Genomic DNA, 288,358 nt, shown 5'->3' with positions numbered 1-288,358 from the left:
CCCCCCAGTGCTACAGAATACACATTCTTCTGAAGCGCACATGGAACATTTTCCAAGATAGACCATATGTTAGGCCACAAAACAAGTCTTGATAAATTTAAGAAAATTGAAATCATACCAATTGTCTTCTCTGACCACAGTGCAATGAAATTAGAAATGAACTAAGGGAAAACCTGGAAGACACACCAATTCATGGAGGCTGAATAACATGTTACTAAATAATGAATGGGTCAACCAGGAGATCAAGGAAGAAATCAAAAGATATCTTGAGACAAACAAAAATGAAAACACGATGACCCAAAATCTAAGGGATGCCGCGAAAGCAGTCCTAAGAGGGAAATTTATAGCATTGCAGGCCTACCTAAAGAAACAAGAAACATCTCTAATCAACAGTTTATCTTCACACTTAAGGGATCTGGAAAAAGAACAGCAAAATAAGCCCAAAGGGAGTACAAGGAAGGAGATAATAAAGATCAGAGCGGAAATAAATGAAATAGAAAACAGAAAAACAATACAAAAGATCAATGAATCCAAGAGTTGGTTCCTAGAGAAGATAAACAAAATTGACAAACCTTTAGCCAGACTCATTAAAAAAAGAGAGAGAGAACCCAAATTAATAAAATCAGAAATGAAAGCGGAGAAGTGACAACAGACACCACAGAAATACAAAAAAAATTAAGAAATTACTATGAGCAACAAATTTGACAATCTGGAAGAAATGGACAATTTTCTAGAGGCATACAACCTTCCAAGGCTAACTCAAGAAGAAACAGAAAACCTGAATAGACTGATTACCACCAGAGAAATTGAATCAGTAATCAACAATCTCCCTACAAACAAAAGCCTTGGACCAGATGGCTTTACAGGTGAATTTTACAAAACGTTCAAAAAAGAATTATCACCTATTCTCCTCAAGCTCTTCCAAAAAATCCAGAAGGAGGGATGACTCCCAAACACTTTTTACGAAGCCACTATCACCCTGCTCCCCAAATCAGACAAAGACACCACAAAAAAAGAAAACTACAGGCCGATATCTCTAATGAATATAGATGCAAAAATCCTCAACAAAATATTAGCGAACAGAATTCAGCAATACATTAAAAAGATCATACACCATGATCAAGTGGGATTCATCTCTGGTATGCAAGGGTGGTTCAACATCAGGCAATCAATTAATGTGATACACCACATTAACAAAATGAAAAATAAAAATCACATGATCATAATAATGGATGCAGAAAAAGCATTTGATAAAATCCAGCAGCCATTTATGATTAAAAACCCTTAAGAAAGTGGGAATAGAGGGATCATATCTCAACATAATAAAGGCCATATATGATAAACCCACAGCTAACATCATAGTCAATGGGGAAAAGCTAAAACCATTCCACTTAAGATCAGGAACAAAGCAAGATTGTCCACTTTCTCCACTTCTATTCAACATAGTGCTGGAAGTTCTAGCCACAGCAATCAGACAAGAAAAATAAATAAAAGGCATCCAAATCGGTAAGGAGGAAATAAAATTGTCATTATATGCAGATGGCCTGATACTATATATAGAGAACCCTAAAGACTCCACCAAGAAACTATGAGAGCTGATAGATGAATTTAGTAAAGTAGCAGGATACAAAATTAATATTCAGAAATCAGTTGCATTTGTATATACCAATAATAAAACATTAGAAGGAGACATTGAAAAAAAAAACAATCCCATTTACAATTGCTCCAAAGACTATAAAATGCCTGGGAATAAATTTAACCAAAGAAGTAAAAGATCTGTACTCAGAAAATTATAAGACACTGAAGAAAGAAATGAAAGAAGATACAAATAGATGGAAACACATACCATGTTCATGGATAGGAAGAATTAATATAGTTAAAATGTCCATACTGCCTAAGGCAATATACATATTCAACACAATTCCTATCAAACTACCAACGACGTTTTTCACAGAAATAGAACATATAATCCTAAAATTTAGATGGGACCATAAAAGACCCCGGATAGCCTCAGCAATCTTGAGAAATAAGAACAAAGTGGGAGGTATAACTATACCTGACATCAAATTATACTACAAGGCTACAGTAATCAAAACAGCATGGTACTGGCATAAAAACAGACACATAGATCAATGGAACAGTAGAGAGTCCAGAAATAAATCCATGCCTATATGGCCATTTAATCTATGACAATGGAAGCAAGAATGTAGTGTGGGGTAACAATAGTCTATGCAAAAGTCTGGACAGACACATGCTAAAAATTAAGCTGGACCACCTCCTTACATCATATACAAAAATAAATTCAAAATGGCTTAAAGACTTAAATGTAAGATCTGAAACCATAAAATTCCTAGAAGAAAATATAGGAAGAAACTTCACAGACATTACCCAGAGTAAGATTTTCACTCATATATCCCCTCGAGTGAGGGATGTAAGAGAAAAAATAAACATGTGGGATTACATCAAACTAAACAGTTTTTTTCCCAGCAAAGGAAACCGTCAATAAAACAAAAAGGGATCCTACTGAATGGGAAAACATATTTGCCAATGATATATCTTATAAAGGGTTAATATCACAAATTTATAAAAAACTCACTCAACTCAAATCCAAAAAAACAAACAACCCAATTAAAAAATGGGCAGAGGACATGAAGAGACATTTTTCTAAAAAGGACATACAGATGGCAAACAGACATATGAAGAAATGCTCAACCTCACTAACCATCAGAGAAATGCAAATAAAAACCACAATGAGACACCACCTCACTCCAGTCAAAATGGCTATCATCAATAAATCAACAAACAACAAGTGCTGGTGGGGATGTGGAGAAAAGGGAACCCATGTGCACTCTTGGTGGGATTACAGATTGGTGCAGCCACCATGGAAAACAGTATGGAGTTATCTCAAAAATCTGAAAATAGAACTACCTTATGATCCAGCAACTCCTAGGTATCTATCTGGAGAAATCCAAAACTCTAATTCAAAAATCTTTATGCACTCCTATGTTTATTGCAGCACTATACACAATAGCTAAGACATGGAAACAACCAAAATGCCCATCGGTAGATGACTGGATTAAGAAACTGTGGTACATTTATACAATGGAGTATTATGCAGCCATAAAGAAGAAAGAAATCTTACCATTTGCAACAACATGAATTGACCTAGAGAATATTATGTTAAGTGAAATAAGTCAGACAGAGAAAGACAAATACCATATGATCTCACTTATATGTGGAATCTAAAGAAAAGAATAAGTGAATGAACTAATCAGAAACAGTTTTGGAGACATAGAGGAAAAACTGAGGGTTGCTAGACGGGCGGGGGTGTGGGGATAAGGGGGAAGGTGAGGGGATTAGAAAACAATCAGTAACCACAAGATGGCCACGGGGTTTTCAAAATTAATTGGGGGAATGTAATCAATAATGTTGTAAAGATTTTGTAGGGTATCCGATGGACACTTGTCCCATTTGGGAGACCACCTCAGGGATGATGTAGATGCCTGATGACTGCATTGTACACCTGAAGCTAAACAATAATGAATGCCAACTATAATTTTACATACATATACATGCACGCACACACATATATATACATGTGTATATATATGTGTGTGTGTGTGTATATATGTATGTATATACTTACCAGAAGCAGAGTACAGCATTAGGAATAGAGACAGTGGAAATGCAATGGCTGTGTGCGATGTCAGAGGGATAGTGGATGGGGGAGGGGATTCACACAGTGTGAGGGATATAAATGATAAACGTCTAAGTATAACTTTGTCTTGTGCACCTGAAACTAATAAAAAAAAAAAGAAAATGAATTAAGATAAAAGATGAGATCAAGGCAAACAAGGAAATGAAGGAGGCTCAGCTAAAATTAGGAACGCAAAGAAACTCCAAATGCACTGGCAAAGCCAACATTTTTTTTTTAAAGTTTATTGGGGTGATAATTGTTAGTAAAGTTACATAGATTTCAGGTGTACAATTGTGTAATACATCATCTATATATCACATTATGTGTTCACCACCCATCACCATATATTCAACCCCGTTTACCCTTTTCTAGCCAACATTTGTGCTTTGAAGCAGCAAAGATAAAACTTGGGAGTACAAGAAAGGGAATAAGTCATTGCTATGGCCCGAATGTGTCCCCTCACCGTTCATAGATTGAATCCTAACCCCTGTGAGTTCTGACATTAGCAGTAGAGAGCTTTCAGCATTGAATAGTCATGACCCCAGAGCCCGCACGAATGCGATCCTGGCAAAGGGCCTTCACCTGACCATGCTGGCATCCTAATCATTACCATTGACGAACCTTTGTTTACACAAGTAGATAACAACAAATTTAAATTTTTTAAAAATAGCGACCCCAAATTTTAAACAACAGTGAAAATTGTTTTAAAGAAACTAACAGTCCTTCCTTTATATTTCTCTGACAGATGCAGTCTTGAAATGCATTGTGATAAAGCAAATGGGTTTATATGTAATGAAAGTTTTTATATCAACACTTAAAATAATAATGAAGTGCTAATATGCAGTTGGTGCAGACATTGCTAGAATAATCATCCTGCTCCTGGCTGCTGGCCTGAAAGGTACATCAACCACAAAGGTGTAGGTGTATTCACAATATATGCAAGAGATTTAGGGCTGCTGCCTGGGTGTGTTCCTGCTCATCTTCCTTAACTTGCAACCACAATCTCAGCTGCGTAACTTGCTCCTTGGACACACTACATGAACTCCACGGCAGCCTCATGGCCTTTGTCTGTGGTAGGCAGTAGCAAATCACGCTTCAGGGGGCTGCTGAGTCAGATGCCTAAGTGGTAGAGTATTTCTTTGACCCCGCTTGGTATGTTGTGGTACGGAGAAGATCACTTTCGTTGATGTCAGGGATGGTGGGCCATGCTGTCTGACTGTACTCTGTTTTGGCTCTTCCCTGAGCAGTCCTCGAAAAAGCTGCTCAAGGTTGGAGGTGGCCAGCCTGAAGTTTCCAGCAACCCCAAGCTCTATGAATTGCTGAAGACTTGGGAGATCCTAGGACAAAGGAGAGCTTATTGTTGGGAAACTGTTTTAAAGTATAGGAGTCAATGGGTGGTTATTGTTTCCTCGATATGCCATTTGGCTGAATTTGGGTTCTGTTAATCATTCTTTGTCTAGAATTTTTTTTCTGTATTTTGATGGTGGGGACAAAAAAAAGGGGGGTATGTACAAGTTCTAGTGACCGAAAGTAACCTCACAAGTTGATCTGATCATAAATTCCTAACTGGGCAGGTCATGGTCACCTCAGGCCTATAACTTATTTAGTAAAACTTTTTAAAGCCAGCCCTTTCCATTGTTCTTATGCATCCTACACAACTTTGAAAGAATCCTCTTTTCCAGACCCCTTGAAGTTGCAACCATTCCCATGAGAGCACATAATCCTAACTATCCTGTACCTATCTTTCTCTCACGTTCATGTAATCTTCCTTAATTCTAAATGTATGAAAGAAACTGCAAAACTGTCATTCTCCAGGCATTGAGATCTTGCTTCCTGAGATGTCATCAGTTTGACTCTAACAAACTCTTGTAAAAATTCTCTATAAGTTTGGACATTTCTAACATTAACAAATGCTGTGTTTGGAACATGTAAGTGTCCCTGATTGCTTTAGTTTTGTTATTGGTGATAACTTTCACCAATTTACGAAAAGATTCCCTTTTTCATTGTAATTATAATTTTACTTCATCTGGATAGAAATACCATAACCCTAGTTTCTTTTTTGTTTAATATTTGCATAATACGCTTTATTCTTTTATATTTAATATTACTTTGTCATTTTGATTTATATATTTGGAGTCTAGTCTCCTGGATAGTTTAATGTTTATCCTGGGTATGTGCCCTTTAGAAAGGAATTTTTTCCTGTTTACTTTTATTATTGTCTTAACTCATTTACTTGTTTATTTTCTTCTGTTATTTTGTCTTATGCTTCTCATTTTTGACCTTGCTTGGTATTTATTGTGTTTTATTAAAACTTTGATTTCTGTTTATTCCTGTGAGTCACATATATTTTTTTGGAACATCTATCATTTTATTATTCTTTCTCTGGGCCTTCGTGTAGATCATCAATCATCTTCATTCTCAATATTTTAAACTCTTTTATTTTTTATTTGAAACTCTGGGAGACTTTTAAGTTGATATTGCACAAGACCAATTTATTTGGTGCATTGTCAATTTTATTTATTAATGCCTCCAATTCCGATATTCAATTTGGTTCTGCATTTAGAAGATTTTTGCATTTTTTTATTTTAGAGTGCTTTCTTTTTTATCTCTGTTTTATCTTAACAAATTTTCTCCATCATTTCCTATTCCTCTTTCATAGTTGCCATGTAGTCTTGCTTCTTTTAATGATATTAAGAAAAGATCATCTGTAATTTTTTTTTCTTAAAGTTATTTTTCAAATACAAGATTTTACTCTGAGTCTCTGGATCTATATTTACATTCTCTTATAAGTCGGTATCATTTTTCTAAAGATCTGTTTACATGTCCTTGAACTGAAGAGATGCAGTCAAATCGAGGATTGGCTCACAATGTGAAAGTGGATGTGTCTAGTCCTATTTGGTGCTAATCTGCAAGTTGACTGTTTACCAATTTTACCTAACCTGAAAGGCAGATCTTTAAAAATATTTGAAAACAATAGAAAGACATTAACCAGGGATAGTTTATCAGTAGAACTATTTGAAGTTAAGGGAATGAATTAGGTAATCACTCAAGAACTCATCTGCCTGTAAAATTTCTTAAAACTTCCTCCTTGGTATTATTTATTAATGGCCTTGTCCACCTCTCAAAACATCAACCTGGTGAGTTCTAAGAACAGAGAACAGCATTTGCCTTTGACTAGCAGCTCTTTGGAAAGTAGAGTTTGTTTGAACTGAATGACATCATTTCCTGCAGAATTCAAGGAGTCAACATTTAAAACAATTATTCTCTAACACTTTCAAAATGAGCATGAACTTTTTGCATCATTCTTTGCTTTGGGATTAGTGATAATAAGACAGCTGCAATAGCAACAGAAATTTAAATGCTGACAAACCACAAAATTAAAGACCAGGTTTTCTACTCTTTAAAACTCAGGAGAAAACTATGAACAAGTCAAAACTTGTCATGTGATTCAGTAATTGGAATGTGTGAGGTGAGTTTCAGGTAAGCATCCCAGTGAAGCAAGATAAATTGTCAGCTTCCATCAGCATTTCTTAGTTTAAAGAAAATGAAATGGGATTGAAAACATCTATCATAACGTCATTTGCTTTTGTTGGCCTTCATGCTGGCAAAGATCAGAAATCTGGCAAAATAGGCTGCATTTCACAGGTCTTATAATTTCCTTGGTAAGGGATTCCCCCCCCCCCAGTTTATTTTTTTTCTATCTGTTGTACAAGGCTCTAAACTTGGGTATGCAAGCTCTACATGACAGTGGGTGTTTCTGGGGAGAATGAGGTGAGAAAAGCAGGAATGGATGTGGTTTGGGAAAAGAATAGGATGAGAATTTCAGAACAGCAAAGTGATTGTCTAAAACCACCTCAGAGAGAAGGAAAGAAGGAAGTGGCTTGGTGACAGCATCTCAGGTGTGGGAAGTAACATGCAATGCCTTTGATTCTATAGTGTGAAGAAAAGAACAAAAGGATTCTTTGCTCATCATTCAGCTGCTCAGATTCTGCCACCCCTTTCCTTCCTGCCTCCCTCTCATGTTCTGTGAGTCCAGTCCTTTGGAAAATGAATCTTGCTGTCCCAGCATTTAATGCCATGCCATTTGCTCAGCAACAATCAGAATCAGAAAAATATCTCATCAGCAATTTAGATATTAATCATAAGTTTTTGAACTTTAAATAGATGCTTCAACTGGGTGGCGAACCTTAATTTAGATAAATAAAAATGCATACAAGAGGTTTCAGTTGTAGCTTAAATGCTCACAATTTCTGTGATCTATAAGAAGGAAGGAGTTATTTGCGGGCTGATTTGCATTTTGGTACTTCTGGGTAGACACAGGTTGTGAAGAATATGTGAGGTGATACCTCATTATGTGTCTACTGTGAATTTCAGAAAAATGTGATGCTTGATGTTTGATCAGAGTATGTTACCTATTTTCTTCCACCGCTCTATTTCACACCATTGATGAATCAGAGGCAGACTCTCATAAAAAAAAATAAATATAACAAAATAAAATAAAGTGGTAGCCCCCAAATTTGAATTTGATGCTAGGTAGTACTCTTATTAAAGGAGCCATAGAGGATTTTCTGAATTCTAAAACATCAGGAGACTAAAATGCCATTAGCCAAGAATGAAGATAAAAGTTTTCTCCAGAACGTAGAAGGCAAACTCTAAGCATTTTCTCACTGATGCTAAATTATGTAAGAAGCAAGATCATAATCAAAATGTTTCTTTGGTGAACCTAGAGATCAATTTTAAAAGTATTTCAGATGATCTCATAAAGAGTGCTTCACCTGAGAGAGGACTAATCTTGCTCATGGAAGAAGTCACTTATACTCCAATGGCCAAGAAGATTCTCACTTGGGTAGTTCCGAATACACTCTTGACAAAATTCTGATGTAGCCCCCTTTTCCATGCAGGTTATCTGCTAGTGAGGACTTGTGTTTTCTTTATAAAATGCATATGACACAGTACTGAGGCTAGACTCTAGAGCAGGGTTTCTTAACCTCTGCACTATCAACATCCTGGGCTGGATTCATCTTTCTTGAGAGGCCTGTCCTGTCCATTGCAGGATGTTTAGCAGAATCCCTGGCTTCCACCCATTAGATGTCAGTAGCTCCTCCTCCCCATCTCCCTCAGTCATGACAAAGAAAATATCTCCAGACATTGTGAAAGCCAAAACTGCTCTAGAATTTTCATTTGATTTCAAGAAACCCTTTAGTCACTCATTTACAAATTACTGTATTGCGTTTTAGGATGACTGACATCCCCTACTGACGTCCAATAGTCCTTGAATGGCAGAATTTATTTTTTAAAAATCAACACTCATTGTTTCAAGATTCTAGCTTCTTAATGGCAGACAGAGTCTACTGCATAAAGTATTTGCTGCAATGTTTTGAAAAATAGAAGAATATAAGACATGCTATTTATTCTTAAAATCTAGATCTTTTTATGCATGACAGAATCCCTTCATTGTATCTAAAGTTAACTTTCTCTTATATTTCCATATACTTCAACTTTGATTACCCTCCTTTCCCTGATATCAGCCTTCTTTAATTACCTCCTCGATAAACAGTGGCAATTGTTACAGACCTTCTTGTCTACTTGATGTTGAACCTTATCAATGAATTGTTGCAGCCTACTCTGAAACAGGTATCATTTAAAAATCTCATTCTTTCCATTACTCATCATTTGAAGAAAAATCTAGTCTCTTTTTGTGAACAAGAGCTCTTTCTTTGCTTCAAATTTCCTTTTTTCAAAACCCTGTAACGTCACCCAACCCATTGTATTACTACTTATATGTCTCTCTTTCTCACTAGACAATGAGCCATTTGAAGACACTTTTACTTCTGCCTCTCCAGGCACCTACCACAAGGTAAACTGTGAGTAAGTAGTGTTTAATGAATTGTGTTAAGTGGATAGAGTTGCAGCTGAAGAGTTCAAGAAGTCTTTACCATAATGCGAGCAGCGTAATACTAGCAGCTGTCCTAGATGTTGATTGCTTCAGTCATTAGACGTACAATCATACTTTTCATCTCTTCTTCTGCCTCTCCATTAAGCTCATCTCCCTCACTTTTCCCACCTCACATGCTCAGAAGAAATAGAACTGTGGAACTTTTGAGTTTTGATTATGGGTACCCTAAAAGGCAACTCTAGGCTGAGATGGGAATGGTAATTTAGAAGAAAGAATTGATTAGGTAGAAATGTGTAACTCTCAATTTTAGAATAAGGAAAAGATGTACATTGAAATATTGAGCACTTGCACCAAAAGGAATCGAAGCATTAACTTTTAGGAAAGAAAAGGGCTATTTTGTCTGTGGGAAAATTACCTTTGAAAAACTATAAAGTCTAAGGTCTTAAAATAGTGAAAGATTCAAGGTTAATATTGGAAGGGGGAAAAGGCAGGAATAAAGCATATTCCCCCTTTGCTCAAATTTGACCTTTTAAAAGACCTCCTCATGGTGCAGTTCATAAAAGATAGCTTAAGATGGAGGGATAGCTAAATAAGGACCAAAACCTACATTGTCCTGAAAAGAGACTTAGTCTCTAAAATAAAATTTGTAATTAAAGAGCAAAGACATCTAGAATCATAATTCTAGAGCTAGGAAGAACTCAGTCGTCTCATTTGTGATGTTAGGATGAATGTTCATTGAAGTGTAGTTTTTCTAGAGATCCTACAAAATTTCGAGTCAATGGAGGGTTATTTGATTCACAAAATGAAAACAAAATAAAAAATACCGTTTCATAAAATTATTCAGGAACACAGCTACTGTACACAGTGAGAGATGCACAAATTCAAATTAGGTGTCTAAGGAGACAGAACGATGTGGGGAGAGGCTGAAAATGATGCTGGGTAGCACAGAGAAAACTATGGGGGATGATCCCTTGGTAGGTTTCTATAAGAACTGAGAGAGGTACTCTTTAGTTTCCCCAAATACACAGTGCTATGCTGAACTGCATAGCCACCTATGCGTGTTCTCTCATGACACCAGTGCCCTTTGCTCAGCAGATGTTCTGGACTGATCTTTTCAATAGTAGAGATGGATTTGGGTTGATGCATCATAATACTCTCTTGCTTAGTCTCCTTTGTAGACTTTGAAATAGGATTTCTCAACAGTGTGGGCATAGTCTGTGGTCATGGAACAGTATTAGGCTAACAGTGGCTCCAAATCTTATTGTTGGCCTCCCAGGTATGGGGATCTATCCAGGTGAGGGAAAGACCACATAACCAATGTTCGTCATACATGGGCCAAGCTCTTAGGGCAAAGGTCCTCAAACGTCAGGGAACATCACTGCCTTTGGGGAGGATGTGAAAATGCAGATGTTTAGGCCCTACTCCTAGAGAATCTGATTTAAGAAGTTGGACATTGGACCTAGAGCTTTGCATTTCTAACCAGCAGTATTAAGGAATTCTGAAGCCAGTGGTCCTCTTTGAGAAACACAGTTCTAGAAGTTCATTTGATTTCTGCCTCTCCTCCTTGGCTCAGGTCCTTTGAGTTAGGCCCATAAAAAAATGTTTTCATCTGCTCCTATTTTGATGAAGCTAGTTTTAGAATCATAATTTACTTCTAGAATGCTCTTACTGTTATTCAAAACAGTATCATTTGGCAAAGTGGAAATGATTTTGAGAAAAGGGAACATAAAAAGCTTTTGAAAAGAAAACCAGATCATAAGATGGCCTATTAAGCAGCAAGAATAGACTCAACTTTGAAGCCATGGAGAATTTTAGCAAATGGTCTCAATGAGGAAATGACTAATGGAGATTTGGGGAGCCAAGGGAAGGCATCATACTCCTGTCAGTAGTTATACCAAGAATGTTTGTTCGGCTAGAAGACCTTGTGACACAGGGAGAGCCAGGTGACTGGAAGATTAGTGTTCTCATCACAGACTTTTATTCACTTATATAGAAACCATTCCAGCTGAATTCGCGTTTCCAGGACTGTGAAGAACATCCAGGGAAAAAGTTGCCTGTATTTATAGGAAATCTTAAAACCTTGGCTTCAGCGTGAGGATTTGGAGCTTACGTTAGAACAGCTGAGAGATCAATTCTGTGGTCCCCATTATTAGAAAAACCCAGGGTGTTTAATTATTCAATATGGGTCAGAATAGGACATGGGCTTAGGGAGGCACATGAAATCTGGTGAATAATTTGAAGAGAACAACATATAGGTACAGAGGTATTTGGCCCTCTGTCAAAATGATTATTTCAGTAAAACAGAAAACAAACAAAGTGCATAAATTGAATTGGCAAATGTATGCCAAGAAGCATAATGACTAATAGCAAAGGCAGTTGAAAATACTCTGGTATCTATTTTCACTACAGTTGAGTCCAGACGATCACCATAGGGAGTGAAGAATAATAAATAATAATAAAATTAAGAAAAAAAGTACTGAGACAGGCAGTCTGAGCCAGCTCTTTTCTCAGTGCCCTCCAGCCTACCCTTTTGCAATGGGGCCGGGGCCTCCTGTGTCTCTAGACTTCCCTCTGGTGGTCGCAGCCGGTACTGCTGCCTCTTCCAGGCAGAAAGCCTGCAGAATTTCCATTGGAAAATCCTGTTCTGCATTCCCTTGCCCTCTTGTCTCACAGTCTTCTGTTAAATCTGACAAGCTAGTGATTTTCAAAGACTTCTAAAAATGGACTCCTTTCTTCAAATATTATTTCATGCAGAAGGCTGGTACATAAACAGTAGCAGAGCTGCTTGGCTAAAAGGGAGCAAGACCTGAAGCCATATCCATTTGGCCTCCAACTGGAGACAGACTTATGGAGCGCAGTTAGGCAGCTACTATGAAAAACTCACTGTGCCAATGGACTCTCATTAGTCATCTTAAGGGATATATTTGCATTTAAACAGAACCATCTTGAAAATAATACACATTCACCAGAACCCTTTTGGTTGGAATTGACAGAAGCCCAACTCAAACGAGTTAAAGCAAAAATAAGAATCTTTTGCTTATGAATCTACAAAATGCAAGTGTGTGATCTGAAATAGGACCAATGTAGATGTTCAGAGAATGTCAACAGGAATTGTCTCTTTTTTCATCTCTCAGGTCTTTGTTAAAATGTGTTGGCTTTATCTCCTGTAAGTTCTCTCCATACAGCTGCAAAAGAAGACATCCAGTCTACATGATAAATGTAGCTGGACTCTATAAAGAGAGAAATATCCTTTTCCCGTTAGCTGAATGTCTGTCCCTTCCTTACTGCTCTTACCCACCCACGTGAAAGGACTCTGATGGATTCTGCTCAAGACCAAAATCCATCATTGCATCAGGTACTAAGGTTATATGTACTGGGAGTGCCCCCAAAAATGTATACGCATGACTTGTATTCATCTTTTGTTATTGGTATATATCAAGTATTACAATTTTAATACAGTTTCTTTTTCCTTTCTTAAAACGTGTGTACAGTTTTTTTTTTTGGCACCCTCTGTATTTATGACACCTACACGGAATGAGTGTATTAGTAAAGATCCCTATTACAGAACATTCAACGATTTTTTCTTTTCTTAATAAAGGTAACAGATCATCTAAAGTGAAAGCCAAGATGTGTTTCAGAGGTTGTGACATTAAAACTGTCCATAGCTCCATTTCTGTGCTCTCGGCTCTGTCCGCTTCCTCTGCTGGTCTCTTACCACATCTAGGACACCAATTTTGATTATGATTTAAAGCAGTGATCTAAGGGAGCAGCTGGCACCCTTTGTCATGGAGCTAACCACATACTTGTCCCAGAAGACAGAGAAGCAGAATGAGGAGATATGGCAAAACAAAAGGGGCTGTGGGTCTGGCTGTGCCCCATGCTAAGCTGGTGACCCAGCAGATTAGTGACAACATGTCTAGTGTCAACGATGCTTCACAGTCTGCACAGACCTTCTTAGCATAAAAAGTTGCTGTCATTGCTTCATTTGTGCCTGCTAGATCTCATGCAAAATGTCTCATGGGCTCATGATAATCCGGAACTACACAGTGGTGGGAATTCTAGGAAATGCAGTGCTAGGTTAGCTAAATGGACACAATACAAAACTACCACAGGAATTAATGCAAAGTAGAAAGAAAAGTAACATCCCACCAGGCAACACCTTAACCATTGGTCAAACACAGGATTTCAATCCACAAGAGTCCTCCATGGACACTGGGCAGAGCTTCAGTGCCCATTGTAGGACACTCTGTCTCCTGCAGAAATAGTAGTTTATGACACCTACACGGAATGAGGTGTCATTTGTCAGGAAGATCCAGACAAAAGCTGGTCTGGATGCTTAAGTTCTGTTTAGGATATTGTTGGGGAGCGGGAGGGAATTCTCCCACTCTTCCCTTCTTCAGTTCTTCTGGCTGGACTAGTTATAAAAAAAATAAAATGGTCACAAGACTAGGTTAGCAGGAGAAAAAAATAATTTAATGCATGCGCACACGAAGTCACAATATGATGCCCAGCTCCTACTTTGAGGCTCAGAGAAATGATCGAACCAGGCATCTTTTTATACTTTTTAGACAAAGAAACAATACATTTGTGAGAAATTGACAAGACAAAGAAAGTTAGTGATCATTAAGAATCTAAGTACACAGGTTTGGGTATTTGTTAGTGAGGAATCTAAATAAAGTTTGGGCTTGTGTAGTAAATTAGGAAAGATGTTATAAGGTTTGTTCATACATGCTTTTTTGATTCTGGATTTCATAACTCTTGTAATAAGATTGTTCCTCAGTCCTTCAGGAGTAGGGAGGGTATCTATCATGGAGATTTATTTCCTGTTTTTAGGGGGACAGAGGAGCCTCAGAGAGCTCTTACTGCTTGTCAGGTGATTTTAGTTCGAACTAATCCATATGCCATTATGGAATATCTTGGGAACAAGCTACCCTGGGCCCGACAACATGAAAAACAACAGTCACCTTGCCTTGGAGTCATTCTTTTCAAATTGTTGATTTAAGACTAAGCAGGCCTTTCTTTGTCAACATGTTAAGCTTGATAACACCGAATACAACAGCTTTTTTTTTAAAATTAAAATGTTTGCAAAGGTTACACTTAAAATGAACCCCAGGGACACAGTATTCACATCGTGAGAATGACAGTTTTGTACGTGGGGAAGTGTTGCTCCATTGACTTCTTCTTTGTGCCTAAAGATCCTTTTTAGTTTGTGTTCTAAGTGTGAAACTGCTCAGAAAGACTTGGAAGTTTCTTGACTATACCGCTGGTGACTTATGTAGTGTGTCTGTGGGTGTGTGTGTGTTTGTGTGTGTGTGTGTGTGTGTGTGTGTGTGTGTGTGTGTGTGTGTTCAGGAGCCCCTGCTCCACAACCTTCTTATTCTGCCTCCACTCTCCTTCATCAGCTCCAGAGAACCGAACGCAGAATCAGCACATAGTCCGTACAGAAGAGACCTTTCTAAATAGTCCTCAGGTATTCGAGAGAGTTCCTGTTGTCATCAACAATGTCTTGGCTTCATGGTAAATATTATTTCTGCTTCTATAAAGACCCCCAGAGAGATTACCTGGAGAAAATTAAACAGAGAAAAAGAGGTGGTTGCTTATTTTTTTTTAATGTTTTTTTCTCTCCCGACAGAAATTCTCATCAAGGTAAGTTGATTCACAGACAGGAAGAGAACACTGTCTTTTCCATATCTTATCTGTTCCACCAGGAGATAAAAACTAATGATTGGTCATAAATGGTTAGCTGATGCTTCTGTATTGACTTGTGGTTTGCAGCAGCCTTACTTCCTTTGCTTTGTGACATCATTTTCCTGTTCATTTCCCACACTTGCATATGTGGGTTTATGTGATACACACTAATTCAACAAATGGAAGAAATTATGTATCGTGTCAGACAGCTTTCAGGAAAAGAATTTGGAACAAAGGGGTCAATACTTGAAGAATCTATAAAGTAAAAAGGGTGATGAGATAACTGAGGAGGAAATGTGTCTTAGCCTAGATTAAAGAATCCTGCTCACTGAATGTTTTGGGTGAACTCTGGTGGTTCTCTATCACGCATGATCTTCCTGCTTCCAACACTCACGCCTGGGCTAATGGACATATTGGGCTACTAGACAGAAGTTTATCCCACAAAGCCCAGTGGGTTGACCAAGACTGAATAGCCATGAGGGGAACTCATTTCCATCAGTAGGAGGAAAAATGGCTTCTTTGAGAGAGTGTGGTTTAAGGGTAAGAAATCCAGGAACTTCAGGATACTTGTGCAATTCCCATGGAGAGAAAAAAGAGTGTTTGGGCTGTTTTAATTGGTCCAAAAGCTTTCAGTCGGGAAAATGTATCCCTAGCTAGCTGTGAGTCACTGTAAATTCTGTAATCACTCTAACCCTAACGGTCTCACTCACCCATCACCCTAAGAGCAGCTTGGAATTTTAGGGAAGTGTTAGAAATGCCCCTTGAGTGATAACACTTAGTCTGAAGGAAGATACCTTGAGTTGTAACTTTGTTGACGTTTTCTGCTATGATAAGAACCTCTGGTAGTTGCGTACCGAATTCTCTACGCCATTTGGGGTTTCAGCTTGATAGTCAAAAATAAGGTGGGCTGCAAGGTTGCACTGCTGTTTGATGTCTACTCATTCCTTATGTTCTCCACACACCAGATGCTGTCTTTTAGGAAGAAGAAACCCATAAATGTTAAGCTAACCACTTGCATTAAGCCCCATTATCTAAGTGATTTTCACTCAGATCTTTGACTGTAGAAAAAGCTAATCTCTTTTTAGGAGTCTGAATTATAGTTCTCAAAACGGTACCTGAAATAAGCCAGTTTGCTATTACATGGCATCCACAAAGACTCAAGGAAACATTAGTGTCCCATGGTGTGTGGCAATGCTTGATCATGGAATGATCCCGTGCTTATCAGCAAAGCCACCATTGTGCTCTGGGACGACATCAGTATATATGAGACAATTAAAGGTGTAGGTCCTAGGCTACTGGTACATCTGAGTATCTTCAGGGGAGTCCCTCAGGTTTGCAGTGTTTATGACAGTGTCTGACATATAGAAAGTGCTCAGTAAATATCTGTTGCATGGATGTTAAAGAAATGCTTAGCCTGGGCAGAACCTGGGTGGGCTTTTTATAGCCAGGGCTATCGTACTTCAGCCCAAGATAGCAGACACCACCTACAGCTGTTGCAACAAATGGTGCCATGGGACTTTCTCCTCAAGAGAGAGTTAGGGTAGCTGGACATGTGGGAAAAAGCTTTGTGATTGCAATGGCATAGCTGTTGAGTATGAACTTTCAGAGCTTCAACTTGTTTTTCTATAAAATGGGATAAGGACAGAAGCAAGTATTAATAGTACTATAGATCATTACAGTTAGAAAAGAATCTAGCTTACTGCATAATGCTGTCCTGAGAACTTCCCATGTACTATTTTTGGCACTTGGACAAAGATCAATGTATCAATATCATTTTGGGGTGAAGGATTTCAGGGGAAAAAAATGAATATTTATTGAGTACTTCAGTATGTGAGTACCCGTACACACATACACACACACACACACACACACACACATATATATATACACACATATATACATATGTATGGAATATTATGTTCTCTCGTCTACTTTTTACAGTAAGTTTGTGAAGTAACTGTCTGTGACTTAAATAGAGTTGAGCCTCAAAAATACTTAACATATCCAGCTAGCAAATGATGAAGCTATAACTTCATGCCATTCTGTCTGATTCCTCAGCCTATGCTCTGTCCTCTATGTGACGCTGCCTCCCTACGGATAGTGTGAATTGGGTGAGAACAGTTTAGAACTGTTGAGATTTTTCTACTATGGCATTCAGTTGATGTAACTTAATTCTCTGCTTGTCTTCAAGAATCTCATATGTAAAAGAGATCTGGGCAAACCTTGTACCTAATGTCTACTAGCCTATGCAAAGTAATTTAAAATCAATTCTTATCTTTAGGAAGTCAGGTAACAACTAATATTTATAATTCACTAATATGATTTTTCTCCAGTTTTAGTAAATTTCTTTTTTTTTTTATGTTGGATCGCTTTTACCCTCCTCTGCCATCCCTCTCCCCCTGACCCTCTGGTAACCACTAAACTATTGTCTGTGTCTATCAGTTTTTGTTTCTTCATTTGTTTGTCTTGTTCTTTTGTTGTTTTCAGTTTTATATACCACAAATCAATGAAATCATATGGTTCTTGACTTCTGTCTGACTTATTTCACTCAGCATACTAATCTCAAGGTCCATCCATGTTGTTGCAAATGGTACTATTTCATCTTTTCTTATGGCAGAATAGTATTCCATTGTGTATGTATGCCACAATTTCTTTATCCAATCATCTATCGAAGGACAATTTGGTTGTTTCCATGTCTTGGCCACCATAAGTAAAGCTGCAATGAACATTGGAGCACAGATATATTTACAGATAAATGTTTTCAGATTTTTTGGTTCGATGCCCAGGTGAGGGATTGCTGGGTCACATGGTAATTCTATTCTTAATTTTTTGAGGGACCTCCACGCTGCCCTCTATAGCAGCTGCACCAGTCTACATTCCCACCAACAGCGTATGAGGGTTCCTTTTTCTCCACAGCCTCTCCAACACTTGTTACTATTTGTCTTGTTGATGATAGCCATTCTGACTGGGGTGAGGTGATATCTCATTGTAGTTTTTATTTGCATTTCTCTGATGATTAGTGATGTTGAACATTTTTTCATATGTCTATTGGCCATCTGTATGTCTTCTTTGGAGAAATGTCTATTCAGGTTCTCCGCCCATTTTTTAATTGTATTGTTTGTTTTGTTGTTGTTGTTGAGTTGTATGAGTTTCTTATATATTATGGATATTAGCCCCTTATTGGAGGGATTGTTTGCTAAAATCTTCTCCCATTCGGTTGGTTGCCTCTTTATCTTGTCGATGGTTTCTTTTGCTGTGCAGAAACTTTTTAATTTGATATAGTCCCATTCATTTATTTTAGCTTTTATTTCCCTTGCCTTTGGGGTCAAATTCATAAAATGCTCTTTGAACCTAAGGTCCATAAGTTTAGTACCTATGTTTTCTTCTATGCATTTTATTGTTTCAGGTCTTATGTTTAGGTCTTTGATCCATTTTGAGTTAATTTTGGTACATGGTGACAGATAGCAGTCTAGTTTCATTCTTTTGCGTTTTTCATTCTTTTCCAATACTCCCAGCACCATTTATTGAAGAGGCTGTCTTTTCTCCATTGTATATTTTTGGCTTCTTTGTTGAAAATTATTTGTCCATATTTATGTCGTTTTATTTCTGGGTTCTCAGTTCTATTTCATTGGTCTGTGTGTCTGTTTTTCTGCCAATACCATACTGTTTTGATTATTGTTGCCTTGTAGTACCAGCTAAAGTCAGGGAGTGTGATACCTCCAGCATTGTTCTTTTTACTTAAGATTGCTTGGCTATTCAGGGTCTTTGTGATTCCATATAAATCTGATGACTTTTTGTTCTATTTTTTTTTAAAAAATGCCATTGGGATTTTGATGGAGATTGCATTAAATCTGTATATTGCCTTGGGTAACGTGGCCATTTTAACTATGTCGATTCTTCCAATCCAGGAACACGGAATGTCTTTCCATTTCTTAGTGTCTTCTTCAATTTCTTTTTAAAATGTCTTATAGTTTTCAGCATATAGGTCTTTCACATCCTTGGTTAAGTTTATTCCTAGGTATTTTATTCTTTTTGTTGTAATTGCAAAGGGAATTGCTTTTTTTAATTTCTTTTTCTGAGATTTCATTGTTAGTATATAGGAACGCAATAGACTTTTGTACGTTGATTTTGTAGCCAGCAACTTTACTGTATTTGTTTATTGTTTCTAATAACGTTTTAGTGGAGTCTTTAGGGTTTTCTGTATATAGCATCGTGTCATCTGCAAAGAGTGACAATTTAACTACTTCATTCCCAATTTGGATGCCTTTTATTTCTTTCTCTTGCCTGATTGCTCTGGCTAGGACTTCCAACACTATGTTGAAAAGCAGAGGTGATAGGGGACAGCCCTGTTGTGTTCCTGAACGTAGAGCAAAGGGCTTCAGTTTTTCACCGTTAATTATGATAGTTGCTGAGGGTTTGTCATATATGGTCTTTATTATGTTGAGGTATTTTCCTTCTATAGCCATTTTATTAAGTGTTTTAATCATAATGGATGTTGTATCTTGTCAAATGCTTTTTCTGCATCAATTGATACAATCATGATTTTTGTCCTTTATTTTGTTTATGTGGTGTATCACATTGGTTGATTTACATATGTTGAACCAAGTTTAAGAAACTTACCATTAGCAATTCTTTGAAGTATTGATGCCATTGAATTTCATGTTTTTCTTTTTTGCCTTGTTTTTCTTGTAAGTTTATAGGTCTCTCTTTTTCCAGAAGAATACGAAAATTTCTTCTCATGTTTTAAGGATAAATGAAACACCTATGGATAAATCTAATACACACACAAACACGCACACACACACACACACACACACGCATACATACATCTATGTATGTAAAGAAGTAATGTTGCTTATCCCTATGACTATTCCTCTTATAATTGAAATAACCCACACACGTGAATGATGTATATATATATACTTGTTTGTATACGTGCATACAGAATATATATGTAGATTATATATGCACATATATCTCATATAAACGTATGATATGTATGTAGAGTATATATACTCGACATATGTACATACATTCTATGTGCATTCCCAACTGGTTCCATGTGAAGTAAATTATTATTCTTAGAACTTTGGTTTGTCTTGTGAATCTTCTACAGCTCTGTGGCCATCCAACATAGTATTTTTCTGTCCAAACTGTTTCGAAATGTTCACCAGTGTCACTCACAACAAATATGCATAAGCACTTCCTGAGAAGTTGCTTTTAAGTGACGTCTCACAACCTGGTCATCTCACAACTTGGACCATCTAGGTTTTGACCCCAGAAAAATTCCCACACACTGGTACCTTTAAAGACCTAGCAAAATATCCCCCCATCAGTCTGGGGACACAGGACGTACAGATCTCTATCTTTGCAAAAGCATAAGTTCATGCAATTGTTATTACATTTGCCTCCAGGCCATATGTTGCCAGGCTGCCGAGACAGCATCCCAGGTTGTGGGGCTATTGTGGTGACCCTGGCATCCCAAGTCAGTGCCCTCTCTCTCCAGAGGGACTACCGGCTCTGTCAAACAGGGTGAGAAAGAGAACGGTCAGGTCTGAGCTGTTTGGCTGGTGCTACTCCTCAGTCTGAAATGAAGGGCACAGGTGGGTAAGATTGGCATAAGACGGCTAAGATAAGGTGGCTTCTGTATGCCCACCCTCCCATGGTCCCTCATACCTCTTGACTCTGTAGCAAATGGATGCTAGCTGTCCAGAGTCCTAGTGTGATGGAAGAAGGTGACAATGGTGACATGCCAGCAGTGTGGTCTTTCGGGTTCAAGTGCTCAGTGAAACTTCTGTTCTTTGTCAGGACTCTGTCAAGGGCCCCTGAGGCTGCCGCAGAGCCAGCAGCAGCAGCACCAACACGCATCCACACTGCTGTACTTTCCCTCATTTATCCTCATCTCGGGGAGGATTCTGACGACTGGTTTTTCCCATTGGATCACTAAGCCTCAGCTTTGACATTACATTGGCCTCAGGTTTATATGACTACTATCCCTTTGTCATTGTAGATTTTTCAAAATCTTTTATTTGATTGCTTACAAGTTAGAACAAATCAACATCATCTACTTATGGTCTGCTTATAGCAGGAACATTTTAAAAATTGCCTCTTTGAATAAAAGGAGCTAGTTGGGATTGTTTGAGGCAAATAGGAACAGACTGCAGCTGATTCAACTCCTCTGCCTCCGATGAGTGTGTGAGAGACGAGTGTGAGGTCTAGACTTCACCATCGTCATCAGACACATGTGTCTCCACCACCATCATTATCACCAAACACACCAATTTGAAAGCACTGTTTGTGCGTGGTAGGACTGCATGACCACAACACACAGCTCGGTGTTGCTGAGAACTGTCATGCGCCATGGGAGTCAGCCTGGACCTTGCCCTAATTCCAGCAAAATATGAGGTCAAGGCCAATGAACAATTTAGAGCACAAACTGAAGCTTTTCAATCCTTCTCCAAGCATTCAAACTTGGAAAATGATAATATTTTGTAGCATTTGGTTAAATGGATAAAGGATGCTCTTGGCTCGAGACTGTCGGTCCTGGAACTTTAGAGACTCTGGGTCCCACATGGCTGCCTAGTTGAGGAAAGCCGTGTATCAGCACACGTATGGCACACTCGTGTCACAGCACTGCACTGCCGCCTGTCCATGGGCAAGTGCCGATCCAAATGACTCATACTGATGAACCACATGTGTGCCTGCTGACAGCATTCTATGCCTATATAATATTTGAAATATCCCCTAAATTAAAGAGTCCATTTAAATATTCAACAAAATGCTAAATTCAATTGATTGTCCCTTCATGAGTTCTAGTGGTTCAGTTGACCCTGAAGGCACGTAGAGACTGGAGGGAAAGGAGGAATCTGTCACAACGTATGTAAAGGTTTCATTACTACCAGATGTTTCTATACATGAATGCACTGTTTTCAAAGTATCCAGGAATTGGGTAGGAATATTTCTACTTAGTCTCCCTCCAATGAGAAATCCCAGTCACATCCAAAAAGCAAATCAAATGGCCCACTGGACATGGTGGCATGAGAGGGAGACTTGGGGGAAAGCAGCTAGATAGTATTGTCCGGGGGGTTTCAGACTATAGCAGCACTTAATAATTAATTTAAATGGTCATAAAATAATAGACTGAAGCCACACCCTCTAAGAGAGTATTATATGAGGTTGTTTCTCGGAGAAGTCTAATGTACTTACTCGTCCTTCAAGCTACAACTCTGGAGACACTTCCTCTGAAAAGTTTTCTGTTTTGTTTCCCCAGGATCTCCCTTCTCAAGAAAGCATCTTGATCTCTCTTCTGCCACAGCCCTTCATGCATCATATGGTAATTGTTCCTTAAACACACAAAGGTCTGGGACCATGTCTCAGGCACTTCTGAATCCACAGCATCTTGCAAGTACTCAATAAACTATCAAATGATAGATGATATAGAATATGAAATTTGGGGACTATTTCTGTTCTATTGTAAGTACTTAATTCACTACAGATATGCTGGTATGTTATAGACGGGATAGGCTGCCCCAATTTACAAACATTGCTTTCCAAAGTTAATTTTATTAAGTCAGTTTTGGAGAACTTGGAAAGGATTTCTTGGAGAAACTTTTCTTTTCCCACCCAAGCTATAAAATTCAGCGTAACTGAGAATATAACCGCATAAGACTCATGTAACAAGCCTGAAATCTGGATCTGGGGGGCAGGAGTCTCATAAGGCAGAATTGAAGGGAAAGAGTCTGTCTTCTCCCATCTCTGTATGGATAGCCCTTGGCAGTATTTTGCAAAAAGGAATATTTGAGACTCTACCATTTATCCTAGAACAGTATTTTGCCTCATGCTAGGTCTATCCTATTTCCTAAAAGTGCTCCACTTTTAAAAATAGTCCCTTTAACGCCATTTATAACAGATTGTCTTACTGTACAGGATCTCAAGCTGGCATTCGGCACTGAATGAATCCCACAAAAGTGAATGCCTTATCTGTGAGTTTAATCCTCTAACCTATTTTTGATTTTCTCAGATTTTGCCTGGTTTTCAGGATCCACAGTTTCCCTCTGTTATTTCACTCTGACTTTCTTGGAAGCAGGAACATCAGTACTGCCTTCAGTCTGGGCAGGAGTGACCACCTGTGTCACTCCTAGATCATTTATTTGTAAAGCGGGAATGTGCAAGCCTGTACTCTCTGTGCTCAGGAAGGCTGACTAACATTCCCTCCACCCCCAGGCACTGGAAAGCCCACTTCTCTAAACCTTCACCAGGCAGCTCCTGCCACACCCGCCAATAGCCTGGGGGACCTGGGAGCCAATCTGGGGTGGGGAGGCTTGAGTTAATGACACACAACCGCCTGGCTGTGGTTACTGGCAGCTGTGCCAAGGGTGTACAGCTGGTCGTCTGTGTGTTGGAGATTCTGATGCCCCCTGCTATACCCTGGGTTGCCAGGGAGAGCAGTTCCAGTGGGTTTTAAAGAGAACACAATTTATCTTTTCTCAGAGGCATCCTTGTTCCTTTGCTTCTGGCAGGTCCGGCTCGGCTCAGGTCGTGGTTACGTAAGTGGCATATACTGCGCCATCTGTTTTCCCCAGGGGGCCGGCTGATTTACAAGCGAGTCTATAGGCAGTGTTTGGCGCTGTCGTAGCCTGGATTTTTACTTTAGATTTGAACTTCCAGAATATTCTGTGCTGTGTACATTTTCTTTCATGGGGCAAGCATTCCAGGTGTTTTTTCCCCCTTTCATTTTTGCCTAGAGTGCTTGTTTACCATAGAGTTGTATAATAAATACCACAGCCATCTGTTTAACTCTCTTAATCTCAAATGAAGATTGTTTTTGCCTTCTATTCAGCTATTTTCTCTACAGCTGCTAGAAGTTCTTCAAATTTATGCTTTTATTAAATATTTAAGCGTGTATTTTCAGGGATGGAACATATTCTCTGCTCAGAGCTCCGCCAGAAGATTTATCTCTTCTACCAGTGGGGAGATGAGTTTCTGAAAGGCTGTGAAGTGTCCCCAAGTAGCTAGCAGTAAATGGAGATATCTGAGGTTTTATGTGATTTGAAGCTTCAGACTGGCCCTTATTCCTAGAAGACCCTTGGGATACAGCACTATTACAGGGATGTAAAATTCAGCACCACAGAATTAAAGTGAAATGAATAATGCATGCTGATTTAAAGTAAAATGTGCACCTCCTGAAAGAAAGTGGTAACATTTAAATTCTTGCAACCAAGACAAAAATATTTTATTCAGTGAACAGGGCTTCTGCAAATAAACTTTGCGAATGAGATCATCTTTTAACACTTGTGTAGAACGATTCCACCCTTCCAAGTGCTTTCTGAGCACCTGCCATGAGCTCAGCCTGGTAGTGGAGACGGGCTGCTTTCAGGAACAGCATAAAGAAGGGACTCTGCAACTTTGCTAGAACATTGAGGGCTGAAACCAGTCCTGTCAGGGCACCACAGTTTCTCTTCTGAAAACACTGCCCTTTTCCCATCCACAATCTCCAGGGTAAAGGGTGCTATCTTCTAAAAAGGAGACTAGAGCACAGAAGGAACACAGACGCTTTGGTGTCAAACAAGTAAGTGCCCCCCAAGGAACTGCCAAACTAAGGTGATGTATAGCAAGAAAAAAAGATCTTAAACATAAAATAATGTATTTAGTCAACCGTAAATGCAACAATCAATAATATTATCTAAAGACAAATCAAAATAAGTGGCCATACTAATTGACTTTGCAGCCTTTCAGCTCCTCCACCAGTCCACTTTCTTATCACCTGAAGGTTTCCCTTCCTCCTGGTCTGAGCTTTATAAGGTTTCTTACCCAGTGATGGGACATCAGTCCTCTAGTTACCACCCCACATCTGACCTTGTGTTCCAAAAACAGTAAGCAGATACTTGCTTTGACTGCTACACTTGAATTTCCCAGGAAACAGCCTGCTACTTTAGACATATATCTTGCCTTTTAGCTTCACTCCCATAAATAGGTACCTGGTACTTGCTGCCAAACCTACCTCAAGCTGCCTCCCAGCCACCTGTCTGTCACTTCCCACCTGTCATTATGTTGTCTAAGTACCCTCTCTGCCTCCCTGCGGTCCTCTCCCCACTTTTTTCACTGCTGGGTTTTCACCCCCCAGGCGTCCTCACACACAAATACAACTCAAACTAGACTTGTCAGATATTGTCTCTTTATAAAATATGCAATCACTTAAATTTGGACCTAATTCCATTTCTGCCACTGACTATTATATTATCATTTAAAAAAAATCAACTGTACTAAATGATTAAAGTCACAGTGAAAATTATAAATTAATATTGTTTAGAGTTCAAATACCTTCTGTCCCCCTGTTTTGCTTACTTCTTGGGTTTCAAAGTAGTTAGTTGCCTCTTCCAGGAAGAACCTAAAAAGCCCTCCTCCTAGATCAACACTGCTACTCTAAAGTGATGATTTCTCTTCCTGGAGTAGCCTCTGTTGCTCTAAGCTTCTTGCTTTTCTGTGTGACCGCCTTGGAAAAAAAAAAAAAAGAAAGAAAGAAAGAAATTCTGACATAGTTTTGCGTACTCCATGCCTACGCTGACCAGCTTTTGATAACTTCAGTCTTGCAAATCTTTAAGTTTGATACTAGGTGAATGATTTAATAGCTCAGCATCTTTTGAAAAGACAAGAGTTATTTTTACGCACAACATATGTTATGACAAATTTAATCTCACTCGTAGATCTATATAAACAAATAACTTTCCTCATACTCCCTGATTACAGTCAACTTGAGGAGACAAGACTAGCACACATACGTTGATTCTAGAACAACATAAGGGTGCTAAGCTAGGTGCTAAATCACATGATACTGTCAATCAGAAACCAAGTACAGGGAAGTATGAAAAAATAAATGAAGGCGGTAAGTGACATGAACAGGTGGTCTTTGAGGCCAAGAAGGATTTATTAGGAGAAGAAGGGAGGGCGTGTAGGGAAAGGGAACAATCAAATAGAGGCAAAACAGAAAAAAAGCAGAGCTATATTTTGTGGCGGGGAGGAGAGGTCATTTAGGAGATAGGCTGACAAAGAAGCACAGTAAGAAGTGGTAGGAAATAAGTTTGAGTAAGTAGGGGAGTTTCAGTTATGGCAGATCTTCACAGCCAGACATCAAGACGTGAACTTTAGGTGCTAGGGCACCGGCATTAGGTGTTGAAAATGTTTATGAAAAACTGAGTCTAAAAATCTGAATTCAAGGCTTAGGAATAGCTGGGGAGTTATTTTATTGAAGTCATGTAAGATAATGAGGTATTTGTCTAATGATATTTTTTTCATTCATAAAAGATTAGGGAATATTTTTCCTTCTATAACTGTTCTTTACTGATATTACACTTAGAGTATAGATATGATTAGAATAAGTAAAATTAAAAAAAGATAAGTGGTCAGTTTACACAGGTAGAAACAAATGGTGTTTAACTTTATCCTCTGCCATTTTTTAAGTATTCCAGAGTCAGAAGCAGTTAAGGTAACGGCAGGTTAGAGTTACCACTTAGCTACATGGTACCACAAACAATGATTACAGGCACACCTCAGAGATATTGCGCGTTTGGTTCCAGACTACTGCAATCAAATGAATATCTCAATAAAGTGTGTCACATGAATTTCTTTGGTTTCCTAGCGCATATAAAAGTTACGTTTCTACGTTTCTTAATGTACTGTAGTCTATTAAGTGTGCAATAGCATTATGCCTAAAAAAATGTACATACCTTAATTAAAAAATACTTTATTGTGAAAATAACCATCATGTGAGCTTTCAGGGAGTCTTGCTGGTAGTGGATCTTGTCTCAATGACGGTGCAATATCTGTAAAGTGCAATAAAGCGAGGCACAACAAAGAGTCTTATGACTATCTTAAAACCCAACTTCCTCCTCGTGATGTTCCCTCTCCTTGTATTTCCTCAGAGGTAGGGACCATAAACTGAGTATTGTGTGTCCATCTCAGCCAATCAATAGCCAATGTTTGGCTGGGCCAGCCCTTGTTGTTCTTCTTATGATTACAAGATGCTCTTCAGCAATAACCATCAGGAATCTTTGGAAAAAAATCAGTTTATTATTTATAGGATCTGGAAATTATAGAGCGCACCTGGGGCCACACAGCTGAGGTCACAAGTGGAGAGAGAGAGAGAGCGTGACAACACGGGTGTGGGTTTCTGGTTTTATTGGGGTTAAGGGTGGGGGCCTAGGGTTTTGTGGGTCCACTCTTTATTGGTGAGTTTAAAACATAAGATTGGGAATTTAAAGTGGAAGAGAAAAAATAAGGGGTCTAAATGGTCAGTTGTTGAAATCAACGAAGATCTCTAAAACAAAGTTGCCTCAGGGGGGGCAGGTGGTCTGTTTCTTTACCTAGTGGTATGGCTGGCAATGTGCAGCAATTTTTAAAGTGGATGCTTCTTTGAAGTGAATGATTTGGTGATCAAAGCTTAAGTCAAGCATCTGCATTACAAAAAAGAAAAAAGAAAAAAAACCCAAAAACCTGTCAGGGCTTACACTATAGTGAACCAGCCTCACAAAAGAGCTGAAAGAAGCAAAATGAAATTGCATAATCGCTTAAGAAAAACCATTATCAAAATACAATTCTTCATAATATGTAAAGAGATATGAAATCTTAAATATCCATTTAAAATTATTTTACCAAGATGTCACATGCATATTATTATGTTGGCAGCCAGTATTTATTTTTAAAAGATTTTCAAATTCTATTCTTGAAAAACAGTTTTCAGAATGGTATCCTTGCTCATGGATTCTTAAAAATGGTACAGTCTTCTTATATCATAGCTTTTGTCAACAATAATATGACAGATCTTTCAAAGAAATTTTCATTGATTATAAGAATGGAAGGACCAGTAATTGAATAGATACATAGATGAAAAGTAGGCAGCCCATCCTGGATGATCAGGGCAATGAAGGCTTCCATGATAATTAAGGAAATTGGGGAGAGAAATTATATTGTCAATAATGGACTGGTCTTACTTGCACTAAATTAGCAGCAATGTCAGGAGACCCAAGTGCAAGTACTCAGGAGGCGAGCTCAGGACCACAGAATGACCATTCTTGATTTGTGACCTGCTTCATGGAGCATGTAAGCAATGTCAGAGGTGGCAGATTCTCCCGGAGAGTCCCCAATTAGATTGAGTGGTCATTAAGGAAGGAAATCAATGACCTGAGATAGGCCAGTGCAAAAACTTCCGGAGCTTTCATAAAGTTAGCAGAGTGGAATGTGAAAGTGTAGAAGAATCCAAGGATATGAAGTTTGGGGATCTGTATTTTCAAACCGGGGAGGGAAATGAGTAGCAAGAAGGGTTTCGGTTAGCCTGCCTTAAAAAGTCCCTGTCAATGTATTTGTGTAAGGAGACAAGGACAGAAATCTGAAGACTGAAGGACACTTGATCTGCTGAAGAGTAGATGTTAGATTGACTATCAACATGAGGAGATTGAGATTTATATACGTTTAAAATAAGAAATGCAGAATTTGTGAATTTATGTGTGGCTTTATGCTTAGGTAGGTTTGGGACTTGTAATTTGGAGGTGACTCCTATCCATTCAAGAAATAATTTAAATTTATTGGGGTAGCATTTGTTAGTAAAATTATGTAGGGTTCAAGTGTCCAAAGCTATAATACATCATCTATATGTTGCATTGTGTATTAATAAAAAAATAAAAATTAATTGATTAATTCAGAATTCAATTTTAAAAAGAAATCATTTGAAGGCTTGGGATTTAGCCTATCTATTCTAGAAAAGTAAAGAAATGCCTATGATTAATTTAAATATTTTAAATGACAGGAATCCAAACATGTGCTTTAGCAGCTATGGTACAGAGGAGGAAACCCAAGAATTAAATCCTAGTGTTTGAATGGAGGAAAGCCACTTCCTGGCAGAAGAGCAGACTGCAGCACTGCATCAGAGAACCTACCTTCTAATATCCTCTCTCTAAAACGAATTTGCTCAAAATAGAACAGCTATTAAGAGTGATTCTGAAACATCAATAGCAGTGATTGGTCCCTTGCTTCTCCTCTGCTTCCACCTGTAGATCACATTGAGCAATCTGCCCCTGAACTGGTTTGTCATTGTCCGAACCCCTTTCAAAGCAGAAACTTGAGGTACTTAATATTCCCTTCCTATATCTGTTTATGTCACTCTTTATTACATTAATAATTGACTTTTAACCTTCTTAGAAATAATGCTAATGCAGACAGAAAAATAAATGGGCTTTATGCCCAGTGACTGGGAAGAAAATAAAAATGGGAAATAGCATTAGCAGGGGTACATTAGTTAGCCCAGAGATCCTCAGGCAGATTACATGAAATACCATAGAGTTGGCCTCATCTTTTTCTTACCTTACACATCCGTGGATTCCGATCAGGATATGTATCGACAAGTGACTAATGAACTTGGCTTCCAGCGAGAGGTATATGTTTCATGCTATGTTCTGGGAAGGTGTAGGTAAAGGAACAGGTCTTTGGTGCAGGTAACGTGGCAGTACTTGTCCTAGTCGGAAACAGACTTCACTCAAAGAGGCTATTAAAGTGAGTTTTATAAAGGAATTGGTAGGATTAAGGAAACACAAAAAGGTAGGAAACACTGTGTCATGATATCACTACTCCTAGGTCTGAGGGACAAAGAGAAGTGAAAGTTAACAGAAGCTAAAGAAGGGACAGTAGTTAGTTATGAAGGAGGTCTGAGGAACAGGAGCTGTAGTCTTCAGTAAACAAACCAACAGGAAAGGAAAGAAAATCTTCAAGCAATCCTAGTGATGACTCAGCAGTGCCGGGGCCAAAGAAACATAACCATCCTGATCTTGTTTTCCTCCCGCCCTCTGATCTCCTGCCAGTGCCTCCCATGGCAGACGACAAGGCAGCCTCTGATGCAGACATGGGGACCCATCTCGCAGGGCACCGAGAACAGGTGAGGCGAGTGGATCTGAGAGGCAAACAGAAAGTGCCCACTACAGATGATGACTGTCCATGACGTTAAGGCAGAGTCATTGTTTTGTGGACCAATGCTGGTTATACCTGACTGACAAATATTTGATCATTATTCCCGAAATTAAAGGCTCTTGGGAGCAGAGCGTCTGTTAATAAGAACACCCTCAGAATCTGAAGAGTGAACTTCACTGTCCAAATCTCGAGTCTGGGCTGTGACCATTCGAATCCATGTTTATGTGTTAAGGACCCTGGGCCAAGGCTGATAGGGGACTCTGAAGGGAAACCAACATGAAGTCACTGGCTTGCTCTTTCCTAGGGAAACTACCATGAGGGTGACATAGATGAAATCAGCGAAGAAGGGAGCTTAGTTCCTGGTCAAGCTTCTTTGAGGTACTGGAAACAAGAGCAAGCTCAAACTTTTTTTTCACAAATGAGCTGGCGCCATTTCTTTCAAACCAATTAAAAGTACCCCGGAATGAAAATGATTGTGAACAGTGCCTTTCTCATTTCAAATTAGGGGTTGAGGTTCATTTGTGAAAAATCAATGTAACCACATTTATCCTTGGCCTAGTACTGAAAAAAAGAGTTACAGTAAAAATGATTTGAGTCTTTTGAAGCTGTGGGTAACATGAGTGACACCGAATGGATGGAAATTTCAGGTTAAGTGCATGAAATGGCGATTCAATAATGATGTGGAATTTTTCTGAGGGGGAAAGTGCATTTAATCTAAGGACACAGAGGTAATTTATGTGTTGCAGTAAGTGATGTGACCCTGAAGTTTTCACGGGGTGGGCTCATTTTCACAGTGCAGCACATTTTCAGCCGTGAACGCAGAGGAGTCAGGCCAGCGTTGATGACAGCAGGCCTTGCAAAACCAGCCCCAGCTGAGCACCCCCCTTCTGTTTTCCTCCTCTCAAGAAAGGGCTTCAAGCGTTCATTTGAAATGTCTCTTAATGTGTTTTCCATTGATGGCAGCAACTGAGAAAAGTTTTCAGCACGAAAAGTCGAGTTAAGTGAAACCAGTTTTGTGCACAGCAAGCATACAAATTGGCTATTTCTTAAAAATCAAAACTTAACCATATGCTTTGTATTCAGAAGTGGGATTACATACTAAAAGGCTGCATTATCCTTAAATCACTGTGTGTGCATTGTGTGTGCATGTGAATGGGTGTGTACGTGCATGGGAGGGAATGTACGTAGGTGTACGCATGCATGTGGGTGGTTGTGTATGTGCTTTGTGTGTATGCGTGTGTGTGCACATGCCCATGTGTGGGGCTGTTTTCTCAGGACCCTGCCTCACCGATGACCCTCAAATAGGAAGAGTGGGTGGGTGACAGTTACACAGAGTCCTCTACAATCCCTCGCAGAGATCACCTCTTAAGGACACTGGACACAGGGTCACTCTAAATAGTCTCTGAAGGAATATGTCCAGAGCCCCCTAAGGTATAGAGAAGATTTTCAACAGTTTCTTTAATAAATAACACTTGAATAAATATGTTCTTTTAAAATAATAATACAAGGTTGAATAGTATTCCTTGAAGTGTAAGTAATTCACCATTAGCTACTGTGTGTGCATGAGGAAAATGTTTTAGACTAGCCATGAATACAAGCAAAGGACCCCCCCACACACACACACACATACACAGATACACAGATACACACACCTCTCCAGTAGTTAAGTAGTTGGCTGAATTCAAAAGCAGCTATAGAAGTGATGGCTTCATTGTCTTCCATCTCAGGCAGAGGTACTCACAATGTGAAAGTTTCCGTTTTTGGTTTGTTTGTTTGTTGATTTTGTTTTGTTTTTCTTTTTTTTTTCTTAGCAGTGTGTGTATCCATGTGGCATGAACCCTGGTGTTCTCACTAGGGTTGAAGCCCAAAAGTGTGTGGCTGTCCTGCATGTCTCAGTGAGCCTTGGCTCTAGCAAGAGGTGAACACATTGCAGTCCTCCCCTACATGCCAGACAACGTGCTTTATTTCAGGTGCCAAAAGTAAGGCATATAAAAGGGATCCCAAGCAGATGCTGAAGGGGTCATTTGTAACCCTTGTGCTATTGCCAACATTGAGTGAAAAGTGGCATGCCCTGAGACCCCCATCGTAATTCGACCTTGTTTTAGGGAGGCCATTTACCTCTCAGCGTTCACAGTCTCTGGGAACCACAATATATTTTCCTTAAAATGCAGGTGTGTCCTTTGCTCACGTTCCTACACGTGTTATAGATAAGTGAATTACTGAATAACCTTTCCCAGACCTGTTGTTGAACCTTGAGGCAGGAACATGTGCTCCAAGGTCTTTGTATCTCAGTAATGTTTCCAATTATCCAATAACATTTCACAGATGTTGCGTCAACGCTAGGAGTCTGATTGGGGCCATGCCTTACTTGGGTACTGCTCTGGGAAACTCCATTCTGACCCACACTAAGCAATTAGAGCTGGTTGGTCAGAATAAGGATGGCAGCAGCCTGTGCCCATCTGGGGTTTTGCTCCCCTTTGAGTAGGAAAGCCCACCAGCTGGGACTCAGATCAGGCTTAAGGCGGGGAAAGAACAAAACTTGACTGGGCAACCCCTTCCTTTTCTCACATTTGCTCCAGTATGTCTGGTCACATATGTTCGCTGGACCTTTAGAGAAGTGGTAGTGGGGAAGGATGGAAATGGTGGGAAGAAGAGAGTGGAAACAGCTGCAAACAGAAGGATCACAGCCTGCACTGAACTGCTGGGTGACACAGAAGTGTTTATCTGGTTGCCATGGGCATCAGAGGGGCATGGCTAAAGACAAAGCTATAGACTTAGTAGAAAATTTTTGTACACTAATCCTTCCACCGACAAACCGTGGAAAACTTTCTTCGTAGTCATAGATAAATCCCATTAAATTTGTGGGATATTTTCTAGTTAGAATCCTGTCATATTCTATCATTAGCAATATTTTAAAATAAAAAATAAATAATAAAGGGTTTTGACAAGAATTCTTAAAGCATTACAGTTGTGAGTTCTTAAGAATGGTTATACTATGGCTGGATTCAGACAAAAATTTTTATTTTTTAATGAGATCAGGAAGTACAGAATGAGTTGACCCTCCTGTGGCTTCCATAGCACCTCATATTCTTCTATCATTTATCGCATTGTATGTAGTGATTTCTGAATGTCATGCAGGTGTCATCCGGGGTGTCTGGTCCCGCTCCCCTCATAAGAACGCAGGACATGGTGAGGCCAAAAAGGAACACCCACGGAGCCATGGATTGGGGAGTCATGCCACTGTGGTCTCGCTGGCGGCTGGGTTGGAGACACAGGAAGCAGGAGCCACGCTATCCGCAACCTGCCGTCCACTTCTCTGCAATCCGCAACCCGCACTCTGCCGTGCTAACTGTAAACCGCTCTTGCCAGCTCAGCCACCATCTTCTTGCTAGTCCCCATTTGCTGCTAGCATAGCCACAGCAGTTATATTAGTGGCCAATGGCTCACTGGTTACAGCTGACGGCCAACTAGCCACAGCTGATGGCCCTCCAATCACAGTTGATGGCCCTTTACTACCTGAGCCAGCTCCTTTCCAAGTGAGGCCGAGAGCCTGGAAACTGCATTCCTGGCTCTGTCCCCACACTGAATTTTTCAACTCACAGTGTGCATTAAAAAGTTAAAATATTTGCTTCAATCGTTGGGCTAATTGGATAAAGTTGCTTACAGCTAGGGGCAATTGGTCGGGGCTCCAGTCATCCAGGGCCCAACTGGTCTCCCTGGTTCTAAGGTTATTGAGTTGAACTCTTCGCAGGTTTTAGGAATGTCTCCACTGTCAACAGAGAGAGCAATGAGAGGCTGGCCATTTTTGTCTTTTTGAAGACTCAGTGTCCCTCTTGTATACGTAGGGTGTTAAACACTGACATGCGAACCGTGCGAACAGATTCAAAGTGTCGTGAAGAGACCTGAACTGATTTGACACCTTGATCCCATTCTGGTGAGTTTCGTTTACACTGTGCTCGCCGTCCTGCCACATTTGATTCACCTTTTATGCTGGCTGCTGTGTGCATGCTGCCTTGGGCACTCAGCTGTCACTGCAATTCCTTGAACATCCTGATGTCTCCCTGTATCTTGATGTTTCAAGACACAACAAAAACACGTAGCCCCTTTTCTTACCTACATTCCGATCTCCCCTGATTCTAAAGGCCTCGTATGATATTCTGCCTTGTATCAGCGAGAGCATGATATACAGAAATGTGAATAAAGTACAGTGCATTCCAACCGTCCAACTTGAATGTGAAGATCCCCGACTTTTATTCTTTATCAGTCAGGGTAGGCATAATACCAAAGTTTATCTGTCACTAAAGTGCATGTCCATTGTGATCTGGCAAGAGGGTGCTCCTCATCATAGGTACTAAGGTACCCAGGACGATGACAGCCCCATGTCACCACATACTTCCACAATGCAGAGGTGGGGAAAAAAGAGAGTGCCAAACCACATGCTGGTACGGAAAGCTTCTAACCAAATAGCAGGCATATTTCTTCTGCTTAGATTTCACTGACTAAACAACTCACAGGGGTATAACTGAGCTCCTTTGCAGGCAGTGACACCAAATCCTTGTGGACAGTGATATAGTTTACCATTGGCTGTATAGCTTCATTAGCAGAAAGAAGGCATTCATCCGTTCATTCATTCATTCAACAAACACTTTTGGGCACCTATTTTGTGTCAGGACTATTTGAGGTTCTTGCAATACATCCAAGAACAAAACATACAAAGATCCCTTTCTTTATGGAGTTTATATTTTAGTGGGAAGAGAAAGATAATACACAAACATAATGTATAAGTAAAATATATTGTTTGTTAGAAGATGGTAAGTGCTACAGAAAAAAATAAGGTTGGAGGAACCTGGGGGAGGGGTGTTGCATGTGAATGGAAGTGCCAGAGGAAGAAGAATGGCAATTTTTAATAAATAGAATTGTCAGGGAAGGACCCACTGAATAAATAAGATTTGAGCAAAGACTTGAAGTAGGTCAGGGAGTTACCTAAGTGTATACCTGATCACATAGGGCCTCCTAAGTTTTTATTTTGAGTGAGTTAGGAAACCATCGATGGACTTTGAGCAGAGGAGTGACATAATTAATGTGACTTCCATTTTAAAAGTAATGTTTCTGTTGAACATAGACAACGGAGCGCAGGATGAAGGGAAGGAGACACTTTGGAAAGTTATTTCAGAAATCCAGGTGAGATGTGATGGTGGCTCAGACGAGGGTGACAGCATTGACGGCAGTGGGAGGGAGGGGGTCAGTGTCTGGATATTTCCTGAATGTGGGGCCAACAGATTTTGGGAAGAACTAAATGTGAGATGTGTGGAAAAATTTTGGGCCAAGGAAGAGGATTGCTGAGATAGAATTCAAAGTGGGATCATGGTGCAAGATAAATAATTCAGTTTTGTACATGCTAAGTTTGAGATGTCTATTAGACGTCATGTGGAGATACTGATTAGGGAGTTGAATATGTAAATCTGGAGTTCAGCAGACAGATTGGAGTTAGAGACATAAATTTAGGAATTGCCAAATAGTAGGTGGTATTTAAAGCCATGGGATTAGATGGATATAAGTATAGATAATAAAGAGAAGAAAATCCAGGACCAAATCCTGGAACACTCCAAAATTAAAGGACTTTATTGAGTTTTCCAGGCCCAGGGTAAAACCATCATAGTGTTACTTTTTTTTTTTTTTTCAGGTATCTTATACTCATATTCTATAGGAAAATGACTTTTCAATTAAATGGACTTTTTGAATGAAAAGTGTTTATTTCCTGCCATCACGTGGAAATTAAGCTTTACATCTATTCAAAAATTTTGAAATGAAATCTGAAATGAAATCTGTGACTAGGTGCTGAGGATACAAAGGTGAACAAAAGAGTCCTTACTTTAGTCTGCCCTATAAAGGGTATATTTATGTCGGTGACAGGGGAACAGAGAAGAAACCTGCCCCTCCTACCCTGTCACCGTCTCAGTCAGCGAGGCCACCATCTGCTCATTGGTGGAGTGAGAAACCAGGGCTTTCTCCTCTATATTTGCCTGTCTCTTTCCCCAACATCTGTTGTGGCCAAATTCTGTCAAGTCCACCTTTCAAAACAGCTCTCCAATCCATGCACTTTTTTCCATTTTCAATGGGGCAATCAGAGCTGTCTTTCAAAAAATTGGAAGGAAGGAAGGAAGAAAGGAAGGAAGGAAGGAAGGAAGGAAGGAAGGAAGGAAGGAAGGAAGGAAGGAAGGAAGGAAGGAAGGAAGGAAGGAAGGAGAGAAGGAAGGAAGGTAGGAAGGAAGGAAAGAAGGAAAGAGGGAAGGAGGGAGGGAGGGAGGGAAGGAAGAAGGGAGGGAGGGGGAAGAAAGAAAAAGAGAGAGAGAGAGAGAGAAGAAGGGAGAAAAGGAGGGAGGATAGTAGGAGGGAGAAGACGGAGGGAAGAAAGAAAGATGCATGGAATCCACCAGGCACTTCCTGCTGGTCTTGGGATAGACTGGCTTTTATTACCTGCTTCCTGCCTTTTCAATGTCTCCTCCCTTCCCTTTACCCATCATGGCTAACACTTTCATATGGTCTCACTTGTAAGTACTCTTCAGGTACCTGCATAAATGTCAAGTCTCTGGCTCCATCCTTATACTCCCACTAGACTGGGACAAGTGTCACTGATACTTGCTTCCATCATTCCCTTTACTGCTCTTATCATTATAAGCAGGATATCTTGTTATATTTGGACTCAGGTTGTGTTATTCGTCTACATATGCCCAGAGGCCAGCATTCTGTGAGAAGTTCAACCAAAAGTTACTAAGAATATGAATAATAAATGACAAAAAGGACACTAAAGCTATATTTCCTCTGTATAGAGTGCTTGCTTTTTAATAGGGATGAAATCTTTCATTTCAGAGGCAAAGCTATGATTGGTACTGGGACGAAGTTTGAAAATGCCAGGGGGGAACATCGTGGAGAAAATCCTGAGCTGTCCAAAATGTTTGGACCTGGGAAGGAAGTAACAATTCCCTGTGTCCTGCTGCCTTTAAAATGTGAGCTGAAGAGGGAGGTGAGAGGAGCCCAGTCCTACGTATTCCCTGACCACTCCCCTTCTTCCTTCTCCTGTCTGCTTTAGCATTTTATAAAGAAGGAAATGTTCTTTCTTTCTTGAATTTATGCAAATTTATTTGGAATTACCTCATTCTGAAAGATGTTTCTATCTGTCTGTTTTTAATTTGCTGGAAATTTCAGAGAAGATGATTTATGGGCATGTCAAAGAAGTCATATGTGAAGTAAGTTAAATATCAGAATTATTTTTCCTGATAAATATTTCAAATATGAAACAAAATATTTGTCTTTAGGGTTTTCAGAGGCTTTAGTGGGAGCTATATGGGAATATGCAATACCTGCCACAGCGCTCTGATTACTCAAGTGTTCTCATGAAGTGACTACCAGTATTTCAACCTTTCTTTCTCTTTCCTTCCTCTCTTCTTCTCTTTCTCCCTTTCCCCTCTCCAGCTGTGAATATATACAGATTCATGAACAAGCAAATGGCTTAGCCAGTTGGTCAAGAAAGATGGGAAGATAAGGGTTAAGGAGGTTTGAGTCATAGAGCTGTGTATGGATTTGTGGGAGTGGGAAGGAAGTGTGAAGATCATTTTATTCCACGGTAATGGTCACCAGAGAGCATGTACTACAAAAGAACATCTATCAAAAAACCATCAAATAGATAGGACAGAATAACTTGGCCAGTTGACATCAGCCAACCTCTGCCTTCAGATGCCTGGGTGCAAACAATGGTGCACTAATGGAGTAGCCCTGGTGGGGCAGGAATGGAGACTACACATGGGTCCAACCACATGTGCTTCCACTCCTCAGTGCTGATCCTGCCACTGGTACTGACAAATAGCCAACCTACCAGCAACAGAGACCCCTCATGTTAACCCCTCATCCACACCCTGGGGATGGAGTCAGACCTTCAGGCAATCAACCGGCTGGCAGAAAGTTGACTATGTTAGATATCTTCCACCATGGAAAGGGTAGTGATGAGTTTTGATGGGAACTGATGCATATTTCTGGTTTGAATTTACCTTTCCTGCTTGCAGGGACTCAGCTGGCACAACTATCTGAAGGCTTGGGAGTGACTGATCCAATAACATGGCATCTGACATAGCATTCCATGAAAACGAGTCACTCCATGTTGGAAGAAGGAAGAGCAAGGGTGGGCAAGTGACCATGGACGCCATGGGTCCTGCCACATATTGCATCATTCAGCAGCTGCTGGATGCCACACTAACAGAGTGATGGAAAGGCCTATTGAAGGTATAGATGATGTGTGAACTTAGGGACATTACTATGCAAGAATGAAGCACCGTCTTCCCAGATGTAATATACATACTCAATAAACAGCCATTGTATGTTGTTATGTTCCCAACAGATGAAATACACATCTGGGAACCATGGGGTAGGAGCAGTAATAGTGTTGTTTACCATCAATACAATAGACCCACTTGGGGAATATATGCTTAAGCTTTGTGGGTTTAGAGGTGCTGGTGCCCAAAGGAGATTACAACAAACATGCAGTTGAACATTAAGGTAAGGCTGCCACCGGAAAGCATCAGGTTCCTCATGCCAAGGGTCTAGCAGTCAAGAAGAGAAATCTCCATCCTATCAGGGTAATCAGCCCTAATCTTTAGAAGTAGCTGAGACTGGTTTTATACAATGGGAGTACAAAGGAATGTTTGGCACCCAGCTAATTTGCTTGGGTGTCCCCTAGAATTCCCTTTCCCAATTTTGATAGTAAATGGACAAATGCAACAACGTCAGACTGGTAAAGTCATAGTGATGAGGTTCTTGGACACCTCAGGAATGAGAATTCAGGTCACTGCACCAGCTTACTAGACCAACATAAATTCTAACCAAGAGAGAGGGCAATCTAGAATGTAAAGGAGGAAGACAATAAGTGACCGTGCACTTGAAAGCAACTGGACTAAAGCTTTATTACCCACTAGCTTTCTTCTTATAAGTTTTATGAGGAAAAGAGTCCAACTGTTTTCATGGCAGTGCTTTCTCCATAACATGTAGGAAGAAGTGACCCAAGAAGCACAAAGGGTGAACTGTCATGGATGCTGCACTATATTGCTCAAATTTCCGTCAGGGAAGAGCTTATTTCTGGTAGGCTGAAGACAATCACCTCATCCAACTTCATGCTCCTCTGTTGGAGCAGACTTCATCCAATAGCATGTCAGCATAGAGGTATAAAGTCTTACCCCCTTGCTTCAAATAGGCTACTCTGATGGTCCATCCCAACTTCAGAGACCCTAGTTGCTTTGGGCTGGCCCAACCTCTTCCTCTGCCCTCTCCTGCTTCCTGTCCTCTCTTCCTACAGGAGCGCTCCCTAATAAACTTCATGCTTACACATCTCCCTCTTGAAGCCGGCTTCCCAGGAGCCAAATATGGGACTGGTTAATTTACAAAGAGAGAGGAAAGTTTAGAAAAACAAAAGGGTTGCTGTTACCACTTCCAGGCCTGAAGGGACACGAAGAGGAACCTGGAACAAGAGTTAGGTAGAAAACAACAACACAACAGGTTTCAGGGATCCTAGAAGAAGCACAAGGCCAAACCCTAGTACCCCCCACCTCATCTCCTTCCCACCCTTTGATGTCCTGCTGGTGCCTCCCATTGGTAGAACCAAACTGATTCCTTTGTTCATTCCATACCGGTCAGCCTCCTAAGGTAGAGAGTGAGTGGTGGGTGTGGAAAAGGTTAGAAAGCAGAGTTCGGAGGGGCAAATGAAAGTTACATCATAGACCACCTGGCTATGCAGAAGACTTTCTTTCTTTCTTTCTTTCTTTCTTTCTTTCTTTCTTTCTTTCTTTCTTTCTTTCTTTCTTTCTTTCTTTCTTTCTTCCTTTTTTTCATTTTTTAGGAAGGGAATTAAATTATACTTCCTCCCTAGAGGTGAGGCATGCCTTCTAATTTGAGTTATCTATGTCATTTAGTTAACATACAAATAAAATGAGATCAAAGGAAATATTTATCTGAATATGCAGGACAAATAATTAGATCTTAGACAAAGCCATCTCTTTAAAAAAGATTTTATGCAACTGCATTTATAAGAAAAAACAATATCAAAAACTGTTACCTAGATTGGGAAATGATGTTCCTGTGAATTCCTACAAGGAGCTGTTGTAAGCCCCCACCTCGTTTCCAGGCCTTTCTCAGTTTATATTCCAAATGTCCTGCTACAGTTCTTCTCTTAGCAAGACTCATTCTTTCTCCAGGAAAGGACCAATCTTCATGCAAGACATTTAAACCACTTTTAGTAGGGCTGAGGATTGAGTTATGTTCCCAAACACAAGAAAGTTTAGATAGACTAAGTCACATGCTCATCAGATATAAACGGAGTCAGGATTTGAACTCACAACTGTCTTATTCATAGGCAATGTTCTTTTAACCAGCCACACATTGTTGCTTCTTCAATGTACCACTGGTTAACATATGTACACCACAGGGAAGTTATCACTTCATGCAATGTTGTCTGTAGAGGTCAAATAGCAATTTGATTCTGGGCTCTGGATTCTGGTTTCCTTTGGAGCAGCTGCAGTGTTCTTAGGATGTAATCACTTATCTTTAGTATAGAAAACAATTCTGGGTTTCTCAGGGGTGGAGACATGAGATTTTATTCCAGTCAGGGGAGTAAAATCAATCTCTTGTTTGGGCTGATGTGTCAGCATCAGGAGATACATGAGCTGTAAAGACAAGCAGATGTGGCTGCAAAAGCCAGGTTGGCATCAGAATATGTCCCTCAGTCTTCTAAGAGAATGGCGTTTCTTGTTGGGAACCTGAACATGGTCAAAAATTCTGGAATCCTTTGATCTAGGTGAGAGGTTGCAAACAGAAAGCCAGGGACTTTGCAGATGAGTCTTTCTTGGTCTTCGATGTGCTTTCTAAAATATTGGACTACTTTTAGACCGTGTGCCCTTGAGATGGAAATTGATCTCTACACTTGGCCCTAGTCCTCACTGTCCCCCAAGACTTTATACTGGCTCTGCAGTCCTCACTTATGATCTGTAGACACTTCAGTTCATGACCCCGGTATAAGTCTAATCATTTCTTAAGATGTTCTGAGTTTCATGATCTGATCGTTCTCGTGCTTAATGCCCAAATGATCCAAATGCAAAAGCTGTGTCATTTTCTTTCCCTTTTTAAACAACAAGAAGTCACGGCTGTCGTCTGTATTATACTATATTCATACAGGTTAATGATATTGTAGGAGATATTGAGGAGGAAAAAATTCATTCTGTGATTTAAACAGAGTGCAAATTTTAAAGGTTTAAAAGGTTTTTAATATTTACCCTCAGAGAACACCTACTTCTTTGCCTGAGTGGTGCTATATGCCAGTCAAACTAAAGGATGTAGATGTGAAGATAATATTTAATTCATTTCTCTCATTTCCATGTCTTTGGGGCTTTTGTGCTCACACTTAGCTGTGATGCCAGCAAACACCAACTTTGAAGATTCCAAAGGTTTTCTTTCTTCTCTTTCTGTCTCGCTCTTCAAAAACATCTCTCTTATTTTTGCACATTTAGAAAGTAAACCTGAAGCTAACACTTCAAATTTCTTTTAGTAAGTAAGGGCCGTTTCTTTGCTAATAATCTGGCTGGCCTTAGCGAAGCCCCAGAGCTTGCCAGCTAGCTCCCTCGTTGGATTCGAGGTAGGAGGGGGAAAGATGAAGCAAACTGGTGATTGATGAGATCTGTGGGTACGGCAGAAAATATCTCCAATTTTAATTTATTAGGCTCATATTGACAAAGAAACCATAAACTCTTAAAAGCTTACTTCATTCACATAGTTTTTGGCCAACGAAAAGTTTCATTGTTGCCAAGTAAAAATGCTTCCTTTATTTCTCACTTCTGCTGACACACAAAATTTTTTTTGGAAAGACTTAATTAGAATCAGAAAGCAGCTGATCCAGCCAGAATTGTTGATGGAGACAAGGTGTTTGGTAGCTGGATCCTGCTTTATTCTTTTTTTTTCCTTATTTATTTATTTTTTTTAAAGTTTCCTTGGTTTTACTCGACACAGGAGTGGAGAGTCTCAGTCCTTTGGCACCAGAGAGTTTCTCTCACACTGGAGTTCTTTCACTATTAGGCAAAAGGCAAACTAGGGTTGCACATACTATTCCTCCCAATATGGATGCCGCTGACCTTGGAGGTTTCAAAAGAATAAATGTTGCTTTATGATTCTTGGAATAGCTGCTGCAGTGAAAAAAATGATTTAAATCCCTGAAGTCTTTAGAAAAACGATGTTTGCCATCTGTTCACCTTTAGAATTGTATCCAGAAATGAAAGAGTTAAAGATGTTGAGAAAATAGATACCTTCTATAATTGTGGATATGGGGAAGAAATGGGTGTACCAATCTGATGATTGCCAACTCTTGCCTTTCTGTTTACTTCCCTCTTATGTAATCTTTCTTCATGGTGCTTTTGTTGATGTTAACATTTAATAAGGGCCAAAAACAGGTTAAGCCCTCAGTGGTACATAGAATGAGAAAAGCCTTTTCTCTAAGGTCTCATGTCAAGATGTAAAGGGGATAGAAAAATAAAAGATTAAAATAGAAGATATAATCGTAGAATTATAAAACAATTCCCACCAGCCATTCTCAAAACAGCACAAAATACCAGCTCCCAATATAAAAAATAAAATGCAACCTACAATGAAGCTTATTAATTGATAGTCAGACCATATATACTAGAATATGTAAAAAAAATATTTTTTCAATGAACATATATTCATGAATTTACTTCTTCATCCCCTCATTCAAAAAATATTTATTGCGCTATTCCTAAGTCTTAGAAAGGGTTCTTTGTAGTATGAAAATGTGTTTCCATAATATTCGTAACCTAAAGGAATTTCTGAGCTGGTAAGAAAGATACAAACAAAATATGCCCAAGATGTCTGTTGACTAGATAACATGACACACTTAACAATAGGAAGTCAGTGACTCTTCCCACCCACGTACCATCTATTTCTCTCCATCCTGAAACCTTAGCTCGGATGACATCATGTCCTCACTGTTCTCCTGATTGCAGTCTTCTCTTTCATTCTTTACTTTCTTTTTTTTTTTTTTAGTTTAGCAACTGGTGGTCTTTTCTCATTTGGAAAAGGCCAGAGGGTATGCAGGACTTGTTCACCAGAAGGAAATTGAGAATGTCCTCAGAAAAAGAAGTTCACAGGTGAGGCAAGTAAGTGAAAGGCATACAGTACGTTTGAAGAAATCAAAAATATTCCTGTGCCTGGGTGCTGGGTTATGAAGAAGAGGAGGTAGTGAAAGATGAGGCAGGAGACGCAGGCAAGGACTTGCAGGTTATGTGAAGGAGCTCGTGCTTTCTTTAATATGAGATCGTTGACGGTGTGGAAGGGTTTCGAGAGGTGCATGGCATATTTTCACACTTCCTACTTTGCACCTGTTTGTGCCCATAGGACATTTATTTCTCCCTTAATAGCATTCTATTGTGATTTTCTTTCCAGGTCTGCAAATGAGAATCAGATTTCAGGGTCCAGAGATATAGCATATTGAGTTAATATAGATAGATATCTTTCCTTTTAGATACACTTGTCTGTGCTGGATAAAATATTTAAAAGCAAATTATAATACGATAAAATTCACTCATAGGAAAAAAAAAGAACTCTCAAGTGCCAGGAGGAAAGTGAGATTTTAAAATCAAAGCAGAGTCTAAGTTGATGTCAGGGGTATCTAACCCAGATAAAAGCTGTAAAGGCTAAAAACTAAAATTGTGATGTTCCTTCAGGAAATCCCAAGCCAGGACTGTATTCGTTTCTTAGAGTGTCATAACAAAAGACCACAAATTGGACATCTTAAAACAACAGAAATTTATTCTGTCACAGTTCTGGAGACCAGAAGTCCAAAATTAAAATGTTGGCAGTGTTGATTCCTTCTGGAAGCTTTGAGAGAGAATCTGTTCCATGCCTCTCTCTTAGCTTCTAGTGGTGTCTGGAAGCTGTTTTAACAGCATTACTCCAATCCCTGTCTCCATTGCAAGGGCCTTCTCTCCTGTGTCTCTCTCTGTGTCTCTACCAAAATCTCCCTCCCCTTTCTCTTATAAAGACACTCGGCATTGGATTTAAGGTGCACCTCATCTTAACTTGATTACATCTACAAAAACCCTCTTTCCAAATTAGGTCACATTCATAGGTATTGGGGGTTATGACTTGAACATATAATTTTTGGGGGACAGAATTCAACCCACTACAAGGACATAAATATAAAATTTTGTCCCAGAGTAGTGAATTACCTATAATGCTACATCAAAGCAAATAAAAATCTCTCACTAGAACAATTTCTTCAAATCAAGGCACATGGGACTCCAACCAAGTACACCCCCCAAACACACACAAACCTGAAGATTAACTCATAGTAAAAAAAATTACAGAGGACACAAGGAAGAAGTAGCAAGTACAATAATAAGGAAAAAAATTGAAATAAATGTCCCAAGGATTTGAAATTATGAAAATACTCTACTATAAAATAGCTATTGTGAAGTATTTAAGGGATAAAAGAAGAAATGAAAAAATCAAAGGAAAGATGGAAGGAAGAATACTGTGGACTTGGAAAAGAGAACATAGATACTCTAGAATTTTATATATATATATATATATATATATATATATATATATATACATATATATATATTTATATATATGTAATATATATGTATATGTGTATACATATCTGCATATATATATATATATTAAAGTTAAAAACCTTAATAAATTGGTTATGCAATAGATTAGAAATAGCCAATGGAAAAAAATCAGTACATTGAAAGATGAACCTGGTGTAAGTGCTCAGAAAGAAGCACACATAAATGAAGACACACACACACACACACACACACACACATATGGCTGAATAAGGGACATGGGAGACTGAAAAAGAAAATATATGTAGAGAGATATAAAATAATTTCAGATAAGAAAAAAAGAATTAATGGTGGTGAGGCAATATTTTAAAAGAAATGGCTGATAATTTTCTAGAATAAAGAAGTCATGATCCTCAGATTGATCTCTGAGCATCCCAGATGATCAATAGACTGCAGAATACCAAAGACAAAGAAGAAATCTCAACAACAACAACAACAACAAAAAAAAAACAGCTTGATGAAAAGAACAGATTACCTGTAAAGGAATAGCAATTAGACTGACAACACAATTTCTCATCAGTAAAACTGAAGGCCAGAAGACAATAGAATAATACCTTTCAAGTACTAGGGAAAATAACAGTCAACTAGAATTCTCCACCAAGTGAGCTGTCATTCAAGAAGCTGGGTGAGAAAAAGCTAAACTTGAAAAAAGGTAAAAGAATGAGTCACTAGCAATACAATAGCCATAATTTAGAAAGTAAAATGAAACCCAAGAAAAAAAAGAGTAGGAACACAAAGCAATAGAAATCATAAGAAGTAAAATTACTAGCAATCTCACCTGATGAACATAGGTATAAAAACAATGAAAAATACATTAGCGTACCAACTCTAGCAGTGTATCTTAAAAATAGAGACAGGGTAGGGAGAGAGATGAATAGGCAGAGCACAGAGGCTTTTTAGGGCAATGAAAGGACTGACTATGTATGATACTATAAGGATGGATACATGTTATTACACATTTGCCCAAGCCCATAATATAATTCCAAGTATGAGCCCTGCTGTAAACTATGGACCCTGGGTGATAATACTGTGTCAATATAGGTTCATTACTTGTAACAAATGTACCCCTACAATGGGGGGTATTTGTAGTGGGGGAAAGATGGATACGTGCAGGGTACAGGTCGGGAGGCCTATGAGATGTTTCTGTATCTTACTCTCAATTTTGCTGTGAATCTAAAACTGCTCTAAAATGTTTCTTTAAAAAGACATGTGACAAAGGATGGGTTGTTTCAGAAATATAAGGATAAATAAATATTAGAAATGTAAAATCAGAAATGTATAGTAAACATTTTAAAAGGGAAAAGTGGGGGAAACAACATACTTGAATATCTCCGTTGATGTAGACAAAGTATTTGATGAAATTCAACATCCAGCTGTACACACACACACACACACACACACACACACCTAATTGTGAATAAGAAGGGAACCCTTAATCACCTGAAGAATATCTCACACTTACTGCAAACAATATACTCTAAATGCTAAATGTATTTCTGCAAAATCCCAAATAACACAAGAATGCCAGTTTACAAACTTCTGTTTTTAACTTTTTATTTTGAACTAATGTTAAACTTACGGAGAAGTTGAAAAAAAACGTACAGTCTTTCTTTATATCTTTTACCCAACTTCCCCTAATGTTAACATTTTATATGATCATAGCACAATTACCAAAGAAGAAAGTTAACATTGGTAAAATATTATCAACTAAAGACCTTATTCAAATTTCCCCAGTTTGCCACTGATGTCTTTTTCCCGTTCTAGTTTCTTATAGAGGATTATACATTGCATTTCCGTGTTTAGACAAAACTGTCTCCAGTGATTTCTTACAGTTTCCCATTGTTTCTTTTACTTTCGTGATTTTGATACAGGTGCAAGTCTTGGTCAGTTATTTCGTTGAATGTCCCTCAATTTGAATTTGTTTGCTGTTTTCTTATGACTGGACTGAGCTTATGAGTTTTTGATAAGAATAACACAGAAATAAGGCTGTGTCCTTCTCAGTGCCTTATGTCACAGGGCTCAGTACGTCTACAGGTACAAGAGGCATTTTTAATATTTGTAATGGAGGCCTAGTCAGAGCAACAAGACAACCGTAAGGCATAAAATAGGTTTAAGAGTTGGAATGAATAAAGCAAATTGTCTTTTTTCACAGGTAATGGTTAGAAAATCCAAGTCAATACACAGACTATTAAAACCAGTTATATAGTTCAGCAAGTTTGCTGGATAAAAGATCAAAATATAAACATCCATAATATTTTTATTCGTCTGTATTAATCAATTTGAAGTGGTCATAATAATAAAATAAAATACCATTTATTACATAAAAATATCCAATGCACCTAGAAGGTAATCTAACATAGATATGCAAGACTCATGGAGGAATTTATAAAAACTTTATTGTAAGCCATGAAAAGATAACTAAATGAATAAGGAGATACGCTACATTCATGTACTGGAGAAATAAATAGTTAAAATATGACAATTCTGCCTAAATTGGTCTATAATTTCAATGTAATTACAATCAAATGCTCAGCATGGTTTTTCATGGAATTAGACAAGTTGATTCTAAAAAATTAGAAGAAAATAAACTGTCAGGATGAGCCAACACAATTTGATAGGAGATTTTTTTTATAAAGCTTTAGTGAATAATGATGTGATACTGGTGCAGGAATAAATATATAGATCAACTGAAAAAAAGGCAATTTCCTGAAACGAACTCATATTGTGGGTACTTAGTATGTAACAGGAACGGCATTAAAAACCAATAGGGAAAGGATGGATTACTCAAAAATGTTTTTTTGGTAATTGGTTATTCCCAGTAATCCATGTGTTACACCAAAACAAAATATCAACCCCAAATGTATTAAAGGTCTAAAGTTCAAAAATCAAAAGTGCAGAAATTTCAGAAAAAGATGAAGACTATCTTAATGACATCAACCAGGAATACCTTAAAGCCTAAATAAATCAATCAGCCATATAGAAAAGATTGCATGCGTTTGAAAACTCTAAAATTAAAAACTCCCACACAATACGATACATATAAAGAAAGTGAAAGGACAAGTAAACAAAAAAGTTGGAACTATATAATGGGCAAAGAATTAGTATTTAGAATATCTCATAACCTAGATTGTAAAATGCACATTTTTTTTTCACATTTTAATATCTCTAAATTTGGATACCTCTTACTATTGAGAAAACAATTTGGCAATATCTAATAGAGGATGCTCATACCCTCTGACGCAGCAATTTTGTTCCCAAGTACACTTCAAGCCAGCATTTTTCAAATCTTAGGTCCTAATACGTTGTTAGATCATAGAATCAATTTACTATGTCAATCTCATAATTTAACAGGGGATGGGATGGGATGGGAGGGGAAGGGAAAAAAAGGAAAGGGAGGGGAGGAAGGGGATGGAATAAGACAAGACAGGATAGGATACAATAGAATTATAATAGAAATTCACCTCCATTTTGTTTCAGTTAAATGCACGTGTGTATGTTTATGTGTGTTTGCACCTAGACTTGTAGGTGTTGAAGTAAACTATAGTCTAACTGTGGGTCCTTGCCAAAAAAAGTTTGAAAAACACTGCCCTAGAGAAAGTCTCACACACATGAGAAGCGAGGCATATGCAAAAATGTTCATCTCAGACTACGTTTAATAGCAAAAAAAATTGAAATGTATAAATATTCATCAAAAGTAGAAAAGATAAATTATGGGACACTCATAGAACAGAATAATATTCAACTGGCAGAATACATGGAACTAACCCTACGTATGTGAACTTGGACAAATGTCAAAAACATTATTTTGAGTGGAGGATTTAATGTCCAAGATGGCACATAAAGTATGGTACCATTTTGATATATCTTAAAAAATCAAAATTATACATTTTATGACTACATGATTCCCCGGTAACAGAGTTAGTAGTTACCTTTGGTAAAGGATGGAAGGACGGAGGGAAGGAGAGAGGGAAATAAACTGCTGGTGGAGAACAGTTTAATTTTGTTGGGAAGATTTTCTTTTTAATAATAATAATAAGGTCTGAAGAAAATTTGACAAAATTGTTGATATTTATATCTACATAGTGTTATATTAATTACTGTAGTTTCAAGTACTTATTGTATAATAAAAAATAAAAAAGTCATTTCTTAAGCGCAAAACAAAGTAACACGGGTAACGTTTCTCTTCCATATTTTCAACATCAAGGGCATGTTTGGGATAGAGTATAATGCTTAATTTATTGGTTAGTAAATCAATGGACTTTAGGATGTTTCATGCCATTAGAATGAATCCATGCTGGAACCAGATCGCATGCACTAAAGAACTTGGTAGAGTGCTCAGGCTTGCAGGAAGCAGGTGGGCAGCTGATTAGACAGCTTATGGCTAGTGTCATAATCCAAAAACACTTTATTCACTCCAAAGCACTCTGCAGAAAAGCAGTAGGGGAGTTCAGACATCCAAGACAGTGTATTCCTAATGAAGATGAGAGTATAGAGAAAAATATCACCGTATTTCCTTCTTTAAGAATGCAAGGTCAGAACCAGGAAGAGATGTTCAATTGCTGGATGCTTTTCATCAGTGTAAAGAATTCCCAGGAGGATATTTTGATTCCCAAAGCCTGGAGGAAAGAGGAAAACCTTAGAGCAGCAGGGGACCACCCAATGTGCCTTAGACTGCTATGGAGCTGGAGCTTCAGAGAAAAGGCAGGGGTGGGGGTGAGAAGAGGGGGCAAAGAGGGTCTCTGGCTCAGGGGGATGGCTGAATCCCTGCCTTGACCCTGTGTGGCTCTCTAAATTCCTCTGCATTTCTCCTGATGAGGAGCAGAGGCAGCTGCTGTTTGTACTCAGGACACTTCCCCTTCCAGGCTGCAGCTGTGATGGATCCTGCCACTCTCAGGGAGAGGACAGAAATAGGTTCCTGAAGGCATACAATTCCTGGGTTTGGAGGGAGAGAGAGAGAGAGAGAGAGAGAGAGAGAGAGAGAGAGAGAGAGAGAGAGAGAGAGAGAGGACAGCAAGAGGAAAGATCTTCCACACTCATTCTTCCCTGTCTGAGATGCTGTCTTGGAGAATATGCAGTTTCAAGCATTCGAGATTGATTAGAAGTGAAAGTCCCCATAGCAGCTGATCACAGAATTAAGGAATCAATTTACTCCAAATTAGTCTTTACTGCTTGTTGCAGACAGGCCATTAGAGGAGGCAGAGGATAGTGGTGAGTTTCCTTGGTATAACTTATGATCTCCCTGAGTTGTCATCTTTTAGGAGTGAAATCTGATTTATTTTGACAAGGAAAGAACGGGAATGTTCCATTCTCCTTCTTTCCTTAGCAGTGGTTTTGAAAGCTTGGGGATGTAGAGAGGGGCTGTTCTCACTTGCAGAGTAAATGCACTGGCAGACCAGAACAAAATACAGGCTGGATTGAGCAAGTCTAGGACTGAAAGAGAGTCACCAGAGGAGAAAAGAATTCAGGGAAAGGAATAGAGAAACAAAACAATGCTTAAAAGTTATTTGGAGCTTACTATATATAGATAAATCAGTCTTTATAGAATCTTATATACATTAGATCATTTAACCCTCTAACAACCCTGAGATAAGTACAGTAAAACTATTACAAATGATTAAAGTGAGATACAGGAAGTTAAATAACTTGTCTGATGGAGACATTAGGTCTACTCATCATTACTACAGTTCCTGCCTTCTGACCATATGGTCGGATAGCATGCTTCTGGTTCCTGGAGGTCGATGTCACCATTTGACTTGCTTTGTCCAATAAAATATGAGTAGAGGTGACATATATCCTTCTGGACAGGAACTTTAGGAAATAGTGCTTGTTATGTCCTTGTTCCTTTCTTCTTGGCACGACAAACTGGAGACATTCCAGATGGTGAAGTTGCCATCAGTTGCCTGGGTCCCAGAGTGAAGAAACATAACCAGTTCTGCATCGACCAGAAAGCCCAGCCTAGAACCTACTGCTTCAGACCTTCCAGCAATTCTCTGAGCAGGTAATTCAGTGAATTCAACCCCTTCTTGCTTAAAATACCTGCAGTGGCTTCTGTTTCCTTCCCTGACTAATACACTTAAGGAAGGACTCATGCAGAATCTGACACAGTGAACTACACCCTCCTGGACACTCTCCTCAACATTTCAATGGCACTGTTCTTTTCTGTTTTTTGTTTGTTTGTTTGCTTGTTTGTTTACTCTTCCCAGTGCCCTTTACAGGTTCAGCAGCCTTCACCCATCCCTAAAATGTTGGGTGTATCTCAGATTTGATCCTTGGCAATCTTATCGCACATTCTGCCTATAAAGTTATCTCCATACATGTTCATTTATCATCTAGATTGATGCCTGACAATATCTCGCTGTCTCTCTTCAGATCAGACCTCTCTTCTCAGCTCCATGTCTGTCTTTTCAGCTACCCACCAGACATCCCCATTCTAGCGTTACACTGAAAATTCAAAACAGAACCCCAGAACCCATCCTCCCCCCCCCCCCCCCCCCCCCCGGTGTTTCCCATCTCAGTAATAGCGTCACAGTTCACTTCGTGGCTTCTACTGGAACCTAGAGTCATCTTTAACTTTTTCTTTTCACTACCCCTTACCTTTCAGCACCCTTATGTCAGGGGGTTCCAAATGCTGTTCATATTTCAAAAAATAATCATGTTATACAGAGAAGCCCTCCAATTTTGACAGTTTGAATATTTGCTCTGAACAATTCCACTAAGGAAAATATTCCTGAATGCAGAAATAGTAAATCACGTAATTGTTCATCATAGCACTGTTAATAATAAGTTCAAAATAAAGGAATCTACCAGAGGAAGTTAGATTAAAATATTTGTTAAATTTGATACATCCATTGAAATTAATGAGCAAAAGAATAGGCATATTTAATGACACAAAAACCTGTTTGTGTTATACATTTGAGAGAAACAATTTAGAAATCATATGTTTAATATTTGTATTAGAAAACAATATATAGATTTATGCACTGAAAAAGTTCCAGAAGGATATTTCCCAAAGTAAAAGTATCCCATAATTTTCTCTACATGTTGGAATCATAGATGGTTTTGGATTTTTTTTTTTTTGATTGCCTAAATTTTCTAGTTTCTTTTGCAATGAAAAAAATATTAATTTTGATTTTTAAATGTAATTTTTAATTGAGAAAAAAGGTTTGCCGTGTATTCCATCAACTCTTACTGTCAACATTATATCTATATGGCCCATAGTTCACTAACATCCTTAGCTGAGAACATTTGCCTCGTCCTCTCACAAGCAAACAGCAGTTAACTCTAGTGTTAAATCTTTTTTGAAGTAAAATGCTGTTCATACAGTGTTAGCATTCATCTGGGAGGAGTGTGATGGCGTGGCAAGCATTTTTTATTTTCCATTCCAAACCAAGAAATTTACAGGTGGTCTGGGTATGTCAGGAGTAAATATTTGTGATCAATGGATGTTCTGCCTATCCTGAAAAATGCTTGGTGGAAGTGTGGCTGTTTCTTCAGGTGGTAAATTATTATTCATTTGTCATCTCAGAAGATTTCATTTTCTTCAGTCAAGCATGGTTTTTAAAGAGTAGGCTTTGGTTTTTTCAATTGAGGAAAGGGAAGGCTTAAACCGGTGAATGCATCGTGCCTTTAATACGGAATCTGTAGCATCTCCAAAAGGGCATTGAGGAAGTTATTACATAATAGGTATTAGTGTTTCCCAGTTTGGCTGGTTATAGGTAAAAGTAAAATTGTCAATTTTATGTACTTAATGCCCTCCAACTTAGTTATCCTTAATTTCCACTGTAATCTTCTCTAAAATTAGGTTCCAATAGAACGCAAGCTTCTTCTCCAAATATAGCCTCCACCAGCATGAAAATAGCGAGCTTTTTTTTTTCTTTCTATTTCTTTTTGGTCACAATCAGAGAAGAGAGAATTCAGTAAAATTCTTCCCTTTAAGAAGCACGTTAAGCATAATTTTAATCCTTTTAGGAAAATAACAACTCACTCTAGATGTGTAGCTGGTAGGGGTTTGAACTGCTAACATTTTATATGGCCAGTGTTCCTTCAGGCCTAGAATAGATTTTGATTAAGCAACTGTGTAGACTTCTCTATAGGCCAGGTGACAGGAAGCAGGCTGTCAGTTCATCTCCTTCTGTATGTTTTCATTGGTGCCAAGGAGAATGCCAATGTGTGTGAAATAAAGAAATGCAATAACGACCCAGCAGAAAAATGAGTTTTAAAAAAAGGGCAAGAGAATGGGAAGGATCTGTGCATTTATGGAGAGAACACAGCCTTATAAAGATATGGGAATAAGTGCCAGAAAGAAAAAAATGGAGCAGAATAAAATTACTAAATTAATCAGATGTAAGATGCCCAGTTACGTAGTTAAGGAAATACCAGTCTTAGTTAAAGGGAAAGAAGCTACAAACTAAAGATTTACAGAGCTTCTTCAATGTAGAAAATTAAGAGCAGAAACACAGGAGAGTTATAGGACCTCATGCATAACAAATGTTCAGATATGGCACCTTTGACCTCTCTTCAAAGGCAGGACTTTGAATTGAAGGTAGCAGAGAACACATGTAGGGGGAAATGTAGTATACGGGAGGAAACAAGGCTTTGGAGGGGAAAGATTTGAGCGTTGCTCCCTAACTGTGCCTTGCTTCCTAACTACTACAAATAGTAGCTGTAATTATTTGAGAGAATGTTGGAACCTTTAAATATGTATAGCTTCCCGAGAAGTGCTTGGTTACTCTGACTGCCGGGTGTAACACAGTGATGCCACTACGTGTTTGGCTAATGTCGCTAATGTACTTCACTAAATAGAAAGAAACCAATGGAATGCAAAGGTTCATTGACAAATAATATGCTTTCTCACCAAGCATCATGAGTTAGTGTTAAATATTGTAAATATGTTTTGCTTTTATTATATAAATGTAGAAACTAGACAGAGACTAGAATGAAGAAATGAACAAGAGTCAGCAATGGGCGGGAGGGGAGGGGCTGTATGGCCATGATTTTAGTTAGGCTCTGTTGTCAAGCAGACCTGGTTTGTAAAATTGGTTTTGCCAACTTAAACCTCTGTGATTCTGAGTAACTTGTTTAAACTCCGTAAGTATCGGTTTCTTCAATTCTATCAATGAAAATTGTAAATAGGAATTGTTGTTAGTAATAAAGGCATAAATGGGTGACCATTTATGAAGAATGGGAAGGTACCAGACTCAAGTCCTTGCCTTGGATGCTGCAGAGTTACAGGCTTAAGGTAAGAACCTGAAGGACCCAAAACAGGACCTAAACGCCGACATTATGTTTGCAGGTATAAACTTGATTTTCTCTCACTTTTGATTAGGTGCTGAGAGCTCATTTCATATTAAATAAATATTTTTGAGATTTATTTTATAAGTCATTATTAGGTATGATGGGATCTACACAGACAAATAAACCTAAACACTGCCTCTGTAATGCATAGATCATTACACGTATATATGCAGTGAAATATATATATTGGTATACAAGTAAGAAAGTAACATGTTGTAAGTGAAGTATAGATAAAATGTTATAGGAATTTAGAAGATTATTCCTTCCAGCTGGAAGGAATAGAAATGTGATTTTAAATAAATAAACAAACAAATAAATAAACAGACAAATAAATACATATTCCTATCAGTTTTTCTAAACCCAAACAAAAGCTGTATCTAAATATGGGGTCACTGAGACTCCAACAAGCTCTATCTATGCTCCAATTTAATCAGGGGACATTTGGGTATAAATGGGAACTGCATCATGAATAGCGCCATAAACCAGTCGTGGGGACAGAGCCAGGAGGAGTACAGTTTCCAGTCTCTCGGCCTCACGTGGAAAGGTGCTGGCTCAGGTAGTAAAGGGCCATCAACTGTGATTGGATGGCCATTAGCTGTGGCTAGTTGGCCTTCCCCTGTAACTGAGCCATTGGCCACTAATATAACTGCTGTGGCTATGCTAGCAGAAAATGGGGTCTAGCAAGAAGATGGTGGCTGAGCTAGAAAGAGCAGATTGCAGCTAGCAAGTGAGGTTGGTTGGCAGAGACAAGTGGACAGCAGGCTGCGGATCATGTGGCTCCTGCTTCCTGTGTCTCCAACCCAGCCACCAGGGAGAATATAATGGTATGACTCCCCTATCTATGGCTCCGTGGGTGTTCCTTTTTGTATTCACCATATCCTGCGTCCTTATGTGGGGAGCGGGACCAGAGACCCCGCAGGCCACCCTGCATGACCCCAGTATTTGGTTTATTTTCAGTTTAAGGTGAAAGATCAGTTTGGACTACTGTATGGAAGTTGTAGTATGCAATTAAATGTACTGATGGAGCAAGTCAGTGTGACATTTTGGTTCTGATTTAGTTATCTCATCTATGATTAGCCTTAGAGAAGAATGAGCAAGTTTCACCAGAACTCCCAAAATATGACAAGAGCTGTAAACCAAAGATTAAGCCTCACTAAAGATCATTACAGAAGACTGTTTATCAGGCATCACAATTTGTCACTACTCATCTGTGTGGAAAGCAAATTGCCCCACACACTCAAAACTACTTTCCTGTATCACATGACATGTAGTCTATTAGGGAAAAGGAGTATAACCTTCATTGTAAATGGGCTCACTACTCTCTGAGAAAGTATTTTTTATTATGAATGGGGATCAAAAGCAGACTTTCTCCTACTTGGCAAAACTAAAAAATGAAAGGAAGTCTTTTTTGACAGATTCAATATTGTTTGTGACCTATGGATTCTCTAACAGATTGTTTTTACATATCTGTAATGTCTATGACTCTTTAAGATGTCACAATGAAAATTTAGTTTAGACTACTTAATATCTCCATTGTTTAGATTACTTGTTTTCATACTTTAATCATGAAAAGAATCATCGCTTTACAAATTCCCTCTCCCCATTTCCAAATATTCTGATTCAGTGAGCCTTGGCTGGGATCCAAGTATCAGTATGAAGCAGTAGCCCCAAGTCGTCCCAAGGCATGGAGTCCACAGACTGCCCTTGAGAAACCCTGCTACAGATTTACAAAGCTTGATGTAATGGCTCCTTTCATCAAAGATCTAGGAACTATTTTCTTCCTGCAGTTTCTACAACACATCCTGTTCCCATTTTCACTCCTTCTTAAAAACTGCCATTATTTTTTGTGGGCCAAATCTAGGCCAGGCTGTGAAAGAGAAAACTATTCTCTCTGTGAAACTCTTCCTAAATGTTCAAAGTTGTGGCCTTCCAAGTAGCTGTGTGCACCCTAAGAATGGCACACGGTCATCCACTGGGGTGTGGAAAAAATTATTAGAATGTCTATTTCTATTTGCTTTTCCCTAAAATAAAATTAAACTTTACCAATTATCATGGATTGGAACAACCATCTACGTGCATTGTTTCTAAATAAATAAAATGCAGAGGCATGTACTCTCAAATACTTTCTACCGGTAGGAATAAGGGAGAGGTTGAGAACCAACTGCTCTAATTGATAAAGTCCCCATTTTCCTAAACTTTTGAGAGTTTATTATTGCTTTGTGTCATTGTACTTAGATTTAATGTATTTATGACTTCTTTTCCTAATTAGAATGTTAACTGGAGGACAAGAACTGTTTATTCAACCCCTTCTCTCCACACTCAGCACTTAACACAGAGTTTCCAATTAGTGGGCATTAAATAACTATTTGGAGATTCACTGACTTGTCTCATATCTTTCAGTCTATTCGTTCTCTAATTTCAGCATGATTGGCAGTACTACTGACGACCTTTCTCACCATTTTGTTTTCACATATTCTGTCATTCAGAACTATTCACAGTCCCTTCTGATGAACATATGTATCTTTGTGGCTCAGCTCCAATGTTACCTCTTCTATGATGGCTTTCCTACTTCCCCAGCCTCAGTTAGCTCCACTTGTTTCCCTAACTTCCCAGAATAACATATACATAGCTCTGTTACTGTAATTGCCATGCTGTGTGCAAACTTGAACTCTCCTGGATTCTGAATGTACAAGGGAAAGATTTATGTCTTATCTCTTGTCTATAACATAGGAGACAATACATGTTCTTGAATGATTGGTTGAATAATGAAGGAAAGAATAAAAAAAGCTGCTTTTATCCTTTGTCTATGGAGATAAAGAAAATCTTAGAAGTATGTTTACAAGTTTAAAAGAATAGAGAGCATCATCTAATCACTTTAGATTATTAGAGATTTTTGACAGTATATTTTCACTTCAATGTGTGAATAAAGAATCACTGTGCTAGAACTAAAAAAAGAATTAGGCAATGCTTTAGTTCAGTTTCCTTTCAAAGGTAGCAATTTATAAACAATTACAAATAAGAAATGTCCAGAAGAATGCATAAACACCTCAGAGTGTGGATGAGTTTATACAGTGATTTTAGGATAAAAGGATGAAGGTAACAATAAATGAAAAAATAAGGAATCATTTTAGTCAAAGTACATCTTTTTGGATTGAATTTTAGATGAATCTCTCTCCAGGTTTTCTTCATTTAAAGGAACATTTTAACATAGTGTTTGGAAATTTTCTATAGTTATATTATTCCAACATATTTTTAAACTTTATATTTCCTAGCAGCTGAGAATAACTCCATCACATTAAGTGTACATTTTCATAATGATTCCAACCGAGAAGTTTTGTAATGTGCTCAAGTTGCTATTCTATATTCGATACCAAAAACTCTAAAGAGATTATCAAAGACATTTTGGGCCCACAAAGTGATTAGATGGCCTGATTTTATCCTGCAAAGGAAGGACAAAATGTTCTGTTCTTTAAAGTAAATAAATGTTTACACCAATCATTGGTAGAATACTTTATTTTTAAAAATTAATTAATTATGAATTTATTAATTTATGGGGCTGTAAAAAGTAACTGCTATTGAAAACTATTTGTTTGTAATGTAATTGGCATTGGATAAGAAAATTACTCATTTCTAAGGTCAAGTATACATTTGCCGTGGCACAGAATAATAAAAGGTAGGTTGTGGCCACTTATGTTACTCAGGAACATTTAGAACAGCAAAAATTGTGTGGAAATGCAAATTTTGTCACATCAACAGCTTTGATGTTTTGCCTGATGCTTTAAACTTTAGGCATTTATTCTAAATTTCGCTTTAGTAATGGCTTGCCCATCCTCATTACATATTTGAAATTAAAATGACACCTAAGTGAAGGAGAAGGAAAAATAGCAAGTCCCACTTTTTTCCCCCCAATTTCAGGTGTCGAAAATTCAAAAGTTAATAAAACAGAAGAGTTCCTGCCCCCCCCCACCACCACCCAAGAGCTTCTTGTCTAGGGAGACAGGAAATGAAAATAAACACATAAATAAACACAACCATTTCAAACATGAGAACTGCCATGAAGAAAATTAGATGATACAAGAGAAAATAACTTCTGGACATGGGGGTGGGTCCTACTTTGATGTTATGGTCGGCATATACTCATGAGCAAATATTCAAGTAGAGACTTGAAGGAGCCAGCCCCATAAGAAACGAGGAAGAGAGACTCTAAGTACCAAAGCTCTGTGGAAGGAAGGATCTAATGTAGCTGGAACAGCGTGAGCAAGGGGTCAAGTGCAGTAGGGAAAATAAGCCGGCTAATGTGGGGTCATTATCACGTCACTGTATGTAATGACATATTTCTGCCAATAATATATAACCTAAATCTAATCATGAGGAAAAAAAAGAAAACCCAAACTCTGCAAAAACAATTGATGCATAATCTTTTAAAATATCAGTGTCACACGAAACATTGAAAAGCTGAGGAACCGTTCCAGAGTAAAAGACTAAAAAAACAAACAACAACAACAAAAACCAAAATAAAACATAATCAAATGCAACATGTAATCCTGAGACTGGATACTGGCTTGAAGGGGGTGTGGTTACTTTAAAGAGCATTATTGGGAAATTGGAAAATTATAAATATGAACTATTAAATAATATTACAGTATCAATGTTAAAGTCCCAAATTTGATCATCGTCCAATAGTTATATAAGGGAGTATTATTTTTCTTAGGAATTAATGCTAAAGTACTCAGAATTAAAGAGATCTAAGAGAAAGTAAAGGTGGCAAAATATTAGCAATTAATATATTGGGGTGAATTTAAGTGCAAATTTACTGAACTATTGCAGTTGTACTCTAAGTCTTGAATTAATTCAAAATAAAAAGTTAAAAAATGTCACTCTGGCTGCTGTATGGAGAATCCTTTTTTGTCTTTTTTCTTTTTAATTAAAGTTTATTGGGGTAACAATTGTTAGTAAAGTTACACAGATTTCAGGTGTACAATTCTGTAATACTTCATCTATATATCACATTGTGTGTTCACCACCCAGAGTCATTTCTTTTTTTTTTTTTTTTCTTATTTGAGTTATTCAAATATTTATTGAACAGCTAGGGAGACACAAGGGTGATTAAAACATTGTCAAAGAGGTGAGGCAAATGCACAAGTGAGTAGAAAGCAAAGTATAAGGTTCACTGAATCACAGCAATCAAAAGAAAAGAGCTTTAGGAGATATCAAGAGTGAGATTGCTTCCAGCCTGGAAGGGGTCATGGGTGGGTGGCAAATCAGGAAAGGGGATTGAGACGAAAATAGAAGACTTCAGTCTGGATTGTTGATGACACTCAGTATAGACTCTATTTGTCTCTCCTTTTTCCTCTCTCCCCATCTTTGGGCTTAATTTACCAGTAGTGCCCAGGATTGTTCAATGTGCTTTTTCTATACTTGCTTGCATTTTTGCTTTAATGTCTTCTACAGAACTAGGCCCTTTTGGTGTTTTAGGAGTTTTTCCCTGTTTTTTGAAGGATTCTTGACCTTTTGATCTTGGTGTTGATGGTTTTGAGTCTTTTCCATTCTGGTTTGATTTTTGTGCATTTTTGGCTGGAGTATCTCGAACAGAGTTCTTTATAGGAGCTTCTTCTGCAGCTTCCTCATCGTCAAACTCATCATCATCATCATCTTTGTCGTCATCATCATCATCATCATCATCGTCGTCATCTTCATCAGCAGCAAGTTTTACTTTTTTCTGTGGAATCTTGCTACCACTTCCAGGGGCAGAGCGCTTTCCAGATATACTTAGGAGTTTCATATCCTCCTCCTCGTCATCGTCTGACTCTGCATCTTCCTCTACAGCTACTAAGTGCTGTCCACTAATATGCACAGGCCCTGAACCACACTTCAACCGTAAGTCCACAGGTGGTGTTATTTCAAAGCCCCCAAGGGAAACCGTTGGCTGTACAGACATTTTCAAAGTTGCCAGTGTTACTTTAATGGGACTGCCTTCATAATTCATTGCCTCTGCTTCAACAATGTGCAATTCATCCTTTGCACCAGCCCCTAAACTGACCGTTCTTAAAGATAATTGGTGCTCATTTTCATCATTATCCACTTTAAAGTGATAACCTTTGTCGGCCTTTAGTTCACAACTGAAAAGATAGTTCTGGGGCCTCAGGGGCCTCATGTCCATGTCCATCGAATCTTCCGTGGGGTGGTGGCACGCACTTAGGTAGGAGAGAAGACGGACCGAGATAAACGACTACTGCTCCGCAGCACAGACGCACAAGACGGAATCGCACCAGGGAGAGAGTCATTTCTTTTTCCATCACCATATATTGGATCACAACGAGGCCAGTTAGGAGATCATTGAAGCAGTAGTGACTTCAGGTAGGTAAATGGTAGCATCTTTACCTTTCTTTCTGGATTTTAGGGGAAAAACATTCAGTCTTTCCCAATTAAGTATGATGTTAGCTCTAGATTTTTCATAGTTGTCCTTTATCAGTCTGAGGAAGTTCCCTTCTGTTTCTAATTTATTGAGAGATTTGTTTCAGGAAGATATATTGGATTTTGTGAAATGCTTTTTATTCATCTTTTAAGATCACATATACATATATATATATATATATATATATATTAGTTTATAAAAATGGTGATTACCATTAATTGATTTTTAAATGTAAAACCAACTTTGTATTCCTCAGGTAAACTACACTTGAGGTCCATTTTCATTACTAGAACAAAAAGTCAGTTTTGTAAGATTGTAGGATATGAGTTTAATATACAAAATTGATTATATTTTTACATACAAGCAACGAACAATCAGAAATTGAAATTTTAAAAAGTACCATTTAAAATAGCATAAAAATTATGAACTTCTTAGTGATAAATCTGACAAAAGACGTGCAAAACCTCTACATTGAAAACTACAAGATATTTTTGAGAGGAATTAAATAGTATCTAAATAAATGTAGAGATCTACCATATTCATGGGTAGAATATTCAATAAATAACTCAAGTGTCCATCTCCTGATGAATGAACAAGCAAATTGTGGATCATGCACACAATAGACCACTACTCAGTAATACAAAGGAATGAACTGTTGGCACAGGCAGTGACATTTGAATCATGCAATAATTATGCTGAGTGAAAGAAACCAGACATTAAAAAATACATACCGTAAAATGTCATTTATGTAAAATTCTAAAAAAATGCAAACTAATCCAAATAAATCAGTAGTCACTTGGGGATGGAAGTAGGCCATGGAGGAGATAGAAGGACTATCAAGGATGGAAAGAAGCTTTAGGGGGTCAGGGATGTGTTAACTGTCATGTTTGTGACGATAATTGCATGGTTGTATGCATGTATTAAAACCTTAAAACTGTATTTATGTTTGTACAAAATTGTACAAAAATTTAACATTGTATACTTTAAATATGTGCAGTTGATTACATGTTAGTTATAGCTAAATTATATGTGTGCTTGTTAGAGTAAATTAAAGAATGTATTTTAAAAAACAAAATGACTATTGAAAAGCTTATTTGACAATTCCATTTATTTTTCTTAAAAATTAACAGATGAAATGAAAGGAAGTATTTTCTCAAAATTCTAAGAAGAAGTGGTCATCCCAACAGTTCCTGGGTAGAAGTTTTTATCTCCTAAGATAGCTGGATATAGTCATATACCTCCAACAGTTTCTTCACAGTGAGTTTTAGTTAGGCTAATTTCTCATATACTCCCACATACTGCTAAAAACTTTATTGCTTCTTTACCTCTGATCCTTGCTAAAATTTTGTTGCTTCCTACAACGATAATCAGAGCCAAGTACTGCCAAGTGACATAAAATCATGCTATGTGTCAGCCATCATTTCGGTAAAAGTCCTCATTTCATTGCTAATGGTCCAAAGATACCCTTTTAAATGTAAGTTGGATCATCTTTATGGTTGGATCATCTTTAATCATTCATGATGTTGAAACAAGAAAGGAAAGCCAAATCTCTTTAGCCTCAGTACTCTATCAAAATGAAAAATGGCATCTAAAATATATTTAGTAAATTGCCACTCATCATGTAACCGATTATTTTGTTTGTTTGTTTGTTTGTTTTTTATCATTGGTATGTCTTTACCATTATGTTCCAATCAATGTCTCTCCATCTGTCTATCTATAAGCATCACCCTCCTAAGAATCAGTTTGGAGTGAGAATACTATCAAACTTTCCAAAGTAAAACAACAATAACAACTACAAAACACAACACAACACAACAAAACACTAGTAAATAATGGAGCTAGATTGCAAACTCAGTCTGTCTGACACCAACATCTGCATTTGTCACCATTCTAGTGTACTGCTTCCGACAAATGCCAACCAGTGTGCCTAACATATAGTAGATTCTCAATAAATATTTCTGTAATGGAAGAGAATTGAAGTTTGTATTAGGAAAAGGGGGATGGTTGCATTCCAATAATGTTTTTGCATGATAACATGACCTTGCATGTGGTTTCCTTAACAAAGGGCAATGCAGTTTAATTTCTCTGCAGTTTCCTGAATAATTTCCCATTGCGTTTACTATGCATCCCCCATTGCCAAAAAGCCAGATGCTCTTTCTTTGATCTATATTTGTTCAGTAGTTGTATTGTGCATGCAGTTAATTGGTCATTTGGGACTCATAATAGTTATTCCTTCACGAGCCAAACAATACTAATTCTACTGAGGGCAGAGAGCAGTTGTTGATGATATATTTTAGCCTGAAGATCTTATTCAATAAAAAAATCAGCCTGTGCTTACATTTGCTCTTCAAAAACATTAGAAGTCAAAATCCTAGTTTATTCCTGTCAATTTTGCTGTAAGCCTAAATGTAATCTAAAATAATAAAAATCTTTTTTAAAGAAGTCTTGTTTCTTCTTATTTGCATTACATTCCACATCTCACTCCTACTCTCAGAGAAACCATGAAAAAAATTTAGTGTGACTAAATTTTCTTTTATTTTACATAAAAATATATTTGTAAGTGGTAAGTATAGGAGGTCCAACAATTAAACTCATGAACTTTCCACTCTGTGCTTACAAGGTAGAAAGTTCATGGACATAATAATTGTCCGACCTCATATATGTTTGTGTGTGTTTGTGTATGTGTGTGTGTGGTTTGTGCTTTTCATAAAAATATTCTTTAGTTGATACAGGTATATTAATTTTTAAAAGACCTAATTCTCCAAAAATATTTTTGGGGAAAGATCCAACATGCCATGAGTGCCTACTGTGTATGTTACAATTTTGCATAGTATGAGCAATCCTATGAGAAATGACAAAAAAAAAAATCAAGGTTGCAAGAAATTAAGGACATTGTTACATTGTAAGTGGCACAATCTGGATTATTCAATCCCACTGGTCCCTATTTGAATGTTCCACGCTACAGTTGATAGGGTTGAAAGAGAATTCCCATCATGGGAAAGTTGCTACTTTCGACTGGTCTTAACACCCTTCCTGTTTTGAATCCTTCTGTTCTCCTCAAAGTTAGGATGGGTTAAAGCTAGTTTTAAAGAACCAAATGTTAGTTCTGATGCAATGTTGACCCTAACAAGAAAGCAGAGTCGCTTCATCTCTTTACTTCTCATTACCCACGGTGAGGTCTCATAAATGTTGGAGTAGACCAGTGTGCGAGAACATGTTAGGGTCTCTCACAAGGTCCCTGGGGGCTGTCCATATCATGGGGGACTGAAGGCCCTCTGGCTCTGCCCTGGAAAGGCAGAGTGGAAAAGGTAGGAAGGCTGTGAGCAGAGAAGAACCTCATTAAACACAGAACTGGGTATAGTGAATGCAAAAGCAACAAGCAGAGAACATAAAGGTTGGAGGTCCATGGTATGTTTCATTAGCATCTCTGGGCTTCTAATGGCATATGGATTAGTTTGCTCTCTGAAAGATGGTTACAGCATAAGTCGGTGGTAATGTTTTCCTTGCAGAATACATTATAAAACTTGTTCTCCTGCCACAGCTGATATATCATCATTTTATAGTAAGGCTAGCATAAGTGGCACAGTACATTTTTTCAAGGAAGAAGCTCATGGAATAAAATTGATAGAACAACATGAGGGAAGATATTACACAAGTTCATAAATCTTTTCTTTTATAAAATATACTTTCAACAACACATCATATGTTCACCTAATTTCAAAAATATTTTTGAGCTGTAGGACACAAGGGTACCATTCCTAGATGTCGGTTGGGGAAATTTAGACAGCATAACCAAGTTATGTAGCCAATGCTTTATATGGGTTTGTGGCAGAAACACAGGTCTTCCAGAGCCATGTGCTGTCAGTTACTAGTTGGACTTAGTATATTTCTCTCCTGCCAGGAAAGACTATGTACTTTACTGTGGTTTCTGGTGCTTGGCTTCCCTGGAGTAAAATGTCATCATTGTTTTGAATTATCACCATCACCATAACATAGGTAGACCCTACAAGTAATGGGGATTTACAAAAAAAAAGAAAGAAAGAAAGAAAAGAAAAAAATATTTTTAAAGTTGTCTTTACAGAGGAAAACATCCATAAATGAGATTCAAGCGGTACTACTTCTGATCCTGACATTGATTTTTTTTTTTTTTTGCCGTTACTAGGTTCTCTGAATATTCATGAAATAAATGACTATGAAGGAAAAAGTAGGAGTCCACCAATGTCTTTCTTACCAAAAAAGAATTTTTTCACTGAAAGTTCCATGTCTGTCTTACCAGGGTCCCACTGAAAGAGAAATTTTTGTTTTCTTTTTCTTTCTTTTTTCTTTTCTTCTATTACTGTTCAAGTCATTTAAGTCAGAAATAGCCTTGGCTTAATCTGCCTGACCCATAATGCCTACTATCGGTATTCAAACAACAACAACAACAACAGAATGTGCCGATTTTAGAATTACTTTTAATTTTGAATTGACAGAAATTGGTGTGCACAGATGGCCCTGTGCTCTGGCAGAGTCACATTGCCCTGTGGAAATATAGAAAGAAGACTTGACACCTATAGCAAGAGACAATTTTTTTTCTCTCTAAATTCCTTGAATTTTGAAACTACAAAGAAATGTTAATTATTCCAGTCTTTTCCCTCCTTCTCTAAGAAAAGAGAAAATAATTTAATCATTGTAGAATATGATTTAACAGATCTCTCAAATTCAGGTAACTTTCTTATTTGCCTTTTGAAATTTAGATGCACGGTTTCTATAGTGATTGATTTTGTAGCCTGACCCAGTTTCCCGGACTGAAGTAGAGCACAGTTGGTTGGATTCCCCGGAGATGTGGGAGTGAAGTGGTTTGAATCCAGGCGCTGAAGTCGGACAAACGTGGATTCAGTCCCATCTCTGCCTTGCACTGGCTTGTGCACACCAGAGAGTTATGTGATAGCTCCGGGCACATTTCCTGATCACTAACATTGAGATTACAGTAGAAAATTTCCCATATTTATTTTCCCTTAAACTTATCTGATATAATGCCTGAAAGCACCTAGCAAGTGGTATGCTCAACCAGAAAGGTTAGCTGTTATTATTACCATTACTTATTTGTGTTGGAAGAATTGATAAGGTTTCTAAGCCACATCTCTAAGGATGGAAGGGATTCATCCAACTGTAAAGGGATGTGTTGACTGACATTACTGAAACGGTTGGATGAGGTACAGGTAAGGTCAAGATAACCACTGGAAGGGATTTGGGAATAAACTGGTCAAACTAGCAACAATTAGTGTGAACTGGTCCGGTTATTAGGAGCCGGTGCCAGAAAAATGACTCTGGTTAACGTAGCTCACGGAGTCGACGGAGGCGCGGGCTTTAGAGCAAGCGCGGACGGGGGCAGCCTGAGTGGTAGGCTCCAAAATCATTGCCAGAACCCACCAGGTGATGTCACTAGACACAGCCCTGGGATCCCTGCCTTTGTTAACCCTTCAAAGTGACTCGTGTTCCTGCTGCTCCAAAGAGACATCGGTTCTCACTCTGCCTACTTGTTTGCATTGCAGTCTTCAAATTCAGAATATTAGGTAGGTGAATCTGAGCAGTAAAAGGGACCAGGAGAGCGGGCATACCTTTACACTTTCCGAGTGGGACTCCGTTCCACCCACCATGACTCATAGGGTAGAAGACCCTCATGTACAGAAAGGATAAGGAGATGCTGACCAGCCAAAAAGCTTTGTCCCCTATAAGAGGATAGGATTGATGTCAGGTATATTATCAGAACCAAAGGTACCTGTGTGAGTCATTCTGCAATATGATCCATGCTTAGAATGTAGGTCAGTAATTAGACTGGCTGAGTTATTTAGCACCTGAGGTCCCTGACTGATCATTTTGCTCTGGAAAGCTCTGGCCTGTCCCCATGGCAGCCCCTCAGCTATCTCTTTGTGCTGTTAGAATGCTTATGTGAAAAGCTGGGGGTTGACCTGTTTGGGGACTGAAGCAATTTCCCTAATCTTGATGGCTTCAACACATCTTCCCAGGATTGAATGGAAGAAGTTAGTATATGGTTTTTGATTTGGAAAAAGAAGACAGTCATAAAGGTAGGTATTATTGCCCTCATCCTACCACCTCCAGCCATAGATCAAACTCTTTTCTCATGTTTGGGGTCAGGAATGCTGAAGCCTTTGAATCTCATCCTTAAAAGTGAATCAGTTTACTCGACTTTAGTCTAAATAGAAAACAAATATACTACTACCAATTATTGATGCTTAAAAAAAGAAACATATGGTTTTATCTAAAAGTAATATAATTTTATAAAGAGGAATTTTGAAACAATGGATAAAACAGAAAAGTTTATTATCCCACCATTGTAACAAAACCACTTTGGTCCTTTTGGACTATTTTCTGATCATGGATCCTCGGCTGACCTTTCAGCCCATACAGGCAACGCGCTCTTTTCCTCAAACAGACATCCAGGAACTGCTGTCTCCCAAACCTCATCCATAGGCCAGAGATGCTCTCATTTTGCAGACAGGGAAATTAACAGCCCAAGGGGCTTGTAGGGACAGAGTCCCAGAGAGCAGTTTCCAGGCTCCCAGCCTCACGTGGAAAGGTGCTGGCTCAGTTATTAGATGGCCATCAGCTGTGATCAGATGGCCATCCACTGTAGCTGGGCAGCCATCAGCTGTTAACGGTTAGCCATTAGCCACTAATATAACTGTGGTAGCTACACTACACTAGGGGGTTGGTTGGTTGGCAGAGAAGCTGGTGGCAGATTGCACATCGTGTGGAGCCTGCTTCCTGTAGCTCCAACCCAGCCACCAGTGAGACTATAGTGGTATGAACCCCCTATCCATGGCTCTGTTGGTGTTCCTTTTTGGCCTCACCATATCCTGTGTTCTTGTGCAGGGAGCAGGAGCTGAGACCCTGCATTACAGGGCTATATCTAAATTTCCACTGGGAACAGACCCCAGGTTTCCATAATATCCTAATAGTCTATTCCTTACTTTTCTTTCTTTCTTTTTTTCTTTTCTTCTTTTTTTCTTTCTTCCTTCCTTCCTTCCTTCCTTCCTTCCTTCCTTCCTTCCTTCCTTCCTTTCTTTCTTTTTCTTTTTTTTCTTGCTTTCTTTTTCTTTCTTTCCTTCCTTCCTTTTCTTTCTCCTTCTTTCTTTCCTCTCTCTCTTCCTCTCTCTCTCCCCTTACCTCTCTCCCCCTCCCTTCCTCCCTTCCTTCCTCTTTCTTCCTTCCTTCCTTTCTCTCTTTCTTTCTCCTTCTTTCTTTCTTCTCTCTCTCTCTCTCTCTTCCTCTCTCTCTCTCCCCTTCCCTCTCTCCCCTCTGTTCCTCCCTCCCTTCCTTCCCCTTCCCTCTTTCCTTCCTTCTTTCCTTCCTTCCTTCCTTCCTTCCTTCCTTCCTTCTTTCCTTCCTTCCTTCCTTCCATTCTTTCTTTCACTTTTCCTCTCAACTCTTTTTGTCAGTTGGATTAGACAACAAAAAAGACCTTTCTTCTTTTCTTGGAAATTGTCAAATGGTAAGCTACAGTATCATATTAATAATTATAATAGGTGCTGTCCTTGTCAAGCACCTAGGGTGTGCACTGTACTGTATATGCACTGTTTCTAAACCTAATAAAAATATTTTAACTAGTAGTTGTTGTTAACTCCATGTTACTGACCAGGCCACAGAGGCTCTTCAAGGTAAGGGACCTGTTCAAGTCACACAGGGACCTTGTACTGGAAGTGAGGTGCCCATGGAGGCAAAATCCATGCTCCTTCCTCATGCAGCCTGTCCTGGAAACTGGGAAGACAGTCAGGTTGAGGGGAGGTTTGGTGTTTAAAATGGACTGCTTATAGATAGGACGATTTAACTCAAGTCCTATTTAACTATTTCCCTGAAACATTTGGCTTAACTGAATCTAAGAAGCTGTTACATGCTGGCTTTTTTGGTCTGTGAGCCATGATGGGAAAAATAATTTTTATGATGTGTGTGCTCCTGAAGCTATGACTCCAATTGGCCAGTGAATGACTGAATGAAATGTAGCTTGAAGGAAAGTGGAAACAGAGAGCAACGTGGCTCTCAGAAATGATGTAATGTCCCCCCACCCCACAGTCTATAAAACATCTTCGAAACAGGTGTCTTATACAATGGCAAGACTTGGAGAGCGCAGCACTTGATGAATGCAGGCATTTCTCAGCCATACATTAAGAAGATGCCTTTAGACCAGCGTACTTGGAGTTACTCCCCCACCACATAATTAAACTCTGTGACATCCCTTCTCCCACACTTACTCCCCCCCACACACACGTGGCTTCGTTCACGGGAACCTGAAGCCCTGTACTGTTTAGTAGTGCCAGGTGTGGGATGTAAATCTACAGGAGTAGGAGGCAGCCACGGAGGGAGAGACCTCTTTATGTGCCTTTGAGTAATTCTTTCAGGAACAAAGAAGTCAAATAGCTAGTGGATAAAAGGCTTTATTTCAGTTTGTCTTTGGTGCTATGTAATGAAGAAATCGTCCCTAGAAAAGGCAATGGTGAACTTTGTGGTACTTGGTACTCGTCCAGAGTTTTAACACTAACCAGATATACACAAAGTAAGTATCTGGATTGTTCCAGGAGCTTGCACAAATTCGTCTGTCACTTGTTCACCGTTGTGCCAGTGTTCATTCTTTATACATCCTTCATGGTATCAGGCTCCAATTGGCAGTGGCATCGATGTCTTTGTGTGTTGATCTTACTGTTCCATGCCTTTGGAGTAGAAGTGGTTTTTTAGGGTAATATAAGGTCAAGGGGAATGGAGCTAGAGTTTGACTACCAGGCTAGATCTCAATAACCCCCAAGTTCTCAAGGCTGGTGAGTCGAACAACTGCATTCCCTTCCAGGCAACCAGGCAACTGCATTCCCTTCCAGGTCGTGATCGTGCTTCAGGTAACAGTTTGTAAGCATTAGAGGGCACTATGCAACCTTAGGGACTTTCCCATCCAGGTATATTCAATGGATCTCAAGAGCCAGGGATATCAGGAGCTAACGCTCTCCTCTCCTCTCCTCCCCTCCCTCTCTCCTTCTTTCTCTCCTCTTTCCTTGCACCATGAAAACTATGAGGAAATTCCATGATTCAATAATAAATGTAGTAAGTGCTTATTATAAAAACTTAGGGGCTGGCCCGGTGGCTCAGGCGGTTAGAGCTCCATTCTCCTAACTCCAAAGGCTGCCGGTTTGATTCCCACATGGGCCAGTGGGCTCTCAACCACAAGGTTGCCAGTTCAATTCCTCGAGTCCTTCAAGGGATGGTGGGCTGCGCCCCCTGGAACTAAGATTGAACACGGCACCTTGAGCTGAGCTGCCACTGAGCTCCCGGATGGCTCAGTTGGTTTGAGCGCATCCTCTCAACCACAAGGTTGCCAGTTCTATTCCTCGACTCCCGCAAGGGATGGAGGGCTGTGCCCCCTGCAACTAGCAATGGAAACTGGACCTGGAGCTGAGCTGCGCCCTCCACAACTAAGACTGAAAGGACAACAACTTGAAGCTGAATGGCACCCCCCACAACTAAGATTGAAAGGACAACAACTTGACTTGGAAAAATGTCCTGGAAGTACACACTCTTCCCCAATAAAGTCCTGTTCCCTTTCCCCAATTAAAAAAAAAAAAAAAATCTTAAAAAAAAAAAAAACTTAGAAAGATGGAAAAGTTTAAAAAGAAACTAAATGGCACCAGGAAATACACAGCTTACAGATAAGCACTATTAATATGCTTTCATATAGCCTTCCGGCTCATTTCTGCTATGTGTGTGTGGGTTTGAAAGTAGCAAGCCTATCCAAGAATTTATTGTGCTTTATCTTGCAAAGGCAAGTATCATTTACTGTGAAATATGTTGAAGTGTGAGGACTGAATTATAATATTTCCCATTGGCTAATCTAAAACCTATATTCATTATATTTTGGCATGATATTTTATAATAATTTTAGTTTTATAAACAAGTCGAAAAAATAGGATAAAGTTTCTCCGTACACACTTAACCCAGATTCCCAAAAGTCAACATCTTACCACATTGGCTTTATCTCTCAATCTGTCTGACTTTCTCCTCTATATAAGATACATAGACAATAGATACATTTTTTTTCTAAACCATTTGAAAGTAAGATGGAAGTTGCATACATTGTACCATTTATTGATGAATATTTCAGTGCCTATTTCCTAAAAATAGAGCATTCTTTTATATAACCACAATATAACTATCAAAATCAGGAAATTAACAGTGATACAGAAATATTGTCTAATCTACAGACCTTATTCAAAATATTTCCAGTTGTCTCACTAACATCCTTTATAACAAAAATAAATTATAGGGGTGTGTGTGTGTGTGTGTGTGTGTGTGTGTGTGTGTGTGTGTATGTATGTATTTCATGTTCCTGGCCTGGAATGCAATCCAGGATTATACAGGACATTCAATTGTTATGCTTTTTTAGTTTCCTTTAACATGGAAAGCTCCTCAGCCTAACTTTTTATCCATGACATTTTTGAAGAATACAGGCCATTTATTTCGTAGAATGTCCTTCAATTTAGGTCAGTCTGATGTTTCCTCATAGATTCAGGCTTTGCATTTTTGAGCAAGAATACTACAAAATATTGCATCCTTCTCAGTACATCCTATGAGGAGGCATATAACACCTATCCCATTACTGAGGATATATAGATATAGATATATATAGATAGATAGATATAGATATAGATATAGATATCTATATATCGAAATTGAAATTATATATGTGTATTATCATATATATATCATATATACTCATATGTATATACACTCCTGGTTTTTAATATTTAACATAATATTGTGATCATTGTCCCAATCAACAATATTTTTTGGCAGTAGGATTTTAATATTTGCATTATATTTCCTCACATGGATGGATATGAATTTATTAAAAATACTTCCATTGGCCATGTAGTTTGTTTTCATTATTTGGTATTCTAAATAGGAGTGTAATGAATGTCCTTGTATAAGAATATTTGTTAGCATCTTTGATTAGATTACTAGAAGTAGAAATATTAGGCCAAAGCTTTCAAACTTTGAGATACTTTCTAGATATTTTCAAAATCCTTTTCAGATTTATTAAACAAATTTATTATCTAACTATAAGTTAAAATGACTTACTTTTTTTAACTTTACTGGTATTATTGTCTTTTCATCTCTGTGCATTTGAGAGTGGCATATAACAGGCAGTTTAGAATATGAATTCTTGAGTTCAGCTTTTGCTTAGGATGTAGAAAATTGCAACAGAACGTTACTCTTATGCTAATAATGAGAAAAGGCCAGATAAAATCACAGCATTTCTTGAACATATTTGAGAGCTGAGGTTTTAAATCAAACTAGTGAACTAATTTCTAAAGGGTGACAAAGCTCTTTGAGGAGAGACAGGGCATGTGGACTGGTTCACCTTTGGTAGAACATCGGAGGAGGGAGGCTACCACAACAAAACGCAGATAAAATCAACTAAAAATTGAAAAAAACTTATTAGAAACCGAGTGTGAGCTAGCATAACTGGTTAGAATAACCGCAAGTCCCATACCAGGTGAGTTCACAGTCAGGTACAAGCTCATTTCCACAGTCTTCCACTAGATGCTTACAAGACGTAAGGTAATAGAAACATATTGTGGGAGGTTTGGAAGACCGTAGAGCACTGAAGTTTATAACAGCGACGTAAAGTGCCACACAGGCCAACTACCAACTATATTAACTCAACTCATCATACTATGGCCCAGATAGAAGAGGAGGTGTGCCCCTTACCAAGCACACTATCGGGCATTCACTAAAATATGATGAGCTATATAAAATAAAAAACAAAAAAAATGAAGCAGGGTCAAGAGATGAGTCAACTTCAGAGGAAGACTTAGAGATGATTCAGATGTTGTAACTATAACACAGAATATTTAAAAAAAACTAGGACTGGTGCTGGATATAATGGACTAGACCACATAGGATGGACCACCCTGAAGAAAACAACTATAAAACTTAACCGTAATACAAAAAAGCGACATCCTGAAGGTACTGGAAAACGAACGGAAGCAGGGAGACTCTGGTGGGGAGGGCACACTTGCTTGAAGTGAGGGATATGAAGAATTCTGCAAGTGAATTCCTACCTCCAGCTTTTAGCCTGGGCTAAGTGAAATTCAAACTACGCACAGTGGTGATTGGGGATCATGTAGAAAAGCCTGGGGTTTTTCTGATATGGAATACCAGAAATGAGAAGCTGGGAAAACATGAATGCTGAAGAGAGTGAGGGAATTCTAGAAGGAAAAGAGCCCAAGAAGGCATTCCCCAGCCCAGGCTACCCACATCTCTGACCCCTGAAGAATACATGCAAGAACAGACTCAACACAGCTCAGCAAAAGCAAAAGATCTGGATTGAAACCAGAGCTGCTTGCTGCCCAAAGAAAGGGGTTTGCAATTCAAAACCATGGATGAATTTTCCCTTTTCCATGAGATATCAGTTCGGAAAGTATTTTATAGACTGAGGAAGGACATGACAATATCGCTAAGAAGTCACACTGCTTTCTCTGTTTCCACTTTCCTTCAAGTTACATTTCACTCATTGATTTATTGTCCATTGGAGTCATGACTTTAAGCACATGTGCATCATAAAGTTTGTTTTTTTCACCTTTTGCCACACATAAACAAAAAAGCCAGTATGTAATACCTCCTTTCTTTTCCCTTGAGAACATATTCCATTTTCTTGGTCCATTTGGAATGTAACCTAGACAGGATGAGTTATAGAGATTCTAAATTCTATTATTTTTCTCCAATAAGTATTGTGTCTTCAAACAATGTAATTCACAATAGCAATGGATTTATAAATTTTACTAGGCACTGCCCTGGAGGTATAACAGAGAATAAGACAGAAAAGGTCTTCGGCCTCAAGGAGAGAAAGAGAGGCAGAGACAATGAACAAGTAAACAAACAAGTAAAACATCCAGGAGATTAGTGTAATGAAGGGGATAACTATGATACTACACGAGAGACCAGTGGTCAATAAACTTTGTATGTAAAGGGTTAGATAGTAAATATTTAGAGAAATTAAATGATTTTCTTAATGAACCCATAAAGAGTCAGTGACAGGATAAGAAGTAGAATTTATAAACCCTGAATTTGCCTTGAGAATCAATGTGGTAAAGTGTTGGATAAAACGTTGGGTCAACGACTTGAATCTATTAATACCAGTTGTGTGTTTAGGTAAATTATTTTATCTTTGCAACTATTTGACTTGGCCCCTGAAGCACCAAAGTGGTCATAGATAATACATAAATGAGTGAGCATGACTGGTGCAATAAAACTTTATATAAAAAAGCAGGTGGGGGGCTGTTTTGGCCCATGGGTCAACATTTTCCAACCCAAGTACTAAGGAATAATGCTCACTTTATTCTTGATACTTTAGCTAAAGTGGTCAGACAAGAGCTCTCTGAGGAGACATAGTTTAGCTGAGACTTTGGGAAATGCCAGTGTGTTCTGGGAAAAGAAGTAGTAAACCTAAGAGTGGAAAAGGCTTGGGCTGTTCCAGGAACTGTCAGAAAGCCAGTGTGGCTGGGGTGTGGTCAGCAAGTAACAAATAAAGGTTGGAGAGCAGACGAGGAAGATCCTGCAGGGCTTGTAGGTTAGCCGGGAGGAGTTTAGACTTTCTTTCGAGTGCAAAGGAGAATCGCTGAAGGGTTTTAAAAATGGAAGTGATGGGACCTGACATATCATTCAAAGGTCATGCAGTCTGTTGTGTGGAGAACAGATTGGAAGGTGACAAGAGGAGCCGAGAGGAACCCACTCTGGAGGCAGTTGCAAGAATCCTGTGAAAGACCACTGAAACTTTTACTTGGTATTCATACACTACTATCATTTGCCTTATGAGGTCTTATTCCTATGAAAGTAGTAACTGTTATTATCCATAATTAAAATTTAGGAACCAAAGTAACTTGTCCCAGGGGATGGAGCTGGGATGTCAACTCAGGAAGACTAGTTTCCAGGCCTGTCTTGGCCACTGTCCCATAGTCCCTTGACCTTAAGTCGCCCTTCCCACCACTGCCTAGGGCTATGTGGTTGTGTGGTTTCCAGAATTCTTTGGCTCAAGCCACCATGATTCAGCAGGAAGCCATACCACCTTTGGCTTTTGGCACTTATTACAGCCAACAGCCTGTGTGTCTGATGCCTAAATGCAGGGGAGCCAGTACTCTCCATAGGCAACCTTCTCACCTCTGCGGTGTGTGCCAGAGGATGTTCTCGGCTGAAACCTGGCGGTGCTTGAGTTCACTGGAAAGCAGGAAGATAATGTCATTATTCAGAAAAAGTTGTATTGAAAATGCTTTCAATGTCAGTTTCTCTTTTGTTCTGAATGATTGTACCAGTTTGTCATAATCTTCAGGATTTAGTGTCTTTTGTTTTTTTTAAATCAAGCAGCAAGCACTTTTTGAGATTAGTACTATTTCACATTTACTTCATTGCATTTGAGGAATTATAAATATTTAAAAACGGAAGGTAGTCCCAAGATCACTAGGCCGGTAGTTTTCCAATTGTGCTCTGAAGAGGCTGAAGAAGATTCAAGGGAATAAAAGATGGAAACTCAACAGGCACAGACCTCCTTCAATTCACGCACTTTCCTTATTTTATGTATTGAACTTTTGGAGAAGATTTAAAAAACAAAATGAGTCCACTGGTAAAAATGTTACCTTATTAAGTAAGATAATTAATTCAAATGCCTTGATTTTTATAGAAAAGTAAGTTAAGGCCCAGAGAAATTAAATGATTTGCTTAATGAACCCATAAAGAGTCAGTGACAGGATAAGAAGTGAAATTTATAAACCCTGAATTTGCCTTGAGAATCAATGTGGTAAAGTGTTGGATAAAACGTTGGGTCAACGACTTGAATCTATTAATACCAGTTGTGTGTTTAGGTAAATTATTTTATCTTCCTAAGTCTCATCTATAAAATAATTTCAGTTGTCGTCTGTTTTCTCTCTTTTCGCTATAACATTTTCTCTCAGAAATGTGACTTTCAATCAGGTGAGGAAGGGTGAGATGAAATTTTAAAAGACCATCTTGAGACAATTTTCTTGCTTGCACGTTACTTCACTCAGCGTACTCTCCATCAGAGCAGAGTATGTGTCTGTTTCGTTAAACAGTACAATCCAGACTCTGAATAAGAACCTTGCACACAGTAAACACTTGTTTTTACATATAGATTTATCAACCCCTAAAGAATTGAATTACCCACCTTGTGCTAATGGTATACTTAGCTATTACTAATGGTGCACTGCCATCTGCTGGCAATATAAATAATTACCATTGCATCCATGAAAATGAAATATTGAAGGACCATTTCCTTTTTTGTTTTTATATTGCTTTAACAGGGTTTAGAGAAAATATTGTGGGAACATTTTATGTCTTTTATGATAAAATTAAAAATATAATCTCTTTAGGCCAGAAAACCTTTTTTGCACAAAATGACAAAACACATACCCTCACCTATACTGAGACATTTATCTAAACAAGTCTGAGAAAAGAAACGTTGGAAGGGAACAGAAGCACCTGAGGGAGAACGGAACAATGGTGGGGGCGCCCCCCTGTGGACATTGAGAGCCTTACCTCGAATGAGGGGATCAAGGTTGGGCTCCACTGGTGAGGTGCAGACCATGTTTTAGAGAATTAAAAATTGTGAGATTTCTGAATCCTTAGAAAAAAATCCCAAGTGTCATTTGCTATTGAACCTGGTCCTTTAGAAAGAAAATCTTCCTCAGCATGTCTAAGTTCTTCACACCATGTTATAAAATAGGCCCTTGTGAGCACAATCTGTTTCTTACTAGAAACAAATAATCACGGTAGGTTGCTGCCATGTGAGATTCCTCTGGTCCTCGATTTTGTCTTATGAAATATGGATTGTTCTAGAGAAATCCTAAGGTAATTACAGCTCTGAATACCAGTAAATCTTTCCTGTTCAAAGTGTGTGCTCCCTTGCCTCCCCTCCCTAGGTTGCAGTGCCTGTGATTATGAGAATTTACACAGCAAAGGGGACTTTACAGACGTAAAAAAATAAGGATCTTCAGATGAGGGATTATCCTGAGTCACCCACTATAGGTCTGCCCACTGTAATCACCAGGATGCTAATAAAAGCGGGAACGGGAACGACAGTCAAGGAAGGCAAGGTAACAATGGAAACAGATTAGAGGGATAAGGCTACACCAATGTCAAGGAATTCTGGAAGCCTCTAGAAGCTGGAAGAGGCAAAGAATGGATTGTCCCCTGGAACCTCCAGAAGGAACCAGCCATACTGACACCTTGATTTTAGCCCCACAACACTCATTTCAGACCACTGAACTCCAGAACTTTAGAGAACAAATCTGTGTTGTTTCAAGTCACTAAATTTATAGCAATTTGTTACAGAAGCAACAGAAAGTACTATATATCTTAAAGCAATAAAGATGTCTTTACATAATGATCATGCTATTATCAGACTTCACAAAATTAATAATTCCTTCATATCATCAAGTTCCATATTCACATTTTCTCTTTTTTTCTCTTCCCCTTCATCTACCTCCTCCCCCCCCTCCAGTTCAAGCCATTGTTTCTCAGTCTAGTTGTGTAGGATACAGCTCCCTGCCTCATGCTGGTATTATGAGCACTCCCCCTGGCTGAGGCAGTCGGTCACTAGTTGTTCGGTCGCTCACAGCAGCTCTCTGCTGCCAGCCACTCATGCTGGCCGCTGGCCACTCATGGCAGCACACGGCAGCCCACGGCAGCATACAGAAGCTCATGCTGGCTGCCAGCCACCAGCCACTCATGACGGTACACAGTTGCCCACAGCATCATACAGCAGCCCGCGGCAGCATGGAATAGCCCACAACGGCTCACAGCAGCCCAGCTCCAGGGAGAGCTGTTATTCACAATCTTAGCTGTAGAGGGCGCAGCTCACTGGCCCATGTGGGAATTGAACCAGCGACCTCGGCATTAGGAGCACGGCGCTCCAACCACCGGAGCCACCAGGTTGGCCCTATTCACATTTTCTTGATTTTGTAGCTCTAATTACCATGTATTGTCATCACCTGTTCAACACACCCACTTTTCATACTAGACAATGAGCTTATAAGGGGAGGGAGTAATTTTATTCAGAAATATATCCCCTACAATGTCCAGGGCATGGTATGGAGTAGATGCTTAATAAAAGTAGGTTCAGTTGAAAGGAATCACATCAATAATAGCTTTATTGTAAAATTCCTGAAAATGCAAATTTACTGTTATGACTATCTACACCAAGTCAGAAAGACATCACACTATAATGGCAGAGTCACTATTGATTGGCCACTCCGTGACAGTTCTTTTCATATATAGTTTTTAATTTCATGGTTATAACAGCTCTTTGAAATACGTAGCATTATCTTATATAGTTGGTCAAACTGAAGTCTGGCGGTCAGTAATTTGATAAACGACATCTAACAGGTGAATAGCAGAAACAAGATTCAAACCCTGGAAACATCTACTTTGAATGACACTGACATGGGAGAACCACCTCACTATAAAGTTTTAAGCCCCCTCACTATAGAAATTTTATGTCTCCTTTTCCCTAGTTTCTTAGCTCCTTAGCTCCTCGTTTTCACCACTCTTCTAATTAGTTTCTAAATCCTATACCAAAGGTTACTCCTAGCCTAAATCACAGAATGTCTCTCACCCGCTTCAGATAACTACTTAAAAGCCTGTGACTTAACCTTGCTAATTGATCATCGTAGCCAACCGTTCCCCAAGCCATTTCAGACCTAACTCTTGCATAAACAAACGCTATCCCAGAGATCAAATGGGTTTGAACACTCTACCAGGACAGTCCATACCTAACCTCTGGGTAAAGTTAAAATAATTGGGCTTCAAGTCCTACTCCTGGAGCCAGCGCTCTTATTAACTACTCTGTTTCCCTGAAAATAAGACCTACCCGGACAATCAGCTCTAATGCATCTTTTGGAGCAAAAATTAATATAAGACCTGGTCTTATTTTACTATAATATAAGACTGCGTCTTATATAATTCTCTCAAGGCAGGCAGTTAAAGATAGGCACGGGGTCTCTACATTCCTGCACAAACCACAAAATGCGACCGCCCAAAAGACCTCCCCTCTCCACCCAAAACTTCTCCTTTTCACAATAATTATTTACCACTATGAGGAAACAAATGGGTACAAAATACCTAACTAGATTAAACGGACCACTCACACCTGCGTGGTAAAGGCCACCACGACCTTCATTTCACCTGGCCCTCATTATACCATCATTATAATAACATGTATATGGCCGGAAATTCATTAATATCATTATAACAAATTGAATTCTGGGAAGGAACATGCGCAGTTTAAAAAGATGCTAGCCTCTCCTCAATCACAGGTGTCAATCAAGTGGTTCCACTCAGGTACAGGAACAGCCCGTTCTAGAGAAAAAAAGGGATAAAAACTCCAAGTCCTCGCCGTCAGCGCCTCTTGAGCTTTGCCTTTGCTCTGAGTCGCTCCAAATCCTTTGGAGTGTATTTTTTCTCCTAATAATGCCACCTGGAGCCTTGAGCTTCTTGAGCCTTGGAGCCTCTTATTTTGCTCCGCCCGCTCCAAACTCTTTGGAGTGTACTTTCTCTTCTAATAAGGCCCTCGAGCCATTCTTTACTGCTCGGGTCTGCTTCTATTTCTTTGAAGTGTACTTTTTCTTCTAATAAACTGCTTTTTCACTACTTTACCTGAGTATCTCCTGCAATTCTTTGCTTGAGACGCCAAGAACCTGGACACCTAGCCGAGGAGGGCCCCACTCTCCGGTAAGAACCCTACATTCATCATGAACAGCAGCTGCTTAGAGAACTGAAGGGTGCGACCACAGATAGGACGGGGAGAAACCATGAGTGCTTAGGCAAAAAACACTTGTTATCGTTCACATGGCAGAACTGTAGGTGGCAGGAATAACAGCCTAACGGAGAGAATGCCTGAAGCCAGGTGAATTAGAATGTGATGATTAATATTTAATGTAAAATGTCACTGAGTTCCTGAGTTGAGATTGAGTAAGAATAAATATCATCCCACAGAAAAATATCAGCTGCAGTAAAAGGCTATGGTATGATATGGCTCCTGAATACCATTGGGTCTTTCACTCTTTGACTTGCTCACTGGGTAGGATACATGATATCCAGGTCCTCATCCCTGTGAATGTTACCTCGCATGGCAAAATGGACTTGGCAGATGTGATTTAATTAAGGATTTGGGGATGGGGAGATTACCCTGGATTAATTCTGTGGCCTCTGGGAGCATAGCCTGGTTGACACCTTCACTTTAGCCAGTGAAACTGATTTGAGGCTTCTGGCTTCTAGAGTCCTAAGAAAATAAGCTTGTAGTGTTTTAAGCCACCCAGATTGTGGTCATCTGTTACAGCAGCCGTAGGGAACAACCGTGTTTCCCCCAAAATAAGACCTAGCTGGACAATCAGCTCTAATGCATCTTTTGGAGCAAAAATTAATATAAGACCCGGTATTATTATATAATATTATATATTATATTAAAGTATATTATAGTAAAATAAGACCGGGTCTCATATTAATTTTTGCTCCAAAAGACGCATTACAGCTGATTGTCCGGCTAGGTCTTATTTTCGGGGAAACATGGTACTACACTCACATAGAGAGATTACCTCTAATTGCAGCTATGCTTTAGTTTATGGGATGTGCATGCTTCAGAAATTACTACTATGAAGTATATATGCATCTTAAATCAATTTTTCCATTGATCATCATGAAATTGCAGAAGTTATTTAATAGAACCTCAAGGACAGCTGTCACAGCTGCTTCTCCAGTACCTATCACATTGTTGTATTTTTTAAAATGCATAAAGAAAAGCTCCCAAGGTATAACTGAAGCTTGAGGAATTTTAAAAAAGTGAATTTTTCTGTTTTCACCATCTATTAAGAAACAGAGCATCCCGAGCACCCCAGAAAGCCCCCACTGTGCCTCTTCATTGTCACTACAACATTGTAGAACCCAGAAGTTACCTGTATCTTGACTTTAGCTGTTTTTGAACCTTATATAAATGAAATCAACAGCATATATTATTTTCTGCCTAGTTTCTTTCACTCAACATTGTTTTTGAGCTTTGTAGCTATAATTTCTTCATTTTCCTTATTGAATAATGATTTCCTATCAAGAATATACGAGTTCTAGGTTCTTCTGATATTGACAGTTTGTTAATTTTAGTCATTTTGGGGGTTGTGCTGTATAGCTCAGTGTTAATTTAATTTTCATTTTGTGAAGTTCCTGTTTAAGTTTTTGGGCTAGTTTTCTGTTAGGTAACCTGGCTTTTTTTTTTTTTTTTTTTTTTTAATGTAGGAATTTAAACAATATTCTGAATGTGAATCTTTTGCAAGATATATGATTTCAATTTTTTATAATGTGCATTTTCAGTCTTTTAAAAGGTGTTTTTGATGAACAGAAGTCCTCAATTTAAAGCAAAAGAACAAAAATTTAGCAATATTTTTGTGTGGTCTGTTTAAGAAATATATACCTACCCCAAGGTCATAAAGATTGTCTTGCATGTTATTGTATAAAAGTTGTATTGTTTTACCTTTTTTTCATTTAGATTTACCAGTCACCTAGATTTGATTTTTTTGTGTGCAGTAGAAGACAAATTTTATTTTTTCCGTATGGGTGTCCAGTTGACTATACATTGTTTATTGAAAAAACTATATTCCATAAGCTGTTAGTGTTGTCATAAATCAAAACACCAAAATAAATATGTGGGTCTATATGTGGACTATTTTATATCTGTATTTGTTAAATCTCCATGTCATTATCACCTTGTCTTAATTAGTGTAGCTTTATAATACATCTTGATATGTGACAACGTAAGTCTTCCAACATAGATCTTCAAGATTACCTTAGTTTCTACTGGCCCTTCATTTTTCCATTAAAGATTTACTATTAGCTTGTTAATTTCTACACACAAAAAACGAAAGTCCTCTGGGGTTTTAAATAGGATTGAATTGAATATATACCTGTATATCAATTTAAGGAGAATTGATATTTTTATATCATTGACTTTTTAAGTCTGTTAATATGTATTTTCATTTTATTCAAGTCATCTTCATTTTTCCTTAATAATGCTTTATATTTTTCGTTGTAGAGATCTTGCACATTTTCCTCTATAAGATTTTTATGCTATTGCAAATGGCACTTTTTTATAATTTTATTTTTATATAACTTATTGCTTATATATAGAAATACATAGAATACTTATATACATAGAAATACATAAAAATGTGTAGAAATGTTTGAATTTATTTGACATTTTATCCAGTAACCTTATTAAATTTTTTAACTATTTCTAATAACTCATTTATAACGCTCTTAGACCTTCTATGTATAGAATCATATTCTCTACACATGATTACACATTTTTTTTTCCTTTTTAATCCTTACAATTTCTGTTTTTTTCTTGGTTATTGTCCTGGTAAGACCTATTGAATAAATGTATTGTTAGCCTGCCTTCTCGTCTTGTTCCCAAATGTAGGGAAAGTTTTAATATTTCAATATTAAATCTGATTATTTATAGTTGTTTTTTTTTTTTGTAGATATCTTTATCAGGTTAAGATTTGATTTATTCCTAGTTTGCCAACAGGTGTTCATGATCAAAAGGACTTCTCTGTATCTTATCAGGATGACCATATGCCTTTTCTACTTTATGCTGCTTACATAACAGTCAAATGATTGTCTACAATAAAACCCATCTTGGTCACTACTTCTACTCAACATTTGAGTCAGGGCAATAAAACCAGAAGAAATAAAAGTCATCCAGATTGGAACAGAAGAATTAAAATTATCTTTTTTCCTAGATGGTTATGTGTATAGAAAATCCAATAGAATCTATGAAATAGCTACTAAAACTCATAAGTGACTTTAGTAACACTGCGGGACACAAGGTCACATTTCAAGACACATTTCAGAGAAGAACATCCTACCTGAAGCCTTTCCTGATCACTCCCCAATCTGAAATCTGTTTCCCCCCTTTTCTGCTTCTCCTGTTGTTCTCATGCAGTAGATTTGAGTCATAGAAACACTTTACTCACAATTAAATAATACTTAGCCCCACTGCTGACCCTGCGTCGTTTCCTTTTATCCTTCGCAGAAAAAAAAAAATCTACTCATACATATTAAGATTAGACAGGCTTTTCACTAAAATAGAATTGTATAAATCTTGAAAGTGTGAGGACACCAAGAAATCTTAAAAATTATTTTTACCTATTTCCCCACTTTAAGGAGGCAAATACTTTGACTTGACTGCCGTTTACAGTCTGGTCTTACCTGCTGACATTGGGGCTGTGACACGTCTGTACACGTTTACCTCAACACTGCTAACACTTGATGGTACCTATTTGTGTTCACACCTGTCTCTTTTCTGGACTATAAGCTTCTTGGGTGCAGGGCCCATATTTTATCTGCTTGACTAAAACAGCACTTAGTACACAATTATATCAGTAATAACAACAATAATAATCATGGAAGCAGGAACTATCTTGAGTACTTTACACATATTTATTCAATTAATGCTCATTTAACTGTATGATAAAAGCACTTTTATTTTTACAGAGAAAACCAAGGTTTAGATTAAGTAATTTACCATGTCTGGATGTGCTTAGGACGGTCGATTTATGCCTAATGTTCTGGTGCAACCATTAATAGCTGACCCTTATACAAAACGTCCCTTTTGGAAAATAAACTTATGTTTACCTTAGGCATAACCAGATTCCACACCTGGGAAGTAGGCTCCATATTTCCTGTTCATATCCTTTAAGAAATATGATATGCTCCTGAAATGGACATTGAATGAATGTGTGGTTAAGATACCGTTCCTGCCTTAGAGAAGCTGATAGTCTTGACAGAGGCGACTAGAAAATCTCACAAATGACTACTGCATAGAGGGAAATGAAAAGGACAAAAAAAAGGCTATGGGTGCTTTGTGGATGGAAAAATGCTGTTTGCTTGATGATAGGAGATACTTCATGTTATAGGAGACATTTAAAATGGGGACCATTTGAAATGGCTGGAGCATAAGAGAAAATATTTCAAAGTAGAGATAATAGTGTGCCCTGTCTATGGGCAGGAAAGGGGTAGGACTTATTTGGGGAAACAGCTCATTCAGGTCATGGGATCCAAGTACTATGGAAAGCCTAGAATTCTATGGAAAAGACTTTAGACCCAAGTTAGTAGACAAGAGTGGGGAGGAGTTAAGTGTGATGCAGCCAGAACTTAAATTTAGGAAAATTAATCGGGATGCGGTGTTGTATGATGGTTTGGTGTACTTGCCACAGAGTATACTCAGGGACAATTTGGTGAATGAATTTTAGAATATATGGCTTTACAAATTCAGTAGAAAAAAATAAATAAAGGAATGCAAAATAGTTCTCCAGGCAAGCTGATGAATCAGTAATATTATGTTTCACGAATTCTTAATACTTTCTATGCCATATGGTATATATGCTTGCTGTGGGAACTGATGGGATGTGGGTAATTTTGCAAATTAATAGAAAATTTACATGCAGGAAATAGATAATTTATTATTATTATTATTATTCTAGTAATCTAGTTTACAAATATTTTGAGACATGGTCAGGATAGAGTATGGTAATGAATTTTACTGAAGTCATGAAAACGCCACAGATAGATCACAGTAAGATTGAAACACTTCGATAGACTAGCAATGGTGAAAAGGAAATCCTCATAAGATTCAGAGAACTTCAGCCCAGCTAGAAACCAGTATTCTGACAAATGTATCATAAACTTTGGAGACATTGTGCACTTAGGGTTTTTCCACTAACTAGTTGGCAACATCTGTAGAATGTCACAGAGATTCTATGTTTACACAGAGAGAGCCTGGGCTTTGAAAACCCAAGATTGTCACTGGTCTCGCTGACATTTGTTTTTGTCAGGAGCAACAAATCCTGAAACTTCACATTTCTGTTCCTAGTTTCATCCAGGCAAGACAGAGGTGTACCTAATAATTTTCTGGGAGTGTTGCAACACATGCAGAGATGCCTGGCTGTTCTGTAAGAGGAAAGCATTACTGAAGCTGAAGGACTCACCAGTATGAAATTCAGCATATTCCAAAATATATCAGCATCTCCAAAAAAGGAGACAGTGCATTTGCTAGGGCCACAGACTCACTAGGTAGAAGTCTCCCCTACTGAGTTGAAGGTCACATTCCTGTGTGATAAGTTAGTAACCTCATGTAGACACAAGAGATGCCTTCTTCAGTAATCACAATTTCCACAGTCATGGTAAGACAGCTGCGACTATGAATGGGGCCCAGGATTCTATAACTCAGAGAATTTGACTTAATGGAAAACCAGTTATACTAATCAAGACCATAATGCTTGATCATTTACAAAATACTTTCACATATTTTATCTCAACTGATCTTCACAAGCGCGTGAGTGAGTGAACATCACCAGAATCATCCCACTTTAGAGAGGAGAAAACTGAGGCTTGGAAAAATTAAGCTATTTCCCAGTAAGTGATGGTTGGGACCGCAGAACGTATTTCTGAAGAGCAAATCTTTTGCTGTTTCCACAACATCGTACTTTTCTCTACTGAATTAAGGAATCACATTTAGGGGACAGAAAGAATCGTAGATATTATTAACGTTTTTATTTGAAATTAATGTATTTTTATATCCTTTTCCTGGACTTCTGGAGAATACCTTGTAGCTCAAATGAAGGCAAAGATAGTATAAAGAAGAAATAGAATCCAGAGAAGTTGGGAGTTAGTGGCAGGGCCATATGACCTCCTTCTGTTCCCATTATGTTAGCCTTTTCCAAGACAGTTTCCAAAGATATGAACAAGCATTATCCCTTTTAAACTCCAGGAATTGCTAAAATTCTTACCTTCTGAAAATGTCCTAACCCCATGTGTCAAGAGACACATGAAGTGATTAACATCATTCCGTCCTGCAAAAAGCATCTGGCACATAGTCCCTTTGTTAATATAATGGTGATAATTAGTTTTATGGGTCAACTTGGCTGGGCCACAGTGCCCAGATAATTGCTTAAACATTATTCTGGTGTTTCAGTGAAGGTGTTTTTTGAATGCCATGAACATTTATTTGTTTTTTAATGTTTAATTTTTTTTATATTTAAGCATTTAAAAAAATTTTGAATTCCAGTTGACGTACAGTATTATATTAGTTTCATGTGTACAACATAGTGATTAGACATTTATATAATTTATGATGTGGTCATCCCAATAAGTCTAGTACCCATCTGACACTGTATGTAGTTACTACAATATTGACTATATTCTCTGTGCTATACTTTATATCCCCATGATTGTTTTTATAACTGGAAATTTGTACTTTTTAATCCCTTTATCTTATTCACCTGAGTAACATTTAAATCAGTGGATTTTGAGTAAAGCAGATTATCTCTTAAAATGTAGGTGGGTCTCATCCAGTAAGTCGTGTCCTTTGGCCCTTAATAGAACAAAGACTGACAGCCTCCTCCCACCCCAATGCCCAGCAAGAAGGAAATCAGCCAGCAGACTGCCTTTGGACCCAAACTGCAGCTCTTCCCTGAGTCTCCACCCTGCTGGCTGACCCCTTCAGATTTTGGACTTGCCAAATCACATAAGCCAATTTCCTTGAAATAAATCTCACTATGGTATATACACACATCCTGTTGGTTTGTTTCTCTGGAGAACACTGAATAATCAGAATTGTTACATGTTATACAGTATATGACATATAAGTATAGACACACACAGACACATACACATATATCTATGTATACTCAATGCAGCCACTGAACTAAATGAGCTTTATGGCCCCCATATCATATTAAAACTAGTCTGCTGGTCAAGTGAACTGATCATCCTTTTCAGAAGGAAGATACCACCTGGTTATCTCTAGATTTGAGGTTCAGGGTTCAAGAGAGCAGGTAGTAATCTCAGTTCAAGTCTAGGGTTGCTTTCTTCTCTGAGAAGGAAATACATAGGGACTCCATTTTCCTTCCAGGCCCTCGAGGAGACCATGTTCATTTGTCTAAACAATATGGAGCAATTTTTAAGAGAAGGAATGTTTCATGAAACTTAATAGCTCATTTCCATGAATTTTAGGAAATAACACTATTATCATGCGGGAAACATTAGATTCTGGATCCCTGCCCACCCCGACGCTGGACTTCCAGAGGTTTGTGCTAACAAGAATTTAGAAGGAGGGAGGGGTTAGGGTACAAGTGGACTTGCCCTGCTGTTGTGTTGTGACTATATAAAGCAAGCAAGGCTTTGCACATCGGAATTCTTTCAGGAAGTGCTTAGTGACTCCTAAATCACTCGTGCTGGTTAGATTGGTGGATGTGAAAGAGGTGACTGAAAACCAGGATAGGCCATGAAATACCTGCTCCCTCACTGCGACTCTGGGCTCTTCAGTCCCTCTTTCATTCCCATCCATGCTAAGTGAGATATGGGGGGAAAATTAACTGGAGTATTAGGGAGAGGGTACTTCACCTTCAAGGGCTTTTATTGAGTAAACAGTGACCATGCAAAAACAGCAGAACAAATGTTTAAAAAAAGAGATCCTTTGAAGGAAAAAAATTTCCAAGTGAATTGGGAATTATTTGGAAGAAATGAAAGCCACAACTATGTCAGCAAACCCTTACAGCTTTTGTGGATTGGGGAAGGGGGAGAAGCCAACACTCTAACTACAAACGGATTTTTCTATAACCATGGTGAAGGTCTAGTAAAACACCTTCTAACTCTTATGTTCGGAGAACTGTTCCTGAGAAGAAAATGTCCTTTATACAATTCTGAGTACTTGACTCAGAAAACAATCCATGTGTATGTGTATACACATTCACATATATGTAGTTATCTACCCAGAATTTTTATAAGATACAGGTTTTCATTAGTTTCTAGTTAAAATAATCAAGGGACTGATCATTTCTATTTGCAGAAATATATCTGTTACTTTTTTTTTAAATACGACACTAATGTAGTAGCTGCATTCACTTGTAAGTTGTTCAAGCATCCCTCTTGCTCTGCCCCACATATTTGCGTTGCCACAGATCATCTTCCATTGTCATGTTGGTAACCTCATTTTGGATACAACTAGGAGACTCTGGGGCCTGGGGAAGGGAATCCCATGAGACATTATCTCCTTAAAGTGCTTCTTGGATCTTTGGCAGTGAGTTCTGCACTAAGATGCCCTCCATAATTTATATACCCATGGCTTTCTCTAATTTGAATGCAAACCTGGCCTACGCGTCCAGTGGTGAAAGGTAAAGATGCTCGTCTGAGCTGTGGGGCACATCTTGTGTGTTTATTAAATGGAATCTGTCGGTTTTGCCTTTCTCACTCTCCCAGCAAGATATCCCCGTATTGCACATCTGAGGACAATTCTTGGCCACTGTCAAATCTGTTTTGCTTGCTGTCTTTGTATTTCCTACTGTTCTGCTTTCTTCTTTCCCCCTGTGGACTGTGCACATTGGTGGAACACAGCTGGGGAGAAGAAATAAGACTTTTGTACCCATGTTGAGGGGGATCATTGATTCCACAGATTGACTGAAAGAAAACGGGTTTTGTCTGATGTTCACAAGAACTGCCTTCCTGCGAGGCTGTCTCCTCTTGTATTTGTGAGTGTATGTTCCTACTAATTTTATCCTTAAAATAGTTAATTAGTGCCCTGAAAATATTAAAGTGTATAGAAAAAGCATTAGATGTGGAAATAACAAGACATAAAATACATTTATTCTCTTGAATAATTCCGATTGAACAAGATCAGATGTCTTGTTGGACATTTAGTGTTTAGGTCTCTGGAATCTGTATTTAAAAGGAAACTACTAGAATTTTTATACTTAAATAAGTTAAAGGGAACTAAACTTCTAGTACTGAAAATATTTTAGCACTTAATCAGCCTCCTTTATTTACCAGATAAACTGAGGCCCCCAGCAGACAGGTGGCATACTAAAGTCACAAAGCACAAACCATAACTAGCAGAGTAAATATTTCCTACGAATTAAACCAGTGACATTTCTTCTACATTCTAGTAGCTGCATTGAATTCCTTCAGAGTGCAGGAACAGTCACTTTTAGCTAAATGGTATCAATTCACCTTTCTAAACCTTAAACAATAATAATTCTATATACCTTCTTTCGCTAGTTCTTATCCTTACTGGTTAACAGTACCAGAATTTACCAGCCTTACTGCAAGCTGTAACATGGTTTTCTCATTTGTAGAAACTGCTAGACAGATAGAAATAGAACCAGGCTAATGAGCTGGTTGGGATCTCAGACTTTAATTACAATTTAACCAGAAAAGAAACATGCTTACCAGAAGTTCATGCAAAGCAAGTCTACCAAATACTGGGTTTTTGTTGGCCAAGTTACCACTGTTCTCTCAGTAACCTAACAGCCATTCAAGGAAGCAGACACATTTATCAAATGAATGAAAAGAAATAGTTTTCAAATGCTCGATTCAGTATAGTTTCTAAAAACATCTCTTGATTTTACAGAGTAAAAATTGGAGAAAAATATGAATAATTAATAGTCACAGTGAATCACTAAACTCCACTTTTTATTAATTGAAATCTCTTCTCTTTGTAAATCCCTGGCTGAAGGTCCTACTCATGAGTGTCCGGTGCTCAGAAGCCAGGTATGGCGCCTGGGATCAATTCAGCAGGGTGAGTATCACTCCTGGTTAAACAGCCTGCAACAGGCAGCCTCTCGAGCCATCCTGGATTTTTGTGAATATGGGGCGGTGGCTGGGGTACGCCACTTGGATCTTTCAGAAGAGAACTTGCTCCAACTAGGGGAGTCAGCTAATGGCCTCCAGATGCAGAATCTTCAAGCTCTGCTCCAGGCTTCCAGCTGAGGGCGGTCTCTCCTAAGCAGCCCCAGCCAACAGCTGAGCAGGGTGGGGGCAGCAGGCCTGGCTATGTCTACTCAACACAGCCCTCTTCCATGAGAGATCTGCGTGCGGGAGCTCCCTGCTGGGTGGCCAAGCCTTGCTCAGAGCTGTGCTGCACTCGGAGGCTCTTCCTACTCAACCCTCCTCCTTCAGAGTCTCAGTTCACAGGTGTGGCTCCTGCAGGTTCTCCTTGCCTACTCCTGCTCCCTCTCTCCTTTATCTTTCACAAGTATTATTCCCAATAAATTGCTTGCATTTCTAAATCCATTCGGCCTCCTGGATGACCCAACATGACACAATGAGCTAACATTCTTTGATGAATCACTTTTTTCTTTTTTGTTCGGTAATCCGATTGTTCTAACTGAATCCTGTCTGAATTAGCAGTTTCTGTGGATGGGTGACTTGTGCAGCCATAGGCATACCAAGTGTTCTTGGACAAGGTGTGCACACTTGAATAAAACTGAGTCAATCAGGGTCTCTTTCTCAAGCATTTAAACAAGGAGATATTGAAACCATGGTTATATGGTATTGAGAATTGGAGCTGTAAGTTCATGTATAGAGTTGAGGCCAGACCTGGTATCATGGTAACTTCAGACTGCACATAAAACAAAGCTGTGAGGTCACAGAAAAGACAGGCCTTAGAGAGGAAGCAAGTCTGCTGCAGATATGGAGAAACAAGCAAAGATGAAACACTACAGCATCACCACTTTGGAATACCATCTGGTGGTTTCTTAAACAAAACTAAATATATTCCAGCCATCATGTTCCTTGGTATTTACCCCAAGTAGTTAGGAACTTACCTCCACCCCGAAACCTGCACATGGATGTTTACAGTAGCGTTATTCATAATTGCCAAAACTTGAAAGCAACCAAGATGTCCTCAGTAGGCAAATGGCTGAACTGTGGTCCATCCAGACAATGGGATATTACTCAGCACTAAAATGAATGAGCTATCGAGCCATAAAAAGACATACAGGAGTCTTAAACACAGATTACTAAGTGCAAGACGCCAACCTGAAAAGGCTACATACTGTATGATTCCAATTACATGACATTCTGGAAGAAGTTAAACTATGGAGACAGTAAGAAGTCAGTGGTTGCCAGGGGTTAGGGGGAGAGGGAGGAATAAGTAGGCACAGAGGATTTTTAGGGCAGTGAAAATACTCCGTGTGATACTGTAAAAATGGATAGATACCATCACACTTTTGTCCAAACCCACAGGATTTACCACATTAAAAGTGAACCTTACCCTAAATTCTGGACTTGGGGTGATAATGATGTGTCAATGTAGGTTCATCGATTGTAATGAATGTACTGTTCTCGGCGGGAGGTGAGTCATGGGGGGGCCTGTGAGTGAGTGGGAGCAGGGAACGGGCATATGGGAAATCTTTCCTCTCAGTTTTGCCGTGAACCTGAAACTTCTCTAAAAAAATACAGCCTTAAAAAACAAAACAAACTATAGCATCGCAAATAAAATGACTGCTTGATGTCCAAAACCAACATTCCTTGTCCCAGATTCTCCAAAGTCTGGCTACACACGTGGCTGTTGGGCTCCAAGCCCTTTGTGCTCTTACATTAAGTTCCCTAATAGGGCAGCCAGTCTGAGCCGCAAAAAAGTTCCCAAGATTATTGCTCAGAAACAGGTTTAAGTACTTACTCATCTCAGACTGGAGTTGAACTTAGTTCCTTTTCCAAAACCATTAAAAAGGATTAGAGTTAATATCAAACTGATGTCTTTTTGTCCCACTTTCCTGAATCACATAAGATAACATACAGGGTCTGATAAGATAACATAAGATATCTGATAAGATAACATAACATAAGATAACATAACATATCAAAATGCTGTTTCTTTTCCCTTTGCTTTGTACTTCTAGTCCATGTTCTTGCAAACCTACCAAAATCCAAGGTACTTGGAGCTATACTTTTCCAAAACATAAAATGCAAATGAACCAGCTAAATTACATACAGATTTCTATTTAATTCCATAAGTACTACCCAAACACCTCTTATGTGGCTAGCGCTATGCGATTGCCTATGCAAATGATGAACATAAACATAATCCAGTGCATTGGACCTTAATATTAACACCATTCAGCAGAAAAACCATACATGTATGAAATAAAAAAAACTAAACAACAATGAAAAAACAGTAACACTATAAAGTTTGTCAAGTTTAAGCACTCTAGACATTGTAGGTATTTAATATTTATTGCTGTAAAGTGTTATGAGAAACAATGCATTAGCTCTAATTTAGCAGTAACGATTACATTTCAGGTCTTTACAGATAAACCAATTATTCTTCGAGTTAAAATAGTTTCAAATGTGTCGGGTCTGTCAGTTCTTCTGGACTGTTAAATCCTTGTAGGAAGGTTCTGTTTTATTTTGCCACCCCCATCACTTAGCATCAGATCTTAGTTATTTAGTACACTTGATTGATTGACCTTTAGGACAATGAAACAAGGAAATACTGCAGCGCTTTAGAGGTCTTCCTCTTGCTCCTGGAGTACATAAACTCTATTTATTTTGTAATTTTCTCAGAGTATACTTAGACACTGTAAGTATCAATATGACAATATATTTAGTATGACTATCAAATACTTTATTCTCATTGACATCTTGAATTTATACATATTATTTTTAATTAATTCAGAATGAAAATAAGTCAACCAGAATATGTAATTTAAAAAAGATTCAAAAGATTTCAGAGTATGTCTGAAATTACTCAACATCCAGTTATTCACGTGTTAAAACTAAATCCCTGATCAATAAATTTTGAGACTAGAATATAAAGCATTTGGTTATAACCTTGAAATGAACTCGTTTTTCAAAACACACCAAATAAAAACACTTTAATGAGATGATTTGGTGGAATATACTTGTAAAAGCTACTCTAAGGGCAAATACCACTTATTAATTTGTTTAATTTAGCCGAGGATTTGCACTCCCTGTAAGGTTGTTTCATATCTTTTAAATTTTACTCAGATCCCCATCCCAATACCACTTTCCTTATCATACCCAGCATATGAAATGAGCCTCTAATTATTTTAACTTAAAAATCAGGAAACTCAACAAGCTTTCCTCACTATCTGCCCCTTTATCCCTCGTCTCATCTAATAATCTGCTTTTTAACCTCAGACGGGAGCTACGCGCCTTCTCTTTGCCAGGGTCAACTCCACGTGTGGATCTTACCATCCTCTCTATCAGGACGCTGCTATGTAAACCACCACTCTCTTCTGCTGCCTTTTTTTCTTTTCTTTTTTTTTTCCGCCTTCAAATATGGTATTCTGTTCATAGAACAAAAAATGAAATTGCTCTATTGCCCCCTTTCACCACATTTCTTGACAGAGCAGTTTCCCTTTGTTTTTTATTTTGGAAAGGTAGAGGACAGGGAACTAGCACCTACAAAAAGGTGGGCTTGCCGCTGCTTTGAAAGCCTTGTGGTAGGCCAGCATCATCACTCTTTTGAGACCTGTGATCCCCAGACATTGTTCCTCAAGTTGCCTTGCTGTTCTCTCATCTTCTCCAATGGCCTCCTCACTCTTCTCCCAGTCCAGTCGCTCTGCCTTCTAACTATCTTTCTACAGTCACCTTCCAGCTAGGATTCTGTTCCCTCCCTGCCTAGAGCCTGTCTGCCTCCCGTGGGCCTGCTGATAAGTACATCTCCCCCAGGCAGACACTCAGCTCTTACACTGGTGCTCTGCTCTCGGCTTCTCCCACACACCCTGCAATCAAGCAAACCTCAACTATGTTCCACTCACCGCCCTGGACTTTCCAACCTCCATGCCTGGAATGATTTTCCTTACTCCCAAGAGAGGCCTATCAGCAGCTATCAAAACTTCAAAGGCCAAATCCTCATTGACGTTTTGCTAGTTCAGAGCTTTCGTCTGAAGTTCTGGAAGTTTTCATTGGAATTTCATGACATTGATCTCGTCCTTGGATTGCCATCCTTAGGAGAGTACAGATTCTTTGAAGGGGGCCTCTGACATAGAAGACTAAACACAAAGTCCAGTGGTCTTAGGTTTGAATCTTCCTCTTACTTTTTCTGTGGCCACAAGCAAGTTATTTACCATCTTTAACCACCAATTTCCCCACATGGAAGATTGAAATAACAATACCGCCCCTGCCCGCACCCCCCCCCCAAGTAGAATTATGGTAAAAATTACAAGAGATAGCAAAGAAGTATAGGTGCCAACCTAAACATGTTTATAGATTCAATTTTTTTTCTTCTTCTTTTTTTTTTATCAGATCCAATTTACTTAGTTTAGTCTGAAGCTGCCTGTGGTAATAAAATATGTCATCCCACCCCCTCATTGTTTTGGACAGGTTATCGATTATAAATGCAAACATTTGAATATTTCACATTTATTCTTATTTTTCTCTAGGGAAGCAGAAAAAGAAAACTGTTGCTTTAAGTATTCTTCCTTAAAATGAAAAGAGAAGGAGGAAAGGAGGGAGGGAGGAAAAAAGGGAAGACCTGAGAAAAGTAGTAAAGTTGGAGGAGAGGAGAGAGAAACAGAGAGGACGGGAGGGAGAAAGGGGGAGAGATATCCAATGCTTTTATATGAGAAAAGTAGAATGTTATTCAATTGAAAACCCAGAAGTGCTTCCAAAACAGTGTATTTATAAAGCCCAATTCCTTCAGATTTCAAAATACTACAAACACAGGTCAGCCTGCAAATCAAATAAGTGTTTCCCATCTACTTTAAGCTTTCTGAAGTAACCTGCTTGCAGATGAATCTTAAGCAACTTCTTGCCTGTTTTCTTAACATGGCTTGGCCAGGAGTTGTGAACATTGGCTCAGAAGACCTGATTTCACAGTGACCGGCCAATACGCCTCACAGCTTAGCACTGAGTAGGGCCGTGAGCCAAATGGGGCCTTGGCTTTCTGCAGAGAAGAGTTATCCTAAATAACCACAGCAAAAGGAAGTGGGGAGGTTCTGTTCTAATCACACAAGTGAAATTGGCTAAAGTCTGTCATTTTCTAAGCCTCCCACAATGAAAATAGCAACTGTAAATGTGAGAAAACATCCCAAGACCTAACTTTTACATAATATTACTGATTAGGTTCCCTTTTCGGGATGCTGAAGACTTCCCAAAAAAGAAACGTACATTACTTTTAATCTGTCACAGAGCTTGGCATCACATCAGTCATCTTAAGAAAATCTAAGAACTTCAAAATGCATTAATCTCCAGTAAACTGGATCTTTGTAACACATTCATTCTTAATGTTTTGGCAAAGTAGCTTATGTCACTAGCTTAATTGGTGGCAGGTTATTTTCCAGTTGTCAAATAATCTTTTCCTATTTAAGAGTCAGGAATAAAAACATTTACTCATAAAGGAATTGAATAATTTGGAACACAAACAACGTAAGTATTTATTTGAAAAACATTTTCCATTGAAGTAAAATGGCAAATCAGCCATAGTAGCTTCTTACTACTAATTTTAATTTGCACTCACAGTCACTTTTATTCATCATATTCAAAGATATTGCTATAGAAAACTATTTCACAAAGTATTTAGAAAAAAATATATACAGTCTTTCCAATAGAAAGTTAATTAAAATAACAAAGCTAGGCGAAAGAAAGCTAAGATATAAAACAAGCTGACATTTATAAACACAAATAAATAAATATGTACAAAAGAATCTATGCTGACAATGGACAAAGAAAAGCTTTACAGTACAAGTAATGGTGACAAGAACGGAAAACATCTCAGGATCCTAGACTGACTCTAACACAATGTAGTTAAAAAAAAAAAAAAAAAAAGAGAGAGAGAGAGAGAGGGAAAAAGTAGTAAAAACAAAACCCAGAGAGTCTGAATTAATATTATCCTCAAAGTTAAGCTAAAATAAATTTTGACTCCACAGCTAAGTTCCTGTAATTCTGTTCTGAGGGGGCTAAACAAAGGCGATAACTGTGTTCTTAGAACTGAGGGTAGAATTTGGCTCAGTCTTTTAAATCCATTTCTATTCATCTGTTTCTACATATTTCCTTACCTCGTTCCTGGAAATTTCTAAAGTGAAGCTGACATTGTTGGCAAATATGGGGAAAAAAAAAGGTTTTCCCAGATCTAGATAAATATGAGTAGAAATCAAAGCGATTTTTGAAGCTATTTCTTAATTACTATTAACTCAATAAGCATTTTAGGTAGAAACCTCCCAGTAGAAAGCTAATTAAATTCTATCGTGAATCTCTAAGGCTTGGGGGAAAGTATATGTAGATTCAGTGACTAAGATTATTTTTTATCTATACGTAACCTCTGCTGGAAGAAGCAGCCTGTTAATATACGCCTACAGGAAAAGATTTGGCTTTACTGTCGTGAATCCTAGTGACCTTAAGATTTACTATCCTTCCTACTATATACACCCCTTCCCTGTGAAAGCCGCACTGGGCAGTGCTCAGGTCTCCCAGGACAGTGCTCCATGCTACTGCAGTGGAACAGTAATAAAACCCACTCCCGCATTATCTTGTCACCCATTCAAGTCTGGCAAATAGCTTCATGACTGAAGATCAGCAAAAGGTAAAGGGCCCCTTGGTGGCTGCGTAGCCTGAAACTTCTCCTATATCTCAAACCAGGAGTTACCTGCTTTCTGAGCAGAGGGAAAGGCCCGGTGCTCAGTTCTGGCTTCTGCCTTTAAGCAGTTTGGCTCCAGAATGTTTCTTCTCATCACTTAGGCTGCCACCTCCCAGAACCTGATGCTTCCCAGATAACCCAGAGTAAATGTAAGGGTACAGCATGTACTAAGACTGATTTCTAAGAAACTGGATACAACTCCATCATTTAAGAACAATTAAAATGTTGTCTCCTACACATTCCCTAGCAAGTATATTATTCAGGATAGTTTGAAAGTTAGGTAAGCTGCTTAATATTACGCATGGCTTGTATGCAGAAACCTAATCCATAAATAACACACAATCTATCTTGCCAGACCTCCTCTGGCTCTTATAATCAGAGGACTTATGTACAAATAATTTTTAGACTAGCAATTGTAGACTCACATGTTTATAAATTATTTTGATTATGATAAGTCACCCACAAGTCTCAGTTTATATTCCTTGGAACAAAACTCTTAAAAGGGGAAGTAAGAGGCTTTTCATTTGTGCAATTGGAAATGTCTTCAAGTCTGCAGAGCAAGGACAGGACCAGAGAATCTTAATTGTTGTATTTCCTAAAAGGGAGAGACTCCTGTGCAGAGCAGGACTAATGGAAATTTCCCTTCCTCCCATAAGCCCATGGGCTCAATGTTCAGTATAGGAGCAAAAGCAGAGGTAAGAGATTCATTGCTCAACAACTACTGGGAGGTCCACATTAATGGAACATTAATACTAAAGTTCATTCAAATGTATGGGATTAAATTATAATCAATGATGATACTGAAGCCTTGTGTCTTGAATAAGATAAGTGAAATAGTAGAAATTCACCTGGCCTCATATTAACTAGGTCCAAATTTGGGGAATTCTTTCTTTCTTAAGCATGTTACGGTCTTAAAAGTTAAACATTTGGTGTGATGTGAAAAAAATTCCTTTAGAATCTTTGGGTCAGACATTAAACATTCTTTTGTATCTGTGGTTGAAATATCATTGAAAATGAGGAAATGCTACTGCATTCATAGAAACTAGTAATGAGATGGGACTTGTGGGCGTACAAAATAGTTTATAAATATTAGTATACTTTTGACTGTTGAGAAAGATGAGGAGGACAATGGCCATATCCAAACCTAATTATTGGGTGGGGTGTAAATGAGCTCTAAATTAGGGTTTGTCCGTAGCTCTGCTTCTTCTTTGTTCTCTATAATGTCTCCCCCTGAGTTCTGATTAGTCTGATTCAATTATGTATTTTTAAAAAAGCATATTCCCTATTTCCCTATGGCTACTGAATCACTTTGCTGTCAGTACTGAAGTTTCAGCAATGGTGGAAACTTCCCAACGGAAGAAATACGCTGAAAAGACAGATTTTGAATTTCACAAAAGCCTTCTTACCAAAATACATTCCATATATATATATATATATATATATATGCAGTTACCTAGGTAACGGCACACTTATATCTGCTAGTCAGTTTTCACTGCTTGTACATCTTCACATTTCTGCAGACTGACTCCTCGCTCTTATATCAAAGACATTAAAACTTCGTGCTGTGGCTGAAGGTGTCTGACATGATAATGTTTTTATAGAAGTTATCTGAATGAGCATTGCAATAACCCTTGACCTTATCAATGACCTGATGAACAGGGATGATTGATGTTTGCTCTCCATCAGCATGGGTCGGTTTTGATGAGGACTTGTCAGTGGAAGCATTGTCTGCAAGAAATGATACAAGAAATTAGTCGGCAGGAATCGCCGGTGATAGGCCTAAGGGCCGCCATACTGACACTATGTTTTGCACCTCGGCGTACATAGAGGAAATGAAGCTCTGTTTTTTTCTTAGGTGAGGTAACAGGCAGCACAACAATTTCATGTTTTTCATCTTCAAAGTGCATTCCTATGTACAAAGGAGTGTCAGTTTGCCTTCTAGGAGGGGTTTGTGTTGCGGTTTGTTTTAAGAAATATTCTTGTAAGTGGCATTATTCAGAGTCGATGAATAAAATAATCAGAGAATTGCCTCAATAAATGTGGCAAAAGACTCAAAAAAAAGTGACAGATTATATAACAAGTGAATTAAAAGATGCTGAAATATTTATGGAAGAATGATGTCTGAGATGTTTTGAAAATAATACAGGTAAAGAAAAATGAGTAGGTGGCTATGCGTTGAGAGGTTCAAAGGATTCATTATACAATCTCATTTACTTTCTATATGATTGACATTTTTCATAAAGATTTTTATAAAATACAACTTAAAGGCTTTTGGAGAATAAAAATGAATGAAAATAAACATAAAAGGCTCTTTTGAACACATTTCCCCATGGTTTTACCTTGTGAAATGATTGGAGTATAGAAAAAAGGCATCTTTTATTATTTTTCATGACAGAAACCTAGCTTACCTTTATCAAAACTATTTTAAGTACATATTCTTATTAACTGTGCTATAGTCTCAGAATGATGTTATTCCCAACAGCAATAATATCAGAGCAATTGATAATAACAAAGGACTGCTAATATATTTTTGTTCCAAATTTCTCAATATCATATATTTAAATATTATTTCCTTAGAACCAAAAATTTCTAAAATTGGCCCAGATAGTGCGCTGAAACTCACTTAAGCTCTATTATCTACAAATACATATGTCTATCTTCATGTACTCTATGAATATCTTGTATTTGGCTCTCCCAACACATTTTGGAGAAAAATTCTACCTTGAAATTAACCACAGAGATTTCACACTGATGTAGGAGCAAATACAACCTTCTGCTAAGTACTCAGTTCCCTACAGTTGTATCTTCCCTACTCACTGTGGAAGCGGCAAACACTCTATCACGGAATACTGCTTCTAGGAATCATTGCTCCAGAATTGGAATGCTCACTCCAGCCATTTTACATTTGGAGTCAACTGGACCCAGCATGTGACCCAACACTAAAAATCTTTCAATAATTGGTAAAAAGCTATCATCCCCATAACTGTTATCTTTGAAAATGAATCAAATTGTTCAACTGTTATCTTGTGTTGGAACAGACACTTAAGTGAAGGTTGAAACAGGAAATGGTGTGTTCATCCCACACTAAAGGCAGTAAGAGTGAATAGATGGCTTACGGGAAGGATGGGCAGACTGAAGCATGGCAGAATGATGATGACCCAGGATTGGTGAGAAAAAGGCTCAGGGCGTTCACTGTATAAAGGCCCCTCCCATTCAGCTCTCAGCAAGCTGACTGATTCTGGGCTTTCCTTCAGTTCATATATTCACTAGCCATTGGTTTTCTGTTGGGGATTTTTCTATTGACTTAAGGCTCAATAATGAACAATTTGTGCTTGATATTTTTAGCAAACTACACATCCTCAAAGAAACTTCAAGGATATAATCATTCTGCTTCACTGACAACGTCCAGGGACATACACTTTTTAGAGATTTTGACCAGTTCCATTCTCAATATGTGACCCAATTTTCTGAGTCTTCACAGACTAATAAAGTAAAATTCTGAGCAAGGACTGTATTTCAATATATATACGCTATTCCAAGTCTTCTGGTTAGATTATACATTATGAGCAATACAGATGTTGATTATAGCTGTAAGTTTGAAAACCAGGGGCTAGGGAAATGAACTATTATTTTACCTATGCTGAAATTTCAAGCAGATAAAAATCCTCAAAAAGCAGGCTTAGAATGACAATTTCTCTTGTATGACTTCTATGAATGTACCATGATATATCCAGTAATTCAAAAGAGCAGTGGAAAAGTAAAGAATTTTACTTCATTCCTTTCTAACACAAACCTCTCAAGTACTGCCTTTCCCCCCCATTATTTTACCTGATATGTGACATACTAATTCCTGAACATGGTACATTTCTTAGAAGGAGCGGCTTGCAGACACCCCCATGCAGAGAAGAGCCAGCACAGCACACGACCATTTGCAATTTCAGAAATTCTAGCTCGATGTAGGAATGTCATTGTGCTAGCTGAGAAGTGTTGTAAAGAACAAGCAATTTTGCTGATGCAGCAAGAATCTTAGTTTAATCCATGCAAATATTCTCTTATTACCTTGCAAAAAATTCATGCATTCAAAAAGGAATAAAAGTTTACCTGAATGATCCACTTTTGTTGAAGGAATGCTCTTAGAAGACATTATCTATACCATAAACATATGAATTTCTAGATCAATTCCAAGATATAAACCAACTAGATATCCATGATATGCAGTGACTCTTTGCATACTCTAAGTGACCCAATACACCAGCAGTCCCACTGAGAACTGGCTAGGTAGCAGAAGGCCATTTGTGTGTCAGTTGATGGGAAACCAGAATTTATTATATCACAGAAGTAGTATCATATAGCTGACTATATCCGTATGCTAGTTGACAAGAACCCACTTAACCCCAAGAGTTTTATTACGGGAAACAGAAAAACATTAATGATTCTTAAAAAAAAAAAAAAAAAAAAAACCACACCACATCTTGAAACATTAAAGTTTTTCTTTGGTACCTCCATTTCTGTATTTCCTTTTATCTTTTGGTTGGGTTTCCCCATGATTCTTAACACTTTCAAATATTTCAATAATGCTTCCCAAATGCCCCGTATTCCAAATTGTCTACCTTGTTATCTTCTCTCCTCTTTTAATAGTGGCATTTCGTCAAACGAGCTATTCTCAGCTGTGTTAAGAGCAAAAGAATTCAGTTGGTCTAATTCCTATTCATTCATAACCGACTTATAATGCATTAACTATTTGCATTTTAGAAGGGGAAGCAACATGAGTCTCTAATTTTAAGGTTGACTAAATAAAGTGAAGAATTCATTCGTTATAAAAGAAAGATATTTTGTGCCAGGAAACTACCAATTAGGTAGAATAATCTATCTCAGGCTATCTCAGATAACACCTGTTATTCATTTTCTTGCACAGGTATTTCAAGCAGGGGTGCACAGACCTCTCAATTTTAGGCAAAATTGTTTGTATACAGGACTCAAAGGCTGCAACTTATTCTGGAAGGAAGAGAGTCCATAACTTTTGTTAGATTCCCAAAATATCCTTGACTCCAAGAAATTCTTAAGGTGTTTCAGATCCTTCTTTAATTGATTTTGGAATTAACAAACTCTCTGTACACTCAAACATTTTCCCACTGTGCTATCTTGAATCCCAGGCAGTGGCCACTTCAGTGGAGGGACAGGGACACAGACAGTGATACAAGCAGGGACTTGTGAAAGGATTTAAATGTACATATGGGTCATCTGAAATTCAAGTGTTTGTAATGTGCACCTTTACACATCACACAACACTCTGTACTTGAAAAATGCCAAGGATAAATTTTTTCTGTGCCATTCACTGCTTCTTATGTTCAGTAGCTAAACAAATTCAAAATTTAAAAGTTATTTCCATCATTCTTTTAGAAGCATCTGTCATGAAGAAAGTGTTATGTGTTGACAGCTGTTTTCTTGAGGTTTAATTAGTATTTGAAAGCAGCAATTCTGCTATTCTCCTTTGAAATTATTAAAAGATGCCACCTTTTTACACCCTTTACTGGCTATAAGTACTGCGAAAGAGTCTTTTCACATTTTCTTCAGGATTGTTTTTATGCATGCTCAGTATAAGAACGTGTGGTCATTGTAAATATGAAGGTATAGGAAATCAACAAAGATACGGCCTTTCTCACCATCCTGTATCACTTCCCAAATAGAATGCTCTCTAGTCTTTCATATTTAATCAGTACTTAAACACCTGCTAATAATACTTCCAGTGGTCAAAGACTTAAGTCTTAAATGAAACATACATCATGGATGGTGTTACTTCCTGTTCCCATGCCAAATTGCCATGTAACTTTCATACTATGCTGAAATACTCCACAACTCAATTTCTATATTGTTAAAACAAAAATAACTTGTTAAACAAAACACTATACTTTAATAAAACTAAGTTTTGAATCAAATGAAGTTACAATACTATTCAGATTTAATGATATTATGGCTATGTAGATTCAATTTTGGTTGTAAAATTAAAAAAATATATATGTATATATATACATATATATATGTGTATATATATATACATATATATATATATATATATATATATATATATGTATATATATATTCACAAAAGTGCTGGCTAAGGTCTTCAATATATTTGTATTTTCATAAATTTAAAATTAGCACCCTAATGGGCACTATGCTCCATCAATGTTCATGATACGCTAGTTTTCGCAATGAAAACGTGATGAGAACTGTACCAGAGAACATCTTTACAACATGGCTAGAAGGACTCACCGGTGTGGCTATTCCTTTTAAAGTAGGTAGTAGAGCTGGATTTAGATTTGGATGTAAGGTAGGTTGAGTTGGAACCAATGGAGCTTGAGGACAAAGATTTTCCTAGATTATCAGAGCTTTTCTTGATGATATTGGTAGCTGTCTTACTCCAGTCTGAAAGAAATAACATCTCTCCATGAACCTGCTCTATGGGGAATATTTTCTGCCCTGAAGAATCATCACCGTAGTAACTTATCCAGAGCCGTAAATGTAAACAATAATTAACTGAAGAAACTGTAAGTTTCTTACTTCAATCCTGTGTTTGTATTGTTTAAAATCCTACTTTAATATCCTAAGGGTGAGAAGTAACCACTGATGGTTAAAAACATAAGAAAAGTAATAATTTTGTTTAGGTATATTTTTATAGTATTGCAAAAAAAAAAAATCTCTTTGTCTAATAATGTAATTGAGGACCTCAAAAATGCGGAAAGGTGGGTATGGTATAGTGGAGACTCTGGATATCTGACTTGTTAAATTAACCATAAAAACTTAGGCAGCTCACTTAACCTGTTTGGACTTGATGCTTCTCCTTTGCAGCACAGATGGGTCTGGCCCACAGTCCTCAGATCTCTTGCAGTCTGAATATTCTAAGACGCCAAGTAAGCATCCTCACATACCCCACCTTTAAAACTTGCTACCACTGGGTCTGGGTTGCTCTGACAATGGAAGACCAAACAACAAATGTTCGCCACTACTACTCCTCGATGTAAAAACCAATTACCCACAGGCCCCTTTACCTGAGTTGTCCGCTAACCGGAATCTACCATAGCAGAGATGTCGCCTCCACTGCTTCTGGACATTCTCCTTCATAGCACAGTGGAAGATAAATATAAATAAGCCTGGGAGGAAAGAAAATATAAACATTTAACCCACCAGATACATTTTTACAGACAAATCTTATAAGACACAAGGATTCATTTTTTGTGTTTTTAATCTGAGTCACTAAGAAACAAAGATCACAAAGTACTGAAATATGTAGTAGATGTTTTAATCCCCTAGAACAGAACTCAGAGGCTCAGGTAAAACCAGAACAATTATATGGACACGATTCTGTCTTTGCCTGTTCTGTTCAGCACTCATTATGACTTAGCCTAAAGACTAAGCTGAAATAGGCAACATTCAATTTAAAAGGCACTTAATATGTCCTTTGTATTTGTTTTAACAACATTGTGAAAATTTTCACAAAATTTAGAAAAAAGAGAAAACTGAAAATAGCCATGAGCTCATCATCTACTTCAATCTGCGTATCTAAGCTGTTTAATGTATGCATAGTATTATAAGTTTGGGCCATTGAAAAGTGGTCTTTTTTCAGATCAAAAATGGCCCCAAAAGAGCAAATTCATGTAGCTCTACTTGGCCTGCTTTAGTTTCTCAACATTTGAATGCAGAAATACGTCTGTTTTGTAAAACAGTCTTCATATTTATAGTCACTCCCTGAACCTATCAAAAACTAAACTTGTATCACCCGAGCTTTGGAAGCCAACCTCTTTTAACTTTTCAATGAATTCACTTCTGCATTTTAACTTCTCTTTGCTATCTCATCAATTTCTCCCTCTATACTTGGTTATTTCCATTACTAACAAGCATATTCTACTAACTCTCTTTTAAAAACAAACAAAAAGTCCCTCCTTTAACTCCCAACCTTTTCCAGCTTCAACTTCTTTATTCCCTTTCCCAATAAAACTTCTTGAAATGGTTAACTTTTGCTGTCTCTACTGTTTCTCATTTCTTCTCTTCTTAACCCATTCCAAAAAGACTACGATCCATGTCCACAATACCACCACAACTACTCTTTTAAAGGTCACAGTGACTCCCATTGCTCAGTCTTCATTCCCGTTTTACCAGCCCTCTCAACAGCAGTCAACACGATTGAACACTCCCTCATTCTTGAAATATATTCTTGACACCATTTTCTGCTAGCTTTCCCCCTAATTTGCTTCCCGGTCTGCTTAGCTGCATCCTTGTCATTACTTTGAAATGCTGATGAGTCTGTGACTCAGTCTTGGGTTTCCATCTTTTCTATGACTACGCTGTTCCAGCAAGTTCTAATCTCGTCCAGTCACGTTATACGAGTACCATAAGCTTTTATATTTGCCCCAGCCCCTTCTCGCCACACCACCACCAGGACTCCAACCCATACTGCTTCCAGGACATCTTCACTTGGCTGTATCTCCATTTAGCAACATCTCAAACTCCTGATGTTCTAAATAGAAGTCCTCTTCATCACTACCCTCAAGCCACCCAATACCGCTTCGAAGGCTCTTTCTTCAGATCTTTCCATAACAGGTTCCTACCTGTCCATTCAGGTCTCATACCAATTGTTAACTCCTCAATGAGGCAATCATGAAATATTTGTTTTTAATGTTTAGCCTCTAGTCACACCCTCTAGTACCATTTTTGTCCTGGTACTGATCAGTACTTGATATTCTTGTATCCCTCATTTATTCATCCATTTGGTTGATTGCCTCTTGCTAGTATAAGCTTCAAAAGCATAGGAATGTTTGTCTATCTAATAGCGTACTGGCCATTCCCAGAACAATGTCAGGAACTAAGCACAAACTCCAAGAATGTTTGATGAATGAATGAATGGTAACCATGATTAATCATTCACCTATTTTACATGAGTTAATTGAACACTTACATGCACATACGAATGTGTTAAATGTGTTTGGGGATGGGGGCTTAGAAACAGGAGTGAGTAGAACACACATGAAGGAGCTATAGGCTATAATGAAAATACCTTCAAGGCAAAGTTTCTGAAAAGCATGCAAATTAGTTGCCAAGGTACTGCTTTCGTAATACACCATATGAAGCAGTACATCTACATAAGGGAGGGTCTTTTAGAGGATGTGGGGCTTGAGCTGAACCTAAAGAAAGCTTTGGGGAGGGAGGGAAGGGAAGTTTCTGAGAAAGATATCTCATTCAGTAATTACTAAGCACTGCTGAGCTAGAGGTTCTGTGTTTTAGGAATTGGAAGTTCAAACGTGAACCAGGTAGACGATTATTGCTTTTCATGGGCAAAGGGGCTAGCATGGGAAAACATAAAAGTAAAACTTGTTACAGTATGTTTAATAGACATGAAGACTTATCTGTTCTTTTTGAATGTAGAGCATCCTTCAGAAAACTACATTATAATGTTCACAACTGGAATAATGGGAAAAAGTATTGCAAGTACGTTCTTTTGGTGTGTATAAATTTGAAAAAGATGTCTAGGTTATACTTATATGTTTTTTTTCAATATCTTAACTTAAAATGGCCCTAAATTTTATTCTACAGTAAATTATATTATTTTTAATTATTAGAAATGGAGTGTACTGGAATCTCCAGGGTGGGCCTGATCACAGTGATGGCCATGGCTGCTTCTACTCCTCAGGGTCTGGCTTCTTGTTTGGTCATCAGTGAATATCTGACACTTAGTAGGTGCTCTATGAATTCCTACCAAAATTACTGGCTGAAAATGATTACAGACTTTGACTTGCAAAGAAATGTCACCATGAAAACTACTGATTAAATTTTGGTCACTGATCTCAAACGCACAACTAGCCTATTAAAAAATTCCTGGTAAATTAAAAAAACATTATCTCCGAGAGGTATAAATAAGGCATTAGATGACCTAAGTAAAGTAACATTAGTAATCAGTCATCTAGTAAGTTTATTATTATTACTATGTCATTTGTATATTTATATTTATTTATATAAAACTAAAATACTTTTATTTTTATAATATTTTTATTATTAATATTTCATTAGTAATAAAGTAATTAGTGAAGGAAATACATCCTAGTAACCTCATTATTTATCTGAAAGGATATCAGATAGGGTAGGAACGTTCTAATTTTAAAAGAAAGAGTTAATAAATATGAATCAAATTTCAATCATTCAACACACACACACACACACACACACACACACACACACACACACTATACCCTCCTGAAGGTGCCTGTGGTGTGGATGGAGAGGGAAGAAGCTGGAGAAAAAGCTGGAGACAGGATACCTGCTTCCAAACTGGCCTGCATGGCAAGTCTCAGAGGAAGAGAAAGATTTTCTTCCACACTCAAAATCCTTCAGAGCCAAGACCTGCAGGCTGACTCACTTTTACAGGCAGTAGAGAGAATGAAGGAGGGCCTCTTCTTCACTCTCTAAATCTGATTGCTTGTCAAAGCCTTCCCACACCTACAACCTCCAATTCCCTCACTAGTTGGGTAACACAGATAATCTCTTTAATAGGTAAACATGCTTTGTACCATAGGCAGTGTGAATCACCAAAGTGTATGAATAATTTGAATCGGTTAACAGATCCTTTAAAGTCTGTAGGAGATGATGGCAGTTTCAGAGAGCAGTGGGCATGGAAGGCTGAGATAAGGTTGACATAGGTTACAGATGAAGGAAGCTATGATTGAGAGGATGGAGCCCACTCTGCCTCAGGTTGACTCTATTTGTTCAGCAGGAACAGAATTTGCAGAACTTGTTCTTGGAAGTATTTTTGCCACACAGCTAAAAATATAGGTAACAATGTGTTCTTAACTACTAAACAAAATCACTATTAGAGCTGGAAGAAATTATAAACTTCAGTTGAGAACTTTCATTCCCAGGCATTAATCTAGGCGTTACACAGTAGAGGGCCTCACATAGAGCAAGTGATTTTTAGTTGAGGGCAGAAGGTGAAACGTGTTAGATGTTGCTTCCCTTAATACTCAGAGAACTAGTTTTCAGATCTGCTTTTTTGGACTTGCTGCGATGCTAAAAAGTGAATTGCCTTGAGGATCAGATACTGACCACAGTCACAGAGGAGGAAGATAAATTAAGATAAAATGGACTTCATAAGACAATTTTTAAGATTGTGCAGTGCTGCTATAAATCATAATTACAGAGCATAAGATAATATTGCCTATTTTTAAGGTAACCACATTTGCCTGTAAATATACAGACATCCAACAAGTTTGAGACGCTGGTATATAAATTAGATTCAAAATCTGCTACGTCTCCTCTAAAATTATGTGACAGAAGAGGAGTCATTTTAAATGCTCCATCCCCACTTTGAACTGTGATTCAATGGGACAAAATTAGATGTAATAGGCATGAGAAATTAGAATTCTTAGGAGTGAATATGTTTTTAAATTCCAAGGTAGTATGCAGATTCTTTTGTTGTGAGATACGTTTCCATTTTAAATCGGAACAGGATTCTCCTGATAGGTTATTTTACTATTTGTAGTAACTAGCCCTTTTTCACATAAATTTAAGTTAGTCTCACAGCAATTACCATACCAAAATATTTTCAGGACAAAACATCCCCTGTAGAGTTCAGCCATGAGAAATGTGGTAGGTATCCATCTGGAAGGGCACATGTACTCAGTACGGAAAAAAAAAATTCTCTTTCAGGAAGGAGAAGTAGAAATTATAGTAGGAGAGCCAAGGGCACTTGGAGGCCAAAGTGGGAAAACAGAGGGTTATTCCGTCTTCAATTTTGAGGGTTTTTTTTTTTTTCCATCTACTTACAGACTTGGGTGCCAGAAGCAGAACTAAAACCGTGAGAGTTCTACGTTGACATCTAAGGGATTCTGTTTGATGTCTCATCCCCATCTATGTTTTCCCTTTGACAATCTTCATATCAACTGCACAGCACCTCAGAGAGGCTTTTCATACCACCTGGAAAAACACACTCTTCTAGCTTTCTTAGCAGTGACTGGAGGCCTTTACTCTTCACAGTGTGTCACAGCTTTATTTAACTGACCAGGGAGTAGGGAACATTGCCCATAAAAGTTGGAAGCTAAAATGGCTCAAAAGATTGAATTCAGAGTTCAAGCCTCTACTTCATCTTGACAGGCTAGCACTAGTTTTATGAAACCTTTATATAAGCTCCCAAAACAGAGTTCATAACGGTCCTTTTTGGGTGAATCATAGTCTGAAAAACCACCAGCTGATGCCTCTAAGGCCCAGTTCCTTAGCAACGGTTTCTTCAAACTTGATAACTGCCTGTATTCTTTATTTTACCTTTAGGGACCCATATTCCATGCTCGAACAAGAGGAAAAGACAAAAACTTAAACCTACGTTAAATGGAAAGATTCCTGAGCAGTCCTTATCTGCTCATTCCACCCTTTCCCCTGCCTTCCTTTACCTCCATCTTTCACTCACCAGAGGTTATCTGCTCACTTAAAAACAAACAAACAAACTATATATATATATATGTATTCAAGATGTCTTAAGTCTCAGTAAATTTTGCAATTTTCTCATTTAAAATAAATGGCATCTTCAATTGTGATGGAGGAAGGGTATTGCTAGTATGTGGGAAAGCAGGCCTGACTATGGGTATTGTTAGGGAGGAAAACGTAATGAACCCACTTTCTCAAATCCTCCTAGAGAAGAAGCACAGCACAGGCCAAGGCTAGATCAACAAATATGGAAAAGGCACAGCTAAAGAGTGCTCTAAACTTGGGGTAAGAAATATTCTGAAAAATTTCATCAAGTAGCGAGTCTGGTTTTTTTATATCTTGTCATTTCACCTACCGCAGAATACATTCAATGAGCAAGTTTGGGGGAAAAAAGCCTACTTATAAGTATCAGCAGTTATAGTCACAAGTCCATACAGTAAATTGTATGGACTTGTGTTTCATCTTGGTCTTTATAAGAGCTATGTAACTATTTTTTTATTTAAAAAAACAAAACAAAACAAAAAAAACACAAGATCATCTTAGCCTCAATATTTTAGCTAGGAATCTGGTGCCCACATAGCATTCATTCCCTTTCATTGATTTTGGCAAAGATATGTGGCTTTCTGGGGCAGATGTAAAATGAGTTCCCAAAGAGATATGCTCAGATCTTTAGCCTGATTATCAAAAGTTTTTTAAAAATTTCCAGAAACAATTTCCCTTACATATGAAAATGAAGAGATCTACCTCAGCAAGATTTGCAGCAGCACATATTGTCATTCTTTTACTGTTCTAAAAGGTTATTTCAAGAAGTCTAAAGAAGGAAACAAAACAAAACAAAACCTTGGGTCTTCATCTCCTAATGAGTTCTTTACCAACAAAAAGCCACTGACACTTTCAGCAGGATTCTCATCAACAAATTCTGACAAATGGCCTAAGTTGACTTTTCTTACTCTGTATAAGAAAGATCCAGAAACACAACTAAAGGAAAGATTGCAGAAATAGATAACTTCAGGTATGTGGGATGGAATCAGAATTGGTAGTAATGATGAGTGAATGGTATCTTTAAGAGGCTCATGGTTATAAGTGGTTCTGGAGTTTTGATGAGAAAATCAGTCAAGAATTGAACCAAACCAGCTGTTTGGGCAAAGGAGACCACATGCTCTAGATAAGTGAGTTTTGACAAAAAAGCCTAGATGACGTCTGAGCTTCCTAGCAAGCCTGAGTGCCAATCTTCAAACAGCTCATACGTTGTTGTCACATAGGCATAACCAGCTGGCTGCTGGACTGGGGATCTTTAAGGTTTAGGAAGCTCTTTGGGAACCTCTACAATCCTACTTTCATACTACCAAGGCGCCCTTTAGAAAATGATTTTTCTGTGGCACAAAATCCCATGCCAAAAGATGAGTAATTTATTTCCTTGCAGTATGTCATGTCTCAGCCAACACAAAGTCGTTTCAGATGTTAGGGGTATAAAGGTGGTTCGTTACCTTGGCGCTAAGTCACTGTGTATTGTACATGTGATTATGGCACAGCTTCACATGCCATAGGCTTCTAACCCACACGTCAGGAGGCTTCTAACCCATAATATGATTTAATTTTCTTAGTTTACCAATAGGATTAAAATAATAAATACATTTCTCTTAATGATTTTTGCTGAATAAGGGTAAGAGATTAAATTCTCATTTAATCATTAAACATATATTTACTAACAGTTTTTTTTTTTTTTTATGACAGCAAATAGTCACTTCCTAGAAACTCTGAAATCACCAATTGGAAGAGCAGTGCTTTGTTTTACTTTTCGGCTTAGGCTCTGACCCCTAATAATGAATGTGCCTTTCTATTTTCATACATGCTATATTGTAAATATTCCATTGTCAGATTCAAACTGATCTTGGGAAAGTCATGAACTCTTCTGAGTCTGTTTCTTCATTTATAAAGTGGAGAAAATATCCTCTTTCTTGGATACCTACCTTCCAGACTTGCTGCAAGAATTACATCAGCTCACAGACATTACATGAAAGTGCTTTGTAAAATTTGTAAATCACAATGCCCTGTATTTCTATTGCTCTGGGTATCTTCATGTTAGCAAATCCATTATCGGCAAACATTATATCTGAGTAGACTAATCAGGCCCTTCTGTGTCTTTCATTTCTATTTGCAGAACCACGTGCTGCATCTTATTATGCCGTTGCATGTGTGCACAGAAGATGGGCTGATTATGCCTGAGACTATCAATTAATATTGTTTCACATGCCTGGAAAAGGAAAGTTGAAGACCAGGCTCTTGGTATGGGGCTAGGCTTTAGAACATGATGAGCTGGTCAGGAGAGTTAAACTTCCCGATATATTCAAGAAGCCTAATCTAATTGAGAGTGTCAAATACTGTTGTTGAGTTAACGAAAAAAAATTCAATTTGAGATACTGTTCATGACTTGTGTAACAAGCAGCTATGAGCACGTGCTGCACCTCGGAACAGTAATTCAATCCTCCCGGGACACTGGTATTATGTCACTAAGGCATAGATGCCATGAGGACCCCGGCCAAGAGCTTCTCAGCAACCAGGGGGTGGCCTTTTATTTCTTTAGGATGAATTACATTATATTTCTTGAAGTGAAGGCTCATGTTCTCAGGCATGTGAATTATGATGTACTTTTGTCAAACATCTGTTCTCTTTTGAATAGCAATACGTATGGCTGTACAATTTTCTCCAGTTGCATCTTCAGAAAAAAATTAAAATTTCTAACACAATGATCTACCAGTTTCATCCTGGGAGAGCAGCAAAGATAGGAAAAGCAGGCAGATACGAAATTCCACCATGTTAAGAGAAGATATATTTATCTTTTCATCTTAGAGAGAAAAAAATCAATGAAATAATTAATATGTAGCAAGTGAAGTCGGCAAAATGAATAAAGCAATACACTGTGGAAAATTAGAAAATAATAAACGTGGTTTCGGTCTTGATTCAATGCATAATTTCATTTGCTTATTCAAGCAGGTAAAATTTTAATTATAGCCACACAGATTATAATAGTTTTCTGATATCCAATTAACAGGATTTTTGGCCATTAAATATAGTTATAACTGTACTTAAAAATAAAAATACATATAGAATAAAATTAGAAACATTAAAATAAATAAAAATATAAAGCATATAAAGTAAAAATAGAAAAATAAAGCATATGTAAAGTTTTAATATATATTAAACTGATGTGAGTAGCCTTCTAATCGCACATGTATGTATATTTGTATACAAACACATACATACATTTATAAATATATACATTTATTTCTAAGAATTTTAAACATGTTTTAACAAAATTTCTAAAGACATATACAAAAGTGAAAAGAAATCCATTAGCAAAAGCCACTCCTGTGATACACATGCCTCGACATCACTGTAGACTCAGCTTGAACACCTGTCCATCCTGCATGTCCCACCTCTGTAATACTACAGGCATTCATAATAAATTCATAATTTGGGGCATTCATAATGAAGACCCTGGTGATTTTCAGATGCTCTACTCTAAGCTAAATCTGACAAGATTAAAGTCTGTTTAGCATAGTTTTAGTTTTCAGAATGTTGTAGTACATTCTAAATCTTTGGCCATTACTAAGTCTTATAATGATAAGCTTCAATTAACTATAATATTACCTTAACAAGAAGACCTCCTACCCAAATCAGTAGACGAACGACCAAACCAATGATGAGTGTTTTGCAGTAGCATACTCTCTAAATTTCTCTTGACTCCTGCTCACATCTCTCCAGCTCCCTCATCCCCGCCATAGTCTAAAATACTGCAACACCTTATCTCACCCGGACCATTGCAATAGCCTCCTATCTGTTCTCCCTACAGACACAATTGGGTTGCTCTAATCCACTCTTTACATTATGTCCAGCTTCGTCTTTACAAGATACATATCTGATCATGTCATTTCATAGGTTTGAAACGTTTCAGACTTCCCATTGCTCTCATAAAGATCAAAACACAGTGCCCTCTCGTCTAGCCCTGATTCCCCTTTGTGCCACACCACTCTTCACTCTCTGGCTCTTTCTTGGTTCTTAGGTTATATAAGCTTTCTTTTAATTCCTTGAGTATATCCTATAATCACCAATACAGCAGATCCTCAAATGTTTCCTTACAATGTTGATGAGGTGCCATAGGAACTTACCTCTTGTTTATATCAATTAGCCTATGGTAAAACTAAGTTCCTTATACATCGTTTTGCTTAAAGTCACAGAACCTACTGGCCACATCAAGTCAGGACTTACTATACAACAAATTATTTGCACTTGAAGTGCCCTCTATTTGAAATAGACTTCTCCTCACTTCCACTCCCACCTTTCACCTAGTTAATTCCTACTGATCCTTCAGATTTCAGCTTAGATATCATGTCTTCCATTATTTGATCTCAATACCACCAGGTATTTTTATACGGTAACATAATTGATTAACGTCAGTCTCTCCTACTAGAATATAAGCTCCCTGAGGCAAAGCGATCACGTTGTCTTTTTTTTTTTGCTAGAATGAAAAATATAAAAAGGAAAAGAAATAGACATCATGTAGTTGGTCTAAGTACCACCTGACTTCATTTTGCAGTTACTGAATTGTTTCTTTAAACTATCTAAATTCTACATGTTTCTTTTCATAAGACATATATTAACAACAAACAACCTCTCTTGGAAGGTTCAGAAAATAAAAACCATTAAATGACTTTCCACAGCATCCTGAGAAGTTTTTGTATAAGCCTGGCCAATAAGCAATTGTTAAAAGACTCATATGCTCTGTATCACTGCCTTTTAATTTAAATTTCCTTTTTAGGAGGTGTTTTTAATATCACTGGATGTGCAGAAATCTGTTTTGAATTTGTATAATATAAATTCAGTCTTAAAGTCAGTGATTTATGGAGAATATAACTTGATGATGGTTTATAACATTTTTCCCTCCTGACAGGAGACCTATGCTGGGAAAAATAAAACATCCCATTTCTCATTAATGGAAACAGAGCTGCACAGACAACTGTAGCTGTTGAAGGTTACTGAAACTGCCAGGAAATTTTAAAAGCAAAAACAAGGTTGGGCTGGCAGATTAATGTTCCTTTCATGTACAATCCTGAAATATAAAACCATGGAATTTCTCATGTTAATGGACATTTTTGTCAGTATTTATGCAAGCACATTTATGTTGCATATTACAGAAGAGATTAAATAGAAGAAAACTCACTTTACAAAGGCTAGATCTCAATGAAGATGTATTCATATGCTACCTCTTCAGTTTGCAATGTTTGAAGGTGCACTTGAGGCTTATTATTGTATTTACTAAAGATAATGAGCACACATATTTACTCTGTTATGGGAGAGTGAACCTGAATAAAATTTGCTGAACTAATTCATGTGGATTTATGCCAGAGGAGTCTCAGGGTGGATTGAGGCCATCCCCAAAGCCCCTCTTGTTCTCCATGTAAAAATCCATTTAATCCTTTAACAAACAATTATTGAGCACCAACTATGTGACATTTTCTTTTTTTTTTTTTTAGGTACTCGTGAGCTAGTGGGAAGCTTAGGAGGAAAAGCAAAGCAGATCCATACAATACAAAGAGGTAAACACTTTCCCGCAGGTAAATACAGACTTTCATCAGAACACACCTGTAGGAAGCACCTGCCTAGGCATCTCATTAGTGAGTAGCACAAGCCTATTTCCACCACACTTTGCAGCCGAGTGCAGATTTGTTCAGCTTCAGTCAGCTCTTCCTTCACCATACACCTACAGGGGCACGACCTGTAACTTCAGGTAAGCCAGTAGTACTGTCCCACTCAAAATGATTCCAAACTTTGTCACCTCGTTCCTTTTGGAGTGTGGACCTCATGGTGCTTCTGAACATTCCAGAGTTTATCAAAACAGGGTATATCCCATGTCTCGAAAAATGTCATTTAATTAAAAAAATAATAATAATTTATATTCATTTAAGGTTAAAGTTACGTTCATAAGAGAGTGCATTGGGGGGTGTATTATGAAATCAGAAGCATGACAGGAAGCTCCCTGAAGGAAGCCTTGTATTTTTGCACAAAGCACGCTGTTGGCAAATGTTTGTTCAACTGTTGAACTAACTGCCATATGTCCTGAAAAAAATGAACATTTCTGAACTAGAGTATTGATTATTTTGAAATCAAAGGAGCCAAGGCATCAGGATGAATTGCTCTGTCCCTGTATAGAGTCTAAAATGTCTACCTGCCAAGAATGGTACACCACACTGGGAGAGGTTTCCCTCTGAGGAGACCAACACTCAGGAAAACTTTAAATGGTAGAAAGCTGTCTGTGCATCCTTTAAACTTCCCATTGGGCACCTCGCTGCCCACATTCACTCAGGCAACAACACATGTCTCTTGAGCACCTACTATCTTCCAGGCACTGTCCAAGGTACTTGGGACACATCACTGAAAACAAAGAAACTGACATTCGACCTCATCTCTCCTTTCAAGACATTTTTCATGAGTACCCACCTGTGCTTGCAACTATGCTCAGCCCTGGGAAGAGTGATACAGAAACTTAGCGTGGCATATGTCCAACAGGGAAGCGGTTGGCAAATACGATGGAATTAGAAAGCGGAAGTTGTTCAGGTGCCGTTTATCTTACCTTGTAACGAATTGAAGATGGAGAAGAAGTACATGAAAGGGACATATAAGGCTCCCCAGGCAAAGAAAGCGAAACCCCATGTCATGCCCAGCAGAAACGTCAGGCTGACCACACTGCGCAGGTTCCTTAACACCTCTTCACGCAGGGTCCGGCTGGTCCTCTTGCCGTTCCGCCCACAGATCTGCACCATTACCACGACAAACATGGCGACGTTCAGGAAAAACATGACTCCAAAATACCCAGCACAGGTCACGTAAAATACAACTGGATCCTTAATCCAACAGCTTAAAGACAAACGAGAAAGAAAAGGAAATTTATTACCATGTCCTTTTTCACCTAATATGTCTCCTGGCTTAGTTCAGGCTTCTGAGGTTACACAGCTAGACCTTTCTCAAATGCCTGTAGAGAGTCACTTCATTGTTTGGAGACTCAGTTTCTTTTTTGATGTTTTCAAAGCTTTTGTCTGTTTGTTTTGGTAGCTACCATCTTAATGTCTAGTTATTTAAGTGACCAGTTAAGAAGAAACCAAGTGGCTACGTGAATTCTGACTTGGCATGAAGACTCTCTCGGTTGGTTCACCCAAAACCATGTTGAACTCCCTTTTCTCTTATGTGTCTGCACTTCAGAGAATGGGGAATTTAAGTATTCATATTCTCAATCTCTGTTGTATTTATAGGGTGGTCACGTGGACACTGTTCTACAAAATGATCTAGAAGCAAAGACTGCTAGGGAATTTTTTGGAGAGCTATTCTTCCTAGATTCAACTGGCAAGGCTCATCTTTGTTCTTTCTGCTTCATACATGAGAGCAGGCTCTGGAGCTGGAGCAATCATCTTATATCCTTGAGAGAAAGGCCAAGAGAGCTGCAGAGATGCTGGCCCTGACAGTTTCAGCCATAAAATCAACCCGTTGTTGCCTACTTTCACGTTCGTTGTCACATGAGAAGAGTAAACTCTTACTTACTTAAGACACACATAACTGTGGATTCCAGTACTGCAGACAAAATAACTCCTATTAGTATAACTGGCCTCAGCCAGACTTTATTGTAAAACTGTGATATTCTTATAGTATCACTTCTCATGCACAATTAAAAGGCTTATATTAATTACAACATCCTTATGAGATAAGGAAGAATATACTTTATATTCAAAATGATATATAGAAGATAGATGAAAGTAATTTAAAAACTGACGATGTGTAAAGTGTTCTATGAGTAAAGTTAACAAATGCCCCGGTGCCCAATAATACTATGGCAGTTCTTAGGTACCTCAAAAAATTGGATGAATTACTTAAGGCAATTAAATTCATCTTAAAATTCTACTGTAAATGGTCATCATTCAGGGCTGTATCTTCTACATTGAAACATGACTACCCCAAAGGCAAAAGCTATCCTGAATATTTTTGAATCCCAGAACCTAATACGATTCCTGGCACGTAGTAAACATTCAATAAGTGGCAGTTGATGGCATAGCGATTTCTTAAATGTACTTCAGAGTTCTGTAAGAGTTGATTAACATACTTTAAAAATTCCTTTACTTAGGACTTATGCACTTAATCTTGCTTTTAATATATCTTATTATAAAGATCCCGCAAATGATACAGCATATCCCTGAAGCTACTATTTCTTTACATATGGATGACCCCTTAGAACCCTGAAATTCCTGACCTGGATTATTTATTTTCCACTGGTTCTTGTGGGGTCTTTTGAATGCTACTTTGGAAATATGGAAGAGGAGAGGTCATGAGAGAATGGGACAGGGTTGGATACTGATTGGATATAAAAATGTTATCCATTCATGAAATGTGAACAGAAATGTGGCATTACAATCAAAAGCAAGCTCTTTAATCATTCAGTAATTCATTCAATCAATAAGTATTCATTGAGTGCCTACTCCGTGCTAAATAAAATATGAAAAAACTATCTACCAAAAGTGAACAATATAAAAATCTTAGCCTCCATGATCTCACAATCTGAAGGGAATTTTCCAAGTTATTCAAGAATTCACTGATGTCTCTATTCTCTCCATTTCCACGTAACACTCATATTGGTACTGAATCATTCACTGTCTGATACTGCTATTTAACTCTCTTGAAGATGTGTGTGGATATAAGAAGGTGGGAGTATTATGGAATCTCCTCAAAAAGAATGGGTCTTCTGAGCCTAGAAGACAGTATCTTAAACTTCTTCTGCATTCCCCTAGATGACAGAACACAATGCTAATATAGAAAAGCATCTCAGGACATTCAACTGAATTAATCTGCGGTGTGGCAAAGACCTTGGCAAAGGCACTTCAAAATTCTAAAATGAAAGGCACACTATTGGTATGGCAACTTATACTAAACTTTAGGAAACAAAGGATATACACTCATCACAAATAAATTCCCAACAAGTTTTTATTACTTACAATTCATCACCTTGTTCTTTTCCATAACTTTCTTTTCCATAGACATCATGTTGATTTCTGCTCGCTAGAACAACTGACACGACCAAGGCAGGCAACCCTGTTATAAAAAGATCAGGACAAAAACAATTTTTCTGAAACATCTGGAATTGCTTTACAAGACTGATAATGGCAAAGAAAAAGGAAAAGAAAGAAAACACTCCATATCACAGAATCAAATTTCTTAGAATTTGATTTCTAAGAAATCTAATTTCTTACAACTTGGTTAAAAACATCAATAAAATCCCGTCTTTGGTGTGGAACATCCAACTCTAGTTGGCAACAATTAAAACCTATACTTATTGGCAGATATTTAAATATTCTGTTTACTTACTGGTACCCGCTAGAGAACCAGACCCTGTTTTATGTTGAATCCAGTATCGGCCAATGTGGTTTCATGAATGATGCCTGTTAGACTGCTAGAATCCAGGCAGTAAGGGAATTGCAGCTGTTTTGCCCCTTTCTATATAAAGAAAAGTCTTTAGAAAAAGTGGATGAATAAACAATGTGGCCATAAAGTCTCTATCGTCTTCCTTTTCCTCTCAAGAGACAATAAATAAATAAAGTAATTCCATATATATTTCAGTGGGGAAGGCTACACCACCCTAATTCCCTGAAAGATGCCTCCTAAAATGGTAAACACCTTGGAAATGTCTCATACTTCTGTATTTCCATCTGAAAAAGAGACTTGTGAGAAAGTTCTAAAGTGCCTGGTTCGATACGAAAACCAGGTAAAGAAAGAAACTCATCGAAAATATTCCAAATAGGCTAATACAACCATCCATGTCTGGCTGAGGAATCATATTAAGAAGTTCAAGGTAAGAATTCTGTCAGTATTCTGGTTGCACGCAGAAAAATAACATTCACTCTCTGGTTTCCAAGACATGGGCATGTGTCTGGGGGTGAGGATAGTTAGGAGTCTGAGCTGGCCTCTATATTGTGAAACATAATGGAAATGCACCACGGTTTGCCAGCTGCTTCTTCAGACTTGGGTGGGCTGGCTCTGGGCTCAGGAAATAAGTTTGTGGTGACTCAGGAGCCACGGCTTTTTCCTTTACTCCTGAATTTAGTGAGGACTGTTGAACAGTGTTTAAAAATACTGTTCTGAGGAAGCCCCTTCCTTAAGATATGGATATCAAACCCACATCATTTACAAATGAGAAGTTTCTTTTAGCAGTGCTCTTGTTTTGAAATAGCATTTTCCTATGAAAACTTGGCAATTTCCACGACAGTGAAAACAACAACAAAAACTTTTAGGAGGCTTACCCCAGCCAAGGATGCAGAATTTCAGTATATATCGGCGGATGTAGGTGTTAAATACTTTAACCAGAGCAATGTACATGTGAATTGCTTCTAGTCCCATCCAGGTAAAGGTTGCAAGAAGGAAGAAATGCAGCAAGGCTGCAATGGCAGTGCAGAGTCCGTTCACATGAAATGAGGTGATCCAGCCATCTAAGAGGAAGAGGAGATTCAGGAACAGCAGGGCTGTACTCAGGTTCATCAAGATTTTGGAGGGATAATCCCTTCGCAGCTTTCTGCCAAAGGGAAAAAGCAAGATATATGAGAACTAATATAGTAAACAAATCTTTTAAGCACAGGCAGTAAATTCATATCCTACACAGCTCTGCAGTAGTTTAGGGAACACCACCTTTATGCCATGATTCCTAGGAGGAGAGCTAAAGATACTTCTATTTGGCAAATTATAAAGATTTTTTAAAAATATTCATTTTATTTCAAAACAGTCTCCAGTTGTTTGCAAAATTTCCAATTGGTTTCAACAGCTTTTTTTTTTTTAATCCAGGAAAATTCTAGTTATAAAAACGTTATTTTTGTTAAAAAACAATCTCCCTAAAATTTTCTGAGGTATCCTTTTTCTAAAAAAAAAAAAAAAAAAAAAATTAGTCCTAAGATTTGTGAAGCAAATATTTGCATCTTTTTCCATGTAAAAAACACTTAATACAATTTTTATAATTTTTATTTACTTACACGTTAATCATCTCTAACAAGTTTAAATGCATTTTATCAATAGAAATATAGTGATTATAAATTAAGATTCTATAGCTGGAAAATGTGACATGATGTATATCTTACGAGAAATTTAAACATTAAAACCGAACCACCCTACATGATTCACGAAGTGCATAAAAGTTTTTTTAAAAGCTGAGGCAATTTTCTTATTCACATTTTAGAACAGTTAGCACTGGGTTTGGCAGATAGAAAATACTTACTCAAAAGCAACATATGTCAGGAGAGTTGCTGCTGAAAAAATAGCAGATAGTCCACACCCAACATAGGTGATGAAGGTGAGAATTTTAGTGTTTTTTGCGTTCATCTGTGAAGCACTTCCTGAAAGGTCCTATGCAAAACATGGAAAGCAGCTATAAGAATCTCTCTTTTCATGAGAATGCTGTTGTGTCTTATTAGCAGTCCACTGTTAGCACTTAGAATCTCAGCTTAATTTTATGTGCTAAAAACAACAGTGTAAAATAAGTACTGAAATTTCCATTTTTTTTAATACTCTTGTGGATCACTCTATGAAACAAACATGTAGTAACATTGAGGGAGTTACATACTGTTTTTCATCCATTACCTTGTGACCTAAGCTCTTTACACAAAAGTATAATTTGAAGAGCAAAACCACCGAGTTCCCCAATAGAAATTAGAGCGATGTCGTTGCCTTGCATAATAAATTATCCAGCCCATTCCTAATATTTGCAGGGCCAGGGGCGCAAGTACAAATAGAGGCCGTGGTGGTGCTCATGGGACCTGGGTTCTTTGCCTGGTAGGCCAGGGCTCAGCCAGCAGACAGCCACAGGCTGGTGCTGGCACTGGGGTTATTAGGCTCGGAGACTGGTACTGAGGTTCCGAACTGTGGTCATTCCAAAGCATGGTATGTATAAGGTGGGGTACACTTTTTCATAAATGAGAACCCACTAAGAGTTTTTCAGTCATAGTCTTTTTATCCCTGTAGACCTGAAAGGGCACCATTCAAAGTATTAGAGGTTGTTGTAGAATTGCAAGAAGTAAACACTTTCTAGCATATATTAATAAGAAGTATTAACTTCATTGTGTTAAGGAGGACTTGCAAAGTCTAGGCCTGGTAGAAAAAAATTTTTTCCTTGAATGAGGAATTGGGATTGGGACAAATCATGAGTTAAGAACAATCACTTAATACTGGTTGAAGAAGAAAGACACTTTCATTATACATATCTTCTAAAATGGAGCCTTCTTGGGAAAGGGACATATTCCAAAAATAATATCTAGTTTAAACTTTTAGGTCTTAAATTATTTTTGAAAATGTCTGTTTTATAAGTTTTTCATTCTATTTTCATTAATTTTTCACCAAAATGTCAATAAAATCTGCTACTCACACAAAATAAGTAGTGTTTATATGTGTGTGAAATGAAATGGGACTCAGCTCCAGGTCTGTTGGATGCAGTAAGGAGCAGGGACAGTACCTCTGTGACACCAAGACATGCAACCAAGTGATAAAATTCAGCTGGTGCACGGGCTCAGGGTTAGAGAGGACCTTCCCTATCCTCTCCTTGGAACCCCTCAAAACCCTGAGAGGACATGGGACTCCCATAGCACACGGGATAGGGTTCAAGTCAGTACCACTTGACTCACAGATAAATCACCTCAAATGGCATTTTGGTTACTCTAAGATTTCATTAGGCCAGAAAAATGGTCTTGAGGAAATCTCCAAGGGACTTGTCATTACTGCTTGAAAAACGTATGCTCCTATCTAGGCCAGACAGTTGACTTGAAAACCACAATTTAAACTTGAAAGCCACAATTTAAAATGGAAATTGAATAAAATAATGCTGTTCAGTAATACACATTCACACACAATTTTCATGCTGTTTTTTGTCCTTTTAGAGAATGAAGAATACAAATATATTTATTCTTCTGAACTAACCAATATGAAAATGTACTAATAAGTATAAAAATCAGTTTTACTACAAAGAAATGTAACAGAGATATTTGTATATTAGAAAATATGGTTATGGGTCTGAGGCACAATTTTTAAACTTCTCATATGGTGAGTGAGACATGGGGCAATGCAGACTCTGGGATTATCTTATACAAGTGAATAAAGAGTTTGTAAATCAAGAGACTCTTAACAAAGTCTTGGTGGTCTAGAAAAGCTGAAAGGATATGGGCCCATCGCCAGAAAGGATAAATTCTGGAAAATTTTTCATCCAGTAGTTTATAATCCCACAAAAGCAGCCAATGTGAAAAATAGAAGGATAGCACTAAAAAAAAAAAAGAAAATATCCATATACGTGTAAAACTATTTAATCAGATGGCAACAGAAAAAGCAATATGTAATTGTAAACTCATAATGAAATTTAAACAATACCTGAAGAAACTGACCATTCAAAGAAGTGGGAAGTCAATCTTTGGTTATAAAGTTTGATTTATGAAGGTGGTTATAAGATGATGCATAATCATCTCTGATAGTGAACTGTGTTGCTGTTATCTATTTATCTAATATAAGTCTTACAACACACACATTCATGCTTAAACACACACACAAACACACATGCACACAAACACAGCTGAAATAGTTAAATCAACTAAGCTAAAGCTTATACATCTGAGTGAGTTATCATGGAAAGTAAGTGTTTTCTGAAAAAAAGAGAGCATGGAAGAAAACAGGAATTTTTCTTTGAATCACTTAGGAAAAACATGCTGCAGTTTAATTGTTAATTTTCATGCTCTAGTGGTAGAGAAAAAATATTTATACTTTGAGAAAGTTAAAAAGTTATTTTCTAAGATTGTCACCTTTTTAAATGACTTGTTCTTATCCCTCTGAGCATTTTGTACTGGATTGTCAGGAAAATTACAACTTGCAGGGCTGCCATAGGACAATGGCCATTTACATAGGCCAAGTAGATTCATGAGCCAAACACTACATCCCACAGTTCTCACTGCTTCCTCCCAGTCCCACAGGAAGTGGGTGTAAGATTTAAGGGAGGGAATAAACATAACCTGATGTCTGTAATTGGAATTCGAAGAGTTTTATTGCCTCAGCACACATTAATCTCATCTCCAACTAAAAAAACAAATATGGCTTGATCCTTTTATGGAAACTATATAGAAACAATGGTTCTGCTATGATCTGAAGGGTGTATTGGGCACCAGAAAAGTGTCTAAAAAACACAAGTGTATTAGATATAAGGCAAAAGTATAAGTCTGTGGATAAATTCAAACCAGTCATGGGAAGTAGGGCAGCTCTAGAAAATCTGGTGGAATGAAAAAAAAAAAATGTCGATGCAATCTAATTTTTGTTTAAAACCGTGGGATAGGCTGGCTAATGGGATAAAAACAGGGCCATAGGAAAGAAGGAAGAAAAGAAGGAAAGGATGATATGAAGGCCTAATAGTGAGAGAAATGCTGTCTCTCTTGCAGGCCTGGAAACTCCATATTATCTTTGTAACTAGTCTGTCCTATGAGGCTGTGACCTCCAAGACGAGAATGGCAGTCATTTTCGGTCACAGCTGGCTCACCTAGCATAGTACCTAGTACAAAGTAACATTCAAACATATTGAGTGATAAAATTTGTAAGAAAGAACATTTTTGATCAAACTTTTTACAGTTCCCTTCCATGTTAGTTCCCTTCCACGTTAGTAAAACCAACATTTTCTTCCTCTAACCTCTCTCTCTCCCCCACTGCCTCTCTGTCTCTGACTCCCTATTTCTCTCTTAATTCAATGGTCTCATGGTGATTTTCTTTTTTTCAGGAATATTTATCATTGCTGTTAATGCTATGAAAAACAGTAGGGTTATTTTCTATAATTACTTCTGCACATTTTTAATATATGATCTCTAATTATATTCTTCATTAAAAATCAAGATTCAGGGTACAGATAAAAATTATCTGGAAATAATTCCCCAAACACATAAGCTAAAAAGGCTGACTCACACACACACAAAAAGTATGCCTTCCAAAATTATATCATTTCAAAATGAGCTTAGAAATCTGCCCCTACCATCAGAACTCCAAAGTGTGTGAGGTGGTCACACAGGCAGACCGTCTCGCTTGCACCTGAATCTGTGTGTGAAGTACATCCTGATGTATTCCAAAATCCAGAACCTTCTGCAGGAGGAAGTCAACAAACAGTATGAAAATAACAGCAGGTCAGTTCTTTCTCTATAATGGATGATATCTTCTTCAAAGAAATATGCCTCAATCTTTTCTACCTCACAGTTTATCTGTAAAATGGACACTATTTTTAACGCTGCCAATAATTAGAATACTTTAGATTCCTGGAATCACAGAATGTTAGTGCTGGGTGGGTAGACAGAGATTATCTAGTCAGTGGTTTTCAACTGTGCTCCACTGAAATGCCTCAGGGGTTCTGCAAAAGTTTGATTCAAGCTTAATATTTAATATATTATAAAATAGACTTCTATAAAAAGAACATCCTTTTTCAAATATGTTACATAGTAAGGAAATCTCTGGAGATCAACACATGCTTTTCTTTGGGTCAGTCTGTTTTTGTGAAGACACGAGAACAAAGAAGGTCTTATGTACACAGCAGTCATGAATGGCAACAGCTTATGATAAATGCCTTTAATACATCTGTTCTGACTTTTATGGTATGGTGTGGAATATGAGCAACTCATAGATTTGAAGAATATTTTAAGACAGCAAGGTAATAATATCATTTTAAACTATGTTCTAGTAAATCAGGATCTTCTCTAAATGAAGTAACTAAAAACCAAACAACAACAACAACAACAAAAACTTTCCAGCTATGATAAAGAATATTAAAAAAAGAGGTTTGGAAATCTTTAGATTACATTTCTACCAAGAAGCATCCTGCACTAGCATTGGTTTGATTCGGCCATGATAATCCTATTGGGGAACCCAAGGGAAGGTGACCGAACTTTAGATTTCCACACCTTACACTTAGAAATTAACCTCTTAATTTTGCCTTTCTCTCTTGATTGTCAGATGTCCTCTTGAAGGCATATATATTCTTTCAAGTAATACATACCCATTATAACCATTCCTACATTTACATTCCTTTAGTGGCTTCCTCCCATAATCTGAAGTCTGCAAGCTGGGTTTTTAATTATATGCCTTATGCATATCAAATAACATCCTCAGAAGTGTCGTAGAAGAATGAGATCAAGGGTACATTGACATTAGTCTAAAATGGCACTAAAAACACATACTCTATTTTATAAATAACTGAAATCACAGAGGTTTGATTAAAAAAAAAAAGTCAAGCCTGCCTATTTCCCCTTGCAATGAACAAAAAGTTACTGAAACTAGAATTCATTTCCCAAACTAAAATGTGCACCTCAGTTGCCATCACTCTTATATTGTGACTCACTCTGGTCTGGGGTGAAATGAAAGGAAATGGGAGTGTCCACCAATGTTTAAAATTCAGTTGTTATTCAGACAGTCCATATTTTAAAACTTACCATTTTTGTTCAGATCCCAGAAGGCACAGATGGGAGTAGGCCCTGTCTATATTAACATAAGAATAAACATGTGAAACTGTGTTTAGAATAAATGGAAAATCACATGATTTGAATATGGGAAAATTGTAAAATGCTAAGGTTTTCACAAAGAAATAGAGCAGCATTAGTCATGCAAAGAATGGCAGGCAGTCTAGGAAATCAGCTATAACCTCATGAAGAATTGTGTTACCCATTTACCTAAGAGTTACTATAGTTGTCCCATCATAAAATGCTATGCTTACCATTTAGCAAAGCTCTTTACGCTGTAATTGCATTTCATCTTTAAAATTCTCCTTTATGTCTAGGTATATGCCCCAAAAAATTGAAAGGAAGGAGTCAGATAGATATTTGGACCCCCATGTTCACAGCAGTATTATTCACAACAGTCAAAGAAAGGGTGGAAGCAATCAAAGTGTCCATCGATGGATGAATGAATAAACAAAACGTAGGAGATATATCTAGATAGATAGATAGATAGATAGATAGATAGATAGATAGATAGATAGATAGATATAGACAGACATATATATCTAAAATGGAAATATTATCCTGCCTTATAAAGGGAGGAAATTCTGATACATGCGATATAATATGGATGAACCTTGAAAATATTTAAGTGAAATAGGCCAGCCACAAAAGGATGAATGCTGTATGATTCCATTTAAATGAGGTACCTAGAGTAGTTAAATTCAAAGAAGACAGAAAGCAGAATGGCGGTTGCCAGGGGCTGGCGGGGGCGGGGGGCAGGTAAATGGGGAGTTGTTTAATGGGTCCCCAGTTGCAGTTGGGGAATATGACACAGTTCTGGAGGTGGATGTGGTGACGGTTGCAGAACAATGTGAATGTGTTCAATGTGACTGAACTGTGCCCTTAAAAATAGTTAAAACAGTAAATCGGGTTATATATATTTTGCCACACTAAAAAAAAAATTCTTTATGGATGAAGGAGCTGAAACAAAGGAGGCCAAAGGGTAAAACCAGGAGGGCAGAGGGATTCGTGACAAAGCAGAGCTAGTTCTCAGATGACTTAACGTCCAAGCCTTAGTCCTTATCAGCCAGTTCACTTCCCACCCGCCTTCCTGCCTTACCTAATAAATGGCAGAATTGTGACCGGGACCCTCCATAAAAGAGAAAAACCTATGCCTGGGCCACCGGGACAATACAAATGCCCATATAATTTTGATCAAATAAACAGATGATAGCAAGGGTAATGAAGCAATTAAAAAAGCAACCTTTGCCAAGATTTTAGACAACTGCTAACTTCCCCCAAAATAAGTCAAGCCTTTTCCCCTCTAGCAGTGATTTTTCATGTCTTAAAGACACACACACACAAAAAAAAAACCCCACAACAACCCAAACCTTTAATGGTATGATTGTACAACTGCATCTAATTGATCTCCAGTAAAAATTGTCGTTTTTTAGAAATAATGGCCCTTTTCTTCACTCCCATTCTCCTTCTAACTATTGAATGATAGGTAAGACTAATCTCTCTTAGTTGCCACCATTTACCGTGACCTTAGAATAGGACTTGATGAGCTACTGTTCCCTTTTTGGAAAACTGTCTCCCTCAAAAAAAGTGTCAGTTACCTCTTTTCATGTCATGTAGAAAAAATGGCCTCCCATTTCCCTGAAATCGTCTGCCTCTGCTCTATTGCTATTTGTAGATTTTCTTACCTGGTTTCTTGTATGTTTGATTTTAATTCGAACTGGATCCTTCAGATTCTGGATAGTAATGTTTCCAATACTGCATGCCATCACATAACTCACTAAGGTGCCTTTCTTGGTTTTGACAAGATTTTAAAGAAAAAGAAATTGTGTGTTAGTCAGAAGTACACACTTGTATTTTATTTTGCTGCTCCAAAATAAGCAAACCGTCAGCGCTTTTGACACTTAGGATCTTTATTAAGATCTTCAATTATAGAACATCCTGTTTATAAGCTCAAATTGCTGGCTTTCCTGAAAAAGCTTTGCTCTTTTCCTCATTATAATAAATACATTGAGAGAACATGAGGAGCCAATGTCATGAGGCAGTTCATAAAACTTCATTCTTGACTGCTGTGACTGATGCCAGCCGGTTAACATCTGAAACAATGCAAACCCATAAATAAATAAAACCCATAAACTCATGAAAAGCTGTGAAACAATAATATCACTTCCCTACTCTAGAAAATAGATGAAGTCGTTTTCCTTTAGAGAAGTATGAAAAAAATATAGTGTGACAAATAAAAAACAATTCATCTTTCATATCCGTGCCACAGCCTGACGGGTTTACTAATTTACACTAACTGTAATTCTCCTGGATTAAAGGCCCATCCAGAACTTCTGCCTTCTCTGATTGCATACTTGCTGGCATCTGTAACTTCCACGTCAGAAACAAGCTTGTCAGAAAACAAAATTAGTGAATCTGTGGGCAAAATGATTAGGACTGATAGAATATCTGTCCAATGAGGTATCCTTTCTTCTTCCCTTTGTGTTTCTTATCAAACCTCCTGAAATTCTCTATTGCAGCTTATAAAGTCAGTTGTTTTCGAATAATTGCAGGATTTTTTACATGCCAAATACATCTCAGCATCCAGAATATAGCTTTTTATTACTTTTGTTTGGGCATTCTCAATAAAGTCGGCTGCGGCTTTTGTTAAAAAAAATTGTATTTTGTTCACTATGTGAGGGGAGAACTAATGAACCCTTAAATTTCTTTTACTCTATGATAAACTGACTTTAAAAATCAAACAAATTTCCTAATAACAACAGTGACTGGAAAATGCCAAAGGAGAAGGAAAAGATGGTGTGGAGAAGATAAAACTCAAAATGAAACGAAGACAGAGTCTTATTAAGAGTTGTCCCAAACTCTTCCCACTGGACTCAACCTCTCCTCTGAAGGGACCACCCGTGTCTGCCCCATCATTCACATTCTGTGACACCAGTTGCACGTTTGGTATTGTTTTTAAAGGTGACATGATTATAAGCCTCAAATAATTTTAACAAATGCAGTTTTATGTGTTTGTGGCTATTAAATCCTTCAGAGTAATTAGATGTAATTGCACTCCTAATCTACTCAAAAATTTTTATATAGATTGTTCCTAAGACTTTTGTTGATAAAATTGTAAAGTTTTGGAATTAATTACTATAAACTATTCCATGGTATTCCTTTTACTTACATGCAGCCTATTTTGTCATTCTTCCACGTGTGATATATAGGGCAGATCTATTAGAATCCAGTAGTCTACTTTCCTTGAGACTTGCCACTTTCTCTTACATAGGTCTCATTGTTTGATATACACTGGTATCTCCAATTTAATAGATAACTTTTATTTTTTAGAAAAAGGCTGAGTAAAACTGCTCTAGATCAGATTGTACTTTCAAAGGGAACCAGAGGTCACCAGTGTTTGCTGGCAGTGGATTTCCTAGTATCTAGAAATGATGCCAATAAAAATGATAATGTGTGCTTAGCACAATGCCACCCTACTCTGGGAATGTGTGAAGGCCAAAGGTCATTTGAAATACTAATGGGAAAACTGATTAAAGCCAAGAATGCTGCTCATTATGTAAACAGTGCTTCCTGCTGAATTAAAGCAAAACAAAACAAAACCTTTCCTTTGGCACACAATTTCTTTAACTCCAAAGGTTTAAATTGCTGGAGAGCATAACATATTTAACAAAAGTTCTCATAAATAGTAACTTCTTTATGAATTCCATTTCTAATTATATCATGTAAGTCTTAATCTAATATCTGATTTATTTTAAAAAAACTTAAATGAACACATCTGTTGATACTCATGTAGTTATTTGTAATAAAATATTTAAACAATTGTTAATTTTTTTCATTTTTGAAAGTACAGTAGGTTAATGTTTCTACCTCTGGATATACTTTCAAAGAATCTAAACTTTCATTTTCCTTTTGAACAGAGAAATTCAATTTGCAATTGAAAAATAATAATTTAATGAACACTTACCTGGAAAAGTCCAGTTTTATTGAAGAAAGTAAACTGTGCTCTTTTAACTAATGCAGAATATTCCTGACTTAAATTCTTAAGTAAGCTTGGAGGCAAAATTACAGAAGCCAATGGATCCATTTGTCCACTCTCAAAATCCATCTATCACACAAAGAGAATATATTGGTTAAGTAATCACAGTTAAATTGCAATGATAAATTTACTTCACATGCTGAGAAAGGCAGGGGACAACTATAAGTAGCACCTTGGCTAGGACCAGGACTTCCCTTTACCTCTACCACAGTCCCTGCCCTCCTGATGAACCCCTGTAGACAAAGGTGTAGATCTCATTGAGGTTTGCAAATGTGGAAAAACAGAAAATGTGCTGAATTTAACTAAGGCAAGTGAGATATCTACAAATTAGTTAATATTTTCAAGTATAAGACTTAGATGTATACCTCATGCATTTTGAGCTTTCCTCAAAACACACAGTGAAAAATAACTATCAAAAAAATGGCTGGAGTTAATGTATTTGATTGCTGAGAATGAGTATCTCCACAAGAGAAAGCACCTGAAGTTTCACGAACACTCTTAGATGTCATTTTTCTTGAACAGATCAGGCCAGATCAGGTCAAAGAGTGTTTTCTTGCAAATGGACTTGGAATGAGACTGAGGCTGACTGAGTTTTCACTCTTAAAATGCCAAACAAAATTACTCCAAAGAGGCCCGAGTCTAAAGCAAAATAAAGTTCTTCTTTATATCTAGATTTTAAAATATTTTATCTTGGTTTTTCTCCACAGCTAAGAAGTATTACATGTTACTTGTGCATTCTCCCATGTCAAGGACGATGTTTCAATCATTTCATTTGCCCACGTGATTAACACTGTCTAGCACACAGTAGGAACTTGAAAATTATTTGCTGAAGTGTCACTTGAACAGGTCAAAGAGGCTCTCCAGCCTTCATCTGACCCCAGCTTTCTTGTCCAGCCTCAGCATCGTCTGTCCTTTCCAGCCTTCTACATCACTGGTTCTCCAAGTAGAATCTTCTGACCAGCAGTATCAGCCATACATGGGAACTTGTTAAAACTGCAATTTAGAGCTCCACCTTGGACTGATTAGATTACAGTCTCTGGGAATGGGATCCCACAATCTGTTTTTACAAGTTCGCCAGGTGTGTGATTATTATACACATCGGGGAGAGCTACCATCAGAGAATATACCATGCTTCGTCCCACCTTTGGGCCCTTAATAAAGCTCTTTCTTCTCACTGAACTTATCCCCAACCCCTACACCCAACAGGGTGGCCTCCGCTCATGCTTTAATACTTAGCTCTACTATCACCTCTTGTAGAAAGTAAGTTACCACCTAGCTTCTGAAAACATGCCTCTTCTATGTGCCCACATACCTTATGGTTATGCTACCGTTAACCTTAGTCAGCATTTGGACCTGCCTGCCACTCCTTGGACCAGTATCTCCTTCAAGAGCAACTGGTAGGTGATCAGAAAGTTTTCACCAGTCTAATTAATCAAAATTAAAGAAACCACATCTCATTACCTGGAAATATGATTCATTATTGCTTGGAAGGCTGATGCTAAAATTTAATATTTCACTGGTCTCTGGAGATAGGGATGATACTCCAAGAGCCAAATTCCGAGTTGTAATATTCACGCGTGATGTGCTATTTAGGTCTATTTTGAAGGCCAATTCATCAATTGTTTTTAAAGCTCTAAAGAAATGACAAGTAATGCCACCATTAAATAACATGTTTTAGGTACTTACACACACATGATTAGCAAGACAAGATACAAACCAAAAATATTTGTGTTTAAATTGTCTGATCTTAACATGAACACTCACAAAATTACACCAAACCACAAAAATAGCAGTCAATACATAGAATCACAGTGATAAATGCATCCTCAAGAGAAATAATGCTTTAAGGAAAATCAACAACTAAATCTTAGCCTTTCTTTCTTCATATGAAAAATACCCTTCCAACTTCATAACTGAGTCAGAACCAAAGAAAATAATGCAGTGAAGTTTTGAACTGTAAGACACTGTAAAAAATAGTTTATAATTACTATGTAGATAATGTAAATTACTTATGTCATAATTCATCTTAACAAATATAAAATTTTCATCAAAGAAATTTGGTTGAAAGGAAGGAAATTGAAAAAGTTAAATATCTTAATATTAATACATTACATAAAATAATTGAATACAAATTGAATTGTATAAAAATGGGTACATTTTCTCCCTGCCCCAGGCATTTTCATTAAGAATCACATAGCTGTGGCAATTCTATGCCACAGTTCATAGGACAGCGACTCATAGTGACTAAGTTATGTCTAAAAGATATGAATTGAATGTTAAGTGTCTCCTTTGCAAACAAAAAAAAAGTGTCATCAATTAATATTTGTGATAGTTTGCTCATCTTTTGAATTAACCTCAGTTAACATTTTTCAAACGACAATGAAATGCTGACTATGATTTTCTGGGACTATTCAATATCTTGCCAGATGACAATTCTAATCATTTTGTAAATTATATATCTACAAAAATAAAGAAAGAAAGAAAGAAAGAAGTTCATTTTGTGAATGATCTTGAGAAACATCAATGGATTTTCTAGAGATTTAAACTATGAAGTAAGAGCAACAAACATTCACATGTATGACAAATTATATAACAACACATGCATCCAATAAATTTTACTCTCCAGAAGGAAAAACAAAACAAAACAAAACTTACTCAGAAGAAGATTCAAGCAAGTCACTGTCTGGACTGGTTAAGATATTAGAAAATATATTCATTAAAGTTGAGCCAAGAGTTATATCAATGTTTTCTTCTTTATTCACAATCCTTTTCACCTGTTCTACAATGCTGGTAATATTGGCTGAATTTAAGGTCTGCCCATCACCAGTTAAATTTAAAATCTGATTGGCAACTTCATTTGCTTCCCCTAAAAAAAGGCAGAATAAATAACACGCAGTTTTACTGTTTTTTGAGCATTTCCAGGATCCAAAATATAGTGTGATATTTCACTTCATAGTTGAAGCAGGAAATCAGGCAGGTTTTCTGTGTATAAAACCTAATAACAATCTTCACCAAAGTATTTCTTTACATAAAGAGACTAACTTCTCTCTTTAGTAATATACAAATTGTGCTTTTGAGAAATTTAAGTAAATAACTAAAGGAACCAACAAATAGCTAAGGGGACCAACTAGCTAAAGGGACCAATATTCACCTAGAGTTCTAAGAGAAATGCACCCAATATCATTGAATAAGTGTACATTTGTGTTTTAAAAAATAATTGAAAACTATAAAACATTGATGCAAATATCAATTGGTATATTATTTTTAAATCTTCTCTAAAATTTTTTATTTTTAATCTCCTTCAGAATGAAGGAGAGGTAGAATGAGAAAAGACAGCATCTTCTAAGTAAGAGAAATAACCATTTGCCTAGCTTTTAATATTACAATAGTAGCACATAGCAGAAGAATGTGTCTGAATAGGATGAAAACCATGGAGTATGAGGTCATTTCAATTTGTCTTTCAGAACCAAAGAAAAACTGCTCACTTACTTGAACAATTGGAGATATCAGGAGGCCCCCAGTAGGCTAAAGATGTGTTGACAGGGTCACGATAACTATGAAACAAAAAAAGATATTTCACATATTTGGCATACATGACATTATAAATGGCAAAATTAGTTAATAAAAAGTTTTAGAATTTGCCTTGATATCTAGGTAAGTTTCATTTGAAAATAAAACTGTAATTTATTGAAATTAAACTCATTAAAAATTCTTATTGGAAAAAAATCAGGTGCATGAATCATGGAAAACAAAATACTAGCAAGAGCCTGTTGCCTAACCTAGGATACATCAGGTAACTAAGGTTAAAGGCATATTTGGTAACATGGGTCAAGTACTGCTTTAAGAACTTTCTAGATAAAATCTGATGTTCATTTCACATAACTCTGTAAAGCAGATTATAGTGCACGTTTTATAGATGAGGAAAAAGACTAAGATAAGTCAAGGAATTTTCCAAGGTCTCCCAGCCAGGAAGAGGGAGACCCATGTTTCACACTCAAGTCTTAAGTAAGTCTCTATACCCCCTTATTTCCTCCTTACCACGTGTCAAACACAGCAGTAGGTTCAAACTATTATACCATGTTTCCCCGAAAATAGACCTAGCCTAATGCATCTTTTGGAGCAAAAATTAATATAAGACCCAGTCTTATTTTAATATAATATAATATTAATTAATATTTTAATTAATATAATATAATACTGGGTATAATATAATATAATACATATAATACTGGGTATAATATAATATAATACCGGGTCTTACATTAATTTTTGCTCTATTAGAGCTGATGGTCCAGCTAGGTCTTATTTTTGTGGAAACACGGTATTTCTACTTGGGCATTTCCAGTTTCTGAATTCTTATTTTAATATAATTCTGAAGTCTTATTTTAATATAATATAATATTAATTAATATTTTAATTAATATAATATAATATAATATAATATAATATAATATAATACTGGGTATAATATAATATAATATATATAATACTGGGTATAATATAATATAATACCGGGTCTTACATTAATTTTTGCTCTAATAGAGCTGATGGTCCAGCTAGGTCTTATTTTTGTGGAAACACGGTATTTCTACTTGGACATTTCCAGTTTCTGAATTCCTTCACAAAGAGAACTCTACCTGGAGATAAGGTAGAGGGTGAAGAACTGAAATTGACTTGCAGTTGACCTGTCTGAGGTTTCTGTTCAACATTTAGGGAACATCTATACACTGACAGCCTCCATTAGAAGACTGCCCTAACATGGATCCTGTCTTTATTCTCTCTTTTGCTGCCTCTTCCTCCTCCAAAAGTAGCCACTCCGAATAGCTTAAAAGTCTTAGAGTTTCAGAGGTATGTTCAAAGGCTGTGAGCTGGCTTGGTTCATCCGTATACATGGTGCTTCGCTCTTTCCAAATTCCTCCATCTTTGGAAAAGGCGAAATTAGCATGTTTCTTGGAGTAAAAATGCTTTTATTGATAATCTACCTACCTCATCTTTACCCCCCATGGTGTGTATGATTTAGGCACACACAGAGATTCCAACCCTTCTTTCTAAACAATACACAATGCCTGGGAACCGTGGTGCAACATACATAAGAACCCTGGGAAGATAGATGATGCGGAGTTTGCTGGCAAGTCAATGAAAGTATTACCATATCCGTGAAGCAGAATGGTTCGCCTTCCCTGGACAAGGAAACTTATATTCAGACGGTACGATAGATGGCCATCGATAGCCTTTGGGATTTTCCTCGGCAATACAAGAAGCTATGTGAAAATAAGAACCAACATGAGAAATATTAATCTATTCTTTGAAGTTAGAGGTACAAGATGAGAGCAAAACAACCATGCTGGTAATTACGTATTTATTTTATGTAATACTAAAATATTTGGCTTTTATGTTCAGAATTTGTAAAAATTTAGAAGTTATGAAAAAATAAACATTTAATGCATTTCAGATACAAAAGTTATTACAGCTTACAAAACAATCAAATAAAACCACATATTTACATGAGCATAAAAGGTAACATATATTATGATTCTAATGTAAATCACTAGGAGATAAAATCAGTAAAATAAAGATTTAGTCAAGAAATACACACTACACAAAATGAAAATAGTCCTGAAAAATTCAAAATGTAAATTCCCCACTGATCTTATTTTTCAAAAGAGTGTCTCTATAGTATTGTCATTGAATTGTGAGCATATTTTATGGAAAAATCTCCAGCTGTTCTTAAAGCATCTTCTACCCGGAAGTCTGTGGGGGCGGGGGGAATGGTAAGAAGACACCTGTGAGCCATCTTCACCATCTTACACATACACCTTCATCCTCAAATCATCCCACCTGTTGTTTGAGAACTCCTTGGGTCAGTGTCATGCCATACATAATTTACAATTTCAAAAATATCAAAATAAAAGCAATATATCAACAACAACAAAATCTTGTATCTCAGTACTGAAAAATAGCAAGTTATATCAGACCATTGGGAATCAGTATTGCAGTCACCAATTTTTGAACATTTCAATAACCTTTCCATCTTATTCTGAGCCTTACAATTGTCAGGGTTTGACTCTTTTTTTTTTTTTTTCAGTTGGTAGAAACTTTTCTTCACAGAACCACTTGCAGAAAAACAATAGAGTGTAGGATTTAAATTAAGTGGTATAAATTAACATGTCTAAGTATGCAAAGAGAGTTGTTCTGGGATTCTTCAGCTTCTGTGGACAGAGAAACAGTCTTCACAGGGCTACTTCATCATATGTAAACTACCATTGGTCAAGCTACTTCTTTGTGGAGACTCCTATGTGTGAAAGGTAACATTTGTATGTCCTCACCCCCAAGAAGCCCTGCTTGTAAAGGAACAAGCAATTTCCCACAGATGCTCAGAAACTGTTGATGATGCCTTGCATTCTTCCATCTCTGTGAGTTCTTTGTAAATGTGTGTGTTGACACATTAGAGATGGGTGGTTCCCTGTAGAAGCTAAGATGCCGGCTCCTTTATTACACTGTGATTCTGGCCTCAGTCATAATCACGCTTTTTAGAGGCTGAGGAATATAGTTGCTTCCCCTACGTCAACCTCCTGCCCTGTGTCTAAGGAAAAGTGTCAAAATTTTCTTTTGATCTCCACTAATGTACCTAATCATAATATAGTTGTAATTATATAATAACATTAGAACAATAACTTTGCTTTTGTTGTCCAGATTTTTGATCATTTGCTTTTCTAAATGTTGCCTATCAAACCTCCTTCATTTATTTATTTAAGTATCTAATTGCTGGGGAATGTGCTGGGTCCTGGGAAGAGGTGGGAAGTTAAAGAAAAATAAGATGTGTTCTTAAGCCAGAGGAAATTCCTGTTTAAAGGAAATACATATAACACAAATAGGTCCAGTGAAATACTCTGGTTTTCTAATGCCCACGGTGCTCTAGGTATCTGGGCAGAAGGAAGTGGGGGCTCAAGGCACTGATATCTGTCCATACAAGTGACATCAGAAAAGGCTTCATAGAAGGGGTGGCTTTGGGCTATCTTTAAAACTACATAGGTGATGAGCAGGTAGATGGTGAGAGTAGAGAAGGGCAGCTTGGGCAAAGACATAGAAAGGAGGTGTAAGAGAGATGGCAGGTTTGGGGAGGTGCACGCAGTACCACGCATGTGGCTGGAGCTTAGAAGGTAAATGGTGGCTAGGGAAGAGTTGAATCTAGGTCCTGGATAACTCGCAGTTTTTTGGCCTATTCCAGTGAAGACAGTGGGGTCATTCATTAATGGAGACAGATCCGGTAGAGGAGGAAATGTTTTATACTCAATTCCTTTTATAAGATTTACCTCATTAGAGTTCCCATATGCACATATATATACACTCTCTATTCCTAAAGTTGAAGCCAGTTCTGGTCAAGACTATCCTGGCATTGTGCTCAGACTCTTAGTATTATCATAACCCCACCCCCACCCCCGCCAAAAGAGAGTATAAACTCTCCTCTGCCTCTTTCATTCCCTTAGATTCATAGGTATCGATTTGCTACAATGTCACCACTATGATGAATTTCATCAACAGAAAAAATAGCTTTAAATAAGCAACAACACACATAGGACGAATACTTTTGTTGTTGTTTCAATTAAACCTAATAGTTATATAAAACGCATATTATAAAAAAAGTATTAAAGGCACTCACCCAGTTGCCTCACATTCACTGTATATAGCCTCAAGCCGTCATCCAGGGACTCATTACTTTTCAAGAGCTTCTGCTGAATGACTTTTCCTTCTAAATTGAGATTGTTGGTAGCATTGTAAACTAGAAGAGCCCAAATCACCAACCTAGGAAAACATTGTAGATAGAACTGTTGTTGGGTTGGTTGGTTTTTTTTGGGTTTTTTTTTTTGTGTGTGTGTGAAAAATAATAGACAATTTAGATATAGTAATTAAGAGGGATGATCATAAAGTGTTGAGACTAAAAAAATATGCCAAGACAGTCATAAGTTTCTGTTGCTGCATAAATGATAGTACTGAAAATGTCTCTATTTAAATAGATTTTATAGGATATTGCATGTATAATTCTATCATATCGGATCACATCACCCTATTTCTTTTGAGAAACATTTTTAGTAAAATTTAATAGTATGCATGCAAGGAAAAGACATACTTATGATTAATTCTACAGTTTTTCATAGCCAAAAATAAAGGATTTTAGAAAAATTAAATTTCAACTAATTTGATTAAACTAATCATTACACTTTTGAGATTATTAAGTGTTATTGTTTACAAATTGACAATATTTGTAAAGAAAAAATTCTTGAGAATTGTGAGAAACGAGTTTCCATCTCAGTAAAGCATTGACAAGTACTTTGCATGGGGAAAAGTTACGAAATAATTACTCAAAATATACTCAATGATTGGCCAGCATATTACTGAAGAAGTCTGTCGACTGTCTGACCTTGAATGTCTTTAAGAAGGAAATATCTCTATGGGAAACAGAGAGGTGTCCTAAAGGCCCCATCAAAACTCTGGCTCTACAATTTGAAGTAATATAATTTTCTGACGAATCGCAATCCCAGCTATAGTCAGTAACAGAAATCAAAACTATTAATTCAACATTGAGGTAAAGTTAAGTGACATTATTTTGTCAGGTAGAGGGTAACATTTTTCCCTTATATGTGCAAGCTCTGGGTTTACAATAGAACTTCCTTCTTTATATTGTGAGGATAAATGAATATGAGTAAGGCATTATATCATCAATATCAGTTACTGTCCACATGCCAAAGTCAAAGCAGTAGCATTGTTTTTGAAATAACTATAAAGCTACTCAGTGGAGAAGCATGCCATATTTTATTTATGAAATTCTTTGGTTATCAATAAAAATGAAATCGAGGATTAATATATTTGTGGCCCTGAAAAGAAAAAATAAGTAAAACATTTTCTATTGAAGATTAGATGAAAATAAAGAATAGCTCTAATTTTTCCCGAAGTATCTATCCTAATCTCAAAAACAAAATGCTCTACTGTCTTCATAATTCATTCTGAAGGGCTATTCACCTCTAAAATGATCTACTGCTTAATGTTCAGATATAAGCCATATTTCAGGATGAGATAAACATAGATGTGAATATAATGAACTGTGATAACTAAATTTTTAACATGGCCTAAGAAAAAGTATCCCTTGATTAAATTATCACTGGAAGATAAGCTTCGCCATTACTGAGCACTCTCAGTTCGAATTGTGATCTTTTACTTCTCTTGAATATTGATAACATAATTAGCATAATGTATTGTGGATGATATTGAATACCAAATTCAGCAATTCAAGAATGACCATGAATTGTCACAGGTCTTATCTGGATTGTTTTCCTCTCTCATCCTGAAAACTGAAACTATTTATAGTTCTACAAAGTCAAGTTCTATCTGTTGTTACCATCAGTCATTCTTTCTTTGAATAAACCAGTCTCTGTGACTTTGGTTTCCTGTCTGTCTAGGCGATAGAGTATGATAGTGTTATCTGAAGCTATGGTGTGTGTTGTGTTACAATCTAATTGAAAGGAAATGTTTGGAAAAAAGTGTGTGTGTAAAACTAGTGGACTATGGTTTTAAGAAAAACTATGAGAGACTACAAAGGTTTATCAGGAGCATTAGAAAGCAGAAAAAAAGAGAGGGGAGAAAGACTGCAAGAATACATCTTTAAACAACATCAAGTGTTCATACCAAAAAAAAAAGAGAAGGAAATGTGTGAATTTTCCAATATACATTGTCTTATTTCACTCTCCCTATACTTTCTGTGAAGTTACCTAGTGGTTTGACAGACAGGAAACTGAAGTTCCATAAATTTAAATGTCTTTCCTGCAAGAGTTTCTGAGGCGCTGACATATACTAATGTTGGCTGATTTTAATATTGTCAGGGAGTAGAAGAATCACAGTAAGTGAACTAAAAAGGGCAATGCTGACTTCCTGAAGACGGTCTACCATTGGTGATACCCTACACTAGGGCTGCTCTAATCACTAGACAGCGTACCAGCAAAGGGATCCTGATTGCTGCTGGGTCTGTGATTCAAGGCTCAATATGACCTATCAGTAAGGGTTGGAGAAGAAATTATTTGGTTAAGTAGAGGAGAAACGTTCTGTCACCATCAACAATATACGAGCAGTATTAAAATACATTACTCTATACTTCAGATCATAAAGGAAACGGAACAATGTCAGAAAATAAAAACAACTATCCCTAATCAGATAGCTGAATCCTGTTTGTTGAATATATACAGAAGTAAGTTTCAAATGTAACTTTAAAGACACCTTTTTCTCATGAATAGAAAAAGAAACAAAACAAAACAAAACACAAAAAACAAAAAGAAAAATCTCTGGTCAGCACTCATATGGAATTTTATTTTTGTCTTCTCATAATATATCACCTGAAAAGAAGTATATATTCCATCATTATGATTGTAAATCCATAATTTAAATTGAAATGAAGCAAGACTTATGCGAACTTTTGCTTTTCAAGTAATTTTTTGTGTGTTCTATAAAGATGCAATATAGTACCTTGAACACAACTAAATGTATTCCATCGAGGAGTTTCGGTTGTTTTTCATTATATGGCACTCTGAACAGCTGGCTTTTATATGCTGACTGATTGATTATATATGGTGGACATATCCATTAAATTACCTGCCTGAGTCATGATGTTGATACAAATTTAAAAGGAGGCTTCAGAGAATTAGCTGATGGCTTTAAATGCAGGAAGTACTATGGTACCTATTACCTATTTATGTGCTATCATACATAAATACCGTACTGTTTCAAAAGTTATAACAAGTTTATTTTTCTTTGAAGGTTTCTTTGAAATTTCAAATGAGAAGCAATGGGTTATCATAAATAAACTGGAAATAATAAAACTAAGAATTCACTAATTTTAAATATTCTACTTCTGAATTATTTTTCATCCGATGTATATTTCTATCCAGTCTGCTGTATTACAGTTTTGACTACAAGGAAAAAAAAGTGTGCATTAGTGTTAAAGAAATAATCTAAATGTGCAATGTGATTAAAACATTTCTTTCCTATCTCACTGCTTTCGTTGGTCTACCAGATAGTCAAAACAGAAGGCAAGAGAAAGGGTGCTACACCTTCAGTAAGACTTTCTCAGTTTTACCTTTGATCATTCACAATGCTTCTCTTGACTTTAATCTTGTCCTCTCCCGTGTTGAGGTGAAAGCTATAAATAAAAATATGTATATTCATTATCAACCTCGTCTGCCACACCATCTCATTACAAAATTTGAGGAGGTATAAGAAAGAGGTAGAACGCACATTCTAAGCCAGTGTTTCCAAAGGTATGTCCTGAGGTTCTAGTTCTTTCATATGCATGAGCCAACCTACCTCCACAGTCAAATAAACTCGGTGACTAGTGCCCTTGCTCTCTTTTCAAGATTCACCATGCATTTTAGTATAGTAAAGCATCTGAGATGTTCTGATATATAGAAACCTGCTTCCGTTTATTTAACAATGTCTTCATTGAACTCATTTAACCATTCAATTTCTTTGTGTTATTATATCTCTTGGGTTCACAGAATATATGCTTAGGGTTCATGTAATACACTTTAGAAAGCTAATTTAAGTATAAAACTGTGAAAACCAGGTGCAGAGGAGCATATACAGATGATATGATTTGCTAGGGTGGTATATTTAAATAGAAGAACAGCGAAAGGTAATTTTGAAAAACTAGTTTGTAATTGGCTATAGATGTCTTATAGAAAAATGATCTCCAAACTGGGGTACATGCAACCCAAAGGGTACTCTAGGTGATCCACTGGGTGTGAGAAGAAACTAACAGAACTTCTATTTATATTTAGTTATCCTCTTTTAATTTGCATTACAATATATATTGGTTAAGTAATACATACTCAAACACACATATGTGCAATTTATTTAAAATCGCAAATATTTTTTGGGAGTACAAGCTAAATTTTAAAAAATTATTGGGATCCAAGATGAAAATATTTTTTAAAACTATTGCTGTAACATTAAAGTTTTTTGTGCAAAGAAATGACGTAATATAGTTGTTTGAGAAAGATTATGAATGTGTGTGTGTGTGTATGTTGTGTGTAGGGATAATCAGAGAGAAAGAGAGAGAGCAGTACTAAATTAGACACTACTTTTTATTTCTCAAATAATTCATTCTGTCATTTACCTGATATTAACCACATAGACAGTGTAGTTCCAATTTTGGAAGGTTGAATTGAGCTGAAAATACAATGGAAAAGGGTGAGTTTTGGTAATGCTTAAAAAAAAAAAATCTGAATCAAGTTTCTTCCCTCCCAAAAGATAAGTTGTTATTGGACTAAGACCGTGGGAAAAATCCCAGAGAGCTGGAGGAGTGAAAGTAAGGTAAAGATAACAGTTACTGGATCATTGTATGCCAAGAACTTTACAAATGTTATTCCTTTCACTCTCACAATAACTAATGAGATAGGTATTATCTGCCCTTGCCGTCTTATAAATGAAGAAACTGAGCTTCACAGATATGAAAGAGTTGCCTAAGGTCACCCAACTAAGAAATAGCAGATCCCAGATGGGAACCCAACTCTGTCTGTCGGTAAACACTACACTTTCCTCTCTAGCTCATATTATACTGGACCTCCAAATTAGCTGTAAGAAGGTACATAGGGAAGATTAGCACAATAAACACCTTCCATATTCTATATTAAACAGACATCAAGGCATAAGTAAAACATGTTTTTCTGGTAATTATCCTCTCACAAGAATGTTAGCAGTAAGAAAAGTTATAAATTAACAATATAAACCTTTAAAAAAACAAACAAAAATAAGTTCAAGATTATTGAGAATTATGTTTTATTATGTGATTATTTAAGTCTTTATAGGTCTCAGCATCAGACTTTTTAATAAAGCAATAGATTCTTCTCTATATAAATAACCTTCCTTGATGCATTCATTATTCAATACAATCACAAAATAGGATTTCCTGACTGACATGAAATTCTCTTATTTATGTATTGCCTCTACAGGGTTTTTTGGTCTTATTTCATATACACATTTAGCCATCCCAGCAAGCATTTCTAAAACTGAATGGAAATTCTAGGAAATTCTAGCAAAAAGTGTTAAAATTTAACACCTTAAATATTTTAAAATAATATTTTTAAATTATAAATAGTAATAATATGAATCAGACACACTACTTATATGTTCTGTTATGCTAGGATCTGCTTTAGTATTTTGTATATTAAACTGAAAGCGTCCAGTCAAGTTTAGCTTCAGATGAGAAAGAAGCTATGTCGAAAACCATGCATAAAATAAATACAAATGTAAAATTATATCTGTCTAAAGCAGATTCTCCACTGACTGCTAATTTTCAAGATTCATAACATTAGAAGTGGTTTATTTGAGAACAAAAATAAACAATTTTATCTTTTGAAAACATTCTGACTTTAAAAAAACAAAAAGAATAATGCTGGAAAAAAATGGATCCAAGAAATACTCTTTTGTAAAACCTACTCTCCATTTAGAAATTAAAAACATTTAGTGTTTAAATTACTTACTAATGTATCATTCCAAAAGTAAACGGTATGTTTTTCTTTGACTTCTTTTGGAGAATTTCACTTTTACCTCCAATTTTGTAACAGAGTTGTTAATCACATACTATTGTTTCCTGTGGTCAACTTGTTTAAAAATAAAACTGTTTTCCTATCATTCTTCAATTACATTAGTTTGGTGCAAAAGTAATTGTGGTTTAAAAGGTTAAAAATAATTGCAAAAAATCACAATTACTTTTGCACCAACCTAATATTATATGTATATATTGTCACCACTACCTCTCAATGTATGGTTTAACTTTCTGTTGTTACCAAGGACACATTTATCAGACACATATAAGAAAGTCCATTTTTCTTACATGAGAACGTATACCCAACTGACTTTATTCACAAAAACTCTGAACTGTAATAGTGTTATATATAAAATGTAGTACAAAGTCTCATAGTATGCTGTAGATAGGGGGGAAAATACAAAAAATAGACACCTGTATAAAATTAAACTTTGCGATTGTTATCAAGAAGAAAATGAAAAAAATCCATAGGTTGTATTTGTAAGAAATAAAAAGGAAATAAAATATTAAAGTTTTTTTAAACTGGAAATTACCAAAATTTTCATTAATATAATGCAGGTTAAATAAATTATAACCTAAACATCCATCAACAGAAAACTTGTTAAATAAATACTACGCAGACGGCGACATAATGGAATCTGATGCACTGTTTAAAAAAAAAGATTAAAAAGTTCTCTATCTACTAACGTTGCAAATCTGGGAATAACAAAATAAGTACAGTGTAGAATGGTGTGTAAACTATGTTACTTTTGTAAAGTAAAAAGGAGAAAAAGTAAGAATCTATAATCTTCTTTTATATGCACAAAGAAATTCTGGAAAACCAAAGAAAAAGTGACAGTAATTTCCAACCAAATGGGTTGATCTCCAGACAGGTGAGCTACAAGGATGGGTGGAAGATTTTCATAACACAGTAAGCACTCACTTAAAGTTATCAATAGGTTCTGCAAGTTGCAGTGAAATGACGTATAATGAAACCAATTTCACCACAGACTAACTGATATGAATAAGAGTTAAGTTTCTATTGCATCTTATCAACGTTATAACTGAACAATGTTGAATGAAACAGTATTATTCGAGGGCCTACTATATATATTTTAATACTCTTTGGTTTTTGAATCAGTCAAACAATTAAATTATAAAAAGCAACATACTTTTCAAAACAGTGCTGAAAATATATGGATATAATAATAAATAAAGATACCTACCAATACACATTTCCATTTGTGTGACACTTCCTCATTTAGACATTAATAGTCTATTAGTCCCTTTTTTTCAAATTCACCTCTCTTTCTATACAGAACACCTTACTACTATATTGATTTATACATTTATAATGAACAGTATCTATGCTTCAGTATGATCTGTGTATTCAGTTACCCAAACAGTAGGGAATTTTCCAGATTTCCAGAGGTTAATGATTTAAAACCAAAAAAGAAATTTTACAAGTTCACTTACCCATTCTGCCACCTTGCTCTGTACTTTTACCTCAGGATGACGAAGGATGTTTTGAATCACTATGGAAATTCTATAGATAATTCCATCTGTCCATTGAAAATAGGATTTAGGCCATTAATTAAATTTTATAGTCATATAATTAGCAATGTAAATTTACAATCACATAATTTCATACAATTTAAAAGAAACACTGTCTACTAAGTACAGAAAATTTCCGATGTATTTTGACTTTATGCTCATTGACCTTTGCAACTTCTTAAAAATAGTTATCAGTTTACTCATAGATAATTCATTGCTCTTAAATTATCACCTGCATGTTTCTTTGTATTTTTAAATTCTACAGATTTCTGATATTTATGGTCTGTAAAGTGGTGATTGTTTTCATGTACACTTTGAATTCTTGTTACAAGGAATTATCTTTTTTTGTACATTATAAATAGTTTGGCCTGTGAAAACTTGTACGAGATGATAAGCAGGCGTTAACTTGAAAAAGAAGAGGTATACACATATTTACTGCCCTCAAGCCTTTATTCTCCTTTTCTCCTCCTCTCCCCAGTAAAGCATTTACTTCTAAATTATTGATTTGGATGTCAACAGATTTTTCATCAAAATTCCATAGAAGTAGTCAGTAGTCCAAAGTAGATGGGGGAAAAATAATTATTTATAGACAGAATTTTGATTGTACGAGTTTGCTTTAAAAAAGAAAACATTATATCAGAAGATTCTGCTTTTTTCTTTTGGTAATAATATTCAAACATATATATCTCTCTCTATATATATATCTATATATCTATAGATATATACCTATATCCATCTATCTATCTATCTATCTATCTATCTATCTATCTATCTATCTATCTATCTAATCTCACCAGCCAGGATTTGCTAAATCTCTCTAGGTGTTTATTAATGGGCACCTTACCACAAGTAGCTAACAAAAGACAGACACTTTTAAAATATGGTAGGTTATATAGAGAAAAAACAAATTTCTGAATCTCCATTATTGTCAGTCATCTTTATTCAGGCTTATGTTTTGGTAAGTCTTATGTGAAATATGCACAGAAAATATAAACATATACCTTTAAACAATAATGGGGAATGGATTTACTGAAGATTTTTGGAGAGAAATTACAAAAAAGTATGCCTATGGAAACTCGCAAATCTACCAAAATGCAAATTCCAGTTCAACTACTATGGAAATGCTTTTCCAGTATATAGGTCAGAATCATGCTAAAAAAAAAAAAAAAAAAAAAAAAAAAAAAAAAAAAAAATTGCTACTCCTGTATATAATATAAAACTACGTAATATAAAAATTGCTCCAAGTACAGTGAGCTTAATTTATGCAGACTGGGTTATTTCAGCTTCTAAAACTCTTCAGGTATTTAATGATCTTTAATTTATGTTTCTTTAAAAAAATATGTTCTGAATGAAAAATATTTAGAGAAATATATTTAAAACAAACGATAATCCGGACAAAAAAAGCTTTTACACTGTAGATCTCATCATATCAAATCATGGACATTCAGAATGATTGAGAGGAAATTCAAATTGCAGAGGTCTAAGATTCTACATTTATTTCAGGATCCTGAGGATATTCTGTGAACGTTCACTTGATGCCAGCAGAGTAACTGAAAAGCTACCACTAGATGGAGACCTAAGGCATTTTTATTAAAAGAGTATTATTCTTTCCCTCTCAGGAAAATACTGCAAAATACTAAGAAGTCAGTATTTTTAATCACATTTCTGAAATTTTATGAAAGCATAAAATATTTAAGATATTTTAAAAATTTTAAATATTTCCTTTTTTTTGTTCAATTCACTGTTTTTACAAATAAGAAAGACATCCAATATCAGAGGCAGCCTAAACCAATTTATAAATAGAGTACTCTCCTTAGAGTTATATTGCTTAAAGCAAATAAAATACGTGAATATACCAAACAACCTAGCAACTTGTGTTACAGAGAATCTCTTATGCTATGGATCATTATCAAGTAGTCTTTCCTCAGAAGTCTTGGAATAAGATATTTATGTACTTTGCCAAAAACTACTCCATGGAGGCTACTTGTATGTCTTTAAAATTTTTTAATAATGTAGTCAAGAAGTAATCATGAGAAATGTCCAAGAGTGAATTGTCAAAGGAAAATAAAATGTCCACTGAAGAGTTGGTGAAAAGGGTTTTGAATTGCAGCAAAATAATTGTCTGAAGCATTGCCAGTGCAGAAAATGCACAATTAAGACACACTGATGCAGGCTTTGCCATGTCATCCTTGCAGTCAAGTTGTCTTCTCCTATAAATGTAACAACTCCCAAAGTGTCTCAATAGAAAGGCTATTCACAAATCTTCACATGTTCCAGAGACTTCAAAAGATATAGGTACTGTACTGATAATAGCATCCAGGCCAAAAAAATTCATGATAGACATTTCTTTGGAAAAAAAATTATTTATGACTATATCCATTCTCCAATTAGATAATTCTTCCAGCCATGAAGAACTTCAAAGTAGAAATTATTGCTTGCTTCCACAGATGTACTATTAAAACACTATTCCTGTCTGGAGGTCTTTCTGCAGTTAATTTTTCCTTTTAGTCTTCCGAACATTCTTTTCAGAGTTTCTGGGAAGATACCGAAAAGGTACTACTTCATTTACTCTCTATTCTATGCTGTGAAATATAGATCAGAAAAGGTACATTTGAAAAGATAGGTGTTAAAATATAAAGTAAATGTTATTTTAGATTCAAGGTTATTTCTTTGAACTAGTGGTAATTATGACATAACAGTGGCATTTGTGACTGGAGTCCTGATTATCCTACACATATAATTTCTTTAGAATAGCTGGAATATTAAACCTAGATTGATTGTTGGAACCACACAAATAGCCTGATAGGGAATTTCTTACTTAAGTAGTTAAATGTATGTGAGAAACTAGAAGCAATGTTATAACTTGCACTTACAAGCTAGGTTTTTAGAACAATTAGGGCTAGCGGAGTTTGTTCCTTACTTGGGTTGTTGACTTTATAAAAGTTTACCATTCGGTAGCACTACAGTGATGCTTCAATCATAGAAAATGGAAATAATGATTAGTTCAAGAGCTTTTCTGGGGAATGTAATGGAAAGGGAACAATGGTTATTCGTGGGAATACCTAGATTATCCACTATTTCCTGAAACATCTGTGCAAAGTAGCTTCGAAGATAAGATTTTTCTCAGTATAAAATATGAGGTATCAGATAAAACTCCTATTGAAAATAACAACAAAAACTTTACACAGAAAAAGAGAAACATTTCACAAAAGCTAGGAAAGCACATTTTATTGATATATTGAAGAAATATACTTGATTATCAAACAATTTCAATGCCTCTCCCCTCATTACTGATGAAGTCAGTAAAACTCTGACAGTCCAGAGTTTAAAAAACTGGATAAGGTAGAAAACAAATTTGATAGATGTGTCTATCTTTCATATAGTGAACAAAATAGATTCTTTAATATATCAGATCATAGGCCTGAGAATGTTTACTATATCAGTTTCCCAAGGCATAATAAGAGAAGTATATCTGAAATTGTTGACAGTATGTGAATGATCTTAGCTAGTCCAGGACATGACACTAAATCCCATTTATTCACAAGGTGAACAAGTAGTTCTCCTTTCGATTATTAGAAATTTGACTATATCAAAGAAAAAATGTTATTTAGACTATAGTCTGTCTCTAACACTTTGTTATTTTTTCTTTTAAAAAGATAATGAAAGCTTCAGTCACTGAGATGGGAGAAAACAGTAGGATATGGGGGAATGCAGTAACATTGTTTTCATTATATTTATTTTCACTTTTCACTTCTATTTTAAAACAAGTAGTAGTGCTTTCATTTTACAATAGTGATATCAATTTTCCCATGCAAATAAAAATATTTAGGCAAAAAAAAAAGAGTCAATTTAGGAAAAAAACTGTTACATAAATAGTAGAGGTGGTTCAAGACTATGATTTTAAAAATGGTACATGAATTTGAGTATACAATTTTGAGAATATTTTTACTACATGATAACTTTTTAATATTTTGAAATACTTTCAAATGCTAGGTTTATATTTTTATCAAGAATCATCTAAATTAGATTTTTTTTCCTTTAATGTGGCCAAGTCAAAGCACTGCAACTGATTCTAACATTTGCTTGCTTTGTTGAAACTCCAGTGAAGGCTATGACGCAGAGAAAGATGGCCTAAACAAGGCTCTCTTCAAGAATGTCAGAAATGACATGATTGAGTGAATATAGCTCTGCTCCACCAAGTCAAGAACTCTGAAGCATCATATAAATGTTCTTGGGCAGTAAAGGATGTGCCAGTCCTGGAGGGAGAATGCCACAGAGGCTCTTTGTATGTTCATACAAAGAGCAAAATACTTAGTTAGAATTATAATATTCCCATCTACTGGCTGGAATCCATGTGAAATATGCACTGGAAACTTCAGCTGCTGTTGCTTTCTTGGGGGTTGCTGGAATTCTTGCTCCATCATAAATCTCCTTGGTGTAACTACCAGAATAACCATAAACACTTCCCTGAATCGATGTCTTTATAACCCTAATGAAATTTATATCTACGTTTCATGTAAAATATTCCATACTTCCAATTTAAATGTTCTTACAGAGGAAGTTGATGTAACCTCCAAAGCCAAAAGAAAAAGTGAACTATGTGGGTTTCTTTTCTCTGAGTTTTGGTCCCTGGCGACATACTACAGATGTCTTGGCCTCATCAGTTAAAAAATTGGGGTTGAGAAAATTCCTTTGTTTCTAATATCTCATATTTGAGAATATTACTGTATTTGAGGCAATGGTGTGGTCACCTGATTGGAATTTCTCTTTTTCGGAAAAAACTGAAATCACTTACTCTGAATTACCAAAAACCTAGGTATGTGGTCCATACAGGCAACAGATTAAATAATAACTCAATGCACCTGGAATTTCCCCTGCTCATGTCTTATCTTATATAACTGCTATATTTGTAAATTACAAGTAACATAAATAGAAAAGTATATATGAAGAAGAAAAGCAAGAAGTATTGGCAGTTACTTGAAGTATAAATCAATCAAAAATTGATTTATGGGTGATTTAGTTAATAGACAATCACATTCTAACCATTATTCTTCAAAAAATAAAAACAGAGAGCAAAGTGTTGTCATATAAATGGATTTAAATGTCACAAATATTTGAACATAAAGTTGGCTTTAATGAAAAATTAAATTACTAAAATTATTTTGTTTTTTGAAACTATAAGATCCTTTAAAAAGTAGTTTTCTCAAGAGAATAATCTGACAAAATACCATGAATAATTTTTTTCTCAGATCTCTAGCATAATGCAAATTAATTCCATGTAATAAAATGCCTTTCTCATAAAAGTGCCTTTGAAAGGAATTTTAGCTAAAAGTACAGAAGAGTGGTGCTGGAAATGAACTCATTCCACTCGTCATTAAAATGGGAACTCAAGAGAATCCAGTGATAATTATTTATTTTATTAGTCTTGCAAATGCACCAATTGATTCCAATAACAGAAACTTTGTTCGAACATTAGCTATCTCCACCTTTAGAATACAATTTTTTGTCATGTCTGACATACTACAAACATAAAAGGTAATAATTTCTTACCATTGCTTTGTTTATCGATTCTGTTAGTAACAGGCAGGTTAGTGGTGACAGTGGGTGGTGTAGTACTAGGAGAGCTTACAGTAGCTGGTAATAAAGATGACAAAGATGTAATTTTGCAAGGAGCACATGACAGTTAATATGAATGAGCAATCTACAATTAATTCATGACAGTCTATAGCGGAGGAATGGAAACCATTTCTTGCCACTAAATAGACTCTAAGGTTATAATGCATATGATAAAGCAATGCTTTCTACGGCACATCAAGAATCAGTGTACATGGACTTTGGTACCATATTGCAAGAGTCTGGAACTGGCACAAAGGGAACGGAGAAAGAACATTTGGATTCTAGACCTAGGTCTGCCATTAACAGGCTAATGATCACACTGCAGATGACTAAACCTTTCTAGAACTCAGTTTCCTAAATCTGTAAAAAGAAAAGTTTAGAGAAGGTAGTCTACACAGCTCCTATCAGCTTGAAAATTATCGAAACTAAGTCAGCCTCCCTAATACACTGAGAATAGAGAAAATATCAGAGGAAAATGTATTTCTCCTTGAGAAGATAAATGTAAAGTAAAGCAAAAGAGAGTAAAATATATAGATTAAATCAATCATTTACAGATCCCAATACTTTACTAAACTTTGATGGACAAAATGGATTTTATAAGGGGAAGCCTTATGGGGGAGACATTTTCAAAGCATTATGTCATACATATGCTTCTGATTCTATTAATATTATAACTCTCAAGGATTAAACCCTTATGTAATGCTTCGGTATCTTTCTAAGGGATTCTAGAAGAGCTGTAAAGTAAAATAACTATATACATAATTTTCCTCTATTTTATCCTAGGAGCACATTTGTATTAAATATACATTCAGAGGTACAATAACCATTTATGTCTCAATTTTTTAAAAATTGTCGAAGCTTAAAACATTTAAGTGATTACACAAAGAATTGCCATCTAAAGGCTTTCTAGAAAAGAATGAATTCTTTAATTCAAAATATGCATCCTTAACTTAAAATATGTTCCATTTCAAAGTAATAAATAATACTTAAGAATGGGGAATTTTTTTGAAATCTTTATTTTTTTAATTATGAACAATCAGTTACATTTATCTTAATGCAAAAATGCATTGATGAACAGAGAAACGATTTTTGGTCATTCAGGACATAGGAAGGAAAAAAATAGCCGAGCATCTTGTCCTTTAACTCAAGGAATCAGTACTATAGGTATGTCAGATTAAAATAAATAAGTAAGTAAATAAATACATAAATAAATATTTTTTAAAAGACCTTTAGATCTTGAACCAGGTAAAATTAAGTTTTTTTCCTATGTTATTTACTTATTTTAAAACTACACCAAGTTGATGGAAAAATTACTTAACAATAATATTTTCATAGAGTATTCATTGATAATAATATCAAGAATAATGTCTCAGAAAGGAAACAAAGATAATAATGAATTAAACCCCTACTCCCACACTGGAAGCACCGAAGAGACCTTCAGTTTCTATTCATTTAGTCTTATTTCCAACCCCTGTCATTTTCATGCTCTGTTCCTCCTAATAAAAGATCCAGCTTTTACAAAAGGCATGGTCATGATTCTTAATGTGGTATATGGAATATACTACTTCATAAAGAAGCATTTAGTAGAATAAATGGATGAAAATGGGTGATGGGTAATTAGGAGGAGCAATGATAAAATGAAAGCAAAACATTGGTATTATTATTTTAAAACTTATGGGATTTTAATTATGTATTATTTAGCATGCAACTGTTTAGTACATAATACATAATTAGAATACTGACCATAACATAGTCATTATGAATTACAATGATTAATAAAATTATATTAATATTAGTCTACTACAACTATTTTTACGTTAATATATAAGCGATATTGCACATCATATTGCCTCATGGCCTTGTCTTGAGCTTCAGTGAATATTCAGCTTAAGTTTTCCCTTTGTTTTTTAGACAGGAATACTTTTTCAAAATATTGAATGATTGTGTTTATACAGGACCTTTGTGGATATTCTTGAGAAGAAATACAGGGAAAAAAATGAAATCAACCCTTGATTAATGGCATATAATCATTCACATTTAAAAATCTTAGTGCTTTATGGAAATGCAGTCATCCAGTTCGTGAATGCATTCTTTCTCCACACTGTACGTACTGCGCACCCACACAACTAAAGCACATCCAGAAATTCTTCTGCTTGGCTGGTTTCTGGCTTCCCAAGAGAAAAATCAAGATAAAAATCAAAACAATGACAACCGCATTATCCAAAATAACAAGGAACAGAGAGACTTCAGAAGACGACGCTGGCTCCCTACCTTGGCAGAGGGTCCCCAAATCGGCGCAGTTGGCCAGTTCTGCTGCTGGGAGTGGGATCAGGTAGGAACCTGGATCAACACAGAAGATTATACAAGTTTGACTTATGATTTAATATTACCCAGAAAAAAATAATCAAAAATCATATGGCTGGTATAATAGGAGCAGCTCTAGAAGAGTCCACCAGTAATACTCCAACATCAAGCAGTTCTCTTTGTGTCTTTGTGTCAATTTTTGCGTATGTAAAATCAACTTGTTGACATATTCCCTAAAAATCTTTAACTCAATTTATTGGCCATACACACACGAAAGGAAAAGTCTGTGTAAAAAGTTCAGGGCCTTTTCACATAATAAATTATATGGCTCTGGTGGAAATTCATACAAATGAAATAATATAAACATCAAAGATAAGTTTCAAAGCTGAACCTGGATATTAACACTCATTAAATGCCTGTATTCAGTTCCTAGGCACTAGCATACACTATTTGCAATTCCGGAAATATGATGTTTCCATGACTTTAAGGTGGCCTCTGTTGTCTATTTATTTCTAGGTCTAACTGACTCATCCTCATTAAAAAACAAGTTTTGAGCTGATTTTCTAATAGGAGTAGTGGATTTTCTCTGTTGCACTAAATCTCCCTCTGACAATTCACAGACTTTTACGAGCAGGTTGAGGCTGGGGAAGATGGGTTAACTTATCTCAAAGTATATACTACACTAGGAATAAAGACAGGAGAATAAATATACACACACACATAAATACACAGACTCAATTTTAAAAGGACATTTCTGCAATAGTGATTCCATTCTAATGTTCAAACATTTCCCAAACTTTCCTGTGGGACTAGGATGCGAAGGTAGAACAGGTACATCAGCTAACAAAACACGCCTAGGTAAATGGGGCGCATAAGCAGGAAGCATCCCCAGCTTAACAGCATTGCGGGACTCATGGTTTCTTCGTTACTGATTGCCTCCAGCACCTGGCCCAGGGAAGAAATCACATTAACTCAGCAAGACTCAACCCTAAGGGCAAGTCTGGGATGTTAACTGGCAAGAAGCTCTCATTACAGACCTTTACATGTTCGTGCAATAAAAATTTACTGACTGTTTATAGTGTTATGAGGCACAGAGGCTGGGATAATACTTGAAGACCATGTCTCTGCTTTCAGAGAAGCACAAACGGGAGATGGCTTCACAGTTCTCAGAGTGATGGGAGCACTTAGCAACCCAAAGAAGGACATGACTGGCAGCTTGGCGCGAAGGGAGAAGAGTGTGATCCGTTACAAAGAAGAGTTACAACAAATATGAGGGGTCACTTGAGATGGATATTTTTAGAAGACAGAATTACTGAAACACATACCTAAAGGCAGCGACAATATCTGGGAACCCAAACGACAGGGCGTTACTGGAGTAGGGTTATTTGTAGAAAATCGGTAGGAATGATCAGATACATAGGTAATGGATAGCATTGTGGAGGGCCTTGTAGAATGTCGGCAGCGTGAGTGCAGGGACTCTGTGTCTTTCTAACAATGGTGTATCCCACACACATAGTGGGTGGGTGCTAAGCGTTATTGAGTACATTACTGAATGCATTATGAATGACTGCTCACATTTTGAACTCTTTCTTAAAGGAAATGGGGGAAAATGAAGGGAAACTAGGTAAGAAAATAAGATTTATATTTGCAAACACCTTTGAGGCTCCATAACCAATTAAAAGAGGGGAGATCCAAGAAGCATGAATAATATTAATAATTCAGACTTGGTATCCTGAGCACAATGAGGCTGGACAGAAAGAGATGGATACAAGACATTTGAAAATAGAATGTATAGGATTCACTGACTTATTGGAGAACAAGCAAAGAATGGGAAAAATGGAAGACTTTTTTTCTGGTTTCCAACTTGAGAAATTGGTACATAATGCTCTCATAAAAGGAGAAAGGAAATACTGGAAAAAGAGCAAACATAGGCAGGGTGGGCTAACCGGTAAGTCTGGTGATAGAATCTCAGGTGCCCGGGAGACATCTGCATACATGGCAGGAATACCTAATTATCATAAGAGGTAGCCAGGAAACACTTAACAGAAGCTTAGATGTGTCTGGGATCACTGGAGCTAGAGTGTAGATTTGAAAAGAGAACAGGATGGAACCATAGATAGTCCTATATTTAAGCATCAGATACTTTATTTAAAAAGAGCTATAGATTTGAGAAGGTAAAAATAGCTCCTGTAGAAGGCAGTTTTAAATGAAGAATTCAAGTGAAGAAAATGTCATGTAGGGTGTGACAATATGAAGTGTACCAGGAAGGTCAAGAATCATAAAGACTGAGAAGACCTTTAACTTTGCATTTCAATTTTGGTAGTAGCTCTACAGAAATTAGTTTCAAGAGCATGGGAATGATGAACTCTGGACTGCCAACATTTGATTGAGGGGTGAATGAGAAAAGAGGAAGCTTGGCTATGAAAGGAAGTAGAGACAGGGAGGGGGAGTTTTAAAGATTCAAAACTTAGGCAAGTGTACTGTGGATAAAAGCAGTGGAGCAAGCAGAAGTTTCAGGTCAGCTTCAGACAGAATTGAGGTAGAATTTTATCTTGCAAGTTTTCTGCCCATTACTCTTTCCCATCACGTTTAACTTATGCTCTCCCTTCTCCTTCAGGTACTCTGTTTTAGTAAAGAACTTCTAAAAATTAAAAAGCTTTTAAAACTTAAAATGACTCAGGAAATCTCTGCCACTGGAGCATGCAAGAGAGGAGACCCTTGGATGGAGTTCCTGTGCTTCTCAAATTACACACAATGTTGGCAGTGAAAGGCTCCTTAGGCCACTTCTGGCACTGATACAGTATCTCTGGAAGACAAAGGGAGATAAGGGGACATTGTGGGAAAGAAGTTTCAAGGCTAACTACATTTCCACTGTAGTATATTAAAGAGCTTAGAAGTGGGAAGAAAGAAAGAAAATCAGAAGAGTTATGATTTACAGTAAGATATTTGACAATTTTCTTTAACATTTTGTCAGTATCATTGTACGGTAACAAATATAAATTTCAATATGTGACACTGTCATGGGAAATGGTAAGATGTACTTCCAAATATTTATCAGTTGTTCCTTCTTGGGCACTTTCAGTTTAGCAAATTGGCACTGCTTTATAAATACTCAATAAACACTATCTTATGATGATTCAATATAGTAATAGAACTTAAATTTGATGATTGTTTTGGTTAAAATGGTGTAAATACAAGTGACGAGCCTTATTAGATGTAAATTATATTGATAAATAAAATCTTACATTACAAAGATACCGAATTATATAAATACATGAAATATAAAAAGTGTACACAAATTTTTATTTCTAACCAGTTCTATGTTCAGCACATCTACATAAAAAAGTCACTATTGCTAGTAATTTTCCGGGGCCAACAGATGTACAAAGGAAAATGTAAGGAAGAAGAGAAAATTCCCTCTCCTGGATAATGATAATATCTTCATCAACAAAGAATTGTTTTCAAAATGTGACCTATGTATGTTCACTAATTTTTGTAGATACCACAAAGGTGTTTAAAGGTATTTACTTAATACTAGCTGCTAAATTTAGAGCCAAGTTTCCTTGAAAAAAAATGTAATCACTGAAAATGAGCAGTTGATGAAAAGCTGTAAAGCTGTTACTCTTTCTTCTCTATCTGTTCTTCCAAAATTATGCTACTGAAAGTCATGATTTATTTACACAAGTTGTGGTAAAAAAAGACTGATGTGTAGCCAACAACTCATCTCATACCGTACTTAATGATAATCCAAATAAGAGTAGACAGCAATAAACCCTCAGCATGAGTTATAATGGGAAAAAACTAATAATTCCTTTCAAGTCCCTCTTTGCAGCTGTACGAAAGTTGAATTTTACAATTTTCCATAAATAAATATATTTAAAACGAAATTATTTCTGAAAGCCATTTATGCTCATAAAGAGTTTAAGCATCTCCAAATAATAAAGTCCTTTGTAAAGATAGAGTGATTTTATCTTTATTTTATTATTTAAAAATAATTTAGTAATCTAAAAATTCTACACTCACTAATTTGTTAGGGATGAAAGGAAGGAGCCAATAGTGAATCAAGAGTTTTATAACCATGAAGGAGAGAACTATAACAACTGAAAATGAAAAGGTAGGAATCCAAGAGTTGATGAAGCCTTAGTAATTAAGAAGAAAGTTTTGGAAATGAAAAGTTGGTACAAATCCAAACATTTCTAGAAAAGAATAACTACAAAGTTGAGTACTTATTAATTGTGTCTTATCTTTATAACCACAGGGGCTAATAAATGGAAGTGCTTAATAAATGCTTGTTAAATAATGTAATTTGTTTGAACTTAGACTATTCACTGAGTTATACTGTACCACTCCTCAGGAAAGAGCAGTCAGCACTAAAATAAATAAAACTAGTAGAGAAGGCACTGTCTGTTCTTTGTGAAAATTGATGGACATTAGCCAGTATCTAAACTTGAATCATAACACAAGCAAGTACTTTCACCTATAATTACAGAGTAGGCTAGGGAAATTGTCTATCCATGGAGGTTACAAAACTGAGTATGTTCAATAAAATTGTCCTAAGAAAAAGAATGATGCTAGAAAAGAAAAAGAATTGCTGCTAAATAAAGCATTTCTTTCTGAAAAGGACTAACCATATTAAACATGTTTTTGTTATTAACCATGATGAAAATTTCTTAAATAAGGTATACTCCCCAAATATACTTAGAACAGTTTAGGAAAACAAAAAAAAAAATCCAATTCTGAGCTGTTGAAACGTTTGCTGATTTTATAAAGGCTAGTATATTGCAAATTTGAAACAAACAGCAGGATGTTTAAATGTAATCAGTTCTGTTCTATCTTATTTTCAAATGAAAATTTACTTAGCAATGGACTTTTGGAAAATCTATTCATTTTCTTTTACAAGTTGATTCTGAAATAAAAGTTCATGTTTAACAGACATTGTCCAGCCAGTGTAACGTTAGGCATGGAACTACTATACTCATCATTAGTTTTGGGAAATTACTAGTACCATAAAGAGCAAGCCACAATATTCTGGCGGGGCGGGGTAGGGGGGGAGGACAGATTAGAATGTTAATAGAGCATACTATTTTTTGATTTATTGAAGTTTTGCTTAGCTAACAAGCATAGATATAATCTGTGTCACAGGTATTTCCTGTCAGTTAATAAGTGACTTAGTTCTTCTACTCCCAAAGCTGATGATTAAGCAGCAGGAAACTCCCTCTCCCTCTCCTGTTATGACTCCTGAAACAGTCCAGGATATCTGAATCTACGAAATGTGCGTGTTTAGTGTCATCATGGAATGTCAAGAAGACCACTATAAAAATTAAAGGAATTCAAGTACATTGACTGTGTAAGCTTGTGCCACTCCTTTCAATGAAATCATTTTGAAACCTTATAGATGACTGAACTACATAAGTATGTATCTGGTGCATTCTGGTAATCTTGAGGCTTGGGAAAGGAATTTTAAAGACTGTTAAAGACAATACAAAAACTCATGGGCATGGCTGTGTTCCAGTAAAACTTTATGTACCAAAATTGATGGCCTGCCACAGGCCCTCCTCATTTGTCAATCCCTCGTCTACAGGAATTCTAAGAGAAGTTTAGGAACTCTTGTATCCCTTACATTTCATTATATTGCAGAAAAGAAACCTTATTAATTTTGTTAAAAACAAATACGATGTTAACACCCTGGAAAACTAGCATTTTCCCATAGAAGGCACTCTGGCCAGAAGAGACAGTTCCTGAACCTTCACAGTTCTCATCGGTGTAAGAATTCACTGACCTACTCTAGCACTACGTCCCACTTTCTAGTCCTGCTTATTCTGAAGCACAGTCTAATTTATGCTGTTTAAGAGAGCATGGCTCTAAAACCAAACTTTCTGGGTTAAATTCCTGGCTTTGTCATGTCTTAATTGACATTGATTAAATTCCTTAATCCCTTTGAGCCTCAGATTTCTCATCTGCAATATAGGGGTAATAATGAAACCCACATCGGGGGATCTATGTTGTAGGAAATGAGTTAATATGTGTGAACTGCTTAAAACAGTACCTAGTATATAATATGTATTCAATTTCAGTATAAATGAAATATTAGCAATTATTATTATACCTACCCAAATTCTTTTCTTTTTTTTTGTTTTTTTGATTTGGTTCTCATAATCCTCAAATATTGCCCAACAGAAAGGGAAATGTTAAATGGTCTATATTATGATTTTTTAATAATGAGTAAGGATATGGTGAGAACAGGCCCCTCAAATAAAGATTATCGCCCTGAATGTAGGAAGTGCATCACTGCCTTCTCCTCCTGTTCACCATCCCACACCAAACATATACACTTGATCTTCCCAAATTTCCTCTCTGAGTGAAAGACTTTTTCAGGAGTCCCTGAAAATTCCCTGTGGCTAATCATACTGACTGGTGCTGGGAAACACCATTCGCTCTTACAAAGTTCCGCAGTCTCCTTCTGGAACAAGGTCGTGGTTTACCCTCTTTCCAACAACCCACAAGGAAATACCTCTCAAATGACATCACTTAATAGCCTCCCAACATCTGCCGGAGCACCATGACCACATGGAGAGATGGGTTACCCACACAGAGGGGTAGGTGACAGGAGTGCCCCAGGCCGGAAGGGCAAACACAGGTTGCAGAAACTGGGGAGGAGGCCTCAGGTCTTCACAATGGATCCCACTTTGTTCAGAGTGTTGAAAACGAATTTCTGATAGAATTCCCTCCAAAGTCACATACATATTACTTTTTAATATTAGGCCCCTTCTTCCCTCCATTAATGAGTTATCCCTGTGACTAAAAAATATACATTGTCAACACCTTAGATTTAGTCATATAATACTCAAAAGTGATAATGAAACTTTCATGTCTTGTATTTTGATCACTCCTGTAGTAAAATAAGGACTTTGAAAATTAACTTATGTACATAGAGAATGTTTGATAGGAGTCTATTTAAAATTAGTTCCCTAAGTATTTTGCATTTAGCTACTTCAAAAAATACCACATTTAAAATTTCTCAAAGATCAACCACAAAGAGAAGAGTCTTTGAAACAAAGGACTAATGTTCATTTTCAAACAGATAGAAAAAAAGTTCAAAGAAAACAGTGATAATTCCTGATTATCAAAGATTTTCTTTATTTGGACAGTTTTGATATTTAATACTGACTGAGTAAATACTATTCTTTTAGGTGGTAGTTGTTTATTTAAATAATGTCATAGAAATTTCATTCCAGGATGATAATGATCAACTTTTCACTGTATCCTCTTTGTGATTAAAAACAATAACTTACTAATTTCTTTTGTTTCAGTCTGGTGTTAACATTTCTATTTGAGACATAATTATAACTGTTGTTATCTTAGTGATAAACTGTGATATTTTATGACATAAAGAACATTTAAAAATGGTAGGACCAAAAGCTTTGATTGAAAAAACATGGGGAAGGCAGTCTTTGTGACAAGGAGTCCACTGTCTTCCCTTAATGCTGGCATTTGGGAATAAACCTGTGTTTCTTTCAAAAAAAAAAAAAATAAAGAAAAACATGGCTTGTAATCAAATGTGTACTATGAACGGTTGAGCAGCTAACATTTTAAAAATTAAAAGAGCTCATTAATAACAACTATATATATGTATAAGTACATACATACATACATACATATACACATACATGTAGGTATTTATTATACACACACATATGTATAGTATAATCATATGTATGCATATAATTAATTATACATACATATGTGTGAGTATAATTTCTTATTGACAAACATATTCATAGAACAATGTTTAAAAAAAAAGAGTTAATATGCCACAGACTTACCACAGCTTAGGTTGCTTTCAGCTTTGAGAGCTAGGGTTGGGATATTCCAAAAGTCATTTTGCCAGTCGACCACATTCCCTTTCACATTACAGCTGAGGTTGGAGAGGATTTTGGAATTCATGGTAAAATTCCAAAGTCGAAAGTTATAAATGTCCCCTTTTAGAGAGGCAATTTCATTTTGATTGGAGCCCAACAACAATTTCCCATTCCCAGAAATAACTTTACTAATGGTAGAATCGCATGGAACTGCTTCATAGTTTCTTTTGAAATGTACACCAACAGAGCCCAAAGAATTATTCCAAACGATGCAGAGCTGCTCAAAGCTTTCTGTGAAAATGTCTTCTTTATCCTTTACAGGTAACACGCTGTTTAGTAGGCACTCTGAGCCAGAAATAGATAGAAAGTAGCCATTCTTGGCCTTTCCAAAACTGAGTAATTTTGGGAAGGATGCATTTGAGTAGGAGAAAGCCATCCATTCACTGTCTTCCTTGCCAATTTTGGTTGCTTCAAAACAGAGTGTGAAAGCGCTGAGCTCTGGAATAGAGACACTTTTTGCAACAGATACCTGGTAAACATCTAGCTTCTGGGGTAAAATGACCTTTTGATTCCTTAAGGACACAGCAACTAGGACAAAACATAATAATAGATAAAACATGTTAACTTCAGATACGGACTAATGAGAAGCAAAATGTCTGATATACCCAACCCCTCCACCACTCTACTCATTGACTTGTGCCCCGCACTCCCCTCTTCCACTGTCCATCTACGCTCGAACACCCAACGCGTTGCCTTAAACCAATAATGATAACAGCAATAAGAAACCCCAGCAATTTTAACTCTAATCACCTTTGAGTTACAGCCAGCCAACTTAACAAACAACAAATATTTTTTTTTACTCTATGAACTGAAAAAAAAAAACATAAAACCAAAAAAAAAAAAAACCATAATTAAAAAACTACTAGTTTCAGGAAAGCTCTATTTATATTTAAGATTTTCAAAAATACGTTACTTTTCAAATCATTTCTAAAGATAATAACTAATCATTCTAGTTTTCTTCAACAATTACCTTTCACTCTACCCAAGCACTCCTATGGTACCCTCTCCCTTCAGGCACCCCATGTCCTACTCATATTCTCCATCACCAGGATATTTGAGGGATAAAGGCAATGAGGATTCCATGGAGGAGAAGGAGTCTAGTAAAATAACAACCTAAATGGAATGTTAAGCTACCTTTCCGTTACATCTGGGTGTTTGATCTAGTTTGTGAGGGAACAGTGGTTCAAAGGGCAGACGATGGAGCTCCTATCTCTGCTCTTCCACAGCGCTGTGTCACCTTAGACATTATTATTCGCCTTGCTCTACCCTAGTCTCTTCCTCTGCAAAGTGAAGGACAATGGCATCTATTGCACAGGTGGCTGACAGGAATTAAATAAGTTAATACCCGCACAACACTACAGCAGTGCCTGTGCCATAGTCAATATATAGCTAGTATTGATTACTAATATAGATTACTATTATTATATGAATAATAAATTCAAAATAAAAATCCATTAGCCTAGTCCTTCTGTGACATATGTAAAATTATTAAATAATACAATGGATTTAGCCCTATGCTAATCTAATAGACATGAAACGTTTTGATTTGAGAGAGAAGGCACTCGCCTCAAAAATACTGTTTAATACTGGTTTCATAGGAATGCTAGTTTGAATATATTTCAATATACACCAAGGATAAATCTATGGTAAAAACTTCATGGAAGTAGAAATATTCTACTTAAAAATTCATGATGGAATTTAATAGAATCATGTATTAGGTTGGAGCAAAAGTAATTGCAGTTTAAAAGGTTAAAAATAATTGCAGAAACCACAATTCCTTTTGCGCCATCCTATATTTTATCTACTTTTTAAATATAAAGCAGTTTACAGATTTATTTACCCAAAGGGATGCTTATGCAATATGAAACCAGTATTCTGTATGTGTTGTTGAAATGATAAAGGTTAAAGGAAATATGTCCATCAACATTTTATTAGTACTTTTGGCTAGGGGTAGATGTACTCATATAGATATTGTAATTTCCTTCTTTTTTATTTTCAAATCCCCTATAATATCTGATCATTTTTAAAACATTATTTGAAAAATTAAAGCATGTGTGTTTCAATGACCAACACATACACCTAATGTCAATTACAAACTAAATAACTCTGCCACCAAAAACACAATGTACAATAATGAGTCAGTCATTTTCATAGTGGTGTCTTTCTGTTTCGATTCTTTTCTTCATAGATAACATCTACTTAAGAAGCTCAGGAGAAAAAGATGTACAACTAAATCTCACAGTCTTAAAGCTTGAATACCTTAAGCAAAGACAGGTTTTAGAAAGAACTGAGTTATTTAAATGTTGTGATATGCCAGAATCTGAGAAGTACATCTGATAAAAATGTATTTCCTTTCCTTCAATTGGCCATTTTCAGAGGCTTTCCTCAGGTTATGTTGTCTATTAGCTTAAGTTATAAATACCTCTTTTTAAATTTTAATTTATGCTAATTTTCTATGTTTGTCTCCTAGCATAATTCCTTAAAAGGGCAACATGTTAAAAGCCTAAAATAAAATGATTCTAAATAGGAATGTTTTAAATGTTCAGTGGAGAGATGTTACAGTTCCAGATTTTAATTATCAGCTGTGGAATATCTAGTGTCTTCCAAGCAGCCTTTAAATGTTCTGCATATAAACAATATAAAATAATCCAGCTCTACTGTAACCAGATTTTGGATCTGGTTAACTATATATTGCTAATGAGAATACTCAGAGAATATTTTAACAGCATCTTGCCCTTAAATTCTAATCCTAATCATTCACATTCACTTAAAAGAGCGTAACTGTCTTCTGGTCTTGTGTTTACTGCAGAACATGTTAAATGAAAGCAGAAGGCTGGCACCGCCTTTGGTTTACATACCTCTGATGTAGCTGGCATTGAAACCTTTCTTCTGGATGCTAAAGTCACTTGAAAAGGACACATGCATCTCATTCGCACTTGAGTTAAACGATAGGCCTTTAGCAGTTGCTCCACAAAATTTAGTCTGGCTCTCTCCATTATCAAGGGATAATGAGTCATAAATGCAATTGGGAGCTTCTTCAATGTCGAAGTCATTAAACGTTATCTGAATGATGTAGCCAGTAGGGGCTCGGAGGGTCCACATGCAAGCCTGGCTGTTAGGGTAGTCGTTAGGGTAGCACGGAGAAGTAAAGATCCCAGAAGGGTTGGATAGGACAACCCTGCAGTTGGCACATCCCCACACTGTTGGCAAGACCAAAGAGAGACAGAGAAAAGGATCAGAGGCATACAACAATCCAAGAATACCACATACTGGGGACGAACAGTAAACATTTTTAAATATCAACACATATTCATGAAAATTAAAAGACAAACAAAACCATCTCAAGGAAAAAGAAGTACCAATAAAGCAACAAAAAATAAAAGAAAAATACAAAAGTTTAAAGCAATAATTCTTTAACTGAGGGAGAGGCGTCATATACTCTGAGAATCTGGTGAAAGTTATGGGAACTTTCTCCAGTAAAAATCACGGGAGCCACTACACTAGCACACAATTTTAGGGAATACACGAGGCCTCAGGAGGCAACAACAGATTTCACAAAGCTTCACGGACCTTGGTTAAGAATATCTACTCTATAGAGTAATTGAACTGGGTTCATGGGGGTTATAGAACCATAAAGATAGAACTCGATTATTACGAACTATGGATATAAAGCAAGAGAAACGCTTAGAAAATAAATGATTAAAGAGAAAGCTACCAATGCAAAAAATAAATAAACAGGTTATCATCTGGCAGACTGTATTTTTTTCTAAAATTCAAATAAATAGCATCACCTTGCATTTGTGGGATATTTATAGTTTTGAAAGTACTATCATTTATCCCATTTGTTTATCACAGTTGATAATTATATACTTGTGTGATCATGTCACTTATCAATATTCAGTAAATATTTATTGGTGCCTATTATATGCTAGGCACTGTTCTAAATAGTTAGTATATACCAATAAACAGGGACAACAATGTCTGTTGAATGATTCTTACACTTCAGTTTTGGTCCCAAGGATAAACAAACAATAATACAATGACAGGTGGTGATAAGAGGTAGAGAAAAATGTAAGAAATCAATTATTTTTCAATTGTTAGTTATCCAAGGCCTGGCCACCAGCTGGAACCGGAAACCAAGGTCTACTGTCTTCCTATCTAGCAATGCTATTGCAATTAATAGTCATGTTGCTTTCAAGTATTTGTATCAAAGTAGGCAGTAATCTCATTGACCAACACTGGATAAATACACTGCCATAAAACTGACACATAAATTTTCAAACAATAAATTACTTTCACCATGTTAATGTAAATTGCTCTATATTTATTGTGTTCCTTTTTTACTAGATTGAGTAGAATGAATAGGCAATAATTTTTCTTAAAAATGGTAGTCATTTCAAATATTACTTATTCTTCTATGGTACAGTGATATATTCAAGGATGTACATGTTATGCTGCTCGAATTAAGTCTGCTGTTTTCTTTTCCCCATGTCCACCTCGTGCTTTGCACTGCCTTGCCTTGCCAACACTGCTCCCCATCCATTCTTTCTCACTTGCCCTCCCTCTGCTCTTCCTCTCTAATGCTCTTACATCTTGTATGGGCTTGGAGACAGCCAGGGGAAAACACTTTATGACCATCAAGTGTTCGCCGAATGCCTTCCCTCATCCATCCCTGGACCACCATGTTCCTCTCCTCGGCAGCATTATTCAGAGCAGTTGTGTTACTTCCTGTTGTGAGACTGTTGCTTATTTTCTGTCTTCTCCTGCTAGTCTCTAGCTCAACAAGCACAGAGTAGGTACCGTCATATTCACCACCTTCCTCCTCATAGCATCCCTGACATAAAAAAGACCTTTGACAACTTTTGTTAAATTTATGAAAAAAATGAATAGTCTAAATGAATGGAAAAATGCCTAAATTGAAAATGACTAAGTATGGCATAGAAACTTAAGTCAAACAAAATCTAAGTCTGAACAAAAGATAAAGGGTGCATGAGCTCTGGAATATCTCTTTGGATGGGGTTTTGGGGCTCCTTCCTTCAATTACTCCACTCATACGTCGCATGGGATTAAAATGACTGGCCTTTCTGAGAAGGTTAGCTTCCCGTTACTGTACCTTGAGCTCAGGAGAGAGAAGTGACCCTGGTAAATTAAAAACAATGTATCTAGTAATAGGCACTGAAGATTAAAAGATAAAAATAGGAAGGAAAACAAGATACAATTATCTGTGTCATCTTAATATGCATGCAGGTAGCATCATTGTCCAAAATGAGATGCCATTCCCTATACCCGAGACCCAAGTAATGTTCCTGACATCCTTTATTCTGATATTGTTTTTTGTAAATTTTTTCCTAAGAATTGAATGAAAGGTACAGGAAAATTCAATTTGACTGATAACACTGACTACAGAACCTTGAACAAGTTCACCTTTCTGTGCCTCAGTTTCACCACCTTTACACTGATGGTAATAATAGAACCTACTCCTAGGGTTATTGGGAGGATTAGCTGGGTTAATACTGTAAAGTCCTAGAGCTGTACTGGGCCCATAATTAGCACTGTTTAAGTGTTAGCTATTATTAACATTACTATAACACAAAAGCTGTGCATCCACAATTTAAGAGAGGAAAACTAGTACCCCACCTTGGTAGAATCTCTTCCCCCTTAGGCACTTGGTGGGATATATAAGAGAAAGAAGACACCATAATGTTCATTAAAAATAACGATTTAAAGCACTATTCTATATGATTCTAATCTATAGTAACTAGACAGCATTTAGAGTTAGTGCTACTAAATAGTGATTATCTTAATTGGATTAAATGTCAGATAAACTAGGCCCAATATCATCATGTTCATTATAGTTCTATATAACATCACAGTAAAGGGCATTCGCATGTATTATCTCATTTGACATCATAATAACCCTGGGGATTAGTTTCACTTCCATCTTCAAATGAAGCAAATATGGCTAATATAGATTACATAATTTGCCCAAAGAACACATGTAATTGAGAGCAGGACAAGATTCAAACATAATTTGCCCAAAGTTACACATGTAATTGATAGCAGGACAAGATTCTTCTAGTCTTTCTAAGGAAAAAAAAAGTTGCCACATTTTTTTTTAATGAATGAGCAACAAAGTGTGAACTCGAGTACTGTTTTAAGAGACAATGTTGTTGTTGTTGTTTTTGTTGCTGTTTTCTTTATTTTTTTATTAGTTTCGGGTGCACAAAACAATGTAATAGTTAGGCATTTATCATTTATATCCTTCACACAGTGACAACTCCCCTGCCCCCATCCACTACCCCTCTGTCATCACACACAGCCATTAAGGGACAATGATTTTTCAATGGCCAATTTCTTAAAGAGTGTAATCACCCTTAAATTCATGTTTTAGGAGACTAATTTTGAAGTATTTTAGTAAACAGTGTTATAGAGTCTAAAATATAGTGCTTTGGGTTTGCCCATTGGAGCAAATGTCACTGCCAATTGATTTCTACACTATGAAGAAAGTAATTTGTTCTCTCTTAAAGGCAGGGAACTTAGAAAGATGGCTACTGAAGTAGCCACTGAATGAAGCCTTGGTAAAACAAGGGTTAACATAGCTCCTACAAGCCACCCAGCTCAAAACATCTGGCTCAAGATGTTCCCAAACACAGATATAGTAACATATTTATACTTATAACTTACAAAATAAAAGTTTTCAGGTAATTTAAACAAAACAAATTCTACCCTCAACTCTTGCCTATGCTTGTCCGTGTTGGGCAATAATTTAGTCCTGCATACTTTCACAAAACTTTATTCTTGAAGGACTTCAAACCTAAAATGGAAAACCTCCCAGTCAATCTGAAGCCTATCTTAACTTACAAACAACATTTAGATAGAGATTCAATAACCATTATCTTACTGGGTTTTTTATCTCAGAAATTTGAATTTTTACCCCACTCTGGCTGCAAGTATGTCTCTGTAAATCAAATACTAAGCTCTTTAAAACCCCTCGAAAACATGAGTTTCAGATCTCAAGGGATAAATCAAGAGATCAATTTTAGCTGCTTTCAACAAAGATCTGCAGATGGAATAACTGTTTTTCCTACAGTGTTAAATGGTGAACAAAATTCTTCATTTGAATGTCTGTAAAACTGTCAATGACGAATTTTTTGGAAAAACTAGCCAGTGAAAATTATCTTCAGAAAATTTAGCTTACATTGTCAGCTCAGTTTGCATCCACTCAAAGTCCTTGTTTGAATTATCTATGTGACTATTATATTCTTATGAAACAAAAGTTAGTTGCTTATAAAGGTTTAAAATATTTTATACCCTGGTGGTTTCTGAAGATTAAACCTAGGGGTCAGCAGCTGACATTTCTAGGACCAGTTCTAATGCCTAAATCATTATAAAGACAGGACAGCCACACACCATTTCTCCAGATTAAGTAAACTGCCGCCAGGTGTAATATCAAGGAAGTAAAATATAAAGTAATACATTAGCGCTGGAAAGTATTAAATGATAATATACAAAACTGAACAACCTCATGAAAGTGTTTAAATTTGAAGTGATTTCAGGCTTCTATGCAGATTGGTTCAGGATGGTAAGGAATCTGCCGGCAATTTGGCTGTGAATCTGTAATTCATAACAAATCTGGGATTCTGTTAATGTGATAGACTTGGCAAGTATCCCACCTTCCCTCACCATTCTCTTCAAGTTCTGCACACAAAATAACATCACCATGTTGGGAGGGTCCCTGTTAGACCAGGGTTACATTGGTCCATCCAATCTCCTGCTAGAACTTCCAGGAGCCAAGAAAGGATATAAATTTACTCCTCAATTCCTCCTAAAACATGGTTTCCCCAGAGTTAACCAGAAAATTGTTTGATTTCCCTTTGTAATGTTTCAACCTCAAACTGTTCTTTCGAAACACCACGGATATGAAGCCACCACTTTACTTGAATCAGTTCAACTAAGTTTGACATAGCTAGAAAACTAACAAGAAGCTGAACTGAAGGTTCCTTGATGAGGCACCATTAAGCTTGATAATTTTTTGAATCTCCAAAGAAATACACATGTACCACACCTCAGATACATTTCTGTCTTCTGTAAGATGGTTCATGTTTAGACTTCAAGTCCTGTTTTTCCATAATCACCTTGGCATGAGAATATTCCACATGTAACTACAAAGGGAATACTTTCGGAAGATCCCAACAAGTGAACTGTTGTATATCCATTTAGTCAGCTTATTATATTGATATATATCTCTTGCAAGAGGATTAAACACACAAGCACACGTGCATGCATATGCACACACACCCACACACATTTTCATGGGAAACTGTTCTCTCTTAAGCAATGGTTGAGTCTTTCTCCAGAATTAAAACAAACAAACAAAACAAAACAAAAACTAAAGCCAGTGCATAATTTGAAACAACCTAAACTGCCTGATCTACCAGTTAATCTATCTTCTGGTTCATACAGTCAAGCCTCTTCTCCCTTTCCACATTCCTGTGCTACAAACCCCCACCTCTGTATCAGTCTAACCATGGACATCTGCTCTCTAATGCATAGGTTTCTGAGCACTATTGAAAAGAATTCACAAAATGGTGGACATTAGTTATACTAAAGAGGCTTCTAATTTTATCTCACTCACCCTCTGCAACATTCAATACCTCTGAACACTCGATTATTTAGTCTCTCCCCTATAATGCCTACCTTCTCCTTGGTCTCCTCCTGCCCTTCTCTCTGCCCTCTCTGAGCTTCCCCTTTGTTCTGCTTGCCCTTACAATCCTTGCTATTCCAAGTATGGTCCTTACACCAGTAGCCTCACCTGGGAGCTTGTAAGACATGCAGAATCACCCAGACCTATTATACAAAATCTGTATTTTAACGTGATTCTCTGGGGATTTATAAACACATTAAAATGTAAGAAGCGCTCCTCTGAATCACACCATACTACAGGAGCTAGTCACAGTCTCCATGAAGACACCCCTTCCCAAGACTAATCTCCCCTCCCACATCTCATGCAGTCATATTTATACCATGACCTCAGGGGAGGACCCCTGACCGAAGAGAACCAAATCGTGGACTCAGCTAATCGGTCAATTCTCTCTCTGAGAATTTGAAGTTAGAGACAAAGATAATTTACTCACAGAATGATGAACAACAGAATGATGAAGTTATATAACCACTAAGGTAGCAGAAGCCTTGGCTACTTGTAAAGGACACTGATGGGCAAACAGAGAAAAGAGAGAGAAAATGTGTAGAACAGAGAGATGAGAGGAAACCAGACATTGAGAAACACAAAAACTTTAATTCTAGACATTCCATGTCCAGCAATCAATGGGAGGAGCTGTTGTTGGTAGCTTGTTCTTGGATTCTATGACAAGAACTCTTATGATAGTTACCATGTCACTTCTTCACTTGGTCCAGGTTTAGTGCATTTCTGTTCCTTACAACCAAGTGTGCTTTAGGCCAATACTTTATGGGACTCTCCTTTCTCTTTAGCACTCTCTCTACACTCATTCCCGTTGGGTGATCTCATCCAAACACAGGCCTTCATTATGTCCAAATACTGATGACACACATGTTCTACTGAGCACCACACCCACACTTGCGAATGCCAATTCGGCATCTCCACTTGGATGTTCTATCGATCCTTCAATGCAAATACCATCCTCAAATAATCTGTTTTCATCCACTATATAATTGTTAGTAGATGAGAATCATCTAAGCTAGGACTCTGAATAGCTCTTTTCCCACACCATTTCAAATAGTTTGTCAAGGGTTATGACATTTATTTTGTTCATGGTTATTTAATTTATTCCCTCATCTCATTCCCACGGCCACTTAGTTTAAGGTTCTCATATTTTCTCTCATGGACAAAAAGTTCAGTAACTACTTTCCTTGTCAACAGTCTTGTCACCTTCAATTCATCCTCCACTTCACTACAAGAAACATCTATGAAAATACAAATGCAAATCTAAAAATAAGTTTTCTGTAACTGAAAATCTCTGGGATCCAATAAGATAAGCGTCTTTGAATGACACATACAGTACTCCATATTTTCCCTGTTCACACTTTCTAGTTCATCTCTTAACATCCCCCACATTTATTCACTTAATAGATACTTATTACATATCTATGTACCCGACACTGTAAGGGGTGCTGGGAATACAGTCATGGACAAGATATAATCCCTGACTTTAGGGAAAGTATAGATTATTTCAAACACAAATAAATAAGTAAATAGCAATAATACAATTGAAAAGTGCTCTGATAGAGCAGGTAGATGAGTGTGATAACCTAGGTTTAGACTTCATAGAAATGGTGCCATTTCTAACAGACGAGAAAGAAACTGAGACCTAAATGTATAGCAGAGAAGTGGGCCAAGTGAGAAGGGGAAGCAGAGGAGAACAAGAAAAGAATGTCCTGGTCAGTAGATGCAAAGGCTTGGAGGTGAGAGAGAGCATAGATTATTAAAACAACTTAAAGAGTTCAGGTTAGCTGAAATAGTGTGCAAAGTGGGGAGAAATGAGAGGTAAAGATGGCAAGGGAGGCAGAGATGTTCTGCAGAATTTTGCAGGCCATTTGAAGAAAATGAAAAACTATAAGAGCAGTAGTGAAAATAAAAAGGTTTTAATTATGGGAAAGTAAAATAATCAGATTTGTGTTTAGTACAGATATTTTTAAAAACCTCACGCTTTTATACATAAACAACATGAAACTACCAGTGAATAAAGACCCTTGTTAAGAATCACTACAGCCCAAGTCAAAGGACTTGACAGATGACAAGAAGAAAGACAAAAGACAGCAAGTGACAGCTTGTCTGTAAAAAGAAAATAGCAGTCACAGTGGAAGGGAAGATTAATCACAAGGACTCACTGAGGCAAACCTTAACTGTTGATGAGTAACATGTAAAAGTGGTAAAGTGACCAACCTAGCGTTCATTCAATATCTGTCTTACTTTGATCTTACATGCTGTATTACTCCTAAAGAAAAACTAAGGCAATGATAAAAAAACACTCAACTAATGTTCATTTGACTTGAGATGTCACAGAAAATCTTTCTATATGGATTATCTAGGCAAAGCTGCAGGGTAAAACTGGTTTATGTTGGCACTGACCAGAAAAACATTGCTAAATATTACCAACATAAGTGGAGAATGTCTTAGCCTAATAAAAGCTAACTATAGTTCTAATACTCACAAAGTCAATGATGTAATTACTGGCTAAACAGTGCATTACTAACTTCTTGAGCACATGAACTATCCATGTAAAGTACTAGGACTATACTTGTCTTGTAGTAAGACGCTCAAATAAAATTAGTTTTTAGTGTTGTGATTATGGTTATTATTTGATAGCAGAGCATGTTAGCCGTATTTCAGTTCCTTTGTTAGTTCATTCATTCATTCATTCATTCAATTTTCTTGGCTCCTACTTCCATTCATTTTCAGTTTTTTTTCAGATGTCTTTACATATGGTTACCAGAGGGTAGGCAGGAGTAAAACAAATTTGAAAAGTCAAGTGAAGGTTATTGCTTCCAATTTATTCCATGTTATGTGGTGCAGGTGAAGAACCTGAAATTAATAGCTAGAATAAGTTTTGGTTTTACAAGCTTGCCCTTCCAATACGTTGGGAAAATGTATTGGGAAGAAGATGGCAGTAACAGGATAAGTGTGCGTCTTAGCTCAAATTTTCCAAATGAGCCTTTAATTTGAGGGCATAAAAAAAACACCCACTCAGGTTTGTACACAGAAATGGAAGCAGTTTAAATAGTCAAGGTTTGGAGCACAGCAAATTATAGATGCAACTGGCATAATTTTGTCTCTTTAAGGAATATTTTTTTATGTAAACATCTTAGTAATAAGAAAGGGCTAATGTAAAAGTTTCATGATATAGATTTTTTAAAATATACATGTTTTCTCAGTAAAGCTTTCCATAATATCCAAGCACAACAGCTTGTTTAAATATGCTAATTGTTTTAAGTTAATTCATCGCTGGAATTAATTACTTTTCGAAATATTTACATAATGTTAAAAATATTTATATAATAGATCTCAAGTATATTAGTGTATGAGAGACAGAGAGAGTAGTAGAGAGAAATAAACTTAAGTTTTTTTTCAACAAACCCTGAATTGAACTTTAAAAAGATTTCTTCTATGTTAACTCCTTTCTAGCTAAATCACAAGATCTAGCTGATAAAAAAAAAAAATACGTTATTATTGTGAAAAACAATTACGGTGACAAGGGCAATATACTTACGAAACTGAACTAGAAGCTCTCTCAAGATCCTTTTCAGATCTAAAATTATGCCTTTCAAGGTATTTCCTTTAAAATTTGAATACAAGCCATATGAACTCATAAAACATGTTCTGTCTTCACAACAGTATGTGGAGAATGAAATAAAAATAACAACAGTAATTACACGTAGCATTTAGTGGTGATTATTTTGTGCCAGATGAGAGAATAAATTGCCTTCCTCTTGCAATAGCCATCTTTACGTGAATATTTGGCCATATTATAAATGGATCATAGTGGGTTCTAGCCTTGGCTCTTCCATTCACCAACGTGTGACTATGAGCTTGTCACTAGCCATTGAGGTTTTGGTTTCCACATCTGAAAGGAATGTCTCATTTGGTTTTAAAACCCAAGTATGGGTGATAGCGTCAGTTCCTTACACACAGCAGAGCTTCAATTGCTCCCTTTGCTAGGAAGAAGCTTCCAAGAGAGTCATAAAGATATCTGACACTTCCCTGAGGAAAAGTGTCTCGATGTGTAGTTCACAAGACTGTGAGACAAGGGGGTCTTTCTGAGTAGTCCTGAATCTCAGCCTGTTTGTGTTCATTCGTCCACTTTGGGGCCAATACAGATTGAATGCAAGTAGAACTAATGGTCAGCAAACATCCTGGCTTCTGGAATATATTCCGACAGCTCAGCAAAATTTCCACATCTTGCTAACAGCACTTATTGTGCTATTTTGAATATTGCTGGCTTAGAATTACAGGGCAAGTTGTGACAGATTGTGAAGATTTAGAGTGTGGTTACATCTGGAAAAAAATAATCTCTTTTCTACGGAACATAGAAGCTTTCGTGTGTTGTTGATGCCTACCCGCTTACTTTACAAAAGAAAAACGAGTGTACTACTTTTGTAAAGTAAACACAACTATTGAGAAGCAAGGCTGAATGCTGGTTTGCTGCACCATTGCTAAAATGTTTATCTAATTTCAAGTGGCACTGGGTTGGGGATGAGGTGATGTAGGTGCTAACTTTGCAGAGCTTCTGGCAGGTTATGTTCATCCGGGCAACTCAATCAGCATCTCCACAGCTAAACTGCTTCACCTCTGCCCCAGGGGGCCTCCACATCAATCACAAGTCTGCAGCAAAAGCACACTGGAAAAAGTTTGTGAAGTTCACCAAACTTTATAATTGTAAGTTTCCAGGATAGTATAAAAATCGACTTGCTTACTGTCCTCTTTCAGCCAGCTATATTTTTAAACTCCAGAAAAAGGGGAGAGTGACTTGTTATAGGTGGGTGAGTAAGGTCACACCTGCAGGCAAGCCTGCGAGAAGGCCAAACCACCAAAAGTGGGTGGGCTGGGTGGTCTACAGAGCAAACAGTGCAGCATGTTTCCAGCTGGAGGTGCAGACCTAAGAACAGAAGCTCTGTCAGTGTCCAGGAGGTCTGAACTGGGGCAGACCTCACTGCCACTGGAGAGCGTAGGAGTGCTCAGGCAGCATTCATTTGCTTCACTCACTATTGGGGGAGCAGAGTGATCATTCAAAATTTCTGTAAAATGATGTCTGTGCTCTTGATGACCATTTAGCTTCTCGGTGTTTCAAAGAAAGAGAAAAATTATTTTAACAAAGAGATTCCTTGCGTGATCCCATTTAGAACATCAAGTAGGGACGTTTTGCAGGGTATGATCTAAGGGAGTTATTTTGAAATAATAATAGGTATAATTGTATTCTGGGTCAGTACCAGCTATAACACAGAGTTTTGTCACCCCACTCTTCATCAAAATGACACTGACAAATAGGCAGACTGAGCCCCAGGGATTGCCGAAATTACATAGGAAGATCCATCTTACAGAAAAACTGAAAGGGAAATTTCAAACAACAGCAATTTGGGATTCTAATATAAATACCAAGTTTTAGATACATATTTAGCATTTTCCTAGGGAAAGGTTTATGATGGGAAGACTATGTCCCATTTTGGTATCAAATTTCAACCAAGAAAGGAAGAGAAACTAGGTTTTTGAATTCTTTAATAATGAGTTAAAGTAAGTAGGGGATATTTGGACAGCAGATCCTTCTGAAAGTTATTTTGCTAAGATAATATGAGCTGAATCTCTACTCAGGGAAATGAAAATGATTTTCTTCTCCCTCCAATATAATCAGCTGACTTCCAGTTTTTAGGATGAGCAAAACATTAGGCATTTTTCGGAAGGACCACCCAGCCAATGTGGCACTGCTCTAAGTGGAAGGACATTTTGCGTAGCAAAATGAGTCAAAAACCAAAATTAATTGATATTTTAATAGAAATTAGTATTTGCTTTATAGTGATGTTAATTGTGTGTGTGTGTGAGTGTGTGTGTGATATTTTTGCCCAGAAGAAATTATGCTTTAAATTGCCAAAAATATTTTTTTCTCTAATACGTCATTTTTATAGATATTATTTTATTGTGTTGTACAAATTTCTTTTCTATAAAACTAAGTCATGATTCAAAGGCAGACAATGCAGATGAAGCTCCTTGATCACCGTGTCTCCCAACAAACACAGTCAATAGGAAATAAATGTAGGACACTGTACTTCAAATGCAGGCCAAAGCTCTTAGCCAAAATATAAAAGAGAACGTTCTAAGTGGTTGTTAAGAGTGAAGGCATAGCTAACAAACTGCGGATCATATCGGTCTTCACCAACTCAGACACAGCGAAGCCCCTTTTCACAGAGCCTGAGAACAGCAAAACTTTAAAGGAGAGTATCGTGTCATTTCTGTTTACTATATTTAAACATTTGCTCACAGGAGAGCTGAAAATTAAACACCTATAGTTCACAGAAGCTCTTTTGGACACAAATCTAAGTTTCTGTTTGAACTGGCTCCGGAGCTGCTCCAATGCCAACATCTTTACAGCTGCTCTCAGTATGTAAACCCCCCATATACTTGACTGGAAATAGCACATCGCCTGGTTGGAACTTTCTGCACAGTATTTCAGTGAAAGACACTACTGTCCTCTAAAGCACATTATTCAACAATTAAATTTGGGCCGCTCAAGCAAGAGACAAAGGCAGCACTATATCCCAATTCATTCTATCAATTTGTTTCCTGACATCATTTTTAGGTACAGCCTTTCAATTCACAGTTTGATTTCTTTACATGACTTCTAGTGAGGTAGAAGCCATGTAAAAAGATGGACACCTACCTCCTGAAGTACACTCTTTTCAGAAATATAAAAAATAAGGGCTTTAGTTAGAAAATCTCTTATATTAGCAGAACTTTTCTATGAACACCATTAATAAAGGCAAATTTTAATGTTAATAAAATTTTAATGAAAAATGGTATATCAAAATGTACTCCACTTCGTAGAACATCCAAGTAATAAAATGTGCTGATCCTTCCACTGTCTTTGGTGGGTTAAAAGAAAAAGAAATGATAAAAGAAAAGATAATGCCAACGCCCATTTGATTTGATTCAGGATTTTAGGAAGGCTGGGAGGGAACATGCTACACTAACAAAGTTTAGTATGAGTTGTAATTAAATCATCTTATTAGATATAATTGTAATAACATTAAGGCAGATTATCACATTTTCCTTTTGACCTCCTTTGGTAACCGATGGTAAAAAATACAGAGAGGTAAAATAGAATACATTTTGGACATAGGTTGGGTGGGAGCCTTTTGCTGTCTGCTTCCTCTTTGATTCTTTGGGTCATATCCAATAAAAATGGAAGTAGAGAGGGGAAAAAAAGCAAGTATCTCTAAGATGACCCACTTATCTTGAGTTCAGACTTTGACATTGTGTAATGCCAGTACACAAAGTTACAGATTTCCTTCATCCCACATAGAAAAAGGCTTTGGTGGTATTTTGTTTGTTTCTTTTTCTTTTTCCCTTTTTTTTTTTTTTTTGGTGGTGGGCAGTGGAGATCTGAAAATCTTGTGGTACACCCTCTGAAATTTAAGACTATTTTCCTTGGCATTCTTCATCTAATTTTATTTCCTTGCTTTCTTTGTCAGATATTTTTTTTCTCAGTTAAATACCACAAATTCATAAAATCGGCCAGGCTTAACGAAAAAAAAAAAAAAGAACAAAAAATGGTGATGTGTGTACATAATATGTACATGTAGATGTGTGCCTTCTGGAAGCATATATGATATATATGCAGACAATTTCCAGGCAGTCAGGCAGCATTGTCTACTTGATTGACTTCTAAATCTCCAGTGTCCAGTGTTACACATGATAAAGATTCACTACTCAAATATTGAGAAATTGAGAAAAAGGACAGATACACACACACACACACACACACACACAGTGTGTGTACTTCAAAATATATACAACATGAACATAAATACTTTTACATATATTTTTAAATATATATATATTACAATATAATTTTTTTAAATATATATTACAATTCAAAAAATTTTTTTTTAATAATCAGGATTTTTACATGGAAGATCATCAAGTTGTTCCTTCCTGGTCATGATAAATGTTAAACTGAATTCCATTCCAGGCTGAGATTATATTTGATTTCATATCACGCTAGTCCTTCTATCCTCAGCACATGCTGAGGTTGTAAAAGGCACACATGTATAAGGCACACACTGTAAGTACTAAAGAGGAAATGACTTACTTCGGGGAAACCACGAAGCCGTAGCAGCAGTGCCATAAACTTCCCAACATAGGAAGGTCACTGTACTTAGGCCAGTTGTTGACTTTACGCTTTGTTTCATCTTGTAACACCTGGATCTCTATCATCAATAACACTGAGTAGAATATCACTGCTTGTAGAAAACTTCCAGTTTACCTATTTCATGTCCTTCATTTTACAGATGAGGAAGCTAAGGCCCAGACATACGAACTGATTTGCTTGAGAGAACACCATGAATTAAAATCAAAATGAGAACCACTTACTTCTGTTCCCAACTATGGTAAAGGCAAATATTCTCTAATATGTGTATGCTTATACTAAATTTAAACATAGCAAAAAAATTTTAGAGTGCCTAATGTGTCTCAAGTCATACACAATTATCTTACCATATGTAAATTAAATTCTTATAACAGCTTTGCAAAGTATAATGTGATCACTATTTTATTGATGAGAAAACTGAGATTTCTGTATATCATTTTAATGCATTACTTTGCTTGTGTAATCTAGTCTATAAACTTCTGAACGGGATCACATCTAACTTGGTTTAGTCAACAATGACATGCTAAATTTATTTCTAATGATGATAGTTTGTATGGGTGGTCACAGTATTAATGACAATTTAATCTTCAAATTCTCTCCAGAATCAAAGGATTTTAAGGAATATTAGAGTTTAGATAATCCACTCCATCATCTTTCTTATAGCAAGAAGAAGCAACACGAAAAAAAACATGAGCTTTGGAAACAGGGAGACTTGCCATCTGTATGTGATCTTGCACAAATTATTCAACCTCTTTAAACCTATGTTTCTTCTTAGAAATGGGAAGACCTCCTTTTTTTGTGGTTACGGCATAGATTGGTGAAACCCTATATGAAGATCTTTACACAATGGCTGACACAGTATACGTCATTTGATTACTGGTGGTGTAATTCAGATCAGCCATCAATTCAAATGGAAACTGCAGCCAAGAAATCAAGAAATTTCTTGATTCTAATCAAAGTATATGTTGATAAATGAAATTTCTTATATTATCATTAAGACTGAAAGTAAATTTTAGGAAATTAGTTCTTTTTTTCCTATGAACTCTATCTCATAGGAAACTTCACAATTAAATATTTCTTTGCTCATTACCTATGAATTTTTTTGAAGTACAGACAGAAAGTTATTTACTTATTGAATGACACTCAGGACAGTAATAGAAGAATTAGGAAAGATCACCAAGGGCAAAGACATGTTATTAGAGACCAAGGCTAAGTTCATCCACACCCTCAGATTCTCAATTACTAGGTACAGATGTGAAAGTTGGACAGTGAGGAAGGCTGATAGGTAAAAAAAAATCATTTGAAATATGGTGTTGGAGAAGAGCTCTATAGACTCCCTGGACTGCTAGAAAGACACACAAGTGGGTCCTAGAGCAAATTAAGCCTGAAACATCACTGGAAACAAAAATGACAAAATGGAAGTTGTCCTACTTCCGGCCCATCATGAGAAGGCAGGGTGCTTTGGAAAAGGTAATAATGTTGGAAAAAGAGAAGGCAGCAGGAAGAGTTAGACCAAATAAGAGATGGACTGACTCCATAAAAGAAGCCATAGGTATGAATCTGTAGGAGCTGAGCAGGGCTGTGAGGACAGGACATTGTGGACCTCACTCCTTCATGGGGTCACCAGGAGTTAGAGCCAAAGCAACAGCACATACAAGCACAATGGATGCTGCAGAACACTGGCCAGATCCCCCTTCAGTGCTGTACTCACCCTCTCAGCTGAGATAGTTAGGTACTGACGGCTCACAGTTGAGTCTCCCTCAGAAGACTGCCGTCAGCTGAACAGAGACACCTCACCCAAAGTCAAACCCTATTCCCTGGATAGACCCCATCCAGTGACTGACCAAAGTCAGGGTACAAGGCCCAGCCCCCTTGCCCCAACCCAGGCATTCTGAAGGGCATCCCAGCTCCAGAGCTGCCTGTGGTATCTGCTGAGGGATTGTTGTGACTCTGTTGAAGCCTGACTTGTCCATCTGCCTATTCTTTCTTCACTCCCCCACAGGTGTTGGTTGAAGAATACTCCCTAATAAATCTCCTACATGCTTATCTCCATCTCAGAGTTTGAGTCACAGAAACATGACCTGTAACATCTGGCCATTCCATTATTTTACACGTGAATGAAATAATAGGAATTAAGGATACTCAGTAAAGAAATCTCCATTCACACTGCAGGGATATAGTAGAAAAACACTAAAATGAGAGAACTACAAGATATAAGTCTGGTGCCAGTCACAACATAGGTATGTTGGGTCACTTATTTAATATCTCAGCTTTACGTTCTTTCATTTTAGTTCTCTGGAAACCCTGGTATCTCTACCAGGCCAAGAAAAAAATTACCTGTGTTGAAAGAAATCAATAGTTTTATTTTCATCAAATCCCAACTGATTTACAGACCCAAGATGACAAATTTAAAGATCGTGATGTTTTTTCTTAACAGATTTGGAATGCAGAACTTTCCAGATTAAATTTTCCAGATTAATCTAACCTAGTGTAAATTCACTAATAATTCATTGTAGAATACTAATCAAAGTATATTGTTGATAAATGAAATTTCTTATATTATCATTACGACTGAAAGTAAATTTTAGGAAACTACTTCTTTTTTTCCTATGAACTCTATCTCATAAGAAACTTCACAATTAAATATTTCTTTGCTCATTACCTATGAATTTGTTGAAGTACAGACAGAAAGTTATTTACTTATTGAAGCGCATTTTTTTTCACAATGAAGCAGCAGATGCTTTCAAATGACGTTAGGAATAAACAGAAGAGGGGTACTTTTAAATAATGTAGAGAATTATAAAATGACACTTTCCTACTATCCTATTTTTACCAATCCAAAGACGAACATTGTTCCCTGTGGAAAAATGACCCATCTCATGCCTACATCTAAGTTTGCCTCTTCCATTTGATCTTTTAACATTTGATGCAGAGTCCAATTATAAGAAGGCTTCGTTGATCAAAGTTGGATTTTCATATTCCCTTTGACGTATCCTCTAGAGGGGGGCTTAACAAACACCATTTTAAAAATATACTGTACTAAAACATAAATCAATCACTCATCTTTGTTTTTCATTGAATTTCTGGTAAGCGGGTAGTGTGATGATTCTCAAAACCTTAATTCCACCACTCCATTACCATGTAGCTAATGGGTTCAGAAAAATCCAACCACAAAAACATAATCACAGTAGTTCTCTGTAAAGAGGTACCTGAAACCTCACTGATTACGACACTTAAAATGTTCCCTGTGAAGGTCAAATTCAAAACATATTTATGAAAAATAAACCTTTATGTTTAGATTTTAAACCTGTTGGCCAGAAAAAACATGGTAGTTTGGTCCAGAATATTAAGAAACTAACATAGGAATCGAGGAGAATATTTAGCTACTTTATTTAAATACAAACTCTTGTCGGTACTTCGGATCTATGATAAAGAGTTCCCTAGAAATAGAGAAATCAGGTTGTTCTTTAAAGTGTTAAATTTTAACTCGTTTGCATTGATACCAACTGACACAGTCATCTTAGAAAAAGAGAATCTTTCTGAGTAAGACTTGACTGTTACTAGAATGAATGTGGAGAAATACAGAGAGTATGATAAAGGAAAATTGAAGAACTCAATGGTAGTACCTAAGAACTACACTGGACCATTAAGAAAATCCTAGCAAATGACCCAGAGTCCTTCTGCCACACTGATAAGATCAAGTCTCTCATTAGATGGATACACAAGTCTCATTTGGAGTGATAGGGTTAAAAACCAGATTCAATCACATTCTAATTCATACTCAGACCGTTGTTTGGTTTCCCATATAGGTGGACCATCTAATCTTTCAGCTCCTCTGATAGATCTTGTTCATTATAGAGCACTAAAATTTGGTTTCTCAAGTAGAGTGACAGCCCCGTAACAGCGATGTAAACAGGGATAATATTAAAAATATTTAACAACCTGTAACAATTAGGACTTGGGCCCTGATCAATCAGAGTAGGTGCTGACCTGGAAGGCAGACAAATAAAAACAGCTGAAATCAGTTCCAACTGTGAGATTTCTGTACGTCCCTTTATTTGTAAGTAAACTTTCAGTTTCTTATTTAACACTTTTCTTCTCTCTTATACTGTGAGATCCATGAGCACAGGGACTATCTTATTTACTACTGTATCTCCAAAACCTAGTATTACTCCTGGCCCTGGTTCTGGGAATGAATGAATGAATGAATGAATGAATGAATGAATGAATGAATAAACAAACAAATATTAGCTTGAATGAGTCTACCATTAAGAGATGGATCCATTTTTACAGTGGGTTCAAAATCATATTCTGAGCCTTCAAGATGGAGAGTTATACCAATTCACTAAGGCAAGGAGTAGCCTTTAGTGAGGTCTCCTGGGAAACAGTTTCAGCAGCCTTCCTACAGACAGTCCACTCTTCTGACCCAGCCCTGCAGACACTACGAGTATTTTCTAAAGTGAGATTACCAACATAAGAAAACAACTTCACATTCTTTGTCTTCTCAACACAAATCTAAGACATAACAACAACTAATTTAATGGATTAAGATAATAAGCCAGTTTTGCCATAATTTAAAGTCTGACTAATAGTTACAATTTGATTATTAAAAGACACTTTAATCATGTAATAATAAAACTTTCCTTTTAGATTTGTTACACTTTAGCCCCAAATTATTAGTCATGTTGCCATTGGGAAAAAATGCATCTTTAGTTGATGAAATCATTTGATCATAAATTTACATGAAACATAAAATATACCATCTTAGAGGGCAGATTCAGAACATACTGTTGGAGGCGGGTACCTAATGTGCATGATATTCTGTATTCTTTTCTTTTGCATGTCAGAAACACCCACTAAAAATCCATGCATTTAATGGACATGTAAACCAGAAAGAATATTTTGAATTAAAACATAGTTGATTATGACGTGAAAAGGATTTCTAACCAAAAAAGCAAAGAGGTTTAATATAGTGTTTCATATTTACAAACCAAACTTTTGCTCACTATTTTCATTATATACACAATGTTTATAGTGATCAGCCAACAAGTATAAACAGAATAGCTTTCCCTGTGGCTGCCAAGAATACTAACATATTTTTTCAAGTTATGTACATTTCCCCCATTCTAGTTATTAATTGAAAACTAAAGAAAAATTAGAGACAATGGCATTTTTATATCAAAAAACTATAGCATATATTTTTTTCCCCTTTGCTACTCTGTAGAAATTTTTTCAGTCATGCAAAGCTTTTAAAATGCAAAATGAATATTCCTCAATTCTCCTCTGCCTTCATAATCAACAACATTTTACAATCCAATCATTGAACAACCTATAATTCTGACCTTTTTGGGGTTGGTTTGATTCTCAGTTCTCCTAATCTTCCATTCCACCTCTGCTAGGTTCTAGTCTCAGGTATAGAGAATTATTGAAGTTGGAGTAGAATCAGTTCATTTCCTAGGATCCCCATCATCTAAAGGATTTCTCAAATTTCCTTGTAGTCATCAATCTATTTTACCACAAAGACAACTGATAACTACAATTCTAGACTCACTTTGAATATCACAATGTTCGTTAAATATGCTGAAAGTAGCCAGTGTGCATGTGTATCTATCTCCTCTATGTATCTTTGCCATTAAATCTTACCTACCAATGATTGCTCAAAAAAGAATGGAAACAGAAGCTTTTTATGTACAGTTTTAAGGCACTCAGCTACTTTAACAAAAATTTTTTGAGGAGTCAGTACCTCTTAATATATCACATTGTATGTGGAGATTAAACAACATACTTTTAAAGAACGACTGGATCAAAGAAGAAATAAGAGGAGAGATCAAAAGATACATAGAAACAAATGAGAATGGAAACACATCCTACCAAAATTTTCGGGATGCAGCGAAAGCAGTTTTAAGAGGGAAGTTGATATCATTACAGGCCTATCTCAAGAAACAAGAAAAATCACAGGTAAATAACCTCATGTTATACCTGAAAGAACTAGAAAAAGAAGAACAAATTGAAACAAAGTCAGCAGAAGGAAGGAAATGATAAAAATCAGAGCAGAATTAAATGAAATAGAGAAAAGACAATAGAAAATAATTAATGCAACAAAGAGCTGGTTCTTTGAAAAGATTAATAAAATTGATAAACCCTTAGCTAGACTAAGACCAAAAGAGAAAAGACACAATGAAAATCAGAAGCGAAAGAGGGGGAAATTACCACGATGCCAAAGAAATACAAAGGATCATCCAAGAATACTATGAAGGACTATATGCCACCAAATTCAATAACCTAGAAGAAATGGACATGTTCTTAGAAACATACAGCCTTCCTAGGCTGAATCACCAAGAATTGGAAAATCTAAATAGACTGATCAATGTAAGAAAATTGAATTGTCATTCGAAACCTTCCCAAAAGCAAAAGTCCAGGACCAGATGGCTTCACTAGTGAATTCTAAACAAACATTTAAAGAAGATCTAATTAACCTGCCCTACTGGACCAGATGGCTTCACTAGTGAATTCTATCAAACATTCAAATAGGATCTAATATCCGCCCTACTCAAACTCTTCCAAAAATTTGAAGAACAGACAATACTCCTTCATTTTATGAGGCCAACATTACCCTGATACCAAAACCTGGTAAAGATAACACACACACAAAAAAAATTACACACCAATATCTCTGATGAATACAGATGCAAAAATCATAAACAAAATTCTAGCAAATCGAATGCAACAATGCATTAAAAACATTATTCATCACCACCAAGTGGGGTTCATCCCAGGGACAAAAGGAGGGTTCAATATACGCAAATCAATCAATGTGATTGATTAATTTAAACAATACAAAACATAAAATAAAGGACAAAAATCATATGATTATATCAATAGATACAGAAAAATCATTTGACTAGATGTAACATCCATTTATGATGAAAAAATTTAATAAAATGGGTATAGAAAGAAAATACCTTAACATAATAAAGGCTATATAAGACAACTCTTCAACTAATATCATAATTAATGGTGAAAAACTGAAGCCCTTTGCTCTATGTTCAGGGACACGACAGGGCTGTCCCCTATCACCTCTGCTTTTCAACACAGTATTGGAAGTCCTAGCCAGAGCAATCAGGCAAGAGAAAGAAATAAAAGGCATCCAAACTGGGAATGAAGAAGTTAAATTGTTACTTTTTGCAGATGACATAGAAAATCCTAAAGACGCCACCAAAAAGCTATTAGAAACAATAAACGAATTTTATTGATTTTGCTGGCTACAAAATCAATGTACAAAAGTCCATTGCATTCCTATATACTAACAATGAAATCTCAGAAAAAGAAAAAAAAAACAATTCCTTTTGCAGTTGTAACGAAAAGAACAAAATATCTAGAAATAAACTTAACCAAGGATGTGAAAGACCCATACATTGAAAACTATTTTAAAAAGAAATTGAAGAAGACACAAAAAAATAAAAAGACATTCCGTGTTCATGGATTGGAAGAATCAACATAGTTAAAACGGCCATATTACCCAAAGCAAAAGCAATATACATATTTAATGCAATGCCCATCAAAATCCCAAAGGCAATTTTTCTAAAGAAATCGAACAAAAAAAATCATCAGATTTGTATGGAACCACAAAAGACCCTGAATAGCCAAAGCAATCTTAAGAAACAAGAAAAATGCTGGAGGTATCACATTCCCTGACTTCAGCTTGTACTACAAGGCAACAATAATCAAAACAGCATGGTACTGGCAGAAAAACAGACATGCAGACCAATGAAATAAAACTGAGAACTCAGAAATAAACCCACATAAATATGGACAGATAATTTTCGACAAAGAAGTCAAAAACACACAATGGAGAAAAGAGTATCTTCAATAAATGATGCTAGGAGAATAGGAAAGCCACGTGCAAAAGAATGAAACTAGACTGCTACCTGTCACCATGTACCAAAATTTACTTAAAATGGATCAAAGACCTAAACATAAAACCTGAAACAATAAACTGTATAGAAGAAAGCACAGGTACTACACTTATGGACCTTGGGATCAAAGAGGATTTTATGAATTTGACTTCAAAGGCAAGGGAAGTAAAAGCTAAAATAAACTAATGGGACGATACCAAACTAAAAAGCTTCTGCACAGCAAAAGAAACCATCGACAAAATGAAGAGGCAACCAACTGAATGGGAGAAGTTTTTGAAAACAACGCCTCTGATAAGGGGCTAATATCCAAAATATATAAGGAACTCAGACAACTCAACAACAACAAAAAATAGGCAGAGGACCTGAAGAGACATTTTTCCAACCAAGACATACAAATGGCCAATAGGCATATGAAAAAATGTTCAACATTACTAATCATCAGAGAAATGCAAATAAAAACCACAATGAGATATCACCTCACCCCAGTTAGAATGGCTATCATCAACAAGACAAATAATAACAAATGTTGGAGAGGCTGTGGAGAAAAAGGAACCCTCATACACTGTTGTTGGGAATGCAGATTGGTGCAGCTGCTATGGCAGGTAGTGTGGAGGTTCCTCAAAGAAGTAAGACTAAAATTACCATTATGACCTAGCAATCCCTCTCCTGGGTATCTACCCCAAAAATCTGAAAACATTTATCCGTAAAGATATATGCACTCTGATGTTCATTGCTGCTTTATTTACGGTGGCCAAGACAACAACCAAAGTGTCCTTCGATAGATAACTGGATAAAGAATATGTGGTATGTATACACAATGGAATACTATTCTGCCATAAGAAAAGATGAAATAGTGCCATTTGGGACACCATGGATGGATTTTGAGATTATTATGCTAAGCGAGATAAGTCAGACAGAAAAAGTCGAGAACCATGTGATTTCACTCATATGTGGTATATAAAATTGAAAACAACAAAGGAACGAGACAAATGAAAAAACAAAAACTCATAGACACAGACAATAGTTTAGTGGTTACCAGAGGGTAAGCGGGGAGGGGTGTGGTAGATGAGGGTAAAAGGGATCAAATATATGGTGATGGAAGGAAAACTGACTCTGGGTGGTGAACACACAATGTGATATATAGGTGATGCATTACAGGATTGTACACCTGAAATCTATGTAACTTTACTAACAATTGTCACCCCAATAAACTTTAATTAATATATATACACATATATACATATATACATATATATATATCGCATAATATTAAATGTTTAAAGACAGCATCATTTAACTAGCTAATTATAAAAGTTAGACTGTCTAGCATCAGAAATTTCCTTCCAGTGAGAACACTTTAAATATTCTTCCACACTATTTTCTTTAAAATATATTTGTATATGCCAAGTTAATTTCAAACACATCCAAAAGATAAATTTTGTACCTTTTCTTTGAAGATTGGCTATTTTGTCTGTATTGAAGACATGACCTAGGATAGTTCTGTGTGATATGCTAAAACTCATGTAAAATAATCAGACTGTATTAATAAAGCATTTCAAATATCCTTTTACTATAGAGTATAAAGATAAGCTTATTTATACTGATTAGCACATTGTTAGACGGCTTCTTCTGAAGTATGCATTTCTTTTAGAATTTTGAGCTCATGTAATATTTTTCTTATCACTAATACTTTGGAAACAAAACAATCAGTGACACCATCTAGAGAAGTTTTTTTTTTTTTCACATTTCACAGAGTAATAAATCCAGAATAATAAATCATGTGTTAGCATGTAAGCTAAATCTTTATGACTTCTCTCTGAACTTGTCTTCTAACAACAACAAAAAAATGTCGAGTAGGAACTGTAGCTATTGTTCAACAAAGATATCTTTCATACATTTCATTTAGCATTTAGATAAACTTTCGAAACAGGAATTGAGTGCCATAAATTTCAAGTATTGGTGAAATACAGCAAATACAATACTATAGGATATTATAAATCTTCATGTATCAGTCTAGGAGAACATAAATTGAGCACTTCCCTTTTTTGAATTTTGCTTTCTTTTGCCAGATAATTCACACAAAATGTTTTAACTTTTTGTACTATATTAAAATAAATAAGTGACTTGCAAATTATCATATCTTTGGATTTGGTAATCGAAAAGTTGTAGGTGATTAAATATTATTATGCTTGTAAACTAAACGTTTTTCCCAAATTTGTTGACTCTCGCTCTCCTCTTCAACAAAAATTAAAATATTAAAACTACTTTATACTGTTCAAATTTAAAAATCTATAATTTAAAACCTGAGCTTGCATATAATAAAACGTACCTTTAAAAACTGTATCTTTTTATCTTTCAAAGAACAATTTCACGAAATGAAATCATGAGAAAAATCATACTTAAAATAAACAGTAAGTACAGATCTTTAGTCAAAGAAGCTGATACCCCTCCTCATTTTTATTAAACGTAATAACTACAATTTATTTTTCTGAATGTTATTAAAGTACAATTTATGATTTATTTGCTTAAAGATGATTCACTACCTCTGGTTATTAAAATTGTTAAAAGATGTTACATTATTTTCTTACTTTCAAGTGCTCTACTTATTCCAAATAACTAAGTAAAACTTTAGTTCAATTCTTCACATGCACTTATTTAAGTATCATTAAAATGATTAAATAAAAATATAGGGAAAGTAGGAAATGAATTTTATACAATGGTCAAGACATATACCTAATTTTACAGAAAATGCAGAAAATACATTTATAGGCAAATATTTGTATTTTTACCCAGTCTAATATGAAGAATCTACTCTTGTGTATATGGGAGCCATGTTGGGGTACATAGAAAAGTAACAGTGCATGAATAAATCGGAAGTCAGAATTTCATCTGTATTCTTACCAGAAATTTTACTTATCTAAATATATTTTTAAATGAATAAAACTGGATCATTTCCGTTATTTTTCCTCTTTTAAACAGCTAAATGTATATTTACTGGGGGAGATGATAATTTATGCCAGATGAGTATGAATGAAACTGATTTCATTCGTTTCTGTACTATGTATTCGGCTTCGTTAAGAAATTTGATAATATTTTTAAATTGTTTATAAGGTTGGTGAACAACAAGAAAAAACTCAGAAGAAAGTGATGAACACTACTATCCGTTTTCTGGCTTACTAATTGTGATTTTGGAAAAACAAAACAATACAACAACAACAACAACTGAAACAGCCAGTTAATTATGAAATCTTCTATATGCTTTGGTTACGTGGTAAAGCTTCCACAAGAATTCTCAGAAATTACAGGTTTCTGTAATTGAAAATATAATAAATATTTTCAAGTTAATGGTAGGGATTGTTTCTCCTAAAAATTGTTTTTAAAAGAATATAATGTGCGTCGTGGAACAATAAAAATCATTCTATTTTTTTCTTGTTTATTCAGGATATTACAGTTTCTCAGTTTGAATAATAATGATCACCGCACTACAGCACAAATATGGATTGAGAAAGCATTGTGGAAATGGATCTCCTCTGGAATTTGATTTTTGGAGTAAGTCCCTGAGATAAACTTAGTTCCCCAATGTTTTTTGTTTCAACAATTTTCTCTGGCCTCTGGAGAATTTTTTTTCCACTCAGTTACACTTTGCCTCTTTAACACTTGCTACATCTCTTCAAAATTCCCTCTGCCCTATTTGCCTTCCACTCTCTTTAATTCCCTCTTCACACACAGTTCCTTCTAGCAGCAAGTTGTTATAATCAATTGAGTCACCAAACACTAGAGCTATGGACATCTTAAGAGGTGAACTGCACCAAAAAAGTGTTTTCTAGATTGACCCTAAATAGCAAGCCTTCTAGGCATGAGGTCTGACTCCAGATTCCACTTTGACGTTCACAAAACAAAACAGTTTGGGGTGTAGCATTTCAATTAGTCAAGTTCCAGGGATCAACTTTTTTAAAAATTTGGTAGTCACTGGCAAAACACTCATAGAATTCTAGAATTCTAGTTGGAATAGAATTAGAATGTATATAGTCCACTGTTTTGTTTTATAATTTGGAAGGAGAAGGAGGAAAAGGAGCGGGAGGGGACGAAGAAGGAGGAGGAGACAGCTACCTGTCCAAGGCCACATAGTTAGTGGCATAACTATGATTAGAATCTTGCTCTCCAATGAACTCTCCATTCATATTTCCAAGCAAACAATAATCCAAGATCGTGATTTTCCATTAAAAATATATTAAGTTCTTATACCACAATATGTTAGGCAGCCCAATGAGGCAGACATTATTGATAACCATGTCGAATAGTTAATAAAACCAAGGCTTAAAGAGAATTAAGTAACTGCTACCTTACAAAGCTTGGAAGTGGAAGAATCAGGATTCAAACTCAAGGATGCGGCTCCAGGGCTTTCCTGTCAACCTCTGAGCACCATGATTAATTACCTTCAAATACAGAAGTCAGGTCTAGGCTGTCACTTTCCATTTTGAAGACCTGTTGTGTTCTCAAAATCCATTAACAAGAAGCTGACTCTCATCACAGTCCTTTTTATTTTTAAGACAGCTTTCCACAATGACTTTCTAAACCAATTCCTATGCCTGCATTTTATGAGACCATTATGTTCTGTAAATATTAAAAATGTTACACCCTAAGTCACCCTGCAATGCCTCGAAGTCCAAGATGACCAGAGAAAATGACGTTATTGGGACAGTGCTCTCTATTCATTTAAATCCCTTCATTTAATATGAGAGCATCTTCAGAGAACTTATGGTAACAATAACGTGCATTTTATGTATACTCGTAAACTTCAAATAAATGCTCTAAGCTTTTAAAGTTATCCACTTTTAACTCAGAAACTTCACTGATTAACAGTTAAAGATATCTCTGATTCTACTTGGAATGAGCAGGGTGACAAAGATGTTTCTCTCTCTCTTTCTCGAAAAGTCTACATCTCCAAGGGCCTAGGAGTCAAGAAAAAATGGAAATCTCTTTATCACTCTATTTTACTCTTAACTCAAGAGCAGGGATATGTTCTGTTGAATTTTTTCTTAGCACCTCCAAGTTTTCTTTAAACAATGTACATATGAGCACTTATGATTATATGCTCTGTATTGACATAGATAGATATACACACATATATATGTATCTATATATATTTAGCCCAAATTTGTCATTCTTTATTATAACTTGTGTGTGTATTAATATATATGAGCACTTCTAAATTCTTATAAGTGACCTTACTATCAAAATAACCTCCGATAGTGAGTTGAACATGTACATTGTGAATTGAATAAACAAAGGATTATTCATGAACAGGGAGGTTTGTACATAGTAGATCATCAATAAATATTTGGTGATGTAGAAATTGTGATAGATGGACATTTATTCTTGGGAATACATCTGCATTCCATATTGTCTTCCTTGAAAAATAACTTGGCCGTCGTTGTTGGTACATCAGTATAACACTTGTTAAAGCAACGCCCACGTCTAATGTTCCTCTTTCCACAGATGTGTAGTTACATATAGGAAGGACAGCCTGGTCCCATTGCCTACATAAGCTACGTTAATAAACAAAATTTATCATTAACAAGACGAAAGAAAAAGTTAACGCTACTAAACAAGAGTGGCAAGCACCACCTAAAAATTCTGCATCTAACGTTTGAAAGCTTTTTTGTCAGTAAATCAATGCCAACCACACCTGTAAAACACATGCATAAATAGCAGTGCAACACAGAAGGGAATGCTTACCCTATTATGTTGAAGCACAATATACTAGAATAAGAGAAAAAAAATCACCTAGTTTCTAAAGTGTGATATAAAGAGATCCAGAAACAATTATCTGGCATAAATTATAGAGTTGTAATGGAAAGATTAAATAGGTAATTTCGTTGGTTTCCATTATTCTAGTAACATACATAATAAGCCTTAACGTAAAAACATCCTTGGAGCATGGAGAGTCTTAAGGAAGGCCTACTCATGACTGTTAAATGTAACAGCACTGCACAAACCTGGCCCTTGAATCACAAAAGGATTATGCTTTTTAACATAAGGCAACGTCAGCAACAACAAAAAAAGACAAATCTGGGCTAGCAAAGAAGTAGAGAATAAGAAAGGGCCAAAGTTTGTATCAGTACTCATTCTTGGCACTGGAGAGGCAAAGGGGGAGTTCTAATTTTAGTGTGGTTTCTAGAAAGCTCTGAGATCAGCCCTGATATAACCATGCTTGATAAATCAAATCTCTAGTGTCAGCGCCTTATGCCAGTTTTTACTGTCTGCTGGTCTCCAGCTTCTCTGGAGGCATTCTCATTGCTGTGCCTCCAGTGTCCATGGGCAACTTACAATACAGAAGAAATTCTCTACCAGACAGGTCCTTGCATGAGCCATAAGCAGTCTATTAACAACCAGTAGTGATTGTGAAAGCTGGCGCGCATCGTTAGCATGAGATTCTCAACAAGGTCCCTGCCTCAAAAATGTGAAGAACACTATTAATGAATATAAGTATTTAAATTAATATCTGAGATTCATACAATAGCCGGCTAAAACAGGTTAGAAAGGAATAACTGTCCTGGATGTGGAGATTTCAGAATGTAGAGATAAAATTCTTACATTAATTTCGAGAGTTACTACAATGGCAATCACATCCAACGGGGATCTGGATTGTGTTTGTGTGTGTGTGTGTGGTGGGGGGGAATCTGACAAATTTCTGGAACAATCACTAAGCCAGTAGGAGAAAAGTCCATTTATATTTTAGTTGCTTCCAAGTTTGTGTGGGTTTGTGAGTGGGTGGATGGATGGATGACGATAAGCATTACTCTTTGAATTAGAAAAAAATAATTAAAATGGTTCAATTACATATCACATGATATTATACTTAACTTCTCTTAGATTATTTATAGTATTATAATATATAAAACTAACGATGTTAACTATATTACAACTACTTATGAAATGGTAATTAACTTAGTAATATTTTTGCTGAGAACTCTATATTAAAATGATACCAGAGAAAACTAATTTGGGTGTTTTAAAGTTTCATGCCTAAGATGATTTTGATAATATATCAATGTAAAGTTATTAGCCATTATTTAAACACCAAATATTTGTGTTATATTTTTAAATGTATGGAAGATTATAAATACTCTAATTTAGAGCCTTGATTAAGAATTAAATTATTAAACTACAACCAAAGAAAAAATTATATATTCTCAATATAATTTAAGAAACAACTTTAGTATCATTAAAATCAAAGATTTATCTCCTTGGTTTTAATACAGTGTCAAAGACTCAAGGTACTAAAAAATGTATTGTCAGAATATTTGTTCATTCTTGACATAAGAAGTGCATTTAAATTCAGTGTCAGACATGTATAAAATGATCAGATATCAACTATTTGCTAATAATATTCATTTCATATTTGTCCATAGAGGTCCCTGTAGAGATGCACTAGAATGCTGTAGAATGCCTCCTCCCTCTGGTAGTCTTCCAAATGGAGCCTGACTCAAAATTACAAAAGAAGTTTAACTTCAAGTCTTTGCCTGAGAGACAGCTGAGCTACAGTGTGGGGAAGGAGAAGCACTGAGAAGCATAGAGAAGCACTGCTACTGCCCAGAAGGGGGGAAAAGAGATCATGAAAAATACCTTTGAGTAACAAACTAAACTTTGACTAACTTATCATTTGCTGTTTTTTGTTCTTTCACATTTACACATTTATATGATAATCCGAGTTCCCAAGTTCTTAGCATTCTCCATGGAACTTCCAAATCAGGTTTTTCCTTACTTTCCCCCTTTATGGTCTCTCAGAGGGTTCTTTTCTTGAAATTCTCTTCTTTCTCAGCTTCCAAAAAAAAATATTATCTCTCAGTTTTTCTCTTTATTCTTCTATTTCTATTCTTAAGTATTCTTTTATTACTGCCTTCTCTGATGATTTTTCCTACCTGTTCCCTGTATTTTGCTGTTCCTCAAAGTTCAGCTCAGCGGTCTCTTTTCTTTTTCCCTGATAGCTTCTCCCCTTAGAATTTCATCCAATTTGATTATCTCTGTTCCACCCTCTTTGTAAATAACTCCCAAATCTGTATCTCAATTCCTGACATCTGTCCCATGCACTAGTTGCGCAACTGTGGCCATCAGTTAGACAAGACCTCCTGCTTTCACACTGATGCCCCTTAAAACCTTTTCTCCCCATGCGTTTTCCATTTCAATGAAAGGCAACTTTGCCCTCCCAGGAGCTGAATTCCCACTATTTCTGTTCTCGCCTTCAATTTGTCTCAGACTTTTTATCCCTCCCTTACAACCCTTCTCCTTTCTAAACCTTCTTTCCTACCACTACCAAATCAGTATCTATGAAACAAAGCTCGCCTCACCTTCGTCTCTATTTAAAAAAAAAAAAAGAACAAAACCATAGAAATCAAGTGTCCACCAAAGGCCAAACACCTGAGCCTGAAATACCTGCCACAATTTCTGACTGTATTTTCCTTAATATGGTATGCCAATCAGCTACAGTAATGGAAAATGTTTGCCTGTAGTGCCTTATACATGTCTTTTACACGCTAAGCTCTTTCCTCTGCCAGAATACTACTAAATGCAACTGAAAAAACTCTTTCCTAGATGTATCTGTGTCCATGGCAAACCACCTTTGTTCATTCTTTTGAGATTTATAATCTCTCCAGTGGGCTTTATAAAATATGACTTTCAGAAGAATCTCATATTCTGTTTCTTTTCCTCTAACATATATCATTGTGCAATTTCACTTGGTTACTTCTTTTTAAAGGACTGTCACAGCTAATCTCATTTCATAAGCCCCAATCCCTCCCTGTGTATATTAAAGGACATTTATGAAAAACAGTACAACTTAAGTATAAAAGAGAAATAAGGTGTAACCAAAACAGTCAGAATCACAGAATCTTGGCCAGATACGTTCCAGTTCATCTAATTCAAACTGTGACCCAATGCTGGAACTCCTGATGGCACCCCTGCCTGACAATATTCTGGCTGCTCCATACTCTCCAGTGAGAGGAAGCTCATTCCTTTGGGGAATAGGACATTCCATTGTTGGCAGCTCTTATTGTTAGAAAGTTCTTCCTTTTGCTGGGCCAAGACATACTTCCTGATAACTTTTTCTCATTACTCCCTCCCAGTTCTAGTGCTACAAACACTTGGGTTTCTGTTAGTTCTGAAGAGTTAGGTAATGCAACTCTTATAATCTGTCAGTTTGCAAATGTACCTTATTGTTTTATGGGGCACGGGATGGCATAGCCAATCTGGGTCCCCTAGCTGCTAACCAGTGTACTATATGTCTACTATATCGAGTAATACTGAGTAGTTTCGTATTCCCTCACTTATCACTTTCTTCCTTTAGCCAAACTCACTGTTTTGCTTCCCTGCTGTTTGCATGAAATGTTCTTTCTAGCTTCTTCATTGGATTATTTCTTCCATTCTTTGGCCTAGGAATTTTGTATTTCCCCTAATGACCACATTTTATTTCTAGAATTTCAAGTTGGGCTGTCATTATTTGTGGCTCACCTTGGAAACATCCTGAAAGTACCACAGAACAGACTGCCATACCCATTCATCAGGAGTTATTGAAAAACCTACTTTCCTCCCCTAGTCAACAATCTGATATCATTAATTGATGGTAATTTATACCAGCTCACCTTCAGCAAACACCACCAGCTTACCTACATACAGTCCCTTAGAAAAGATTTTACTCACCTAAATCCATGTTGATTAAGAGGAATGATAGTTCGACAGAAGCAGGACTAGAGACAGAAGGCCAGATTTTAAGCCCTTTCCTGCCACTGAATCCTAATGCAAAGATGGGCAAATCAATTAACTTCTCTGCAATGCAATTTCCTCATCCCTAAATAATAATAAACTACAACCTCACCACAGGGTGACATGGGTATTTTTAATCCCATCCTTACAAGTTCAGAACATTCAGTACAGTTTCCAAGTTCCAAAGCCTGAGGTTTAAAGGTGATGAAGTGAGTTAGTGACTGCAGCCAGCCTGGCTCTAACACCCACTCTGGAGGACACCGCACATTAAAATGCGGAAGAAGAATTCACTGATATTCAACGTGTAACATATTTTATGATTTTAATGACATATGCAAACACTTAGGAAATAGTGAAAGAGTTCAGAAGGGTAATGTAACCCTGAAAAACCAACATTAAATATGCTGGGTGACGAATTCAAACAAATGAGTCAACTTACAGTGCTCTCTTTCTAACCATCTGGGCCTCCCATTCAGTCTAAAGTTGTTCCCTAGCTGGATCTGATCACTGAGACCCTGATTAATTGACAATTTTTTTTTTCAATTGACAAATTTAAGCATGAAAATTACTGAATGTTGTCTCAGGTCTTGTATCATATATTTTCTTTGCTGTGAAATTTGAGGTAAACAACAGAATCATTCTTTTCTACTATTATCACCATGTGGATAACAGGAGCTGTAACCGTCTCCTCTCCCGCTTTTGAAACAGTTCAAACCCTTCTGAGTCGGTAAGGTGAGTGAGCGCCGGGCTGTTTCCGTGCTCAGTAGACTTCCTAGTGTAGCGAGGCTAGGATGACAACTAAACAGCGAGCATACTGGTGGTGCCATATGCTTAAGTTTCCAGGCATCTGGACAGAAGCCCCTGCCTGCCTGGAAGGTTCAAAAACTCCTATTGGCCTATCCCTCCTGTCACGATCCCTCACCCCATATTTTGGTTCTTTATGTGTTTCTCTGTTGAGGGAGGGAAAGGGACTCAAGGATATTCTCTCTAATTTACATGGAATAATTTACAGAGGAGGTTCACCTTGATAGACCCCAAAGAAAAACAAAACAGATGTATATAAAGTAGTCTATTTCTTGGCTTGGTAAACAATAATGTTTTATGTCCACACAACATGTAAGCCTCCCAGCAAGATTTACAAGGAAAGGAAATCATTTCCTAGAGAAACTGCCCTGGAATGAGGTGGCCCATTATCTAAGCCAGCAGCATGTCAACTCTGCTTAACCCAGACTTCCTTCACAAATGAGGCAAAAAACATCCTGGTTAAAAACATGCTGGTTTAGTAAAGAACACAGAAAGGTCACTGAGCCAGTATTTATATAATTTACTTTTATTACAAATTAAAAAAAACAACACAAACTTTCCATTTCTGTAGAATGCCAGCTAACCCTTACATATGTTTATATTTCTTTGTGAATTGAATTAGAAGATATTATCATTAATATTCTAGGACATGCTACATACCCATCACCATGCCAGCAAACACTATCTCTTTGCTGCAGGACTTCTGTATCCAAATCTTTTGCAAGGAAGGATGGGAACCGATTATATATTATGGAGATATACTCATTTTAAAGTAATCAACAAGGGGTAATCTATCCATATTTTGATACTAAATTCTGTCACATCTACTTTAAGAACAATTGTATGCCACGCCTGTATTTATATATGCTTTCTCTTTTTCTAGAATGCCAACAATAATATTTTAGATTTGACAGTATTTTAGTCTAAAGATCTAAAGATCTTTAATTGTCCCATCGTAAAACTCTTGTTAACACAGGATATCAATACAGTCCTGGATTGTAACAATGCAGTTAACTTTTTTGAGATAACAGTATTTCTTCACATCTCATTAAAAGATGACCTAACATACTAGACAAAAAAATTAACATGAACACATGCCAAATTCCACAAGCTGTGAATTAAAATGATTAGTTAATGGGGAGCGGGTGGGGGAAGTAGTGACACATATTTTCCTACTTAGTCATAAGTATACTGAAAAAAAAAAGCAGTTTCAAAAAAATAGAACAGAGGGCAATAGTTTTCATCAACTATTCTGTTCCATTAATCCTGCCAATAGTGATCAATAAATATTGCAGCTTTAAAAAGTTTTTAAATACACCAATCTAGATCCATAGACTGTGAATATCAGTGCATTTCAGGATTACTTTCATCAATGAAAATAAAGAGGTCAAGTTAGCGACATTTCTAAAAAGTTTTCTTTTAGCATCCTTTTCAGAGGGTCATGTCATTGTTGGATTCCCACTCCATTTTCGTCATACAGCGTGATGATTATACCAGCAAACACAGAACAGAAGAATCTCTTTTCATTTCTGACCCTGTAAGATGAGATCACAGAAAGCCACACACAAAGCCCACGGGCTGCAGGACAAGTTTCACTGGGCTTAAAAAGATACAGCCCTTTTCACTGTGGCTTTGCTTTGAACTACACTCTTTAAAGAAACCATAAGATTCAAAGGGGGTGGGGCAGTGACAGAAGGAAAGCAAAAGGAAAGGCAGTATATCTTCCCAGGGCTAGAGGCATAAGGAAACACTAAAAAATGCAGAGCAATTGAAAAACACTAGTTTGATAGTTACTTCTTTAACTCTTTTTCTGCTATATTCTATAGAATATCCATGTCACTCAAAAGCATTTCTGACCTGAACTCCAAAGACAACTGGGCCTCCCTAGACCCCACCGGTGACTTCCAGACAAATGCATGTTGTTTCTGAGCTCCCATAGACAAAACTGTTATTGATCAAGCCCAGTAATATAAAAGAAGCTTAAAAAACCCTTTTTGAAATCAATTCTGAAATGTTCTACATGGGCAAGAATTCTATGCTTTAAAATACTGTGCTGCATGCAGTTCCTCTGATGTATAATAAATTGAAAATTGATTTTTCAAGATAGAAAGAGCATGTTTTTATACTCTAGTAATGAAAATGGAAAGAGTAAATTGTAAATTCCGCCTCCTCAAAACCCCAAATTCATAAGCATTAGGGAAAAAGGCATGTAAACTATTTTCAACTTTTAGCCCACTGAATGCATTCAATAACTCCAAAGTTACAGTAAATCAAATCTGTCTTCTGAAGCATATTGTCTTTCTTTTCCTGAGGGGAAAGACAAGGTATCAAACATCAGCTCTTTCTTAATTCTGAACGGAGTGTAGAAAACTCTGCGTCCCAAAATGGATCTGGTGATTTAGTACACAACATTGAGGGTTAGGGGAAGCCCTTTTCTTAATATGGTTTTCATGATTAATGAATGACATTACCATATTTACTCCCACATCTTTCCGGCTTGCATAAGCCCCTTCTGGCTGGAGAACATCATGAAGAAAAAAAATGTTTCACCACCTAATTCCTAACCTCTCCCCTACCTTGTTTTTCTGCTTTAAAAAAAAATTGCAGTGGCAAATAAAAACATTTCTTCCAGCAGAACATTTTTTTTTTTCTTGCCAGAGCCTATTAAAGACTAAAATAAAGGAGCAAACAGATGCTGGCTCTGAGCGGTAGTCAAGAGTGAGGTTCAACAGCAGCACTCCCATATCTAACCTTTACACAGCAGCCTTTCCCCTGCCATCTTCTTTTCTACCCTCTTCTTATGATAGGCGGCCGATCCATAGCCGACGCACGCCTATCCCAAACTTATGGGAAGAACTGAACATCTTGAGTAAACTGGGAATGCCTTAGCCACCTAAGTATTTAAGCACCAATGTTTAACAGAAAAGACACCTCCAGTGTAAGAACACTCTCCCATCACTTACAGGTCCTTTCATTTCCCCTTCCGGTGAATCACAACAGCTTTCTACAAGTAACGATTATTCATTGGAGGAAGAAGGAAATGCTAGAAGTTGTAGATTAATTCATTTTCCTAAACGAAGTTTCTCTTAGTAAGGATCATGAAAATCTCATGGATTAACAAAAGTAAATAGTAAAGGTTGCAGCAGATGGCCCTTGTCCAGAAGCCGGATGCTTATGTAATTTCTTTACTTCCCTTTCAAAAGTGAAAATGTTAAGAGGAAAAGAAAAATGAGTAATAGTACCTTCAGATGATGTTTTTGGCATAAGCATTCTCTTTATGCCTACTTTTAGTTATTAGTAAATTGTTTATTAAGATGAAACCACAAACAACTTTTAGAAAGAACAAAATAAAACAGCTAATGAGACATGAGAATAATTGTGCTACCCCTGGAGAGTCTTCTAAATTGTTAGTTTCCCCAAAAGTTCATTTTTAAGATCCTTGGTTGAAACAAAATATTATTTTCCAAAATAATATTTACTTGGTGAATAATTTGTCACTGTGCAAATCACTGGACTGAATAATAATAACAATTATAGCTTACATGTCATTAGTGCTTTCCAAGGGGTCAGGTTCTGTTAAATACATTACATGGATGCCCTTATTAAATTGTCACAACAACCCTAGGAAGTAGGAACTATCATGATCTCATTTCACAGAGAAGTAACTTCTCCTGAGGCTACGTAACTTGTAAGCAATAGTATGAGCATTGCAACTAATAGTTTGTCTCCGGGAGCCCATGTACTAAACCACTGCACACTCTCATCTCAAATAGTCAATGCAGGGGATGGAGACATGTACTGGGAAAAAAAAAAGTGTATATATATATATATATATATGTGTGTATATATATATATATATATACACACACACATACACACATATATATATATACACACATATATATATACACACACATATATATATATACACATATATATATATACACATATATGCTGCATAGGCTCCTTAGATATCTCAAGGAAAAAAAAAAGTTTAATTAACCTGAATTTCAACTGCAGTGAATAAGAGTTTAAAACTGTTTCTCAAATTTTAGCTTGTATTGGAATCACCTAGAGGGCTTATTAACACACAGACTACTAGACTCCACTCCCAGAGCTTTTGAGTCAGTAGGGTCGGACGGAACCCAAGAATTTGCTTTTCTACCTGGTTCCCAGACAATACTGACACTGTTGGTCCCAGGACCAGACCACACTTTGAGAACCACTGGTACAAACCATCACTCTGGTGATAGTTATAATTGAAACATGGTGGAAGAAATTTTGTTGGGTACTATTACCAACTAAACATCAGGCATAAAATACATTGCCTGAGTCCTGATTATTGAGATGAAGTAAATTTAATTGGAGAAACAAAAGCAAAAATTGGAGCCTTCGCTTGCTTGGTATTTGTGGGCCCTTAGTGGATTTACCTCTAACATAATGGAAAGAACGAAGATTAGGAGCCAGAAGTATTTCCTGGTTCAACTGCACTGAATATTCTGAAATTCAGTCTCAGTCTTCTCTTCTACAACACAAGAATCATAATCTCCTTGCTTGTCTTTTTTTTTAATTTTTTTAGGGAGGTTGTGGGGAACACTGTAAGACTGATGAAGTAACTGAATAAAAATATTTTATACACCAAGGAACAATACACATAATAAAGTAGCATTACTGGAATTCTGATTAAATTTGATTTCATTTTCTTTAGAGAATTATTGATCATTATAATGAATCATGATTAGAGCATATTTTAACTCAAAAATTTCCTGAAGAGTTAGAGAAGACAATGGAAGAGAATGCCAGTGGGAAAACAGCAAGAGTTTTTACCCTTTATAAAAATAACTGACTTCTGAATAATAAAATGAATAGAGGTTGGTTACCCAATCCTCTTGAAGAGAAAGAACAGAAATAGAGGGAAAGGTAGAAATAGAGGGAAAAGTAATGGGTCAGAAGTCCTTCCCATTTACCACCAGGCACAGGTCAAAGAGTTCCGGTTTTATGCAGTTATCAAGAAAAGGTAGTATGTATTTCCTACAAATATCTAATAGATTATTGTTAAACTGAATTGAGTGACAGTGTTGAGCCTCAGAAGTTTATTCTACGTCTGCACTAATAAACTCTGTTTCTTACTAGCACTGATTTTCATACTGTGTTCAGAAACAACATTTCTTAATATAAAAGGTGGACTTCAACTGTTAAATTTGAATTAAGGGATTTTCCAGTTTATACAGAAAGTTGCTGTTATGGTAATTCCAGTTCCTCCTAGCCCTTAAAGACTTATTAAAATGAAAACCAAACAACGCTAAATTCCTCTATTTCTTTTTTTGTCTATCATTATTTTAGGGAAGCTGTGGTTTTTTTTGCCTCATCCTTTACATTATGATTCTTTAAAAATTAAAACATCAAAAGAAAAAAATTCCACTGATAATTGCGTTACATCTGAAAACAACCTAATTAATAAAGGACAATACACATCGTATTAAAACAAGATGGGATACTTGTCTTTCATAATCAGACCAAGATGAGAAATCATACTTTCACAATACCCATGATTTGGTACTGAATCATTAAATAATGTACTAAGATTTTTCTGGATACTATCAGTTTCTGAAAGAATGATCTATGTCAACTTATCTAAAAAGGACTTTTGAAGTGAAAAGATTATTAAATAAAAAGCAAATGTTTGCAAATACACATTCCGTATGTCAACAAAAGGGGTTCATAGCCAAGTAACCACGGACATCCCCCCGCCCCCCATACACACACTCCCTTAACCCTCACACAACTTGATTGTATGGCCTTGTCCACAGATGCTTCTGTGATCACTTTCGCCATGAGGTCTCTGTCTCCACCTAATAACTGCGTTTTGATAACAGATGATCTCAGTCTCATAGAATGAGCTTGTCCCTGCATCATTAATTTAAAAGAACAGTGAACAGTCAAGGGGTACATGAGAACAAAACAACTCTGTTCCCGACAAGGAGTCAGCATTCAGCATGACACTCATCTTGAACCACATTCAAGACCAAAACGAAAAAAATAAAAGAGGTTGAGAGTCTAAAAAATTATGATAATATTGCATATTATAAATAATTAGGCCCAACGGGCGATGCCAACGTATCTTTCTAAACTTCTAGTGCATTTTTAATTCCCATTTATTTTTGTATAGGAGCTCTAAAAATTCACAAATTTTGTAGCAATGTAGGGAAAAGGGACCACAACAACTGGGACCACAACAACTGGGAATCCCTTACTAACAATAACTTCTTTTTAGGACGGAGCGCAGAGGAACAATTATAATTCTGAATTTGTCTCAATGCATACTGCTTTAAATCAGCCTGCATTCCTATTCCAGAAGCAACTTGTTTAAAATCAAATAGAATTACTTTGAAGACACATTTAAAAAAAAGCTATTATTAACTTTCTCCTATTTTAATATTTGCGTACTGCTTCCCAGTCATTTGTACGCATGCATATTTTGCAAATATGGCATAGTTAATATTTAGTACTGGTATTTTATTATTATAAACCCTGTGTTTATTTATGCACTTAATTGTAGTCATTTTGAAGTAATTCGTAAAATTGTTTTGCATTAATGGGATTTTAAGTGGTTCTGTTTTTTAACCATTGATACTATTAAATGACAATCTTTATGGGTGAAGTCTTTGTTTCCATTAAATTATTCTCTTTTGTAAAACTTCCAGTAATTAATCAGAAAGTACAACATCATCTTCCTGGATGAATCCAGCATGGACTATTTTTAAAAATCAAACACCTACATTTAATTTCAGTATAATAAATCCACCAATTATAAGAGAAAAATATTCTTTTTTAAAAATCTACAGTCATTCAAATGAGAAGTACATCAGATATACTGATAGACTCTTAAAGCACTGATTATATTATGTGTCTAAATAATTCCTAATAAGGACATTTTAATTTGATTTAAAAGAATATGGCACAGAATAAATGAATTCTGAAATATTTAGTCTTAAAAAGTAAAAGATATCAAGCCCAAAATGTACTAATTCCTTATATTGCAAAAACTAATTTCCCAGTTGGTTGGATTTTAGAATTCTTTTTCTCATGGAAATAACACTATGTAATAAAATTCAGTTAAAATCCCAGGGTAACTCATAATATGGGTAAAACAAAATTAACAGCAGCCCAAATCCCAAATGCACTTAATACCCTAGAGCCTTAGCCCAAGATCTTGCTAAACTTGAGCCTCAGAGGAGACATAGAGAATATGGCTCTGCAGCTGGGTGGAAGCACTAGCACCTTTCCTGCTTGCCTACAGAAAAAGGGGAGGGAGGCGGGTTACAGTGGAAGATGTGCTGGGACCATAAACCCACCGCAGGGATAGTTCAGTAAAACAAAAAGCCAGGAAGAGGTAAACTTCCTGATATTGGCCTTTTAGACATGTTGTTTTGTTAAGTCCGGGGTTCTTATGTTCCCAACATCTTAGGAAGTTTTTTCTAGGTACTATGTAATTTTGTGTAAACGTCAACATAGTGGAAATGAATGAAAGGCAGGAGACACCAGGGTTTGCAGAACTCAGAATAATTCAAGTAAATCTGCTCCAGTATGATAACTGAAAAGCATGGCTGTGCCTTCTGTATTTTTCCACATCATGGCCTTTATGTCTTTCACACCAAACCTGTAGGTTAAGAGGGTTACCCTAATCTCAAATAAATGCCTTTCTTTAAATAATGTGTTGTAATTCATTTGTATTGCAGTATCTACACTCTCTTGGTTTTGTGCAGAATACAAAAATAAAGAAGACATGGCACCTACCTTTTAGGTACTCATAATAAGGAAGAAAATACAAACGTTAATAATCATAAAACCCAATGTGACAATAAAACATCAAATAAGTACAAATTGTTATAGAATTCTAAAGAGAAATGGAAAAAGATTAGAGCTTTAGAAAATACTTCCCTGCTCCATTTCTACCTTTAAAATGCTATCCAACAGGTGGTTACATGGGTATATACATACATGAAAATTAAGGAAAGAAACCTACCCATCTTATCAGCCTCATTTCAAATGCTCCCTATATGAAGAGGCATTTAGCATAGGTTTTAAGATGGGGTAGCATTTTATTAGATAGCAAAGTTGGAGAAAGGAAATTTAGGCTGAGGAAATGCTGTGAAAAAAGACTCAGAGGCAGAGAAGCACATCAAATATCAGAGAAAAATATGTTTTTGAATTTGTTTATTTCTTAGATTATGAATAAGGAAACTTAAAAATAGCTTAGAAAATATTAGTGGAGGATACATGGTGAAGGACCTTGAATGTCACGACATAAACGCAGTATTTACTTCAGCAACTGAAAACGATTCAAGGTTCCTGAGCAAACTGAATTTTAAGAAATGCTTATCTGAAAGTGGTTTATTACTAGATTGCAGAGGAAGCCAAGACACAACAGCATCAGGTTTTCTTATTATTACAAAAGTTGAGGCAAGAGGCAGTAAGGGTCTGCATTAGAATGAAGAGCATTCAAAGTCAAATGAACAAACAAAAGAGAGATGCAAGGGATGTTCCAAGATTTAGCAATGGATTAGATCTCAGAGAAGGGTTGCTACGGAGGAGTCAGATACCTTTGAAATTTTAATTCTGGGGGGGAAGAAAATGATAATTAGTGACACACTGAAACCAGACACAAGAAGCTTAGGTTGAAGAAGAGGTTGTACAGAAGTCCATGAGACACTCTACTAACCAATCTGCACCTGATTCCCCAGGTTAACCTACTCGCATGACTTTCTCTGTAAAATATACCAAATGATAGTCACAGCAAGTCGAATCTTCAAAGCTAATAGTCCTGTGAACAGCTGCTCCCATGAGTTGAGTTGTGCTTATTAGATTGTTAGTTCCCAGACCATTTTTTTATTAGTTGTACTTCACATTCTATTACAAAAATTATTACATTTTACATGAACCAATTAAAAACCTGAACGTAAATGTATATATGGGTCTACAAAAACTTAGTTGAATGGTTAGGAAAGTTGTTATAAAGATGAATAAAAATAGCTGTTCAATTAGATATGAGTAAGATGACCTATAATGACTGGTGGTAAAACTCTTAAAAATAAGTATTCTACGTTCAGATCACTTCATAAGCAATCTCCCTGCACTGTAAAAAAAAATTATATATATAAATACTGATGACATATTCTAGGCATAATTTATGCAAGAGAGAGAACACTCAGCTCCAATCAGCAGATCTATCCTCAGAGAAAAGGACTTAGCTCTATATCAAAAGATTGGCAAATAATTGTAAGCTTGCATGAAGTTCAAATAAAATGGTAGGGACTCCTGGCTCCAGCCTTGATGAAGTAACAAGTATTGTATTATTCCCCTTCCAGCATAAACAAAAATATCAGTAGACAAAATATGTGAAGCAACTGTTTTCAGACATTGGAAAACTGACAAAACAAAGCTCTAATCCTTGAGAGAAAAGAAACACATGAGGTGAGCTCCATATTTCTGTACGACAGCACTTTCTAAGCCATTGCACGGGTACCTAGAACCCAGATAGAGACTAGTGGCTTCACAAGATAGAAGATCCCTAAAATTTCTCCTACTCTATTATCATACATGCTTGGTTTCAAGGTATCACCAGTATCTTTGTACAATATGAATATTTTTAAGAAAATAAAATGTTGTCTTCTTCAATGGCTATAGCGAATGATACAACTATTAGCACAGGTCCTGCATAGCAAAATATCTGTGAAATCAGCTTAATTTTAAACTTACATGAAACTCAGAAATGACATCAGATTTTAAGACGTAAAGTTGAGCTTCAACTTTTTGTAATTTTATTAAAATTTGAAATTATACCACTTTTTACTGAATTTACCGAATAGTGCTTCCTCAAATTATCCATCCAATAAGGATGCCTTCTCCCTTTCACAGATGTTTTTTGTATAATCTGTGCATCATCTGGGATCTTAATATTAACAGTTGATGATTACAGGTCCCATGACTCTGCTTCCATCAATGGCCACATTCTCATTACACCCTTCTTAGGCAAATAGCGACCTTTATCCAGGGATGCAGTCATAGCAGGTGCTTCTTCAGAAATGAGACTGTCTTGACTGATGCTTTCAACCCACTATTTACCCATGTAAAGCTCTCAAGTCTGTGCCCAGGGCAGAACAAATAACCCCTCAGAAACCACTCACCAGGTGCTGAGTATACTCTAGGTCGGAATTTTCAAGTGTTTGATTGAAATTTACTTTCTGGTTCATGCTTTATATTTGCTGAGCAATCAGATTTACAAAAAGATTTGTGGAGTTTTTCACAAATATCATGTGTTTGTGAAAAGAGTACAAATCCTTTTGTAGTAAATGATACACAGCTCTGTTAAGATAAAACAAAATGAACAGAAAGAAAAACGTGCTTGCAACGATGATGACAAATGGAGTGAGTTTTCCTGGGCCGCCCTGTGTTATCTTTCATTTTCATTAATGGTATCAAGCCAAAAATATCTGTAAGTCTCCAATAAGGTCTTAAGTACAAAGAAAAATCCAATATATGTATGAAAAATATGGCTAATAGCAAAAAAATGATACAATATGATCATTGCATGCATTTTTATTAAATGGAAGAAAAAACTCTCAAGGAAAAGAGCTGCTAGGCAAAGATTTAATAATTTGAACTTTTGAATGTGTGCAGAAGCTAAAGAAGGATGAAATGGAAGCTTACACTTGAGCTAGGTGAAGTTTATATCATTTGCAAAAATCTCTTCTCCCACACTCACATAAAAGAACATTCTTAATTACTGAAAATATTTAAATAAGCATAACAAATCCAAATACAGTAAAATTGAATATTCCATTCCTGCTGGCCAAAACAAAACCCAGCAAATACAACAAAGAAGCTGTGTTTTAGAAAGCTATTATTTAATTCTTGATATAGCTAGTAAAATCCTGATAGTTCTGGGGGCATTGGAATTCTATTTATTGGGTCCTAGAACCATTAACAGTATTTTTTTCCAATTAGCTGAGGGGTTTTTGGGGGTGCAGAGGGGAGAGGCATAATCAACATACAAAAAAATGCATAGATTTTAACTGTGCTGTTCAAGGAGTTTTGATAGATGTATGCCCCTGTGTAACTACATCCCAACCAAAATGTGGAACATTTCCATCAACCCAGAGTGTATCTAACTGTGTCTCCTTCTATTCAGTTGCTCCTGGAGGCAACAACTGTTCTGATTCCTCTCATTACAGCTTAGTTTTGCCTATTCAAAAACGTCATATAAATAAAATCACAGAGTACGCACTCTACGTCCCCTCCTTTTTAAACATGTTTTAGAGATCCCCATTTATGTTGCCTCCTGTATCAGTACTCCTGTATTTTGCAGAGTAGCATTCTCTACTATGAATATACCAACATCTGTTTGTCCATTTACATACTGATGGACATTTGGATTTTTTCCAGTTTGGGGTTATGATGAATAATGATATTATGAAATTTGTATCGAAGTCTTTTTGTGGGCAAATGTTTTCATTTATTTTGAATAAATACATAATAATATAATCATTTAATCATTATATAATTTTAAGAAACTACTGAGCTGTTTTCTAAAGTGGTTGTACAATTTTTCACTTGCTCCAGCAATGTCTGAAAGTTCCAATTGTTTACCATCTTCACTAACACTGGTCTTTTTGAGTCTTTAATTCTAGTCAGCCTCGTGGAGATCAAGTGGTTATATCCAGTTTTCAGAGTGAGATTACCACTATTGAAACTGGTTTTCTTATGTAAAAATCTTAACCGCTAGAATTAAGATTAGGGAATTTTATATACATACATAACCAATGAGCATTTTATTTTACATATATATGTATGTGTATATATACATATATATATATACACACACACACATATATATATGTATATGTATATATGTTCAAAGATTGTTGTAATCATATCCTTATGCACAACTGTAAAAACAACAGGTATGCATTGATTTTATATTATTATGAAATCAATGCATGCTAATTGTTGCAAACAAACGGGGCTACCTGAATCTTATGAACACAGAGATTGCTATCTTGCTATATTTCTTTTTATTTATTTATTTATTTAATGAAACCATTGTTTAAAAAACCATACTACTCAGTTTGACGTCCTGCTCTTTTCAATCACATTTTAATCTTTATCCCCTATCACTATCCCATTTCGAACATTTGAAAAAATAAAGTTAGGGATATGTGTACCATTTCATCATGAAAATACACCATAATTTCTCAATTCTCCTATTGTTGGTTATTTAGGCTGTCTTAAATATTTTATTATTGTAACTGTTTCTGCAATGAAAATCCTTTTTGTTGTGACCCATGGTCTCCCGCTGCTGAAAGAGTGTGAAAAAGCTCAATAAATATTATAAAATTTATTAGCTTTTCAAAAACCTATACTCTAATGTACCTTAAATTTATAGAAAAAGACAATATAAAACAACAAGTCAAATTCACAGAATCCTTTCTCAACTTACTGAAGAATTTCAAATACAGCTATGTCATAGTCATCTACTGAATAAATAAGAACTAAAGTTAATTTTTGATCAAATGACATCTGGGCTGTGCAGCCAGAAAAACAGAAATCAACCCCCAGTGTAACCACTTCTAATCACCCGTTGCCTGATTTTGTCAGAAACGGAATCTAAAAGATCAGGCAAACAGTTTTCACCACGTGTATTACTGTGGCTTCCTACCTGGAGTCCACAAGGAATAAAGCCCTACTGGTATATACTGAGAAGGTAGTTCTGAATACAGAAGAACATCTTTGTGAAATTTTCTTTCAGGGTCAGCCTTTAACTCACGTTACTGATGGATCAAGTTACTGAGAGTCAAGTTTGCAGCGACACTGATATGGAACCAACTGTTTCACTCTCATCATTAGTTTAGATGCATCGAAAAATTCTTTTGATGCCCTGGTATGTGCAGTTCAAGTTTAAATAAAATCCAACATAGGTTTAAATGCTTTTAAGTGTTTTTCAAAAGCACTGTTTTCTCTCAAACAGTACAGGATTGGTTCACTTATATTTTCTGATGTTATTTCTGATTAGGATTACTAAAATTTTAAATACTCAGAACTAACTGTGGTCTTACTTTTGAAAAAATGAAAAGTTCTCTTTTAATAATAGGGAAAACAAAATTACCCATGATCAATTTTATTATTAGATTTCAAATCTAATTTTTTGCTTCCACATGAATAACAAAATTGGTTTAATTTATATATTCTGCCCTAAGAGCTAAAAGAGTTCTATTTTAACAAAGCCTAACGAACTCTATGTTCTGACCAAAACAATGAGAAGTTGTGACTCATAGCACTGAATTCTTATATCTTATATATCTTTGTTTCCCACAAATAGCAGTTTCAAATGTAAATTTGCCAAAAATTCCCAGTTCAAGGTTGTTTTCAAATATAATTATAACAAAGATAAAGGCTGCTGCAAAGGAAAGCTAGCACACACAGTGGACAGACAATAAAGATAAGTCTTTCAGTTTCGCTTCAACCCACCACTTTGAAATAAATATCTTAATATAACTGTCTTACAGAAAATTTTAAAATATGATGGGAATATTTAAAAGTATTCAAAAGGAAAGGAATAGGAATGGGAAATAGATTCCACTGGGCAAATCAGGACACAAATCTGATTTAAATGAGAAAAGCAAAGAAGTGCTATAAGCTGCTTCGAAGTCAGAGGCATCTAAAGAAACAACGTGAAGAATATGAAAACCTTGATGCAACAAGGTATATTCTGAAAGTTGAATGTAAATAGATTAAATTCTAAATCATTAGTCATCTCATTTTCTGACACAACTGTATCTTAAAACAAACTTGCTATAAAGAGTTTTCTTGTCCCCTTAATAACAAACATTATTGCAGCAAATATGTTCCAACTATTTAACATTTGAAACAAAATAAAAGCCTTTGGAGAAGTTCAGACTACTCAGGATATCTTTATAAAACCATAATTGTTTACACACACACACACACACACACACACACACACACACACGTTGATACTTGTCAATGCATCCCCAAAACAGAACAACCTACTTTTTAAGAGTGGGGAACTAATAAATCCAGGTAGACTACTCTTTCAAGACATTCATAAATGAAGGGAATGACAAATGAAAACGATAGCTTAGAAGAACAAAAAAGGCATTGAGGGGAGGTGGAAAATTTTTGTTTTGAAAAGAAATTTTTGTTCTGAGTATGTTTGCCGACTAAGCTGGGGAAAGTATAAACCAAGATAAATAGTTTAAGATACAGGTGATAATGGGGATAATTGTGGAAAAGATCTCCCAAGGGGACTGGGGGGAATGGCAGGAAAAAAATTAGAAAATAATCATTTTTTAATATTTTCAACAAAAATAGTTATTTTTTTAAGTGTGCATTTTAATAGTAATGAGATTTGCTTGGCATTGAAAAACTGTGTTTCCATGAGAATCTCAGTCCTTGGAATAATTAAAAATAAATACACTATTCTAGTTATTTTAGTCATTTAGAGTGATCACTTCCATCTTTTGGCACAAATAATTATTGTAAAGTTTTATGAAATTTCCCCTCTTAAACAGCTGGTCTTTTACAAAGATAGAAGGGTTTACCCTGTTAGTTTTAAAAAGTCAGCATGGTACCTACGCTAAGTAAATTAATTCCTTCTCTTAAACAATTGAACATCTATGACTAAATCCAATTTTGCTTAATGCAAATTCTTTAACTTCTGTGCTCAGTCAATATTTCATTGAGACCAAACTATTCGGCAGGCATTTGATAGGGCATCACAAAGCTAAGAAGCTGTGAAATTACATAAATTCAGGGCTATGGACTCTTCTGTGGACAAGAAGAATCAAGAGAACTTAATCAGGGCGGTGGCACAATTCCAACTGTGGTTTAACAGAAACACTGGATTCAGGGAGATGACCTAGGAGCATGTATAATACACCAGATGGAGATGAGAACCTCTGGAGGTAGTAGTTATAAAGATGAAGAAGACGAAGACAATTCTAATCTAGATTCAGTAACCTTTTGTCACAACTAAATATGGTTCTGAGCAAGAATGAGAAGGTCTACTAGTATCTCCAGCTTTTCAATATGTGTATCAATGCTGTTCACCAATGAGGCAAGTAAGACTGCCATTTCTGAGGCAGAAGGGTATGACAGAGAAAAAGCATAAACTATAGATTCAATAAACAAAAAACAATTCTGCCACTGAGTTACCTAACTATGACCCTAGGGAAGTGCTTCATGTCTGTTCCCTTCAGCGCAATTTCTGATTGCACCTACAAGTAGCTTACTGAATAGATAGAGGGTACATGTCTATCTCGCCTACTGGGCTGGAATTCCTCATCCAGCCTTGTTAGCATGGTCCCTCAAGTAACATCCTTCACAGTCTGGGCCTCCTGCTTACCTAAGTTCATTCCGTACTGTCTTCTGCAAATACCCTTTATTCTAGCAACAGGAAGTAAAATAAGTCCTCACTTAACATCGTCGATAGGTTATGTGACTTTCAGTGAAAGGACATAAAACAAAACCACTTTTACCATAGGCTAATTGATATAACCAAGAGTTACATTCCCATGGCATCTCATCAACATTATAAGGAAAGGACAGGGAATGAACTGACATCATTTGAAAACCTGCTGTATTTACCTTCCACAAAATCATTTTCAATCATTTTCATTTTCATTCCTTCATTGGCCCTCGCTCCTTTTTCTTCCTAGATCGCCCTTCTCCACTTTCCATACCCTTTTCTCCATCTTCTTGCCTTCTGTTATCATCAGGGCTGATACTCGATGGGTACAAACCACTCCCACAGCTGTATCAGTTTTTACAGCCAGCCACCCAATCTGATTGCAGAGAAAGCTCTCCAAATGGTCACTGACAAAGTCATAGCATTTTGTAAAAAAATTTTTTTCATCACTCCTGCTGGAAGATGCAGTTTTAACATTACCTACTGCATGAAAACTTTTCTGAAATCTCTTCTGCTATCCCTTGATTGCCACCTGTACAATGGTATTAGATCACACATCACAGCGCTTCCTATTTGTTTCACGTCAGTCTTCCCATCAACACTAAAATTCCTTGACATTAAGTACCATGATTTAGCTCTGCAGAGCCAGGACTTGAAAAGAGCCTGATACATATGAGAAAAAATCTGACACACGCACGCGCGCACACACACACACACACACACACACACACACACACAATGCTCAAATATTATTACGATATTAGTAGGACATAGCTTTAGCTTTCAAATGTGTCTAAGAGTAGCAATGCTAGCCTCTATAGTCTCTGTAACTCCTGTAAATACTGTAATGCTCTCACAAATGTTAAACTTACTTTAATGATAATGAAGGTAGGAGAAAGGCTTTGAATAAGAATACCTAACTGTGAGATCTGCTAGGCTTACCCTGCTAAGGGAAATCCAAAGTCATGGAAGGGCAGCTTGCAAGGCAATTTGATGCGTTCACTACATATTGACTGAAAACCTCTTTTATATCAGCAAAATCATAGCACTGTGTTTGTAAGCAGACACCACCTTATATATAAATGGTTACATAGTATAAGGTTACATGTCAATTATATCTCAATCTAAAACAAAGAAATGAATGCAAATTTAGAGAGAACTTTCTTCTGAAATAGTTACTAAAAGAGGCAGACCTCTCCAATATGTATGTGTGAGAGACGCAAGCAATTCATGTGATGAGACGTAATGAGAGTTCTATCCAAACTCCAAGGAAGGTATCAGGTCTTACTGAGCTGGGAGGGAAGGTCCCATGTCAAGAGAGCAAAGACTCTGAGAGAAGAGCCACAAACCTTACTGTTTATTGAAATACACTAGTACTTCATCAGTATTGTAACAGTACTTGTGGTCATGAACTTCCTACAAAAACAGTTTTTCAGGTTATCATTCTAAAGAGAGATGTGATTAGCTGTCTACGTTAACAGCTCATATTGACCTCTGATGAGCCAGCCAAGAGACAATTGGTGTACACAGTCTGATTAAGAGAATTTAGGAAGAGGTAGAGGCCACATTCCACCATGCCCCAGTGGGTATACTTGGAGCTCATCCTCTCTAAAAAATCCAACATTGAGGCAAAAGCTCTCTAAACGTTTAGCTTTTTTCCCCATCGTACCATTACTGAAGCCACTGAAATTTCTATGACCAGAAACTCTCATCTTCCGATAAAGCCAGTAATCCAGCAAAACTGTTACTTAGACTCAAAGGGGGCCAATATCAATTATACATAATGCCATATTTCTGCGCATGTTTAAGGCAAAAATAATAAATAAAGGAATGAATTGTGGAGTGTCTAAAAGCAGTGATTAATATTCCCATTCAGTGTATTTCTTTTTTTTTTTCAGATCTGTAGTTTAACAATACTCTTCAAAGTTTTGACCAGATAAAGAATCCTCTAAAAAGATTCCTTTGGGGATTTACAAAAATTATGAGCATTAGCTCATTCTTATAGCTTTACCCAGACCAATAATAGTGATTAGTGTAATTTAAAAACTTTTTTTTTTTGAATTTTAAATGGGTTGACACAATCCACTACCTGGGCTTTAGAGAGAACACTTTCTCTTTTTATCTAAACTAGCAACACCAAGCTTGGAGCAGAATATACTAGCAGGAGGCCTCTTTTTCTGACTCATAACAGTTGATCTATTGAAGAAAATTTTGTAATTTTTTAAAAAGTGTATCATTTCTAAACTACAAGTTTAGGACAAAGCTAGTTTAGGAATGACTACAAACCAAAATATTTTGCCGTGTAATGCGTTATAATTAAAACTATTTTCCTGAGAAGGAAACTCATCTAAACGTATTAATTGGCTACGAATATTTTTAATGATTTTTTTAAAAGTCAAGATAAATAGTATTAACTATAGAAATATGATGGCAAAATAGTCCCAGCTGGACTACTTCATTCGTTTTTCAAAATGTTATGTTGTTTTGTGTTGTCTTGTTTCAGAAAATAGCTAAAAGGGTTAATCTGAACTGGTGATAGCCACCACCCATATGTTGGCAAATGACCTTGTTTTCTTTTCAAAGGTGTTTAATCGTCTTAGTTCAGTGGAGGAGAAAGGATGTTTATAATACTGTGATTTCATGCTCATTGTGGAATTAATATATTTTGTCCTCTAACCTCCATAATTTCCTCCCTTGCTGCCCCACCCTATAAAATATATTTACTCATTAAATCTAGAATAAGTGTTTTTTCCTCTCTCTTTGGTTCTTTTTCATTTTATTCTTTTCTGCATTCCTTACTTACTGGATACTGTGATATTGCAACCTTAGCATGAATGGGGCCCAAAAGCACATATGCTATCTTGCTGAAAATAAAAGGAAAATTCCTTAAAGAATTATTAATTTGAAAGTGGCAGAAAATTTTGTACCTGCTGACGTCTAGAGCCCCCCAGACTTATCTTGTCCAAGAAAATCACCTGCCCTATCTCTAATTTAGTATAAAAATCACTTACTAAAATTGACAGGAAATGCACACAGAATGAACTATTGAAGCAAAAGTTTTGAGGTAAAATATGCACAATATGGCATTCTGTGTATAAGAAACACAGGCTGTCTAACACACATTCTATGAATGTAACTGTAGGCTGAGGAAGCCTTCAAGGTTTTCAGTGCAAATCCCTCTCCAATATTAAGATTCCTTCTCCATGTCCTGATTCCAGTGGTGAGGAAGAATTTGAATGACAGCTGGTTTTATTTTTTGGCAGCCAATCACTAGGAGAGTCGTTTGGTACTGGAAGCATCCACTCAATCGTCCTTCTCTGCTCTTTCAGATACTCTGAATAAGTCTGTTCCTTTCAAATAACCACTCTTAGAATATCTAAATACCACTATCTTATCCCTATTGACTTCACTACTCCAAAATAAATGTGCTGTTTCTCTAATTTTTAAAAAAATTTATCAGGATTTTTACTCTTAAAAAAAACTTGTTACACAAAAAAAACACAAAACACTGTTACACAAAAGTAACAACGTGGTGGCTGACACAAAGGATATGCGTCCACAGCTGCAGCCCACCCCATAGAGGCTTCACATAACACAGTGTAGACAGAGATGCTCTGAAACATTCCTCAGATTGTTCGAGACCCTTCACTATGTGGATCCACCTGTCCAGATACGCTGTGTTATGAACTCTCTCTATAGTATGACAACCATGCTGGAGACAAGTGTGATCTGACCAGTGAAGAATAGGCCTCTATACTGACAGCCTCTTTTCCTAACACCATCTAAGGGTATCAGTTTCATCTGTGGCCCGATCACACTGCATAGTCACTTGACATTGTCACTGCGGTGACAGGATAAGTCACCCTTATTCTACACTGATGTAACTGAGTCTATGACCCCAGTATCAGATTTCATATTTACCAACATCAAATTCAGATCATTCCAAATGTATAGCAAGGAAGTTATCGGGGAAGACGCCTCAAAGAATCATGTTGTAAACAATTTTCTAGGATTTGTTTATTCCATCACAATGACTCATTTAATCTGAAGTGCTGAATGGGAAAAGAGCCCTTCGGCTAAAAGCATCAGACAGTAATTTGGAGCAATTTGACCCTGACTGAAGGAAAAAAAAAAATACCATTATATATTACAATTTTCTGTTAGTCAATCATTATTCTGGTTCTTTTTTTCACTTGACAAGAATAGTTTGCATAATTAGAGCCTTATTTTTGACCTTCCAGGTATATTTATTTGGTAATTTTAAGGACATATTAATACGAAAATAACTTTAAAAACTGGCAGATTTATGAAAGGATAATTTTTCCATGCATTTGAAAGCTGTTTGATCAAATATAAAAACACGTATAACACGGTATGTCTAACACTTAAATACAGATTGCAACGTAACTGATACTACATAATAACGGCTCATTCGAAGATCATGAGAAAAATTAACACACAAACAAAAAGAAGCACAAGGTTCCTTTTGCCCAATCACTTACTTTCCAGAACTGGGCTGTGCTCTGGGATAGAAAGTACACAATTCAAGCTAGATTGTACTTTCGGAAACATTTCCCTTTTAGTTGATGTATCATAGATATCAGAATAACAGAGCTTTGAAATAATCTGCTGATATCATCGGTTTTCAGGAGAGAAGGGAGTCTCCTCCTCTCAGTGCTCGTGACTAAGGCTATCTGTGTGGAAACAGGCTCTTGGTTCCTTAGGAATTCATTGGCTCTTGGCCATTTGTTTCCCACTCTACTTGAAGCCATAACCTTCTGTCTGCCCGAGATATCATCATTCATCTTCAGAGTCATGGAGTGTCATACTACATCAAAGAGATTATTATTTGAAACACCTTTTAGACATTCTTATCAAGTGAAGAGCCAGAGTTATGGTTAAGTGAGTAACAGAAAAGTATAATATATGTACACTTCAACAGTCTCTCTGGCTATTTTTTTAATGTGGCTTTTTAAAATAAATAAATAAAATAAAATAATTTCATCAGGTTTTTTTTTCTTTTGGTTTTCCAAAGTATTAAAGTAATACATGCTCACTGTAACAAAGCAAATAGTTCAGAGTCGTATAAAGTTCCATCGCCTTCCTCTTTATTCCAACCCTGAGATAACCCTTTTTATACCCCTGAGATTTTACGCCCCTGAGATAACCCATTTTAAAACCTAGGGTGTATCATTCCATGTCTTATTAATATATTTATACAGTCTTACATATAGATGATATATATATATATGTGTGTATATACACATATATATACATATCCACACACGTGTGTGTGTACATATATATACACATATACACACACACACACACACACATACCAGGGGTGCCAAAAAAATGTGTATACATTTTTTTGGTACCATATATATATATGGGATATATAAAATACATATATATATATATGGGATATATAAAATACATCCCAATTTTGCAAATCTGAGATAATTTTATATTGTGCTGCAACTTGCTTTTGAATTGAACAACATCATGAACATCTTTCCAAGTCTATATATACCATTTGACCACATTGTTTTAAATGGCTACACAGCATGTCATGCTAATAATGTAGAAGAATTTATAAAACTATTCTCTTGTTGATAAGCAATTAGAGTCTTTACCGATTGCTTGCTACAATGTTAGTTAACACACTGGTACATATTTCTCTATATATTTACTGTTTATTTCATAGGATAGATGCCTACGTGTGGGAGTGATGTCAAAGAGGATACACATTCTTACCTGGAAAAGAATGTTTCCCAGTTCCTTTCCCAAAAGACAAATCAACAGGGTTAGTGTGTGCCCTTCTCCCCGTACTTTGATAATACCAGATGTTATCAATCTTTCTAAATATTGTCAAGCTAATGGATAAAAAACAATCAGGTTTTGTAATTTGCACTTCTGTGGGACCAGTTTAAATATTCAGCTGTCATTTTTTTTTTGTAATTCTTATTAAAAGTTATATTCATCACTTGTCAAGAGACAACTCATTCTTTTGTTACATTACTTTTTACAATACTGAAGGAAACACGCCTTATATACTATTTGCTTTGTAAATGTCTTGTGAAACTAAATTGTTAAATTACCTACTAGGAGAGTTAACATTGCAATATGATTTAAACCATGGGTATTACCTGATTAAACAACAGGATTCTAATTTTTCATCATCTGAACTAAGTATCAACCTTAATCAAAAGAGGTGTCACCAACCCTCCAACCTATCACAGTCCAATTAATAAAACATTAACAATCAAGGGGGCAACAAAAATATATAGAGACTAACAGGTAATATAGTGATAATGGGGTTCCTTTGAATTAGGGGATAAGAAGGCTTGTCTGGGGTGGTAATAAGGAAGATATGAGTATCAAAAAAGAACCAGCTGTGTATAGATGAGAAACAAAAGGTCAGTAGAAGGCATGGTCAGGGACAGAAAGGCCAAAGTGTCTAGAAAATAGTGAGGGGAGGAGAGAATAGCAGGATAGTAGGATGGACTCTAATGCTTGAGCATAAAGCAGGTGTGGGAATAAGAGGTAGGAATCAAGAACCTTATTTGCACATGTGAAGTTTGAGGACTACTATATATTTTCAAGTGTAGAGGAGGATAAGCAATCCAAAAGATGACTCCAGGGCTGACAATACGGATTTAGGAGACACTGGCATCAAGATGCCATTTCAAGCCATTAGACACATTAAAGTCACCCAAGGGTCATCCGGAGAAATGAAAAAAATCAGAGTGCATATATAGAGATATGACATCACAGTCAAGCACTCAATGTTCTTGAAAATATAGTGGTATCTCACTATGGTTCAAAGATAGGACTTTGAAATTTAGTTATCTCTAAAGTTTTAATATGCGTTTTTTTAAGAAACCCTATATTGAGTTAGTTATAAGGCAAAAAGTTTATATTAAAATGCCAATAATAGCTCCCTAAGTATTTTTGTGACTTCAGATATTCATGTATCAGGTGATGGCATTTTAAGTGAATCATGTTTACAGATATTTAGATACAAAATGTTCTGGCTTCATGAGTAAACACGTAACTATCTGTCACAAAGCCTTACCATGATGCACATGAGCATTGGGTAATGCAAGAAATTTTTAAGAAAGGTTTCCTGTGTGAAAAAGTTGAGTTAAAAGCAAATTTAAGTACTTTGATTCCAATGACCTTGAGAATGAGTGCCTCCTAAAATTTTGTACCCTTGGTGCTTTCTGTTGTTCTCACCCTAGATCCAGCACAGTTGACTCCTTTGAATTAGTCTCTGTGTTTCACTTCATTTATTTAAATGTGTTTCACTTCATTTAACCAAATGACTAAAATAATAAATGTGAATGTATCAATTAGAATGTTGACATCTAAAGTAACAAGTCCCAGTTTAAGGTCTAAAGAAAGCTTGAAAATTTACAAATGCCTTGACCTAAGAAAAATGAAAGTAAACAGATTTCAACTAACTTTAATCTCATAATTTATCTTACATCATGTAATTGGCTCTTGGAGGGTCACTTTTGAAAGTTGAAAAGTAGTTCAACACTGTACATCGTAAAAATCATATATATATATATATATATATATATATATATGCAATTTTCAGATCCCTTACAAGTTTGTTTCTACTGTCCAGCAATCAAAGTAACAGAAAGAGTGACTTTATAATGAAATTGAGACACATACTTAAAAAAAATTCACTCAAAGATCAGTTTTGTTTTGAAGCCGTTAAACAACTGCCAGGGATTTTCCAAGAAAGTAGCTGAAACACTTAAAATACTTGAGGGCTTGGAAAGAAGAACTTATATATTAAATACAAGTTGAACTTCTTGATCCATACATACAACAGATAATCTGTTTCCGTGATTCATTAAATGTATTATTTATTATAACATACAGATATACTACAAATATGGAATGTACAACATCTTAGTTAAAATCCCAAGCAATAAATATATGACTTCATGAGTAATGATTTTATTCTAAAGGAAAATATAATACACTGAATATATAAAGCAGTAAAAAATACGAGTAAAATAAAATGGACTTAAGAGAAATGCAGTTTGATCAATAACAAAACCAAATAAAGAAACAATTTACTTTGAAACATCATTTGCAGTCCTCAGGTTCTAATTGGCTTATTCGTACAATTAGCTGTTTATGGAAAATTTAGCTTTCAACAACAGCTAAAAGGATCTTGTTTCAAAGTTCACGGAAAATGGTAAGTACAAGAATTCGATATTTTAATTCCAAAAATACTGCAATTCAAATTAACTTTTCATATGATTTTAGGTGAACTAAATAAACTTCATAGTCTAAAAACTTAAATTTCAAATTCCTGTTCCATACATGGCAGTAAAATCAGAATAAATAAAAACAGCAAAGTCTATACTTTATTTTCTATAAATAACTATATGAAAACTTGAAAAGAGAAAAAATTAAGTGCTGATATTTATTCACTAGTAGAAGAAACAGCTAGTACATCTTTAATGTCAGATATGTAGTGTCTCATCACTCAACACAGGCTATAAATAAATAAAGCTAAAAGAAATGCAGCAAAGATTAAAGAAATATACTCATTAGAAAATAAAACAATGATCAAAGTAATAGTATTCACACAGAATTCAGAGAAGAATGAGAGGCCATGCACAGAAATAGCTTGTAAGGACAGAAACAGAAAAGAATGACAACAAATAAAGTTAAACAAATAGCACATTTACACTGAAAGCAATGTAATCATTATTAAATTTGGAGTTTGAAAAAGAAAAAGTCTTACTTACCTGAGTGAGGAACACAGACAATGTATAAAGTGAGTAAGAACAAAAGACAACTTGGCTTCCACTTCCAACGACAGCTCCACATTCGACCTGAGTAAAACATCCTGTAATGGAAGAAAGCAACAATCAGGACACTGAGAATGCAATAAAGCATTAGGATTATAACCCGTAAAAGGTACAAGCTTCCATCAGGAACCAGAAAATGGAAACCTTTTTCAATCTTGCTTCCAAATAAAGATGATGAACTAATCACCTCCTTTAGGCTAAAGGAAAAAAAAATCCCATTTATTTTACTTGCCACCTGGTGGCACCTTCCTTATCACAGAATATACCAGGGGTGCTAAAAAATGTATACAAGTGGACACGTTGGTCAATGTTGCTCAAGCAGTAGTTCACCATAGTCAGAAGTGTCTGGACGCTGATGGTACCCACTTGGAGCAACTCTTGTAATTGTAGAAGTCAAACGTGACTTGTATTCATCTTTTGTTACAGGTATATATTGAGTATTACAATTTTAATACAGTTTTCCTTTCTTAAAATGTGTATACGTGCTTTTGGCACCCTCTGTATAATAGGTGATCTCTGAATAAAGATGGGAAAATATTCAGATAATGCAAGAAAAAAAAACGTTTATTAAAAAATATAGCAATTTCAGCTGCAGCCTTCAGCGTCACCAGGCACATGCCCACCTGGGTAGCAAGAAGATGATAACATCAACACCCCCTATAATCTCCCCGAAATTTAGACTTTAAGGAAATATTTTCCTTTTATAATATCTGCTGCTTCCGAAGTGGAGATAATTAAAATTAAATCAAATCGCCTAAGCTCTCTTCTTTCCTCTAAAATGAAGCATTAACATCGAAAAAGATTAACTTCTTTATCTGGCTATCAATGTTTTTCAATAGCTAATAAACACCAAGTATTGAAGAAACTAGTAAATGACATTACAGGGGTGGTGCTTGGAAAACTCTCAAATAAGTCTCTGTACAATGGTCTCATCTTCAAACTCAAAATTATATTTAATGATGATTTAGACAGGAACATCCATGTAATCTTGGCTCAAAATAGTGGTTTGATCCTTTCAACTGACTCAGCCCCATCAAAAGAGGCAAGCCAGTAAAGAGGGCAGCAAGCACAGAAGTCAGTCACCCAGAGTCACCCTCAATGGACTGGTGACCAGGAGAGTCATGAAGCAGGATGGCAGACAAGTAGCTGTAAGAAATCTCCGTATCTTAAATACTCAAAGGGAGTTTGTTGCTTTGATGACAAGTGGTAACTGAAAGTCATATTATTCCTAAAAAGAGGGGCAACTATAAGATACTTTAGAGTCACAGTACAGTTGACCCTTGAACAACCCAGACATTAGGGGCGCTGATCCCTGTGCAATCGAAAATCCACACATAACTTCTGGCTCCCAAGAAAATGTAATTTCAGTTGTCCCTCAGTATCCGCAGGGGATTGGTTCCAGGACCCCTGAGGATGTCAAAATCCAGAGATGCTCAGGCCCCTCATATAAACTGGTGTAGAACAATGTATTAAAGAGCCATCCTTCTGCATCTGTGGCTTCCCAACCACAGATAGAAAGGACTGTTTTCCTTCCAAAGTTGGTTGAATTCTCAGATGGGAAACCCAGGGATGCGAAGGGCCAACTGTATTTTATAGAAAAAAAATCCACAAATAAGTGGACTCAAGAGTGAAACCCGTGTTGTTTAAGGGTCAACTGTAAACCCTTCTTTATATAAAGGTGGCTTATCTGGAATAAAAGGTATTATACTGAGCGAAATACCAGAAAAGTGGGAAGAGAAATACTCAAGCAAAAACAGACATCAAGTGATTCCTGCAGTTGCCTCAAAGCCTGCATCTTCAATCTGCCTTTTATGGTTAGAGACCTAAGCAGCAAAGAGAACATGCTCCAGCGTCAGACCGACCTGAGTTTGCTACCTACAAGTTACCCAACCCTTGGTAAATTTACTTAACCCCCACTTTGTGCCTCGTATTCTTCACCTATGAGTTAGAACAGCAATGGAATCTAGTCCACAGGGTTGATGGATGATTAAATCAGACTCTGGTTTTTAAGAACAGTGCCTGACACTCAGTAACCACTCAATCAGTATTAGCTATTATTATTGCCAGGCATTCTAAGTATGGTTATTCTATCAACAGTGACATCAAAAGATTTCAACAAGAATGGACAGTAGGATTAATGCCATGAGCCGCCAGCACCAGTCAACTGACTTTGTGACCACTTCTGAGGTCACCTGGGAAGAGAAATAAAATGGATTACTCATTCAGCCATATGGATACAAAATTTCAAGTAGTGTCTGATATTCATGCCACATTTTTACATTCACCAAATTAGAAGTTCTTTTATCATACAGCTCCTAACAGAAATTCTAAACTAGGGAAAGCTTAAGGTCTGAAGAGTGTGTTTTGTTTTTGTATGAAAGATATATTGTCAAATACATTCATCCCAAATATTTGAAATTAAGAACAGTGTTACTGCTTATGAGAAGCAATAAGGTATAGCAAGTCATCGTAATCATGGAATAGCACATAGCTATATCCTGATGCCTCTGTTTACTGTGTGGTTTTGGGGGCGGGGCAAGTACTTAAACTCTGAGCCTATTTTCTCTTTTGTAAATAGGATATTATCCACTGAAGAGGACTAGACATAACACTGCACTCAGTAAGGGCTTTAAAAAGGGTAAAAGATAAACTTCTGTCACATGGAAATTTCACTCATTTTGAAGAATGGATAAATGAGGTATTTCTCATTCATGCTGAAGATGAATAATATGCTTCTAAGACAAAAGTGCAATTATATATTCAAAAAAGTTTAGAGATGGAAGGTCCAAAAATGAAGTATAACCTCCTCATTTCACAGAGGAGGAAACTGAGGCCCAGAGAAATAAAGAGGCACATCAAACTTGGCTGCCTGCCTTACAGATATTAACAGAAGGGAGTATATGCCCAAGAGAACACCCAGCTTTTGAATCTTTGTGGCATGTGACATTCCCATTTATCAATACGTGAATAATGGTCCCTCTTAAGTTCACATGCTCTCTAAACAATATTCAAGGAGTTATGTTCATTAGCTTGGCAACACTCAATACTGTTTTTTTCATGTGCTCACACAATTTTCTTTCGCTATAAAAGGTTCCCACACTTAGGGATTCTGTATCCAAACCTCAAGCTGTTTTACAAAAGCTGGCCTGCAGTCCAATCAGACAACGGACGGCTTGATGCATTCCAGTTCCCAAGACTCCATCATTTTGCACAGAAAAGGAACCCAAGACAGGGCAAGCACTTGTAACCAAACATAAACCATATGACACACCAACTTTCATCCACTTTACTGTTTACTGAAGAACAGAAACAAGTAAATTAAGAATAGAACAGAGGAAGGAAAGCACTATGTGTCTTCTCAGGGGATCACTTAACAGAGACACATCCCTGAGATTTAAACAACTTTCTCACAAGAATGGAAAATCCCGAACAGGGTTACTAGGATTCTAAATGAGAACTACAAAAAACATAGTGCAATCTTGTGTTGCTTGGGTTTTGGCCTCTAAGTTCTATTGAAGAGAGCAAGAATGTTTTTAAGTAAAAGAGAGTCACACACTTTGTCATCTGAACAGAATCTGAAAATTATACAATAAAACCTATCATCTCACAGGTGAAAGTACTATGATGCTAAACCACTTGCTCCAGAGCACATAATTAGCAGTGATGGGGCCGAAAGACTTCCCCCGCCCAAGTCCTCTGGCTTCTAACTCACATGCCCTTTTTGAGAACCAAGCTACCTGGATTGCAAACTTGCTCTTCTTTTCAATCTGTATGGGCTACAAAATACAATATGCTTGAGTCCTGACTCAGGAAGCTTGAGAACTTAACCCTTTTATAGGAATTGTTTTCAATATGGGTATAAACCCTTGTGAACTTGATTTAATCCAAATGAATCATTGGAATAATCTAAAAAACCTACCATCTTCCATCTCTTTTCTCCTACTGGCTTCCCTAAATATCACCATTTAAAGAGAAATTAGTGAAAAAATGTTGAAAACAATGGAGAACTTGATATGGTACTAGTTCAATTAATACCAGCAATAATTAAAATTAACTTCATTCTCTATATCCCAACTGTATTTCTGTAGCAAATCTTTTCACAAAAGGGCCTGAGCAGTGGTAGAGAGAATAATTCTTCCTGAGTGAAAACAATGGCAATTTGGTTTATTCAAGTCTGGTCAAAATTATACTACTTCTTCTATTTAAAGCACTGAATTTCTTCTTGCGGCAAAGCAATGAATGAAAAGAAAAAATGTTATTCTATTATTCGAGTTCTTTTAAGTTGGGTTCACCCCTTCTACAAAAAGGCGGAAAGGTTTATTCTCAAACCAATACAAACCTTGCATAACTGGCTTGTACTGTAGGTGATTTAAAAGGTAAACTTGAATTGTTTACCTTTATACACACACACACAAAGTACATGTAAAACTGGGGAAACCTGAAAAAGAGATGTGTATTGTATTAATATTGGTTGTGATATTATGCTAGAGTTCTGCAAAATATTACCACTGGGAGACACTGGGTAAATCAGGACCCCCCAGTATTATTTCTTACAACTCCATGTCAATCTACAAATATCTGAATAAAACTTTCCATTAAAAAATTAAACCCTAGAGCCCTGATATACGTAAGTTACTCTCAGGCGGTTCAGGAAAAAAATGTGTGTGTGTGTGTGTGTGTGTGTGTGTGTGTGCGTGCGTGTGTGCGCGCGCGCGCGCGCAGAGAGTGGTGGGTGGAGGGAAAAAGAGAGGAAGGAAAATGACAAAATAAATCGCGTAAATACTTACAATAAGTGATTCTGTGTAAGAGTATACAGGTGTTCTTTGTATTATTCTTGCAACTTTTCTGTAGGCTTAAAATTATCTCTAAATCAAGTTCAATACACACACACACATTTTTACCCTGAAGTGTATCAATGTTGATCTTATGACGTTCTCATCGCTATTGAGCACTGGTGCTTTAACCATTGCCAGTTTGATAGAAGTAGTATCTCATTTGGATTTCCTTTATTCGGATTGGCATGTTCAAGTTAGTTGTATAGTTTTCTATTACAATGTAAATGTTTTTCTTACTGATTTGTGATTTTCTTTTTTTTTCCACCAGTTCTATACTAAATATGTTAAGCCTTTGTCATATTTACTATAAATGTTTTAAATACAGTAACCTTGAAGTACTCTTGATTTCCTTGAGGGAAACTGAATAATTTCATCCTGAGTAATTCTTATAAAGAAAAGTAAGATGATACTCAGGTAGCCACACTCGAGTTTTATGGACATTTTTAGTAACAATTGAAATGTCCTTTAAATGTTATTGCCCCATCACTCACTGTGCATTCAATGCAGATAATGTAATGGCATCCAAATAGAAATGAAAATGAAAAGATATGGCTTTTGTTCCAGCATGCCACACAGATCGAACAGAGTCTTTTTCTATTTAGTCTTAAGTCTAAATAGTCTTTAGAAATTTTTAATTATCATCCCATCAGAAATATAAACTATGGAAGATACGGGCAGTTAGAAAAATGGTCAGGTTTAAGAAAGCGGTTGTCAGTTTATTTTTAATATATACAGTGATTCTCTTTTAAATCATTATTTCCAGAAATCAGAGTGACATGTCCAGCTAGGCAGTAAAACTACAAGCTTCTAATATTTCCCATAAGCCAAGAGACAATAGCCTCATTCACCATTCACATTGGAAAAGCACAATGTCATGTAATTTATATAAGCCATAAATGGAACAGTAGCTTCATGCAACTTGAGACCAATTAATGCAAGTCTTGTTAAATCCACAAAATTTCTTAGGGTATGAAAAATATGCAATCACTACAACTAACTCCAAAATATATTTATAAAAGTCTGTAATTTCAGATCTTGAGTGTCACTATATATAAATACTCTTTCTCCACAAGGAGTAAGCAGAACATGCATTTAAAAAGTTTATACACTTGAACCTATTAAAATTAAAATTTAAAAGATAATATAGTTTATTCCTCATTTTAACATTTTTCAAGAAGACAGCAGAAATATTTACCTTGGAAAGGTTGGTGTTATTTCCATATACTCTAACACATTAATATCAAAAGAATCAGATCATCTCAAACCATTCCATATGAATTATAAACAGCAAAATGGAAAAAAAAAAGTTATAATCTGGCAAGAAATGGAAAAACTTTCAGTCAAATAGCTCAATAAAGAAACTCAAATCAGGGTACTAAACTCTATATTTTAGGTGATTAAATATTTATGCTTTCACTCTATAGTGATCTAAGATTTTTTAATCATGTAGAAATTCAAATGGACTACGTAACTCTATTTCACAATCAGGATATTTTTCCATTACCTGTTGATCATTTTCACATCTTATATTTCAAAAATTGCTCTCCATGTTTTGTTTTTATGTGTAACATGCTTTCTCACCCCGTAAGATCTACATTACCTAGGAAAGCTGAAGCTAGATAAACACATGCTGTTAAATATCCTACTATATTTTTCAGGAAAAACTGAAGTTTAAAGCAAACTCATATTCATTCAAAATGTGCTGCCTTTATATGAGAACAACTCTTACATGAGGCTGTTGGCTATATCCCAAATAAATTATTTCAGGCTATACCTGGATGAGTCCACTGGCAGAAATGAAACTGTAAAACTCACTCGTGTGGAATTACTTCATATACACATTTAATAAAAGAAGTCGTTCCTTTCTAATGATACTGCTCCCTGCCAGGACAGAGCTGCACAGTGCTAGGTTTGTGGGCATTACTCTTTTTCCTATTTTAAAATTATGTACTGGGGGAACTGGGAGGCGAAGGTGCAAGAAAGGGAAAGACAGGGCCCGAGGGCTATGTCTTTTCCTAGGTATGGAACTAAAAGGAAATTAAAGTGGAAATACATAAGGATCCAGTAATTGGGGGAGGAAGGGTGACTATCAATTTCTAGAAACTCTTGTATATTAGAGGAAAGGAGTAAAATGTCTATCAGGGTGTCTGCCCAAGATTAAATAAAACACCAGAGGTAAAATTACATATTACAAGAAAAAGTAACTTCGGAGTTGGCCACAAAAATAAGCTTGGCCCTTTTGAGAACAATCTTCCCTTTTTCTCCATTCTGGAAGGCCAGGCGGTGCTCAGTGGTGCTTTCGCGGGGTCACTCTGAGGCACCTCACCACTTAGGTGACAATTCCATACAAGCAAAATATATTAGGTTTCCTTAACCTTTTTTTGCCCTATACCTTCCACTTCTAATTCTACACAAGTTCCCTCACAGATCGTGTCACATAAATGGCATATTCATTAATTAATTTTTTAATCTGCGAAGTACAACCAAGAACCTTTTCTGCGAGCTTTTTAAAAACCATTCTAATAACCCAAAGATCCAAGAATAACTTCTACAGGCAAGGGTGACAATGTGTAAAGTCAACATTTTCTCAGCGTACCAGTACCTTCCAAGCCCCCAGGTGCTGATCCAGGAGAGCGCTTTCTTGGCAGGACAAGGCCCCTGGATGGAGGAGCCTTGCCTGTTATTCCTTGTTTAATTTGAATCGAAAACAGGCTTTCCCCATTCTTGAAGCCCTGCCCTTTTTATTATGCTTTACACCGCCCAAATGTGAGGCTTACCTCTCCCTGGAAAAAAAAGCAAGCCACACACACACACACACACACACGCACGCACGCGCGCGCACACACACACACACACACAATGTCACAGCTCCGTCTGGCAATACCAGCTCACTCCTCAGTGCCTCGGGGCGGGGTGGGGGTGGGGGGTGGGCAAACTGAAGACAAACCGGTTTATTTTGTCAATACAGTCGAAGTCCTCACAAAATCATTTAGTTGAGGGGGTGGGGGTAGGGCGGGGGTATACAGGTAAAGGTGTGATGGAATTCAGAGCTGAAAGGTGAGACTTACATGTTGGCATTACTGCACTGAGGTTCCCAGGGGCCGCACGGTCATCCTCCGCGGTCTTTCTCCAGCTCTGCTGCTCGGAGTTCCCCAAAGGAGACCCTTGGCGCCCGGACGGAGCGCAGCTGCCGGACCCTCACTCACGCTCTTTCTGGAGAGTTCATCGGGATCCCCCGCAGCCCCTCCTCGCCCGCGCTAGGGGCGGCGCAAGGTGGAAGGCCGGAGCTGCGAAGTTCAAGTGCCGATCGCTGGGGGAGGGGGCGGGCAGGGCGGCAGGTTCCTCCTTGCTGAGTTGAAGGAAAGTTAAGTCGGGAAGATGGAAACAGCTGATGCTGGGTGCTCTGGGCCGGGCGGGGTGGGCGAGTGGGTGGAGGGGTCCGACTCGGCAGGTCCTCGCCCCTGCCGGCGTGAGGCAGCACGTGGTCACCACTTTGTGGGTTTCGTCCCGCCACCCCTTCCCCGCGGGCTCAGGCTGCTCCAGGGGCCGATCCACTCCACCCGCGCTTCCGGCGCCGAGGCTTGGCGGGCACTGGGGACTCAGGTGCGGCTGCCGCGGCCGCTCGCGGCGTCTGGCCGAGCCCCGGAGGCCCGGGGCGGCCCCAGGCTTGGCGCTAGGCGGCGGGGGCCGTCCGGCAGGCACAGCTGCTCCACCCAGAATCGCCAGAAAGGGCGAAGTCTTGCTGCCCGGCAGCGAGGAAAGCTATGCGGGGGCCGAGTGGGGATGGGAGATTGGCCCCAGGCCAAGCGCAGCTCCCAGACGCGGGAGGGGACGGGGCCGATCCGGGAGTCACCCGAAAGCCGTGAGCCCTGAATCCAGGAGAACCTCCACGCAAGAAATGAGAAGCTCGGAGAGCAGGCGGTGATGTTCGCCTCTCCTCCCTGCCGGCTACATTCCGTACTCCTAGCCCACGCGAGTCCGCGCGCGGGACCCTTCCGCCAAGGTCCAGGCCCTGGCTTGGTTTTCTTTTACTTTTCTGCCCCTTTCTTTTCTTCCCTTTCCTTTTCTGTCATAGCTCTCTCGCTCTCTTCCTAATAATCAGAGTGAAGGGAGAGTCCTTCCATCTTCAAAGCATACTCAGGGACACCATACCATCACCACATCTCTTGGTCTCTGCTGGGGTAGAGGAGTTGAATTTCCCGACAGGCCCTTCTCCAACCAAGGATGAAGAGCAGCTGACAAGGTGCTGAGCAGGCCCCATTTGCGGTATACCTCTGTCCACCACCTCACCCACCACACAAGTACATCCATTACCTCGTCCCACTGATTTGTTGGCACCTATAGTCGCACAAATAGAGGTTCATCCTCTTGGCTTACAATTTTGTCTTCTGTTTAAATGCATCTAAATACCCCAGAGCGGGGTAACACTTTAAACTTTTGCCATTTCTCTTGGTTTGAGCAATTCAAATACCTTCTGGAAAAAGGCATTTTGGGCTGGAGGTGCTGTGGGGAAACAGATTCAGGGGTCTGAGAGTGGTTGCAGAACAATTCAGGGAAAGTCAAACTTGGCAGGACTGGTGACAAACTGCCTGCTCCGCAATTTGGCTTGGGATCCTCCTGCCTGAACTCTCTCTGCCGTTTCACTGGGACTCAGGGATAGGACCAGATAAGTCACACTTTCTTTTAAAAGCTGCACCATAAAAATATGAAAGGATGTTAAGGGGGCTGGGAAGATGTTCACATAACGTTTTATTCAGTAGGATTGATTTGCAAATACAAATCCAGTGATTTCCCCAATGAAATTGGGGAAGTCCTCTGCCTGGACTCCAGTGCTCTTCTAAAGTAGCTGCCAACCAAAGGGATCTGGGTACTCCTCCTCGGAGACAAGAAGAGAGAAAAAGGACTCATGCTTGGAAAGAAATCCCCTTCCCCTTGAGTACTGCCAGACCTAATCTACAAATTCTGGAGAGAAAACTTCCAAGGCCAGAGCTGTATACACTCCCAGAGCCGCAAGCTGCCCAGCTTGCATTGTGAGCGTGCACATGCGTACATGCACAGGCCACACACCAAAGTGCCAAAAATATTATATAACATTGATAGGGTAGTGATAGAGAATTGTTAGGGCAGAACAAAAGAGGTAGAGCAGGACTTGAATACAGACAGCTACAGGCAGAAAGGAAGCTGGAACACTGCCACCACACCCAGAGGCCTGAAAACCCAGGGTGTGTTCTTCTTGTGACTTTTATCAGTATTTATTTTGATGAATAAACAGTATGATTAACAGAGACATAGAACTGTAGCACTTAAGGGAAACTAAAGCTCCTCTGTCCAGCCCTCTCATATTACAGATAGGGAAATGAGACTCAGATGTGAGATCTGCGCAAACTCGCTAGAAGTGAAGGGGTATGGGGTGAGGGCTGGGGGTCGGGGGTGGCACCAGGTCTTGCAATTCAAATCAGTCTCTATTATACCAGGCTGTCTTGAGGAAATTTACGTTCCACTCATAGAATTGTTTTTTTTTTTTTAAGCAAAAACATTTATTATTTCACAGTTCTCAGGTTCAGGAATTCAGGCACAGCTTAGTGTAGTATCTCACAAGACTGCAATGAAGGTGCTGTTGGCTGTGCTGTGGTCTTATCTGAAGGCTTGACTGGGGAATGATCTGCTTCTAATTTCATACACGTAGTTGTTCCACTCATACAATGTTAACGTTAGAAGAAGCCAGGAAACATAAGGGCAGGCAAAGAAATGTAAATAACTGTATTAGGGTTCTCCAAAGAAACAGAATGTGTATATGTATATAGACAGGAAGCTTTAAGGAATTGGCTCACATGACTGTGGAGGTGCAAGTCTAAAATCTGCCGGGGAGGCCAGCAGGCTGGAGACTCAGGGAAGAACTGCAGTCCAAGTCCAAAGGCAGTTTACAGGCAGAATTCCTTCCTGCTGGGTGGAGATCAGTCTTTATTAAGGCCTTCAGCTGATTGAAGAGTCTCACTCACATGAAGGAGGGCAATCTGCTTCATTCAAAGTCCACGAATGTAAATGTTAATCTCATTCAGAAACACTTCCATGGAGACATCCAGAATAACATATCTAGACACCATGGCCCAGCCAAATAGACACATAAAATTAGCCATCACAGTAACTGAAACAAATGTACATATATCTAGAAGATAAGAGTAGCATACTTACCTATGCTAGTGTATGTTAAATGTTCATAAACTCATATACTGATATTTCTATACAATTACATGAATCACAGCTAAAGTATTTCAGGGAACTAGCACCTGTCATTAGTCAGTACATTAGCAAAACCTTTGTGTTTTAATACTTCTGTCTTCAAACTAAGGATTTATTCTTTTCCTTTGGAAGAGCACACTAGGGAAACAGAATGTGTAGAGAAAAGTACATGATCTTTTAATGCAACAACATGGGTTCAAAGCTTGTTCCTCTACTTAACCAGCATCATGAACTTTGGCGGTTTATTATGCAATCTGATTTGTCATAATACTTATAATGTTTAGCTCACAGGGCCACCAGGCAGATTCAATGAGCTAATGACACAGCACACAGCATATGTCCTGGAATTTTATAATATTGGTTGCCTGCGCCTGCCCTGTGTATCATCCTAAAACTGAAAGTGCCAGGACCATGTTCCTCTGCATACAGGAATCCTCTGACAACATTCCAGACAAAATGAATATTGAACATCTGTTTGAATCCTTAGCATTGATGAACACAACGATGAGAAACTTCCTCTTTCTGTTGATTGAATCAGACATTCATGCCATCAACTACCATTCAGAACAAGGGCATTCTATCTTCCACAAAAAGCCTTTCAAATATCTGAAGACAGCTATCATCTCTCTTCTCAGCCTTTCCTTATTCAGTTTTCACAGCCTGAGTCATTTTAACTATTCAGTGCCTGGCTCTTCACTACACGTGATACACCCTTCCCTATCAACATGGGTCATTATCAGCCCTCTTGACAATATACTCAAAGCAGATTCCACACCTCTTCCCTGATAACAGCAGGACATTACTCTTGTATGAATAAAAGTTAATACTAACCTTTGAACAGCCACATAAAATATTTATAGTAGGAATAGGCATAGCTTTTATTATATTGATCCTCTACTATGTGCCAAGGAGTGTATAAATTTTATTCTACAGATCAAGTGGTTCAAGATATATATCTTAATTTATAAATAATTCAACCCAATTTGTGTTTTAATTTCTCATGCTGCCTTAATCAATTCAATTCTTCGCCTGTCACCACGCTTGCTGCTTTCTTCAGCAGGAGGGTGGAAGCCATGAAGTCCTTGACTTATCCGTGTCAGCAGCTATCAAGCTGTCTTCTGGTCTCTGGTTATCAGTTCACGTGGATTGTCAGTCTGGTCAGTGAGGTTCCTCCAGGTTCATGGCTTTCTCTTGACTCCTAGATGGGCCATCACTGTCCATCAGCCTGGTCCCTCCAAGCAGCCCTTCTCTCGCTGGGGCCTTGATTCCTGTCTGGGTCTCTATCTGAGAGGCAGGGTGCAGGAAACCACTCAGCTCCCTGATCTCAATAAGCCCACCACCCATCTCTCTTCCTTCCCTTCTATCTTGATAGAGGGGATATAGCTTCTTTTGCTCTGCTGTGTCTCAATATTTTACTGTACTGCAACACCCCTCAGTTCTTTTAGTGCTAATGTTATGAAAAACAAATGCAGACATCCTGAATGCCTTTTTGTTTTGTTCCCGTACCCCATCATTTCCAGAATCTGTGAGCATACACTAGCTAGAAGCTTGAATAGGTAGAAGAAAGAGGGGAGAATAAATAGAGGGGGGAAAGAAAACAAAAAATTGCTCTCTCAAAAAATATCATGCCTCCACAAATTCAAATTTTTGGCAAATGTTTCCTATTCCTGAGCTCTTGCTGGTTCTTAGTAATATCTTATTCTTTTCAAGTGCTCAAAAGTCATCTTTTGTATAACCCATCCTTGACAATATCTAGAAGAAACAGCAAGATTATTAGATTCTGCTTTCCACAAATCCTCCTTTCCTACGAGAAAATCAGAACAAATTATGTATTGTTTTAAAGCTGACATGACATACATTGTAAGCCTGATTCTTACAGTTTGGTAATAAATATAGGCTGCTATGAACTTCATGTAGTGAAAGCTTTTTAGTCTTCCATGGATAATAAAAATATTAATATCAACAATGATATCCACCATTTTTAGTACTTCCTATGTATATGACACTTTATTAAGATAATTATATATGGTATCGCCTTTAATTGTCACATCAACCCTACAGATACAGAGACTTGACCTAAAAGAGGTGAGGCAGGCAGGACTCTTCTTTTTTTTTTCTTTCCTGACTGCAACACCTATATTCTGACCAACCAATTCAGGTTCAGCTATACTTGCCTGGAACATTTACAAAAAAGTCCCAGTGTACAGTCTGATGAGAAGAAATGCAAGGAAAAAAGACATGGATCTATGAAATACCAGCATACAGGTTTTTCTGGTATTTCATTATACTGCTTTCAAAAATACTACACAACTGGCTTTTGCTAGCTGTGTGGGTATTCATTAATCTCTCTGAGAATGTAGCTGTATATATGCGTTGCTTTTGTAAACCTCACAGTTTCAAAAACTGGAAAATACTCCTGAATTATATTCAAAAATCAAATATAGAACTAAATGTAGCAATAAGAGCTACAGTCATGTAAGTAATTGTTAATTTTCCTATGCATTCATTCATTCATGCATTCATTCAATAAAAATATTGATCACCTACTTTATGGCAAGTATTGTTCTAAGCACTGTTATTATAGCAATGAATAACAATGAACAAAGTCCTTACTTTCATCAAGCTTGAATTCCACTTGGGGTGGGAGAGGAGGTAGATAGTAAAGTAATAAAAATTAGGTATGTAGTATAATGATGGTGATAAATTCCATGAAAACTAAAGAAGAACTTAAAGAAGATGTGGATGACAGCTGCTATTTTCTACAGAGTAGTTAGGAAAAGCCTGTCTGATAAGATGTCACTGTAGAAAGACTTGAATGAAGTGGAGAAGAGACCTAGGTGGGTATACAAAGGGTGAGTGTTCCAGACGAAAAGGACAAGCAAGTGCAAATGCCCTGTGGCAGTATGGGCGTGGCTTGTCTACCACAGCAAGTAGAACAGAGAGGCTGGACTTGAGGGAGAAAGAGGGAATGAGGTCTGAGAGATAGCAAAAGACCAACTTTTTTGCCTTATAAGTAATAGAACAGGCTTTGGATTTCACTGTAAGGTAAGTAGTCATTGGAGTAATTTGGAATAGATTAGAGCATGGTCTGCATATTGGAGACTAGGGAGTTCAAAAGTGGGAGCACAAAGCCTAGTTAGCAGCCTGCATAATCAAAGAAAGTAATAATGATGGTTTGAACTAGTATCATGGAAATGGAAGTGGTTAGAAGTTATTGGCCTTGGGGTTATTTTGAAGGAGATTTACTGATAACTGGATATTGAGTATGAGGAAAAGCAGAGACAAGAAGTAATCTGTAATTCTCACCTACACAACTGGGTGAATGAGTTACTAATAACTGATTTGGGGAAGAGTGAGGGAGAAGCAGGTTCAGAAGGGAAAAACAAGAGTTCACTTTTGGACATGGTTTAAGTTTGAGATGTTGTCATGTCTCTGGTCCCGCTCCCCACACAAGAACGCAGGATATGGCTAGGCCAAAAAGGAACACCCACGGAGCCATAGGTAGGGAAGTCATACCACTATGGTCTCGCTGGGTTTACACGACGTGCGACCTGCTGTCCGCTTTGCTGCCAACCGACCGACTCTCCTCCACTCTCCTCCAGTCTCCTCCTCTCTCCTTCTCTCTCCTAGACTTCCCTCCGTAGCCACGGCAGTTATATTAGTGGCCAATGGCTCAATGGTTACAGCTGACAGCCAACCAGCCACAGCTGATGGCCATTTACTACCTGAGCCAGCACCTTTCCACATGAGGCCGAGAGCCTGGAAACTGCTTTCTGGGGCTCTGTCCCCACAGATGTCTACTAGAAAATTTAACACATGCACTTACAACACTGCCTGGAATATATTAGATGCTAAATGGAAGTTAATTAGTTAATTAAGCAAGCACGCCTTGCATCCTAAGGTTTAGCCTGAGATCAATGTCAGGCTTCCTTTGCAATTGTTTGTAGAATAAACTTTCATAGAAGAATTAAAAGTTTAGTTATGTCTTAAATAATAGGTTAGATTCTCATCAAAAGAGGAAGAGAGTGAAAATTTGAAGCAATGGAACAATTTCAGCAACAATGAAGGAAATGATGGCACATATTTCAGGGTAAGTGAGCAAATGGTCTGGCTGCAACCGTAGATCTAGAGGCTGATAAAGAGTGAAAGGCTAATTGATGGTAGATTGTGGAAGGCTTGGCGGGTCAGGCTACAGAGTTTGACTTATTTTTAACAGTTTTCTGTTTTTGTTTAATTTGCTGGCAAGGGAGTCATATGATGAAAGCCATGTTTGTGGAGAATTAATCAGAATGGAGTATGGTAGAGAAGATTCATGCAGAGAACTGCAGTAGCCCTGGGTGAGGAAAAGAAATACTGTGGGAACAATGGAAATGGAAAGGAAACAATGGGTACAAGAGACATATAAAGTTAAGGAGACATGGTTCTTATCTAGGCCAAACCTACATAAGAGATATCTAAGCTCTTTGATGCTTGACATCATGCAGGCAAAATATAATTGGCTGGATTCTTGTCAATTTATAGACTTATACATGATCCTTTGCTATTTTTACATGCCATAGCTGTGGGAACCATTAGGGCTGTTTACCAGGGGGGTGGTACTCCTTCTGAGCACATGGTAGAAGTGCTCTTTCCTTTCCCTTGGATGTTAGGTACGGTAATGCAACCTGCTCTGGGAAATGGGATATGAATATAAATGATGTGTGTCACTTTGGGACAGAAGCTTTTAAAAAGTATAGAGCAATTTGTCCCTGTCTCTTCCTCTTGATGCAGCAACTGGCAATATTTTGCAACAGTGGAGATTTCATCAGTCTGGGTTCCACAGTGAGGATGATGTTGCAGTGGCTACTCCAGCTAACCTGCAGGGTTGAGTGGGGGAGACAAATAAGCTTTGCTCCTATACACCACCAAGATTTGGGGTTATTTGTTACTAGGGTATAATCTAGCTGATCCTGACTCATACAATAACTGTTATCTAAAGTCTTGATAAAGCAACATACAATCAAATGTCAGAGATATTTAAATAAAAGATAAAATTTCCCACATAAAATAGGTCCCTTTTGTTTTATGTGGGAAATTTTATTTTTCCATTTCCAAAGTATTGAACAACAGATATATCACTGGAAGTGATATATGAAGAGATCATAAGATATAAGATGTAAGATAAGATATATGATAAGATATAAGATATATCATATATAAGATATATGATATATCATAAGATATATCATAAGATATATTATGAAGATATATCATAAGTCCAGCCAAAAAGAGATATGCATAAACCGGAAGTAATTAGTTTCTTCTTATGTATTTGCTTTCCTGAGTTGACTCTCTAGACAAGCTTTCTGTGACCTGCTTTTAAAAAATCAAAGTAAAGTAGTCTTCCAGGGAATCTGGTAGAAAATGGAAAGTGTGTGTGTGTGTGTGTGTGTGTGTGTGTGTGTGTGTGTGTGTGTAAGAAGGAACAAAAATTAAATTCCCCATGGGAGAAGGACAAAAAGAGACGAGAAGTAAACAACACTTTGTGAAACCAATACTAGCATCCTTTATTGGTCAGAATTTAATATCTGAGATTAGAGGAAAAGTTTATTAACTTAAGAAGATAATAAATTAAAAAGAATGAACACATTCTGACACATCATGCCATTTTATTTAACACAAACGCCATCATGCCATTTTATTTAGAACTATGCAGTCAAGAATATTTATAGAGGTGAACAAATAACCAGTTTTACATTTTAGACATAGAGTTGACCCTTGAACAACACAGGCTTGACTGCATGGATCCACTTTTTTCAATAAATATACAGTCAGCTCTCCATATCCCTGGATTTCACATCCACAAATTCAAACAGTCTTTTCAATCTATATGCATTGTTCTATGCCATTTTATGTAAGACACATGAGCATCTGCAGATTTGGGTGCCTGCGGGGGTCTCGGAACCAATCCCCTGTGAATACGGAGGGACGATTGTAGTCAACTTTTTGGAGAGTTGAAAGTAGTTACGTATGGATTTTTGACTGTGCTGGGTGAGGGGTAGGGTCAATACCCCTAAACTCCACATTGTTCAAGAGTCAACTGTATTGGAACTGACAAAGACTCTCTCCTTGACCAAATCTAGACAAGCTCTCCTGAGCCTGACTAGGCCCCAGCCTTGGGCATGTCCTCAAGAGCTCAGCTTTAATGAAAATTCTGCTAAGTCAGTTTAGCCAGAATTCCTATCCTTGATATCTGAACAAATTCTTCATCCTGGATCCCCTAGGTTATATCTGATCATCCTGGCATACCTTCTGCAAAAATCCTGTCATGTCGGTTTAGTCAAAAATCCCCCTTTGACCCAGATGTTTTCTGTTAGTAATTTTTCATCCACTGCCCACACCCACACCTGCTCCTTGCCTATAAATCACCACTTTTCCTTACTGCATTAGGAACTGAGTCCAGATCTATACTGAGGTCCCTTTTTTCCAATTGTAATAATTCCTAATTAAAATCTACTTTTACCACTTTACTACCTAGCTTAGGTTTTTTTTTTTTTTTTGACATAACACATTTTAATTATTTTCTTAAAAAGGAAACCATAGAGGTATTATCTAAGCAGCTGCTGCTTTAAAAATGAAAAAATAATTCTGGGAACAAGATATTCTCATTTAGATTGGGCACCTGTAGAAAGCAACTCAGAGAAGGTGACACTTAAGATGAGACCTGATTGACAAAATGGAGCCAGCTATGCTAAAATTGAGAGGAAGGGTCTTCACAGCAGATGGATACAACTACTACAAAAGTCTAAGGAAGAAACACATTTAACATGTTTAAGGAGGAAAATAAGGCAGGTATAGCTAGAACATAGTGGATAAAGCCAAGAGAATAGTATTAGGTTGCTGCAAAAGTAATTGTGGTTTAAAGGTTAAAAATAATTGCAAAAACCACAATTACTTTTGCACCAACCTAATAAAAAAAGGCAGAGATATAAGTAGGGGTCAGATAACATAGTCTTGTAAGTCAAGGTACAGAGTGGGATTTTTTTCCCTAAGTACTATGGCATACTATTTATGGGGTTAAATGGGGACTTGACAATTGGATACAAGGTTCAAAATGGATTAAAGAGAACAACAATGGGAGCCTGGTGATCACTTTGGTGAGTACTGTAATAGTATGTGGTAGGAGGTAATGGTGGCTAGGATCAGGATGCTGGGAGTGAAAATGGGGAGAGAAGACAGATTTAGGACAAGTTTGAGAGACTGAGGTCACATGAATTATGATCATTTGGATACAAGAGGATGAGGATGAAGAAAGACTCCTGGATTTTAAGCGTGAACAGCTGCATGGATAGTAATGAGTGAAAGTTGACACTGTAGAAGGGATACTTTTGGAGGAAAGGGGACATGTTAAGTTTGAGATGCCTACAGATGTCCAGTACAGATATCAAATAGACATTGGCATATATATCTGGAGTTTAAGGACCATATTTGAGAATTGTCAGCAAACAAATGGCATTTAGTGATTTTAGAAATAGTCAGAGCACTCTTCAGGGAGACATAACAGAGAAGAAAAGGAAGCTGAGAACATGCCTTGAGACAAACCAAAGTTTAAAGAGGAAGAAGAGCCAGCTAAGAAGAAAAGAAGGAGTGGCTAATGAGGCAGAGCAAAAATAAGAAAATGTGTTGTCATAGAAATCAAAAGAAGAACATGTTTCAAAAAGGAAGAAGGGCTAAGCTACGCGAACCTTGCTGATAAAGATGCATGGATGTGGCAACACAAACCTCACCGGCGACTCATAGGAATAGTGTCAGTGGACTAGTGAGACCATAAACCATAATGGAAGAGCCTAAAAACACATTAAAAGGTGGGCCATTGACACTATTCAATTTTTTCCAAGAAATTTAGCTCTGAAGTAGAGCAGAACAATGGAACATGATGCTCTTGAAAAGGAGTGTGGCAAAGATGTTTTCCCTTCCAAATGGAGATGCAAAGGTATCTTTGTAGGTTGATATAAATGATTCAAGAAAGAAGAAACTGATGACAGTAAAGGTGAAATGTAATCACAGGAGTGATGTCCTAGAAAAGCAAGAGGGAATGGTGGAGGACTCCAGAGTGCATATGGAGGACTTGGTCTCCAATAGGTCCTACCACACTGTCCAAAAATGGTATCTGTAAGATAGTGATAACATTGCTGGATCCCCAACATCAAGCAAGAACATGAACTCATACTGGGACTGATGGGTGGTTAAACATTCTATTGAAAATCCCTGATAACATTAAAGAATTATTAGAATTCAGATGAAAAAGCAAGTGAGCTAGAAGGACAGGAGGTATATAATAAACACTGGTGAAGCTAGGTTCAGATTTTTTCCATGGGCTCTTAATCAGTGGCCGTTTGTCTCCTGCCCTGATTGGGAATGATTCAATGCCTATAAAGTAGAATGTCAGAAGTGACCTATGAAAATAGCATAGAAGGTGGAGTCCTTCTCATATCACAATAACAGTTCTTCAATTAAATGCCCTTGACAAACAAAGCAAGGGACAACTTTGCAGTATACGATAAAAGTACCCCAGGACGATTTGGGTCTTCACAAAAATTCTTTACTGATGATATATTAAGAGAACTTCAACTCAGGTTAGACTTTCTCAGCTTCTTACTGTGTTGAGCACCAAACAGGAACTCCACCAAGTATTCATTTGCTTTGCTATGAATATCAAATATACAAATTGTCTGAGTAATTTTTTTTTCCTCCTAAAGTTTTTAGTAATCCTAGATTGGGCTTTCAGGAACTGGGAGGTGGAGGAAACAGCCTGAAGAATTTTTCGCCATAATGTAGACTTTCTGGAATTCCATTGTTATTAGTCACCCTGCACTTCTCTGGCCCTGGAAGCTGGAATTTAGAGCCTCTTTGATTTAGTTTCTCCCCAGAATACCCTCCACTTCCTGCCAGGTGGAGAAGGGTGGTTACCTAACTTGTGGGGGCTGAAGGTCGGCCTTCAGGCCTGCATGCTCCTTATAGAGATTCTCAAGCAGTTGGCTATCTTAACTCTGACATGAAAGGAATTTTGTCCCTTCAAGTTCTGAGCTTTTTTGAACTGATGAGGGCAGTTCTGCTTGCTTGCCGTTGGTCTCCATCTTGACAAACATTTAGGTTTGACTTCCATCTGCTAAATCATTACCCTTTCCTTTATTAGCTTTTCCACATTCATATATTGATCTTCAAAGTTACAGATATCTCTAAATCTCATTGAAGATTCAGTTCCTTTGAAGGTAGACCAAGAGATCATGAAAGACAAATGTTAAATGGTGTGTTAAATGGTGGAAGTGATCCTTTAGCAGTTGAAGAATACCTATAACCTTGGGCACATTTATTCAGAATAAATTGTTAGAAATGTTGTAGCTTTGTACATTTGTTCTGGTTTTTCAAAGATGATACTTAAAAAAAAAAGTTACAGTTGAAGTTTCAAAACATGTGAAATCCTTACTATTTTGAGCTAAATGAACTTATACTCTTAGACAAATAATATCTTTACCATGCCATATCTTTAAATTAAGTGTAATTTCTTAACATTGGTGGAGTTGACCCCAAATTCTTTTTTAGCATATCTGTATACTGAAATCTTGTCCCAGTTCACACATAAATGTATTTGAGACATCAGTAGTGATGTTAGCCATCATTTCTGATGCTAGTTTTTAGGACATAACCACCACATTCTACTAAGTCTTGCTGCAATGCTACTAAATGGTTCTGAAATAACCAAGCCTGTGCCAAGCTTTATTCCAGAAAATGTAAAACAAACAACAAACAAAACCAGCAAATTGTTCATAATTCCAAGAACACTAACAAATACCACATAAGAAAAAAAAATACTTGACCTTTCCAAATGTATATAGTTTCTTCAAATGGTGTGGAGAATAGCTGCTGGTGGAACTTAACCTTGGAATAGAGCTCTTAGAGAGTAAGAACTCAAGAAGTTCTAGGTCCCGGATTCAGCAGAATGAGCAGTGTACTTGGGGTTTCAGAAGAAAGCAGAGCACAATGGAAAAACACTCACTTGGGAACCACTATATACATTTCCAAATGTATATAGTTGACAAAATTCATCAGTATTTAGAGAAAAAACTCAGTACAGGTATTAGCCAGCATATATGGTCAACTTTGTTTAATTTTTAGGAAGAAAAAAGTTGCCTTAAGATTTTCAAATCCCTAATTCCCTCAGCAAAATGTTGACTAGTTTAAATTCTAAATGTTTGAAAACATTGAGTAGACAATGTATAGATTTATACAAATTGTTCTTCAGTCAAATATATCTATTCATATATTTTAAACCCTTGCACATATTTTTTTCTAAAAGTTTATGCATGCCTAAATTCCAACTGGATCATTGGTCATTCATCTGACATTTGGTATGTCAATTGGTATGAAATATTGCCTGAGTTTAGACTTCTTCCTTTCTTTAATAGTGCTTTTAATCATATCTCATCTGTACTGGTCTTGAAGAAGCTAATTTTATTGTTAGAATTGTCTGGTGGAGTCAGAACAATTAGTAACAAAGAAAAGCACAATCCCAGGCCAAAAATTATAACTGAAAATAAGACATGCCTGTTAGACTACAGATGAGAAATGTTAGGAAAAGGTATGAGGAATCAAATTTTCTTCAAATGGTGTGGAGAATAGCTGCTGGTGGAACTTAACCTTGGAATAGAGCTCTTAGAGAGTAAGAACTCAAGAAGTTCCAGGTCCCGGATTCAGCAGAATGAGCAGTGTACTTGGGGTTTCAGAAGAAAGCAGAGCACAATGGAAAAACACTCACTTGGGAACCACAGAATCAGTGATGCAAACCCAGCCTCTGCTATTCACTCATTAGGTGACCTTGGGCAAAGATTGGCCTCTGAGCGTGATTCCATATCTATATGTGGAATTAAATGATGCCCAGCTTCATTAATTGTTATTATGCTTACAGATAGTATTTGTAAAATGTCTGGCAGGGTCGGAGCTTAAAGATGATAGAAGCTATTACTATTAATACTGATTTCAAAGTAGAATCAAATTTTTTTAATGGAAAAAAAGAGATCCCCTCAGTGAAGAATAAATAGCCAAAACTAGTGGTAATTCACACAAGGTTGGATTCTGTGACTCTGGTTAGTGTCTGTGTGTTGTCTTCTTGGATATACTTTGTAGCCTGCATGGCAGAGTATATACTGCCATCTCAAATGCCCATGGTCTAGTGACCTACCATAGAGTAAGGGCACAGATCTTGAACTGTGATGGTGTGATTTGATCACTGAGGATTGCTCGGTGTTTTCATATTTATAGTGCAAACATACAAGCCATGTAAACTAGGTATTCAGCCCAACTGGGTATTCAGAACTAAAACCCTTAAAATACAGTAACATAAAGAGCAATGTATCAGCAGAAACTACTTTTTTTGAGTTCACTATAAATGGGCCCTGTTTTATCATTGATAAGAAACTTACAACAAGACTCATCTTCTTATAATTTCTCTAAAATGGCATTTGTGTGTATCTGCCATCTGTATTACATAGACTTTGTAAAATTTCTTATTTGTATTATTGGCACATTTAAAATGCTTTTTCAAATTGCAGTTAAAATGGTGTATTGATCAAATTTTATTTACTGTAGTAAGATATATATACATAAATTTACCACTTTCACCGTTTTTAAGTGTACAGTTCCATAGCATTACGCACATTTACATCATTGTGCAATCACCACCACCATCCACCTCCAGAAAATTTTTGTCTCCCTAAACTGAAACCCTATACCCATGAAACAATAGCTCCCCCCCACCGCCCCCAGCCTCTGATAAACTCTGTTCTACTTTTTGTCTCTACGAATTTGAATATTCTAGGTAACTCATATATTTGTCCTTTTGTGTCTGGATTATTTCACTTCACATGTCTTCAAGTTTCATTCATGTTATAACATGGAGGAGAATTTCATTCCTTATTAAGGTTGTGTTACTTTATTTCTTCCAAAGGCATAATTTATTCATTAACTTTTTAAATAGACTTTAATATATATATATTTTAATATGTATATATATATTTAGAACAGTTTTAGGTTCACAGCAAAATTGGGCAGAAGGTACAGAGATTTCCCATATAATCCCTATCCCTGCAGGTGCACAGCTTCTCCCACTATCAACATCCCCTAACAGATGTTGCCATTTGTTACCATTGATAAACCTATACTGACACTCATCATCACCCAAAGTCTATAGTTTACACTATGGCCACTCTTGGTGGTGTCCATTCCTTGGGTTTAGACAAATATATGATCACATGGATCCACCATTACAGTGTCATGCAGAGTATTTTCACTGCCCTAAAAATCCTCTGCTCTCTGTTTATCCCTCTCTCCCTACAACCCCTAGAAAATACTGATCTTTTTACTGTCTCCGTAGTTTTGTCTTTTCCAGAATGTCATTTAGTTGGAATCATACAGTATATAGCCTTTTCACATTGGCTTCTTTCACTTAGTAATATGCATTGAAGTGCCTCCGTGTCTTTTCAGAACTTTGTAGCTCACTTTTTTCTAGCATTGAGTAACAGTCCCTTGTCTGGATGTACCACAGTTTGTCCATTCACCTACTGAAATGCATCCTAATTGCTTCTTGTTTTGGCAATTATAAATAAAATGGCTATAAACATCCGTGTGCAGGTTTTGGGTTGACATAAGTTTTCAGCGTCTTTGGCTAAATACCAAAGAATGCAATTGCTGGATTGTATGGTAAGAGTATGCTTAGTTTTGTAAGAAACCAGCAAACTATCTTCCAAAGTGGCTGTACCATTTTGCATTCCCACCAGGAGTGAATGAGAGTTCCCGTTATTCTACATCCTCACCAGCATTTGATGTGACAGTGTTTCACGTTTTAGTCATTCTAATAGGTGTGTAGTGGTATCCCATGTTTTAATTTGCTTTTCCCTGATGACATATGATATGGAGCATCTTTTCAGATGCTTATTTGCCATCCATATATCTTCTTTGGTGAGGTGAGTGTTAAGATCTTTGGCCCATTTTTTTTTAAATTGGGTTGTTTTCTTATTGTTGAGTTTTAAGAATTATTTACATATCTTGGATAACAGTTGTTTATTAGATATATTTTTTGCAAATATTTTCTTCTAGTCTGTGGCTTGTCTTCTCATTTTCTTGACATTGTCTTTTGCATAGTAGAAGTTTTTAATTTTCATGAAGTCCATCTTACCAATTACTTATTTCATGGATTGTGCCTTTGGTATTCCCTCTAAAATGTCATCGCCCTACCCAAGGCCACCTTGGTTCCCCTACGTTATCTTCTAAGAGTTTAATCTTGCATCGTACATTTAGTTCTGTGATCCATTTTGAGTTAATTTTTGTGAAGGATGTAAAGTGTGTCTAGATCCTTTTTTTTGCATGTGGATGTCCAGTTGTTCCAGCACCATTCATTGAAAAGAGTATCGTTTTTCCTCTATGGCTTTGCTCCTTTATCAAAGATCAATTACTACATTTATGTGGTCTGTTTCTGGGCTCTCTATTCTGTTTCATTGATCTATTTGTCTATTCTTTCACTAGTACCACACTGTCTTAATTACTATAGCTTTAAAGTAAGTCTTGAAGTTAGGTAGTATCCGACCTGTAACTTTACCTTCTCCTTCAGTATTGTGTTGGCTAGATAGACTATCTTCTGCCTTGCCATGTAAACTTTAGAATGAGTTTGTCAATATCCACAAAATAATTTGCTGAGGTTTTGATTGGGTACTACATATATTTTTAAAAGTTTAATTCTCAGAGTTTGGAGGGTGTCCTGCTGGAATCACACATGAAGTTAAAAAATGGCCAGTAAATCCAAGGCTTTTTGGAGTGAATGATCAGAAATAGGACAGGCTTGGTGGAGGTCATGCTGATTTCCCATATAGGATTATGACCTGCTTGCTACTAAGTCCCAGCTCTAATGCCACCAGGTCAGAGAATTGTGGATGTGAATAATAATTTCAGTATTTCAGAATTTATTTTTGATAATTACTGTATCTTTTACTTTGATAATTACTTTTTGATAATTACTGTATCTTTTTACATTGATATTTTACTATATCTTTCTTTGAAAACCAAAAAATACATAAGCAGAATAAATTCAACTCTTCTCTCACCCCCTTTCTATGTCTCCCTTAGCCAGCATTAAATATTTTAACAAAACAACAACAAAAAAATGATTGGAATGGTTACAATGCTACCTGGTAAATGAGAGAAAGAGAGAAGTGTACTTCTGCAGAGTTAACAGCAAGCAAAATTTTATTTCCAATAAAAACTTTTGCTTTGTAGACTATTTTAATATGCCACAGAATGAATAATTATGTTTAAAAAGTGTCAATAAAATTAAAGGAGACAAGAAGGAGGTGCCTGCCATAAAGCCAGAATTGAAAACTTCTTTTGAAGCTGTAAAATATCATTAATCTTTGAGTGAAGTGAAAACAATCCTCTCTCTATTCTCACACAGACAGCTGCTAATAGTTAGGTAGTTTCAGGAAAAAAAATATTTTGACATGGAAAATGCTAGTGCATTTAGGCATGGGCAACTATGTCTAGAATCCAAACTGATTCAACCAATAAAATATTTAAAAAAATAAATTTCATTAAAAATATTTTTAATGAATATATCAAACTACCCATAATGATTTTTTCTTAATCATTTCTGTATTACATTAATAAATTCATAAAGAGTTTCTCCTCACCCATTTAAAAAATTATGACTGGTATCAAAGAAATCATCATTCATATCACAAATCACATTTTTTAAATTTTACTTTATCAGCATGCCCATATGAGTAGGTTAAATTTAATATAGCTACTGGTTAAATACCAAATACCATTTATGGTCTATGGAGTTTCACCGTTATCTTATATTTTTATTTTTATATATGACCATTGATTTAAGTGGAAACTTTGCCAACATTAATGAGTCATGTCCATGAGCACATGCTCATTTTTATGGTTTCCCCAAGTGAACCTGAATCATGGATCTTGCTTTTCCAGCTCAGCTAGACTCAACAAACTTTTTCTCTTATAATTAAGGCATAGGTCATTGCTTTGGGTAGGAACTGGTTCCAGTGGAGCTCAGGAGAACTATTAATCTATTCCTGCTGGACATTGTTTGGTCTTCAGTCTTTTTCATCACATTAACACAGATGAACACATTACAAAGTCATATTCTAAAATGGCTAGATTTGCTCTTCAAACATACTTGAAATGGCACTGTCTCTTAAAAGAGACATCAGCCTTTCAATGACTCATTACAAAAGTAGACAAGATAATATAAAATTATCTGCTGTAATTTTTTTGTTTGTAACTCAGAGCTATATTAATGAAGAGATTGGAAATTTCTTAATTTTAATTATTAGCAAATCAATATTTGCTGAGTTCCTAATGTATATAAAACTCAATGAGAAGTGTTATTTGATACATCAGAAAAAAGTGGAATAATAATTCCAGACTGAAAGACTAATTTATACTCGTATGTGTGTGCCCATATTTATAAACAATTTTCAAATGTATTAATCAAGTTTTAAACAATGTAATAAAGTTTGTTTGTTTTTTCCTAAACTAACTGCAAGGGGTAATAAACATAAAACATCTACTAATTATGTATTCAATACAGTAATTATTATTAACAAAAGCATTGTTTTATTTTTGTAGTATTCATTAACATCAAAACAGTTTCCAGTGTCATTAGAATAAAGAATTGGCTATGATGTTTTAATAAACTTCTTAGTCATCGTTTTATGCCTCTAAATTTATTCCTAAAAAGGTAAGTTTCTCGCCTTCAAATCAAATTCAAACCCTCCAAGAATATCAAACTCAGCCCTAAATTTTTGCCTAACGTTATAGGTAATTTATTAATGTATTTATACCATATGTTTCCTGTTTGGTCACATATTATTTTGTTTATCTTGTAAAATGTAATTAATTTCATTATATATTTTCCTTAATGTTCACATGTAAAATAACAATATGTTAAAGTTAATATTTTGGCTTAAATTTGACTATGTATTACATAAATATAAGTGTGAGTTTTGAGCTCTGTAATTATATGTAAATACATCTGTTTTGAATTTAATCTAAGTTTAAAATATAAGAATATGTCTTCACTGTTTGACTTCCAGATTGAATCGATAACTGGAATTCTGAAATTTACATTTCTGATATAATCTGTATTAGTCCTACAATATTATAGCTATGGAAACAGCGTATAAATGAAAGAAGCATGGATTTTGGAGTGAAAATGAATATGGACCTTTGGCATAGTTTCAGAGAAGCTAAACTGAGTACAGTTTTGTCCATGGGGATGTTAAAGCAGAATTGTCTCATGAATCCTGTTAATATGCATTGTAACTGCTATGTGTCATAACGACTATCTAAGAGACTTTGAATATTTAGCTTAATTTTGGTAAAATTAGAATTATAGCAACACCTATTACACATATAGCAACACCTATTCTACATATTGTATAGATCATACAAGATGATAGATGGAGCAAAAATTGCAAAGTATTGGGCAAATGTTATTATTTGAATCTCTTCCATGTGATTTTAATTGTTTTCAGATTTCTGGTTTTAGGATGTCAGTTTTTAAAAATCCAACAATTCCATCTTTGATGATGGTAGGAAACACTTATAATGTTGAACCACAATAAATAAAGAAGGGCCCCAAATGTGGTAAAAATCCCTGCCACTATAATAGAGAATGCAAAGAGAAAACCCAGGCCAGAGCTGGCAGAACTCAGAGTTCTTCAAAGCAAGTGGAAACCTTCAAAGTCAAAATAAATAATCTTGTTTGTTTGGGACAAACAATTGGGGTAGATTGGGGTAGACTGGATGGTCTCTAAAGGACCCTGAAATCCATTGGCATCATGTTTGGAAGGGGAGGCAAGACTGAATGAGGAAATGTAAAAACATGGCACCTTGGCAAGAAACAGTCCATTGATATGGCAATGTGGTAGAGAAATTCTCAGTGTACAGTCCTACAACTGAATATTCCTCAAGCAAAATTTAAGACAAGTCACACATGCACACATACACACCTTTTGTCATGAATTTTTTCTCTGAGCTATAGAGACTACCAGGATGCCAGCTTAAAAAAAAAAAAAAAAAGGAAAAGGAAAAGAAAACAAAAACACAGCAACTGAAAGCCAAAAAAACTGAGCAGAGATATCAGTTACCACACACAACATGGAGACCGCTTTCATAATTTGAGTACAGGCGAGTTCCAGACTGCTAGATGAAAAAAAAATCTGATAATCCTCAGAACAGCAAAAACAGATTCCATAGTTGCTACACTTCCCAACTAAAATTTATTAGTAATATAAAAAGAATTATACAATAAACAGGGAACAAAGATGTCAATAGAAACTAAAGTGGGCCCAGGGATTGAATTTAACAGTTACGATCTTCAAAACAGTACTACAAATATATTCAAATAATGAAAGAAAATGTGTTCAAATAATTTTTTTAAAATGAGAAAACATTTAGGGATACCAACAGAGAAATTGAAACTATTTTAAAAGTCTGAAAACTCTAGATACTAGATATAAAAAGTACAACAGCCAAAAGAAAAAAAAAGAAAACCTGGCAATAAGCTCAACTACAGATTTTCAATGACACAGGAAAAAATTAGTATGGAAGAAAATTAAAACATTTTGTGACAATATCAAATGGTAAAGCACATGTAATTAGAGCCCAAGAAAAGTAAGACTGAAAAACATGGCGGGGGCGGGGCCGGGGGGTGCGGATGAAAGAAAGACATTCAAAAAAATAATACCTTAAAATTTCCTAAATTTGTTGAAAAACATAAACTTACAAATTCAAGAAGTTCTGTGAAAATTAAATAAAATAAAAACAGAGGAAATCATATGCAGGCACATCAGATTCAAACTAATGAAAACCAAAAATAAATAGAAAGCTTGAAAGTGTGAAAATGGATAGAGGAAACCTTATTTAAAATCTGAGTTCGGAAGCCCTGAAGTGGAAGCACTCAGGCACTGCCACTGACTACACCTTGCAATTTCCAACAGGAATAAGCTATCCTTACACTTCTGGACAGAAGAAACATTTTCACTACTCCATCAGAAGGAAGGAAGATTTTTCTCCTTGCCTAGCAACAGACCCTGCCAATGAGAAGCTGCCATGTCTCAGTCAATGGGAAGCCACTATACTTCAGACTCCCAGACTTCAATGTACATCTTGTTTATAATAGCCGCTCCTAATTCCCTCCTTTTTTTTCCTATAAAGTAATTGTTCCTCTCCTTTGTTATCTGGATTTGCCTATGGTTTGCCATAGCTTGTGTGTCCTAATTGCAATTCCTCCACCATTCTAAAACAATCAAGCTTGCTGGTAAAATAACTGGCAATTTTATTTTGAAGGTTGACAAAGCAGCAAGAGAAAAATGATACATTATGTAGAGAGAAATAATAGTGTGATTAATGTTTGATAACCTTCATCAGAAACAATGGAGGCTAGAAGACATTGAGATGATACATGCAATGTACTGAAAGAAAAAAATTACTATTCAAGATACTTATAGTCACAAAAATTATCCTTCAAAACTAAAATTAAATTAAAGACATTTTTAGGTTAAAGTAATTGAGAGAAATTAATGCTATCAGAATGGCACTATTTAAAATGCTATAGAAATTTCTTCATTGAAAATTGGAAAATTGTCCCAGATGGTAATTCAGGTATACCAGAAGAAATAAATTACACCAAAAAATGTAAATATATGATATGTGAGTTAACATAAATGTATAGCTATCTCTTTTTTATTGGCTTGAAAAAAATGTATGTATATTAAAGCCAAATTTATACCACTATATTATTGGAATTAAATATATGAAAACAATGCAAAGAAGAGAGGGATAAACAGAACTATACAATTGAAAGTGACCTACATTCAACTGGAAGTCATTCAAAACTAATTAGGAAGATTTTGATAAGTTAAAGTTGTATGTTATAATCCCTAGATCAAACACTGATAAATGCGATATAGGAGTATGCTAAAATGTCAATACAGGATTTACAATAACATGCTGCAAAGTATTTGTTAACATAAAAAAAACAGGAAGGAGGGGTAGAGGAAAAAACAAAATGGAACAAAAATAAGAGCAAAATGTTAGACTTAAAATGCACAGTAATAAATAATTTTATTAAATACACAAAATAAAAGGCAGAGAATGCGAAACTGCATTAAAAACAGGACTCTACACTATGCTGCCTAAAAGACACATACTTTCAATACAAAGACACAAATAGGTTGAAAGAAAAAGGATGGAAAACAATGTGCATGTAAACAGTAAGCAGCAAAAAACTAGAGTTGCTATCAGGTAAAATAAACTTCTACCCAAGGAACATCACTGCAGAAAAAGTGAAACACTTTTTGAAGTTAAAAGAGTCTATACAAGAAGGTACAAGAAAAATGTATATGCACCTAGTAAAGAGTTTCTCAAATTGGCAGAACTGGAAGGAGAAATAGGTAAATATAAAACAATAGTAGAAGATTTCATTACTCCTCTCTCAGTATTTGATAGAAAAGGTAGACAGAGAATCAGGAAGAATATAGAAGACTTGAGCAACACTATCAACCAACTAATTGACATGTAAAGGAGACACCACAAAACATGACACAAAATCTTTTCAAGCGTACGTAGAGAATTTACCAATATACAACATAGGCCATATAACAAATAAATTTAGATTGAAATCATCCATAGTGTGATTTCTCTAACAAGAAAATTGAACTTGAATTCAAAGAGAAACATATCTGGGAATTCCCCAAAATATTTAGAAATTAAAGAATTTGGAAGTTAAACAAAAACGGGAATTAAATTAACCCACTGGCCAAAGAAGAAATGAAAAGGAGAATTAGAAAATATTTTGAAATGAATGATAATGAACACATGATATATCAAAATTTGTTAAATGAAATCAAAGCAGTGCTTTAAAGTGAAATTTATAAGCTTTCAGTGCTTACAGTAGAAAAGAAGAAAGATTTAGAATCAATGATATTAGCTTTCAACTTAAGAAGCTAACAAAAGAAGCTAACATTAAACCCTATTTTAGTAGAAGAATGAAACAAGAAAATGAGTTGAAATCAATGAAATAGAAAAGAGTAAAGCAGTAGAGAAAATAAATGAAACAAGGAGGTGGATTTAAAAAAATTAAATTAAATTGATAAAACTCTTGCTAATCTGATAAATAAAAAAGGGAAAACATACAAGTCATCAATATCTGAAATAAAATGAAAGGGTTCTACAGATATTGAAAGAATATTATGAAAAACTTTATGCTAATAAATTTAATACTTAGATTAAATAGACAATTTCGTTAAAAAAAACCATAAAAATATGACTCAAGAAGAAATAGAAAATCTAAATTTCCCCATGCCAACTAAAATATTGAATTTATAATTAAAATGCTTTCTATAAAGAAAATCCCAGGCCCAGAGGGCTTAATTAGTAAATCCTATGAAACATTAAAGGAAAAAAAATCAATTCTACACAAATTCTATCAGAAAATAGGCGAAAAAGGAACATCTCCCAACTCATTTTTATGAGGCCATTATTCTGATACAAAACTCAAAAAGAAAAATAATGACAAAGACAAAAACTATAGACAAATATTCCTTATAAGCGTAGTTGCAAAAATTCTTAATGACATTAGCGAATTAAGTACAACATGAGAAAGAATATACAAAGGAGAACAAAATATTTGCATTTGAGGTGAAACAAGTAAATTGGGAAAGCGGAAAAGTGAAGAGTGCCACTTTAAAGTCAGATGTGGATTCACATTCTGCTTTCATTTGTGTTATAACTCTGAAAGGTTTCTAAAGCTGTGTACCAACTATAAAATGGGGAAAAGAAAACCCATCTCAAGGGGTTATTGTTAGAATAAGTGCAATCATGTATTCACATTGCTTAAAACAGAACCCAGAGCATTGAACATCAACACATTTTCGGATCTAGATATCATGCTGTGAAAAGAATGAGAAAAGGCACAGAATTATCAAAGCACAAACATGTCTTGGGAAAGAATAAGATTCTTCTTTCCCTGGATGACTAGATGTGAAGTAAGGGAATCAACTAGTAAGGTGCATATACTGAAGGTCATGATAAATAGAATGTGGATTTTATCGTACAGCCATCAACGAATAGTTGAATCAGGTAGTAAAATATTCAAAGCTTTAAGAAGAGTACTCTGGCAGTGTAAAAAAGGGGTTGGATATTTATTTAGACTATGTATGTGTTTATTGCAATAGTCTAGACAGGGAAACTGACATTAAGGTATTTTCAGAGAAAATGAATTGCCAGAGTAGAACGGAGGAATCTGGATTCTGAGGATGAAGGAGGAGATGAAATGATTTTGAGGCTTATATCTGGATGAACAACAGAAGGCTGGTAATTCCAAAATGAGATAGAGAAAAAAATATAGGCATTCTTTTCTAGAAAGGATCAGTCAGTCATTTCTGATATTAAAGTGATCAACTCTCCCTTCAGAATATAGTATGCTCTGCATCCACTGAAACGCTTTGCTCTCTAGGCAAGTCATTTAACTTCTCTTCCCTTCAGATAACTTATCTCTATTTAGAAAGGGAAAGTTAACAAATGTCTGATATGATTACCAAATTGTTGTATTGCAGTGAGGATAAAGCCCTATGCAAACAAGAATTTACTGTTGTTATTCAAACAGCATGTAATCCCATCACATCAAGTATTTGCTTAAGCTAGGCTGTTATCTGATGGAGCACATGTTTTTCCTATGGTCAAAGCCAACCTCTATGTGTGTCCACAGGGTTCTCTGCAGTCAGAGTTCAGGAGGACTATCGTTTGTTCTCATAAAGAAGACAGTCTTTGCTTTTCCTCATCTCCTCATTCCGGAATGGAATACTGTATAAAACGGCTTGCCCCAGGTTTAGACAAACACACTTATAAATTAGAAATAAAAAAAAGAGGACCAAACATTTATAAAATATATCTGTACACAAAACAGGAGATTAAACATGTGTGAAACTTACCACAGTGCAAGGGAGTATGTGGGAATATTGTGGACATTGTTGCTGAATCCTCCTAGGATTGATAAAAGAGAGGCATCATCTTGCTTCTGACTGGAACACACAGAGAAGACTTCAGGGAGTCAGTGACATGATATTGTCATGTGAGCCTTCATGCCTAATGTCCCCATAAAGCGCCCTCTTTTTTTGTCTTCTTTCTCTTATAGCATCTCCCCCACTCCCTCAGGTATAGGTTCCCTCATGGTCTTTCTGTTCACTCTCTACTCCCACAAAAATCTCCCGGCACCTAAAACACGGAGAAATCTGTAAATAAGTGTTAGAACTAGAAGCAATAGTGTCCACTGAACTCAAAAAGAGCCTGGAAACTTTGGCTAGAAATAAATGGTAAAGATTTATTTAAGGGTCTTAGAGTTGCAAGTAGGGAACATAGCTAGGCAAAAATCTGTTAAGTATTTCAAAGAAGAAAGAACAGTTAAGAGTTCTTATAGTAGAAAGTACATTTTTGAATTATCAGTTCTGTATTCTTAGCCCTAGAGTTGGTCCAGGATGGTTAGCAGTCACCTGTCAGGCGTCTTGGTGATGGAAGCCAGGTGGTTTGGAAGATGGGCACCAGGAGGTCGGGTCATGTCTGGTGGTCTGGATAATGGATGTCGGGTGAATGTCAGGTGGTCTGCATATGTGAGTCCTTCAGGGGGTAATCAAAGGGTTATCTGGATGTCTGGTGTATGTCCAGGTATGAACACACAACGAACTGATGTATATCCAGACATTGACGCAAGACTGGAAAGTTCAAAAAATTAAATTCCCAGGCTAGTTAGAACAAGAATAGAATTATTTCCTTATGCCTCAACCTTCATAATGTTAATAATTTTACCAGCTTATTTAAATTGACTTCATTTTATATATTCCCTCTATTCCTCAACAGCTACCTTTCCCTCTGGGTATCTGTACTTTAATATGCAGGGAACAAAATTAATAAATATCTAATGGTAGAATTCCAGGGACTTACAATATTAGCAAAGTTAATTTTCAGTGGTTAGGCCAGCAACTGGGGAATCAGCTCTGCTTATCAATTTTAAGTGGCACATAATCTGCTGCTACATTCCAAAAGCACGAATCTGAAAAATATCAGAGTGGCAATTGGAATGTGACTTTTGGGGGTCATCTTTTAAAAGATCAAAGAGAACAGCACCTTATTATTGCACAATGTGCAAATGTCAATACAGAACCTAATAATTTGTAAGAAGAGGTGAAAAAATGACTAGAGATGGCCTTCTTTAGGTTGCGTCTGGAGGGACCACTCAGTCAAAGAAAAGTACCATTTATGTACCCGCAGGTATATAGAAATGTAAATCATGGACATGTGATATTTGAACCTTTGAGAAACCTGAATATTAAATTGGCAGCTGTGCAGCACGGTTGTCATTGCCAAGACATTGTTAAATTCCTCTTAAAATATCCCATTGGTTGGGTGAGGGAAATATTTTGATAAGTGCCCAGAATTTCACTAGGAATTCGTACACTGTTTCTGTACTTGAAGCTAATAAAGACACGCCCTCTGAAACTTCCCTAAACATGGTTTCTCTAGGTAACTTTTTGGTTCATTTTATTTGTTTACAGGGAACTTTATTCTTTGAACACTTGGACTTCATTGCGACACTTGTTTCTCTGCACGCATTTAAATGCTTATGCTTAATGGTCAATTAATAACTCAAAAAACAACCTAATTTTCCTTTCTTGAGGTAGGAGTACTTACCAGAAATGTTGGCTGAAACATGGTTTTAAAACTTATTATGCATGAAAAACAAGGAACTGGTGGGTGGTCAGTACAATGCGGTAGAGTCACAATGGAAACCAGAGCAAACTGAAAACCTCCTTGTGGAAAACACTGTGTAGGTTCAGAGATAAAAATACATCAAGATCGCTGTTCAGCAGTGAGCGTCTATAGCAAAAATAAAGCTAATTCAATGTTGCCTCAGAACAGAGTTTTTAGTGGTTAGGCTTAAAATGTAAATAACAACAACAAAAAGTAATAGGAAAAAAGCATAAAATGTGATTGAGTTAAATTTGTATCAGTGAAATGAATGAATTCCTGATAAAAGTAGAATGGTACTTGCTTTTAAAAATGAGGATCTGTACCCATCATTTTATATATTTTTATAGTTCTACCTGGATACAAAGACATGAAACACGATTCCCACTGACATTTTGTTCTGCTACGGTCATCTTGTGTTCACTGCTGAGTTAAAGTAAGGAGTCGGAGCTCCGACTTCCCCTACCTTTGAAGCTCCTAACTAAAGAAATAAAGGTATTAATTATCCCAGAGCTACTTCAGATGCAGCCTCTCACAGGAGCTGCTGGTGGAATATTGAGAAATAATACTGGGAGCTCATGGAAGTCCCCAGGTTTCTGAGGCGGGACATCGATGACAAATAATGACCATTGTGATTTCTGTTCCGTGAACATTCTGAACTAGAAAAGTTGGATACATATTCAAGCTTCATTTTCTTAAAAAAAAAAAAAAAAAGAAAGAAAACACCCATAATGCTATTGAGTCCTCTGACTCCTTAAATACACTTCTTTCCCAACTTCTTTCTTTCTTGTTGTGAAATTCAATTGTTAGTGACCGAAGTCCCTCGAATGTACTTAGCACTTGGCCAGCTTCTGTGGAAAGCTGAAAAGAAGTGTAAGATGTGATTCACATCTGTGCTTTTTCCTTTGATCACTATTCTGACTCAAAAGCCCTTCCTGTTGCTTGGCCTTTCCCCAACTTTCCCCATTATTTCCTGATGAGGAAGGGCATTATCAAGTGCTAACTTCTTCTGAAAGCTGTCTGTTTTTTATACGGTGCTGATCCTCATCTACTAATTTCTGGAGGGCTAAGCTTGTCTTACTCACCCTTGAAGTCTGAAGTGTCTACTTGTGTGTCTTGTGCATAGTAGGCACTCCTTAGAGTGGTTGAATTTTACTGCCTGGTCAAGAAAACAAGCTCCAGATTCAGGAGACAATCAGTAGCAATAATGTTACAAAGCAATGCTGCATAGGTAACAAAATGAGTGGTCTCTGCAAGATGATGCAGGAGTTTTGAGAAAAGCAAATTCCATACACAGAATTGAAGAATGTATCATGGAGAAGAAGGAAGATGAGTTGGGCATTGAAGGAAGGTAGGAATGGGGTAAATGTAAAAAAAGGGGAGGAAACATTTTTATAGGCAAAGATATATACCTGGCTAGAGTGGCACACTCTAAGAAGAATAAGAAATAATGATGATATCTGAATTTTATGAAGCATTGTAAAGTGGGGGGGGAGGGCAATTATCAACCTAGTCTGAGAGGTTTTTTGACTTTTTCCAGTTTCCTAGAAAATAAAATACACATTTTACATATCTCTCTTGACCTCTCAATCGATGCAATAACACCAACGACCCAATTAACATGTTTTTATCTGTCAGGTACTGTTTGAAGTGTTGTATATTCATTAGGCACTAGTCAGGGATTGTTTCCACTCTATAATTTAGGAATCTGAGACTCAGAGAAGTCGAATAATTTTTCTGAAGTTATACACTTAGTAGATAATGAAAATTCAAATTTATATTCTCTGACACTAGCACCAGCTCTTTCCAACATTTCTTTTTTCTAAAAAAAAAAAAAAAAAAAAAAACATACTTGTTCACAGGAGCTTCATAGGATTTGTCAGGGGTTACTTATAGCCAAAGAATAAACATAGCATATATTCCTGGAGCATCGATTTTACCCAAAAACAAGATGAAAAAAAAAAATCACGGATATATTAAAAACAATGCTAAATTAAAAAATAAATGAGAAATTAACCCAAGCTCAGCCTTTAAGAAAGACTTTAAGGATAATTGTTCTTTAAAGAAAAATTCAGGCTTTCTTCAAATAGCTAACTATAATGGATGTTTGTTCGTGATCAGTACTCAGCACCCACTCACTCTCTCCTGCAGATATTTTAGATCTCCCAATTTACCACCTCCTTTTATTGTTTGCAGTCTTAGAGTCTCAGAAAACAATGTGCCTCCCCTCCACTCACCAAGAGGTAAGCAGAAAGCCTGCCTTGAGGTTTTCTCTTCTTGGATTTTGAGTCTTGGGCCTAAAGTCAGAAAACATATGGAATTTATGCCTCCTAGTTTTCGTGGCTCACTGATGAAGGCAAGAGTTTTTATTGCTGCAAAATCCCCAGGAGCTAACTGCTCCCTAAACTTTCTTACCCTCGTTATTGTGCTTCCCTTTCCATTTGTGATCTCACTCAGCAATTCACAATAAATTCTCTTTTTGCTTAACTTATCCAGAGTCTGTTTACCTTGCTTGCAATTGAAGAACCTTGATGAATGTACTGCTCTCCAATTTAAATATAAAATACAACTGTAATATAATTTAAATGTAATATAAATTTATATTTATTTAAATAAAAGTTTAAATATTAAAAAAAAACTAAACACATTTTGACCATGACATACAATGCGATGCGATGTGTGGGTGTGTGTATTCCTATATGCGTGAGAGAGAGGTGTATATGGATGAAAATAATAACAAATAGAGGATTAGATCAGGGAGAAGAAGTTATTAGTCTGTTTTGAGGGGTCTTTTGACTTTTTCCACCAAAATATTTACAAAGTAAAATATATATAATCAATAAATATGTCTACACACTCATAATTGACCTTTTTGGGACCTCTGTTAGAGTATGCGGCCCGTTTTGTTGTATAGTCATGGACCCACACTGTTTGCCCATGCAGGTTTCCCAGGAGTAGTAAGTAGCCCTTGCCCACGGGAGTTATCTTCCGTCTTCCATGAAGTGGACAGAGTACACGGCACCTAGAGGTTCCTGCATTCAGTTTCGTTGCCTTGAATTATATAATCTCCACTTAGAATTGTGGAAATACATGACTGAAAAAGACTTAAAGATTCTGTGATCCAGGCTTTATTAACAAAGAAATCAAAGGCTAGAATAGATAAAGTGATGGGCTTAGGTGACCTAGAAAGTTAGAGACAAACTGGGACTGAAAGTTCAGGTCTCTTAGTTTCAAATCCACGTATTCTCCCACTCTTGTCTCCTGACCATACTTCATCATTTAAAAGACTAAATGCATTTGAATTTATATTAAGTGCCATCAGCATCTTGTTCTTGAGGAACAAGTTTTGCAAGAGGGTCTCAAGGAAAGTCATTTCAATTCTATTCAACTGGAATATAAACTCTTAACACAGGGGCCATCCATGCCTTCCTCTTCTCTACGTGGCCTCCAGAACACCTACTAGGCTGCTGGGAACACAAAGGCAACCAATGAAATTTCTGTTCAGTTCGTACATTATGGACTTCTTTCGCCACCTAAAGAGTTAAAGAAGGACATTCCCATTAGAATTCAACATACATGACTCAGAAACATCTTAAAGGGGACTCCTGGCTTTTCAGAGCAAAAGAGTTGCAGGCAGCCCTTTGATCTATTTTCCTCCCACTTCAGGCTGACTTTCTGAACATCTGGCAGCCACCTTCTCAGTTCCCCAAATCTCTGTATATCATATGGAAAGACTGATGTCTGGGTTTCAGTTCCCACCCTAGAAAGGCATCTTTGTAACAACTTTGCAATTTATAACTGAAAAATCTCTGAATTAGGTGAACTTGCATACAAATCCACTCACGCTTACCAAAATGTTTAGAGAAGAAGGATGTGGCTGGTTAAAAATGTCACCCAAAACACTTTCCTGATTAAAAATTAAGTTCTTCCCATGCGTTGGCATTCAGGAGGGAGCCATGTTTTTAAGAAAAATATACTTTTTAGAAATGTCTGACACATATTTGATCCACACATATAGCTAAGAGCGTTTATGTTTTGGTTGCCTGGCTGAAGAAGAAAAGGAACAAAAAACTTCATCATGGAAAATTGAGATGGAGAGTTATCATCACCGTCTGCAAATAGTTTTTTTTTTTCTTTTTCTTTTTTTAATATGGCCAAGATTAGAATAACACCAAGTTCTTGCAGGGCTGTTATTTATGAGGAAATTATTTTTTTTCCAGAGAGGCAGAACCATGTACAGGGAAACTATGACCTTTTAAACAGAGAAAGGAATGGGAAACAGTTTTTAAAAAAATCAGAATGAGTGTCCTTGGCAATGAAATTTAAATAATGATTCTTTGACCTAGGCATATGCTGTTCCAAGTAGACTTACTCAGCTACCTTGATTACTACTATGTACCACACCGTGCCATGATTTGGGGTGCACTATTTCATTAATCCTCCGTTACTCCATGAGTAGATGTTGTTATTATCCCCATTGTACAGATGAGAAAATTTAAGCTAAAAATCACATAGTTGGAAACTGACGGAGCCGCTTTTGAATCCAGATTTTGTTTGACTCCACAGGGCATAGTTTGATCCATGCATTTCACCACTTTACCCAAAGAAATAATAGCAGGCTCTGGGAAAGAAAAGATCCAAAGACTATTTTCCTCAGGCAACAATCTTCAGCGCAGCACAGGAAACGAATCCCTAGAATGCCCCACCTCAGCTCAATACCTGCTCTGAGGGAAACACGCCTGACTAAAATGTGAGTCCACGAATCAGAACTATTTACGAAGCACACAGAATAGTGACTCATTTGTGGCCCTAGCAGCACTCAGCGAAGCTCTAGGCACATAGATGATTTTCACAGAGCCCCTTAGATTAGCATGAGCGATAGAAGCAAAACATTGCCATGCTGTCCTCAACCAATTGGCAGAATTTGGATGCCAATAAGCTAATTGATTTCAATGCACGGGTAATTCATAATTTTATAGGATATCTTCTTCAACGATGATAACATTGTAGGTAATGCTCTTCCTCTATTATTTTTATATTTCTCTGATTTGGTTATAGTGAATGAAATGTTAGGCAAGGCCACAGTGAGTCTCACGATCTGAGGGTGCCAGTCGGGATGGTCATAACTGCTTAAGTACAGTTGGTTAGCAATGTGAGAAGTAATCCAGGAACTACAACTCTTACACACATATTTTTTCCTACCTAAAAACTCATTTCCACCCTAATGAATAAGATGAAATCTACAGAAGACTGGCTTCTCAATTTTTAAAAATTCTCACTGAACTTCCGTTAAAAAACAGCTATTTGAATCTTGTTTCTTTTATGCCACCTACCATGGAGAGGTAATTAAAGTATTTAAAAAGGGCATTTCCTTGCAGATGTGTTTTAGTCAAAGTGAATGAGAGCAGCTCTTCTCAACTGGTATGGGTTACCTGTGTGCCAGGACATATTGATCTCTTCAGCCCTTAGGGTGGTTGGAGCCCGGGGTTGGCCATTTCTGACCAAGAGCAGGTTTGTCTAGCGCTCTGCAGATAGTAGTAACAAGTGGCACAGGGTCCAATGGTGCATCTTGGTATCACTGTAGGTGACAAGCATGAGGAGCCACAGCTAGCACTCACCTTTTCTCAGGGATGTGACTGGTAAAACAAGATCTTCAAAGAGGTATCTACCACCTGGACAACTCCTGTAGCAACTGGCTTCAGAGAATGCCCATCGTGTTCCTCTACTGGGAAGCCCTGGGAGGGGTTCGTGTTCCAGGTGCTCTAGGAAAAGGCCTGTAGACCAAGGTTATCTGGTCTGAGGAAGCATGGCCAGGTCCGCAGGCAGGAGCGGCACCAGTCAGACCTGTGTGTTCACTAAGCATAACTAATGTTCATAACTTTGATCAATGAAAGAAGGAAAAGAAGCATTAGTTTCTCTAATAAAATTCTACTTCTATCCACTTTTGGAGGGGTAAAACCAGGGGTCATAATTTTTTGTCACTTCATCTTGTCAACGAAGTATGCCTTTGTTGAAGATCAGAAATTCTATGTCACTATTTCAAACTGACTAAAAAGTTATGTTCATGAAGGCAAGCTTAAGTCACATTAACCAATTTGGAAATTTTAATTTTGAAGTTGTATACAAACTCAATAGTTAATATCATTTCTAATAATTTGATTTTTATGCTAATGAAGTAGTATAAAGATAATTTCAGCAAGCCCCATATACACATCCCCCAAATTACCTGCAGCTTACCTCGGTGTAAATTTTATAATAGTCTGTTTGAGCCATGATTTGAAAAGGTTGAGAAGAAATGCCTTGTATAGTCCAACTAGCAGATATAAAATAATAATAAGAAGAATACAAATAAGAATCAAGTCTTAAGTACTTTACATCTTGGATCTGTGAATAAAGCATCAGTGACCTCACTAGGACTCAGAGAATGACACATGGTAAGAATTCAGTATTTCTTTGTTGCTACGTTGGGAAGTGGTCTGATGGAAGTCCACAGCCACACTGAAAGAGCTGTCCTGGGCTTTATTCGTCATCCACAAATTATAATTTGGTTCCTATTTCTCCATATCTCTGAATCCCATTTTGCTCCATTCATACAACAGAGAAAAGTTTACAAATATATCAAGTGCTTCTAAAAATAGAGAAGAAAAAGACAGATGTTGCAGACAAATGGACTTGTAATATGAACAGTTTACAGAAAAACAAATGGAAATGGTTCTTAACTATATAAAAACACACATGCTCTTTTTCATAATAAGAGACATGAGAATTAAAACGATATTGAGATATAAGTTCTCATTTGTTACACTAGAAAGAAATCCCACATGTTTGGCAATCTAGATGACTGGAGGGGCTATGGGGAAACAGCAACTCTCATACACTTCCGGTGAGAGTGCAAAATGACACAAGCACAATGTAGGAGAACTTGCCAATGCCTAACAAGATTACATAGCATAAATCATTTAAATCAGTAACTCTACTTCTGGACACTTATACAACGGCTACTCTGCCCAAAATGTAAAATTACTGCATGCTCAAGTCAATTTTTTCTGGGCTGTTGTTATAGTAAAAACCTGGAAACACTTCAAATTTCCATTAAAAGGGACTGGTTGGAAAAAGTATAGAACACAATGGAATAATACGCGTATATAAAGGAATGAAGAATATATATATATATATATATATATATATATATATATATATATATATATATATATATATATAAAATCTATGCCATAATCTCCAAGAATTAAATTAAAAAAGCAAAGTATATATAGAATGTTATTGTTTATTTGTCGAAGAGAGAAGAGACTACAGATATATATGCATGTCTTATATGAAATAAGAAAAATTGAAGAATAATCTTAATGATTTTAAATGGTTACCATAAAAAAAGAGAGAGAGAGAGAGAAGGAGGATAGAAGGGATGGTGACAGGAGCTAGATTTCTTCGAATGTATATTTTCTGTGTAAATTTGTATTTTGAAGCATATATGTATTTTACAAAATTATGTAACAAGATTTAAATTAAACAAAACTATGAAATATAATTAAAAAACAAATTAATCTACAATGTGTGATCAAAATATATGGTGACTGCTGCTGCCGATTTCATGCAGGGATCTTCAATACAGGAAGTGGGGCGCAAACCTTAGTCACAGTGTGTGACAAGTTTCAACTTGTCCAGTGCAGTCAGTCAAATGTGAGGGACGATTGAGAGAAAGTGTGTTTTAAAGTGTGTTGTAAATCATAGATCACAAACCACACATTAACATGAAATGGACAAAATGTTTCATCCTCTATCATGACAAGGCTCTGTATCACACATCGCTTCTGGTATGACAATTTCTGTGAAATAAAAACAACGTGTGTCCTCATCCACCTTATTCACTGGATCTGGCACCGTGTGACTTCTGGCTCTTCCCCAAAGTCAAAATGACCATGAAAGGTAAACATTTTGAATTGATTCAGGACATCGAGGCAGCCACGACAGTACAACGAAAGACACTCACGAAAGACACTTTCAGAGCTGCTTCAGAAAGTGGCAAAAACAATGGGATAATTGTGTTCGAAGTGAGGGGGAGTATTTTGAGGGGGATTAATGGCAATGTGTCTTTTATTGTAATAATTTTTTTTATTTAAACGTTCACCATTTTTTTATCACACCTCATTATTTTGTACACATTAGTGCTAAAACTACACCAAGTACAATTATTTCAAATTATTTTAAAATACAAGAATTCATGTAGTTAGTGGAATATCAAGGGATAGAACTGCTAAAATGTTTAGTTCTTTCATTAATTGTATTGTTAGTGGGATGATGCGATTATTCTAAAGTGTTCTGTGAGTCGTGTGTATTAAATCAAATGAGTAATTACATGATATTCAAATTTTAGCATCCCCAGTATCGTTGAAAACCACAATTCTTGGTATTGGAGAAAAGAGAAATTTCAAGACAGTTGAGGATATATAAAAACCATACAGTTCTACATATGTATTGGAGGTTCCATAATTAATTTCTATTTTTGTAGCTTTGTCCACTGAAAAGGCTTAGAAATGATCAGTAGTATCAGTAGTACTCCCAAAGCCTGGAGTGTGGTCCCTAAGTGTTATTTCCCATAAAAAGGAACATATATCAGAGACATGTATGATTCCTAGGACTGGAGCAAGAAGTGTATAAGATGAGCCTGGAACATGTTATCATATCAGATGACAATGAACCTTTCAAAGACTAGGTTCAGAATTGGATCAAAAGGACTCAGGATCCAACCTAAAGTGGTCCCACCAGTTAAAGATGGGACATCTATAAGGATAATAACTGCACTGGATTAAAACACATTACATATGGTCCTATCCATGACTCCTAGTAACACTGGGAAAAACAAAAGAGCTAGTGGTTACCATTAGAGGATACTGTGGAAGTGATTGATTATTTTGAGATATGATAAAAAAAAAAAGAAAAGAATCAAACGTGTATCCTGCTTTTCCTATAAAATTGGTGTCACTGTGCATCATAGGGGAGTTTTTCTCTTTATAGATATGTTCCAGTTAAGCAATAAAAATACGAATTATATTGTAACCCATAATAAATTAATGGATTTATGTCTTGAGCATCAGTGGTTGTTAACATCACAAAAAGGAGAAACACTTCCTTATAAAAGAACATAACACCATTGAAGTAGTCTTTAAAATTATAAACCCGAATCCGGTCACGCTGATTATTTATAGGAAATGCATGTAAACCCACATTAGTGTGTTATAATCGGCAAAAATAACCAGGTATCTGTGACAAACAAATTGAACAACAACATTAAAAAAGAAACAGAATTGGAAGGAGAAATCTAAAAATTAAAAGATACTTGAAAACAGTGGTGTGCTGTTAAACCAACTCTGTGGAAAAAAAATAAGTCATGATTTGTAGTGTTTGTAGGTTTCTGTGGTGTAAAAGTTCAAAACAACACAAGACTTCTTTAGTATCATGTTGGCTTTTCTGGGTCTTTTGCCTTCCCATATAAACTCAGTACCAAAACACTAGATGAGAGATGGTGGCACAGCTATGAGACTCAGCCCTGTGCATGCCTCCCAGCTCCTAGAAAGCCAAGAGGAATAGGAAAAAGTGTAGAGAAAGCCATGACTCTCCTAGTTCTTTCATTACCACTCTTGTCAGAGCCATCTCTATTCAAAGTCAAGGGTGTGTGCTTTAAGGACCTGCCTGTCAAAAGATCTCTTTTTCCACTGGACTGTCATTGGAGAAGCCCCCAGAACAGTGGTTCTCTACTTTGACTGCACATAAAAATCAATGTACCTGTGTCTGGAATCCACCCCAGAGATTTTGACTAGTCTAGGGTGGGATCAGGTCATTCATTATTTTTGAAAACTCTCTGGGTGATTCCAATGCATAGCCAGGGCTGAGAATCACTGCATAGAGAAAGAAACGTCTGCAAAATACCTAATGGGTTGGATCACAACTTCCCTCCACTGTGCTTCAAATGGGTTAAGAGAATTCGAGATATTGATTCTATCAGTCCTCTGGATTTCTGAAGCCCCTCACCCTCTGTCTATTTACCACAATGTGCTATTGATGTATTAGCATTTTCTAAGTGTGCCAAGACAAGAAAAAGCCTGGGAAGCCCGAGGGTAAACAAGAGCAGAGCTTTGTTTCCAGAGAGCACTTAGAAAATGCCCATTTGTTACCAGGGCAGGAAGAGAAACACTAAAGGGATACTTCTAAATTCTTTCCCCGTGGCCATCATAATAACGGACCACTCAGATTCTCTGTGGGGAGCATATTGACCAAGGGCTCCAGCTGCTATTCCCCCACTGCTTTCATCCCATGTTCCCTTGAAGACTAACTACGCTGTCTCCTCCCAGCCAAAGGCTGAGCACTACAGGGCATTAGAGCCAGCCATTCCTACCTGACTCAGGTCTCCTGTAATTACTAACTTTGTCTCAAGGAATCTCTACTGGGCTGGCTGAAATCTTCTCAGAACTCTGCTAAAGTCTGAGGTTCTTCCTTCCTGGTGCTGCTTCCTTCACAGTCCCGTTCACAGATGTGGGACCTGCATTGCGGAATGAGGCTCTCCTGCTCTCTTCTGTTCCCTTCCCTTTAACTTTCATAAGCATTTCCCCCCAAACTCTCTTGCGCTCTTAATTTGTGTCTTAGAGGTCTAAAACTAACACACTCCCGTTAGCACATTAGTAAGAATCACTACATTAGATATAGTAACTGATTCCCTGGAAGGCAGAAAAAGTCTGGCTTTGAAAGCTAAGACAAGAAAACAAATTTCTGGAGAAACTAAAGGAAGTCATCTTACAACTGGTTCACAAAGAGGTCTTCAACTATAGATAGAAAGAACAGAGCTTTAGGAGATGTCCAGCCTGGAGTAAAAGGAGTGAGTTTGAAGATAAAGAATTAGAGTCACAAGCTCCAGGGAAAATTTTAGGTGAGTTCTTGAAAGGATGTAGGCTTAAGGTGGGGGAAAAACATTAATTCAGTGATTAAATCACCAAACATTTGAGTTTTTATACTAGATCCTTTGAATATATCGCTGAAAAGAAAAAGTAAATCAAGGTTCCTTCCTGGGGTCAGTGTCACGGTGGATACTAAAGGTTAGTGAATTTCCTACTTCTCAGTCTGATGTGGGAGTAGTCCTAAATTTTACTTCTCTGATTACTGGCAGTTGGGATGCTTTACTCCCCACTGTACTGATATGCAAAGTTTTTTCTTCCTTATTTTCTAGTATCTTTCTAACCCAGAGCCAACCTTGAACTAAGCCTACCGTATAAAAATGTGTTTGCATATCTGCTTTTCCAACTAGCCTTTGAACCTCACGAAGTATCTGGCCTCCACCATGCATAGGCACGTAGCAGGAATCCAATAAACAAATGTGTACTGAATAAAAAGCAAGACAAGACTTTCAAAGACATACTTTTCAGAGGCAGCAGTCCTCAGTGTATGTTTCTGGAAACTGAGTAACAGAGTCTGAATACAACAGAGGCCCACAGTCATGTAGAGTAAACACCTCTTTTAAACAATAGTAAATCAGATTAACAAAAGAAAGGCTCTGAGAAGTCTTGTAATACAGAAACATTTACATTTGTTTAATCTGATATGGTGCAAAGTTTACCATATTACTATTTACATGAAACTATGAATTCATGAAGAGGCAGTGACTGCTGGTCTCTTTTCAGATATGGCAATTTTCAAGTATAAAATCACCCTTACACTGATATCATCAGCTTTCTCATACCAATCCTTCGACTGTTCTGTCATATTTTATTGATCATGACTTTTTCTAAATTAAAAATTTTCTCCATTACCTATTATCCTTGACAGATGTGCTTCATGGAAGAACAGGACACTATTTCCGAGACCAAACATTCTTGGACATGAAGAATATCAAAATGGAGGTGGGTCTTCTCAGCCCACTAAACAGGAGAGAATACAGCTGTATCATTTAAAGTCTTTGAGGAAGTGTTTTCTACCTAGCATTTTATAATAATTCTTTTTAAAATTTTTATTATACTTTTATTAGTATTGCAGAAGGGATGTTGACTGGGCAATTTCACAGTCCTACAAAATAGCTTGAGTACAACATTTCAATAACAAGCTGGTGTCTTTGATGTATTCATCTTGCTTGTTTAACAGCACCAGATTAGACTGAAATGAGCCCATCTCTATGCACTTTAATAAAGACTTTAATAAGAACAATCATATAAATTGGTCAAAAAGAACAAAGACAATTTGCCCACCTTCAAAAACTGTGATGTGCTTTTTCAACAATTTTCTCATTTAATCCTTCTCTATGTTAGGGATAAGGAAAGCAAGAGAGGGTAGCTTAGCGTTTAATAGCGGTAGAAAGAAGATAAAAGTGGATTCTAATATCAATTTCAGCATTTATTAGTTGTTGCTTAAGTCATTTAGTTAGTTATGTGAATTTTGCTTGTAAGAATAAGAGTTGTTTCCTCATATTTTTGCAAAAACTGTAGAGATTTAATTAAATATATTTAGAGATGAAAATGCCAGTATAGATATGAATCATTTTGTTCACATATGGCAGTAGTTATTTCATTTATTTTGATTCATAGCCCTGTATTTTAAAAGAACAAATTTCTGTTCTCAGATTTTCTTGGCAAAGAGCAGTTTCTTGTTTATAAACTTTTAAGTACAGGCATATTTTGGTTAGTGTAATTTGTTTTTACAATGTAGTATAGTTTAGAAGAGGATGTTATTTAAAAACAATAAATATCAAATACTCTCCATTACAACATAATGTTGATTTTTTTTTCAATTACCTGTAAAAGCCTCTAAAGATATCTGGCATTTTATAACTTGATTTTGGAATGCCAGAATTTTGCCTACCAACTCTTCTTTCAAAAGTCTGCCCTGGACTGATGACAAACTTTTTATTTCATTAACTATAAGTAAATGTTTAATTTTGAAAATGTTTAATTTAAATTGCAAATACAGAGAACGTAGAAAATAATATAACATACATGTACCCAACGAACATTCAACGTTAATATTTTGCCATATTTGTTTCAGATCTGTAAACTAAAATTTTCTCTACCCACATTTCTTTTCCCAGCACACTTGCCTGAGGTAACAACTATCTTAAAGTTGGAACATCTTGAAATGTTTTTATACATTTCAATATATTTTATACATTTCAATACATTTTATACATTTCAATACATTTTGTACATCTATGAATGTTTTTATACATTTAGTGCATTTCTATGTCTCCACAAACAATGTGTACTATTGATTTTTATATTTAAATGTTGAATAAATGATGGCATGGCAAACATACTTTTTGCAACTTGATCTTCTCAGCTTTATACTTTTTATTTTATCCATGCTAATCTACATAGCTGTTCGTTTAATTAATTTAATGTAGCTTAAGTTATATTGAATGAAGAGAGCCCCATTAATATATCTAGTTTCCTCCTGGATTTCCCTACATTTTCGACACTACAAACTGTCCTGCAAATGAACATCTTCTAAGATGTTCAGACTGTCCACTGGTGCAAATGTGAGAGAGTCCATTGAAACGTGGAATTACTGTTCCATAGGAAATGGAATCTTCATGTTTACTTGATAGTTAAGCTACTTTCCAAAGTGGTTCTATCATTTTCAGCTGTCAACAAAATGGTTAAAAAAAAAAAAAAAGGGTTCCATGCACCCTTGCTAATTCTATATTCTCAGGTTATTTATTTATCAAAATTTAGCCATATTTGATGGAAAATTCTGTGTATTTCATTGTTGCCTTAATTAGTAATTGTTTGACGAATGCTGAGGTTAAGTTTCTTTCATTTGTTCTAGACCTTTCCAGTTTCTTCTCTTATGTTCCAGTTCATAATCTGTGGTAGACAGTGCTGTCAAATATTCATGCTCCCCTAAGATTTTGTGGACCCATTGCTGGTAAGTGATATCAGCTAGAAATCATATTTCCAAACACCTCTGGAATCTAGATTGGATATATGATTTGCTCTTACCAATAAAATATGAGCAGAAATGACATGTTACACAAAGACCAAGGTGGATGAAAATTGAGTGTACTTTCTCTACTCTGTTTTCCCCTTCTATCTGTTACCCTAAGAGATAGAGAGGTTTACAAGTTGCAAGGACTCTGGCTCCCTGAGTCACCACGTGGAGGAAAGCTGACCATCAACCAGGAATACTCACCTTTGGACTGTTATATGAACGGGAATTTAAATTTTGGGTGAATCCAATGAAATTTGGAAGTTTATTTGTTAGAGAAGCTAGCAGCATTGTCTTAATTAATATAAATCCTTTACCTATTTTTCTGTTGGTGTTAGTTTCCATTAACATTTAGTAGTTTTCTTACATCTGATGGATAAAGTTGCAAATCTTTCCCCAATCTGTGGCCTATTTTCCCCCACTCTTGATGGATAGGAATTTCTATAATTAAAAATAGCAATTTTTATTTATATATTTTCTTTATAAATTCTGTTTTTATGTTTTTAAAAAAGAAAATTTCCCCTAATATCATAACAATTTTTCCATGTTCATGCAATACAATTTTTATTAAATAAAAAAAATTGGTCTTGATGTTTCCCAGGATTTTATTAGTATTTGATGTGCACTCTAAATCTAATTTCATTTTTTCCCATAGTTAATTGTCTCAGAACTTTGTATTAAATATTCATTGATTCCTAACTGATCTGTAATGTCTAAAAAAGTTCCCATTTATACTAAACTATTGCACTAGAAGGGTGAACTGAAAAATTGACCTTTCCTTTCCTCTCTCCAAATAATATAAACACATATACAGAGGGTTTTTAAAAATTGTTGTTTTTTAAAAATGAAATCATATTAAGAATATTTTTCATGGTTTTATTTATTTTTTAAATTTTCACAGTATCTCATGGGAAAATCTCCAAGTAAACTAGTATAGCAATAATTTTTTAATGGCTGAATAAAATTTTATGAACAAATGTTCATGATCAAGAAAAACTGTTCTATAATTTCTTATATTCACTCTTCTGTTAATTGCTATTAATATTTTGCCTTCCTTTAATTAAAATTTATTGGGGTGACAATTGTTAGTAAAGTTACATAAATTTCAGGTATACAATTCTGTATTACATACTCTATATATCACATTGTGTGCTCACCACCTAGAGTCAGTTCTCCTTCCATCACCATATATTTGATCCCCTTTACCCTCATCTACCACCCCCTCCCCTCTTACCCTCTAGTAACCACTAAACTATTGTCTGTGTCTATGAGTTTTTGTTTTTCATTTGCTTGTCTTGTTCTTTTGTTGTTTTTGGTTTATATACCACATATCAGTGAAATCATATGGTTGCCTACTTTTTCTGTCTGACTTATTTCGCTTAGCAACCCTTTTTTTTGTCACTAAAACATAGTTGCAACAGATAGCTTTACACATCTGTTCCTACATGTTGGTACTTCTATTTCATTGGGACAGAGTCCCAGAGAAGGATGGCTAGGTCAAAGGATGTATTTATTTTTAATTTTAGTGTATCCTGCCAGATTGCCTTCCAAAGGATTGTAATACATCATATTTCCACTGAAAATATATGAAAGTAGTCTTTCCCTTCATTCTGCCAACAATAGGTTTTAGAACCCTTGTTAGATTTTACTAGTCTGATGGGTACAACGTGTTATCTTTCTGTTTTTTGATCATTTTTTTAATCAAATAAGCATTTCTTTCAAGTATTTCTTGCCCATTTAGATTAATTCCTCTGTGATTTATTTACTCCTGGGCTATGCTATTGGATATTCTGTTGGGCTGTCTGTAATTTTCTTGTAAACTTTTAATAGTTCTCTGTATAGCATATATATTAATTGTTTAACACCCACAATACAAATATTTTCCCATCATTGTTATTATCTTATGATTTTATCTGTAACAGTTTTGCTATATAAAAGCTCTTAATTTTGCAATTGTTAGACAATGCCGAATTTCCAATATTGATTAAGATTTTCTCTACCTTCATGATTGAAATAGATTCTTCTAGATTTTCATTAAAAAATTATTCTCATTTTATGTTTTCCCTATTAGTCTCAGTTGTTAATCTGGAAAAAGTACAACACATGATTTTTTTTTGTTTGTTTCCAGACTTTTTGGACAGTTCACAGTATATTCAAAATTGAAGTCATTGCTTTAAATCTAGAGATACCTCATTTGAGAATGTGACTGAAGATTTTTTTTTAAAGAATATTGAATATAATTTTGAAACTGTAATTAAATAACTGCTTAAGATGAGAGCCAGATCGTCTGGTTCCAGATGCTTTACTCTTTCCATTACCCTTTGCTGTCTATCTTGTAAGAAGTATGGCTGAAAGGGCTTCTGTGAGCCCTTCTGTTTGTATGGGAGCTAGTCTGCAGAACAGAAGTAAGACATGATAGCCAGAGTCACCTCCTGAGAAATTCCTTTTCAGCATTATTTGAGGGTGACACAGAGAATGACAGGCATTCCTAAAGCCACATTTTACCATAGCATCTCCTCCTACTCCTCCAAAGGAACGAGTTTTCACAGTGACCCCCTAACCACATTTTCTCCCATCTTTCCATCCTCAGGGCTCCCTCTCACCCCTTTCCAGTATCATATCCACTATCCTTTTACTCATTAGTCATTCCTACCAGAACCGCACTGATCTATAATAGAGGAGCCAATAGCTACATGCAGCTAGTTAAATTAGTTAACATATGATACAATTAAAAATTAACTTTTTCCGTTTTTCTAGCCCCATTTCAAGTGCTCAATAGCCATAGATAGCTAGTGGGCTACCAAATCAGCCAACACACTATATATAGAACATTTCCATCATCAGAGAAAGTTCCATTTATTGAACAGGGCTGCACTAAAGTGTAAGTGACTAATAACCGCTCAAAATATTTTTCCTTCAGGGAGATCTATATTTAACTGAATTCTTTAACTAAATGAATCCAATTCAAATTAGCCTTTGTTTAAAAGGGAGCTTATAAGCATCCAGGCTCTGGGCTGTCCTATAAAGCACAGCACCAAGGCCAGTGTTCTCAAACCTAACTGCACATTAGAATTACCTAGGAAACTTAAATAATAAGTCGGGGGAGGGATGGGGTGGAACAGAGCACTGTTAGTTTTAACAGCGATTCTAATAGTCAGCTGGCACTAAGAACCACAGAACTAAGTTAATTGTTTGGCATGGTCTGTTCTGTGATCTTGCTGATTTTGTACTTCTCCGCCACTCAAGCATAACCATCGATGGAAAGGCCCATATCATGTTTGACTCCAAATCCCCAATGTCTGACTCTCAGTGGGCCATTGATGCATCTGCATTTCTTAAGGGACTAGTATTTATGGCCGCCAGCTGGCTTCATTTGTAAACGCTATAGATGGTTCTTCAATATATAGAAATATGAACCTGTCTAGACACAGTAATGGTAGGAATTGTTTACAATTCCCATTCTTTTCTTCAAGAACAAAGCCCCCCTTTTACATTTAGGAAAAACAGGTAAATCATTGGACTATACTAAAGCATGGGAACTACTCATAATGGGGAAATTGGAAAAAAAAAAAAAAAGAGTCTTCCCGTTAAATGAAGCCAGTGGAGAGAGATGCAGGCCTGTATGCTTGAACTCAAGCCATCTCCACATCTTTTGTTGGCCTTTTTCTATTAATTGGAATTTCCTTTGGAAATTGTTTATTGTTGGTAGTGTCCCACCCCCGTCTACTATTCTTAGAACGCACCTATTGGTGGAAATTTCTTGCCATCTTGAGAGTTCTTTGTAATGTTTTCCACCGTCAAGAATTGCTGTTGTGATTTATTTGTAATGGGCTTATTGCCTATTCCCGTTGGAAACCTTTTATGATGGAATTCATAGCTACTGAATTACTTTTTTCACGTGTGTTATATTTGCAAGCCTCCCAGGAAACGGTGGATAGAAGACACGTGGATTTGGCTTGGTCTCTGATTTTCCCTCTGTTCCCCTGCAGGAGTCCTTCAGCCTGCACCGTGGCCAACCTCCCCTGCTCCTCTTTCCAGGTTGTGCTGCAGCCTCATCCATCAAGGATTTGAATAAAAGTAAAATTGGAAAGTTCTCCTTTACAATCAACATCACTCTCAGTTCATTTCAATCTTTTTCTCACTGCAACTCTCAAGCATCTCAGCTGCGTGGGAAAAAGCAAATTGAACTGGGGCTCTTTTAAGATCAGAGCAGATTAGAATTTTTTTTTTTTAAATGTGGATTTTCCTTCTCTTAAAAACAAACAAACAAATAAACAACACCACTTTCAGCGTTTAGAGGAAACTCTTGCAGATTTTGAAACTGAATTATAAAATTATGCAGCTGCTTTTCAAACTAAGAAAACATGTGAAAACATGAATGGACCTTGAGGGCATTGTACTAAGTGAAATACATCAGACAGAGAAAGACAACTTATGATCTCACTTATATGTGGAATCTAAAGAAAAAACAAAAACAAACCACCAAAAACCCCACCAAAACCCAAACACCCAAACTCAGAGATACAAAGAACAGACTGGCGATTGCCAGAGCTGAGGCCTGGGGAGCAGGAGAAATAAGTGAAGGGGAGTCAAAAGGTACAAACTTCCAGTGATAAAATAAGTTAAGTCATGGGGATGTAAGGTCCAGCAAGGTGACTATTATATATTTGAAAGTTGCTGAGAGAGTGAGTTTTAAAAGTTCTCATCACAAGGAAAAGAAAGGAAGGAAGGAAGGAAGGAAGGGAGGGAGGGAGGGAGGGAGGGAGGGAGGAAGAGAGAGAGAGAGAGAGCGAGAGAGCGAGAAAGAAAGAAAGGAAAGGAAGAAAGAGAAAGGAAGGAAGGAAGGAAGGAAGGAAGGAGGGAGGGAGGGAGGGAGGGAGGGAGGGAGGGAAGGAAGGAAGGAAGGAAGGAAGGAAGGAAGGAAGGAAGGAAGGAAGGAAGAAGAAGAAAGAAAGAAAGAAAGAAAGAAGAAGAAAGAAAGAAAGAAAGAAAGAAAGAAAGAAGAAAGAAGAAGAAAGAAAGAAAGAAAGACATTTGAATGTGCAAGACGCAGGTAATCAGAGTTGTCCGGGGACACAAATGTCCAAAACAGTGTTTGATAACTCTTCAAGGAGCAGATTCCCCCCGCTCCTCACTTTTCTTTTACTATTTTATTTCTGTTTTCATCTAAATTTAAGGGCAAATTTTGTTATGTATCTGATATTTGAAAAGCAAACATTCACTACAAAAATGGTGACTTTTTTAGAGCAGGATGAAGCCCCTGACTGGGAATGGGAATTTAACAGGTGAAATGGAAATTAGCAGAGTAATAGCAATAATAAAAATGTCACTAATATAGCATCTGCCTTTTTTACATCTGTGGGGACAGAGCCCCAGAAAGCAGTTTCCAGGCTCTCGGCCTCATGTGGAAAGGTGCTGGCTCAGGTAGTAGATGGCCGTCAGCTGTGGCTGGTTGGCCGTCAGCTGTAGCCATTGAGCCATTGGCCACTGGTGTAACTGCTGCGGCTACGGAGGGAAGTTGAGGAGAGAGGAGGAGAGAGGAGGAGAGAGGAGGAGACTGAAGGAGAGTGGAGGAGAGTCGGTCGGTTGGCAGCAAAGCGGACAGCAGGTCGCACGTCGTGTAAACCCAGTGAGACCATAGTGGTATGATTTCCCTACCTATGGCTCCGTGGGTGTTCCTTTTTGGCCTAGCCATATCCTGCGTTCTTGTGTGGGGAGCGGGACCAGAGACCCCGCCGGACACCCCGCGTGACACTTGGCATAGTCGGCAGGATACCCCGCCTGACACCCCGCAGGCCACCCCGCAGGATCCCCTGCATGACAACATCTTTGAGCTTTTCGAGTACCTAACTGATTTTCATGTAACCGCCTAGAGAGGCCTAGCGATAAACAATAGGCCACTAGTCACCCTGCTTTCACTTCAATGATAGGAAAGAGGGAAGAAAAGGAAAGAAAAAAAATACACTGGATAATTTATACCAAATAGATTGACCTTTTTTAGGGTAAATGTATTTCAAGGCCCCTAGAAATTTTAAAATAAGAAAACTTTCTTCATTAATAATGGAAAGTTACAGCTACTTAAGGGACTTAAAGTTTTGAAAGTATCATTTGGGAGAACTTTAATGAGTAGGAATATCTTACTCATGCTTCTATGATCTCACTATTAATAGCTATAATTCAAGTGCACCATAAAGGTTCAAAGAATGCTTATCCATGGGGAGTTAAAGTCCTATTTTTCTTGTACACTGAAGACCGTAATTACCAGCCTGAAGGACATGGGGTAAAGGATACAGAACATCATTTCAAGTTTTTTGTTTTCTTTTAATTAATCCATGACCCTAGCATTCTTAACTGTGTTCCTTTTCCCCATTTATTATTAGTAATTCTGAACTCCTTGCAGAACATATCATGGTCTTTGAGGGAGGACCTAGTAGGAAAAAGAATGGAGTCAATAGGGATCGCACTTTGCATATTGTCTTTCTGGAACAAAAAAGTGGTCTAATTACTGCCTCATTCTGTGCAACTCCTGAGAACCTAGGTAGAAACAAATAATTGGATCCTTGAGTTTAGTTGAAGTCATGATAAATAAATTCTCTTTCCACTGAAGGGCAAGAACGGGGGTGGGGGGGAATAAATACAACTTTCCTCAGTCACAATGTAAAATTAAGCAAGACTTGACTCAACCAGTTCTACAGGCCAAGTGATGTGTAGCTGAGGGAAGATAATACAGAGCTCCTTGGGAAGGATGGCAAAAGTCAATCCAATGCCATGGCCAGAGTTCATATTCTCTAACTCTCAGGCATTTAGTTTAGTTCAGTTCAGTAAATTGACTGAAGGCCAGTGATGTGTTAGTGATGGGGGTAACGCAATAAGTAAGGCATGGTTTCTTCCTGCTAGGAGCTCGGCAATTAGTCACCTGATCGGCTGAATCATCAATTCTTCCCAACATGGCTGTCAATGCACCTGGCTTTACTTGGAGCCTTTTGCTTCTGAAGATAAATGGATTCAGTTATTTATCTCCCTAACTGTATATCCTCTTCCTCTACTTGGCATATTTGTTGGGGGAAGGTGGTTATAGGATGCTTTTTTCAAGGTATGTGGGTTCATTTATTGTCATTTTGCTTAAGCAACTTTGCTTCCCATGAAATTCATCGTTCAGATTTTATCCTTGGGTTTTTCTAAATCTTCTTATAGTGGTAATTTACTTCTCTTTCTTTCTGGTCCTGAAATGTTTTTTTTTCCCCTCTCTTTCTCCCTTCTGTTAGTTTTTGCTACTTTTTAAACATCTGTTTTTATGTTTATTTTTAGAATGCATACACTCACCTGTGTGCTCACAGTACATATAGAACTTTGCTGTTGGTATAAAGCAAAAACCCTTTCAATGCTTATGAAATAGAATACAAATTTTTATCATGAGAAATTAATATCATCCCTAAGCTTTCTGTCACCAACCTCCCCAACATTTCTCTCCTACCTTCCTGAATCTTCTCCCGTTTCGCTGCTTACTTACTGGTCAGTGCCTTCCTGCCTTCAGACCTGTCTCATGCTCTTTCCTGAAGCCTCCCCTGCCATCCATGAACCTCATGAAATATTTTAACCTTTGAGCAGAATAATAATAATAATAATAATAATAATAATAATAATAATAATGACAACCGTCTGCACCTGCTCTGCATCAGTCAGACACTGTGCTAAGCACTCTGCATATATTAGCTTATCTCATGCTCAGGACACAGCCTTCTAAGGTTGAGGAAACAGAGGCTTAAAAACTTGCTCAAATTCACAAACAAGAAAATGCAGAAGTAGAATTGGATCCAGGTTTACATCACTCCAAGATTCATGTTCCCAATCTAAGAAACGAACATGTGAAAGAAACGGACGGAGGAGAGACTTCAGGCCTTGCAACAAGTTAGAAGTTTACAGAAATAATCTAGGTGAGAAGTATGGGGTGAATAAATGGGAATGGGGAAGAGAGAAAATTATAGAAATGTTGAAATGATGGAATTGACAATATTTGACATTTTGTTGTATATGAGGGCAAAGAAAGAAATAAGAAAAAGTCACTAAGTCTTGGTAATTGGGGTAGATGAGGGTTTTGTCCAGAGCCATAGCCTGTATTATTGGAATTGAAGCCACGCAGAAAAATTATATATTTATTTTGGGATAATAACTTATATATAACTTTTGTAATTTTTTTCTCTGAGCAATTGAAATTTGTCCCTGGCAACTCTACTGTCAGGAAAGCTAAGACCTCAGCCTGATCTTACTGCCCAAAGGCAACAGAGGGCAGACACTATATAGGTTATGCAAAGAAATTAATGTGCTGCTTTGAATTTCAAAGTAAGATTTTTGAAGTCCACGATGAGATGATAGTTTGACAAAAAAAAAAAAAAAGACTTTTGATTTGCAAGAGGCTTTATGGGAGGTAAAGGGTTTTCTTAGAAAATCCAAATGTAGGCTTTGAATATTAAGATGGAGCAGAGGATGGAGCATGAAGTCTTAATATAAACTATAGAATAGGGAAGAATGTGGCTACGGCACGAAGGCATAACCAGTTGGGGTATCTGGTCTGTGCACCATTGCCATCTCGCCAAGGTTAGGAGGGGAGTGTATCTGGGGCTTGGCACACTAACAGAAAAAACCCCATAGGTTTGGGAAAATCCCAAAGCCCGAGGATTTGCTCCTTCTTTCCTATAGCACGGCCCCTCCAAGAAGGCCTGTGTTCAGCATAAAGCCAGAGCAACATGGCACCCTGAGAACACAGCAGTGAAGAAAACAGCAATTACCTATGATCAAGAAGGTATTTAGGTAGATGGGCTTCAGGTACCATTCCTGGTTCTCGGGGCCTATCTGTGCAGTGCAAGGGGTCCAGAACTTTCTCAATGTGCTGGAAAGGAATGTAGAAAAGGTAAGAGAACTAGAAGAGATCAGAAGTCAGGAAGTTGAGGCTGAAGAGTGAGGAGAACAGCAGCACTAGAGGCCACTGCAGAGAAGTCAGCATGGGAGAGAACAGATTCCGAGAGAAAAGGAGGGGCTAGCTGTGCTACCTGGTGTGGATAGCAGCTCAGGATATTAGTGACCAGCAGGATCAATATAGACCACAGAGAAAGCCACTAGGACAGGGATGGTGGCAGACGAGGTGCTACTTCTCTCTTCATGCAATGGACTACACAGTCTACTTGAGACATGACAGCATCTCTGGTCAGATAAGTAGGAAGGGGAAGAAGAAGAACTTGAGGGCTGAGTATTTATTCAAAAGGTACTGTTTTAACCAGGAAGATAGGTCTAGGATTCAAACTGCAATGACTTTAATACATTTAAATTGGCAAGCAGAAAAGGCAGAAAGTCTTTTGGCCCCTAGGATTTCTGTCACAATTATTCAACTACTCACGTTGCATCATGAAAGCAGGCACAGGTAATACTTAAATGAAGGCGGCTGTGTTCCAATAAGCTTTACTGAAAAAAAAAAACACATGGTGGTGGGGCAGATTTGGCCCATGGGTCATAGTTTGCTGACCTCTGCTCTACGATATAGAATTGTGAGGCCTCTTCCTAACAGTAGCATTGTCTAGAATCTTGACAAATCAGTGCTAGTTTGCACCCATGAAGGGACGGACTTTCTCTAGGCTAATATACTCTGTGTTCTTAATCCTTGTAATGAAATGTCAACTTTACTTGAATACATAGTAAAGTATGAAAAACACTTAAACTACTACTAAAAATACATAGTCTCTGTAGAAACTTTTAAAATAACTATAAAGTCTAAAGTGTGGGGATATTTTCTTGCAAAAGTGTATTGAAATAAGTTTCAATATGCAATAGATCTCAGGTAAAAACAAAATGAGTAAGATTCAAGTAGGCAAAGTATAGAATGAGATTGAGGGAGAGAATATTTGTAGGCAGAGCTTCAGTATGTGCAAAAGTCCTGGGGCAGGAGAAAGCAATGACCTGTAAAAAGCCAAGGGTGATTTAAGGAGAAAAAGTAAAGAAGAAAGTTATATAAGGTCAGCTGAATTGCCTGCCATGGATCAGATGACAGAGCATCTTAGAAGCAAATGGGAAGCATTTCGGTCTTTATCCAGAAGGCAGTGGAGGGGATTTAAACAGCGGTACAGAAAACTCAGATTTCAGGTTTTAAAAAGTGAGTACCTTGGTGAAAAGTGGACTAAGAGGGAAGGAAAAGATGCAGGGAGAAGAGTTGGATGCTACTGAATAGTCCAGGTAAGAGAGACTGATAGCTTGGATTAGACTCATGGTAGTAGGGATCAAAGGACATGCCATACCCAAGTAGATATTTGGAGTTCAAAAGCTTGATTGGCAGAGGAGATAGAATAGGGAGGGAGTTAGAAGAGTCCAGAGCAGTGCTTTTAATGGTTGGTAGAGGAAGATACTATGGAGGGTCCCTGATTATCTTTGAGAACATCTAAATAATTTACTTGGTATGTATTGAACACCTACAATTTGTCAGGCACCAGTCTAGGGCCTGGGGATACAGCAGTGAAAGAAACAAAGACCTTGCCTTCATCGAATGGGACAGCATCTGACAATAAATCATGAACAAAAGTCTGAACTAACTACAAACCTCTCTCCCTCTGCTCAGCAAGTTTTCCCTCTGGAAGCCACCAGAGTGCTATCCCACTCCTCATGTCGGTTCTTCTTCTTGTATCTCCTGTCAAAGATCTTAATTCCCCACATGCATTGCAGAAAGTAGCCATCGCACAGGACTGGGGGCGTTATCCTCCAAGTTCAATGCTGGGCAGGGGGAGGAAACCCATGGGGGAGAGTCAAGGTAGTCGTGCACAGTGGGGGTTACGATTTTCATGATTCTCATCTATTCAGTGTTAAGGGGCCTGAGAGTGAAGGGACACAGCACAACAAAAGGCCATTCTCGAAGAAAAGCAATTTAGTCCAGAAGGTTTTGACACTATGCTTCTATGTAGACATAGCTTTAAAATGCAACAGATAGTAATATCCCTCCTTACGCACAGAGGTGCTAAAAGAGGTGCAGGAGTGGGGTGAGAGGAGAGCTCATAGAACTTCCGGGGAGCAGGGCTCTTCTTTTTCAAACTACACACGCCCCACTGAAGCTGTCTCCACAGGGTGCTCCTACTACTCTCCCCTGGAGAACTGCAGTTGGGACGGCCTCGGACAGCCTGACACACCTAAGCATGTCAATCTGCCCTTCCTCCTCTAGGTTGGAGAAGGGTGGACACTGATATTATCAGAGAATTTCTCAGTGTGGTGATTATGAAGGATCCTTATTATTTATATATCTTTCTACATTTTCTTAACTTTCTAAAATGAAAAACTACATTTTTATGATCAGGAAAAAAAATGGTTATTAAAAAAAAAATGCACCCATGTCATACCACACGCAAACAATAAAATGGTTTAACTACAGGAACTATTCAGAGAAATTCCAATCTTACGTCTTAGAAGAATAAGGGTTATTCCTGAGATTGATGACCATGTGATGTCCTCATTGCCCAGGAAATATCAATTCTAGTAAGTGACATAAGCGTAGGGGTGCAAAAGTGACAGGAGCATAGAAGTCACACATTGAAGTAACAAGGATATGGTATAAATGCCACCTCACGTCCTTATTATCTGTGGGGACTTGGTAAATTACTCAGTCTCTTTGGTTTCCGTGTCCTCTGAGCTAAACAGGAAATAATAGACACCTTCCAGAGTTAATGTAAGATTCCCGGAGGGAGGACACATCACACACTATGGGGAGGGTCTGCCACACGGTAAGTGCTTAAAGTGCAATCAATACTATAGAAATCAACTTTGATTTCCTGAGTGTTTTGATCCAGGATACCCTGTACTGAACCATGAAAAGAGGAAGAGAGGAATATTTATTTCATGAATAAATCATAACGTATTACAAAAGTAAGAGATCTAATTGGATCTTGAGGACCCCATGAAAATGGAGACATGGGGAGGCTGTGTTATGTGCCTCAATGCTGGAGAGACTGGACTCTGAAGGGCAGGTCTTCTGACTCCTAGACCAGTACTCTTTACACCACAGTATTTTGTGATGAGGCGATATGTGGTTTTTATTTAGTATTTTCAGAAAAGCAAGGATCTCTACACTTCTTTGAATTATTCTAGCCCTAATTTAAAATACAACCCAAATGAGCATAATTATACCATTATGAATACTGTTTTATCAGAAGAAGCTTTCTCTTAGATATGTAGTTTTTAAAAGATTGCTTATTTCTTGAGTTCAGTTTTAATTACATCTCATAGTTAAAAAGAATCCACAGGGGAAATTATCAAACTGATAATAGTAATATAAATGAATGGGTATGCATAATTGGACTATTTTGAACAGAACCAAATATACTTGTCTTTTATACATGATACTGTGTAGGATCAGGGTTCATTTTACCATCATCCTTATTAAATAAAACCAGCATTAGAATAGTACAAAAGCGGCATTTTATTTCATAACTATTAATAAATACTTGATAAAGCCAAAGAAAATAATCAATGAAATTGGATGTTTGAATTTATGTAAACAGTAAATTGAATGAAAAATTTCCAGCCCTAACAATGTTTCCCCAAGGTGAATTTAATAAACTAGATATTAGCCGTAGTCGCTCACAGGTATTCATTGCCAAGGCAATATAAAGAGTGAATACTGAGGTGTCTTACTTTGTTCTGTTGTTGAGATTCAACTAAGTTTAAATACTGAAAAAAATCAAACTAAAAGTCTGTTTTAGTGAATATTTGTATAAGTCTCAGCTATAGAAAGCTTTCTAAGCATGTCACAAAACCTAGAAACAATAAAAGAAAAAGAAAAATCACATTTGTCTCATCTAAAATTTAAATTCTTTGTTTAAAAATATATAAACATATAAAAGTATAGATAAGAATGAAATACAAACTGGAAACATATTTACAATACATATGAAAAACAAAGAACAGATACCCGTATGCAAAGCGCATGGGCAAATTAATGTAATGTAATAAAACTAAATTTCCATAGAAAGATTGATAATGAACAGTAGTAACAAGGGATTCATAAGCCAGGAAAGGCAAATGGTTCCCGAAGAACGGAAAATAGTCAGCTTCACTCAGAACAAAAGAAATGTCAATTAAAAATGAAATATACTTCACTGGTCATACTGTAAAGTTGTAAAAACATGACTAATGTCAAGTGCTACAATGTAACGACGTTGGGAAATGGGTTTTCTGCATGCCCTTGGGGGGATTGGGACTTTGTATATATAACCTTAGTGGGCAGCAGACAGGCAATGTATTTAAAAATATGGTGCCAGGTACATAAAGTTGTGTTAAATGACATCTATTTTTACATGGTAGATTTTCAGAATGCTTTGCAGAGAGTTTTCTAAAATGTAAAAAAAAAAAAAAAAGTAAAGTGATGCAAAAATTCAGCTGAAAAATCCATAAAAATTTAAGTGGTGAGTCATTGAGTTTTCAATTACTTTTTCACTAAAGCAATTGCATATTCCCAGACCTGAAAAAATCTTATACCTACGGTATGCATGTTTACTAACAAGAAATATTAGTTCTGAATTCCTGAAAATGCATTGAGTTTCATGAAGTATGGAAAGCAGATGTATCAACTCAATTAGACCTAATGTATACAGGAAATCTGGCAGCATTCTAGTTTTGGCATTCCATTTTGTTCAAGGTCCAGATATCATACTTTATTATATACTGTATGCTCTTGACCTCCACAAAACTAGCATGTCTATTTTCCATTACTCAAAGGAGCTAGTTCTTGCAAAGAGCTATTAGATTGTTTTATGCATAGTATAAAAACCACATTGATCGATAATTTAGAATTTTATAATGTTTTCATTGGTAAGTTTAGTTTTTTATTTGCACATCATATTGAACAAGACTGCTTGTTACAAGAAAGTGTGGACATGTTGACAAGTGTATTGCAAGCTGTTTCTAATAGCAGATAGAGAATGCTGCCGTTGACAAGGGCAGATTCACGTTCGTTCCTTTCTGATTGTGGTTTCCATAAGGGAAGAGACAACTCTTTTGGATTACAAATAAGAATAGATTTCTGACAGGCTCCAAAATAATAGATAAGAATGCACTGTTAAAATGATATCAAGCATTGTCCCAGAACTTCACAAATATCATTACCAATTTTAATTAACCAGATACTGCAAAAGGTGCTATGTACATTTAATAGGCAGAAAAATGGAAACGCTCTTTAAAATCGTTTTTGCATTAACATGTTGTAACAAATTAGGAATTGATCCCAAGAATTTCAATAAAGGAATCACCACTGGTAATGGAAAACACATCTCCTTTGGCATAGGTCCTCTTTATTGGGTTTTCATTTTCCTACAATTCTCTAGCATGATATTTTAGTAGCTGCTGGATCCATTTGGAAGCTCATAAAGTAATAATGTCGATTAAAAAGATTAAAATCACTCTTCCCTTGGCTCCCATTCCTGCACAAATGTAATCCACATTCAAGAATGGTGGAAGCCAGAAAAAATAAGAATCACTGAGAAAGTGAGGAGAAAAAGTCAAACATGAATGAGAACTACATTTGCGATTTTGCTACAAAAATTTTTACTGGAACATTTGGACAATTGACAAAAATATATATGTAAGATTAACCTTTTGGGTACCAGTAGCTATTGACTGGAGTCAATGTCAAACTACCTAAGGTTTTCCTTTTAACTGTAGCAACAGACACTACTAGGCAGGAGTTTTCAACCTGTTTCTCTGCATGTACACCTTTGCTAAAGTTTCTCAAAATAATATTTTTAGATGCATAAAATAGTGTACTAGGTTTCTATGGCTGCTGTAACCGATTACTACAAATTAGTGACTTACAAAACACAAATGTATTATGTTACAGTTCTGAATTCAGAAGTCTGATAGAGGTCTCACTGGGCTAAAATGAAGGTGTTGACAGGTCTGCGTTCCTTTTCAGAGGATCTAAGGGAGAATCTGTTTCCTTGTCTTTTCCAGTTTCTAGAGGCTACCCATTCTCCTTGGCTAATGGCTCCTCTTTTCCAATTGCAATGTCTGCAAAGGCTGATCAAATCCTTTTCACATTCCTCTCTCTGACCACACTGGAAAGATTCTGTTTTTATGAATGCTTGTGATTAGACTGAGCCCACCTGGATAACCCAGGATGATCTTCCACCTCGTAGTCCTTAACCTTAATGACATTTGCAAAGTCCCCATGCCATGTAAAGTAATGTAGTCACAGGTTCTGAGGATTAGGGCATGGGCACCTTTGGGGGCCATTATTCGACCTAATTAGGATTATGGATAAAATAATTATGTGGAAATCAATAGTAAAAATATATTAAAATCCAAGTTTGTGATATAATAATATGTTTGTCTTTATTAACACATTAATAATATCTAATGTCCATAAATTCAAAATAGTGATGAGCATAAATGATTTTTCAATATATCAGTAACAAGTGCAACAACTGTAATGAGGGATAAAACTATTTGTAATTTTTATTGGTGACAGAGTCACAGGAATTGCTGAGAGTACTGTGGTTTGTTGTTTACATTCACAGGTATCGGAAATGCTAAATTTCAGCTAGAGATTTAAAAGTCAAGAAGTGATTTATTTTCTCATCCAAAGTCACAGAGCCTTTTCTGGCTTAAGAACCTCTCTTCGAAGGAGATAACACAAAATGAAAAACTGATGTTGCTCCAGACGTGGCTAGAAGAGTATCGACCCGTTTATACCAGCAAGGGAATTTATCTCAGACAGCAAGCCCGAACTAAGACAGCAGGTAGGTCGGAGATTCAGCAAAACCAGAAAAGTCCTATTATCTTCCAGCTTTGCTTTTCTCACAAAGCCTTCTTGGACATTTCTAGCTCCTCTTGGTCTCTCTCCCAACTCTGATTTTCCATAGCATGTTTTCCTTCTTTCCACACTCAACAACAGTCTAAACCCTGTTCTTTTCTCTCTTAATTATTTGGCATTTTATCATACATTGCCTTAGGATGTTACGTGATCTATTCATGTGGATTTTTCTTACCACCCTGATACGCTTGGAATTTCTGTAAGTAGAAATGATATACATCTTTGTTCTTTAGGGATGCTTTAAGGGATTTTTAGGGTCATAATGAGCGAATACTTATGATTGACCAGTTAACCAAATAATGACGCCCCCACTGGAATTACACATATATTTTGGTGAAAATGGTAAATTTCAAGAAGCTGTTGGTTTAACTGAGAGACTTCTTGAACTAGCTCTCAGAACAAGATGCGTTATAAGAAAAGATTCTTGGTCCGAGACTAGGAATTATTTTCTTCTTTTTCTTTTCCAATATCCAACTTTGAGATACTGAGCAAGTATCTCAATTACTCTCCATTACTCTCCGTTACTCCTGGGCCTCAATTCTATCCTTTGTAGAATGGAAGAATTAGATCATCTCTAAAGGTCCTTCCATCATTTAGAGTTTGTGAACCAGAGTTTATGTCACTTTCATCAGCACTACTAAAGTTTTTAACACTTCATTTAACAATTCAAATTCCCAGATTATTCAGCTTCCCCAAGTGGTTTAAGAATTTAGATGCTGAAACACTGAGACTTTCCCGAGAAGGTAAACTGTGACCAAATCAAACACGTTCCTACTAAGATTCATTCCTTCTTGTCAAGGCTCATTTGTAGTGACATGCTAGCTCCAATTTTACTCAAATTCTTTCATACCCAGATGAAAGTTTCTGACTCTCTAGAAACTCTTTTTATGAAAGCATACTGCAAAGTTTTCAATTACTTTCTTACACAAACTTTAGCATCCTGATGACTTACCCTACGCACTGGCTGAATAGTCCTGGCAACGATGACTACCAATGAGAATACCAGTAGGACTTCAGTAACATTTCCTGTGCGTTGTGGAGACTGAGTTGCACCCTTGCTTTTAAAGCTCGAGGTAGAATATTCTACCACTTAATCTGCTTCCTCCTCCACCTTGCTCTCTTTCTATCCCTGTTGTAAGCCCTGTTTGCTCCACAGCGCTCTCCTCCCTATGGTGAACTCATCCCCATTTTAATTGTTAGGTGTCTCAGCCGCCGAGCAGTTCCCACAGTGCCCACAGTGCAGGGGTGAGGCCCGCCGTGCTGCCGTCCGCACTGGGCACTGGCCCTTGTCCACGCTCCCTCCCTCTGGCCAGAGGCAGAGGCTGGAAACGCAGCCCCCTCCTGTCAATAAACTTCTCCACTCCAAAAAAAAAAAAACAAAAAAAAAAACGAGTAGGGTTTGGGAAAGAGCAAGCTGTGTGAAAATTATTAATAGGACTGGAGCTTATACAAAGTCGGGATCTGCAAGTAGATACACATTCAGCTTCAGAAAGAATAAAAATACAGGAAAAGACTTAAAGATTCCAATCCATCTATCTATTCCATCTTTACGAGATTGCGGCCCATCTCACTCGACGATGCGGCTATACTGGTTCTGGTAAGCAGTTTCTCCTTATGGCTATTTTGCTGTAATTGAGAAAAGTTATTTCTCAATTATAAAGCTTTTCCACAATTATATTTTTTCTTTTTATGCTTCCCTTTCTATCTTAACTGCCCACCTCATTCAATTGGAATAAGATGCAACTCAAATGCCACCATCACAGGGAAATGCTCGGCTCCAACTTCCCCAGTTTAGAGGGGAAAAAAATCATTTCAATAACAATTCATGAATGTTTTTTTCCGACACTTAAAACTATGCCTCCAATTTTGTTTATTTGTGCACATCTACCTCCCTAAGTAGATTCTGAGCTCCTGAGCAGCAGAGACTTCTAATAAAACTTTGTGTCCTCAGGTTGCTATACTGGAAAATAAATTATTTTCTAATTTCCTTTGCTTTTCTGCTTCACATAATTCTAACATTTTCAAAAGGAACAGTATCTGATACATATGTGTTTTATGTATTATACACTCACAAACATATTTAACAGGATTCTCTATGTTATTTGGCCAGCAACTCTGGGATTTTTTTTTCATAAATGGTACCATTAATCTGCCAATCAAGCAGGTTGAAAAAAAAATTATTCCAAGTGACTATTGCAAAAGTTCTCAGGCTAATTAATTTTGGAAACACTTAGAATATCAGGGGATATTTACAAACAGTATCTCAAGAGTATTGATAGGAGACTCAATAAATACATATACTTATTTGTAAATAACTAAATACACTCATGTGTTTCCCGTTACATTCAGCACCAAAAAAGACATATGTGTTGTTTGCACTCTTCACATATGTAGAAATAAAATCTCCAATCATGAGAAAAAGAGTCAGTAGATTATTTTCATATCATCTTATATAGGAGTCACTCGAAAAACAAACAAACAAAAAAACAAAAAAAGGAAGAAAAAGAAAAACAGGAAAAGGAGCACACTGCAAAAAGAAAAAAAAAGCAAAGATAGATTGGTTTTATTCAGGGTCATAAGGATCAATTTTAAGGGTGTAGAATATTTTTTCTAGTCATATTTTCTAATTGGTCTATCAGTTATCGAGGTGGGTATTAAGATCTCCAATTATAATTGTGGATTTGTTATTTCTCCTCACTATTGTATTAGCTTTTGCTTTACGTATTTTGAAGTTCTCATGGTAGGTACATAAACCGTTAGGATCGTTGTGTTCTCTTGATTAATTGACTGCTTTATTATTATGAAATGACTTTCTTTATACCTGGTAACATTCTTTGCTTTGAAATTGTCTTTGTTAGATTTTTGCACACTGGCAATGTTCACGTTGGCAGAAGAAAATTGTCTGCCCAAAGAACAGAAATTATTTTGCTGTCCTGGTCCTTGGTTTCAACCTTATTCAAAGGGATTTATTTACTGAATTCTTGGCATATTAAGATAAGACGTTCAGGGGATATTTACTCTTTAAGTAGGACAGATGTGGGGAATTCAACGTTTTGAGAATACAGGATAACGTGTCTGGTTCAAAAGAGTAGTGATTTGATCTAACTTCAAACTTTGCCTGTGGAAGTAAAAGCGTTATTCAGAGACTTGAAGAATCATAGATCATCAAAGGACCCACCTGCTCATGCTGTATGTGGGAGAACTAAGGGAGGAAGCTCAGGAAGCGTACATTTTCTTTAGTGATGGACAGAACAGATTATGGCCAAAGGGGGACCAGAGCCCCAGTTTCCTGATTCAGAACAGAACACTCTTTGCATGACATCACCCGTGCCCATAGCTCGATAATCTTCACACCTTTTCCTCAGTTGCTTGTGTTTGGAGCTGTGGGCAGAAGAGAAGAGTATATTCACTGAGAAAGAAAAAGAAAATCCAAATGAGTTCCAACTTTCCCCTCAGTGCTCAGGTCTCAGAAGCAGCTTCTGTAATTTTAAGCTTCCATTTGCCCATTTATCTGTAAAAATAATCTTTCGGTTACAATTTCCTCAGACATCACAATTATTTTCAATTTTCGACGTGGTCTGAATATTTTTTTCCTGTTTTTTAACACATAGAGCTTTTCTTATTCAATAACTCCAAAAGGGCTTGAACATATTCATCTTTGCCAGAATGTGGATAGGAAAAGAACATACAAGCTGCCTGCAGAGAACATGATCGTTGTTTCTAGGACATCATTAGTGTATATGATAAGAATGTTTTGAGCGGGTCTGATTCACTGTTATCTTTCATGATTTCAACAAAGAACCATGCACT

At 36.7% G+C, this 288,358-nt stretch overlaps 2 protein-coding genes across 8 annotated transcripts; both read right to left on the bottom strand.

Annotated features, from left to right (window-relative positions):
• Positions 1 to 59,455: 59,455 nt before the first annotated feature.
• LOC117020702 (nucleophosmin-like) lies at positions 59,456 to 66,022 on the bottom strand. The gene is made up of 3 exons (XM_033103313.1): positions 65,951 to 66,022; positions 65,346 to 65,524; positions 59,456 to 60,402 (listed from the first exon to the last, which is right to left on the bottom strand). The coding sequence occupies exons 1-3, from the start codon at positions 66,020 to 66,022 to the stop codon at positions 59,607 to 59,609; spliced, it is 1,047 nt and encodes a 348-aa protein (XP_032959204.1). The 3' UTR covers positions 59,456 to 59,606.
• A 31,370-nt stretch (positions 66,023 to 97,392) lies between these two features.
• ADGRG6 (adhesion G protein-coupled receptor G6) lies at positions 97,393 to 228,271 on the bottom strand. Of its 7 annotated transcripts, XM_033103140.1 has the most exons (26): positions 227,709 to 228,271; positions 219,743 to 219,843; positions 162,960 to 163,301; positions 160,006 to 160,629; positions 152,150 to 152,218; positions 149,813 to 149,896; positions 144,185 to 144,270; positions 141,299 to 141,351; positions 140,261 to 140,323; positions 136,799 to 136,941; positions 134,288 to 134,399; positions 132,628 to 132,692; positions 131,794 to 132,004; positions 130,600 to 130,771; positions 129,067 to 129,207; positions 126,788 to 126,892; positions 125,076 to 125,121; positions 123,632 to 123,738; positions 119,864 to 119,991; positions 118,902 to 119,170; positions 117,600 to 117,696; positions 115,196 to 115,479; positions 103,149 to 103,250; positions 102,373 to 102,525; positions 100,201 to 100,246; positions 97,693 to 97,827 (listed from the first exon to the last, which is right to left on the bottom strand). In XM_033103140.1, coding segments are annotated over exons 1-25 (3,573 nt in total). In that variant the 5' UTR covers positions 227,711 to 228,271; the 3' UTR covers positions 97,693 to 97,827; positions 100,201 to 100,232. The 7 variants fall into 7 exon arrangements, with proteins under 7 accessions (XP_032959025.1, XP_032959026.1, XP_032959027.1 ...); XM_033103134.1 differs by lacking the exon at positions 100,201 to 100,246 and having other exon boundaries at positions 97,393 to 97,827; XM_033103135.1 differs by lacking the exons at positions 100,201 to 100,246; positions 227,709 to 228,271 and adding an exon at positions 227,243 to 227,371 and having other exon boundaries at positions 97,393 to 97,827.
• Between the last annotated feature and the right edge of the window lie 60,087 nt (positions 228,272 to 288,358).

Source organism: Rhinolophus ferrumequinum, chromosome 3, assembly GCF_004115265.2.
Source record: "Rhinolophus ferrumequinum isolate MPI-CBG mRhiFer1 chromosome 3, mRhiFer1_v1.p, whole genome shotgun sequence".
Classification (NCBI taxonomy): Eukaryota; Metazoa; Chordata; class Mammalia; order Chiroptera; family Rhinolophidae; genus Rhinolophus; species Rhinolophus ferrumequinum.
Note: the sequence above shows the minus strand (reverse complement) of the source record. Positions and strands in the feature narration are given on the sequence as shown.

What these genes read in the sequence shown, in the direction of transcription:
- LOC117020702 (XM_033103313.1), bottom strand. Translation starts at nt 66,022, where the DNA reads ATGATTTTGGAGCCTACCACTCAGGCTGCCCCCGTCCGCGCTTGCTCT. An exon ending in CCCGCGCCTCCGTCGACTCC is followed by an intron (nt 65,525 to 65,950) that starts GTGAGCTACGTT and finishes GGTGTGCACAAG; the next exon opens with CCAGTGCAAGGCAGAGATGG. An exon ending in GTGCATCTAAATTTCAAAAG is followed by an intron (nt 60,403 to 65,345) that starts GCAAATAAGAAA and finishes CTCCTACCTAAG; the next exon opens with TGCGTGCCACCACCCCACGG.
- ADGRG6 (XM_033103134.1), bottom strand. An exon ending in CAATGCCAGCTACATCAGAG is followed by an intron (nt 160,630 to 162,959) that starts GTATGTAAACCA and finishes GTTTTGTCCTAG; the next exon opens with TTGCTGTGTCCTTAAGGAAT. An exon ending in CTGACATATGTTGCTTTTGA is followed by an intron (nt 119,171 to 119,863) that starts GTAAGTATTTTC and finishes TCCCTTTGGCAG; the next exon opens with AAAGCTGCGAAGGGATTATC.